Below are 276,856 nucleotides of genomic sequence, written 5' to 3'. Positions count from 1 at the left end.
TGAAACATTTTCATGTCAAGGACCCCCACACAGACCTAGATCTGAGAAATGTATTGTGCCAGGGACCCCCATACCAGTTTGAAGTTTGAAGTTTATTGAGAGGATGGCCCCTTGAGATGTCGCATCTCGTTTTAGAGTTGTGTTATTTGTATATATATATATAGGCCTATATATATATAAAAAAATCCCCAAGATTGTTTTGAAAATAGAAGATCTACAAGCTAGTTGTGAGCTTGTACTGTAGATCGTCTATTTTCAAATAGCTGATCAATATTAGATTTACTTTTCTTGGCTTCTTTTGGACTTGTTTTCATAGAGCTGGCATAGCTTATTTCTGGCACAAAATCTGGCAACACTGGTCCCATCGAAATCTCTATCTGTGGGCGCCTGAACAGAATGTACAAATACAAGGTGCTGCAATGATTGCTTCTCTCCCTTTCCACTGTTCTTAATCAATAGAACATGATTCCATCCTTGGTTTTTAGGATTTTGTAACGCATATGGTCTTCACATTCTTTAAAAGGCACAACAGCATTTCAGTCGTACAAGCAGGGGCGTTACTAGCGCTCTGCAGACAACGCAACTGCATTTGGGCCCAGAGGCAAGGGGGGCACACGGCCGCCCCCCCCCGTGCCGTCGGTAAAATTAAATGAAAAATACATTCAGGCCCCTTTTCCACTGGTTGGTTCCCAATGGGAACCGGTTCAGTTATTTTTGGTTTTTAGTCCATGAGCCATGAGGGCTCCAAAATTGGAACGTTAATTATGAATTGAGTGGGCAAAACCATACCTATATTAGATTGTTATCACCATGAAACTTCCCCAATTGAGTACTTAAACGAAGACAATGATTTATTGTATTACAAATTTTACATTTTTAAATATGCAAATGAGGCATTATGTAGGAAAATATGCAAAATAATCGAAAATATGAAAAAGCTACTACTGTGGAAGGGTTATCATGTATTAATTTACTTGTACTCCCAAGTCAATGTGTGCCGAGCCCAAATAAGTCCAAATGCAGATTCTGTGCCTCAGCGCAACTCTTCTCGGTCATTTGTAGAAATATTAATGCAGTTGGAATGCTATCAGGAGCAGTTTTTCCCACCAATTTTGGAGCTCTGGCTCATGGACTAAGAACCAAAAAGAACTGAACCGGTTCGGGGGTCGGGGGTACTTGCTGACCAGCTTGCGTTGGGGCCTACTGACATCTAGTAACGCCCCTGCGTAAAGGAGGGATCAAAGCAGAGGTAGGGTACTCCTACTCTCAGACAGTGCTCCCACACAGTAGTCATGAAGATGAAGAAGCTTCATTTTCCATCCACCAGCTGTTTAACCCATTTTGGGCGGGAACCCCTTTTGGTGTTTTAAGCATTATGTTATGCTTTAGCTGTTGAAAAATAGCAGATCTACAAGTTCATAGTTCACACTATGAACTTGTAGGTCTGCTATTTCTTTATTTTTAATCGTGAAAATGTGGCGCAAATCTTTGAATATATATTCTTTCAGAGTGAACGTTTTTAACTCAAATCTTTGCTTCTGGGGGGAGTCCCTGGAACAACATATTTTCAGATGTGGCCAAATCCAGATAATTCTGGGGGTCCTTGGCATGAAAAAGGTTGAGTACCACTGACATAGAAACAGGTTTTTTAAGAAAAAACCGTGGCAGCTTGTTAAAAAATGCCGCACAGTGAGCATATTAATGTCCGTCAGACGCCCATATTATGCTGCTTCTGTACAGCCGTGCAAGTGTGTGGGGCCCTGACAATGGGTCACTATAATAAACACAACGGTTTTGTTTTGCGATCAATTACAAAAGTTGCCAACACAGCAGAGAGTTTGCCAGCTGCTGCTGCTGTGTGTTGGGAGACTCTCCTCCCCACCGGAGCCGTGGGCATGATCTGTGTCTGTTTATTCATTTATTTATTTATTTATGTTCCTTAATAACACATTATGCAGATGACCGGACACTGCGGTGAATACTAAACTGAGTCAGACGCTGTGGTGCGATGGGGGAAGGTTGTATGTCACCGTCCGCCATCGATCGTGTGGTTTAGCGGTCAGCAGAGTGTCGTGTGCCTGTGTGTATCCTGTTAATAAAACATGGCATATTTTATTGCGCAGCCACAACTGGGCAGGTGTCAAATGCATGGCTTCCTACTAGCTACAACTAGACTCGGAGACCACAGGCGTTTTGAGCTACAACTGGCCCGGCCAAGGAGAAAAGCTTGTAAAACATTATTTTTCTTTTTGTAATTCCCCTGCAGCTCGTGTACACGTCTTGCTAGAAGATATACCGTGTCATCTCTGTTTTCTTTATTTTATCTTTTCTTATTTGAGGTTTGTTGTTTTGGCAAAGGCAATAAATCATCTGTATCGTTTGCTCAGCGGTGTCAGACCCACCTACATCTATTCTACCTGCCTCCCTGATGGGTGTTTGTGTGTGTGTGTGTGTGTGTGTGTGTGTGTGTGTGTGTGTGCGTGTGCGTGTGCGTGTGCGTGTGTGTGTGTGTGTGTGTGCGTGTGTGTGTGTGGACACCAGAGACACCCTTCCTCTGGAGTATAGCTTTTACTTTTTCTCAAACTTCTTTTCGGCGATACGAAAGCAGAGTTGGACAAATGAGAGTAAACTTCTCCTAAGTATAGATTAGACACACACAGTGCCCTATTTTTGTCAGTGCTAAACCCCTTATCCCTAAACTTCTTTGCCTTTTTTTTTTTTACTATTTTGAAAACCATATTAAAATTGTTCAACTAACCAATTAAATCTACATCGTTGTGAGCTTGTATATCGGCTATTTGAACTATTCAAAAACAAAATCAAAATAGTCAAAAAGGCAAAGAAGTTTAGGTTTAAGGGGTCTAGTAGCTCCCATAGCCCTAAAGTAGGGGTGTAACGATACATTTTAACAGCGATACGATACGTATCACGATACATGGTTGATGATGCGATACATGGACGATATTGGTTCATTATGGCGATACGATTCATTAATTTGAAATTGATACAGTAACTATTTAGCAAATACATGAAATATGTTTGAAACTTGTGGATAGTGCAAGTTTTTTAAGGGAAAAATTGATGAAAAATTATGGATGAAAATAAGTAAACACAGTGATTCTGTGGCAAATAGATGGACATTGTATTTGAACACATGTATATGGACAAACCCACGCCTTGACATGAACACAGAGGATACACACATTTTTCGATAGACCAATTGTAGCTACGGTATATGGAATGGAAAAGTAATTAAACCCATCTTTTTGAGTGGTGCAACCCTTACAGACTTATGTGTGTGGGTGCCTGCCTGGCTGGCTGGCTGGCTGGGTAGGTATGATCATGAAAACAGCATGGTTGTTTTCACAGTAACTCTGTCATTTCTCAACCGTTTCGGACACGGGGTGGCACATCGAAACCGGCCCGGCCCCCTTGTGGCTTGCGGTTCCCATCCGGTCACTCTACCCCTAAGCCAGGGAGGGCATTAGGGCTATGGACCAGAGGTAGGGGTTTAGCACTGACGAAAATACCGTCCACAGTGCCTGCACTTGCCAGTGCTTTTTTAAATGACTAAAGTTCCTTAGACTTAGATGTTTCAGCAACATCAGATCACTGTGTTTTCCCCGACTGTATAGCCTAGTAGTCACGGTGTCGGGCTCTATGTCAGGAAGAGTCATCGATTAGCAGAGGCCCAGAGGGACTTTTTGTTTAGGGGAGCCCTGGCAGATCTCAACCAATTAGAGGGCTTTTTTTCATAATTGCCTGAGTCCTATAGGCCTTAATCCTGTCAACTCGACCCTGTCAGCATTGGCACGTGGCACTGGTTGGCGCGCTAATGGCTGCCAGCCAGCCAGGCTAGTTGTTTAACCCGTCTGTAGGAGATTCCCACAGGGAACTGGTGATGCCTGTTTGCATCCAGCCTTCTGTTTTTCCTCTCAACCGCTGAAATGACTCGGGGGAATTACAACGCCGAGGTATCGGCGGCACCGTGGCAGGCCAGCTACGATGGATGGCGGCATGAAATTATTACAACACAAAGACCACCTACCAGCACTGGGTTGCTCCGGAGCTCTTTGTGCACAGCAGTGACAGCAGAGCCAATCCATGTACACGTTAATTCCCACTTCTGTTCTCTTAACCAGGAGCTGCCCCCCCCCCCCCCCCCCAGGCCTTTGGGTTAATTTAATTGTAATCTTTTTCTTGTGTGGAAAATAATAGATTACGTGCACTCTATTAACCCTCGGGTCAGTGCCTTTTAGTCTTTTAGCGGGCACTTGGTGAATATCAATGCTGCCATCCCAGCCGTAACACAGCCACTGTGTTGTTGCGTGTGTTGGTGAGCGAAACGCTATTATCTGCTCAAGTCATTTGACCTGCTAAAGCATTGCATACGAGGACAACCGCAAATCTTGTTAGGCTGAAACCGGTTAAATGGAAACCTGAGATTTGGGTAGGGGTGTTTTGCTGGGCAGCCTGTGTCCAGCTGCTTAAAAAAACATCTGCTACATATGAAGTTCCAGGGTTTTTCTGTAAGGAAGATGGAAGAAATGTTAGTTTTGGCCATTAAAGGACATATATCAGTCCAGTCATCCAGATAATTTACTTTAGTTTATTTTCTTACTATAGCCCTATTTTTGATTGGCGCTAGCCGCTCCTATATTCAGCTATAGTGTAGATTTTTGTCCTAACACAAACATTAAATGCCATTGACAATGAATGGAGAATTTACGTCATATGTAGACATTTACAACGATAGAACAATGATAAGAGCGCCCCTCAACTTCACACGGTGTGATTTTTTTACTTTTTTATTTTTTCTTACTTGAACTGAATCGCTGTAGTTTTAAAAAAAGTGGTTTATTTGTTGTGCTTTGAATCCATCCATCCATCTTCAACCGCTTATCCGGAGTCGGGTCACGAGGGAAACAGTTCCAGCAGACAGCTCCAGACTTTTCTGCAACATTAGTAACTTCCTCCTGGGGGATCCCGAGGCTTTCCCAGGCCAGGCCAGTGTGGAGATGTAATCTCCCCATCTTTTTTCTTGGTCTGCCCGGGGGTCTCCTCCCAGTGGGACGTGCAGCGAGGACTTCACTAGCGTCTCCCGAGCGTTTCCCTATAGTGCTTTGAATCATCATCCTTAATCATGGCTGATTAAGGGTGTTCTTACCAAAGCGCCTGCCTCTCACTGTTCATGGCACTTTTAATCACGTTGTAATGGTGTTTCATATCCCAAGAGAATCCTTCGGTTTGGAGAGCTCTCCCGCTTAGTTGCGTTGGGAATATCCTCCTCCCTGCACGAGTCTGCCCAAGATGCAAGACACGCTCAACCCCTGTAATGCACATTGGCCTGGTAGCTTATAGCTTTTTGTCAAAGGGATTCCTTTGAATCTTAACCCATTTTGACCTGAGATCAGATTCTAAAAATGTCTGTTTGAAAATGACAGTTTTCTGAAAAAGCTATGTTTCTATGTCAGTCGTTCTTCGATTTTTCAAAAATAGCAGACCTACAAGCTCGTAGCGCGCCACTCGGTGGCGCGCTATGAGCTTGTAGATCTGCTATTTTTCAATAGCTAAACAAGACAAAATTAAAAACAAAATTAACAAGATTTTGAAGGATTTCAGAAACCTTAGGTCAGGCCCTAGAAGGCATTCCCAGATTCGGCCTCAGGCATCAATGGGTTAAAAACGTCCAATTAATTCCGTCTCCCACAGGTTACCTGGCCACATCAGGTCAAGCTATTCTAGGCAGACAGAAGGGGATGAGAAGGTGAGCGTACTTAAAGCATCTCGTGTGATACAAGTCTCTTTAGATCATTGATCAGAGGACTATGTCTGCGGCCGGCAGGAGAGCTGAATCATTTTAAGATTAAGACTTCTCCAACAGCGTCAAGATCATGCTCAGTGTCGAGTAATGTAAAAAAGCTGTTTTAGAATGTGCTTTAGATCTTCGTGCTGAAGAGTTTCTATATTGGAATTTGCAGATGCTAGTTGAGTTCACCGAACACAATGTCGGATATCGTTCTAACTCATCTGACCTTTATTTAAAGGACACTTGAGATGGGTACATTAACATTGCTTTGCCCTCTGTGCCCTCTCCATCGAGAACGACAATAACAGAAGGGATGAGACTCAGTATTTCCCACGTCACTCCTTAGCAGTTAAAACGATTTGTTTCTGAAATAACTTTAATTCCTCCTGGTCTGGCAGCCATCTGGCCATTATCTTTACAAGAGGTAGAGGCAATAGAACACAGCAGGGAATCTCTTGTCCCTGCCTTCCCTCGATGCATACACCGTATAGAAGTATAATATCACACTTCGCTCTCTAGTCTAGGTCATCCACCTGACCTTTTTCACTTGTTTTTGAAAGTACACTTTGATTAAAAAATAAGGAAACTTTGTAAAACATGCTATTCTGCAGCCTGCTGGACTCTAAGGGCAGTATTATGCGTGTCTTAAGTACCAGGTCTTATGACTTAACTTAAGACCTGGAGGCGTGGTCAATGCTGTTTAGCCACTCAGAATAGCCAAATGGCATTGATCACGCCTCCAGGTCTTAAGTTAAGTCATAAGACCTGGTACTTAAGACCAGTGTTGGGCTTAACGGGAGGATGAAGTGACGCCGGTTTGGAGGAGGAGGCGACGCGTGGCCGTCGCGGCTCCCCTCGGGGGCTGCCCGGCCCCAAACCGACCGTAGCTTATCAACTTCGACGGAACGACATGTTTTCAGAGAGAACTCTCGGGGCCTCTAGCCGTCGTGCGTAGCGCTAATAACCGCCCCTGCCTATTTGAGCTCCGACTCTGAAATGGAAAGTGTTTCTTTTTTTTCTTCCAAAAAAAAAAAAAAACGCTGCCTAGCGCGAGGCCCTGTGTGGCGGCACCATTCGCACCCTAAATGCGGCCCTGAATACCAGTTGTCTTGTCTGAAGTTGTAACTTAAGCAGTTTTTCTTTAATTTACACTAAAAGCACTGTAGTGTAGTCCAGTGTTTTTCTTTATAGTTGACAAATGTATGTGAACATGTTGCTCTGTAAAGTTTTAAACCAAATTAAGGAAGCATTTTGACTAGCACAACTGTCACTGAAAGGAAAATAGGTTACTTACTTTTATTTCAACATATTGAGACTTAAAAACTGGACTTGCAATACATATATTGAAGTTGAAGTTTATTTCTCCCTCAAATGGCAAAGGTTATTATGTGTAAGTTGTAAGTAGGCCTACCTGTCTATGCTGTTCTACTCTATGCACCTGGCTTGTGAAACCTGCTCCCAAAAACAATCCAAATTCTTTGACATATTACAACTTTGTTACTTTTCCTAGTAACTAGTTACTTTTACAATAGAGTAATTCAGTTACTAACTCAGTTACTTTTTTGGAGAAGTAACTAGTAACTATAACTAATTACTTTTTTAAAGTAACGCGCCCAACACTGCTTAAGACACGCATAATACTGCCCTAAACCTCTAAATGGAACACTTTTTTCATGAATTATGAGATTGAACCATTAATTCAAGATCAGTCCCAAAAACCCCCCCCTGGTAATGGTAATGAGATCTTACACCCGGTGCGTGCAACACACGCTGCCCACAGTCAGGCTTCCCATGCGTGTCACATCCATCACAACAACCGCACCGTTCTACCTTCCCTATCTTCTATCCACATTCTATCTCCCAGCATCATGTACAAACAAATTGCACTGGGGGAGGGGGGGGGGGGGTGGCGGGGGAGAGAGAGAGAGAGCGTTTGACTTTTAACTTGAGGAGTGGGTGGCATGGCGATAAATTCCTCTCCCTCTCTGCGCTTCTGAAGCCAGGCAGCTCTTCAGCGGGAGATGTAGATCCACATATATCTCTGTGTCTCCATCGTGGCTCCCCCTGAGTCCCTCATGCTCTTGCAGTAAGAAGATAAGAAAGGGACTTGACAGGGGAGGTGGGCGATCAGTGATGTAAAGTAACTAATACATTTACTTACAGTAAGTACTGTACATAATTACAATTTTGAGGTACTATTTGTACTTTACTTGGGCATTTCCTATTTCCAATACTTTTTCTTCTACTCCACTACATCTCGGATCCAAATTTTGTACTTTTACTCCACTACATGTATTTGAAAACTTTAGTTACTAGTTACTTTGTAGATTTTCATTATTATTACAAAACATACATCGATTAACGACTTCAACCCTATACACATTTCAGCCATTTGAAAATATATACATACTGTATATACATTTGAAAACTTGAAATGGGACATTTCTCCATAATGAAGACTTTTACTTGTAACAGAGTAATTGCTGTATTGATACTTTTAGGTTACGTTAAAGTAAAACATTTGAGTGATTTTTCCACCACTGCAGCGGAGGTGGGTGATGAACACATGTGGTAGATAGAGCATCCCGAGTGACTTAACAAAGTGTGGGGAAATCACACCAATAGCTCCCTGATTCATTCGCTTTTCACTTTAATCTCCCAGTCAGTAAGTTATAACGCGCATTCCTCTTATTGGCCATTTATTATTTTAAGGATGTTTCCTCTCTCCAAAGACAGCCTCTGTAGCGGATCGTACATGAAAGGAAAGTGCACGTCTAACTTCTCATCAAAATGTCTGTTATTATCCAGATAGATCTTATTAAAATCTGACGATGAGAGAGATCCAATCTACACTAGGTAGCGAACGCAAACAGAGCCTCATATTAGATGATATCCTGCTGCTTCTGGCCATGTCGACTTTCCGTTACACACACCGGCAATAAGTGATTTCCCCAAACAGTTCTCTAATGTTTATATCGTTGCGGAATCTTCAGAGGAAAAAAAACATTTCAGAAAATGTAGGAAAGAACTGCAGACCATTAGAATTGTTCGTCACACTAGTGCGCGCACACATTTTGCAATCTAGAGTCCTGTGAGGACATAATGTCCATTTTGAGTTGGTTGAGAATTTTAAACCATTATAGGACCTGAGAACAGATTCTACAACATTTTCTTATAAATGTTTCTATAGCAGTGGTTGTCCAACAATTCCATGTCAAGGACCTCAAAAATTATACGTAATTGGCTGCCGACCCCCATCTGAAAATATGTTCCAGGGACCCCCCCAGAAGCAAAGATATGAGTGCTCGCTGTGAAAGAATATAATTATATTCAAAGAATTGCACACGTTTTTCGCGTTTTTTCTTCTTCAAACATAGCAGATCTATGAGCTTGTAGATCTGCACTTCTAAAGAGAGATCAGACGAGGTAGCGCCAGGTAGTAATGGACATTGTACCTCCCGGTTTTGGGGGGAAATGGAAGGCGGGGCTTTTCAGAGTAAAATCTGCCTCATCTGCTTGGCACTCTAGCGCCTTTATTCTGAAACTCTGGCAGCGTCATATGTACATCCCGAGTTGCATGCAACAGTCGCAAAGAGCAGGAGAATTTGTTACAGTAGGTTAAACTATACATTAAAAATGCATGTATACAGTGGTGGAAAGTAACTACCGGTAAGTACATTTACTCAAGTACTGTACTTAAGTACAAATTTGAGGTATTTGTACTGTATTTTCAATTTCCAGTACTTTTAGTTCTACTACACTACATCTCAGGCAAATGTTTTACTTTTACTCCACTACATTTATTTGAAAACTTACTTACTACTTACTACTTATACTTTGTAGATTTTTATTATTATGAAAACCACTTCAGCCCTATACATTTCGGCCATTTGAAAGTAGCCGATCTACAAGCTCACAATGTGCCGCGATGCGACGCATTGTGAGCATGTAGATCAACTATTTTCAAAAGATGTTTATACATTGGGAAACTTGATATGGAACATTCTGCATAATGAGTACTTTCTACTTTTGCTACTTTTTGTACATTTTGATACTAATACTTTTCTACTTTTACTCAAGTATTAATAATAATTTCTAACCCCAGACTTTTACTTAAGTAAAACGTGCGAGTACTTTTTCCCACCACTGATTAAAGTGCCGTTTATAATTTCAGGAAAGCGGCAGTAACTCTGGTGTTATTGCTCCTTTTTTAATTGGTTCAAGCGGTATAGGTATAGAGTGGCAGAGACAGGTGTGATTGTTCAAGTTGACTGGCGAGGTCTTTAGCGGTTCACGGTCTTACAGAGAACTCTCGTCTGATTGGCCAGTCTTGCCCGTTGTTTCTAAATAGCCACCCTTTGTCAGCAACGTGTCATTCGCGCCTGGGCTTAATACCCCTGCATTGGGAATTGCGTGTACAAAAGGTCATCTTTTATGGCGAAACCAAAGCACATCATCACGCCGTGGTCCTTTTCACGATGCTCCAGTAAGTATCGATTGGTTAAAATTGACAGAGACGAATTAACTTACACTCTAAAGCAAACAAACCCTTATTGTTGTTGTTGTTGTGCAAGTATGGAAAGTTGTAACTTGTCACAACAGCTCGATTGATGTGCACGTAATAATAGCCCACATCCATGCTAATATCATTCAGCCGTATTACACGGCTGCTGGAAGTATTGACAGCAGTGAGTTAATGACCTCACATCATCACTTTGTTCACACAAGGATGATTTAGCGCCATGACAAAGTTGATAAACAGACCATTTAATTGTTTTTAAATGCCTCGGTGCCTTGCCTTCCCTTTCATGTATATGGCTGTTTTACTGCCCTGGCTCCCATTAGGTCTCTGTTCTTTCATAATTAAGCAAATATTGTATCCTTTGAAGAACTGCCAATAAACACATAAACAGACTAATCAAAATGCTATTACATTGTTTCTCGCTACACTATTAGCCAACACTCGAGGGATACATTGACATTAAGAGTATTTTAGGATTTAAATTAAATGGTTGGTCGCATTGGGTGTCGAGGGTAGCGGTGAATCTGCAGAGCTGTAGCCAAAGAACACTTACGGCTTTAAGTGTCAAGGACTGTGCTGGAAACAGTCCAGCCAAAGTAAACAACAGTTAACTTTAGCTGGACTTTACAAGTGTTTTTGGGGCGGCGGTGGCTCAGGGGTAGAGTGGCTGGATGGTAACCGCAAGGTTGCCAGTTCGAACCCGGGCTCCCCCAGGGTTAGCGTCGAAGTGTCCTTGAGCAAGACACTGAACCCCTAATTGCTCCTGATGTGCTGCTTGGTGCCTTGGTTTCCGCCACCATCAGTGTATGAATGTGTGTGTGTGTGTGTGTGTGTGTGTGTGAATGGGTGAATGTAATGCACAATCTATGTAAAGCGCCTTGGATAAAGGCGCTATATAAATGCACCATTTTATTTACCATTTTCCCAAAATGTACTCTATACGTGAATGCAGGAAACTGAACAAGAACTGAAATTGAAATATATAGCAGCCTTGTTCTGGGGTGAGCATTCGCCCAAAATAGCACATTTACATATGAGATTGTCTGGCTGTTTTCGTCAAAGACATTTGGTAGAGAGAGAGAGAGAGAGAGAGAGAGAGAGAAACAGACCCAACAATGCCTACCCAGGTCAACTAATTATTAGTTTACTTTACTAAGTAAGAGGGTTTAAGTCTTTGAGGCTGATGATGCTTTGTCCTCCACCTGTAAGGTTAATTTGGTTTAAGGGGTGCAGTAGTTGCTTTTGTTATGCCCTATAATAATGTTTCAAACCTCCAACACGGACTTAACAATTTTACTAAACACTACCTTCACCCAGGACTGGAGTCTATTTGTTCTTGTGTGTGTGTGTGTGTGTGTGTGTGTGTGTGTGTGTGTGTGTGTGTGTGTGTGTGTGTGTGTGTGTGTGTGTGTGTGTGTGTGTGTGTGTGTGTGTGTGTGTGTGTGTGTGCGTGCGCGTGCACGTGCAGCTTTGGAGGCATTTATACAAGGGATTATTTTGGTGTAAATACTAATTACAGAGGCTGCCTTCCCCACTGCCGCTGGCTACTATTACTCACACCTGATTAATCTGCAGCAGTGGGAAGTCTTGGCAGAATGCCGCAAAAGTTTGAAATAGTTGCGCTGCGTTCTCAGAATGGCACAAGGGCCGACATGTATTGATTGTTTGTGATGGAGAGTTAATTTAGAAAGGTTGGAGCCGTGTTTGTGTTGGCAGACCATGGGCTGGGAGCTCCGCTCGTTGTATTTGTCTAACAGGCTACTCAGCCTGGATTTGGCTATTATTCTTCATTAAAAAAGAAAAATTGCCGTTTTTTGATGTATGTTGATGTGGACAGGTAGCACATAAAACAAAGAATACAGTTAAAGCGATCATTCGGGATTAATTCACAGTGAAGGCTGCTGTCACTTATTTTGGGTCATCAGTACAGTACATTTCAAAGGCAGTCTTTCAAACTGGTGTCAGCCTGTCAGGCGCTGTGAATCGGTCAAATGTTAAATGGAGCATTTATATAGCGCTTTTATCCAAAGCACTTTACATTATATTGTGCATTACATTCACCCATCCACGCACTGCATTCATACACCGATGGCGGAGGAAACCATGCAAGGCATCAACCTGCACATTGGGAGCCAATAGAGGTGCAGAGTCAGAGTCTTGCTCAAGGATACATCTTCGACACTATAACTCTGAGGGAGCCCGCGGGATCGAACTGGGAACCTCGCGGTTCCCATCCGGCTGTTACCGGCCACTCTACCTCTGGACCAATGCCGCTCAATGTACCGTACCTTTTAATGTGCTTTGCATAAAGGCAGACTATGTGTGTGTGCTTCCTGTTTATAGTAAATGTTTCAAAGCTCATTGACTATCAAACTGCAGCATGTGGGGCCTTGCTATGCCTTCTCTGTTGACACTGATGCGCTCACTTGTTTCTAAGACCACCTTTGTTGAGATGTCTGTTCTCAGGAGAGGTCTTATAATAAAATGTGTTTCTTCACTAGTCCAATCCAGAAGAACACAGTTTGCCGGCCACTGCTACAGAGCTGACAATGAGGTTATATATCTTCCCTTCTTCTCTGGAGTCCTGCCTCAAAGCAGACCAGAGGTAGAAAACTGTCGTTCCCTGATGTCATCGCTAGGGACACAAGCATCAGGAAGCAGGAACAGGGGATGGTAATGAAGGACCGGGAAGTCTGGGGTGGCATTGTTAAATCCATGATCTCGACCGCGGTCGAAAAATGATGATGATGATGATAATAAAATATTGTTTTTGTATCGTGACTACGAGCTGTGCGTCCTCTCCTTCCTCTTTTCGAGATCTCTGTTCTCGCCACTCCGTACTCTCGCTGTCACCAGTCCTACTGGCTTTTAATCACACAGGACCCCTGCTTAGGCTATTATATTGTGAAACGCCTTTGTCTTGGTCACGATGTGACATTAAGAAAGGGTAGAGAAACAAACGCAATTAACCATGAAAAGAAAAGAAAAACATTTCAGATGCTTTCTAAAAAATAGGAAAAGAAAAAATGAAAATGTTCTGACATGCCATAAGGCCTATAGACCCATCTTAACTAAATATCTTATCTTATAAAATAGCAACACGTTATGAGCTATTTTTTGCCGAAAAGCCAGTGTAGCGAGAAAACCATACCGTCTCTGCATTAGGTTGTGACCAGGCTGTTCTCTTCGCAGATGAGTAAGGCTGGGACCGAGACTAGGGTTCATGTGGTTAAATCCTGTCTTGGGCCACAAGGGGTCTGTAGGGGTCTGTCAGTGTAGCGAGGTTGTGACCAGGCTTTTCTCTTCGCAGATGAGTAAGGCTGGGACCGAGGCTTGGGTTCATGTGGTTAAATCCTGTCTTGGGCCACAAGGGGTCTGTACAAGGATCAAGTCTTTATACGCCAGAGCCAGAACCTGGGTTCATGCCCAACACAATACATTATTCAGGTTCAGGTGATGTGGTGTCTGTGGGGAGGGAGGAGTACTTCTACTTGTACTGTAAGTGAAAACTCTGGGGCCGCTGAAGCAGAGTTGCAGAGTCTTAACCTTCAACAATCCACCACCAAATGGCAAAGATTTCAGCAGAGCCAGATCCCAGGCCCGGCATTTAAGGGTTCAAGCTCTATATAGGCACAGCAGAGTAGACTACAGATTTTATCAGCATACTTGGTGTTTCATTTTCACAGACACAGTAAAAAGTGGTTGCACACTGGTGCGTTTTTTCGCTGCGTTTTGCGGATCCGATAGTACAGTAGTAAGCTATCACTAGCTGTCCGCCTGTCACCGACACCCTAGCCTCGGTACCCAGGCTTTTATTTTCGTTCGCGTTCGGCTCAAAAAATTAAAGCCTGGGGGAACGTGACACATTTCCTGGTCTAGGAGAGTAGGAGTGGGAGTGAACTACACAGTGCAGATGAGGGGAGGAGTGGGGCAGGGCTGGGGGCTCAGATCGGTGAACCAATATTCTCCTCGTCTCCCCAAATGAGTGCAACTGGCTACGCAACCCTGGCCGCCAGCGGCGCTGTTGCAATGGAGGACAGATCCATCATCCAAGATGGATGACAGATTCCGAGACAGAGTGGATTAAAACACTTTTTTTATTGAAAACTACAGAAGTCCTGGTTATGAACGCATTGCGGACCGTAATCAGTGGGGCAGTCGGGTAAACTTAGATTTTGCATTTGTACATGTTCAGAGTATCTATGGAGGCAGGGGATTTCAGGCTCAAAACCATGGGAAATGAATCTTTAGACTCTCGTAGATTGAAAATGTCAGAATCGATAATACATCTGATGGATAATTTTGAGTTATTAGATCTGTAGATCTGTTATTTTTGGTGGATGGTAGTTTCCATGTTCTCAATAACTATGTATTTTTCATGCCCTGTATCCCACTGAGTTTACATATCATTTCTGCCCCAGCGTAAAACAGATAGTATTAAATCTCACTCTCCCCCAGTCAGCGAGTAAGATAAAAGATTGTTTTCTCCTGTTGGACGTCCTGCATTATCTGCCCCTCTGGTGAAAAACATGTTATTCGGCCTTGGTACGGTGCTAGAGCAGACAAATTGTCTCCTAGTTACGTTAGCTGGTTGTCAGTTTACATTTACTTAAAGAACTACAATTCCCTTCGATCACTCTTCCGGGATTTTACCGGAAGTATAATTTGCCACGTATCCCAAGTAGGCCTCCCGGCAATAGGTGTCGCCATAATTCACTTTTGGGTTACCCTCTGAACTCAAATACATTACTTCCCCATGTCCAAAGGATGTTATGACTTATGTAGTATAAAATGTTGTCACTGATGATGTGTCAGGGAGAGATCGTTTTAACGCTGTACGGACCTGCCATTTCTCTCCCGATGTGATTTGTAATATATATCAAATGGAAAATCCCCATAGCTCTGGTGTGGACTTCTTTCTTCCGTGTCTGGTGTCAAACTCATTCTAAGGTATTCTGGTATACTCTGATACTTCTCTGCCTAATTCTTTCCTTTTGGTATTATAGTTTCCCTCTAAAGTATTTATCCTTAAAAGGTATTACTATAGAGTTACAGTTGAACATTATAACAGTAAAGATAAAGTTAATATTCACTTGTTTAAAAGGTTTACAGTCCTTAATTCTGACTTCTTGAGTATTTGTACTCTATTACATTCTTACAAATTCTCCTCCACGGTACTCCTCCAGAGTCCAGATGATTGATTGGTCTTCAATCCTTCCCTTATCCTAAATTTATATGCATCAATTGGTCCTATTCGATAGCCGTCTTTTAACGAGTATTAGACTAATTTAAAGATTAGCTGCTCCGACAAAAGCTTGTTCCAGCGAGTATTTGTACTCTTACTTTCAAAAGTATTTTTACATTTCCGGAGTTTCTTGCTCTGCTATTATAAATATTATACAGTCCTTTCTCATCAACATTATTAATTAAGAATGTTAGACCATAGTTTTCCCTTTCCTCTCCCAATTTCTCCCTTTCTTTATCTCTGTTTGACACACACACGGAGGGGAGACACCTCTCACACAAGCCATTTTTTGGAGCTTTTTGGAGATTTCATTTGATCGTTGTTTACCATTACATCGGAATGGTATGTCACCGGGATTCGGACGGACAGCGATTTTTATTTTGGGGTCCGTGAACTGCTAACAGCAGTGAACATAACGGTTCACGGCGTGTGTGCACTCCACGGATCTCCCCCTGATCCTCCTTCCATACCCCGCTGCCCTGGATCGTCTGGTCCGACTTCTGCCTGCCTATCTGCTTCTTCATCTGCTCTAAGTTAAGTAATTTATGGTTTCTTTAGCCTTCATAGATTAAGCTGTCATTACAATTCATCCCACCTCACACAGCTAGGTATTTCTTTTAGTTGCTTAACAACTTTAGACAATGTTTCGATCGGAACCTCCCTGAGTTTCTTCTGTCCCATGTAGTAAACATTTTTAGTATGGTCAGCTGTCTGGATAGGAATTATATGTATGTTTTTTAGCACAGGATCGACGTGTGTGTGGAAGTATATATATATGTTTTTATTTATTCTTGCATTCTCCTCTGAGTCGATACGGAGCGAGAGCTGCAAGGGTTCAATTTTAACCTTCATAGGGATGGATAATTTTGAGTTATTAGATCTGTAGATCTGTTATTTTTGGTGGATGGTAGTTTCCATGTTCTCAATAACTATGTATTTTTCATGCCCTGTATCCCACTGAGTTTACATATCATTTCTGCCCCAGCGTAAAACAGATAGTATTAAATCTCACTCTCCCCCAGTCAGCGAGTAAGATAAAAGATTGTTTTCTCCTGTTGGACGTCCTGCATTATCTGCCCCTCTGGTGAAAAACATGTTATTCGGCCTTGGTACGGTGCTAGAGCAGACAAATTGTCTCCTAGTTACGTTAGCTGGTTGTCAGTTTACATTTACTTAAAGAACTACAATTCCCTTCGATCACTCTTCCGGGATTTTACCGGAAGTATAATTTGCCACGTATCCCAAGTAGGCCTCCCGGCAATAGGTGTCGCCATAATTCACTTTTGGGTTACCCTCTGAACTCAAATACATTACTTCCCCATGTCCAAAGGATGTTATGACTTATGTAGTATAAAATGTTGTCACTGATGATGTGTCAGGGAGAGATCGTTTTAACGCTGTACGGACCTGCCATTTCTCTCCCGATGTGATTTGTAATATATATCAAATGGAAAATCCCCATAGCTCTGGTGTGGACTTCTTTCTTCCGTGTCTGGTGTCAAACTCATTCTAAGGTATTCTGGTATACTCTGATACTTCTCTGCCTAATTCTTTCCTTTTGGTATTATAGTTTCCCTCTAAAGTATTTATCCTTAAAAGGTATTACTATAGAGTTACAGTTGAACATTATAACAGTAAAGATAAAGTTAATATTCACTTGTTTAAAAGGTTTACAGTCCTTAATTCTGACTTCTTGAGTATTTGTACTCTATTACATTCTTACAAATTCTCCTCCACGGTACTCCTCCAGAGTCCAGATGATTGATTGGTCTTCAATCCTTCCCTTATCCTAAATTTATATGCATCAACATCTACGAGAGTAAACATTTTAGACTACAAACACCTTAAGGTATAGCTTTTTATTTTAACTAGAGCGGTGCCCGTTGGCTGGTTTGTGCTGGTTCTGGACAACCGGCTATCCCGAAGGACTCGACACCAGGCACTGTACTCCCTGTGGGGGGTGTGGAACGCCGCGCGTGTGTATAATTTGAAGTCGGTGGGGCAAACGGTTTCAGAGTTACGTGGATTACAGAGTGCATATTGGAAGGCAGCAGGTGTGTGGCCTCAAATACTTATTAAGTCCTTCCTTTCACTTCACATGTGCTTTGTAAACATTGGGATGGAAGATAACCAGCCGGTCATAGTCTACCAGAACAGATCAAATAAGTTCCTCTACTCCCAAAGTGAGGAACTTTTCTCATCTGTCGAGAAATTCTATTAAGGATTCTCAAGAGGCATCGCCCCTCAGTAACTTCATGGCTGGAGATTTGCTTGCCGCTGATAACAGCCCAGTATAAATAATATATTTTTCGTGTGATTTATTTGGTTATATATATATTTTTTTTAAATGTTACATTTAAGGGTTTTATCAGCGCTGAGCAAACCTCAGCGAGTCGGAGGACGTTGTAAGTCTAACCGTGACTGTCTGCACTCCCCCCCACCCCCTCCCCCCGGTGTGCATGTTGGCTGTGCCCTTTTGCATAGAGGACGGGGAAGGGATTTGCTTGTTTACTGTTAGTGGATGATCAATGATGACCGGGCTCATTGGAAAATCCCACGAGGAGCCCGGCGACTAGGTCTAGGCTACACCCGCCACCGCGAGTCGTCTCATTCTGTGTATTAGCATTCACACGGGCACCTGCACAAACACACACACACACACACACACACACACACACACACACACACAAAGACTCACGACACACAGAAAAAGCTCAGAAACACAGTGTTGGGTTTATTTATACTATACCTGTATATATATAAACATATGCATGAATTCATAAGGCAATGCCTTATTGTTGACAGTCAGTCAGGAACACATAACTGGTCTTGCATTTATACAGTGGTTTTCCGGGCTTCGCCACTCGCAATGCTTTTACAAATGTATGCCTCACTTTCACCAATTCACACATTGACAGCGAAGCTAAGGCATGCAAGCCTCCAAGGACAATTTGATAATAGTCATGCTGTGCTGTAAATACACATGTAGGCCTACTGTAGCGTATATAGAGAGGGATAGGAATTATCAATTGATTCATGAATTGATCATTCATTAATTGATTCATGAATATTCATTCATGAATTCATGTCACATGCTACTTGCCATATACTGGCCATAACCTTTTGTCGCGATGTTTCCAGCAGAGCAGGCCTCTTATTCTGTGGACCTTAATGACCAAATGAATAGAAAAAACACAAATAAAAAGTACAGCATGACATCACATTTTGGGTGACTGGCTCCCCGGCTATGGGTATGATATGAGAACATAAACAACCAACAAACCTAACCCTAACTGACAAACTTTTCACTGCATGGGGAGACAAAAAACAACAGGTTGACCAACAACAGAGAATTACTCGCAGAGAGTGCAGTGATGTAAATAGGTTTTCAATGTAATGAGTCCCGGGATGCAGGGATGGTCTTTTAGATGAGTTCCAGGGACAGAGTCCCACTTCAACCACGTTAGGAGTCATATTTTGCCATTTTTACAAATTGCAGCATTTAACTCCCATTTCATTTTATATGGTTATAATGTGGTTATATTCATGTAGAAAACAGAAGAAGAAATGATTATTATAACTAAAGCTAGCAAAATAAACTAGAATAAAAAACAGTACAGTAGTACAATGGTTAGTGCATCCCATGGATGCAGATGTCGTTGTTTAATTGCGTAACTATAAACTGGGTTTTGGGATGCAAAATGCAACCTATTTTAATCTCTGAGAGTGTAACCACTGTTGTCTTCAAGTCTGTTTTGTAAGTTTAGCCCCGTCAATATACCACGGAAAATCGAACATTTGAGTGATTTGAAATACGAAAATGACTGGCCTTCAGAGGAGCAGTATGAATACCATTCATCAAAAGTGGTGTTAACACTTCTGATGCCCAGAACGTCCTCACACGTCTTATCAAATAAAACCACGGGGTGCCTGGGATGTGTGGACACTGGTCTTGGTCTTTTTTATCTAAATAAAATGGGATCGCTAAAATCTCATTTTTGGAAACGGCTGTTGCTTGGCAGAGCCTTGCTCAGACCCTCCCGACCTGTTTGGGTGCGCACCCATTACTTCCTTGTTTACGGCCCGACAAAACCCCCTATTTTCTCTGAATCTACACTGCTTCCACGCAGATTTATCAGAACGCCAATGATCTGTTCTAATTTCTGATTTCATTATGCATCTCGGTTACAGTATTAACGCTTCGAGGTATCATACTTACTAGTGGGCAGCAGTAATGGAAGATTTCGCTTTACAGTTTTTGGGGGAAAGGGAAGGTGGGCGTTTTCAGAACATAATCTCCCTCACCTGCTTGGCACTATAGGGCCTTTATTGTGAAAGATTCGGCGGCACCAGGAACGTTAAAGACCAGACTGCTGCCAGAAATATTTCCCCTTAAGAATCCCAGTGTGTAATACAGTTGAAGCAGCTGGCATTGCACCCTCGTACACCTCTTACATCTGTCTCCTTCAGTCCTTCCATCTGATTCAGCTAAACAAAAGGCCTCGTTGCAGAGAATTTGGACATAATTATCGATTTGTGGCACTTAGAGTAATGTCACAAAATTTATTTCTGTAATGTAATCTGTCATTGTCATCAATTTCTTTGTATAATTCAGTAAATCTGCCCCGTGGAGTTTTCAAACACTAAAGGCAAACAGAAATGCCCAAAATACAATTAAATCATTATTCACAATTATTTGCATGACAATTAATCGTCGACAAAAGTCGTTGTGAACGTGACAGCACCAACTGTGATGAAAGACCTGAAGACGCAAAGGAAAGAAACAATTAAATAACCCGGGACGCTCGAGGAAAATCCTTCATGAGAAACTGTTAGTTAGAGCTGACTAATGAATGATACAGTATAACTAATGAGAAGAATGAATACGTAAAAGCAGGGAAGGAAGGAGGAAGGGAATTATTCACCAGAAAGGAGATCGAGGGATGCCCTTTGGATACAAAACCATATGAAAAAGGGTGCTTTGTGGGCGTGTGCATCCGTTTGCTCGCATGCGTCTGTACCCTTTGTGTTTGCATCTGTGCTTCTCTGTTGTGCTATACAATTTCCGCCCACCGTTCTTGTGCTTATGTACCGTTCATGTCACGGTAAAGGGCCTGCACTGGCTTTGTAATGTAAAGAAATGTGGAGTTTAATTGTGTCAGCTCCTGTTTGATATTGTAAAAAACCGACGACACATCTGGTCTCTAACAAGGGCTCTTTGGCCTGCCGTAGAGTCGTAGACAGCTTTGATGGGATTTTGTGTAAAGGGAGAGATCCGGATGTGGTTGGTTAGCATTGTTCCTGGCTGACAGAGTGACAGTCACACACACCCCTACACAAAGACGGGAGAATGGTGAGGTTCAGGCTGAGCTGCCCCCAACCTGAACCCATCCCATCCCACATGCTATTTTGAAAGTACAGGCAGCCGAAATACTCGAACAGCTTGAAAGGACAGGCTCCAATTTATCATAAGCTGGTTTCTTGAAAGATTTGTATTTATTTATTTTAGTCATGCATTGCAGACCACCTGGCTTCCCATTGTTTATAGTCCACTGGTGAAACTAGATAATAAAGGGACTCTCTGTAAGTATAGTCACAAATTGAGGGCATAATAAATGCTAAACGGTGCATTTATATAGCGCTTTTATCCAATGCGCTTTACATGGATTGTGCAGTACATTCACCCATTCACACACAACATTCATACACCGATGGCAGAGGAAACCATGCAAGGCACCAACCTGCACATCGGGAGCAATTAGAGATTCAGAGGCCCAATTCCAATCCGCTCCCTTGCTGACTCAATGAGCCCTCACTGACTTAGGTGCGCATTCATGTGAAGTCTGCGAGGGCTTGAGGGCTGTCCTATTTGAAATTGTTAAGTCGGTGAGGGCTCAGCCCCGTCCCTTTATGCACCCTTTGCCAAAGACAGCATCGATGCTGATTTTGGCTGACTTTGACAAAGGAATTACCCACAGTTCATAGCGTTAGCAGGGGAATGAGAGGAATCCTCCGAACATCAATCATTTAAGTATGCAAATTAGTTATGAATCGTGGCTAGAATGTCTATATGTCTATAATAGGCTATATATTTATAATAATAATAATAATTGTAGGGCCAATATGCCTTCCCCGCCAATCTCCCCCCCCCCCCCCCCCCCCTACCTCTCCCCCCGGAACAGAGAGTGATTTTGTTTTAATAGTGTGTCAGGCACCAAGAGTGTTTGAACAGACACCATGCCCAGACTCGTTCTGCCATTGATGAAAACAAGGTGGAGGGCAATAAAAGCTCTGGAGCTGGAAACAAGTTTTTGCTCTGAGGTCATCTTTGCTGGTGCCTGCATGCCTTCCTGCACCATAAGTCATAGATAGAAGAATAGCATGGTGTGAGGACCTTCTGCCAGAAGACAGTGGTGGTCTTCTGAGAGCACAAGAGCATGTGGACTTCAGGGAAACGTGGTTCCCACATTATTAAGGAATTCTTTACACCTTTCGTTGTGTAATTCTGTGAGGTAAATCAATGGCAAACTAGAAAAATGGTCTCCGCTACGCTAGGCCAGGTAGTAGAAGCATTTACTATGAAAACGTGCATTTCCCGTCAGCCAGTCCGTCCGTCCGTCCGTCCGTCCGTCACCCAGGAGCCAGGGGCCCTTTATATATGGGAATGTCAATATATGTAAAGAAGGAAAACGATATGCACATCCCAGTTTCAGAATACGGTGCTGGACCCAAAAAAATTCTGAATGAAGAAAAAAGTGGAATGTCCGCACACGATACTTACTGGTAATAATAATACAAATCTACAAAGTAACTAGTAACTAAAGTTTTCAAATAAATGTAGTGGAGTAAATGTGCAACATTTGCCTCTGAGATGTGGAAAAGTGGAAAGTGGAAGTGGAAAAGTATTGAAGTATACGGCACTTGACTAAATGGACTTACTTACTTAGTTACTTTCCACCCACTGTCTGGAGTGTGGCTGTTCATGAATGCAGGCAGGTGTTTAAGTCCTTTCGTTATGTGGTTGTGCTTGTGGTGCATGTTGGCAACACGCCCAGCTGCAGTGCCTTTAAGTCTAGTGGTGACAGCTCAGTCTTGGGGGGGCTGGCTGTCTCCAGGAACAACTGCCAGCTGATAGTAGCAACGATGAATCCCCCGGAAACAGATTTTTGGACATGATCACGCTGACGAGGGTTATTATTACCTATAGCTCGCACATTGGTATCTCACCTTAAAAAACCCTAAGTGAAGCTCCTTTCACTCCACCATGCAGAAGCTCACTGATGCAAGACCATGACTAAAATAATGTCTCCCAATATAGCTGGTGAAAGAAATATCCTAGAAATGAAAAAATCAATATTCCAGTTGAGCATCTTGTTGTTGGTGTGCTCAACACTACACTGTTTGGACAATTAAAATTGGTCGAAGAGTGCAACGGAGGAAACGAGCCTCTTGAACCTACTCTGATGCTATTCATTTCAAGCCCCCAAAAAACCCTTATTTTGGGCAGTGACTAATTGGGATACTGTATGGTAATTCTGTATAATGAGATTATGGGCCTAGCTGTTTCGATTGGGTTTGTTGTCTGTTGTTTAGCTCATTCCAGTCGTGTGTAGCATATCAAACAAGACAAGCACATTTTTGGGGTCTTGAATCCACCAATTAACCTCCGGGGCCAATCCTAATAATGGGAGCTGTCCAGGATCGAGACACCCACACTCCGCTATAAACGTCTGGAAAGATAAGAGTGTATTTAAATGAAGCTGCATATTTGCATAACAACAAAACTGAGAATGTACTGTTTTGTGTTTCCGGTGCGGGGGTGTGATGATGATGATGATGATGGACAGCCGAGGTAATTATATTCTGCTTGAGGAATGATGATTAGGTATAGGGACAAAGTAAAGTTAGCTTGAACTTGAACAAAGTTAGCTTGAACTTGAACAAAGTTAGCGTTTGATGTGCCAGACTGCTGCTGCCAGCTACAGTACGTCGTAGGGTCATAGGCTTAGCATAATATACCATATATTAGACAGCAGCAGTTCATCCTTAAACTATCAGGCTGCAAGAGAATGACCCTTCGCTGCTACTAACTGCCTATCAACAGACCATGGACTAAGATGGGTAGTGCCGTGATTTTTGTATTTTTTCTAGTTTTGCATGTGTTTGTGAGGAGACAGTACTTCATTAGACCACTTGGTGTAGTTTTTATGTGCAATGATGTCTTCCCTTTGTATTTAGGGTTTCTGAATTCCTGGAGGCTGAAACATTGACAGTCAAACATGCCAATGAAAAAAATCAGTCATATAGTGACATCACAATATCATCCCCTCCCCGGGCCCTAACACCTCTCCCTTTATCATACAACAGCAGCTGTGGGTGCGGCTTCAGTTCAGGTGGATCACCATTCACCACCCATCACCACGATTATAGGATACCAAGCCATCCACGAGATATCTTGAGGAAACCTATTATTAAAAGATATTATTGGTACCATTTTTCGCTTCCGTTGTTAGCCTCAGGCCCCCCATTGCAAAGTACCATGTTTGGGACCTTGGGACCTTATAAACCATTAATCCTTAATAAGGAAATTAATCGTCCGCGCGTTGGTACACAGCCTAGAGTGAGGCTAGACTGCAGATATGGAGGGCTATCACTTCCGGGTCGGGCGGATGAGGCTCTTCTTCTTTGCTTACTGTATGTTGCGCGTTTCACTGGCACTAGCCTCACGATCCCGCCTATGGTAACATGGAATCGGAACTGGTGGGCATGTCCACATAAAAACGACATTTATATAACGATACATGATCATGTTTTAGGGTGGAAAAGAAATCACGGCACTCCATCTTTAACCTTTGCTGCATGTCTCTCCCCTTCTCTCTCTCCCTCTTTCCTGTCATTCTTCACTTGTATCTACTATCAATGAAGGCAGAAAAGCCAAAAAAACTAATCTTTTAAAAAAAAAAGTACATTTGGATGCCAATAATTTTCTCCTTTTACCAAAGTACATTTTGAATTCCGGACGTTTACTTGTAACAGATTATTTCTATATTGCCGTATTGATACTTTAACTTTGTTGAAAGTGCTTTTTTCCACCACTGGTTGTTATGATAATTTGTCTACTCTTTTTTTATTTTTTACGATATTTTTGGGGGCTTTTATGCCTTTATTTGACAGGTGACAGTAAGTAGACAGGAAAGGGGGGAGAGAGATGGGGGGAGGACACACAGCAAAGTTCGTCAGGATCGGGACTCGAACCCGCGACACACCGTAAAGCTGGCTTACCAGCAGTGGTGTACCCAATTGTTTTACTTAAGTAAAAGTACCAATACTGCAATTTAGAACTACTTCGTTACAAGTAAAAGTACGGAATTGAAAATGTACTTGAGTAAAAGTACAAAAGTATCAGCATCAAAATGTACTTAAAGTACTAAAAGTAAAAGTACTCATATTGCAGAATGTCCCATTTCACAAGTTCTAAATGTGTATAAAATCTATTGAAAATAGCCGATCTACAAGCTCACAATGCGTCGCGTTGTGAGTGACGCATTGTGAGCTTGTAGATCGGCTATTTTCAAATTGCCAAAATGCTAAAATCTCCAAAGTAACTAGTAACTAAACATTTCAAATAATTGTAGTGGAGTGAAAGTACACATTTTGCCTCTGAGATGTAGTGGAGTAGAAGTAAAAGTACTGGAAATTGGAAATACTCAAGTAAAGTACAAATACCTCAAAATTGTACTTAAGTACAGTACTTTTAAGTAAAAGTACTTAGTTACTTTCCACCACTGCTTACCAGCCAAGGTGCCTGGACCGCTAAGGCTGAGCTCACACCTTTCATGCAATTCTCTGCTCGTTGGATGCTCGTTGGATGCTCGTTGGGTAGTGTCATGGCCGTCCCTCCCTAGATGCATCCATTTCCCACAAGGCTTTGCGGGAAGTGGGCGGTGCGCTAGAGCGGAATGCGGAAAACAACAGACCCACGTTTATCTGCGTGTAGTTTTTGGTGACCAATACGGCGATATGTGGAGTTGTACACTGTCATAATAAAACGGATGGCTTTTTACATACAGAATGGGGCACTGGCTTGCTAAATGAATCAAACTTTCTTCGAAAGACGTCATCCTCTTCTGAACAAGCCAACACACAGAATCAGTGCCTTTAAATCTGGTACTGATTGTTGAAATGACTGGAGACAGCCGTGCGTCATTTCATCATCATCATCATGTCCACACCCAAACGCAGAAACGCATTGAACACAGGATAAAATCACTGCAGTAGCAGGTTTCAATTGTAGGCTATATTATACTTGCTTTTATATTTACACTTATGAGGTGCCAATCATATTTTTTAATGAAGGAATAAGTACCGCATTTTAAAAGCCACCTAAATTGTGAGTGGAAGTGGAACATGTTTCTTTCATTGTCTGTCAGCATGTCACACTATGTGCAAAATCCCGACTCTCGACTTTTCTCAATTTAAAAATGATAGACACTTTACCATTGCTCTGGCGACTTGGCAAGTCCTGCACATAAATTAATAGCAGAGTCAGACCTATAGAAGTAACAAGTTGTGAGCTTGTAGAGTGGCTATATTTTCGAGCTGTATAATAAATGTCACGTTATAATGTGTAGGCTGGCTAATACAAGTTCACGCGCGCACATTGTCAGCATGTAGGCACAGTGACATGCATTCAATGGTGCGCCCTTAATTACCTAAACATGAGAGAGATGTGCCATATACGCACGATGCGATTCCATTCACACCTCTCTCTCTCTCTCTGCACCCTCTCTCTCTCTCTCTCTCTCCTCGCATGACCATGACCATGAAATGGAGAGCAAAATACAGCACGATATAGTTTCACATGCGGCTATGCACACACCACGCATAGACTTGTTGGTGTAGGCTACTGCGCAATGGCATTTGGCCTGGGTGCTTATTGGTAGGTTAATATCCACAGTTTATCCGTAGCGGTCCGCAATGAACCTATTGTTCAAGCTTCGCACTCCAATACAAATTAAACTATTTGAATAAAGGTTGTACACATCAGTGAAATTAACCTCTGGGAAAATCCCTAATTGAGAGAGTGTGTAGGCCTGCACCACAGATCATATAGGCTGCATGGCTAACAGGACTTGGGCACTACCCATCTATATCATTTGATAAAGGCATTAAAAACATGACTTGTACACCCAATGAAAATATAAACTTCACAGAATATATACCACTTCGAATTATAACAATCGGTTGAAGATTATCTGAATATCACACAAGTAAAATCTCAACTTTTTTGCGCAACGGGCCATTGCGCTGAGGACTGGCAGTGTTTTACATATACTTGAGGACCCTGCTTGGAACGCGCTGCATGTGGACGCAACACTTGGAGCTTGTAGATACACGGAATGACGATAAACATTTCACAGAATATATACCACTTTGAATTAAAACAATCGGTTGTGCTTAGCACTCGGCACCAATGCAAATGAAATAGTCCGCACTGGACTAGTAGGCTGATATATTTATTATTGGATGCAACATAATACGTTTTAAAGTTGTTAACAGTGATATATAAACATGAACACTTGGATAGATATCTGTGTAGTTTCCATGCAGGCACAAGCTGCATTTCTCACCTAATTATAGTAAAAATGATATGCGCTAATAAGCGGTGACATCATCATTTCTCAAAAGCTCTGTCACTCTCCAGTCGGACTTTTCTGCGGGGCTCAGGAGACTACAACTAAACTCCGCCCATTGGGATACAAAACAGCCCTTCTCTCCTATTGGTTGGTGGTTAACCCCACCCTCTGTGTTGGGTGGACGTTGGGTGGATGTTGCGCCTACAAGCTGTTGTATGCATAGATATATGGTTGGCTGTGTGTTGACTGCCCCCCCTCCCCCTCATACAACACAATGTTGGGTCAAAGCACGTGACTCCCATTGGTAATACATTGGGCGGCCATGACACTACCCAACGAGCATCCAACGAGCATCCAACGAGCACAGAATTGCATGAAAGGTGTGAGCTCAGCCTAAGCCACGGCCCAGACATTTGCCTGCTCTTTACTGATCATCATTACCTCCACGCTCCACCCGTCAGCCAGTTGATCTCAAAACCTCTTTTTCGCGTCGACTTTTATAAAAAAGAAAAAACAAACAAACAAAAGAAAATAGTTTAATTCATTAGCGTTATTAGGGTCATTATGATATTTTAAACAATGATGGTTCCTTGGTGGTTTGAACAATGATGGATTTGGTTCCTTTGTGTTTATTATTTCCAGCACAGCCAGTTGGCAGTGGTTCATTCGGAACATATCAACATGTCAGAGAAAGCAGAAAGAATGTTGAGAGGCGCTAGCTGCTGTCTTCCTGGAAGGCACCGTGTTTTTCTTCCAGTATTATTAGATACAGTGTCCCGCCAAAAGCCCTCCGGGGCTTCTGTCCTGTCAGCAGCAAACTCCACACATTATGTTTGAACCTGGTTGCTTTACAACCGTAGGTCGTGATCTAAAGCCTGGCCGCAAAACAAGAAGTATCATCACAAGTCTGGCTCCGGCTCGAAGAAGAAGAGACAACAACTTTAGATGCTTCTAAAGCAGTGTTTTTCAACTCATTTCATATCAAGTGCCATTATTTATTCAGCATTTGAGCCGCGGGCCACCATTTGATGAGATTCAGCCTCTCTCAGACACAAAACTAAAGAATGTTTTGTTGTCGTCGGATAAGATTTTGGCAATTCCTTGCTTTTGGCAAATGTTGATCAAAATAACAATTCTTCTACATTCTCTAATTGTGTAGACTTCTTGTAAATTAAGTAATGCAGATGTTTAACAATAATGTAACTCTTGAGAGTGTAAAATGAAACCAAATGGACCCGTACGGGTCCATTTGGTTTCATTTTACGCTCTCAAGAGTTAAAGAGTTAAAGAGTTAAAGAGTTATAAGGTATATTTGGTTACCAACTCTCCATCTTTTAGCTGGGGTCCACCTGGAACGGCCTCAAGGACCACTGGTTGAAAAGCTTTGGAGTAGTACTTGGGTGGGTTATTCAATATTCAAACCTATACAGCATTGATAGATAAAACTGCAGCCAGAGGGTTTTTTTGTGTGGCAATGCCATTAGCCTATTAACTAAGCTTCACACAGGCTAACTTATTTTTTGCGGCCTAATGTCATATTTGCATATTTGAAGCATTTCAAGCATTTCAAGCTCTCAGATCTTTTCTTAAAATTAAGAGGCCGCGTTCATTTTTACCAGACCTTGAGCTAAATTAAATTATTCCAGATTTCACACTGTCACTGGAAGAGTTAGGACACCGCAGCAGCATCACTCCATGCACACAAAGAAAGCTTGGATAACTTTGATAGTTGTGTCCGTCAGCATGTGTGTGTTGTAACACTGCCCCCTTTTGGTGAAGCAATCCACTTTAGTCAATATGTAAGCTGTGCTTCAAGTGGATTGATTGACATGTTTCTGCACAAAATCCCCACTGATTCTGGGGTGAAGACTAAACTAAAAATATGTTCTAGCTGTACATTTGTTGAATATTCTCTCTCCAGGCAGGCAGAAGAATGGAAACCTGCAGGGAGGAAGTTTATTTTTCTCCCCCTATTGTTTTTTCCCGTTAGAACACCATCTGTTAAATCAGAGGTTATATAAACTAAAGCACATACAGACGAGTCTTACAGCTTATCCTTATGGGATTTTTTTGTTTGTTTGTTTGCTTGCTTGTTTGTTTGTTTCTTTTATTATTATTATCCTTTTTAATGTATTGTTCTGGGAGACTATAGACAAGGGAAGGGCATCATAATCATATATCTTCGGTGCCCATCTGGTGTGGGAACATACATGCGAAATATGATCATAATTATAGACATAACAGAAATGAAAGTTGCAGAGCCCTGTGCAAATTAACCAGGCCCTGCGGTGTTGCTATAGATTCATGGATTGAATGGTTTTATATCTCCCCTAGAAATTTTGGCATTTGCCTTGATGCAATTGCACAATGCTTTTTTAGCAGCTTTCTGTATCTCATGCCATTTATATATATTTTGATGTAATGCTTTTCTTGTTTTAGCTTTAATGGCCCGTGTAAATATGTAATTGCTGACATATCTCCTCTGCTTGCCAGTTGCCACCATTACCCGTTCCTAATGCAAAGGTGGTCATGGCCCATTTGATATAAGCGGATGGATGGGATAAAGCCATCACCCACTCATTTGTGAGTCACTTTAAAATGTACACAGAGCCATTAACACTTTAAAGTTTGGAATGGATCAGTTCTTGTCCTTGTTGAAATGATATGCTCACATACATACATACATACATACAGTTGGGTGCCACCGATATTGTCCCTTATCATTTGACCCATTTAGGCCTGACCTCAAAATTTTAAAAAATCCTTCTAAATCCTCCAATTTTCTGAAATAAATATTTTCACGATTTTTCAAAAATAGCAGACCTACAAGCTCGTAGCGCGCCACTCGGTGGCGCGCTATGAGCTTGTAGATCTGCTATTTTTCAATAGCTAAATTATAACATAATGTTTAAAACACCAAAAGGGGTTCCCGCCCAAAATGGGTGAACTGTCCTTTTGCGCAGATCACGCAAACCTCAGCAAAAAGAAAAGGACAATATCGATGGCCTCCAACTGTACATACATACATACATACATACATACATACATACATACATACATACATACATACATACATACACATTCTTGCATTTTGTGACCTAGAGGTTGTTAACCTAGACGTTTCGTCTGCATCAGAAATGTATTTTTATCATCATTATTATTATTATTATTTAGGTCAGCTCAAAAGGATCTAGATTCCTCTGAAACGAACAGCACAGAATACTGTATTGTACAGTATGTGTAAAGTATGTTCTGGCGCCAGACTGGGCGAACGTGAATGTTATTTTCAAACAATCATTGCCAACAAAGCATAGAGATATCTGGAGAAGGATATATAATAAATTAAAAAGGAGGCGAGTTAAAATACCCTTGTATCAAGCTAGATATATATGACTAGAAGGTCGGGGTTTGATCCCCAGCCGGGTCATGCCAAAGAATCTTGGCAGGCATATGGCTGACCCTTGTGTCTATCTGCTGCAAGCTGTACTATACTTTTTTGCTTTTGCTTTTAACTGTGTTTTGTATTAACAGTTTTTTGCGACCTTGAGTGCCCTGAAAGGCGCCTTATACTGTAAATGCAATGTATTATTATTATTAGTAGTACTAGTAGTAGTAGTAGTAGTAGTAGTATAGTTGCCCTTTGGGCAATTATAGTACCGCTGTGATTGGCGGAGCTTTGCATAACGTTTGTAGTAGCTAATTTTCTGTTGTTGGTTACGTAACCAATCTATGTTTTACAATATATTTTATAGACATAAATTCCCTTGCAGGGGCAGAAGACCAAACTATTCAAGCGTTATAGAAACTTTTCAAGAGTCAAGAGAGTCAAGTGGGAGGGGCCTATGTAAGCGACTGTGGCAACCACACTTTGCAATAGGCCTATCTCACAGCATTTCCCCGCCCCCTTTTTACGCCCCCTTTTGTTGATAGTGGTGTTTTGCGGTCCATAGGTTTCCATGTTAAAAGAGGTATTTTCACAAGCCACAAACTACCGTTTTGTAAAGGTAAGGTTTATTCTACTTATTTGAGTTGTTATACCATTGTGTTTTCTTCATATTATTATCGGTCTTTGACATTTTAACATTAGGAAATGTACTTAGATTCTCCAGAGAAAAAAAGTGGTAATGCCTAATGTTAAATGACACCACTATCTACCGGAAGTGGGCGTGGCGTTTATTATTATTATTATTATTATTATTATTATTATTATTACTTACCCACAATTGGATTGGGGGTAAGTCTCTGCGACATACTAGCTATATATGTCAAGGGGGGTGTGCTTGTGCATCAAGCTGCCTCACACTAGGGCCTGACTCACACCTTCGCATCTAGCATACAACATTGATGCATGCTAGATGTATGAAAGGGTTTGTTTACATCTTGCCCCAATGCATTTCCAATGGAAGTCACATGGTTTGACACATTTGTGTTGTACGGCTTTCAGCTGTGTTTCGACTGCCCCCCACCCCCTCATACAACACAAATGTTGTGTCAAACCATGTGACTCCCATTGGAAATGCATTGTGAGCTTGCATCAGTCAATAAGTCTCATGCATCAGCTATATAAGGCTTGAAGTGGCTGTTGAGAGACATCCAGTTTTCTCTTTGCCTCTTTACTGTAGCTTTATTGATCTTTGCTTAAAGTTGTCGACAAAGCGGAGGTTCAGAATTCAGTCAAGGTGGCGGTAATGATCAACAGGCCGCAGTGTTGACAACAACAACAGAGAAAAAAAGTTATTATCCGGGGATCAGCTACATGTTCAAAGCAGGAACACTCAGGTCTGGAGCAATCAGCCTGCCAGCCATTTATCTTTTATCAATCTGCCGCTGTAGTGGCACTGTTGGGAGAAAAGCAGCTCGGAATCATTTGACTTTCTGTTGAGATCACAATACGGCATTACTCACGCTGACAACAGCGCTCAGGATAAAGGCACGATTTAATTAGGAAGCAGCTTGAAAGCTATTGAGGCGTTGTGGTGTTTGCCTGGATTAATACACTTCCCTGGAAAACCATCTGTGATGTACCTTATGGTCAGCTAATTCTCATTACTAGACCTGTACGTGCCCGTCGCAGTCGGTCACCGGCCTACTTGGGAACGATGCAACTTGGGAACCGAATGATCATATACATCATAGCACCCGTTTTAACTGTCAGCCGGTGTCCCACATGTGTATGTGCCTGTGTCTGAAGACTGCAAACTGACTGTGAAAAGTGTACTTGGCAATCAATTCGGCCCACTGGCAGAGCCTGATTGGTTGAGCCTCAAGTGGCTGAGGCAGAGGCTGGAAATTGCCCAGGTGAAAGGAGTTGGCCTCATTAGGCCCACTGGCAGAGCCTGACCAGAGCCTTTTGTGGTGGTTCTGGAGAACCGTGGGTCCGACCGACTCTATACCGGGCTGCGGGGGTCTGGATCGCGTGTGTCGAATATGAAGTCGGTGGTTCAAACGGTTCTCGAGTTACGTGCATTACACACACACACGCACACACGCAGACAGAGACGTGGCGCATTTATAATAGGATAATTCTTCCACATGTTGTAGTATAAGTGTCCTACATGCACTGATACCACTTTCAACCAAGCTAAATAGAGCTATTTTTGAGGGCCGCTAGCCCCTCCAGCATCTGGCTTTTGGAATTTATGGACTTTAAACAAACATTAAGAGTACCATGTTTGTTTAAAGGAGTGAGGCGCCCCTCACTTCACACAAGTGTGATTTGTGAGGGGCGCTAGCCCCTCCTATGCCCAACTTTGTGTGTGTGTGTGTGTGTGTGTGTGTGTGTGTGTGTGTGTGTGTGTGTGTGTGTGTGTGTGTGTGTGTGTGTGTGTGTGTGTGTGTGTTATAAATTATCTCTTTTCTCCCTCCCTAACATTTTATATGTCTATAGTTTTTTTTATTTGATGATGAAATTATATTTAGTCTTAGTTTTTTGTCATCATGGCTCATTTTTTATTTAGTTTTTAGTCAGTGAATAAAGGTAGCCATAGTTTTAGTCGGAAGGAAATCAACAGTGTAGGTGCACTTAAAGGTGTAGTGAAATGAAAAATACGTTTTTCACACTTTTAGACCATATCCGTGGTCATCATATGGTCATACCTAACAATGGATGCCAAAAAAATGGGAAAATTCTCATTTTTGTGTGTTTTTATATCAAACGTCCATAAAAATATATTTTTTATTACTTCCTGAAAACGAAAACGTGCTGCGTGATGACGTGTCGAGGCCCACAGCGATAAAAGCCAATAAAAATTAAGCACACCCGTTTAATTCCCCATATCTCCGCATCCGTCCAGCACAGGCTGCACAGCTGCTACTGATTACAGATATCTTCCGTTTTTATTCCCATTCAAGATAACATCCAGAGAGTGTATTACTCGGTTTTAACTTAATCATCACGCTAAAAAATGTATCTGAAAACATTATAGGGTAGAAATAAGCCACATAAGAGTAAACTGGTAAAGCTGGACGACTATCTGATTTGTAAACAAACATCCACACGCTGTCCTGCGTAGCATAGCTACCGTCCCTAGCTACCGTCCCATCCCCTGAAGGGATGCGACGCTCTGATTGGTTCAGAAACTTCATAGCGGTGTTTCAACTTGAGACCGTCTGAAACTTCAAAATAAAATGTCCACCATTTCCGTTTCACTACGCCTTTAAGGTCCCATGGGTCCAGTTAGGGCATGAGGTGTTTGTCTCTGTCCATTCTCTCCACTTCCACACACACATGGCACAGCTGTCGGTCTGCTGTTGTGGCCAGTGGAGCCACCCACCGGTGCTTTGTTGACAATCTCAACTTTAAACCTGTGAGAAGAGTTGGAGTTAAACAGGTAGTGATTCTTGTATACAGTAGTCTCAGGGGCCTGTGCTCATACAGAGATAAGATAAGATGTTTGTGTAATGTGTATTCCACAGGCCGCCAGGGGTGATGCTAGATGGGGATAAACAATCACATGAAGACTGATGTGTTGATAGCATTAATAATATATTACACAGTGCTTCTTGTGTGTGTGTGTGTGTGTGTGTGTGTGTGTGTGTGTGTGTGTGTGTGTGTGTGTGTGTGTGTGTGTGTGTGTGTGTGTGTGCGTGCGTGCGTGCGTGCGTGCGTGCGTGCGTGCGTGCGTGCGTGGTGCGTGCGTGCGTGCGTGCGTGCGTGCGTGCGTGCGGCAAAAAGTGATTGGCCGGAATGTGATGATGTATGATGATATAAGTGTGCCCCTCACTTCACACAAGTGTGATAAAAAAAATTACAAAAATAGGGCTTTGGTGGTTAAAAGGTGTCTTGTGTTCCTAGCAGGTTGAACAACCTGTGGGCCAGCAGGTTGTTTTTTAGCAGCCATTCATCTGGTTAGTGGGCCCAGCTGACCCTAATTGAACCAGTCTGCCCATGCAGGCATGCAGGCAGTAAGCATGCCGCCAGTAGCGTGAGGGAAAGCCCGGCAAGTAGGAGTAGGCGTTCCTCCCTAAGACTCCTGATGACTTCCAGATGACAGCCCAGACGGCCTGGCTAGAGGAAACACACACACACACACACACACACACACACACACACACACACACACACACACACACACACACACACACACACACACACACACACAGAGACTGATTAGGTATCAGAAAGTGAATACAGTAGATGATGGGGAAGGGGGGGGGGGGGGGGATGTGCCCTGAATTGAAACTATTGCTCTCGAGACTCGAGGTGCCAGAGAGCTCAACACTCTGTTTGCTTTTACCCCCCCAAACCCCCCCCCCCCCCCCCCCCCCCCCCCCCCACCCCCCTTCCTTCCCGATGGGTGTTCGTTTATGCTACGTATCTGCTCAGCTGGGCCTTGGCTGCACCGTACAGCCATGTGACTGACTGTAGGGAATGCCATGCATCCCTTCTAGAGAAAGAAAGCAACGGGGAGAGGGAGAGAGAGAGAGAGAGAGAGAGAGACAGCGGTTGAGTGTCAGTAGTGGAGGTGTTGCTCTTCTGGTGATCGACATGATGCCGTGGTGGACTGCTTTCATCGCCGTGCTCTCCTGTACTGTCTACCTAGCAGCCTCACAGCACTGGAGAAAAGGTAGGCAGGACAGACAGGGTTGATTTGGACAGCAGATTTTTCATTTAGTTTTAGTTTTATTCAGACAAGTGACAGAACCTTTCATGATGCTACATGCCACTATGTGGACATCAAAGCAGCCTGAACATGAAACTTTTATGTAGGAGACATGCCACCACATCAATGGCATCCAATATTTTAACTGTCACTTGTCTGTTGTTAGGTGAAGCTCTAACAAGAGTATATCTTGTAGAGTAGACCTTGTGTAGAGCTTGTAGATCTGCTATTTTCAGAGCACAACACCCAAGCGCAACCAAACATAAAATGATCTCTTTTCTCCCTCCCTAACATTTTAGTCTATAGTTTTTTTTTTATTTGATGATGAAATTATATTTAGTCTTAGTTTTAGTCATCATGGCTCATTTTTTATTTAGTCTTTAGTCAGTGAATAAAGGTAGCCATAGTTTTAGTCGGAAGGAAATCAACACTCGGTGTAGGTGCACTTAAGGTCCCACGGGTCCAGTTAGGGCATGAGGTGTTTGTCTCTGTCGATTCTCTCCACTTCCACACACACATGGCACAGCTGTCGGTCTGTTGTTGGAGCCACCCACTGGTGCTTTGTTGACAATCTCAACTTTAAACCTGTGAGAAGAGTTGGAGTTAAACAGGTAGTGATTCTTGTATACAGTAGTCTCAGGGGCTGTAATGGCCTGTGCTCACACAGAGAAGATGTTTGTGTAATGTGTATTCCACAGGGGTGATGCTAGATGGGGATAAACAACCACATGAAGACTGATGTGTTGATAGCATTAATAATATATTACACAGTGCTTTGTGTGTGTGTGCGTGTGCGTGTGTGTGCGTGCGTGCGTGTGTGCGTGCGTGCGTGCGTGCAAGTGTGTACATGTGAGTGTGTACACGTGTGTCAGCTAGGCTAATAATATAAATGTACTGGTATCATGTAACTTTTACAATCCTATGGATACAAATGTTTGTTTTTAACTTGCATACCAGTATAGGCCTGTTTAATCCTTAGAATCTTGCACACGTACCTCAACTTGTGCTTTAAAATATTATTTCATAATTAAAAGACTCAAATGTAGGCTACTATGCTTTCATGACATTTGTAGGTGCGTGTAGCGTGCGTGTGTGTGTGTGCGTGTGTGTGTGTGCGTGTGTGTGCGTGCCTGCCTGCCCTCATAGATACTGTAGTATAGTATGTATGTATGTATGTATGTATTTCACAGTGTTTAACCACATTAAAGGTGTCTGCACACTGCTGCGTTTTAAAAAAAATTTAGATGCATTTTTCTTCCGCCATTGTTTCCGAAAAACGTGTCCAATCTGCAAGGACCTTTAACCCTGCATGGTGTCCCCATGTTGGGGAAGCCAGAAGGTGCAGTGCTCTATAGTTTGTAAAAACGTGTACGTCACCAAGAGGGGGGCGGCGTCTGAAAAGCTAGCGGCGCCCTGTTTGTGGGATTTAAACTCTAGCCCACATGACTCAGAATAGAGTGACGGTGGTCTGTTTTTGTAAATATTGAGCTCGTTCTTGGCGACAACCTATTGAACCAACACCAGGATGGATAGAAACGTCGGGCTCGACATACCTTACAAGGACAAGGAAATGTCGTGAACAAACATGGCTGTGCTTAGATACTTTGTTGAACGTTATGTCTCTGCGCCCGTGCGCCATACAGCCGAGATCCAAGCCATTCTATGTCTCTTTGTAAACCCGTCAATCTGGGTTCCTTGATGCTGTCTCCATGCTGGAAAGCTGAAAATCTAATTCCGTTTTCTGGCTCATTCCCTCGACTTGACCTGCTGTGGCACTTATGTACTGAGCAAGTCTGCACCATTGTGAGATGTCAGTTTAAAAAAAGAACGTATACTAGCACACAGGATAGTCGCTCAATGTAAACAAACCAGACAATCCCAAAAAGTATGGCGGCCGCTACCACGTGACACATATGTTGACGACCCCTCAACGATATTTTGGTACTCCCTATAGAGCGTCGCAGTCCCGCCCCCTACCATGGCCCAGGAAATTATTCTCCGTTCATTTTCCTCATAGACATTTCAGAAAGTATTTATTTAAAGACGTTTACGCCGCGGACAAAGCCAACTCGAGTCGTGACAAAACATGACAACAAACACAATTTTTTGGACAAAATAATTAGAAAGAAGAAAAAAACGGCAGGTTACAACACTTTTTTTTGTTGTTTTTCTTCTTTGTAATTATTTGTTTGGTCCAAAATATTGTTTGTGTTGTCATGAGTTGTCACGACTCGAGTTGGCTTTGTCCGCGGCGTAACCGCCTTTAAATAAATACTTTTTGAAATGTCTATGGGAAAAATGCATTGGGATTCATTTCCTGGGCCATGGTAGGGGCCGGGACTGCGACGCTCTATTGGCTCAGTGGTACAAATTCCAGCCCACGTTTCACAGAGTGCAGCTTTAAATGGTTGATATGCACTTTTATTTCCCTGCTAAAAACAACTATCTTCTTATTGGATCCAGTTCTTCTATGGTGTCCTCATATGTTCTAGATTTAGCGGCGGCAGCAGCAGTAGTGCAGGCTGAAATTCTCCGGCTGAAATTCTCTTGACAAACATTTGGGTCCCTTGGTAACCTGCATTCCTCGCCTGGCTCAAAGAATAAGACACAGGGATTTGCACAACCAAAAAAAGCAATGATTTAAATTTCTGGATTAGTCACATGGTGATAAACCTGTGACAGGAAAAGAGATTTGAGCAAAAGGGATTTGAAGGGTGATTTCCAATAGATACAATGCTAAATCACTGGGGTGCATGCATGACGCATTAAGAGGATAGGCATGTTGTATAGTGCTCGGCAAAAGGTGTGTGCGTGCGTGCGTGCGTGCGTGCGTGCGTGCGTGCGTGCGTGCGTGCGTCCGTGTCAGTGTCAGAGATAGAAAAATATTTATCCGGAGGAGAATTGCAGTCATTACAGGAGCAGAATTCACAGTAGTGAACATACTGTAGGACGAAAGGCACCGTACAATAAACTACACTGTACTGAAAACAAAACAAGCAAAACAAGCAGGGAGCTTGGCCAAAAGAGGCATCAAAAATGGAATACAAATAAAACAAAAAGCATAAAAATACTGTCATCAATGTGCAAAACAACATGGCGTACAACATGTGGTGTTCTGTACATGAGGGAGAGACTTGTTGAAAGTCGTGGCGGCCGCCAGGAGAAACAATCTCTCCTTGGAAGAGAGCAGATCAGTGTGGTTTTCAACCCTTTCCATATCAAGGTCCAGTATTTTTTTCTGGATTTGAGAAACGTACAGACCAACATTTGATGACAATTAGACTCTCAGACCCAGAACTAAAGAATATTTTGTTGTTGTTGAAAACGATTTTGCCCACAATTTCATGCTGTATATTGACGTCATATCATAGAAGAGATAACAGCCAAGCATTGATCAAAAATAACAATTATTCTATCAGACATGAGAGCTTCCCAGCCAGCGAAGCGGCGCAGGCTATTTGTGTTGAAGCCGCTGGAGAAATCAAAGAACATGATCCTTTTGCTGTGACGCCTGCTTTGCACAGGTGGGAGTATATAGGTCTGGTCAGTAAGGGGAGTGATGGTGTCGTCCATTCTGCCAGGAGATGGAGTGCTGTCCCGCCTGCGTGTGTTCCTGATATATAGGCCGCATTCTGGGTCACTTTTGGATATCCGACCAGTTTATTGAGGACAGTGTCCAATTGGTTACGTGTGCGTGTGCGTGTGCGCGTGCGTGTGTGTGTGTGTGTGTGTGCATACTGTACGTTCGTGCGTGTGTGTGTGCATGCCCTTGTTTTTGAAGTAGAGAAATATAGGCATCATCAAAACTAACTGGCTGGTTCTTGATTGTAAATGAGATTTAAATCAGACGTGAATCATTGCCCTTGCCACGACGCTTGCCTGTATAGCCGTCCTGTACAGTATGGGAAGATGAATCTAATCAGATTGTGAAGTCGACAGCCTATGTCCTAATGGGATAATGGATCAAATTGTCAACGCGGCTGCAGTGACTTCCACGGGGTCAGACCTTGACCCGTCCTTTTGAAGACAATTAAAAGACAGTTCCACACCGTGGCTTACGGTGGAACCTAACGAACCTGTGGCTCATCATGGACCTTCATTCACCCACCCCCCCCGCCCCAACCCCCGTCCCCCCCCATCGTCCCCCCCTCATCCCCGACGACTGCCAGATACTCTCATCTTGATTGAGAGATAACGAGTGTTTTTCCTGCAGCTGTCTGGCAAAAACACCTGTCCTTGAGTTGGCGCGCTGCACTGTTCTTCCGTCATTATTAAGACATTCGCCTGACATTGTGAGATTTATACAGCTTCTCAATTTGGGAGTGTTGGGGGAAATGTCTAGACGCCGTTATGAAGCTTTGATTAATTTCTAAAACCTACAATTGCCTTCAAGGGAAATCGGTGGTTTGAAGGGAAGACGAGACTTTCTATTTTCCTGTCTTAAGCGCCAATGTTGCCGCAGGCCTGAGCGGCCGCAAGCACCAGTTGTGGCCTTTTCTTTTGATTGACTGATTGAATACTTTATATAACATGATTATCAACGGTACAGTCAAAGGTTATGCCAACAAGGACAAAGCGATAAACAAGTGAAGCTTTAGCTTAGAAATATACCTGTGTTACGGACTTTATTGTTTTTGTCCAGCACCAGGCTAGGTGAGAGATTGGATGTGCATGCACTATCTATTATAACACAACAAGCCCCCAGGGCTTGTTTCCATTGTGGTCCTTTGTACTTAATTCATCGATGGTAATACATATAATACAGACAATACAAATGTCACGGAAACAATAAGGGGTCTACGCCCTTCGGGCTTGACCCCTAATAAACAGAAGTGCAAATTGTCTCCAACAGGTACAAAACATATTGGAATATAGCTCAGTAGAATCAAACTGTATATTTAGCCTACAGAGAAAGTTGGGGAGCGGGGATATCAATGTTCACTTGTATTTTGATGACGGAATTATTTTAGGTTACTTTTGAGTTTAGGTAGGGAGTCGAGAGTCGAGATCCTGTGTGTCTTTTGGAGGTCATTCCACATTTCAGTGGCAGCATACTGTACTTTAGTACTGTAGTTTTTAACGATTAGCATTCACCGCAGCTAATTAATGGATTGCTCTTGGTCCCTCAGCTCTGTGCAAGCATTTTACCGAGATTACAAGCCCCCTCCCTGCCTGTGTATAACGACACCAGGGAACCCTGCCCATTCAAAACATTACTTGTTTAGGAAGACCAAAATGAGGGTTATCGCTGCGCCAGTGGCCCGCGCCAGGAGCTGTTTATGTTGTTGTTGTTTGGTGGTTACTGGTTATGTTGTTAAAACAGTGAATACAGAACTGAAGCTTGCATTAAATAAATGTCATTGCAAATTGAAATGCAAACTGCATTATTGGTCTGGAAAATCGAAAATGTTTTATTTTTTACCATAATCCTATACGTATAGTACACAGCGTGTCTTAACCACTTAAGCCCTATACTGAATTACTTTAAATTGTGTAATAGTTATATACTGTAGTTAGCGAAATAAATTACAAATATTGTTTATACGGTTCCTTTTATTACAAATACAAAGCAGGCGCCTGTCTAATATGACAGATTCAAATCAATGCGTTGACACCTCTAAGTGATATACGGTTGTTACTGGGTTTGGGCATAGCCCAAATACATACCATTCCCTTGGCCTACTGTAGAGAACGTGATGCCAAGCTTATGATAGGAAACCTTGGCAGCTAAAATACTGCACTGCTACAGACAGACCCCATAAAACACTATGGAGAAGCATTTATAAATCGAAATATTTGAGTCTTCCTTGGTTAACCAAATCCCTGCTGCATGTACCAAAATACCCCCAAAGAATCCCAAACTATGAGTGCCTCATACTACCAATATCCATCCATCCATCCATCCATTCAACCACTTATCCGTAGTCGGGTCACGGGGGCAACAGCTCCACCAGAGAGCTCCAGACTTTCTTCTCTACTACCAATATATATATATATATATATATATATATATATATCAACCCATATCAACCAGTAATGGAGACAGTAGCCTCTACTGGAGCGGAGACGTTGTTGCTGTTGTTGTCAGCTAAAAATGAACACTGGCATAAAATAAACTAAAACATAATTGCCTAGACTCTTCTTCAACAAAGAAAGCAAACATGTGTTGTTCTTATGTATACAATTGTTATGTATATGGTACAAAAAACTGAAGGCCTTAAACCAGAAACCTAACCTCAGTCTTAACCAGCCAGTAAACATAAAGCAAGTTGTTTCCCAATGTTTTCGCTTCAGTGGCAGTAATTTCACTTCTGTGTGTTTCTGTGTGTTCCTATTCGCAGCCAATAGACTCCTTGTATACTTGCTCCATTACATGGTCTTGAGGAGTAAACCTACTGCTGATTATGGGTTGATAGCATTCAAGGCGGTGGCTAGCATGTCTCCCACTCGCCGCCCGTCAACATACTGTACTGTACCATCGACACAGCGTACTGTGTCATGGCGGCACTCACTGTTTTTAAAGAAAAACACAATGCCCCGAGAGTTGTTTTTGTTCACGTCGATCACGCGCCAGCAGTACAGCTGTGGGTTCTTATGCGGGTATTCGGTATACATTCCAGAGCTGCCGATCATGCAATCTGGAGTCACTCACTCAGCGAGGACCATAAATCTTGACTAACGAGATAAGACGTGCAAACAATTGCATATCGCCTTGAATGGGATTAGGGTGAGAGGACCGACCGACTTACAGGAATGTCCCGTGCAGGTTATACAGCTCTATATCAATTTGCAGGGCTTGTGCCATTGTATCTCCATGTTGTTCTCCATGCATGAGCCAGATCAACTAAAATAGAGGTGGAAGTACATGGACCCGAAGGTGGCAGTCATCCAATTAGGAGGCTAGGATAGGAGGCGGGGGAGCCAGAGCATTTGGCATTATGCTGCCAATCCTGCAGGGTGACTCGGAGGGCAGCGTAAATGTCATTTTAGTAATCTTATTTGTATTCGGAGGATACAATTGGATATACACAGTCAAATCTGTCAATGACCCCTTTACAGTTAATTCTTTATACTAACTCAGGATTTTGTACTGTGTAATCTTGCTTACATTTGTAGTGGTGGAAAGTAACTAAGTAGATTTACTTAAAGGGGCTCCACCATGAATTTAAAATCAAATGTATTATACTAGAATTTCGCGGGCCTTCGGCCCGCTCATCCCAGAGTTGCGTTGCCCCGCGTTGCGATACAGAAGTCCACAGATACAGAAGTCCACAGTGACACGCGTTTTATGCAGCTGTTTTGTGTTGCAGCGCGTGCGCGTGCGCGCGTGTAGTGTTGTTGTTCGTATCCATATATGCGCCTCGGTTGGTCCCGTTTGTTCCACGCCAGGTGTCGATGCAGTCGTTTGCGCAATTTGCGTGTTTGCATTATGTTAAGTGTGTAGGCATACCATATTCTGAATGAGCAAAAAGAGGACACATGCGCGCGTGCATGTGGATGTGGACATGCGCGTGCACGTCGTGCATGTGCATGTGTCGTGCGTGGGCGGTTCTGTTAAATTCAGATGTCAAAATAATCTGTAGCCTAACATTAAATTGATCAAATATGCTCTATATTAGTTATGTATTTTTTGAAAGCAGTGGCTCTCAAAGGTGTGATCCAGGGACCCTCATGGTTCCTTGAGGGGGTTCCAAATGGACCCATTATAGGTCTGTAACTCTGAGAGTGTACAAATGGATCCAAGTGGACCCTACAGGTGTGTAACTGTGAGAGTGTACAAATGGAACCAAATGGACTGTTTTATAACTTTTAACTCTGATACTGTACAAATGGAATCAAATGGGACTCTTATGGGTCCATTTGGTTTTACTGTCAGAGTTATGGGGGTCCTTGAAATTAAAAAGGTTGAGAACCTGTATGCAATGGCGTATGTCTTGTAAAAAGAGAGACCAGCCTATTCTCCATCATATGTTATGCTTTGCTAGGTTGTACAAAATAATATTGGGTCAGTGTAATTTGCAGGAGTCACCGCGCGCACAGCTGCCTTGTCTGTGTTGACATGACATGGGCTTGCAGGACAGAACTTTTATTTGTGACAGACACATAGTTGCTTTGCAGACAATACAATCTGCTTCTCATTGGTCAGTCACAAAGCTAAGAAAACAATGTGAGAGAAAAGGTAAGGACTGGAAAGCGCTGTCTTTGTCTCTGTGTTCCTACGTGAAGACGTGTGTGCTCTGTCTCTCTGTCGCTCTCTTCTCTCTCCTCCCTCTCTGGGGTGTGTGTGTGTGTGTGGGGGGGGGGGGGGGGGGGGGGGGGGAGTAGTTGCGCTGCCTTCGACAGTGCTATACTTCTCCAGCAGCGGTGCAGAACCGAGAGAGTGACACATTGTTGTGGATGTAAACGGCGCAACGTGTAGCTCTAAAGTAGTTTGGATTGTGTAGTCGCAGCGGTGCTACAAAGTGAATGTTACAATTCGCACGGTGATATTGTAAGTCGCAAATGCGAGTACGTAGTGGCACTGGCGAGCCCTGTGTAGTGTAGTGCCATTGTCGCGGCATCGCGAGGCGATCCAAATCCCCCCCCCCCCGCGCACGCACGCACGCACGCACACACACACTGTACGTAGCTGTTTGTTGTTGCAGCGCGCGCGTGTGCGTGTAGTGTTGTTGTTGGTATCCATATATGCGCCTGGGTTTGTCCCGCTTGTACCACGCCAGGTGTCGACGCGGTCGTGTTAGCATTATGGTAAGTGTCCAAGTTAGAATCAGAGTGTGCGCTGTGTAGTTCTTCTTCTTCTAGTAAACAGAAGCCGTGTGTGTGTCACACCAAAAGTGGTGACCTATAGAATCCTGTACATAGAAGCATCACGCAATCGTCTCCCTCCCTGTGTGGGTCACGTGGTGGGCTGTGAGCCAATGGGAGAGGGAATGTAGTGTTGCCAGGTCCGCGTATTGTAAGCGAGTGGTAGTGTGTGTAAGTAGCGTGTTGAATGGCATTTTTTCTGTGCTTGTTTTCATAGACGTGGCAACAAATTAGGCGGGGGTGTCGGTGCTTGTGGCGTGTTTGTGTTTATTATTGATATTGATATTGTTTGCGAGTGTGGACGGGAGCCGGCTTTAGTGGCAGTGCGATGACAATGTTTACGCGGCTGGTGTCGAGTGTGGCCGTGCGGCGCGACATGAGGAGATAGGGAACCAACGACGCGGAGGGTAAGTGTGTGACGTGTTAGTGTGTTGTTGCAGTGTGTGTTGCAGCGTGTTGCAGCGTGTCAGTGACGTAGTAGCTGGTGCCTTGTGTTCCTGTGCGTGCGCTTGGGCACATGTTTTCAAATGTATAATAGATAAATGTTGCCCTTTAATACCTTTTTATACACAGCTAGACCTGTACGTGCCCGTCGCAGTCTGTCATAGCACCTGTTTTAACTGTCAGACGGTGTCCCACATGGAGATCTGTGTATGTGCCTGTGTGTAAAGACTGCAAACTGAAAAGTGTACTTGGCAATCAAACCGGCCCAGTGGCAGAGACTGATTTGTTGAGAGTCAATTGGCTGAGGCAGAGGCTGGAAATTGCACAGGTGAAAGGAGGTGGCCAACTTGGCCTCATTAGGCCCACTGGCAGAGCCTGGCCCAGGTGAAAGGAGTTGGCCTCATTAGGCCCACTGGCAGAGCCTGACCAGAGCCTTTTGTGGTGGTTCTGGAGAGCCGTGGGTCCGACCGATTCGATACCTGGCACTGCACTCCCTGTGGGGGTGTGGAACATGTGTGTCGAATGTGAAGTTGGTGGGGCAAACGGTTCTCGAGTTACGTGCATTACAACCGTAAACACACGTACGCACGCACACACGTATGCACGCAGAGACGTGGCGCATTATATAATAACAACCACTCATTCATTAATTTTCATCTTCTCTCAAGATGCTATTCCAAGGCATTTTTAGCTGCAATACTAAAAATGTCCACACACACGCCCCCTATCCTCCTCACCACCTCAGTCTCGGTGGACGGGGGGCACTGAACGACAGGAGGAGCCTACAAAATGGGACGACCGGGGTCCATCTATTTCTTTACACTCCCGAAGTAAAATTAACACTGCATTGGAGGTGTCCCTGTTTGACAAGTAAAATAACCTGCATTGATTGTCTTATGCTGCATTTCATTCGTACACACAATTATCACCTACCTAAGGTGGTGGTGATCATGATGATAAAATAAAGTCTTGTTAAATTCGCCAATTGTCCCAAACTGACATGTCTCTCAGAAATCTCGCAGAAATTTTAATGCTCGCGAACGATATGATGGGCTCAACCGAGCCGTTTTTGGTGTTTTTGTAACCAAATGGAGCTGTTTTCCACTCCCCTGCTGACAGAATATATTAACTCCCCACCAGTGACCCCTGCCACAGATCAGTGGGGGGCGGACTTGTAAGAAATCAGCAGAATTTGGCTTTTGGTGACTAGTTTCTGAATTTTGGTGTGGTGTTAGGTATGGGTATAAGGATTTCAAAAAGCTGTGCAAACGCGTTGGGAGCGCCCCCCTAGTGGTCTGTTTGCACGATTATTTTGGTTGAAAACCAAAATAATTGATTTGTTATGGATTCTGTTACTATTGGGTGTGCTAAATAACATACTAAAATTTTAGGAACAACGAACAACAATTAATTTGCGATGGTTTTTGAAAACATTATGACCATACTGTACCTAACAGCATGCCAAAATTCAAAGAGCAGTTATCAAATACATAATTGTTATGATTTTTTACATTAATCACAGTTTATACAGTTTATAGGCATTTTAGCTCCCGGCAGCGCCACGTAAAAAAATATCATGTACTATAGGCTATAATATATAATGTGTATATTTGTACGCTAATAGCCAATCGGCTGTCTCTCTTGAGCACCGGTGTGGAGTTATAGATTCTGACGTTAACACGCTGTGTTCAATAATTTTACTTGTAACCAAATGGACCCCCGGCTCTGTTGACTTTAACATTAATCCATGCTACCATATATTTTATTTGTGAGCAATGCTGAGCATTAAAATGAGCTCATATGTCGCAACTTTCAAGATCCCTTTGCTGCATGTCGACATGCAGTTCGGAAGTTGGGGGGGACAAGGCGAATTTATTTTATTATCATCACCACCTTCGCTATAAAGATGGCCAAACCAATCGAGGTCCCTGTATAGAGGTTCCCAACCACTGGTACTACTACCACTGGTGGTACTTGAGCGTTGAGCCCCCCCTGGTGGTACACAGAGGAGTCGCCTAAAAAAGGAGAAAAAAGACAAAAGTGGAATGAAATATTTATATTACTACAGGTAGTTCTTCTGACCAAGCAATTGGTTGAAATAGGCTATCCAGCCGTGCTGAAATGGGCATGACAGCACACCAAGCCGTTAATATAAGATGCTTCCGCTATGCTTCGCAAGGAATCTCGGGAAAATTTTGCCCGCTCTCGAGAACACACGCCCCAGGGCCGGAAGAGGCGTCTACCTCTATATGTCTATGGCGAAAATAGCCGATCTACAAGCTCAAAACACGTCGCAGTGTGACGCATTTTGAGCTTGTAGATCAGCTATTTTTTTCTATATTTGAATTGAAACTCTGATTTGTTTTTGTTGCTATTTTGGAATTGGAATCCTGAAAAGTAAAAATTTGATTTAATTTCAAATGCCTTTAATTATAGTTATGTTAACTTTGGTGGGGGCCGCATGTGGCCCCCGGGCCGCCAGTTGCCCATGTATGAACTAGTATACTCTTAAGAGGGGAGTTGAAGAGTTCAACTGCAACAGAAGCCCTCAACTTTATACAGTCATTGAGTTGGAATAAATGCATTCCATGTTCTGTGACCTTTCTGCTTGGTGGAATCGGAAGCATTATTAAAATATCACTAACGTGCGTTTGTTTGTGTTCAACACTTCAGATACTGCTCAGACTACCAATTTGGCTCCTTCCAGCCTTTTTAGGACGCGACCCTTCGCTTGAACGTGCCATGTCCAACACATTCCGCTCCCAGTGGGAATCTCTGTTGACTGGCGAGGTTTAATTAATGAAAGAGTCGGGTTAGCAAATACATGAATCATTCCTTTCGATAAAACCATGACCTCTTAAGGACACTTAACTTTCTATTTGAAGATATTTTGCTGAAGAATGTTCAAATGGAATGTCTTGGACTAAGCGAAGGTTGGACAGTTCTTGTAGGCTACAGCCTATAATTTACTTAATCACTAAAAAGCAATTAGTCACTTTCTTTTTACCACTTAAACTTAAAGCCTCTATATTCATTGACCGGGGTCTATACTTGTCCCCTTTCCTCACCTCAAATCCCCCCCCCCCCCCCCCCCCCCCCCCTCTCTCTGAAAATAGCCCCACTACAATCGGCTATTTCCTTATAGAATGTTTGCTAATTCTCTCCAAATGTTTCCTATTCTGACATTCTCAGAATAGGGACACTATAGGGTTCATTCATGTGGCTAATGAAGATTTGGTTGTACTGTAGGTGTTTGTGTTATTGCACTAGAAATTCCAATTAAAGGATATAACTATCCCTAGATAGCAATACCAAGGAAATAACATACCTCTCTAATAAGTTGACATACAGTATGTGGCCATATGCTCCCCAGCCACCCGTGAAATTATGTTATTGCTTGGCAGCCCCAATAAAAGGTAGGGCTGCCTGCAGCAGCTGTTTCCAGTAGCCAGTGGACAGTGGTGTAAAGTACATTTATTTAAGTATACTGTACTTAAGTACAATTTTGAGGTATTTGATATTTGTACGTTACTTGAGTATTTCCAATTTCCAACACTTACTCCACTACATCTCAGATCCAAATATTGTACTTTTACTCCACTACATTAATTTGAAAACTTCAGTTAGTAGTTGTAGATTTTGATTATTATCACAAAACGTACATTAACCACTTCAGCCTTACTGTATATAGTATACATTTCAGCCATTTGAGACACCTGTGTGGAGTTAGGAGGACACTGGTCGCCCGTGTGGAGTTTAGGAGGACACCTGTGTGTACTCCTAACACTTTGAAATTACACCACGCTACGCTTAGCACAGCTGCACCTGCACATTCTTAAGGTGACTGTGCCCTGGGCAGAAGGGTGAAATCAGCTGTGAAGGGCTTCTGCCAGAAATATGGGGACCACCACACTGCTAAATTCTTTCAGAAAGTCACCCGTAGCTTCCGCGTTCGGTGCCCCTACTATGTCTGCCAGGCGGCTGATTTCACCCCTGTGCAACCCCTTGTCGCCACACTGTGGCCATTAGCTATGTCACAGGCTCGAGGCTTCTACAAATGGCATAGTTGAGAAACCCAATTACCATTGGAACACCAGGGGCCACATTTCAGTCTAGCCTGCATAGTATTTTAATAGTAATACATCTGTGTTTGTTCAGCCCACCCACACGCAGGACTCACAGGGAAAGGTGCTGCCTAATTTGCTAGAATGCGAGGAATCTCCTCTGCTCTCTAATGCCTTTTCTATTTTCTCTCCCTTGTAGCATTGTATCCATCGGCCTATTGGATAAAGCGTGGGACACATTCGTTGGTCAACCCCACATTCCAGACGTCAGTGGAGGATGTCAACCTGCTTTTTGAGGTTAGTTCGGTCACAGCGATAATATTATTGTTTCAGGAACTCATTTTCAACTCCAGCTCCAGCAATATGATTGTCCTATAGCCAAGTCAATTCTACTCTCTTGCGGTCAATCATCTTGAAGTTGAAGTTTACCATGAAACAGAAGTGAGAACACGGCGTCACGTCACATCGCACTACGATCCAAGAACTAGCAGGAATGCTAAATTATTTCCTTTTCCTCCCTATCTCGCCTTCTCTATGGGCTGGATAGCCTATTTCATAATATGATAGGACATTCTGGACCTAATTAAATTTATTTCAGTTGCACCTCTACAGCTACAATGAATGATGGCTATAATTGGCCTGATGTTTTTGCTTGCGTACTGAGAGGTCAATATATTTGTGTATACTGTATGGATTTGTAATATTCTGAGGTTTTGACACGATCATGAGGTCGCCGTCTCTGTTTATTCTATTTAGTCTGAAGAACCGTTTGTTCTCGAAATGTTACGAATACATTTCACTTATGGGAGCTGTGTGCGGGACCCTTTTATCTTTGTTCGTTTTGGGTCCTCCTGCACTTGCCTTCAAAGGGGTCCGTGGACTTGCGCACCTGTTTTGAACTTGCACACTTTTTTTTTTGGGTTGATCAGGAACAGAAAAACATTTTCATTGGACACGTTCGTTCGCTCTCTCTCTCACTCAGATCCTGCTGGCTGGCCTGCAGATAGAAGGCGATCACCGGCCCATGCTGATCCCAGATGAGGAGCTGGCTTCGCTCAGGAATGTGGAGAAGCTGGAGGTCATCTGTGAGGACATCCTCCCCAAGAAGCTGAGCGAGATCAGGCGCCTGACGGCCGCGCTGCAGGGCCGCCGGCCGGCGGCGGCGCCCCTGGACAGGCGGGACTTTGAGAGGACGGTGTTGACCATGGTGTACGCCGCTCAGACGCTGGCTCACATCAGCAACGAGCACCAGAGGGAGGTGTGGACCGAAGCCCTGCTGCAGCTGTTCAGAGCCGTTCAGAGAGATCTGGCGCCATCCTGAGGACAAAGGGTGGGATGTAACTCGGTTGGGACTTGGGACTGCTCTGTGGGCAGTTATTAAATGGGCCACTTCACCCCTTTTGAAACCAGATCTTATTTTAATTATGTTTGGGAGACAAGAAAGAAACACTTTCCTGGGGGTTTTTATGTGGGTAATACATGTTTTTAGATAGTCTGTGACAGACACTGGTCTCACTTCCTTCCTACATGTTGTCTCAGTAAGACAGCCGTCCCCCAGCAAAGCATTATGGACATTGTAATAATCCAGCAGTGAGACCAGTGACATCACAGACGCTTTGAAATACTAAAATATCTTTAAAAAAAACACAAATTACCCACATAAAAACCCCGAGAAAGTGTTTCTTGTCTCCCAAACATAATTCAAATAAGATATGGTTGCAAGATGGGTGAAGTGGCCCTTTAAGGGTGCTTTTTTATAATTGTTTCATGTGAAGCCCTGCTAATATATTATATAAGTGATTTACGGTAAACACAGTGGATGGATTCGTTTTTGTCTCCGGATACTCCAGGACAGGACAGCCTATAGACACGCCTCCTCAGGAGACTTGGCTCAGATCCGAACCCATTTTGATTTGGCGTTAGGAACCCGTTGCGACTGCATGTCCCTGCTGATGTTGACCCCAGGCAGGGTTTGAGCCCACAACCTTCCACATCAAAGGCATATTTACGTGCCTATTTACGATAACACAGTATTATACCATTATGCTATATTGCTATGTTATTTCAGTGACAAGCAGTATGTTACTCTGACACACTGTGCAGAATGCCTTCCTTTGTTTTGCATATAGCTATTAGATCCCATCTATTTCCTTTTGGTGCCATTAAATATTTGCCCATCACAAAGGTCTCTCAGCTTTGTGATTTGAGAATTAGACACTCCTGAAATGTATAACGTATATTTGATTTACAGGCCAAAGTTAATGTGTACTGTGCGTGCACGCGCCTGCCTGCGTGTGTGTGTGTGTGTGTGTGTGTGTGTGTGTGTGTGTGTGTGTGTGTGTGTGTGTGTGTGTGTGTGTGTGTGTGTGTGTGTGTGTGTGTGTGTGTGTGTGTGTGTGTGTGTGTGTGTGTGTGTGTGTGTGTGTGTGCAGCAGTGTTGATTTCGTTGAATGAAACTATGACGAAAAATGTTTGTCGACTTTTTCACTGACGAAAACCAAATAAAAACTAAGCTATGATAAAATCCAACTAAGACTAAATATACTGACAATTTCGTCAACAAATAAATACTAGACTAAAATGTTAGGGAAGAACTAGTGGAGAGATCCAGTAAAAGACAAGTTATTGTCTCCACCAGGCCGAAGGCATGGGGAGAGAGTATGTTTTGCACTCCGTCCGTCCGTCCGTGTGTCCGTCCGTCCGTCCGTGTGTCCGTCCGTGTGTCCGTCCGTGTGTCCGTCCGTGTGTCCGTCTGTGAACAGCTCCACCAAGCCGAAGGCATGGGGAGAGAGTATGTTTTGCACTCCGTCCGTCCGTCCGTGTGTCCGTCCGTCCGTCCGTGTGTCCGTCCGTGTGTCCGTCCGTGTGAGCTAATCTCCGCCACTGTTAACCCGGTCGATGCCACATTTTGCACACACACTCCCTGGATGCCAACGATGAACCTCTGCCCCAAAATTTCCAGAACGGCCTGTTATAGTGCCACCAGGAGGCCACTTTGTGCAAAACAAGTTTTTGGACAGTACACCTACAGATTTTGTCCAAACATCACGCAAATTGGTACACAGTCTCTCTAGAGCCATTCAACCAAACGGGTCTTTCAGATTTCCCAGACTCCATCCTGATTGGCTAAGATTGGCTTCCAAAGTTTGCAGGAGTGTTCAGTTTCAAACAAAATGCTGCAAATCATGAACACATCGTGTGATTTCCGTGAAATTGCGCACGCACATTCCCACTCGGCCGAGGAAGAAATGCCACGTGAACATTTTCAACTCAGCCTCATGGTGGCGCTATAACTGGCCGAAAAGTGTTTTTACCTCTAACTGCACGGATCTGTGGATAACTTTGTATGCCAACTCCCTAGAGGCCAAGGAAAAACCTTTGCCTGGAATTTTTCACATCTGCTCTTTATAGCGCCACCAGGAGGCCGACATATGTAAAACACATTTTCTAATATTACTCCTTCAGATGTTATCCAAATTGCACGCAAATCGGTACACATGCTCTCCATAGTCATGTAATCCACCTTCATTGCCTACGATTGGCTTCTAAACTTTTCAGGAGTAGCCCGCTTGGTACCCGTTTTGTACAAATCGCCACAACTACTCAACGCAGCGTCCGATTTCGGTGAAACTGTGCATGCATATTCCCACTAGGCTGAGGAACAAATGTCACTTCACAGTTTTCAAATCAGCCTCATGGTGGCGCTACAACAGGCCAAGCTGTGTCTCACACACACACACACACACACACACACACACACACACACACACACACACACACACACACACAAAACATGATTATATTACTCCTAAACATTTTGCCAAACATCACACACACTCCTATCCTCCTGGTAGAGACCTGTGCCCAGAAGGGCACTTTTTCTAGTTATATGCTCGGTTACACCCTGAACTTGTAGATCGGCTATTTTCAGAGTGCAACTACGTGTAAAATCAGGCATTACGACCCACCAAAACACTAAAACATTTGAGGTGACTAAAATATGACTAAAACAAAATTTTACTCAAAATACGAACAAATTCAATATCTTCTGTCAAAAGCAACACTATTACGCAGCAACATCAGTCTCAACAGCATCAGCCAAACAGGAGGGTGATAGCATAGCAGCCCATGTTCCCGCCATCGCTGACAGTAGATGCAGATGAGTTCTGAAAATACCGTGTAAGACAACCCCTGTGAGCCAGAGTTTTTGGCTGATGGGCATCATTTGGAACGTCTCACAGGCAGTGAGCCACATGGCAGCATGGCTCTCGCGCCTTCCGAAAATCCGAACAGCTCATGTCATTAATATAATGTCTCAGGCTTTGATTGGTTGGTTGACTGGCCTGGGGGATAATATGGAGATTGTGAATGAGCTGATGATGCATTGAGTATAAATGCCCAGAGCTATATGAGCCATATAGCTTTGTCTATAGTATAAACTACAGCTGAAGCAGATTTAATTTCAGCAGTGTAAAGTCTTAAAAGGATCCCTGGCTAATGAGACAAATACGGTATACCATTAAAACATTATACTTTCTTTCTTTCATAAATAGAAATCTTTCACTCAATAGGAACTGCTCCTGTTGCAAGTTGATGATGTCATATGTCCATGTGCAATGCACATGCTAATAGAAAGTAATAGGTGTAAATTTAGGAGGATCGAAGACCAATTGATGGAAATAAAATCCATACCTATATGAATATTGTAATAGTTTTAAAGGACTGTAAATAAATACCTTCAATAGCCCAGCAGGGAGACCCAAATATAGTGCTGTCTTTACCTTAAAAATGAGTGAGTAGTCCTTTAAATCTTAAATGACAGTCACTGTACCATAAAAAAAACAGAAAGACCTTAAAAAAGAATTTGGAGGCAGACGAAATAAAGTTCTGAGAGGAGTTTCAGGTTTTAACAATATTTTTTAGTAGATATAAAGTCAATTTACAGAGAAAAATGTGCTACATGGTTCAGATAATAGTATTTACATCATATAATTTAAAGTATTCAAATTGTTCCAAAATGGATCCGAACTGAACTCTTCACAGTATGTTCCTGGCTTATACTGCAGATGACGTCATTTGTTGTTAAAAGTTCATTGGCTCAATAGATAGTTCATGTCCGCAATATCTCACGGTGGTGCTGGTTGTCGAGCACTCATTGGACCAGCACATGGATGATTGACTGGTGTAGTGAAATAATTCATCTCCTCTGTTCCGCAGGAGGATATGGGACATTGACCACTAGGCATTTAGTTTGTAAACAACATATAATTTATCCAACCGAAAGTATTTAAAATATTGCTTTGATGCTCATGTTATCCTTAGGAAGTATTACGTTGTTTTTTATTAGCATATGCATTCCATAAAGACCATATGGACATTATGACATCATCAACTTGCGCCAGAACAGTTCCTATAAGTCCTATCCTATAAGTGAAAGACTTTATTTATGAAAGAAATAAAATATTGAAGTTTTTATTTATTTTTTATTTTAGTTGTAGAGGGCAACTATAATGTTTTAAGTCATATTTGTCTTATTAGCCAGGGATCCTTTTAGCCATGGCTCTTTAGTCGACTGGTAACGTATGTGCCTGTGGAATGGGGAACCCGGGTTCGCCTCCCGGAGTCTTGCCCAGCCGAGGCTACATTGGTGACAGCGGTGTGTATGGGTAACCTCTAGTCTACAAGTATGTTCCCGGGCCGCCGGGCAGCACAGACCCTAACCTAGTAGTCGACAGCTCCGTCAGTCCCCCTGGGGTGGACGCACTTCCAGGTGGGGACGACGACTGTAGGCTATATGCCGGTGCTGCGTTGCTACTCGCCCATTGGGCCATGGCTCTTTAGTCGACTGGTAACGTACGTGCCTGTGGAATGGGGAACCCGGGTTCGCCTCCCGGCCAAGGCTACATTACCACCAGTAGTGGACACGACAGTAATGAAGTACATTTTCCCGAGTAAAATGTAGTATCTGTACTTTACTTGAGTAATTTGTATTTTTGGATATTTATGAGACACACAGGACCCTATTTTGGTGGGTGGTGGCAGTGGCTCAGGGGTAGAGTGGCTGGATAGTAACTGCAAGGTTGCTAGTTCAAATCCGGGCTCCCCCAGAGTTAGCGTTGAAGTGTCCTTGAGCAAGACACTGAACCCCTAATTGCTCCTGATGTGCTGGTTGGTGCCCTGCATGGTTTCTGCCGCCATCAGTGTATGAATGTGTGTGTGAATGGGAGAATGTAATCTATGTAAAGCGCCTTGGATAAAGGCACTATATAAATGCACCATTTACCATTTTCTCCCAGCCTAGACCATCCACCTGGTGACGCAAGGTTACTTACCATCCAGGACCACTACCAAATCAATGTGTTTTATATCTTTTTGAAAATAGCCAATCTACAAGCTCACAACATGTCACTTCATGATGCGTTGTGAGCTTGCAGATACAAGCATGGAACTGTGGATAAAACAAACAACAACAAAATATTCTTAATTTTGGGTCTGAGAGGCTAAATCTCATCAAATGGTGGTGCAGAATAAACTATATAAAGTGCCCCTCGGGGTACAGGTTTCCACCAGGGCAGCTCAGGTTGTGGCCTCCTGGTGGCGCTATAATAGGCCAATGTGAAAAGGGTGCCATTTATTCTTATGCATTGGATGGCAATTGTATGATTTGAGGCATTTTGTTCCAATGTGTTTTGCAAAAATCCACCTGTTGGTGGCGCTATAACAGGCCAATGTGAAAAATTTGGGGCAGAGGTTCATGGAAGTGGTTCTTCCACCAGGTGGCAGTAAAGGGTTAACATCTACAGGTCTACAGCACATAAACAAGGAGGAGGTCCAACTTCCTCAGTGAAAAGTTTGGTGATCTTGGGTTTGGTGGCAGCGAGTCACTGTCTGACTCTACAAAATCTTTCAACAGCACGTTTTACACAACTCTGACAAACATGCGTGTGTTTCATATCAACAAGCTACAGCTGCTGAACAATTTAAAAAACACACAGCTAACCAAACCACTCGAACATTTATTCACAGTCATTAAACATGGAAACAAAGCCGTTAAACAACTATACCACACCACAGCAGGTGCAACTGCACTGCTCCCAATTAACTCCAAAGTGTGTCAACTCTTATCTGAGACATTTACAGAATTATTTACAAACGGACACAACGAGGGATGAACTTCAAGAGCAAAGAGCAGACAGACAAGCGAAATCAACAAGAACAATACAGGACTCAGGAGCAAAAGGCAGGGAGGCCACTTCAACTTAGGTAATTTAGGGTAAATGATTTTCTTTGGTTAAAATAAGTGTTAAAAAGCTCTATATTGTATTAGTAGGCCAGAGTTGCTAGAGAGTGTTTGTTCAGGAGTCTCCATGTCTTGTCTCTCCAGCTTTTAATTAAACAGAAAATGCATTTTCAGGTTGGATACCAATTGTATCCAATCAGCCTATCAGGATAGAGAACTCAGTTAGGATACAGTCCACTTAATTGCCAGAATGTTAGAAATGTTGAGTAACTTGCATATTTGGGCAACATTTGTCATAATTAGCATAATAAACTGTGGTACCACTGACAACCCAGAGCCTTGTGACAACCTATCGGCCTACAAGGCAAATACTTCAAATTATCATTATAACAAAATAAATCGCTATATAAATTGTAAAAAAAACTATTTAAATAACAACCTAAAACATGAACCTTGGTTGAAAAAAACTAAAGTTGTTACTGAACAAACACTATAGCAATGATTAGTATTAGAAATAGAATATAGTGATTTAACCTTTTAACCACAAAATATAATTTACACACCTACAGTATACCTTTAAGGATCAAATAATATAAATATAGACACTAGTGCTTTCTAGGGTGTGATTTGGGGCCCTAAAGATGAATACAAAATCAATATCAACATCCTAAATACTGTCCAATAATTTGATAGGGAGGGGGTGAAATTATGACTCCCCAGTCAAAAATGGAAGTTGTTGATAAAAAATGTTATGTAATTGTGTAAATAATTTGTGACCTAGAAGTTAGCTTTATATTCAGATAATAATTTACCAAATAAATAGGATTTGCAAAATGCAAAAGACATACAGGCTGCTGCTTATTCCATGTTGATGCTTATTCCATGTTGAGAGAGCACCCCCATGTGGCTGAAGACAGAATAGCTTGTATACATTGCAGGTTTGGCTGAGAGCTTTGAAGGACATTTTGCCATCCCATCCAGTCTCTTAGGCAAAAGCAATTCTCTTTTTAAGAATATCCATAATGAACATGATGTCTTCTAAAGCAGTGGGTCCCAAACCTTTTCATGTCAAGGACCCCTAAACCAACAACATGTATTAGCCCACGGACCCCTATTTGAAAAGATATGCCAGGGACCCCTCCATAAGAGAAGATTTGTATTACGGTTCTAGCAGTGATTCTCAACCATTTTCATTTCAAGCACCCCCAGTTGGACCTACGGACCCCCATTTAATGGCATTTTTTAATCTCTGGGACCCCAACTTATATAGTAAAATCAATGTTAATTTAACTCTGAGAGTGTACAAATCTCTGAGTTAGAGACCCATAAAGGTCCATTTGGTTCCTAACCATATTTAGGTGGGGACCCCCTGGAACTCCCTCAAGGACCCCTGGGGGTCCCCGGACCCCACTTTGGGAACCACCATTCTAAAGGACTTATTTAAGGAGGATTTATTGAGACAATTAAACCCACGAAAACGAGCAGCTGTCTGCCTTCACCAGGAATACATTATTGTCGAGTGTTTACTTTATATTGCCATATGTTCTTTGCATCTCATATGATGATGATGATGATGATGACAGCAGTGTGGGTGTTTTGTTTGTTGTGTTTGTACTTTGTAGTGCCTCTTGAGATGGAGGAAGATTCTGTTCATCCTGGAGACTACTGCAAGATCAACTCTGAAATGAGTACCAATGACCCACACATGACTCAACACAATACAGTAGGTACATACAGTATAACATAGAAACTCATCACTAGGTGGCAGTATTACCAAATATTCTGGTAGCTTCTCTTATTAAGAGTTGCACTTAAAAAGACCCTTTTTGTTTTCTGTTCTGGGAGGAATTTGTAGGCTAGACGTGACAGACAGTGTGTGATAAACTGCAACATCTCTGTTTTCTGTATCATCCATGATACAGGTTTCTGAACTGAAGTAAAAAATAACATCCGTGTGAAGTGAGGGGCGTTCTTATCATCATATACGTCATCACACATCATCTCATTCTGGCCAAGCACAATTTGCGTCCTCACTTTTGTCTTCAATGTTTGTGTTTACACACTTTTGTCTTCAATGTTTGTGTTTACACAAACCCTCAAAGCTGGACATCGTATAAGGGGCGGCGGTGGCTCAGGGGCAGAGTGGCCGGATGGCAACCGCAAGGTTGCCAGTTCGAACCCGGGCTCCCCCAGAGTTGGTGTCGAAGTGTCCTTGAGCAAGACACTGAACCCCTAATTGCTCCTGATGTGCTGGTTGATTCCTTGCATGGTCTCCGCCGCCATCGGTGCATGAATGTGTGTGTGAATGGGTGAATGTCTATGTAAAGCGCCTTGGATAAAGGCGCTATATCAATGCACCATTTTAAGGTACAAATGTGTAAAGGTTGGCAACATTTCTAGAATCAAGCAGGTGCTCTAACAAAACACTTTTTAGAAAAGATAAAAGAAAATATTATGTCATGTACTATTTTGTCTATGTACAAAATGTACCTATTTTAATTTTCTTAATTCGTGTGTGGCTCTTTTCTGGTAGTACCGGTGTATTAAAATCATGCAGCGTATTTTGTTTCCACGTTGAGTGAAATAGCCTACATCCCATCTACAGTATATTTTATTTTCTTAACTTGTGTGTGGCTCTTTAGGATCTGCTATAGCCTACTACATCTTGTTAAGTGTGTTGCTTTCCACATTGAGTGAAATACATTATCTAATTCAGCTGATATAGCTTACATTATATGTCTATATACTTCCCCTGCAACTATGAATACTTACACACCTCAGTTGTCACTGTTGTGGCAGAAAGAGACTGATGAGTGAAGCTTCACAATAGATGCCAAGTACACGTTGCGCTTTGACGCACGCCCAATTTAGCCTGCACTGTACATTATCAATGACAATGATCATTGAGCACACTGCCATCACTGCCATGATAAAAAACGCCCATATAGATTCGATGGATTCTCTCCTGTCTGCCAGTCAAATGACTTGTGGTTCAACTTGTGCATTTTCCACCATTATGAGGAAATATTTCAGGCTCCATATCTCCTGTATCAGGACACAGTCCGGTCACTCCATTAAAAACATTCCACTGGCAACCGTCAGCAACAGCCCATATGGGCCAAATTCCTCCCTTTGAAATTCCATTGGAAGAATATGTTCGTGTTAAAAGTGGGGCTGGGGCTTATGGTACAGTAGAAAGGACAAGTACTACTTTTTTTGAGGGGCGCTAGCGGCCTAGCCCCTCCAAGATTACGTCATGTGGAAGCCAAGTCTATGGAATTTTGTTTTTTTTGTTTAGAGCACTTAGCGGCTACAGTATGAAGTGAATCATCTGCGAGCCAAGTCTATGGACTTTAATGTTTGTTTACTAAATGATGACACAAGACGCCATGTGGCCGATATAAATACAGTGGGCGCCCCCCCACTAAGAAACATTATTTAGCGTATTATTAGGCTAATCTCTGCCATTCTAAGTAGAGGTACAGTAAATGATAGAATGAAGGGTGTGACTCAAGAACACCAGCTGCATATCCAGTATGTTGAGTTGATTAATGAGCTGCAGCCATGACACAGGGTGAGGTCATCGTGATACACACTCCACCGGCCAGACCGTCGTATCACTCGGATGAAGTTTGAAAATGGCGATTTTTGACAGAATCAACACCTCCCACGCAGTCGATCTGCAATTTGAAATAACCACCTTGATGTGTTAATAGTGCATCGTCATACTGTAGCATTTAGAACAGTTGCATTTGACCACCGGTTTCTAGAAGGAGCTTTGTTGGCTGGACTGGTGTCATACATACTTAGCCTGGCTAATAAGCCAGACCGAATACTCCCTTCGCCCCTGTACTTCTGACAGGCTAATGTAGCATGGAAAATGGCCCTTGAGAAGAGAGATGGTGCCAATGGGGAGACTGTAGAGGGGTGAGATGGATGGTAATGGGATGTGTTGGTCAGGGAATGGGATACCGGATTGCATCAGACGGCCAATCACACAGCATGAGTGGGGCATCGGGGCTTTCAAACCACAACCAGGTCTCTCGACAAATCGAGAGGAGAGGACCACATAATAATTAAATAAAAGTGCTAGCAGGTTGGGTAAATAAATCACACTTGTTCACACTTCTTCATTCATGATTATGATGTATGCCACATGACATCATTATTGTATTTAACAAAGGCAATGAATGCTCACCTCTCACCTGGACCATTGCAGATATTTTTCTTTTCTCCTAAATTTAACCCATTTTTTCACCCGGTGCCAATGCCTAAGCTGTAATCCTGGGCGGGTGGGCGCTACTCTCCTCTGCCAACCTGGGGAGAGCCCCGAACTGAGCTCATGCTTCAATGCATGAGGAGTGAACAGGCCTCTTCTTATAACCTGACGGGGGAGTTTTTTGTCATGAGCACATTGGTTGACTCACGACAGCTGAAATTGCCAGTTCACTTTTATTATTCCTTTCCTGAAGCTTACAGCAATACAATTTTGCCATTATTGCAGGCCAAATGGTATAATTAATTGTGCATAACTATCTCAGCCCACCAAATGGATGTGCTGTGGGCATAACGGGCCTGGAGCCATTGATAAGGAATGGGAGAAAGTTGTCAGGGAGCAGTGGGGCTCAGACACGGTACAGCATGGAGGTTAACGCTCCAACTCTCCCAAACTCTTATCATGCGTTTGTTATGAAGAGGTTCTTCTTCTCGCATGGGAGTTGTGTGGTATGCTGTGTTTCAACACATGGGAGTTGTGTGGTATGCTGTGTTTCAACACAGCTCGCAGCCTCCCAGGGTCCCTAATTTGATTTAGCTCGGTGTAGTCCAGACTCCAGACACAGGTGGAGAGGGGTCCCGAAGGGAAGCCACATCCAGCACTTTAAAGGTTGATAATGACAGCATGTGAGTGATTAATTACTGTCCTGCGTGCTGAAGATGTCCTTAGTGATATTAACAGTGTTTTCTCATTTCTCACTGTGTGACAGGCTCCCTGGAGATGCCCTTTTCATTTGGAGACTCTCCTCCCAATGTGTCTTCGTTTATTTAGAAACGGCCGTGTCACCGTGCTTAGATGGATTAGACTTGCTGAAGGTCAGTTTACAACTGACCTTCTGGGACAATAACAATATGCATTAAGGCAGTTAGGCTTATATATATATATTCCATCACACAACTGTGTCACTTGAGAAAAGGGATTGACGTCAACACTTTTTCCAGTTGAAAGTACATTTCAACTGACAGAGTAAAACCCCTATATGAAGCCCATGTCTATAATGCATTAAAAACACACCATACTTATAATGCATTTATTATAAGACTGTATATAATTATTTGTATTAGTTTATAAGTTATAATCACTTATACTGTATAAGTATACTTCCATGTCTAATCTAATGTGTTATTAGCATACGTATAATGCATATGCAATGCAATGCTCATCTCTTGCCATCTCATTGCATATGATGTTACAACCACTTGGCAAGTTGGCACAGAAGAGAGAGAAGCAGTAGTAAATTCACATTCTGAAGTCGTCCCTGCAGTTCACTGTTCACTGCCGCTCCAAATGTTGGCTGTGACAAATGACATTTTCCATCTCATTGACTTCACACAGCACTGCGGTTTGATATTTATTTAGACTTAATAGGGATTAATGGTGTGTGTGTGTGTGTGTGTGTGTGTGTGTGTGTGTGTGTGTGTGTGTGTGTGTGTGTGTGTGTGTGTGTGTGTGTGTGTGTGTGTGTGTGTGTGTGTGTGTGTGTGTGTGTGTGTGTGTGTGTGTGTGTGTGTGTGCGTGCGTGCGTGGTGCATCGTTTTGATGTAAAGCACTCATGTTTTTATGCTGGTCTCCCGTTGAGAGTGGTTAGCTGTTGTTGTTGTTGTTGACTCTTGTCCTACATAATTCTGCGGCTGGCTGATCAGGCAGAAGTGAGCCGGTCCCTTATCACTGTACCATCGGTCATCTATAACCTAACCTACCCCCAATGTAATGTTATCGTCAGGATAATTGATCTGCATCCACTAGAATCTGTTGGTTTGTGTGTTCTGTTCAACTGTGAGCGATAGTTAGGCAATTAGCCAGAATCCCTGCTGTTCTAACTTCACAGACTTCGAGAAGAGCTTATTATAGCGCCGCTGATTTCTGAATCGGTTGTGGTCCAAAGATAGGCCTTCGAGAAATGGATACGGCATCATGAGGTGGAGCGTGAGAGTAACGTGTAAACAACGCGCGTGTGTGTGAGATGGACTTGTGGAAAGAGATCCCTCAGCATAAATGGAGTGAAACCTTTTGATTTCCGATTTGGGAATGCCTGCGTTCAAGTAAGCGAATGTTTATTGATACTGCGTCTCGCATCCGTTGATCTTTGTGATCAATGGTAAGTGATACAGCGAAAGCAGGTGGTCGCGAGGACTCAAAAACACTTGCCTGTACTCGACACAGTTTGAGTGCCTGGCACGTTTCCATGTTTGGAGAAGAATTAATCATTAAGTGAGTCGGAGGATCTGCGGCCGGAGAGCTTTGTTTTCACGAAGGCCACCTTATTTTGGTTTAACGTGCGTTGAGGCCTAGTGTATACGTGCTCAGGAAACGAACTGTTAGACCTTGATGTATGGATGACGCTCATACAGGAGATGATGAACAGTGGAGGAACGCAACTAAGTACATTTACTTAAGTACTGTACTTAAGTCCAATTTTGAGGTTTTTGTACCTATGTAATTACAATCTACTCCACTACATCTCAGAGACATATATTGTACCTTTACTCCACTACAATTATTTGAAACATTTTAAAAAGATTATACATTTGAAAACTTGAAACATGGGACACTCTGCATAATGAGCACTTTCTACTTTGGGTACTTTAAGTACATTTTGATGCCAATTCTTTTGCACTTTTTTATTAAGTACATGTTCCAATTCCGAACTTTTACTTGCAACAGAGTATGTCTATATTGAAGTATTGATACTTTTATTGCAAGTCCTTTTTCCACCTGTGACGCTCACACGCGCATACACGCGTTTGGTGGATTCCGAGGCCCTCGGAGAGGTGCTCCCGTTCCCCATGTGTGTTTGATATCATATGAGACTGACGTGTGAAGAAGTGCGCCAGCCCCTCCCCCCCCAGGGAGTCGTATACCATCCGCCAGCTCACACTCTGTTTATGTGCTCATTTCAGCACACACCGTGCAGTGTGTCTGTAACCTGCGTACACTCCCAAGTATAACAAACGGTTGGACCAGGAGCCCTTCCCCTCCACGCACACAAGAGCAGTTCGGGACGTGTCATCACCTCCGCTCCCCCCCCGGGGTTCCCCACTATGAGAATAGACTTAGAGGTTCATCAAACAATCTCTTTCCCTCACCCGATCTTTCCCTCTTGCTTTGATTTTCTAGCGCTCTCTCTCCCTCTCCCTCTCTCAGTCTCTCTCTGCAGATGTCATATGTTTTTCCTCAACCTACAATAAGGTGGCCTGTTTGCATGCATGGATCAGAAAGATACTGTATGCTGTAAAGACAATTCCAACTAGAAAAAGTGCCCTTCTGGGCACAGGTCTCCACCAGCTGTGTGTGTGTGTGTGTGTGTGTGTGTGTGTGTGTGTGTGTGTGTGTGTGTGTGTGTGTGTGTGTGTGTGTGTGTGTGTGTGTGTGTGTGTGTGTGTGTGTGTGTGTGTGTGTGTGTGTGTGTGTGTGTGTGTGTGTGTGTGTGTGTGTGTGTGATATATATTTTTGGTATACATTTGAAATGGGATCTTCTGCATGAGTACCTTCTACTTTTGCTACTTTAACACATCGATTGCCAGGTATTAATTCATTTCTTTCACCACCGCCAGAGTTTTTCCAATTTTTCACATCTGCTCTTTATAGCGCCACCAGGAGGGCGCTATAAAGAGCAGATGTGAAAAATTCCAGGCAAAGGTTTTTCCTTGGCCTCTAGGGAGTTGGCATACAAAGTTATCTACAAATCCGTGCAGTTGGAGGTAAAAACACTTTTCGGCCAGTTAGAGTGCCACCATGAGGCTGAGAATTGAAAATGTTCACATGGCATTTCTTCCTCGGCCAAGTGGGAATGTGCGTGCGCAATTTCACGGAAATCACACAATGTGTTCATGATTTGCAACATTTTGTTTGAAACTGAGCACTCCTGCGAACTTTGGAAGCCAATCTTAGCCAATCAGGATGGAGTCTGAGAAATCTGAAAGACCCGTTTTGTTGAATGGCTCTAGAGAGACTGTGTACCAATTTGCGTGATGTTTGGACAAAATCTGTAGGTGTACTGTCCAAAAACTTGTTTTGCACAAAGCGGCCTCCTACCAACGATGAGGTTCATCGTTGGCATCCAGGGAGTGTGTGTGAAAAATGTGGCATCGACCAGGTTAACGGTGCCAGAGATTAGCTGTTCACAGACGGACACACGGACGGATGGACGGAGTGCAAAACATACTCTCTCCCCATGCCTTCGGCCTGGTGGAGACAATGACTTGTTAGCTTGACATGCGGTGGTGCATGCATGCATATCCCTCTGCTTTCCAGTATGGCTTCGTAACGCGTTGTTGGAGTGAACAGCTGCTGATGTCACAGGGCGGCTCGATCTGCAGAGGTTTTTCTGTCAGGGAAGTTGGCCCCCACTGTCTCCTGCAGCAGCGCTTGACGTGCCAAACGCACCGAGTGGAAAGAGAGACTGCAGGTGTAATTGGGAATTGTCTTCTTGTCAAAAAAATAAAGTCAGTTGCTTTTCAATCAGAGCTCATCCATAGTGAATTTTAACTCACTCACCCAGTCTCAGCTTCACGAGTTTCACACATTTCAGACATTTTCAGTGTTGAAAAGTACTGACAGCTGGAATTTTGTGTTGCAGAAGAATGTGTGATTGATATTTCGTCAACTAAAGGTATGCATACTTGTGGCCATTGGCAGGATAACACCATCCCATTCTCCCAGTGTTGGTTGTCTGAGGGAGACTGCAGTGCTTGAGTAAAACCGTGTTTTGCACTGCCTATAGTTGCGGCAGTGGCTCAGCGGAACCGATGGGTTCGATCCCGGGCTCCCACAGTGTTAGTGTTGAAGTGTCCTTGAGCAAGACCTCGAACCCCTTTTGCTCCCGATGTTCAGGTTGGTGCCTATCATGGTTTCCTCCGCCATCGGTGTATGAATGTGTGCGTGCACAATGAATCTATGTAAAGCGCCTTGGATAACACCGCTATATAAATGCACCGTTTACCGTTTTAATGAATCCTGAATACAAAACCATCATGAGATCATTAGACTATTTCTATTCTCGTTGTTTTCAGAACAACCCTGCTGCCTCCTGGCATGATGGCGCTGTTTATTTTGTGACATTCATTTCACCCCAAACAGTTTGTGCTCAATTAAAATTCTTGGAGACAATTCCAATGAGCTCTAATACAAAACAGAATGCCCTCATCGGGTCAAGGGCAGCGTCGGTAACCGTATGCAGAAATGTGCAGTCAATAAACCGCAGGCTTGTGAAGAGTGGCAGTTGTGCTGCTGCTCCTGCTTATCTGCAAACAGTGACATGAGTGACACCCAGTGTTGTTTTTGGCGGAAAATCTCTATTTTAGTTTTAGTCATAGTCTCTTGAATAGTTTTCATTTAGTTTCAGTCACATTTTAGTCACCTGGAATGTTTTAGTGTTTAGTCTAGTTCCAGTCGACTAAATATAAGATTTTAGTCGACTAAGGCCCTTGCCACACGAGGACGGCTCGGGCTGTTAGCCGCGCAAGTTTATAAACGATATTAAACTTTCCTGCGTCTACATTGCGGTTATGTTAATTATGCATGCCATATACACGACCGGTAAACTGCTCCTGATTCCAGAAAAAGCTGTAGTACACATGCCTGGCCTGTAGATGGCCATGTGAATGCATAAATTTACAGTTGATTTAGTCGACTAAAATGTATTTTGGTGGGCGTTGATGTCATCGTAATGTTTTTACACTGCATGCTTGTAGATCTGCTATTTTAAGCATGCAACCAAGTGTAAAATTACTTATACTGGATCTCTTGTCCACTAGTCCCTTCCTAACATTTTAGTCTAGTTTTTATTTGATGAAATTGTCAGTATACAGTATTTAGTCATAGTTGGCTTCGTTTTTATTTAGTTTTGATGTAGTTTTTGTCAGTGGAAAAAGGTAGTTGACGGAATGTTTTCGTCATAGTATTAGTCGACGAAAACAACACTGGTGACACCATAGTCCAATTTAAAGGGTCAATATTGTAAGATATGCCATGTAGTGATGATGTGTGGCAATGTGGGAGTGTAGCTTTATGAGTCCATTAACTGTTAACATTATATCATATATCTTCTCGGGGAGTAACTTGTCACGGTGACCTTCACGGCCACGGGACACTGGTTTTGCAAGATACTGAGAAATGACCGGCCTGTCACCGTGCTTTGGTACTTCAGGCCATATTTTCGTCAGTGCCTTACCCCTTATCGATAAACTTCTTTGCCTTTTTTTACTATTGTGAATAGATTACCATTTTTGAATACTTCAAATAGCCGATCTATAAACTCAGAGTCGCAACGTGTCGATGTAGATCGGCTAGTTTCTAAATGTTTTTCAAAATGGTAAAAAAAAGTTTAGGAATAAGGCCTATGCCCACTCTTTCTTCTTTTTCTCCTTCTGAAATGTACACTCTGAAGCGATATTGCCCTTTGCCCCTGTTAAGTGTTGACCTGATGCCATATGTAGTCCTGAAGAAAGCAAGGATGTTACAGAGACACTGGAGATGGAGTCACTTGGAGGGGGGAGGGAGGGAAGAGGGGTGAAAAAAAATCCTGGGAACTGCACTTGTGTCCTATGTATGCATAGAAATGCTGTTATTCTACTGCTTTTTCCAAATAAAATAAATATTATAAAAAAAAAGGAATAAGGCCTAAGGCACTGACGGAAATTGGGCCCCCCCTTGTGTCATATGGACTCACGTGTTGCCCTACACTGGATTTGCAAAAAAGGGAAATTATGTCCGCCCTAATCCCCTACGGGAAAATGAGTCCACAGGTTAATGCTGACGGAATCAATTAAAGGCCTAAATGGAAGTGTGTAGCCCAGCTCATCCACTCAGCTAATTAGCCCTATTCATCTAGTTGGTGGTGGAGGAGGGGATGCGGGGGGTCCCAGGGCACCCACAGCTATACCCTCAATTAAATGTCCAGGCTTTATATGGCTCCCTCATTGCCTCCAATGCATCTCATTTACTTATACAGTATGGGGAGGGTTTCGAGCTGTATTCAAGGCTTCCCTTGTGGGTTTGACTATTGATCTGGACCCGGTTTTATCGACCTTTTTTAAATGTTGGTACTCTATACGGAGTCACTCTGCAAGTGAAATAAAACGTCTGGGTTTCCGAGGCTACTCTGCAAGAAGGAACAGAGTTGATTGGGACTGGCAGGTCACAGACCTGCTTGTAATCGAGTTTCGGCTTTCGGGAAGCTAAAACCAAGAACCAACTCACAAACTCAAGTGATATAGGGATTGGGAGGAGCTCTCTGGTCTGGATGTTGGTAAAAGTTGGCCTTCATGAATGATATTCCCATACACCAATAATTCACTTCAGTCGGCAGACAACACTTCGGTTGGGTGACGATTTGTGGTGGAATCAAATGCTGCCACGGTGGCGCATGATGGAGTATGTTGGTTCGTTGTTGGATGCACATGTAAAGGGTTGTTTTTTGCTTGTGTGTTTTGTTCATTCTGCACATAACCACCAAATTAGCACTGACATCTAAGTCTTACTATGCCCTCTGGCAAGCACATGTTTATAATCCTGTGATTGCCTGATTGTTTGGTATAACGACTCCGAGCCTGCTTCTTTTGATAAAGGGCTGGCCTTAACACAGAAGAAATCCTCCCAGTGATGTCACCTACAGTATGACCTAAGTGTATCATGCAAACTAATCTCCCAGGCAGTAACTTGGTGATCTAGCGAGGAAAGCCTTCTAATCAGTGAGATCAAGGGCCCGAAGAATGCACAATGTCTGTTAAATATAGCATACTACACTAGACTGGTACCCGGCTGTAGAGCACCGAGTCGGTAACGATGGAAGTTGGAGGTCCATGCCCCACCCGGCTATGCAATACCCGTTGTGCCCGTGTCAGAGTACCCGTTCCACCCATCTGTCTGTGTCCCTTTTATGCCCATATATGGACATTTCTGTATCTGTCTCTCCGTGTCCCTTTATTCCTATATGGAGTTCAGGCATGCCCAAATATGGAGTGTTGTCAGAACAGGCCAGCTCCATATGGACCCTGGGCAGGGGCCCTGTCCACAGTGTCCAGAGCCCGGGCAGAGGCCTTTTGTGGCGGTTCTGGACAACCGTGGGTCCGACCGACTCAACACCGCGCACTGCACTCCCTGTGGGGGTGTTGAACACATGTGTCGGTGGGGAACAGTTCTCGAGTTACGTGGATTACAGACGTACACACATACAGACATACAGACATACAGAGACCATATCTTTGTATAAGCGCTCTCTGAAATTCTTGACATCATAGAACGCAAAATACTATAAATGTCCCTTCTAAACACAGTTGTACACAGATTTCCAGAAATGAAACGCATAGACCTCGTCACCTATATTACAATTTGTATTTTATACCTGCAATTGAACACTGCAGTTTACCCAAAAAAAATCATTAACGCTAATTAAAGATAGCAACTGAGCAGAGGACAATCTCACTGCTAATGCTCAGCATATTGATTAAACTGTCCCAGGACTCAGATCGTTGTGCCACTCGGCCTTTAAACTGCTCTGGTCTTTAGGGACATCTTTAGGGACCTGCAGATTGAAATGTATAGATTGCAAACAAACAGTGGTGGAAAAAGTACTCAAATGTTTTACTTAAGTAAATGTATCAATACTGCAGTGTAGAAATACTCCGTTACTCTGTAAGTAAAAGTCCGGAATTCAAAATGCACTTGCGTAAAATGTATACAAACGTATTGGTATTAAAATGTACTTAATGTACCAAAATTAGAAAGTACTCACTATGCAGAATTTCAAGTTTTCAAATGTTTAAACATCTTTTGAAAATAGCAGATCTACGAGATCACAATGCGCATTGTGAGATTGTAGATCGGCTATTTTCAAATGGCTGAAATGTATAATGTAGGGCTGAAGTGGTTTATGTATGTTTTGTAATAATATTCACAATCTACAAGGTCAGTTTTCAAATATACAGTATGTAGTGGAGTAGAAGTACAAGTAAAAGTACTGAAAATTTGAAATACTCAAGTAAAGTACAGTACTTAAGTAAATGTACTTAATTACTTTACACCACTGCAAATAAATAACCATCCGATGGAGCGATCGGCCCTGCTAATAAAACCTGTCAGTCACCCGTGTGTGTGCGGTCTGCCCAGGCCGTGCGCAATAAAATCTGTCCGTCAAAGTCAAACCTGTCATCTGACATCTGCCGAGTCCGACCGTGCCACAATGCAACATGCATCGTTTCAGTTAGAATCTTTCATTTCTATTTCAGTGGTTTTCAACCGGTATCCGGAGAACTCGCCAGTTTACCAACTCGCCACAAGCGAAAATTCATCATCAATGTCTTCATCGTTATGCTAAACATGCTGTCTTCATCAGTGTAGTATGTCAAACCCACATATATTATAGTTAATTTCCAAAGTGATCAAATGATTTTTGTGCAATTAAATGGTCAGCTAGATAATGATTAAAAGTTGAGTATGTGAATACCAATGATGGTAGGCCTACCAATTCAGGATATTGTTTACTAATGGATTACATTGTTTCGGTACTTTGGTGTTTAAACTTTAGCATTCCTACTCCATCTAGTATAAACTCTAAACAACTATCCTCTCTCAATTCAATGAAATTAAATGAAGGTGAAGTAAAACTACAATGCACTAAACCGCGGCGAGTCGGTAAGTTCTCCGGTATCCTTTCAACCGTTTCATGTCGAGGTCCATTATTTATTCTGCATTATAGCCAAGGACCACCATTTGTTGAGATTTAGCCTCTCAGACCCAAAAGTTTGAATATTTATCATCGTTGGGTACGATTTTGTCCACAATGCCATGCTGTGTTGATGTTGGTATACCATAGGAGAAATAACAGGCAAACATTGATCAAAATAACAATTCTGCTACATTCTCTAATTGTGGAGATTTATTGTAAATTAAGTAATGCAGGTACTGTAGGTGTTTAACTGTTGAGTGTAAATGAAACCAACGGGTCCATTCATTTCGGTTTCATTTTACGCTCTCAAGAGTTAAAGATCTAATGAGGGTCCATTTGGTTACCAACTCTCCATCATTTAGCTGCATTGGGGACCACCTGAACCCCCTCAAGGACCACTGGTGGTCACTGCATGGAAATTGAATAATTTTTTTAATTTGCAGTCTACTTTTGTTTTCTCTCTATATCGACAGGACATGGTTACTGTCAGCCTCTCACTCACATACAACCTCGACATCTTTCTCTACCGTGGAAAGGGAAAATGTACACGTTACATGTGCTTTTTGGTATACGTTCCCATGCATCAAGGGTCAGACAAAAAGCACGGAATAACTACTTCAATCAACTATGAACATTTTCAGTTGGCCTGCAACTCTTAAGCATATATCAAGTGACACTTTGTTCCTCTTTAAGTTAATGCAATCTGGGCAGAAAGAGTAGGAGAAGTGACTGTGTGACCTTCTAATCTGTCAAGATGAGTAACACTGCCGAATGTAGCTCTCTTTAAAAAAAAAAGAAGAACGAAATCTTATTGAATTCTAACTGTTGATGACAAGAGTGCTTTCAGATGCTGGTTCGTCTTTTTGATTGGCTGAAGGTGGTCCTCAGTTAACCCCTGACCTCAGGAAGCGTATAAAACATATACGTAGGAAGTTTACCCATGTCCAATTCCATGATATGGGACACGCAGCAGGGCCATTAGCCCCCCCTCCTCGCTCCTGCAGTCCAGGAAGGTCACCCTAATCGGATGCATTTGTTTCCCATCAGTGGTGGAAGGTACCTAAGTACATTGATTTACATTCTGCACAAGTACTTAATACTTTTGGTATACATTTTGATGCTAATACATTTTGTACTTTTACTAAAGTACATAATTTTTGCACAGTATGCAGTATTGGTACTTTTACTTAGTAGAACATTTTAGTACTTTTTCATCCAAATTAATTGTTTATCATTAACATTAATTATTAATCTTCCAAACGCGAAACATGAGTTTATGATGAAGTGGAAAACGCTGTGCAGGTTGTTTGGAAAGAGAACCTACCGGTCGGTTTAACAAACAAAATGTGGTTCAGATTGGAGTCTCCTTATGCTTCCAATGTGAGAGCAGCTGTAAGAAATCAACAATTATCCAATAACGTTGCAGATAACACAAGGATTCCAGATCTGAGATAATACTCTGCACATGATTCATGGATTCCAAATGTCATACTGATTATGCGGAGTAACATACAGCGCTATCACATTCATCCTTAAAGTAACCCAAAGCGTTTGTGTGTCAAAGAGCTGTTTGCCAGACCTTAAATTAAAGCATGAATACAATAATGAGTGAGTGGATGAACGCACAAATCTTGTAGTTAATTAATACCAGTAAGACGCCTGACTGAGGACGAGAAGCGACCTCACCCCAAAGGATAAGGTTGTGTGCACACATCCGCCTGGGTGACAGCAGACTGCTGGGTGAGCGATGGCGCTTTGGCATTGGGGGGTTAGATCAACATATGGAATGAATTCTGGCCATATATGGAGCGTGTCTTGAGTGTTCAGGGTTTGATGTGGTCAGATCAATGTATGGAATGTCAGAACAGGTCAGCTCCATATATGGAGATCTAAGGGTGGCAGCGGGGGCAGTGTCTTGAGTGTACAGGGTTTGATGAGGGCCCAGGTAGGGCCGGGCCTTAATTTTCAAGCCTATGTTTTTTTTTTTTTTTTGGCTTTCGCCTTTTTTCTTTTTATTGATAGAGGGATAGATGAAAGTAGGCTGACGGAGTCGAACCCGCAGCACACTGCCAGACTGGATTACCAGCCAAGTGGCCCAGACGGCTACGCCAGCCACCCGGGACAAGCCTATGTTGAGAAATCTAGTTTTCACCGGCTGCCGCGAGCTTTTAGAGCGGCTATTTTCACTGCTTCTTAAATATTTGTTGTAATTCATGGAATTTCTTAAGATTTTTCTCATTTCTTCATGACATTACAGAATACACTGGATTTTGTATGTGGTCCAAGTGCAAGCCTGGCTCAGGGAGTAGGACGCCCCTGCCTTGCAGAGTCCCTAGGCACTTTGGACTTAACATCATGTCCTGTGTTTTCGAAATCATTCATGAAAAGTTTAGCCTTTTTTGGAAATGTTTTTGGAAAATGTTTTGAAATAATACTAACGGAGTGCAAAACATACTCTCTCCCCATGCCTTCGGCCTGGTGGAGACAATTAAATAACCTGTAGGAGGGGTGCACGCGCACATCCGACACACCAAAGGACCGACATGCGGAAATCACCCGTCGCTCCCGACATGCGTTGGTCCGACGTGCGTTGCGCCGTTGTTTGCAGTTAGGTTAGGGTTTTGGGTAGGGTGTCGGGACCCATAACAATGTGTCCACGACCCACAAATGGGTCCCGACCCAGTGTTTGTGAACCAGTGGTATAATGTTTAGCTCCGACGGGGGGGCTAGATCATTTGGGGTGGTGCGTGTCCGACGGGGATGGCTGTACCGGGACTTCACGGTTCACGGTGGGGAGCGCATGCGCTCCCATAGGGAAGTCCCAGCCCTGTCAAAGGCTTTGCCAGCCCTCTCTCTCTCATGCAGTGACATCATGCATCTGTGTTTAATGCCAGGGTTGGTGGTAAGGGATACGGCTTGACCTTTGGCCTTTGGTGAAATACAACCATTCGTCACGCATCACCGGATGAGGGGGCTCGGGCTCCTGGCACATCTGTTCATGATGCAGGTAGAGAGAGAGAGAGAGAGAGAGAGAGAGAGAGTGAGAGTGAGTGTGAGTGTGAGTGTGTGTGTGCTCCTGTGAAGCTGCTGTGTGTAAAGCAGTGGTCTAAAGTAACCAAGTACATTTACTCAATTACTGTCATTTTGGTCGCATTGTGAGGTTGTGGATTGACTATTTTCAAAATACCTTTGACTTGAAATGGGCCATTCTGTACAAAATGAGTACTTTACGTTTGGTACTTTAAGTACATATTGAAGCCAATGCTTTTATTCAAGTACATTTTGAATTCCGGACTTAACAAAGTATTAAGTAAAATATACTTACGTAAAAATACTTTTTCCACCATGTAAAAAGTGATGGCGGTTGAGGCATGGGCTCCGAAGGAGACCCTGATCCCTCCGTCTAGTAAGGATCGGCCTAACCACTCCTAATGAGTCGGAGGAAAACTGAACTCTGAACTGTGAGAAATCTCAAAAGAACCTCGATAAGACGCTTTGAGAGAGAGTTTTTAAAACACTTGACGGGTCAAACTAAACCAAATGAGAGGGGGTTTATATTTGTATATGATGAAGGCCAATATATATCCATCCGTCTTTACACTTTCAAATAATGCCACGGTGGCCGGCGCTAAGTGTCCCATTTAGCTGTCCGGCGGTGTTGAAAATAAGTATGAGTAAGAGTCTGCAGGGAACATCAGGTGTTTACGTTCTCCATTGATGGATGACGCTGACACTCTTTAGCTTGAAGGTTGGATGTATACAGCACTTTACGGAACTCAGAGTTCCATAGACCTTTTGGCTGTTTCTACAGAGAGACGGAACTACAAGTTCCAGAGACCTCAAAGTGGTCTTGATTGGCCCGGGCACATACCTATAGGCTCCATTGCAGCCTGACGGCAGCGTGTCGCGGGTCCGAGTCCGGTTCCCGACGACCCTTGCTCCGTGTCACTCTCCGTCTCTCTGTCCCCATTTCATGTCTGTCAGAAGGATCAGCTTTGTTGTCACATCACAGATTTACAAAGTAAAAGAGTGTGTGAAATCTGTTTTTGTGCATTGTTCCCATCCTATCGTTTTTATTTTTTTTTCATAGAAAAGAAAGGGAGGAAGAAGGGGGGGGAGGGGCAAGGGGGAAAGATTGATTGATTGATTGATTGAAATATGTATTAACAGTTTGCAAAATGACAGTACATTTCAAGCACAAACTCAATACAAAGACTGTTAACTGTGAGTGGATGACCCAATTAAGCATTACACTTGTTTACAAGAGGGTCCACCTTGTTTAATTCATCAAGGAGATCAAGAAAAAGAAACAAAGTTTATAAGTTATGAAATATAGGTGCTTGAACTTAGTAGCAGGTGTAATACTGTGCTTTATATACTTATGGCCTCAATATTAACTTCTTGACTTATCCAAGGCTTTACAGCGGTAGCACACATTGTGCATTCCTTGGGTCGGTCAGTGTCATTGAGGTCAGCCCTCTAACTGACACTAGGATTGTGATAGACAGGTAACCCCCCCGACCTTTTAACGAAGGCTCAATCGGAGAACCGTGACCACAGAGGCTCGACGTCGACGTGATCTGCTTAGGGTTTGAGGACATAGATTGCCGTTTGACATCAACTTACTGAACTATTGAGTGACCTTCTCGGCAGATTGAGGAGGGAATGAATCCCTTTGTCGACTGATTGAAATTCTCCCATGAGAATCTTAACGGGAACGGCAGACGGCGACACCCAACGTGATGATGAATGTCAAATTACAAGAGTTTTAGATGGAGAAGATTAGGCATACTTCAAACCTTTCCAGTGAGCTTTTTGACTGAATCCACTCTGTAGCCGTCTGCTGAAGAAGACGTGTAATTAATTATGATGAATGGATTTGGGGCACAATGTTGTTACCACAGGTTATATTTATTTTTCTCCCCCTTTAGTTTCTTTTAGGAATGTCTCTGATTGCTTCTTTTTTTGTATCTCATCAGCATCCATCATTAAGGGTGTACCATTGTCAAAGTAATCACTGTAGATTCCTATCAGCCTTTTGATCCATTGGCCAAGTAACATTACTGATGATGGGAGAGTTGAGCTGGAGGTTAAACCAACACAAAACGTAACGCTTTATCAGATATTCTATTTTTAAAAGCCCACCAGGTACTCTAGTCTAGTCTGGAGACCTAAGGCGCACTTTTTCAAGTGAAGTCTGACACGCTACTTTGATGTACTGGAGCCGCAATGACTCGAGGGTATTTAATTGGAGTGCCTCCGCTTTGGAGAGTTACAATTATATGGGTCAGTTTCATGACATCACCCTCGATCTACATCAAAATGTCCCATTTACCTGATGAGCAGAGTCGATGCCACATCCATCTAATGTGAATCGAAAGTGCTTTTTACCAAACCAATGGCAAGCCTCTGATTAAAGCAGTGGTATAAAGCAACTAAGTGCATTTACTCAAGTACTGTACTTGAGTACAGTTTTGAGGTATTTGTACTCCACTTGAGTATTTGCAATATCCAACACTTCAACTACACTACATCTCAGATCAAAATATTGTACTTTTACTCCACTATATTTATTTGACAGCTTCAGTTACTTCTACAAATCTACAAGTTCACAATGCGTCGCGAAGCGCATCTATACATTGGGAAAACTTGAAATGAGACATTCTGCAGAATGAGTACTTTCTACTTTTGGTACTTTAATTACATTTTGATACCGATAGTTTTGAATTCAGGACTTCTACTTGTTACGGAGTAGTTATTTATTGCAGTATATTGATACTTTTACTTAAGTAAAACAATTGAGTACTTTTTCCGCCCACTGGATGAAAAGTCCTCATGATGTAAAACCTCATGCTTTTAATACCACGATGTTTAATAGAGACCTGAGTGTCCTTCATTGAGACTGATCTGTAAAGTTTAGCTGAGCGGATGTTTTCCTTTTCCCTTTTTAAAGGGACTGCTGTTCGTCCCCATGAATGACTGGTTGTACAGAATAATAGACAGTCAGTTCTATCTTGCGTACATGGGGCTACCTGCCAGACAAGCCTGCAAGCCATGCATGCATAAATAGCTGCATTTCTTCTTTGGAGCTATTCTTCATGCGTTGGTCTTTCACGTTATTTTTATCACCCACAGTCCGGAAACTGGTGAACAATCCAGCCGCCAGTGGGTTGTAAACCTGGGGGGGGAATTAAACATTGTCCCTCGCATTTGTTTGTTTTCCCTCCTCACTGAAATGCTTTGTGTGGTTGTCGCGTTCCAGACAGAAGTCATGTTTCATTCTCAATGTCGGATTGTGGAAACTGATAGACAGGAGCTGGGGAAATTGTTTTCAGGTGTTTGTTTTTTCTTTCTTTCTTTTTGACAATAGAGTAAACTGCTGTACAGCTGGGTTTGTTGTTGTTGTAGCATTCAGTTCTTGGGACACCACTTCACTTCTACAGCAGGAAAGGCAGAACAACTGCACAGATGCATCACTGTACACAGTACACAGTAGTACTAGAGATGATTGAAATCAATGAAAACAAGAGCTGGGGGAAATGAGGGATAAAATCTAATGAAATCCAGCCGAATCGTTTGTAAAGGAATTGATGTTACAAATGGGTTAGAGTTTTGTACGGGGGAAATTAATGAGCTGCAGCATTCATGAGGAGCCATTATGGATTTGGCTGAGTGATGATGGGAATGAATGAAACGTGCGTGCATGGGGATGAGTGGTATTGTATGGTGTACCGTTTCCCAAACACTGGGTTTTCAGTGTTGGTCCACGACGGACCAATTTTTATGGGTCCCTTAATTTTCCTACATTTTGTTTTCAAAAAACATTCCCAAAAAAGCAACAAATGTTCATGTTTTGTAGATCTTCTATTTTCACTAGTTTGGGTCCTGGACGAATATCTGATTTCAGTTTTTGGGTCACGGGCTAAAATGTTTGGGAACCACTGATCTGGTGCATAGCAGACCGGGGCCATCTGTAACGGCCGTCAATCCCGTGTGTCTCTCTCTCTCTCTCTCTCTCTCTCTCTCTCTCTCTCTCTCTCTATCTCTCTCTCTCTCTCTCTCTCTCTCTCTCTCTCTCTCTCTCTCTCTCTCTCACGCTCATCATTTGAGAAACCTAGTTTATTTGGTTGCATCTGCTGACTAATACCACACAGCTATTTGTGGATGCATGCAGTGAATGGGAGTCTTTCAGTGAAACGAGCAGGCAGAGTCTTTCAGTGAAACGAGCAGGCAGAGCTAAATGAGATGTCCGCTCATTAGATGATGCGAGACAATGTTGAAGTATATCCAGACATTCCCACCTCTCCCCGGAGGTTGCGGGAGTCTCCCGTGAATCAGCGTCTGCTCCCGGTCACCCACGAGTGCTAATATATCTCCCACAAATGCCGGGTCCGGTCTAGAGCCTGCCTACTAAATTTACCAACCTATATGGCAAATATATGCTGCATATACTGTATGCCGTATGCATAATTGAGGACATGATATGATATATTATATTTAGTCAACTAAAACTAGACTAACACTAAAGCATTTCAGAATGTTACTCAAAAGACTATGACTAAAACTAAATCAATGTGACACTGATGCACACACTGAGGCACACTAATGGTTGTACGGCTGTACAGCCTAGTAAACACAACCCTATGGTTGTGTTTGCCTTTGTGAAACAAGCTTGTAAATATCTGGAAACCCCTACCTACGGCTGTGCCGTTTGCAAATTAGCTAAGATACACATATATACAGTGTGAAGGGTAATGAGACATTATATATCTGGCAACGGCCTCAGACGGACCCAGTCCAAACTGCTGGTCCTACTAGTATGACAGATTGCATTACACTGATAAATATGCTATTATTAGACACCTGATGATAACTTGTATCTCCATAATGTCATCATACTGTATCTCATAAATTCATTCATAAATGAATGCCATATTTTATATCATGTACTGTACCAATAGTAGCGGAAATAGCCGAACTACAAATAGTCCTCGTAGATCTGATATTTGCTATTTATGGGATTTTTTTTTTGTGGAAACTACGGTCACTACTGTGTTCTGAATCAAATTCAAGATTACGGACGGACGGTGCATTGACATGAAAAAAAAACCTTTAAATAATCCCTTTAAAGTGGTTGTGTAATCAGACATCTATCAGGTGCGCAGGCAGGGAAATCTTGTAGGTTTTATAGAAGCCAAACAGAAGCCATGTCGGGAGGGGGGTTGCTCATGCTGACAGCCAGGGAACCTAGCTCGTTTATAAATGGGAATGAGTCACTCATATCATGCTTTATACTAGTTGAGTCGGAAAAAGGCTGTGTGCATTTTTCTCGGCCCATCACTCTTCTCTCTCGTCTCCTTCTCCATCCACTCGTCTCGACTCATTCATTTCTTTCATCCCTCCTTCTCTGCACCCACAGCCTCGGCGGTGGTTGTTATTTCTGGAGCCGCCGTTATAATCTGCAATGTGAGATCTGATTCGCCCGATGTCCTTCTGTAATGGCAATGCCCTCTGGCAGAGCAACTCCCTCTCTCTCTCTCCAATGCCAAGTCTCCCTCTATATATTACGGAGTGTGGACACTTCAGAGGTGCTGACTCTAACAGGGCATAACGTTTTGTTCAACTTTACAGTAATGTATGGATCCCAGTCGACTGTTTTCACTCAGTGAGCTAGAAAGGCCGGGTCTCAGGGTGATTTTTCAAGCTGTTTGGACATCGAGCGTGACTTTGGCAGAATTCTTCACCTCTCGTTGGAGCCTTGGAGGGGTGGCTAAACCTCTCTATTAATCTCTCGTAGTGAACTGTTGAGAATGAACGACGTGCCTTTTGCTTAAGCATTCATCAAATCCACTCTTTGTCTGCTGACAGCTTATTAGGTATCCCATTATTCATGTCCCTCTCGCACCTTTTTTGTTTTTCCTGCCGTTTCACGGGTCTCTTGAAGTTGGTGACGCGAGATAGAGAGACGCGCCGCGTGAAATCAAAGCAGCTGCTTCGATGAGAAACAATATAGCCTCATTTCTATAGCCTACAACATGCAAATCAATCAGCAGTTGATTCAGGCATCTTATTATTCACAAGGTCTATGTCGACGCCTATTGATTCTGATGTGGATGAAGAATAGCTGATGTCAGATCGTTTCCAGCCAGTTGATTGGGATGTTTCAGTGCATGTGCTCAGCAGTGTTGAGCTTTTAGATGTGTGTGTGTGTGTGTGTGTGTGTGTGTGTGTGTGTGTGTGTGTGTGTGTGTGTGTGTGTGTGTGTGTGTGTGTGTGTGTGTGTGTGTGTGTGTGTGTGTGTGTGTGTGTGTGTGTGTGTGTGTGTGTGTGTGTGTGTGTGTGTGTGTGTGTGTGTGTGTGTGTGGATCACTTGCAATTTGGCCTTTTGTAGTGGGTACCACATCAAAGGGCAATTTAGAGTACTTTGTACATGAAAACGCTGCTTTTGACCCAGTGAATCCATTCTGAGTCAAAGGTAAGCAGGGAATGCGTTTAAAGAAAATAACAAAAGCCTTTAAAGAAGAAATTGAGGTAGTTTTATTACCAATGTGAAATGAAAATGTGTGTTTAATTCTGAGGGATCATGTAGTGAAGCAGTGGCGACAGAGACTTAGCATGTTAAACTAATGGTGCTCTGTGAGAGGACCATATCTCCATGAAGGAGATATGCGTGTCAGAATTAGAGTGGAACCAGCACCCCCTGGCCCAGTGTGCGTTTAACGTCAGGGTGACAAATATGAAACATCTGCAGTACTAACAAGGGACAGGTTACTCTAAGAGGGGTGTGTGTGTGTGTGTGTGTGTGTGTGTGTGTGTGTGACTGTGTGTGTGTGTGTGTGTGTGTGTGTGTGTGTGTGTGTGTGTGTGTGTGTGTGTGTGTGTGTGTGTGTGTGTGTGTGTGTGTGTGTGTGTGTGTGTGTGTGTGTGTGTGTGTGTGTGTGTGTGTCCTTTTACCACCTGCATCTTGTGCAGCAGAGGAAGCAGGTTCAGTTCAGGCATTGTTCAAACAGATTGCTGGTGTTGAAGCCGTATTCTGAACATGTCAACTTAAATGTAAAGTGTTTTACCATCCCTGTCGAAGAAGGAGGATTTATGCACACTGAGGATCCATCCATATACAGTAGCTTACATCAAGACACAGCAGAAGACATTTCAGATTTCTCACACGCCTGCCTACAGGGATGTTATGTGAAGTGCACGATCAGACCAACGTTGACATGGGTGGATGATTTGGTTCTCCCGGCTGAAGGGTAATTCACCCTTTGACAAGTCGCGCCCGTGGATCTGCCCCTCTTCACACCCATTGGTTGCCTTTTTGTGGATGGACAAAAATCCTTTATCTCCATCCACTACTATTGAAATAACGTGTTTTTCAGTTGCCTCGTATTGATATTCTGTGCATTAGATTTTTATTTTAATCTTGGTGTCAGTAAAAAGGAACATCACAGGTGCAGCATGGTGACTGGGCATATCATGTTTGTTTTTAGTTTTTTTTTTCTTCACAAAAATGATGTAGGCCTATAAGCAAATTCAACATAAACAAGGCGGAACCAGGCCTGGGCCATGGCTCAGTGGTCCAGGCACCTTGGCTGGCAATCCAGTCTGGCAGTGTGCCGCAGGTTCGACTCCCGATCCCGACGGCCTTTACTGCATGTCTTCCCCCCATCTCTCTCCCCATTTCCTGTCAGCCTACTGTCTGTCACTCCATAAAACAATAAAAGGCGAAAGCCACAAAAAAAAAAAATTAACAAGGCGGAACCAGGGCAGAACAAGGCGGAATGAGCCTGTTGGTTAGTCAGGTCAGGGACCAATCAGAAGGCTGACAAATGGTGAATTCCTTCCTGTGTGTGTCCTCTATATAATCGTGTCTCCTGTCTAATATTACTCAGTGGCCTATAGAGACTGTTTGGCTCATTTCACTCATTAAGGTAATTTACTGCTGGAGCCCTGTGGGCTGGGTACAGTAAACGATAAGACTTAATTGTCTTTACTCGCTGTGTCGATCTCTCTTTGCTCCCCCTCTCTGAAGCTCTCCTCTCCTTTTGTCCGTCCCGCTGCCTTCTGTCTGTTTCCTCAGTCCTCATCAAGCTCTCTTATGACCTATTCATACTCCAGTTTTAGGTGATAAGGTGACCACCGAAAACTACAACATGACGTCACAGAGCCGCGGTGGGAAGCTCTTCACCGCTCCACCCACACACATCTCTCTGTTTTTACTAACCACCGTTTCGGTGTTCACCTTATCACCTAAAACCAGAGTATGAATAGGTCATACTCCAGTCAATTCAAGTCAATTTTGTCAATTCAATTCAAAGGAGCTTTATTGGCATGATCACTTGCCAAAAGCAAGTGTCAAAATATAATAAAATGGGGAAAGTACATACAGTTGGAGGGGGTACAGCATTGTGTAAACAGCTATGTCACATTGCGTCATTATACAAGGTATAAGCTTTTTGAAACAAATTCCACCAATCTTGCAGTCATTTTGGGACAAATAGCATTTTTTCTCAAAACTATTTAAATAGTATACAAAAAATAGCCTGGTGTAAAAGTAGCAGGTCTGTTTAGACGTACAGTAGGTCTAGAGGTCTACTCGATACAGGCAGTAGTCCTTAGGGTGGTTGTATTCCATTAGCTAACCTTTTATGGCAACAGTTCACAAGTCTTGCTGCAGCTGTATGGGATTTATATTTTTGGTCGTCGTTGGTCATGTTTTCAAACTCACTTTGGGTGTGTGTGTGTGTAATCTGTGGGACAGTAGGAAACATGTGTCTCTGATATCTTGGTATATGTGGGCACTGGGCAGGTGGTTAGAAAATAGATCCGTTTCCACCACTGTGTGTGTGTGTGTGTGTGTGTGTGTGTGTGTGTGTGTGTGTGTGTGTGTGTGTGTGTGTGTGTGTGTGTGTGTGTGTGTGTGTGTGTGTGTGTGTGTGTGTGTGTGTGTGTGTGTGTTTGTGTGTGTCTCTCTCTCTCTCTCTCAAGTGATGAGCACACACAAGGCTTTACAGTCCAATGAAAAGGCTGTGCTGCTCGCCTGGCTCTACCATCCTGACAGTTTAATTGGAGAGGCGTAAATCAGCCCAGTGTGTCAGAGAGAGGGGTAATTATTTCCTTCTGTTCCAGCTACAGTACCAGAAGCCAATCCCCCCCCAACCCACCCCCCACCCCTTACTCTTCACATTCTATAGGTCTCTCCATTCTGCAGCTCTCTCTCTCTCTCTCTCTGTTTTTAATTTTTCAAACGAGGCTCGCACTCTCAGTAATAGTGAGTTCCTGACTGTGTGTTTACCTGAATTGGAGTCGGCTTTCATGTGACCTTTGAGTCTGTACATGAGTGCTCCGTCTTTCATACAGAGGTGGAAAAAGTACTTGCATTGGTTTTCAACCCTTTTCATATCAAGGCCCATTCTTTATTCAGCATTTGAGCTACGGACCACCATTTGATGAGATTTAGCCTCTCAGACCCCAAACCTCGGACGTGCACACATCAAAACTTTCGTTTTTTTCAACCAAGGTTCATGTTTTAGGTTATTAGAGAAAGTAAAAGATGAGTGTAAACTTTTTTTCATTTGCTGCTTTCTTTCGTTTTAGCGATTTAGGGGGGTGGGGGTATTCGAACATGTGGCTAAATATGTATTTTTTAACATTTTATAGCGATTTATTTTTTTATTATTTACTATAGTCCCCCTAGACCCCAGGAAATGACATCTGGCCACAAAAGATCACAAGATCTAATGAATGTGAAGGGGGGTACTATAGGGGGCTGCCATACTGTGTTAATGGCTCAATATGTCAGTTTGCCACCCCCTTCACATTCAGTAGATCCTGTGTGGCCAGATGTAATTAAAGGTATAGTAGGACTATAGTAAATAATAAAAAAATAAATCGCTATAAAATGTTGTAAATAAATATATATTTAGCCCCATGTTCGAATGCCCCCACCCCTGTAAAGAATTGTTAAAATCGCTAAAACGAAAGAAAGCAGCAAATGGGGAAAAAAATGAACACTCATCTTTTACTTTCTCTAATAACAACTTAAAACATGAACCTTGGTTGAAAAAAAACTAAAGTTGTCCTTTAAGTAAAATGTAGTAAATGTAGTAATGTAGTAAATGTACATGGTTAATTTCCGCCACTGTCCGTCTTTAACTTTCCCTCACGTCTTCCTCTTTCTGTAAAAATGCATGAACGGCAGCAGCAGTTCGACAGTTAACACAAAATGTGCCCATTCATGGAAACACAAGCTGGGCATAATTTGCGTCTTTGGAAGCTGCGTATGGAAATGGAGTATACACAAAGGCATTTGGTGAGTGGGTAATGGGGGGGGGGGGGGGGGTGTAACACACTAAAATTGATATGTCCAAGGACCACGCTTTAGTCCGAGACCCCTAAAGTCGTGCGGTTTGGTTTTGGCACCGAGCTGCATCACTTCTTGTACAGAACAGTTCTTGTCAAACGAGGTGACGCCATAAAACACATCCCATCCTGTGGTCTGTGTTCTGGCTTCACAAGCAGCCCATCTCAGGCTTTGAGCCCCGTCTGAGGACACTGGTGGAACAAATACACAAAGCTTTTGAAGTATCAATACTGCAATATAGAAAGTAAAAGTATGGAATTCAACATTTACTGAAGTATTGGCTTAAAATGTTTTACTTAATGTACTGTACCTATACGGTACCAAATGTAAAAGTACCAATTTTGCAGAATGTCCCATTTTAAGTTTTCAAATGTATAATCATCTTTTGAAAATAGCAACATTTTCAAATTGTATTCAAATAACACTGACAATCTGCAAAGTACTGTAACTAATAACTAAAGTTTTCAAATATCACATCTCGGAGGCAAATATTGTACTTTTTCTCCACTGTAGTGGAGTAAAAGTACAACATTTGCCTCTGAGATGTAGTGGTGTAGAAGTAAAAGTACTTGACATTGGAAATACTCAAGTACAGTATACAAATACAGTACCTCAACATTGTACTTAAGTACAGTACCAGTAAATGTAGGCCTACAGTACTTTAGTTACTCTCCACCGCTGCAGGAACCGCTGTTCCTAATATATGTAAACGACATGACTTCAGCCTGTGACTGCAACTTGTTCCTGTTCGCAGATGACTCAGCACTACTGGTCTCGGACAGGGACAAACTGCAGGTTGAAAATGCCCTCAGCTCTGAACTCGGTAGAATCTGCACCTGGCTCGCTGATAACAAACTATCTTTACACCTGGGAAAAACTGAATCCATTCTCTTTGGCTCTATTAGCAATCTCAGCAAGGCAAATGGCTTCTTGGTTAGAGTGGGTGACAATGTTATCACACGCAAAGATGAAATTACCTACCTAGGTTCCATCCTGGAGGCTAATCTTTCCGGTGATAAAATGGCCACCAACGTAATCAAAAAAGTCAACCATAGAACAAGATTCCTCTACAGGATCTCCTCACTGGTCAACAAAAACACCTTGAAGACCTTAACAGGAGCCCTTGTACAGGGTTTCTTTGACTATGCATGCACCTCCTGGTACCACAGCACCTCAAAGGCCCTTAAAACCAGGCTCCAGACTTCCCAAAACAAACTGGTCAGGCTCCTACTTGATCTAGCCCCCCGAACCCACCTCACCCCTGCCCACTTCGACAGGCTGGAATGGCTTAGGGTCGACGACAGAGTACAGCAACTTGCAATGGGTCTGGTCCACAAGATTCGATACACCACCAAGATACCCATGTACCTGTCTAGATACTTCCTTAATGTTAACGAAGTCCACACCCACAACACCAGAGGGAGTGCAACGAACCATGTACAACCCAGATTCGGCACAAACAAGGGACTAAATTCTTTTCGCTCCTATGCCACCAAAATGTGGAACGCCCTACCAACTGTCATTAAGACATGCGAATCCCTTGACTCCTTCAAAACCGCTCTCAAAGGGCACCTACGGATGGCTGCAATTCGAAACTGGCCCCCGTAAAATCTGAATCCCCCCCCCCGCCCCCCCCTTTTTTCCCCTCACTGTATATATTTCTTTTCCCTTTTTACCTCCTTTTTGATGAATTCTTTTTTGATGAATTCCTGTTCTGTCTATAGAAGTGTCTATTTGTACGTCTCTAAATGTTTTGATGATTTGAACATGGTGGACCCTGTTGGAAACAAGTGTAATGCTTAATTGGGTCGTCCACTCACAGTTAACAGCCTTTGTATTGAGTTTGTGCTTGAAATGTACTGTAATTCTGCAAACTGTTAATAAATTCTTCAATCAATCAATCAATCAAGCAGCTCATCTCAGGCTCTGAACCATGTCTGTGGTGGAAAGCGTTCTGTGCCCGTGCTGTTTTGGCATAGATTCGAACCCTTTTGCTTAGCATTTTAACCGCTGACCCCCTGCATGTGCTGAGTTTGCTGACCTCCTTTTTCAAGTAGAGGTGTGTTACTGTTGAGTGCAAAGTGCCTCTTTTTTTTATTGTGTGAAAGTGATCTGTTGAGTGTGCTGCGTGGGGATTGCGTGCTCCTGGATGGAGGTGTGTGTGTGTGTGTGTGTGTGTGTGTGTGAGTGTGCATGGGGATTGCGTGCTCCTGGATGGAGGTGTGTGTGTGTGTGTGTGTGAGTGTGCGTGGGGATTGCGTGCTCCTGGATGGAGGTGTGTGTGTGTGTGTGTGTGTGTGTGTGAGTGTGCGTGGGGATTGCGTGCTCCTGGATGGAGGTGTGTGTGTGTGTGTGTGTGTGTGTGAGTGTGCGTGGGGATTGCGTGCTCCTGGATGGAGGTGTGTGTGTGTGTGTGTGTGTGTGTGTGTGTGAGTGTGCGTGGGGATTGCGTGCTCCTGGATGGGTGTGTGTGTGTGTGAGTGTGCGTGGGGATTGCGTGCTCCTGGATGGGTGTGTGTGTGTGTGAGTGTGCGTGGGGATTGCGTGCTCCTGGATGGGTGTGTGTGTGTGTGAGTGTGCGTGGGGATTGCGTGCTCCTGGATGGGTGTGTGTGTGTGTGAGTGTGCGTGGGGATTGCGTGCTCCTGGATGGGTGTGTGTGTGTGTGAGTGTGCGTGGGGATTGCGTGCTCCTGGATGGGTGTGTGTGTGTGTGAGTGTGCGTGGGGATTGCGTGCTCCTGGATGGGTGTGTGTGTGTGTGAGTGTGCGTGGGGATTGCGTGCTCCTGGATGGAGATGGAGAATATATATACGCTGTGACTGGACGGATTTAAAAGCATAGATAACTCTCTTTAAGGTTGACCACGTTGGATGAAGCCTGCATGGCCTGTGACCTTTTTTTTTATTGCCTCGCTTTAATAAAACGTACCATAAACTATGGCACGTATACTGCTGTGGCAAGGCGAGCCATGACATAAAATGGAGGAAATTTGAGCATAACGACTGTGTTAAAATTGGCACAGTAATAGAAGGCTTGTATCAACACAGGAAATAAAATGTTTTATCATCACATTTTAATATCCGACCCACATCTGTCACTATACAGTACTTTTTTTGCTTTTTCCCAGAGCACAGACGGTGCAAACATATTTACGTGTGTGTGTGTGTGTGTGTGTGTGTGTGTGTGTGTGTGTGTGTGTGTGTGTGTGTGTGTGTGTGTGTGTGTGTGTGTGTGTGTGTGTGTGTGTGTGTGTGTGTGTGTGTGTGTGTGTTGTGTGTTGTGTGTGTGTCACACATACACACACACACACAAAAATCTACAGTATGTGTTGGATTTATTTTACATTACACAGAATTAGTTGGTTGTGGGCTCATTATGCCATCGGTAGGTAGATTCTAACTTTCTAACTTCACTGCATGGCTTACAGAGACTCTTCCTCTAGGTCTGTGTAAAAGGTAGGCTACCGTAGCCTACTATAAAGAGTTAGGTGATCTGTATGCTGTCTAGTTAGGGAGAGAGGGAGGGGATGGGAGGAGGAGGAGGCGGAGGAGGGGGGACTTCAGTAGAGTGTGTAATAGGACACCAGCCCTCTCTCTTTTTGCTCTCCTCCTCTTTCTCCCCCTCTCCCCCCTCCCTCCCTCCCTCCCTCCCTCTCTCTCTTTCCTCTACTCTCTCAGTCAAGCCTGTCCTGGTAGACAGTTGGATGGAATAGCAGCATTTATTTTTCTCTCCTCTGGGATATTCATCCAGTCACCGGCGGGGGATCCGTGTGTGGAAGCAAAGTGTTTGAAAGAGGGGGATAAAGGACGTACGGGTTCCATTTGCAACCTGGGCTGTCAGACAGACCACGGCAGCGCCGAGGGAAGCCCTCAGAAGGTGAGTCCCAGACAGAGAGAGAGAGAGAGAGATGGACCGGGACAGGCATGTTGTCTGGATGGGGTAGGGAACCTCCATGTGCTAGAGAGAGATAGAGAGGGAGGGATGACTGACTCACTGGACACAGCTGGACAGAGAGAGGAAAGGGAAAGAGAGGGAGGAAGTGATAGACAGGGAGGCTAACAGGTGCAGGGAGAGAAAGAATGCAGGAAATCAGAATGGAGTTATAAGGGAGTTTATGTATGCCCATTTCAAAAGTGGCTCTCCAGTTAGATGCAGTCTGTTTCAAGTCAACTTTGATAACTATACTTTCTGGTCTCCCTTGAATATGTGTCTCTTTTCAAATATGAACTTTGTGAATGTTTACGATTATCCAGTGCCAATGTTTTGATATTTTCTATGGAAATATTAGGTCTAGAATGCATTACATCATCAAGTCTGATTAGCTTTTGAATATACCGATTGAATATTGTACTGTAGATGTAACGTGTAAAATAAAGGTGTTCAGCGTTACTTAGCTGCGCCTACATGCTTGTGTTTGGCAGCATGCAGCAGGAAAGGTGCTTCTGACTGGTTGGTGACAGGGTGGGGTGTGAACAACACGCACTGACCCCCACAGTTGAAGCAGGGGAAAGTGTGTACACAAGCTCTGACTCTTCACATACTAGAGCATGTCTGAAATAAGTGTCAGAGCTGAAATCGACATGTAAATATGAAATAAATGCTTAAACATGTAGGTGTAATGTTAGAGACCACAGAAGTGAACCTTTCAAGCCTGTTTTCTGCAAGACATATCTCCAAAACTGGTGGGCCAAACTGAACAACCAATATGTCAATTTGAAGCTATGATTCCCTGCTTTCATATGACATGAAAAAACGAAAATTCAAAAAAATCCAATGGCAGTCCCTCAGTCAAATTTAGTCACATACTGTATGCTACAGATCATTTACATAGTTAGAAAGGTCCGTTCGCTTAATCAGGTTTTTGGCCAGGACTAGACTGAGCTGTGAACATTGCTCTGTGCCCTTATGTCTCTATGTATGTAACTGTATTTTTATTTCTGTTTTTGTGTTATGTCAAATGTGTGTATATGTGTTGCATACAAGGCCACTGGGCCGCAAGACAAATTTCAGTGCAAACTGACAATAAATGACTATATCACATTATATCTCTAATTGAGCTCAAATTCGCCCTCTGTTTCACCATCTATTTTTATTCATGGACCGGATGACCGCGAGGTGTCTCCTGTGTAATTTATGTACATTCAATTTCACTGCGGTTGGCTTTCGCTAGAGGTGGTTGTAGTTATCTCTACTCAAATATATACAGGAAGAATGATTTAGGAAAGACCAAAAGGGCCCATCTATCAAAGCTGAAAGCAGATGGGAGAGCTTTCTACTTCAGTTGCCCCAGTGTAAACAGACTAAATTGTGTTCATGTGTATGAGGCAATAACAGGGAGGAAAACCAAATGAACACACTGTCACAGATGCCTGTTCGGCAGCCGAATAAATAACGTTTCATAGGTTCATCAATATTAGTTTTTGACAGTGCCTCTGAAATGCCAAGATGGAAAATTCATTAGGCCGTCAGCCAAGGAACACACAATCAATTATCATTATGTCGCTCCCGTAATATATGACTCCATGCACTCAATCAAGCCAACCTCTTTTGTGCAGACAGATTTAATTGTCATCTGCGACATTCCTGGCAGAGCCATGCCCTGGTGTTATTTCTGGATTGTGCCCGGGCTCTGCCAGACAAAATGGTTAGGCCTACTACCTTTGATCGCATCTGCAAACGGAAGGTGTTGCTTATTATGGGTCCAAATAAGCAAGCTCAGGGTTTCTATAACGTATGCCGCTATACATCATATAGTCATTCACACCCTCCGAGTCTGTACAGTGCAGTGGCAGTTCTGCGGTGGCTCTGAAGAAAGGGGAACCACAGTGCAAGTGTCTAATCCTGACCCGACAGGGTGTCACTGTCATGGCAGACCTGTGTCTTATCTCACTCTCAACGACTCCTGACACTCAGAAGCACGCGGGCCACCGGGAGCACGGCTCTCTGTGATGACTTGAGCAGCTGTGAGGCTGACGCCCTCAGCAGCAGAGAGCCTATTGGAAGATCACCCCAAACTCTCTCTCTCTCTCTCTCTCTCTCTCTCTGTCCAGACAGAGCCAGAGGTAGAAGTTTAGCGGCTTAAGGCTTGGGCTTGGGCAGGACTTTATCCTAGGGGGCCGGCCTGGAATAGGTCACAGCCGTCGGAAGTTTGAAGGCAGGAGCATGCCCTGTACTGTATGTATGTTGGAACTAAAGGATGATGGGGCTGTTTTGTTTCTCTAAAGTGCAGCCAAAAAAGATCTCACCGTGGAAGTTTTCCATAATTATGTGATCCCTCTTTCCATTCACACTTGTGCATACATAGGCTACACACACACACACACACACACACACACACACACACACACACACACACACACACGCACCACTCCCCACATGGTACTGTATGTTATTGTAAAGTTTTAGAGTGTGCAATAAACCAATATGTCATTCATGCCACGTTATACACGCCACAGTCCGCCTTATCAGCACGGCGCTCCAACTTTAAAGTTTCATGGCAATCGCACAGCTAGCGTGTGGTCTTCTTCTGCATCATCAATCTTTTACTGCTCATCTATAAACCACAAGAACACAGAAACAACCTCCTGTATACAACATTCCTTTTTCGGCCAAAGCAAAGAGGCAATCTTCTATCCACTTCTTCGGTGTAGTATTTCACAGCTCGCAGGCAGCATTTGCGGTGCAATTTTTTTCCCGGTATACGGGTGAGATAAGGCGAAGGCCTTTTCATGGAGCCATGGGGTTTGGCTGTATATGTACTGTACTGTAGGAGGACATGCCCCTCGGGCGGTACCTGTCTTTATCAATAATGGAGAGGCTCTTCTCCTGTAATGGAATGAGAGAGATTGGCGGCAGCGGTCGAGCGGCGGCCGAGGGGAAGTGATTTCATTGGCAGCCCTTTTGTGCAGATTTATCTCATCCATATTTAAGACGTGGCCATCTGACTGCATGGGTAAAAGTGGACAGCGGACATTGAATTGACTCGTTAAGCTCTGATCTTTGCTCAGCATTGTGTATTTTTTCCCCACTTTTTTTTCTCTCGATCAATTTTATTGCATTGTAGAGATTCTAGTGAAAGTGTTTTTTTTTAATTAAATGAGTTCACATGGGGAGACGGGCCAGCCAGGACTGAAGTGTTCATTGTTTGTATTTAAATACGGCTTTATACTCAAAATGAAACTGTTGAGGGAATCTCAACCTCCTCTCAACCTTTGACACCATTACTTTTACTTTTTACTTAGAGTCTTTACACCAAAGCTTACAGTATAGTATGGCTTTGGGCCATGGAGATAATGAATTGCATTTGTATAGTGCTTTTCTAAGTACTCAACGCGCTTTACAATGGGTTCATTCATTCATATATTGGGAGGTGAAGAGATGCACTTTTTTGGGGGGTTTTGGTTTGGTCTCTGAAAAACCATGTATGCTCCTTCTCCCCACAGGCAGTGGTGACCTGGCGTGCAGGTTCCTGAGCCGTGCAGTCATGGGCTGGCCAGAGGGCCGGGTGACCCGACCACCTCCGTGGCCAACGATGACCCTCCTGGCTCTCTCCCTGCTCCTGGGCTGTGTCTCCAGCATCCCTCAGCCTCAGCCCAGGGTCTTCCTCTCCTTTGAAGGTAAAACAAACCTCATTGTGCTCTCGGCATGCAGTGCCCCAGAACATTATAACTATGCAAAGAAAAGACGCGCGCACACGCGTAAAGCATTACAGCTCGACCTCCTGATGATGTGTTTATCGTGGCGCTAATGCCTAACAAATGGTTGAAAATGAAGGCATGCCAGAGGGATAGGTGCAGTACACTATATTAACTATGTCATTGCAGATCTTGAAGCAACTATACTGTCTTCGGTTATACATTACGGTCGTTAGTCTCATAATGACAGGGCTAAGTTCCCATAACAGGCACGATCACAGAGGAAGCACACTTACTCCTATATCCAGGGGTCATGTCTGAGAGTGCTTTGGCGGTGCTTGTTCTATTGTCCCGCCGAGTGTGGAGCGGTGTGGGACCGTATACCTCTCTGGGATGGTACCGCTTGTCGGGATGACCCTGCGCCCCCTTGGTCCTTGTTAAACTTTAACCACGCTACACCATAATGGAAGGAGGCCGGCCGGTGGGCATTGTTGGGGCTTCTGGTTTTCATTTTGTCGTTGTACTTAATTTTCTTTGATGTTACCCTTGAACGTGGAGCAACGGGGTCAAGGGTGTGTGTGTGCGCGTGCGTGCACATGCATTGTGCTTTTAACAGCGACTGAGCAGATGAGAGTGACTGTCTGTAATGTGTGTCTGTGGTGGTATGGCATTTTGCAAACCACAGACATCTCCTGCGTCTGCAGGAGATGTTGGTTGGGTTCTTTTAATATTGATGGAACTCTCTACTCTCTACGTCGTCCTCAGATGAGCCCTCCATCGGCGTTTCCAGTCATCTCGGTTCTCCATACATCTGGCCAGCTCCTTTGTGCTTTCCGCGCCAGTATCTTTCTTTAGTACGTCCACGTAGGACGTCCTCTCGATCGATGCCCGTGTGTTGGTTCCCACAGTACTGTGGGAACACAGAACAGTTTGAACAGTACACAGAACAGTTTGCAAAAAAAGAAAAGAAAGCACAGAGGTACAGATTTATACAAAAGGAAAACCAAAAGGACAACCCAAAAAAGCCTATGGCTTATTTCCATTGAGGTCCACTGTATTCAGTGTAACATTCGAAACATTTAAAGACAAACAATAAGACAATAAATCAGACATTCCTTCTCCTCACCCCGGCCCTCCCTTCTTCGGATCTTCCAAAGCTGTCTCTTTCTCATTCGGTCATAACTTCTCATCATACCTGCTTCATTCTTCCCTTAATCTTTTCCTTTCGTTTTCTCTGCTTTCGCCTCGCTTTTTTCCCTCGACTCCAGAATACTGGAGACCAGCTGTTGTTGCAGAGACATTGAGCTATCGTACCCATGCAGATAGACGGGGGCCCAGGCTGTCAGTGCTGGGTGTGGAGCGCGCTAGCTTGGGAAAAAAAGCACTCAGACAGTCATTTCTGCAGACAGGAAAAACAAATGCTATCCCTTACTTGAGTTGTCGACGCTGAGTGAAATTATTCACGGCCTCCTGTATGCTTCCAAATGGCTGGCTTAATAGGTCAGAGGAGGCGCGGTAGACACTGTAAGGGAGCCAGTCCTTCCTAATTCTGGAAGGCTTAATTCCTTTTCCAGGTGCAGATTTGATTTGAATTCCTTTCTTGCTGTAGTTTTGTTTAGCTGTGGAGGGAATGCTATACTTGCATGCAAGTATGGCCTCCGGTTTGAATGTTTTGGGAACTGCAGTGTTCTCATTTTGTAATGGAGGCTTAGAACTTAATGAATATCTGTCACTGTTATAGATGTGCGTGTATTTTACTGTGGGCATAATAAACCTGGCGTACATTAATTACATTTACGAGAAAGACAGCAGAGGACTAGCAGAGGAATGGCTGCTCGGTGGGGTTATTAGAAGCTAGACAGTATAGGTTCCCGAGGTGGCTTCCATTCGAGCATGTGATTTAACGCTGTGCGCAGCACCTGAGTTCAGGCACACGGGGCAGGAAATTAAATCCATGTTTATTTGTGAGTTAGAAATCACGGTTTTAAGTAGATGAAAATGAGGCTCATATTTCTGGGGCTGACCTTGAAAGTTCACCATGGGTGAGCTCCAGATGCTATAGGGAGGCCACGGTGACACTCGGGGCCCAAGGTGGAGGCTTCTCTCCCCCCTAAACAACTCCCTGGAAGTCCCTCGCTGAGGAGGGAACCATTTGCGATGCCTGGGTTCTCTCCAAGCCCCGATCCAGAGGGAGGAATGAAGAGAGGCTATAGGAATGAAGACAGGCCATGAGCCCAGAAGGCTGCGCAGACGCAGGTGGCTTGGCACCTGTCCTGCGTCAAAGGGTCATTCCTGGTGGCCGGATTCTGCTTGCTCCCAGATGTAAAGCCGTTTTTTTATTATCATGACCTGGAACTAAGGCCTTGAGGGGAAAAAAAACAATAAAACAGCGGGTGGGGTGTGGGGGTCGTAACGTCGACGTAGACAGTGGAATGCCCTACTCCGCTTTCTCCCTCTGTCACTCCTGAAATCCTATCCAGGGGTAAGGCAGGTTCACGGCACTCCCAAGTGTACATTGTAGAGTAGACTACCGGAAGAAGTTGCTGTCTCTGACATTCTTCCCTCCCTCGCGGAGGCGAATGTGGCGAGGCGGCAACTAAAACCACATACTAAACAGTGAAAAACACTGCCGCCAGAATGCAGCTCAACCCAAATAATAAACAGTCAAAACACCCACCATTCCCCTCAGCTTGGTGAGATAATAAACACTTTACACTGGCGTGCATTTTTTCAGCTCAAGGCGTTTTTGAGGCAAACCCTTTGATAGAGGATATTTGCACCTCTGCATCTGCTTTGAATATAATTTTCTTTGAGTGTTTAACCCGGCCTTATTTTCATTTGTCCATTGAGTAATGATCTCAAAACAAGGTGGAATCATGATGGCACAGAGCTCACGAAGGAGAATAGTAACTGAAAGCAGGTGAATTTTCTATCTCTATAGTTATATTACCAGTAAGACAACCTGAGTGACGGGCTGACGGCAGACTGCTGGGCGAGCGCTGGTGCTTTGGCATGGGGGGTCAGATCAACATATGGAATGAATTCTGTACTGGCCATTATATGAAGCGTGTCTTGAGTGTATAGGGTTTGATGAGGTCAGATCAACATATGGAATGTCAGAACAGGTCAGCTCCATATATGGAGATCTAAGGGTGACAGCCAGGGCAGTGTCTTGAGTGTACTGTAGGGTTTGATGATTTGCCGGGCCTTAATTTTCGGGCCTGTTGAGAATTTTCGCCGGCTGCCGTGCGCAGCTGCCCTAATAAATTTGGGGCGGGCCCGTCTAGAGTTTGAATGGACGGGTATTAGTCAAAAGGGAGAGATCGAAGAGGAAGGACGGGTGGGGTAGGATCAGCATATAGAATGTCAGTCATATGCTTAAGATTTATCTTTCAAATTAATCATTTGGCTTGCTTTATTGTAGTACTCCCAATCCCTATATACCAACATGTCATAATATTGATGCAAGTATGATACAATAATTCCAGTAGACGTACTAGACAAACATTCCAAAGGTATTTTCATTACCCGTTGCTCGTTTTGTGTGTGACAATAATTAATAACACTAATACATGGGTGGATTAGCAGACGTTTCGCTTTGAGATGACAGATGACGGGTTAACACTCACTCCTGTGAGGTTGTTACAGCTCTCAGTGAACTGTGCATATAAATGGCGGGAGGGTATTGTTTGAAATGGGTTAATAATACTCACCGAGATAGAATCCTTATATATTCACCTTTTGGCTTTTTAATAGTCACCACTTCCTACTCAAAATAACCAGCTCAGTGGCCTTGTGGTTAAGAGTGTCCATCCTGAGACTGGAAGGTTGGGGTTCGATCCCCGGCCAGGTCATACCAAAGACTCTGGAAAATGTGACCCAATGCCTCCCTGCATGGCACTCAGCATCAACATCAAGGGTTGGATTGGGGGTAAGTCCCTGCGACATACTACTTGTGTACATCATAGGCTCCTGCCCCTATGGGGCTCATGGCTCGGCGAGGCTTACTTATTTTATCATACTGAAGTTCCTAGTAAGAGTCTAAGGGTGCACCATTCCCAAATTCCACATGCAGCTTAACTAGTGTTGATGTCCCAGACCCGTGTGTACAAACTGGGGAGGACATTATTTTGGTTTGAGGCGTAACGTGCATTAATCTAGAATAACTGTATTGTTACATTTCATAATTCTACTGTTGCTCTGCCGCTGTGTACCAGGCTTTGTGCGCCAATACCAAAATACCCTTCCATGAATGAAGGGATCAAAAGTATGCCGGCCTATTCATTCACCCCCACTGGTCTGAGGCAGTGTTTGGGCTGCGTTTATCATTCAGATCATTTAACCTCATTAGCGGTCTAACCCTGTTCTGGCAAACTTGCAGTATACAATACGGCGTAAGCCTGGTGGAGGTATATTTAGGACAGAAATATATAAGAATGTCAAAACCGTGAAGAATGTTTATTTGAAAGTGCGCGTATGCGTGTCCATGCATATGTATGCACACGCTTCACATTTTACCCTTGTTTATGTATCCTTTTTTGCCTCTGCGTGAGCCTGCCGTGCCGTGCGGACTCGCCTTTGGAGCGGAGCCTGGCGGAGAGCGGCTCCATGCAGTCGCAACGTGCAGCGGGAGAGATCGATGATGATGATTGCGTCTGTTTGAATGAGTGCTCCTTCATGGCTGGAATGGGCCACGCAGGGCTTTGTTCTCAGCCAATGTTCCTGAACAGAACCAGGCATTGGAGAGATGAGGAGGAACCATACATATCTGTCTCAGCTACACACAGCCCCCCACCTCACCCCCCACCCACCCCATCAAACGACTCCCTCTGCTTCCCCAGATTAGACTTTCACTTTTATCATGCCTCATTACAACCTTCACTCAACCCTCGTTATTCATATGAGATGGATACTGTTGTTCATAATACCGTAGGCAGACACCAAGCTGTTAAAGATGTTTACTGGCTGCGTGCGTGCGTGCATGTGCGCGCGTGTGTGCGCGTGCGTGCACACAAGTGCGTTAATCAGTTGGACGCACATTCCATGGGCATGAGTACATTTTGGTGGCGAAACGTTCCCGCTGAATCACCGGTGAAACCGGGTCCACGGTTTTCCACGCTGTTTTCCATTACAAAACAAGTCGACACACCACTTGTTAGGGTGGATATTTTGATGATGACTAAAAAGTCTAAAATCGGCCGCCAACATCTGAACTCCACACTTGAATTCCTCACTACTTACTCAACAAAGACTAGACTTCAGTAAAGACTGATTCCTTACTATCAGGGTAGACTTTCTCTCAGTCGCAACATGAAGGCTGAGCTACCATCAGCCAATATTTCATTCACCTCTCGTAACCTCTTGTCTCTGGTGTAAATCAAAGAGGAAGGTAGGGTAATGAAGGTAATGAACAACAGTTCAGTGTCTCCTTTAGCCAGATCCTTAATAGTGCAGGTTAAATGTTACTTCCCAGCTCTTCCCAGCTTCCCAGCTCTTCCCAACAGAGTATTTCTATATTGGAGTATTGATACTTTTACGTAAGTAAACATTGTGAGTACCCTTTCCACCACTGTGGAAATGTCTTTGTCCGGGCTTTAGCGTTCAGACTTACCCTGTTGCAGACAGCAGACCTGCATTGGGCTTTAGCGTTCAGACTATTACCCTGTTGCAGACAGCAGACCTGCATTGGGCTTTAGCGTTCAGACTATTACCCTGTTGCAGACAGCAGACCTGCATTGCTCACAGAGGCAATATCAGGCGACGGCAATGGCATGCGTTACTCTTTTGGGGGTCAACAAAAGGTCAGAAGTCATGGTGGGGGAAAGAGCAACGCTGAAGCGACCAAAAGTGGATCAGTATGTCTCGCTTGGTGCACGGGGGGCTTAGAAGTAATACTTTTCTAATGGGAAGAGGGCAAGAGGCATCTTTTTTTCTGTTAAGCACCCTCTGATGTTTCTGCTGGTAAAATGAGTGATGTTCGCACATGTGTGTGCACCTGTGTCTGTGTGTGCCAGTCCATCATATCTGTATGTTGTCTGTATCCGTGTGCCAATATATCGCGATACTTCCTCCCGCGATATATATTGTATTGTCCTCCCAATATCGTGATATTGATTACTTAGTGCTAGCAGTAGTAGACTACCTACTGTTGTGAACAGACAAGTTGTGGACAAGTTGCAGTCAGTGTTTTACTGCTTGGAGGAGGCAAGATTCATGTACTTATCGGCCAGTTTGTGACGCAACAAATCTTGTAAGATTTTGGAATAAATATGTAATTCCAGATTTTTTTCTTTTTATAGTTATTTTTTCATTTTCAGTTACAGATATCGCGATATATAGTTGATGAAATCTCTTGCAATATATCAAATATCGTGATATTATCATTACCAAGGGCCAAAGATCGCCACAGATATCGTACTGTGAGGTACCCATATCGTCCCACCCCTAGTATCCATGTGAGTGCAGGTCTGTGTCCGTGTGTGCATTGCCTGTGAGTGTACTTAAGTTCCTCTGTGTGTATATGTGTTTGTACAGTACATGCATATTCTCCATCAGCGCCGCGTCCTCACACCTAATTGGCCGAGATGGAACACGGGCCCTCTCATCCACCCCAGAGGAGAGGAGGAGATCGAGGAGGATAACAAATGCACAGAGCTGCTGCAGCTCTGCGCCATGCCTTGGGGCTGACTGCATGTCTGAGATATCTGACAGCTCGTCTGTCCGCCTGCTTTCCTCTGCATGTCTGTGTTGTTTTGACATTCCTCTGTCTGACCTTGCCACCCCCCCCCCACCCTGTTTGAATGTTTTATTGTTCCTCGTCAGCAACATGCTGAAAGGTAATCAATGAGCATCAATACGAACGGAGACCCTGTCTTTCTGAGGATGGACGGGGGTCACATGGAAATTCTCCATGCCCCGAGCCTTTGAATTGTGTAGCGTCGGTTGTATTTTATGATGATGAGGCAGCTTTTTACAGATGTGTTTCAATGCTCTCAACATTGTGAATTTTCCCACTTTTGGCGGTGGGGTTGTTGAAGAATTTGTCACACACTGGACGTATTAAGCTGCAGAGCTTTTACAAAGGCTTAGCCAAGGCGTAAAGTCATAACAGGGGTGGAAAGAAGGCGTTACCAACAGCAATATAGTCACTGAAATAAAAAATGTAGACAAGAGTTCCTTCCAATCATTACAATACAAACTATTATGTTTCATCATGGCACATTTCTTCACAGCGCCCTATTAAAAAAAGACATTCTTTACAAAGAAAAATGAGAAAACCTTTCAAAGAAGGAAAAAACAACACCACCTTGATTGACAAACGGATGCATTCGGGACTGTTAACCTATCCACGAACGCTGGCCATCACTCAACACCACAGAAAGAACTATCTGGCCTCGGCCATATCTTAATGTCACTTGAGGAAACAGTCTTTTGAACCTGACAAAGGCATCATGCTTGCATGCCTCAGTGGCTGCAGGGACCGGCCGGGTCCCATTTTACCTTCCTTGTGGCTCTCCATGCCTCAGTGGCTGCAGGGACCTACCGGGTCCCATTTTCCCTTCCTTGTGGCTCTCCACCGTGGCCAGTAAATTCATAAACTCAGAGAATCCACTGACCCATATCTCCTGCCACCTCCTGTAGTCTCTGTGTGACTGTTTTTACAGTCAGAGGAGCTACTCCTATGACTGTAAAAACACAGTGATTTAGCAGCTGCCAAAGGTGAAAGGTAACTAGGGGCTCCTGGTGTGGGCAAGTGAGAGGTCACCGCTTGAGAGAGATTATGCATGTTTTTGAGGGGGCGCTAGCCCCTCCAGCGCCTGGCTTTCGGAAATTACGTCATGTGGCAGCCAAGTCTATGGCCCTTTTGTGATTGATTGATTGATTTATGTATTAACAGTTTGCAGAATTACAGTACATTTCAAGTACAACTCGATACAAAAAGGGCAGTGGAGTGGTGCAGCCTCTCCAAGGAACAGCAATGTCTGTCCCTATGTCTGTTTAGAGTACCAACAGGTGACAAAGTGGCGCTGTTGAGCTTCACACTGTGCACAGCTGCATGATGGGAAGCTGAGTTTTTTAGCAGCCATTACGTGATTTTGGGTGTGACAGTACAGTACAGTACAGTAGAGGGACCCCCTGGGGACTGGGCACCCTATATGGACGTGTTCCTGGGGGTCTGGATGTTCCACGGAGTTGCACCACTCAGTTCACACGGGTGTGATTTTTCTTTGTGCCTTTATTGATAGTTACAGTGAAGACGGACAGGAAAGAGGGAGGGAGAGACGGGGAGTGACATACAGCAAAGGTCGTCATGAACGAGACTCCAACACGCGGCGCGCTGTCAGGCCAGAGCCTATATGTAGCATGCGCCTGGACCACTAGGCCAGCGTATAGGCTCCTCAAGTCTATGGACTTTTAATGTTTGTTTAGAGTACGAGGGTGTTGGATTGAGGCACCCCTCACTTCACACAAGTATGATTTTAATTTTTAATCTGTAGGAAGAGTTTATTTCATTCGGCTACTTGGTTTCCCAAAATGTGCACTATAGATTCCCTATGGGTGTTTTTGAGATGGGGATATAGGGGGTGGCCTTTGACAGGCGAGAAGGAGACGGGGAGAACGCACTATACTAACCGGCTAGCTTCAGTAGTGTGGAAAATGTATTTCCAATTAGGGGCGGGGTTACAAACAGATTCCAACATCACAGCAAAAAGTGTCTCACTTTCAACAGTGCACAGCTCTGATTATGGTCACCCACAACCCTGGGATGAGCGTGGCCTGGGCCATGGCTCAGTGGTCCAGGCACCTTGGCTGGTAATCCAGTCTGGCAGTGTGCCGCGGGTTCGACTCCCGATCCCGACGGCCTTTGCTGCATGTCTTCCCCCCATCTCTCTCCCCATTTCCTGTCAGCCTACTGTCTGTCCCTCCATAAAAAATATAAAATAAAGGCGAAAGCCACAAAAAAAAACTCTGGGATGAGCGTAATGTAATTCAAACTGATCAGTGCCAGACCCAATCTCCCCCGGGGGAACTTTCTTTTCCTGTGGCAGATTCGTCTGCATGGTTTCCAGGCTATAGTTATGTGGGCTTGTCTGATGGACAGGCTGGTGTCTGTCTGGGGTTTCTGACTGCTCCTATAGAGGGATTATTAGCCAACACCTCGGTGAACTGGCCACGCGAGGAACAGTGTTGTTTTTGGCAGCAGATTTTGGTTTTAGTTTTAGTCATAGTCTCTTGAATAGTTTTCACTTAGTTTCAGTCACATTTTAGTTACCTGGAATGTTGTAGTGTTAGTCTAGTTTCAGTCGACTAAATATCATACGTTTTTAGTCGACTAAATATACAGTTGATTTAGTCGACTAAAATGTATTTTGGCGGGCCTTGATGCTGTCGTAATTACTGTTTTTACACTTGCTCGAAATAGCCGATCTACAAGCTCACAACACGTCGCACTGCGACCCGTTGTGAGCTTGTAGATCTGCTATTTTCAGCATGCAACCAACAAATATTTAAGTGAAAATAGCCGATCTACAAGCTCACAACGTGTCACTTCACGCCGCGTTGTGAGCTTGTAGATCGGCTGTTTTCACTAGTTTGGGTCCCAGGCAAACATCTGAATCTCTCTTTTGGGTCACGGCTCACATGCGAAAACGTTTGGGAACCACTGGTATATACTAACTATACACAACCAGGGGAGAGTGAACGTATACTCTGAGCTCACACGATTATTTAGCTATAGTGATGTCTGTTCAGCCACGTTGCACGGCAACATTTTTACTGTGTGTTGTGAGAAACGGCATACATACGGACGAACTCGGGCATCCCACACAGCCATATGATTCCCATTACATACGTCTGGGGTCATAGATAATAGGCTGACAAGACAATAAGGGGGATTAATGAGATGCACTTTATTTTCGAGTCGTTCTGCTTCTGAGCCTTGGCTCTTGCTGCTCATGACGAGCAATTGCGGCGAGTCTGCGGAGAAGCGCGTCTTCTTGGTATTTGGAGTGAGCAGAGCACTGCATGCTGCCCGCCTGGGAATGCAGAGCATGTCTGTCGGACAGACCATCAAGACGGCCCTCGCTGTTGACTCGCGGGAAGAAGACGTCCTGGGTGGTCTCTCGACAGACAGCAGGACGACGAGAGGAACTCCATGCTCTGGCATGCCACCTTAACTTACCCCCCTCGGCCGTACCTGAACATAAATCTTTAGCCATTACTGTATGCTGGTGGCGGGCTATGTCCCTGGGGGCGATGGAACAGACACCCCACCCCCCATTCAGGCCAATGCCTCTTTTTTGTATGTATTCCCAGAGGGAACTCTGTTTAGTTGCCAGGACAAAGTCTTCTTACTGGCGCAGTATGTATGAGTGTACCGACGCTGTGTCAGATGAGTGCAGCCATCCAGAACTCCACCGAGGAGGCCGTCGCATATTCTGAACAAAAAGCAGCGGCATTTGGCAGAGGTTTTGAAGTCGGGCCTTCACAGAGAAGCCCACTCCATCTTGTGAGGAGGCATGAATTACAAGTGGGGGGCGCGGTGCTTCAATATTCATCAAGGCGAGTGATTGCGGGGTCGTCCCACCGGCTGCCCCTGACGACCACAGAACAGGTTCCCCCGCTGCGCGTTAAACGGGGACCAAGGGCTCGTTAGCGTGAAGATCATTTATTTGCGGTGCCGTGTTCCCTTTCAGGTATAGCGGCCGATTGGTGAGGGCTGATTTGCATGGAAGACACAAAGGCTGGTTAGAAGTTGGCCCGCAGCCTGTCCCTGCTGGGTTAATGGGGTGTGGAGACCTCTTGGCTTGTGTTCAGTGGCTGGTGTTTATCAAAAAGACTTAACACTCCACAGGGCCATTCAACTTAGCTCCCTAAATTAATCTCTGCTCCTTATAGTTTATAGGTTGAGGGGGATGTTTCACACTGAGTGGACAAGATAATCCCATATTGTAGTTGGGCTTTGTATCACTTTGTCATGATTTGATAGAAGACTTTGTAGATGGATTTTCATGAGTGACTCTGGATTATTTGTCAAACAATAGAGGGTATGCGCGTGACATCAATCATCATCATAATACCCGGAAGTTATGCGGGAACGCCTACTGAGTGGTAAAAATAAAAAAAATACTTTCTGGCCTTGACATCCAAACAGAAAAGTGCTATCTAGTTGCATTAAACGATGTTAAACTCACCTTGCCACTCGATTTGCCACTCACTTTATGCATGCGCATATCCTCTATACTGGAAATATGCAACTGGTTACTGTGGCAATTTGGCAAATCCAGCTATATTTACCTTCAAAAACTCAGACCTGTCTGAAGTGAGTGGTACTGTACTGTACTGTACTGTACTGTACTGTACTGTACTGGACTGGACTGGACTGGACTGGACTGGACTGGACTGGACTGGACTGGACTGGACTGTACTGTACTGGACTGGACTGTACTGTACTGTACAAGCCCGGACCCAGGGACACACACACACACACACACACACACACATAGCTGTCTATAGGAGTGGTTGCACCACTCAAAACAATCTGACATGTCTGAAGTGAGTGGTGCAACAGCGCCCCCTGTTGGTACCCCAAACATACAGACATAGGGACGGACATTGCTGGTTATAGGAGTGGTTGCACCACTCAAAAACAAACCTTGAATACAGCAGAGTCTTTCAGAATACACAATAGACAGGGAGAGACATGCAGCATGAACGGGACTCGAACATGCGAGGCGCTGTCAGGCCAGAGCCTATATATGTGGCATGCGTCTGGACCACTAGGCCAGCGGGCGCCAACACAATTACAATTTACAATTTACAATTTAGGCATTTAGCAGACGCTCTTAATCCAGAGTGAAATCCTTATACTCACTCACTCACTATAGTGAGTAGTGACACATAAGAGTCCATTTGGTTCCATTTGTAAACTCTTCTTTGTAACTCTTCAAGAGTTCATTTGAGGATATTACTGTGCAAAAGGCTGTCAAAGAAGTCACAACCTTGCGGGCCACCCAGCTCAGTGCCTGAACTCAATCCAGGGTGATCCACATTTACAGTTGACGTTCGCAGAAAGATTACCGGCAGCATACTTTCCAGCTTCTGCTAATCGCTATCTCTTGACGAGGCTGCAACACGAGGAGCCTATCTATCCATGTATGGGAAACCCAAAAACCACAACCATAACAGGGTTGTTTACTGCGGGGGAACATTGCTGCTGAACTCTGTTTCTTTGATCACAACTAACATTTTTTGAAGGCCTAGTCTGTAAGACATTGCTATGGACTGCAGGGAAACCCGAGGGATGTTTTCTTGTGGTGTTGCCTCTATGTAGTGTACAGGCTATAATAATCACAACAGCCAGAAGGAATCGGTTACTCGGTTACTCTGTTATAAAGTAAATGTCCGGAATTCAAAATGTGCTTGAGTAAAAGTGCAAAAGTATTGGCATAAAAATGTACTTAAAGTACCAAAAGTAAAAGTACTTATAGAGGGTATGCGCATGCAGTGAATGGCAGATCGAGTGGCAAATCGAGTGGCAAAGTGAGTGACAAAGTGAGTTTAATGTTGATTAAAGTCATTTAATGCAATCAAATATGACTTCTGTTTGGATGTACGGTCTGTCAAGTCCAGAAAGTAGTTTTTGCCACTCAGTAGGCGTTTCCGCATAACTTCCTGGTATGATGATGATGTCACGTGCATACCCTCTATTGTGCGTCTTGAGTGTCTCATTTCAAGTTTTCAAATGTATAAAAATGTTTTGAAAATAGCAGATCTACAAACTCGCAATGCGTGCACTGCTCCTCCTTGGGGATAGGGGGAGGGCTGTCTTACTGAGACAACATGTAGTCCAAGAAGTAAGTGAGCCCAGTGTCCATGACATCCAGTGCCGTCGCTACGTATACGCACTGCGAGTAGGGCAAAACGCCGAGGGGGGCAACAAAATTCTAAACGTCATTAACATATATCTTTTTTTGCAAAAAGGGTGAAGTGTCCCTTTAAGTAAATGCACTTGGTTATATTTCCACCACCGAAAGGAATCCACAGTGCCACTCTCTCGTCACAGAACGTGAGCACTGTGCAATCTCCTCTGCAATCCCCCAAAGGGGCACACAATGACAAGTCCCTTCCCCTCCCCGGGTGGTGCCCACACATCTCTTTCTGTTTCCAATTGACTCTTCACCACAATCACATTATGCTGTAGAGAGACTGCTGTTTCTTCCTCTTTTGTGTGAGTGACTCGGTATAGCGGGCTTGCTTTTGTTAGACTCCCTCAGCCTCGTGTTGTCCTTGAAACAAATCGATTCCCTCACAGTTTACAGAACGTTGAATTACACGGGACAGTGATTGCAGCTTGTAAGTGCCTTTTAGATCCGTTCTCTGGAAAGCAGTCGTCATTGTTATAGGCTACTGTATGTTTTAGCAGTGAGCAGAATGTCTTTGAGAGAACAGAGGGAGTCAGTCAGTCATAGATCCATCCAGTAGCGGTGCCATCATCTGCCATGTCATTATTCCGACCTAACACTATCCAGAACTCCTAACCTCCATCTTAACCGGCTACGTAAATCAATAACCCTATAGCCTCGGTCTTAACCAGCCACGCCTCAGGCTTAACCAGCCACGTAGATCACTAACCCTAACATCAGTCTTAACCGGCCACGTAGGTCACTAACCCTAACCTCAGTCTTAACCGGCCCCTTAACCAACCCTCTACGTAGGTCAGACTGACGGGAAGTTGGACTTCTGGGAAGTCCCCCCACTAGCATCGATTTATGCTGATGGACAAATCAATCGTCTTCCCTGCAGACCGTTGACATCAGTGCTCTATATCGTAGCACTTACTTGTATACATTCCAGCTGGTCTTGCTGCTGAACATGCGAGGCAATATTTTCCACTTTAATGACCTGAGGCGGATTCTATTCACTCATGACAGTTTTCTGAATACCCTATGTTTCTATGTCAGTGGTTCTCAAACTCTTTCATGTCAAAGAGCCCCAGAATCATCTGTATTTGACCACGGACCCCATCTGAAAATACGTTGTTCCAGGGAGCCCCCAGAAGCAAAGATTTGAGTTGAAAGCGTTCGCTCTGAAAGAATATATATTTCAAATTTGCGCCACATTTTCACGATTTTAAAAAAATAGCAGAACTACAAGCTTGTAGCGCGGCACTTGGTGCCGCGCTATGAGCTTGTAGATCTGCTATTGTTCAACAGCTAAAGCATAACATAATGCTTAAAACACCAACCAGGGTTCCCGCCCAAAATGGGTTAACATTAAGATGAGGTACCACAGCACAGAGGTCTGCTCTACACTACAGCAGGGGTTCTCAACGTTTTTGGCCGGGGACCCCCAGAAATGCTTTGGCAATGTCTCGGGACCCCCGCCCCGCCCCCTCCCGACCCCCAATATAAATTGACTGCTACAATAACCTTAATAATAGAGACAATACACCATAAATAAATACTGAAACGAGATATAATCATTAGGGAAGGTGTATGCATGTACTATGTGTACTATATGTAAACTCTTCATTTCCACTTTCCAGCCATTCAGTTGCAAAAAAAAAATAATAATCTTTTTTTTTTTTAAATAATTGTTGAGAACCCCTGCACTACAGCACTGCAGCAAAGACCTGCAACCTGCTGTTTAATATTGAATGCCCCCAGTGGTCCCTTTGCCCAACAAAAGGCTTTTGCACTGCTTTCTGCTTGACCAGCTCACACAAATAAACTGCTTCAAAGGCAGAGGAGAGGTTGCCACCTTAATCTTTCTGTTCATCTGCTGTCCATTGTATGGATCTGTGTGGATAGTGAGTGACTATACTCACCCTGGATTGGACCACCAATTAATCCCCCGATAGAGCTTTGTCAGTCAATGCTTCATGGAAGTCGAAGGAAAACAACCTTTGGGAAGGTTGCCAAGTATTTGGCTGGCCAACCGCAAGGTCCACCGGCTCCCATACATAATAGAATACCCTGCAAACACGGCCGTTCAACCCCTGACGTGGCTCGCCTTCCTCCTTCACACCCTCCCTGCCTGCAATGAGGACAGCAGCCCTTATGGTCCTCCCAGTGGCACCACGTACTGGACAAGACAGTTCCTCATTGAGGTCACTCACTTCACCCATTTGCCATTCGACCCTCTTTCTTTTTATCTGCCCTCCAAGTGTCATCCCCGATAACATGAATGGGAAATGGTGCATTTATATAACGCTTTTATCCAAAGTGCTTTACATAGATACATCACACACGCATGCATACACAGATGGCGGAGGAAACCCTGCAAGGCACAAACCTGCACAACGGGAGTAATTAGGCATTCAGAGTCTTGCTCAAGGACACTTTGACACTAACTCTGGGCAAGCTCGGGATCAAACTGGGAACCTTGCGGTTCACATCCGGTCACTCTACCCCTGAGCCTCTGCCACCTAACATAGTCTCTCTCTCTCTTATATACCGAGCTAAGAATGCTTGTCCCCCTCTGTGCCGTCAACATGTTTAATCACTTTTCTTTCGAAAATAGATGATCTACAAGCTCGAAACGCATCTCGTTGCGATGCGTTTTGAACAAAAATCCCCCAAATCATCTCAAAATAGGGATGCCATGGCCAAAGTGGTTAACACCTTGATGGCCCGGACCTATTTAATCCATTAATAAAATGTGCCCATCATTTTTAGCGCCCGGACCACTTTTACCGGGGCACCGGAAGTTGTTGTGAATGTCTGTGTAGCAGCTAACAATAGCCACACCACTCTAGAGTCGATCGACAACAACGGGAGGTAAGAATAAATCTATTGCGACTAGCGACTGGACAGCGGAGCGCCGTCTAACACAGGATCTTTTTTCAGAATTAGACGGGATGATCGCGAGTTATGAACGTTTTAAGATTTTCGTCCACTAAACAGGCAGGGAACATTTTTTATGACATTTTCACTGTTGTGCAACACCGAGGATTGGGCAACAAGCGCTCCTAGGCTGTGGAGCGATGAAATCGGTTTTGATATCATGAATCTCCGTCCCGTTTATCAATCTCCGTCTGGGGCACTTGACCATGAACTTGAACTTGACGGTGATCTCCGTCTGGGGCCTCTAAACTTAGTGGTCCGAATCTTATCGTAAACAACAGCCTGTGACAGCGAGCTGCCTGTGACTCCCACAGACACTTTTTGACACTCTTCCTCCTCTCATGAGCTGCGTGATCTCAACTACAAGGAACGCTTATAAACTCACGACTAATAAATCACATGTGGTCGGTATGAGCGAACACTGCTTTTTCTTTCTCTCTCTGTTTTGTTTGCTTGGTAATTAATCGTCCTCTTTGCTAATCACTTCAAAAAGATGTGGGTTTCTGTGTAATTCCGTAGTAGTGGCTATATGACATTGACCAGCATTGTTTTAATGTGATTATGTGATGTGTTCGTGTAAATCAGTTATACGCTAGTTTGTTGTGTTTGTAAAGAGAGTCGATGGGAACGGCTTCGCTGAGATGCATGAAATGTGTGTGATGAATGAATACGTCGGCTTAGGGGTTTTCTATGCAGTCGGTAGCGCTGTCGCCTCACAGCTAGAAGGTCCTGGGTTTGATTCCCGCTGTGGGCACTGGGGTTGTGTTCTCTCCTCTGCGTCATCAGTGCGCATACCTGGTGTTGGCGAAAGGGCCTTTCTGTGTGGAGTTTGCATGTTCTACCTGTGTCTCCTATGGTAGGTACCCTCACAAAAACATGCAGTAATCCTGGTCTCTAAAACTGCCTCCCCTTGGCCAGCCGGGGCGCCTGATGTTGGGGAATGGAACTCGTTGGAATAATGTGTTCCTTCCACACGCTACCCCCCCCCCCCCCCCCCCCCCCCCCCTGTCAGGTAATTAGAAGCAGTTTGGACTCCTCATGCATTGAAGGAAGCATGAGGTCAGTCCGTTGCTCTCCCCAGGCTGGCAGAGGGAGTGTAGCGCCCAGGATTACATGAGTAGACAATTGACACTGGGTGACAAAAATGGGTTACCGAAGTTTGCTATGCATGCACGCAGCTAGCACGAGCTGCAACCATATCCTATTTGAAGCGTAGGTGGTCGTGACGTCAGGTTTTTATTTTGGTTTGGGCCGTCCCAGTGGATGTATTGTGTTTCCAGCAAGAACCTTGACAATTCATAACAGCAGCCTCTCTCCCCTTTGAGAAGAGCAGGTGCAGCATCTGGTACATCGCAAACGTTTTGATCTTGGTTCTGTGAGTTTTAATCTGCAGTCTGCGGCGCAGGGATGAGTCATAATGTTTGCGTGGAACCAGGGAATAAACACTGAAGAGATTGGATCCCATGGAATGAGAATGTTCCAGGGGGAAGGCCTACTGCCTCCCAAGAGTCCACACTCAATCACTGTGTCCATTTCATTAGAAACTAAGGTATGATGACTAAAACTAAGACTAATATATTGACAATTTCATCAACAAATACTAACTAGACTAAAATGTTAGGGAGGGACTATTGGAGTCATCCAGTACAGTCAATTTTATGTTTGGTTGCGGTCAGGTGTTGCACTAATGCACTCTCAAAATAGCAGATCTACAAGCTTGTAGATCAAGTGTCCAAGTGTCAAATCAGCCATTACGACGTCATCAAGGCCTGCAAAAATACATTTTAGTCAATTAAATCTATAGTTGATTTAGTCAACTAAAACTAGACTAACACTAAAACATTTCAGGTGACTAAAATGCGAAAAAAAACTGTGACTAAAACTAAATCAAAATGCACTGTCAAAATCAACACTGGAGCAGGCCTGACTCTCAAAGAGTACACAGTGAAATCCAGAGTGTCCATTTAACTTGGAGCAGTGTTGATTTTGTAGACTAATTCTAAGACTACCTTTTTTCAAAACTAAATGAAAACTAAGCTATGATGACTAAATCTATGACTAAATGTATTGACAATTTCGTCAACAAATAAAAAACTACACTCAAATGTTAGAAGAGATCCAGTACAGTATAAGTCATTTTACACTTGGTTGTATGCTGAAAATAGCAGATCTACAAGCTCAAAACACGCCGCGCATCGGCTATTTTCAGCAAGTGTAAAATCAGTCATTACAACGGCATCAAGGCCCGACAAAAAAACATTTTAGTCGACTAAATCAATTGTAGATTTAGTCGACTAAAATCTTATGATGTTTAGTCACACAAGACATTCAAATGTGACTAAAACTAAAGGAAAACTATTCAAAAGACTATGACTAAAACTAAAATAAAAAAATTGCTGCCCAAAACAACACTGACTCAGAGAGTGTAGAATGGGACCCCGCATACACACTGGTCACATGGGACACGCCCCTGGCCTGCTGCGTTCCATGTCAGAGCTGGTCACATGGGACACGCCCCTGGCCTGCTGCGCTCCATGTCAGAGCTGGTCACATGGGACACGCCCCTGGCCTGCTGTGCTCCATGTCAGAGCTGCGCGCAGTTCGAGACCTTTCCACCCTCTGGGGAGGAAACATGAAAGTCTCCGATTCCAATACCACTGTGAAAACAATACAAAGTTCACCATAATATTAACAGTTATTCCACCTTTGCACAACCACACCCTCATTGTTACCCCTGTGGAATACAGTATGTCCTTGGCTGTAAAGCAGTGATTATCTGGCTGGGTTTTTATTTCCAAGGACCCGTCGGTGGTTTGATATGAATTTGATCTCCGTGGGACCCCATTCTACACTGCTGTGTTAATTTAATTTAGTGTGTATACAAATTGGAACCATTTGGTTCCATTTGTCGCCATTTGTTACCACTGTCGCAATATTGCTGGCTCTGGGTGAGATCTCTGTCGTTTTTCATGCTTGTTGACAACTTGTTGTGATTTGACACTTTAATAAAATTGAATTGAATTTGTATACTGAATTTGGTTATTGATCAGAGCTTATATCGAGCCCACTATTGATCTTTTTCTATTATTTTATGGCATGATACATTCTGAACAGAACCGGTAGGCCTGACTTGAAAAAAAATGACTTGTCTTTTGGTGCTTATTGGATCTCTTCTCCACTAGTCCCTCCCTAACATTTTAGTCATTTTAGTTGACTACATTTAGTCAAATGTAGTCAACATGGCTTAGTTTTCATTTAGTTTTTATTTCGTTTTTATCAGTGAAAAGAGGTAGTCGATGAACATTTTTCGTCGTCATTTCAGTCGCCGAAATCAACACTAACATTCAACATATATTAAATTAAGCTCAGGCTGATTAAAGTCAGTCAAGCTGCTCCACTGGAATCAGCCATCATTAATGACGGCATTCTGCCAGAATGACACTCCAGGCGAAACAGAAGCTCAAGCTGTAGGGTTGTTAAATTAATCCCCCCTGAGTGTAGAAAAAGGCCTTGGTCTAAAAAGTGTTGTAAAATCTTTCCCAACTGCTTATTTTTGGGAAGATGTAAGAATGTGGTTTTGGCATTCGTTCGGGAACCCAGTGTGTTTCTAATTAGCTGTGAGATAGCACTTCACCCTCGGTGGCGCGCCTCGACTTCCATGTACTTTGGGCAAAGCGCGTTATGTAACATCCTTAGCCTCCTCGAAGCTGGGCTAATACCAACCTGGTGCACAGGGCCTTATTTGATGCTATCGCCTCGGCTTTGAAGCCTATGACAGATGGTATCTCCTTTTCCAGAGGTTTTGCTTTATTAAACGGAAAGAACCTGCTTGTCTGCTTGAACGGAGCCCCTCAATTCCAATTTAAATTCTGCCGAGTCAGGTGAAAACAAAGCGACTCCTGTGTGTTCCTCATTACTCTCGACTTCAATTATACAGTATAGCCCCAGTGGTGGAAAATGACAAGGCACTCAAATGTTTTACTTACGTAAAAGTATCAATACTCCAATGTAGAAATACTCTGTCAAACCAGTAGGTTTAACAGTAGTAACCTGAGGGCGAGAAGCGACCTCGCCCCAAAGGGTGCACGCATCCGCCTTGGTGACGGCAGACTGCTGGGCGAGCGCTGGCGCTTTGGCATGGGGGGACAGGTTTTTGCAGGTTTTCAACTTTTCATAGTAATCTGCGACCTAATAAAAGTCAAAATATTCTTGAGTAAAAGTACAAAAGTATTGGCATCAAAATGTACCAAAAGTAGAAAGTATTCATTATGACGAATGTCATATTTCACAGTTTTTCAAAAATATATATTTATTTTGAAAATAGCAGATCTAAAAGCTTACACAGTGTTTCATCGCGACGCATTGTGAGCTTGTAGATCGGCTATTTACAAATGGCTGAAAGGCTGAATGGCTGAAGTGGTTAATGTATGTTTTGCAATAATCAAACTCTACAAAGTAACTAGTAGCTAACGTTTTCAAATGAATGGAGTGGAGTAAAAGTACAATATTTGGATCTGAGATGTACTGTAGTGGAGTAGGAGTAAAAGTATTGGAATTTGGAAATACTCAAGTAAAGTACAAATACCTCAAGATTGTACTTAAGTACAGTACTTAAGAAAATGTATTGTACTTGGTTACTTTACACCACTGCCTACCACAAGCCTAGTATAGTATGCGTCCCCGTTTTTCCTACCAGGGAGGGTGAGAGCCCTGTATGCAGATTCAAACACACTGACTTATTTACTACAGCAAACAACCTTTACAATTGTTTTAGTTACCTTAGGTTCAAGATTCATAACTTGTAATATGCTATTGGCTGTTTGTATTCTTTTTGGAAAAATATAAAAAGATACTCATGGAACGCGTATAGTATACAACACCACAGGATGTATTCAACTTCTTGCGATGTTGGGTAGGTGCAAAGTAAAGAATCGTGGGGAAAAAACTCGATCCACAGATGATTCTCATCCTTGTTTAAATAACGTTAAACAAGCCATGCAGGCTCTGCATGGCATATAGTGTTGAAGCGCCAAGCAGAAAGCCTGTGATCAGAGAGGGATATGGCAGAGCGAAGAGAGGAAAACCACTTCCCTTTCTGAGATAAAAGGACTCCCGTCTCAAAAGCCTACTGCGGCTGCTGCACACAATGATGAAAATGTGACTTTACCCTGCAGGCATTGACGGACGAACAGCATAAGAGACCTGATTGTTAATTAGCTGTGGCGGCAAAACAAAAGGGACCTGGAGAGGGTCAAAGCAGAGGGGAGGAGATGGGAGCGGCACCCCCCCACCCCCCGCCAAACCCTTGTCCCCAGAGCGTTCAGTGCTCAGTCAATAGCGCTTGAAAAACGAATAAATATGCATGAGCTTGGCTGCAACAGTGAGGGACTTTGATGGTATGATGGGAGAGTTCTCTATCTTCGAAATGAATGGACTCAAAATAACTGTTCGATGGGGTGCGTGTGTGCATCGTGTGTGTCTGTGTGTGTGCGTGCGTTTGGTATTGACAATAATGCATGCTTATAATGAGCTGGAGGAAGAATTTATTTTATGACTGCCTTTGCCCAAAATATGCACTGTGGGTTTTCCCCCAGACTCTAGTGGCAGAAAGTTATGTAAAGTAGACGGCACTGTCTTTCTATGGTCTATACAGGAAGAAGTTACCACAAAACCCAATTCAATTGTGGTTATTTTCCCGTGTTAGCTGGGGGAAGTGGGGGAAAGTAACTATGTAAAATGTTCTATTCTATACTTCTCCACTACATCTTGCATGCAAATATTGTACTTTTTATTCCACTTTAATTATTTAAAGCGTAATATAGTTACTAGTTGCTTTTCAGATTTAGATTATTATGTAATTCAAATCAGTCCCACTTTTACCAGCTGCAATTAAAGTGTTGAACACACAAATGCAGGACTAATTTCTTTCCAATAATAATATGATTATGAAATGGGCCATTCAACACCACGTTTGAATGCAGTCATGATCTGAGTACTGAGGGTCATGTTCAGGACACCTGTGTTCAATTACTGTTGATTGTATCTCATACCCATGCATAAATACCACACTTCCTGTTGTCTGCTGAGGAAGGCCATACAGGCCGAAACGCGTCCGTTTTCAGTCTCAGAGGTAAATAAAATCATGTAAAAGGACATACAATGAGTGCTGGCATTTTCTTCATCTCTACTTATATCTTCGAGCCTTGCACCTATAAGGATTTTGTTTGAACCTGGAGTGCTGCGGGTTGTCTGCTACGGCAGTACTATTCTCTCATGTTCAGGGGTCACCGCCATGCTGGCTTGTGGTGGACATTTTTGTAAAAAAAAAAAGAAAAAATGCCACAGACAGATAAAATAAATGGATAATAATATTGCAAGAAACACATAAAGAGCTGGCCTTGAATGACCATAACAGGTCTGTGACTCAGAGGTACAAATGGAACCAAATGATTTGTGCACTCTCAGAGTTAAGGTGGTCCTTGCAAATAAAACATTTGAGAACCACCACTTCTAGTTGGACTCTTAAGGCCTATTCATAGTCTAAATTTTCGGTGAAATAACGTTGAGCGGTGGTGAGTAAAAACAGAGAGAAGGGCTGGAGTGGTGGCGGTGGTTTGCTCTTCACCGCGGCTCGTGACGTCATGTTGTAGTTCATTGTACGTTGTAGTACATTCAGTAATTGGGTCTTATGTATGGGTATTTTATGCCCATATATGGAGATTTATGTATCTGTCTCTCTGTGTCCCTTTATTCCTATATATGGAGTTCTGTGTCAGGCATACCTAAATATGGAGTGTTGTGATGTCAGAACAGGCCAGCTCCATATATGGAGCATGGGCAGGGGCATTGTCCAGAGCCCGGGCAGAGGCCTTTTGTGGCGGTTCTGGACAACCGTGGGTCCAACCGACTCGACACTGGGCACTGCACTCCCTGTGGCATTACTAGTTGACTAGTTGCCTAGTTTACTAGTCGACTAGTCGACTAGTTGTTTAACCACCTATTATGTTTTTTTTTTGTTTTTTTTTAAATAAATATTTGTTGTGGGGGCACGGTGGCACAGTTGGTAGTGCTGTCGCCTCACAGCTAGAAGGTCCTGGGTTTGATTCCCGCTCGGGACGCTGTGGGCGCTGGCGGCGTGTCTCCTCCGCGTCATCAGTGCCCATACCCGAGGCAGGGTTGGCGAAAGGGCCTTTCTGTGTGGAGTTTGCATGTTCTCCCCGTGTCCCCTAGGGTAGGTACCCTCACAAAAAATATGCAGTAATCCTGGTCTCTAAACTGCCTCCCCCTGGCCAGCCGGGGCGCCTGATGGAGGGGAAAGGAAATGGTTGGAATAACGTGTTCCTTCCACGCGCTACGTCCAACCAGGGAAACTCCCCCCTGTCAGATGTAAAGGAGCAACTTGGACACTCAGGCATGAAGGAAGCATGAGTTCAAGTCCGTTGCTCTCCCCATGTCCCCCATACATGGGGACTAGGTTGGCGGAGGGTGTGTAGAGCCCAGGATCACATTAGATAATTGACACAGGGGTGAAAAATGGGTTACAAAATCGTGGGATAAAAAATATATTAAAAAAAAAAAAATGCCCTACCATGTACGTATGGACATATTGATGATGATGAGCCCTGGCCATGTGTTTGTCCCTCAGACCTGCAGGCGTCTCCGTCCTTCCAGCACTTCAGTCTGTCGGAGAAGGCCATGGACTACAGGATCCTGCAGATGGACGAGGACCAGGACCGCATGTACGTGGGCTGTAAGGACCACGTGCTGTCGATGGACATCAACAACATCACCCACGGCACGCTCAAGGTCAACACCTCACACTCGACACGATACTCACAACAGTACAAGTGTCAAGTAGTCAAACTTAATTTGTGACCAGTTGTGACTGGGGCTAAATCATTGGATTTCTTTTCATTTTTCTTTCATGTCATATCATGTCATATCATATGAAAGCAGGGAACCATAGCTTCAAATTGACATATTGGTTGTTCAGTTTGACCCACCAGTTTAGGAGATATGGCTTATAGAATAATGTCTTGCAGAAAACAGGCTTCAAATGGTTCACTTCTGTGGTTCCCTAACATTATACCTAGCTACATGTTTAAGCATTTATTTCATATTTACATGTCAATTTCAGCTCTGACATTTATTTCAGACGTAACTCATTTTGGATTAAAATAATAATAATAATAATCAGCTGGAGGCTGCACGATAGCAGCCCCTCAGTCAAATCTGGTTTACAGATGGTTTACTAAAAGAATTGCGCACAAAAAAGTCCAAGAAATAACACCAGAAATTCAATATCATCACAAATATGAAAACACTATGTACACTGTTCCGTTTGTTGATTCAATGATGACCAAGTACTTTAACTCCAAGGCTTCTTTATTCAAACAAACATACAAATGTTTGTCCTTGAAATGAACTCTATCTGATCTGACTTCCTGTCTCAGTGTGCCCTTATATGGATTTCACTACTGACACACTACAGACACTGACACCTTGTGGTTAAAGATACCGGTAATAGATAATGATCATGATCATCACACACAGTAGGGGGAAAAGGGGGGGGGGGTGTACAGAGAGGGTGGGGAGACGTGAACTACGCTTCTTAAGGGGTGGAGTTAGGGTATTCCACACTTGAGTGGCAGTGCTGTAAAGGAGAATTTACCCATGTATTTGTCAGATATGCGGGCATTGAGGGCAAAGTTGCATTGGCTTTTGGAAAACCATTATCCACCACATTTGAGTCACATAAATATAAAAGTATTTTGTTTTACCATGTCTTGTCATACCTAATGTTCATTACATGTCCATTGACCTTAAACGGGTCATTTTAATCGATGAGATGCAATGTGCTGACATTGTTTAATTGGTTTCTTCAACTCATGGCAAACGGGTCAAAACTAAAAGGCATTGATTATTCAGTTAGGTCCCTGATTGATAACGTTGCACACATGCGCATCAAAAGACCCAAGATCAAACACTATACTGTTGTACAATGATGTTGTTAACACTATCTGTGTGTTGTTATGCAAATCACTACACAGATTTACCAAAATCACACCCATTTTGAGGTAAACAACAAAAGCAGAGCTTAAAATGGTTTAGTGCTGCTGCTGTGGGGCAGGATTCATAAGCTGACTGATAACTATGATCTCGTGTGCAGAGAGGGAGAATGGTGTTGGCGTAATTGACAGCCGAGGAGAGCATATACACATGGGGAAAGCATTTATGTCTCTCTGGGGAGTGCTCTGCCACGTCCATTTTGCCTGAGTAAATTGCCTGATACATTTCATACACAACAGACCCTTAACTTAAGTACCCCTTCCACATTGGAAACCACAGCATTTTCTCCTGGCATGTGACAGGCTGTCATATCGTGAACGGTGAAACAAAGGCTTACCACCATGGGGTTTTTCTTTCACAATCACAAGACGGATTATTCATGTTGCCAAGTTTTAAATTGGTATTCATTTTTACGTATTCATCTTTTACGTTGATTAGATTTTTTTTCCTCACCATTTGTGTGATTAGATTATGGGTTGCTGTGTGATCATTTTGTTTACACTGTGTGACCTGTGGTTTTCCCAGACCAGGTTAACCCCACTGATGTCCTTACTGATCTCTAGTTAAACTGCCCCCTGTCTGTCTGTCTTTTTTCTTACTGATCTCTAGTTAAACTGCCCCCTGTCTGTCTGTCTGTCTCTTTTCTTACTGATCTCTAGTTAAACTGCCCCCTGTCTGTCTGTCTTGTTTCTTACTGATCTCTAGTTAAACTGCCCCCTGTCTGTCTGTCTTTTTTCTTACTGATCTCTAGTTAAACTGCCCCCTGTCTGTCTGTCTGTCTCTTTTCTTACTGATCTCTAGTTAAACTGCCCCCTGTCTGTCTGTCTGTCTCTTTTCTTACTGATCTCTAGTTAAACTGCCCCCTGTCTGTCTGTCTGTCTGTCTGTCTGTCTTCTTACTGATCTCTAGTTAAACTGCCCCCTGTCTGTCTGTCTGTCTGTCTGTCTGTCTTTTTTCTTACTGATCTCTAGTTAAACTGCCCCCTCTCTGTTTCCCTGCAGGTGTTTTGGCCGGCGTCCACCAGCAAGATAGAGGAATGCCAAATGGCTGGCAAGGACCCTACGGTGAGAACAATCAAATCACATGTCCTGTTTTAACCAAATGTACCCCATGGGCGTCCCTATTTTGGGAAGGAAAATGGGAACCGTGAGAATCCCAGTTCGATCCCGTTCTCACCGCAGGGCCGGTATTGCAGTACAGCGACTGTGACGAAAAGAGAGCTGAGCCAGAAGGCAAAGAAAGCTCTTCGGCAAAAGCTCTTCGTCTCGGCATCCCCCAGGAGGAAGTTAGTAATGTTACTGTGGAGAGGGAAGTCTGGAGCTCTCTGGTGGAGCTGTTGCCCCCGCGACCCAACTACAGATAAGCAGTTGCAGATGGATGGATGGATGGATTTTATTTGCGAGAATAGTGATTCATCGTACGACATAGTGTCATAGGCCTTCTGTCCATCGGTCAGGGATGACCATGGTTTCCTACGAGTCTGGATTGGAGCAGTGTCATAGGCCTTCTGTCCATCGGTCAGGGATGACCATGGTTTCCTACGAGTCTGGATTGGAGCAGTGTCCTTGCATGTGGTTGTTGGTCTGTCTGCGTTGTTGTGTTCTATTTCTTTCTTCGGCCCTCATACGACAATGTATGGTTAAATAAATAGCCTTATGGAACTATTTTTTGGGGCGTAGTGATATGGACACAAAAAACATAGTTCTGTGTGATAGAGGGGTCAAAAATGAACGAAAGCTGCACTAATATTTTATAAATAGGTCAACAATAGAAATGACGTTAGTTTTTTGGATTAATTAACATTTAATGCGTGGCCCCCTGCATGTGTACCCCACAAAATGACCGGAACTACTTAATATTTCACCAAAACCAGAGCAGAACTCCCACCACGGGACTCGGGCAATCAATTAATACAGTTGCAACCACTATAATAATGGCAAGTATTTCATACAGCTTAAGTTAAACAAATCTGAACTATCTCTTTAAGCAACAAGCTATGCTTAGGTGATTTCTATTTATATTTGGACAAACCGTAAAGACAAAACAGTAATGCAGAGGAGTCTCCACTTCCACTTTATATTTTACTCCTGATCAGAGCTTCCGTTGCTCCAGACTGTATGACGGAAGCGTCCGAGAGGCAACAGTCTGGCAAGGCGAGACTACATGTGTAGCAGCTATAGCTAGCAGATGGCTGGAGGGTCACTGACTCCACAGAGTCCTCCTGGCATCAGCTCTGTTTGCTAAGATGAAGAATGAGGCGTGGGAGGAGCGCCCTCACTCACACCGCTATAGAATAATAAACCAGCATCAAAGCATCACAAATTGGACACAGCTCATATGTGCCGTGTCTTTCTTTTCTTTTTTTACACGGAAAAGAGATGCAGTCGTGAGCAAAATAGCAACACAAAAAAAACAAGGCTTTTATGAAGACATGGGAGCTCATTCCGCCAGTGCCTCTGGCTCTCCGCTAATTGGGCTACTCTGAAAAAGAACAAAATCTGCAGGGATTACACTTCAAACTAGAGCCAAATGAGAGTTTCAGCAGACAACAGTTGTATAGAATAGAGCTTTTCTTCTTGGAGTGTGTTCCTTAATTATCGCTTGACTTTTCTTTTACTTTCCTTATTAATATCACTGGAGTATGCTTTTGAAATTGTATTAACAGATTGCAGAATGGGTACAGGTACAGGTCAATACAAAAAACTGCTAAGAGGATGAAACCAGAAAAATCACTAAGACTTGTTTTCATCAGAGTCCTCCATTTTCAATACATCAAATACATTAAAGACATACAAATATACACATCTATGCAAAACAAATCATCAAATACAGGGTTAGAAAAAAGAGAAAACGTGTACAGTATAGAAACATATAGGGACTTTAACTTTTTTGCAGGGGCCAGTTTCAAATTCTACCAAGCTTTTCCCTGCACGTAGAGCTGTATGTCACGAATAAAGGCTGGAAGACAACTACGCCATAGTCCGCAAAGTCTCATCCTACCACAGATTTATCGTGTTACCACCAACACGCCCAATTTGTTAGCGCTTAGGCCAACATGTACATCTGTCTCCGCGTCTCCCTCGCACAACAGCCAAAGTAATGGAGCCAAGGGGTTTGGAGTCAACGCAGCATTACGTTATAGGAGCAGGAGAAGAAGCTGTTTTCAGTCACGGTGTGATTTGTGCTGCCTTGAGTCATGGCCCTGCTGTTGTGGACAGGCTCCCACAAATATTTGGGCGAGCTGTCTGTGTGGAGCCATTCAGTGGCCCTCTCTCCTCTGTCAACCGGCACCCACTGCCAGGTCCCTTCCTCGCAATTTATCACTTCTACTTTTTTTTCTTCCTGTCTTACTCGTCCCCTTGGACCCTTTCTCACTGACTTTTTCCTACTGTGCCTCTGCATGGCTTTGTCTTTTTAATTCTGCCCCTACATCTTTTTTTTTTTTGACTCTTTCTTCCCTTTCAAGGTTTCTTTTTCTTCTCTCTCTCTCTGTATGTTTCAGTAAACGTTCATAAAGCAGTCGTTAATTCCTTTCTTTTTACCGACCGGGCTTCTACTTTTTATGATTTGTGGGTCCTGAATCAGAGCCCCTGACCGTTTGTTATGGTTACCCTCCCCATCTGTATATATTCAGTTCCTCTTCCCCCGATAGAATGTGCGGTCGCCGTGGACTCCAGAGAGAGACCACACGTTCTCTCTGTGCAACGGAGGGTGGCATTTAAGGAGAAATGTAGGTTAACCTCCTCAAGTACAAGAACGCCAGACTGATTAAATCTGTTGGCTCCTCGCTCAAAACCTCCGCTCTCTAAACTGTGCGACCGACCGCTCGCCACCTGAACACGGGGCCATGATGAGGCTATTTGCTGCGTTGTCTGGCAGAGTTATAAAGGCTGTGAGCGTCCGGATCGAGGAAACACACGGGGAAATCGGACGTGATATCCTCCTCTCGTATATTATTGCTATGGGAATTATGAAATTGGATATGGGCAGGCCTGCAGCGTGTGCGTGTGCGTGTGCGTGTGTGTGCGTGCGTGCGTGTGTGTGTGTGTGTGTGTGCGTGTGCGTGTGCGTGTGTGTGTGTGTGTGATAGAGAGGGAGAGATGGGTGTGTGATGGAGGAAAAGCAGTTGTTTTCCAGCTCTCAGCGGAGCTTTGTGCATTCTGTGAGCAGCACAGCTGCTATTTCCACACCGATGGCCAAGTTCCTTAAACCGTTCCCCCTGGGTTCTTTGCTCCTCTCGAGGTTTCTCCTCCCTTCTCTCTCCTTTCTCCTCCTCCTCCTCCTCCCTATACCCTTCCTCATCTTCTACCCTGATCCTTTCTACCTCCTCTACCTCCCCACAATGTTAGACTTTAAGTATACCCACAAAGCCCAGCACTCATGCCCCTCCAGGCAGGTTTATGGAGTTGGAGGCAGTGATGGAGAGAGAGAGAGAGATCGGATGAGAGATCAGCATAAGCTGGATTCTCCTGGTCCGTGCCTGCGCTTGCCTCAAATGATTGTGCCACATGTGATCTCATATGGCTCTTTCATAACGAGAGAGATACGCTTGAATTACAGTACATTTACTCCCGTGGAATAGGATTCTGGAAGGGTGATAAACAAGACCTGGCCCAATGCCAGACACAGGAAACAGGCCTCATCCACTGCTGTTGTGTCCGTGCTGTTGAAAGCGCCGCATGTGGCCTGGGCCGGCCGGCCTAGCGGTCCGGGTACCTAGGCTCCTAATGCAGCCCAACTTACTGTCAATAAAAGCACAAAAGTAAAAGAAAAGCCATGAGTAGGGATTATTTTTCTTGGTCTTTCTTGGTTTTCTTGGTCTACATTGAAAGCTTTAAATCCACGTTTTGGAGAACAATTTCATGATGATTCTTTTGCAATTATGTCATCATTGTATAGATCAAAATGTCAACGTTTAATGTCTACATTTTATGAGCCCAATTAGATTTATATATTTTGGCATGAGATTTTTACTGATGTCAAATTTGATGTCAAAACCTCCACTGATAAATAATCGAGGATTCCTTATCTTTTTGAGTGGTGTAAACCACTCCAACAACTGGCTTTGTACCCGTGTCTGTTCGAACCAAAAGAAACGATGTACCCTTGTCTGTCCGTACCAAACAAATCACACCCGTGTGAACTGAGTGGTGTAAGGTCTTATATAGACTGATCAACTGTTGACGTAATGTCTGACGTAATGAAATCACACCCGTGTGAACTGGGTGACCATAGCAACCATGCTAATTGTTTGGTACGAACAGACACGTAAACTAACAAAGCCAGTTGTAGGAGTGGTTTACACCACTCAAAACATTTGCACGGTTGCTATGGTTAGTATGTGACGTCACTATATAAGACCTTACACCACTCAGTTCACACGGGTGTGATTTTTTAATTATTAGTCAGGACATTTCTTAAGTTGGAAATTCAAATAATGTGACAAACAACGGTAACTATATAATCACTTTGCAGGAGTGGTACCAAAGTACCTTTGTCATTATAAGTCATTTCCATATTATTTCTCTAAAAGAACTGATATTGTTAATAAATAATGGACTAGTATGTAAATATACGAAGTTGTCCCTTATTCCGATGTTGCCCAACCTTTAAATCTAATTTCTTTGTCTCTCCCCCCCCCCCCCCCATGCAGCACGGCTGTGGAAACTTCATCCGTGTGGTGCAGCCATACAACCGGACGCATCTGTTCCTGTGTGGCAGTGGAGCCTACAGTCCAGTCTGTGTCTACGTCAACAGAGGGCGTAGGCCAGAGGTATGTTCATGGGTGACAGTGGAGCCTACAGTCCAGTCTGTGTCTACGTCAACAGAGGCCGTAGGCCAGAGGTATGTTCATGGGTGGCAGTGGCGCCTACAGTCCAGTCTGTGTCTACGTCAACAGAGGCCGTAGGCCAGAGGTATGTTCATGGGTGGCAGTGGAGCCTACAGTCCAGTCTGTGTCTACGTCAACAGAGGCCGTAGGCCAGAGGTATGTTCATGGGTGGCAGTGGAGCCTACAGTCCAGTCTGTCTACGTCAACAGAGGCCGTAGGCCAGAGGTATGTTCATGGGTGGCAGTGGAGCCTACAGTCCAGTCTGTGTCTACGTCAACAGAGGCCGTAGGCCAGAGGTATGTTCATGGGTGGCAGTGGAGCCTACAGTCCAGTCTGTGTCTACGTCAACAGAGGCCGTAGGCCAGAGGTATGTTCCTGTGTGGCAGTGGAGCCTACAGTCCAGTCTGTGTCTACGTCAACAGAGGCCGTAGGCCAGAGGTATGTTCCTGTGTGGCAGTGGAGCCTACAGTCCAGTCTGTGTCTACGTCAACAGAGGCCGTAGGCCAGAGGTATGTTCATGGGTGGCAGTGGAGCCTACAGTCCAGTCTGTGTCTACGTCAACAGAGACCGTAGGCCAGAGGTATGTTCATGGGTGGCAGTGGAGCCTACAGTCCAGTCTGTGTCTACGTCAACAGAGGCCGTAGACCAGAGGTATGTTCATTGGTGGCAGTGGTGTAAAGTAATGAAGTACATTTACATAAGTAGGCCTACTTGAGTACAATTTTGAGGTATTTGTACTTTACTTGAGTGTTTCAATTTCCAATACTTTTACTTCTACTCAGCTACATCTCAGAGGCAAATATTTCAAATCTTTAGTTACTAGTTATTTTGTAGATTTCGATTATCATTAAAAAATACATCCACGTTTTGGAGAACAATGCCCATGTCTATATGAGGTATAGACACAGCAAATTTAGATTTACGTTTTTTGAATTAAATTCCATTTAGTTTTATTCACATTTTATAGTTATCTGAAATGTTTTAGTGTTGGTCTAGTAGTGCGTCGACTAAATCTACGGTTGACGTTGTCGACTAAAATGTGTTTTGGTGGGCCTTGATGGCGTCGTAATAATGCCTGATTTTACACTTGGTTGTACTCTGAAAATAGCAGATCTACAAGCTCACAATGCGTTGCAGCGTGACGCATTGTGAGCTTGCAGAACTTCTAGTTTCAGCATGCAACCAAGCATAAAATTACTTTTTAGTTCTACTGCATGGGTCTCTTCCCCACTGGCCATGAGTCCTCCCCCCATTTGAGTCTAGTGTTTATTTGTTAGGCCATATTATCTTCCTCCTCCACTCTTATCTGAGTTCGATGAGAGGGTTATAATGTTGTGACAACTTGCTGCGGTAGACCATAAAAGGAAAAAGGAACTGCATGTACTACAATCAATGTGATGATGGGATCATAATCTTGCATGCTCTGCCGTATCCAAAATAACCTTCCCAATGAAGTCAAAACTGGGACGTTTCAAGTTCAACGCATGTTTGAAACAAAGTCTCTTAAGGTAATAACTCGCTGGGCAGAGTCACCGTGCCTTTACACATCAGTTCCTGCATGGTGTACAAATATAGGCAGAGATACTGACGAGGGGAGACTGACTGACAGAGCGAGGGCCGGGGTGGATTCTGCATGGGAACAGCCTCTCGTCCCCGGGCCGCACAGCTCTGGAAGTGAGAGTGGGGGAACTCGTCCAGGAGAAAAGTGCTCACTGAAAGAGCAAACTTTAGCCACAGACCATACTGCTGCCAAGCACTAATGGGCAAAAGACCTCCGAATCAGGCTTTCTTTCCACGCCGCAGTGCCTTTTGTCATTACCACCGGGGGGGGGGGGGGGGGGGGGGGGGGGGTTGACAGGCAGACGGCTCTGTTCTAAACCTCTGATCCCAAATGTGCCGCAGCGTCTCTGACAACCGATCAATACAGTATAACAAGCTGTCATGGTCGGATATTGATGGCAGGCTCACTGTATGGACCGTTGGGCTTGTGAACGCGCATCTCTGATCAGCTGGAATAACAGGCAGGATGCTGGCGTTTCCGTGTGTGAGAGTGTGTGTGCACACGCGCGAGTGAGTGAGACTTATTTTGGACAAACTTTATGTTTTGACTTCAGAATCCAGGGTCCACTAGACAATAGATGCATCTCCAGAGGTCTATACAAACACATAAACAGACACTGTTAAGGTCAGAGACGCATCACATTTCCTGGAATAAATGTTCCTTGGCCGATGTCACTTGCACTGGGGGGGAGTGGCGGCTGGCTTGCATCACCGTCGGCTGGATTGTAATTGAGATGAATCCAAAAATGAAACCAATCCAATGAAACCAGTGATGAATCCCAAATTCCCAGCAGTACAACAGTCACCAAGGATACAGCAGAAACCTGCCTGGAGAAGATGAGACCCGAGATGGAACTAGCAGCGATCCAACACGTTAGCAGGGGAAACCCCCGAGCTCTCCTCCTCCTAGACGGAATGTTGATTTCAATGTCCCGTGCAGTTTTAGGTCCATTGCCCAGGACTGGCTCTCTGTGTTTCTTCATACCAAAAAGGAAGGGAAATGTTATATTTCATCCCAAAAGGCAGTGGTGGAAAAAGTATACCAATTGTTTTACTTCTACATAAGTAAAAGCATCAATACTGCAATATAGAACTACTCCGTTACAAGCTCACAATGTGTTGCAACTTACTTACTTACAGTACTTAAGTAAAACTACTTAGTTACTTTACACCACTGCCAAAAGAATGAAGGGAAACATAGGGCAGGGCTACCTTGTGGAACATTTGGTATGCTCATATTGTTGTGTTTATTGCATTGGATTGGTTCCCATATAAAGCTTGTCTCTCCCTGTGTTCTCCTTGCTTCCTCACTTCCTCCCTGGCAGGAGCAAGTGTTCCATATCGACTCGAGAGCCGAATCTGGAAAAGGACGCTGCTCCTTCAATCCCCAAGTTAACACGGTCTCAGTCATGCTTAGTAAGTGTGCTTCCTCCCTCTGTACAATACTCACACACACACACACACACACACACACACACACACACACACACACACACACACACACACACACACACACACACACACACACACGCACACACACACACACGCATATTGTGTACAGTATATACACGAGACATCCCATCTTATGGCTCTCCCACAGCGCCACCTCCATATCTCTGATGACCTCACAGGTCAGGCTACACACTCCCCTGCCTGTTGATCCTTTGATCTGCGGCTGGCAGGTCACAGGGAGTCGGGTGGCTGTTGACGAGGCCAGAGGCGTTGCGTCGCACGCACACATCTCGCCTTTCTGACACCCGAGCACCCACCGTCACGTCAGCAGCCAGTAAGCAGCAGCACCCGCGCTGTTCTCAGGACAGCAGCACCCGCGCTGTTCTCAGGACAGCAGCACCCGCGCTGTTCTCAGGACAGCAGCACCCGCGCTGTTCTCAGGACAGCAGCACCCGCGCTGTTCTCAGGACAGCAGCACCCGCGCTGTTCTCAGGACAGCAGCACCCGCGCTGTTCTCAGGACAGCAGCACCCGCGCTGTTCTCAGGACAGCAGCACCCGCGCTGTTCTCCGGACAGCAGCACCCGCGCTGTTCTCAGGACAGCAGCACCCGCGCTGTTCTCCGGACAGCAGCACCCGCGCTGTTCTCAGGACAGCAGCACCCGCGCTGTTCTCAGGACAGCAGCACCCGCGCTGTTCTCCGGACAGCAGCACCCGCGCTGTTCTCCGGACAGCAGCACCCGCGCTGTCCTCCAGACAGCAGCACCCACGCTGTTCTCAGGACAGCAGCACCCGCGCTGTCCTCCGGACAGCAGCACCCGCGCTGTCCTCCGGACAGCAGCACCCGCGCTGTTCTCAGGACAGCAGCACCCGCGCTGTCCTCCGGACTGCAGCACCCGCGCTATCCTCCGGACAGGGATGAGAAGTTACGAGGGCGCGTGTGGTGGAAAGTAACTAAGTACATTGACTTAAGTACTGTACTGTTAAGTACTGTAATGTTGAGGTATTTGTACTTGAGCATTTCCGATTTCCAATCTTTTTAATTCTACTCCATTACATCTCAGAGGCAAATATTGTACTTTCTCCACTACTATTTATTTGACGGCATCAGTTATTTTGTAAATTTGGATTATAAATACAAAACATGCAGTAACCACTTCAGCCCTATCATTTGTCATTTGGTCTACAAGCTCACAAGATTAAAAAATATTATTGTTGATGATAAATAATTTGAGATGAGACGTTCTGCACAATGAGTACTTTTCTACCTGTAGTACTTTTAAGTACATTTTGATGCCAATACTTTTGCACTTTTACCCAAGTAAATTTTGAACACTGCAGTATTGATACTTTTACTTATAAGTACAAAATGTGAGTATACTTTTGCCACCACTGGGTTGGTTGGAGGGGTCCTGTGTCGTCGTGTCTGGCTGCCAAATAGAGCTGGGGTCAATGTCAGTGCTGTGGAAGTGATGATCCAGCACTCCCAGTCCCAAGTGTCTCTCTCTCTCTCTCTCTCTGACTCGGACAGAGAGGACAATCCCAGCCAGTGTCTGGCTCAGATAAAAGGCTCTATAATTTGCATTGTATCGCCCCTCCATGCGCCTCTGTGACCCTCCGAGGCTGTCTGGGTGCTGTCGACACAGTAAATGTACAAAGTACATTTACTTAAGTACTGTGTAGCCTACTTATGTACAATTTTGAGGAATGTGTACATGTTTGTATCTCAGAGGCAAAGAGTGAGTACTTTTTACTTTTGACATTAAGTACATTTTGATGCCAATACGTTTGTACTTTCACTCCTACTCAAGTACATTTTGAATTCCGGACTTTAACTTGTAACAACGTATTTCTATTTTTGCAGTATTGATACTTTTACTTAATAATACTTAGTACTTTCTTTTTCCACCACTGGCTGTCGACACGCTCCCCTTAGCGCCGGCTGGCTGGCTTGGACGCCGGCCACATTACAACCCCTCCAACCCCCCACCACCATACCCCTACATTCCCCACGTCTTCCGAAACACATGGCCGCGTGTGGAACTAATGATATGATGGAGGGACGCGGTAATGGAATGATAAAAGGCATGGCGTGGCGGAGGTGCCGAGCGCACAGCCGGCTATTAGCGGCAGTCAAACAAACGCACACGGCTGCCTGTAAATCCACCGTTAACGCCGGCAGAATTTACTCTTGCCATTTCCCTGTTTGTTTAAACAGTCTCAGGCGTATGAATTAATCAATGCGTAAAATTAGAGCTGGCACCGCATTTGTGTGTTATATATATAGTGACATGTATTAAACAGAGGGAAATGGTACTGTACGTAAATTGGCTGTTAAGAGAAATAGATTGGTTGTTTTTTGTCACAGCCTTTGGTGATGGCGGGATAATTTCTTCATTGTGTGTTTGTGTGTGCGTGTGCATGTGCGCGTGCGTGTGTTTGCGCGTGTGTGTGTGACTCTCTCTCTCTCTCTCTCTCTCTCTCTCTCCAGACCAGGAGCTGTTCTCAGGGATGTACATTGACTTCATGGGGACAGATGCTGCCATCTTCAGGAGCCTGACGAAGAGGAACGCGGTGAGGACAGACCAGCACAACTCCAAGTGGCTGAGTGGTGAGCATGCATTCATTATATGGTCCTGATCAAGAACATTAATTGTGCAAATGGATTTGTATTACTGAATACTGGGAGACATAGAATAGTGTAGCTGTGCCACAGCCCACTTACAATTCAAATCTACAAAGTAACTACATTGTCGCGGAGTAAAAGTAAAATATTAGCCTCTGAGATGTAATGGAGTGGAAGTAAAAGTATAGAATAATGGAAATACTCCAGTAAAGTAAAAGTACCTCAAAGGGCCACTTCACCCCTTTTGCAACCAGATCTTGTTTTAATGTTTGGGAGACAAGAAACATTTCCTGCAGGGTTTTTTTATGTGGGTAATAAAGTGTTCTTAGATATTTTAGTATATCACAGTGTCCGTGATGTCAATTAGTGTTAACATTAAGTGACATGGAGTTTCTTCCAGTGGTGAAATGTCCCTTTAACTCATTTTGGTGTTTCAAGCATTATGTTATACTTTAGCTATTGAAAAATAGCAGATCTACAAGCTCATAGCGTGGCACCGAGCTTGTAGGTCTGCTATTTTTGAAAAATCGTGAAAATGTGGCGCAAATCTTTGAATATATTCTTTCACAATGGACGTTTTAACTTATACCTTTGCTTCTGGGGTGTCCCTGAAACTACATATTTTTTTAAAGACATGTTTTTTTATTTCGACGTCAACTTAGGTACTTTCCACCACTGTTGTTTTCATAGACCTATAGTTGCTCACGTGTCTCTCGCCAACTCTGGCAACAGTACTGCTCACAATGTGCTTTATTCCCTGTAGAACCGATCTTCATCGACGCCCAGCTGATACCAGATGGGACGGACCCCAACGATACCAAACTGTACTTCTTCTTCCGTGAGAGGCTCACGGATAACAGTGGAAACACTAAGAATATCCACACCATGGTGGCCAGAGTGTGTCCAGTAAGTGTCAATGAATCATATGATGATGCAAGGGATAATATATGACATGGCGGTATAGTTGAGAAGTCGAACATAAATAAATACGATATACCAGTTGAAAAACAGTTCATATACGTAGGTGCTTTCCATTGACTTACTCTCATATTCAGGAATGCAGTAACATATAAAACAAGAATACAAAATACAACACGAATACAACGCTGTCATACACGCTGAAGATGGTTTGGCGCCGAAACGCGCCAGTGTTTGCTGTTTTTCCTTTGCGCCTTAATATGATTTAAAAGTACCAGAAGGACTTCGGAGTGCTGGCTGTATTTCTAATTTCTTTCTTATATTAATACTGTGCTTTGATGCATGCCTGAGGCAACATGATAACATATTCTGTTGGTTGCTCTGCAGAATGACATTGGCGGTCAGCGCAGCCTGGTGAACAAGTGGACCACCTTCCTCAAGGCTAGGATGGTGTGTTCTGTCCTGGAGGAGGACGGTACCGAGACCCACTTTGATGAGCTGGGTGAGTGAGTGAGCGCTGAAGAGGGGAACACGTCGGACTGTGTACTCTCTAGTAGTAGTTTCCCAATTCCCGACTAAATATCCCTTTATTCTTTGGTTTCCTATTGTATTTTTAATTACTATTTAAATAGTATAATATAGTAATAATAACACTTTTCAGAAATGGTGAAAATAGCAGATCTACAAACTTGTAGATTGGCTCTTTTCACTAGTTTACACATTAGATGCGGAATGACGTTAATTTCTCCTCCCAGAACGTGAAATTACGTCTTTCTTTAATCTAATTTAATCCGTTAATTATTATTTATTTATTTTGACTCACATGTTAGACGCGCACGCGGCCATGCGCATGCTTAATAGTCCTTAAATGAGTCAAAATGAGACAAACAAATATGGACAGCTATCCCATTCGGCCATTCGGGGCAGCCGGAGCCACGGAAGTGCCGCGTTTTGTAAACTCATAGCGCGGATTTCTTTGGCACTGGCGCCACGTTGTGGATTAAAGTGGTGGAGCACAAAGGGATAACATTTATTTTTTGGTTCTTGAGCAAAAAGGTTTTGGAACGTGACCCTAGAACACGTCCCTATAGAACATGTCCCATGTTTTAATGCCTTCAGCTCAGACCCATTACATGTAAGCTGTTCAAAACATGCCGTGTTCTGTCAGAGTCCATGGATGGTAACTGGAAATAAAGAAACTAGGAACCCTTTTATTCAGTTCCTGGCAGCTCGCTTTGCTTTTTGAACATCTTGGGGTTTTCATCCGAAGGTGGCGATAAGTTCCTCCTCAAAAGGTTTACGCTGTTTAATTTGGAACAAGACAAGTCTCTCGCTGGCATTTTTCATAACACTTTGGGTGTTATTGTTGGTCAGTTCCTATCGGTTTATATACGCGGATTTTCCCAGCGATTTTCTTAACCTCTTGTCTTCTTATGAAACGAAAACCATGATCTAACAGTTTTGTTCCTGTTTTCCATCCTGCTCACCAGACTGGGCCTGTCAACAAGGACATTTATTCATTCGTACATCCATCACTACGCCTAGCTGTTGTCTCTCCACTCCGGGCGCTCAATGAATAGTCATTCATTGAAACGAGAGCATGGCGCGCACAGTGTGTGAGCGTGTGCACCTGCGTGCCTGCGTGTGTGCATTCATTCATTTAAAGTGTGCATACTGTCTATATGTTTTCCCATATCCAGAGAGTGTGTTTTTGCTGGAGACCGATCAGCCCCAGGGCCTGTTGGTGTATGGCGTCTTCACGTCTACCAGGTAAGACAAACCTCATGATGATGCCGAGGGGAAAACCGCAACATTCCTGACCGTGCTAATATATCTATGTATGTCAGGAATTCAAAATGTCTTTGGGTAAGGTGTACTTACTGTATCATATTAGGCTTAAATCCCTAAATGGCATACATTAATTGTGACACATTTACACACAATGTGGCATACATTTCCGTTGACACCTCAGTAAATGGATGAGCAGGGCCTGGCTGTAAACAAGTATCTGATGCTTAGTCCAGTTACCCTGGGTAAATATAGTAACTTTGCTTTGCTTTGCTTTGCTTTGACTTATTTTATGCTACTATTTTAAGTAGGAAGGTGGTAAATGGCATCTTTTTAATGAGTTTGGCAAATGTATGTACCCCACTTATAGATTCTATTATTTTTTGTAGATGAATTGTGCCTTCTTCTGCCTCATTTGCTCGCCCAGGAAAATAAATGCCACTCACAGAAACGTTATGCGCACAGCCGCACACACATGGATTTCACTGCACTGTGACTAATGAGCTTCCTCACCGCCTGGTGATTATATTCTGCCGTATTATGACAGTAAAGTGAGTGTAGGAGAGGGAGGAGGGCGTACAGCACAGGTCCCCGATATCTGAAATCAACCCGGGGACATTTTCAGTTCCATCACCAAACGCTGGTTTGGGACCAAATTTATTTATCTCGCAAGTTAATTTTGTTCCTTTTTTTTTCTTCTAAAAACTAATATATATAGCCTATATAATATAAAATGTCAAAACAAAAAGTCTAAAGTTTTCAGAAATCAAAAATAATTGTATACATTTTTCAAGAAATCCCATAAATTCAATATTGTGAGCTTGTACAGTAGCCTATTTTCACTAGTCTGGGTCCCGCCCGGGGAGACAGCAAATCTCTCTTTTTGGCTCTCGAGCTAGAACGATTGGGAACCACTGCTCGAGTGTGTAAAGCTTGCGGCACACGTCAAATGTGCAATCATCTCCTTTGGGTGTACTTCTTGCATATTATGTCAACCTCCATGATAACCCACATGAAGTACATGTTTAATACCAAATGGATTCAAATCACATTACGCCGGTTATCATGGGCTTTTAGGCTTGAATGGCAGGCTCATAGGAATGGTCATTTGATCCATCTGTTCTGAAACACAATTGGTTTCGTCCAGTGGTGGAAAAAGTACTCAAATGTTTTAACTTAGGTAAAAGTATAAATACTGCAATGTAGATGTACTCCGTTACAAGTAGAAATGCCGTATTCAAATAATGTTGTACTTAAAGTACTAAAAGTAAAAGTACTCACTGTGCAGGAATGTCCCATTTCACAAGTTCAAAGTGTGTACAAAACCTTGCCTCTACAGCCAAACCAAACAGTCGGGTCTTTGAGGTCCAAATGTACTTTGTTATTCCTATCGCTCCACACCGTTTCTTCCTCCCGCCTACCGACGTTTTTGGGTGACCTGTACCCCGTCAACAAAGCCTCTATTATGTGCTAACGTGGTTTTAAGTGACCGCACCAAACCACATTTTGATTCCACCCTGGGAAGCGGACGATTCGAGTGTCCCCTCTAGAGTGTGGCAGCCGTGGGTCCGCCCGGATTGTATGGCTCGGACATATCCGCGCAAACAGCGCTGTCCGGGAACAACGATGCTGTTTTGAACTGTGTGTGTGTGTGTGTGTGTGTGTGTGTGTGTGTGTGTGTGTGTGTGTGTGTGTGTGTGTGTGTGTGTGTGTGTGTGTGTGTGTGTGTGTGTGTGTGTGTGTGTGTGTGTGTGTGTGTGTGTGTGTGTGTGTGTGTGTGCGTGCGTGCGTGCGTGCACAAACATTCAAGAGTGTTACCAGATTGGTTTAGTTATGCTGCGCATGCATCCTGAGTACACCCGACGTTGTTTTTGTTGACACCAGTCACAAGGAGGTCCTGATTCTGGAGGTGGGCTGTGTTTTTGATTCGTACATGGACCAGGCATTTCAAGATAAACATTCCAAGTACCAACCGTTACTTGGAACCATAACAAACTTTGGGTACAGATGTCGATTCTCCATACTGATATTTGGAAGCCTGGGCCATGTACATGAACTGACCACGACTGGCCTAACAATTGCTCGCATGGGGACTCAGGGGTAGAGTGGCCGGAAAGGAACCGCAAGGTTCCTAGTTCGAACCCGGGCTCCCCCAGACTTAGTGTTGAAGTGTCCTTGAGCAAGACTCTGAACCCCTAATTGCTCCCGATGTGCAGGTTGGTGCCTTTCACAGTTTCCTCTGCCATCAATGTGTGAATGTGTGTGTGACTGGGTGAATGTGCACAATCTATGTAAAGGTGTATGAATGTGTGTGTGAATGTAATCCACAATCTATGTAAAGCACCTTGGATAAAGGCGCTATATAAATACACCATTTACCATTTATGACAAAGAGCAAAGCCAAACAACTTGTTAAATATTGATTTGTTTTGGGCTGTTATAAGCAGTGTGTGGAGGAGAAGGAGTCATATTGTGTATCCTTTTTCTTGCCCATGAACTGTCAATCCCGTTACATTTATTTACATGCAACATTAGTGGATTCAAAAAAAGAATTAAAATGTGTTGGTATGGGTGGTTTAGAAGCACATTTTATCGGTTTACCTACCGGCATTATGAGGACACCACCGGATTATCCTACTATAAATACGCCACATCTCTGTGTGCGTGCATGCGTGTGTGCATGTGTGTACGGTTGTAATGCATGTAACTCGAGAACTGTTCGCCCCACTTCACATTCGACACACGCGTTCCACCCCCCAGCAGGGAGTGCAGTGCCCGGTATCGAGTCGGTCGGACCCACGGTTCTCCAGAACCACCCCAAAAGGCTCTGGTCAGCTCTGCCTGCAGCTAGGCCTAATCAGCCTAAATCCCTTCACCTGTGAAATTTCCAGCCTCTGCCTCAGCCAATTGATTGCCAACCCCACACCTGCAAATTGATTACATAACCACTCCACTTTTCACCGTCAGTTTGCACTCTTCACACACAGACAGACATACAAATACAGTTAAAACGGGTGCTATGACAAGTTGACATTATTATTATTGAAATGGGACATTCTGCACAATGAGTACTTTCTACTTTTGGTACTTTAAGTACACTTTGATACCAATACTTGTAACAGTATGTATTTCAATGTATTTCTATATTGCAGTATTGATACTTTTACTCAAGTACAAAATGTAATGAACTTTTTCCACCACTGCATATTGCTAGAAGCTAAGACTCAGTGCAGCTCTGCTCATCATGGGTTGAAGCCACCTGGTGGTTGAATAGCCACTCCACATATTAAAATAAACCTGTGGGTGTGGCTGAGAATCTGGGGGTGTGTCTGTGGGTGTGTCTAACAAAGGTACCTATGGGGCCTCTTCAGAATCCATAGAGACCATTTTGAGATTGAGGAAGAAACTTAGGGGACAGGACTGTAGGTTCCCAAGTTGCATCGCTCTCAAGTAGGCCGGTGGCCAACGGGCACGTACAGGTCTAGTGAGGACAATTCAAACACTGTAGCTGCACTTAAGCCACCATTTAGCTGGTCCCTCTTTTTCTCAACATGTGCGCACGTACGGACGACTGACATTTTGTGTGTGTGCGTGTGTCTCATGTCCTCAGCTCCGTCTTTAAAGGATCAGCAGTGTGTGTGTACAACATGGCCGAAATCCTCACGGTCTTCAACGGGCCCTTCGCTCACAGGGAGGGGCCCAACTACCAGTGGGCAGCCTTCCAGGGCCGGATCCCCTATCCCAGGCCCGGGACGGTGAGTTCACTTCAGGGTTATGCATGTAACCACATAAAACCCCCCCCAAAAAAACCCTATACATCTTTTCCCGGTGTCCCCCAGAGATAGTAGTCCCCCTCCTTTTTTTCATTGCTGAAAATAGCTCCTGTGAGCTTTAGATTATTGGTTTTCACCATATTAAAATGGTATTTATTTTAGACTTTGTTATGAAAATACATCCATTGTCATCTATTGTTAGTTATGCCCATCTGAGACCACAATTCAACAAAACAGTTTTCTGAAAAACGTGTGTTTCTATGTCAGTGGTTATCAAACTATTTCATGTCAAGGACCCCAAACATTATATGTAATTGGCCGCTGACCCCCATCTGAAAATATGTTATTGCAGGGACCCCCCACAGAAGCAAAGATATGAGTTAAAAACGTTCTCCTTGAAAGAACATACAGTATATTTTTTTCACAATTTCACGATTTTTCAAAAATAGCAGGTCGTTGCGCGGCACCGAGTGCCACGCTTCAGGCATGTAGATCTGCTATTTCTCAATAGCTAAAGTATAACATAATGGTTAAAGTTGTTAACACATTTTGGGCAGGAACCCCTTTTGGTGTTTTAAACATGTTATAATTTAGCTATTGAAAAATAGCAGATCTACAAGCTCATAGCGCGCCACCGAGTGGCGCGCTACGAGCTTGTAGGTCTGCTATTTTTGAAAAATCGTGAAAATATTTATTTCAGAAAACTGGAGGATTTTTTTTTTAATTTTGAGGTCAGGCCTAAATGGTTTAAAAGGTGACACAGATGTGTTCCCAGTCTCAATGGTCTGTATTGTCTTTATTTCTTTCTCCCAGTGTCCCGGTGGAGCTTTCACCCCAGACATCCGCACGACCAAGGAGTTCCCTGACGACGTGGTGACGTTCGTGAGGAACCACCCGGTGATGTTCAACCCCATCTACCCCATGGGACGGCGCCCCCTGGTGGTCCGAACCAACGCCGACTACAAGTACACCACGGTGGCCGTGGACCAGGTTATGGCCGCCGACGGAAACTACCAGGTCCTCTTCCTCGGCACAGGTACGGAGTACGGACCTGCCCCCAAACACACACGCACGCACGCTATGATGACTAAGGACAGATTCATTTCACACTATGGTCCCGGGTCTCGGGACCACTTGGCAGATGTTGTGGTAGTGCATGAACGCTGCGTACCGTTCCCGGGACCGTAGTCTCGGGACCGATTGAAGTGTACTCTGATACGGATCGATGCAATGTGAAAGCCATCCGTACTAACAGGCCAATGGGAATCATGGCCAGCGGGGACCAGTCAATCATATTCGGGAACAGTTCCATTCAATCGGATTCAGTGTGAATCTGCCCTATAAGACTAAACTAGACCTGTGGCCTACTTGAGAATGAAGAATGAAAATCAGGAATGCATACCCCATCCTAGTATGCAATACCCGTTATACTCGTTTTAACCCATTTTGGGCGGGAACCCCTTTTGGTGTTTTAAACATTGTTATAATTTAGCTATTGAAAAATAGCAGATCTACAAGCTCATAGTGCGCCACCAAGTGGCGCGCTACGAGCTTGTAGGTCTGCTATTTTTGAAAAATCGTGAAAATGTGGCACAAATCCTGGCGGAATTTAGAAAACATTTTATAAATTTCGACGTCAGGTCAATGGTCCGTCTGTTTTTTAATGCCCCTCCGGCATAACCGGGGGGCATGCATGCGTTCCTGACTTCACTGCATCGCTCCAGAGGAGGCCGGTGCCCAACTGGCACCACCCTATAGTCAGCAACAATCATAATTAATAATAAAGTGATGACCCTGATTCGAATAGATATTTCTATTCTTCTTCTTACGTTGACTTTAATTATAAAGTGTTTACATTGAGTGATCTTAATCCTAATGACCCAGTGGCTGATCTGTTCTACTGTGAACCGCCCAGCAAATTGAAATATAATGACCTTCCTTCTCCACTTAATTAAATGCAGTGGCTTCTTTCGCCCCCCCCTTTTTTCTCATTAGAAATGGTCATTTGAAAACCAATTTGTAATTTACAGTGTCATCCACGGAGGCAGCTGCTCTTCGCAGTAACATGATATATTAATAAAATGTATAACCCTTGTTTTTTACGAGACATTTCACGAGCAAATGACTGCAGTGGGATCATAAGTCCCATAAGCGGGCTAGCCGATTAAGAGCTAACAGACACTTGGAAAGTTGGCAAGTAGAATATTGTTAGGTCACCGATGGGGAGAGGTCATTCAGAGTCAGAGATAACAAAAACTAGAATTTATATAAATTACTTCAACTCCAGTGTGTACAAATGACTCTCTTCTGTCTTAAATGAACACTAATGAACACTGGGCAGCAGCAGTGACTCAGGGGTAGAGTGGCCAGATGAGAACGTGAGGTTCCCAGTTCGAACCCGGGCTCCACCCAGAGTTGGTGTCGGAAGTGTCCTTATGAGCAAGACTGTGGGTGAATGTAATGCACAATCTTTTTTGTGAAGCGATTTGGATAAAAGCGATATATAAATGCACCATTTACCGCCTGAGCTGGTACGTGCGCCCTTATGTGTATACTGAAAATGTGGATGTTTGCAGGCGCACACGCATGAGTGCACACTGCACCTGTGTGCGTGTGCGTGTTCTGTGTGTGCCAACAGTTTGCATTCGGTACGCAGCCAGCCAGCCAGGGAGTCTCTCACTTCTCTCTCTCTCTCTCTCTCTCTCTCTCTCTCTCTCTCTCTCTCTCTCTCTCTCTCTCTCTATCTCTCTCTATCTCTATCTCTCTCTCTCTCACTCTCGCTCTCTCTCTCTCTCTCTCTCTCTCTCTCTCTCTCTCTCTCTCTCTCTCTCTCTCTCTCTCTCTCTCTCTCTCTCTCTCTCTCTCTCTCTCTCTCTCTCTATCTCTCTCTCTCTCACAGCTGCTTTGTGTTTATCGGACAGGCCAGCCTCTCCTTTCTGATTCTCCTCTGTTCTCCTGCCTGAATTCCTGAACGGATGCCAGGACCGTCTGTAGAACCAGTGGTGGAAAAAGTACTCAAATTCTTTACTTAAGTAAAAATCAATACTGCAATGTAGAAGTACTCTATATTTACTTGAGTAAGACATTAAGTACAAAAATATGGGTATCAAAATGTAATTAAATTACCAAAAGTATTAAGTACTCGTCATGCAGAATGTTTCGTTTCACAAGTTTTCAAATGTGTAAAATGTCAAATCTGTCAAATGACACATTTTCAATTTTCAAAAGATTTTTATACATTTGAAAACATGAAATGGGACATTCTGCATAACGAGTACCGGTACTTTCTACTTTTGGTACATTAAGACAGTACATTCTGATGCCAGCACTTTTGTACTTTTACTCAAGTACATTTTGAATTCCGGACTTTTACTTGTAATGGAGTAGTTCTGCATTGCAGTATTGATACTTTTACTTAAGTAATTTTTTTTTAAACTTTTTCCACCACTGGTGTTGCGTTCTGCCCTCTCCCTGGCCCTTCTTGTCCTTCCCTGGTGTTGCGTTCTGCCCTCTCCCTGGCCCTTCTTGTCTTTCCCTTGTGTGGAGTTAAGCACTCCCATCTCCTACTCCCCCACCCCCCACCACCCACACACACACATCCCACCTCTCCACCACAGCTGACTTTGCTGCGGATATGCCGGTCGGTCCGTCGGTCGTGGCTATCATGTCTAATTCATAAGCAAACATGGGCGAGAGAAGGAAAACAGACTTGCAGGGTTTGTTTTGTTCCCCGAGGTGGTTTCTGCGCTGCGTTCTAATTTCAGTGAACGTGTCTCGAGGTCTTTCCCGGGCCTGTGGTCATCATGAGGGTATATAGGTGTATATCTCTTCTCTTATGTGGTTGTTGAAATTACCATCTCCTTGGTTTTGTGTATTTTATTTCACTGTGTGTGTGTGTGTGTGTGTGTGTGTGTGTGTGTGTGTGTGTGTGTGTGTGTGTGTGTGTGTGTGTGTGTGTGTGTGTGTGTGTGTGTGTGTGTGTGTGTGTGTGTGTGTGTGTCCTCTCTCCGTCTCCCAGATAAAGGCACAGTGCAGAAGGTCATCGTTCTGCCCTCCAATCGTTCCTTGGATGAAGATCTGATCTTAGAGGAGCTGGAAGTGTTTAAGGTATGTCTGCCTGCCTGTATGCCTGCCTGCCTGTCTGTCTGCTTGCCTGTATGCCTGCCTATATGCCTGTCTGCCTGCCTCTCATTTCTTTTATTTCCCGGCGCACCTCACATCAAAAGCAAAGAACGGGGCGAGCTTGGCCACAACAACACAGTACTCTGGCACAGGAGAGAGGGAAAGGGGAGGGGGGAGAGGGGGGGGGGGGAGATGAGGAGAGAGGAGAGAGAGAGAGAGAGAGAGAATGAGTTCAGGAGGTGGATGATTTGAAGCAAGGGGTGATGGGAAACATACTGAACAGCTGACCTTCTATTGAACTGTACTTTCCTGTGCTTTTTTTTCCTGCAAACTGTTAACACACTCACTGCTAGGTATTAATTAATTCATTCTTCCAGCGTTTTTGAAGTGAAAACCCTTATTGTGAAGGTCCACCGGGACCCGAGACGTGAACTAGGACGTAGGAAAGTGCTGTGTGTTGTGACCAAGCCCCCAGAATGGCTGGGCAACGTTGAAGTCGTCTCCCTACTGGTCAAAACGTGGTACTGCAGGCGGGCTGGGCCCAGGTTAAATGTATGAATGACGTGACGTAGAGGTACCACAAGAACAGCGTGAGGGGTACCATGATAGGAGCCAACCAATCATATCAATGCTCGAGGGGTACTACCCGGAAGACTTCGTCGTTCTTCCGGGTCCTTCAAAACGCCACTGAGCAACTGAGTTTGCATGTTCTACTTTACTTTATTGGTTTATTTGGACGGGACACAGTATATTAATGAACATTACATAAAAATTTAGCGTAAATACACCGGATTTAGCAGAGATGATAATTTCCATCCGTAGTCCCTGGACATTGAACACTAAACAAAACGGACATAACAAGATATTAGAGGACAGCATACAAGGACAGCATTCTCCCCGTGTCCCCTAGGGTAGGTAACCTCACAACAAAAACATGCAGTAATCCTGGTCTCTAAACTGCCTGCCCCTGGCCAGACGGGGTGCCTGATGGAGGGGAAAGGAACGGTTGGAATAATGTGTTCCTTCCACGCACTACGTCCAACCAGGGAAACTCCCCCCCCTGTCAGGTGAAAAGAAGCAGCTTGGACGCTCATGCATTGAAGGAAGCATGAGGTCAGTCCGTTGCTCTCCCCAGGTTGGCAGAGGGAGTTTACACTCCAGGATTACATTAGATAATTGATACTGGTTGAAAAAATGGGTTACAAAATCGTGGGATAAAAATGTAAAAGCAAATATTACCAGAAACGCATAAAGAGCCAGCCAGCCCTGAATGACCATAAGAGTGCACAAATGGACCCGTAAGGCGTAAGGTCTCAGACTTATGGGGGTCCTAGCTAGCTGGCAAGTAAAACATTTGAGAACCACTAGTACTAGTGGAGTCCTAATATGCCATAATATGTTAAATCAGTGTCATACATATTCTGAAGAAAACCTGGAGACATTCAGTAATTGGATCTTATGATCAAAATAATAACATAAATATGAAAGATAAAATTTGCGGGGCAGGCGGAACAGTTCCCTGGCTAGGGCACCAGGTCGCTAGGGGCGCTGTGTAGCCCTCAAAATAATAAAATAAAATAAAAATAAATGAAATATGCATGTGTGGGCGACCTCTACTAATCTCGCATTGGGCGCCGAGAGGCATCGAACCGGCCCCGTGTACGGACATAGGTTAGCCCTGCCCTGGACTCATACTGGTACAACAGTCTGGTTCTAGTTCTACAGAGGAGCCATGGACATCTGGACAACAGAGGCAACTTTCTCATGGTTTTCTGATCCTCCGTTACGATCTGTTTACAAAATGACTAGCCAGCTGTGGCTCAAAGAAAGCCTCGAGATGTTTGTGCCACTGAACGAGATAAATGTGTGAGAAAGACAGATTGTCTCCGACTAATGAATACCAAAAAAACAAACATAACATGGGTATGTGTTGTTTTTCAGGACCACGCTCAAGTAACAAACCTCAGGATTTCCCCGAAAAAAGTAAGAGTTTGTACATTACATTTTGTGACTTTCCGTCCATTTTCATATTATTCTATTATGTCTATACTGTATAATGTTCAAAGTCGAAAATATTGGACTGCTGATGGAAACTGCAGAGAAAAAGCAGGAATGCTGTAATTTAATGTCTAATTTATACGTTGTCATACCTTGGTTTCCCGTGCTGAAAACCTACAAGCTCACAACAACGCCTCGCGATGCTTTGTGAGCTTGTATATCTTCTTTTTATTTGTCAACATAAAGTATAGCTTAATGAAGCATAATAATTAACCATCATTTCTCAGAGACTGGCCTAGCTGGTTTTCCCGTCAGTCGTTCCACTCATTCTAGGACAAATGGGGCCTGCTGACCTTTTGACCTCCATGTTTACATTTACAGCAACAGCTGTACGTGAGCTCGGAGTACGGGGTCTCGCAGGTGTCGCTGCACCGCTGCCAGGCCTACGGCTCGGCCTGCGCCGACTGCTGCCTGGCGCGGGACCCCTACTGCGCCTGGGACGGGCTCAGCTGCTCCCGCTTCTACCCCACGGGTAAAAGGTACACCACGGGGTCTTGAAGGGCCACTTCACCCCTTTTGCAACCAGATCTTATTTTAACCCATTTAGACCTAGAGGACGATTCTACAAATGCCAACTAAATCCTGACAGTTTTCTCGAAATACCCATGTTTCTATGTCAGTGGTTCTCAAACATTTTAATTTCAAGGACCCCCAAGATTATGTAATTGGCTGCCAACCCCCATCTGAAAATATGTTGTTCCAGGGACTGCCCAGAAGCAAAGAGTTGAGTTATAAACGTTGGCTCTGAAAGAATATATTCAAAGCTTTGCACTACATTTTCACGATTTTTCAAAAATAGCAGATCTACAAGCTCGTAGCGCGGCACTCGGTACCGATTCTATTCTATTATGCCTATACTGTAGGCACTCGGTGCCGCGCTATGAGCTTGTAGATCTGCTATTTTTCAATAGCTAAAGCATAACATAATGCTTAAAACACCAAAAAGGGTTCCCGCCCCAAAATGGGTTAATGATGTTTGGGAGACAAGAAAACACTTTTTTTTAAAATGTGGGTAATATCTGTTTTTAGATATTTTGTATTTCAAAGTGTCCATGATGTCATGCACACTGGGCTCACTTCCTTCCTGGACTACAATTCCCATAATGCTTTGGTGCACTGCTCCTCCTTGTGGATAGGGGGAGGGCTGTCTTACTGAGACATGTAGTCCAAGGACTGTCTAAGAAGGACGAGACGCGAAGACCGTAAGGGCGACGCCATGTTGCTCACATGGTGCTCCATGGAAGGAAAGAAACATGCGCAGTTGAGACCAGGAAGTTGGATATGACAAATCATAGATATGGCACAAATGGCCCAGCAGATGGCGTGATGCCACTGACAGGAGATATGCTTGTATATATCATGTCACGTCATTGCATTTTACCTTTTATATTAACGTTTTAACAGCAAATGGATAAGTAAGTCCCAGCATGGATCATCACACAGACAGTAATGTTGGTCGGATGTGACATATGTACAAGCATCTCTCCTTTCATTGGCATCACGCCATCTGCTGGGCGTGATGGGTTGTCATGTCCAACTTCCTGGTCTCAACTGCGCATGTTTCTTTCCTTCCATGGAGCACCATGTGAGCAACATGGCGTCGCCCTTACGGTCTTCGCATCTCGTCCTTCTTAGACAGTCCTTGATGTAGTCCAGGAAGTAAGTGAGCCCAGTGTCCATGACATCATGGACAGTGTGCACTTGTACACACCAATACTAAAATATCTAAAAACACATATTACCCGCATAAAAACCCCCAGGAAAGTGTTTCTTGTCTCCCAAACATCATTAAAATAAGATCTGGTTGTAAAAGGGGTGAAGTGTCCCTTTAAATGAGCTAACTAAGGTCTTATATTCTTTATGCTCCCTCCCTTTCTTTTTCTTTTTTTTTCTTTAATTTTGAGTGTTTTGTTTCCTTATGTCTTAAACTGTATACCCAACTTATTATTTTTATACATGTGTACATACTGTTGTTTGTATGTCTGGCCTCGTGGGTACGATGGTGGGTGGCTGGGGAGGGGTGGAAGGGAATTATTGGAGAAAATATAAAAAGAAGGGGTTGTACCATTGCTGTAAAAATGGCATACAATGTCCCTGCTTACCCTTTGAATAAAATGTGTTAAGGTACACCACGTGGATAGATTCAAACCAATGCACCACCACATTGTTTGTAAGCATGACATTCCTGGAAAATATTTAGGAAAAGCTCAAGGGTCCTGGAATTTATTTGGATATGCACTTAAAAATATATATATATTTTCCAAAATATGTATAACATTACACACAATATGTGACAGAAGTCGTTTTTCGCCGAACGGGTTGCGTGATTGCAGCCTAATGTGTACTGGATGTGACAAAAAGAACAGATCTACAAGCTCACACAATGTGCTGCTGTGCTGCTGAGCCTGCAAAAGATTTGGCACGAAATTTGGAATCAATGGAATTATACCATTCTATATTCTATGCTTTATTTTGGGCATTGCACATAGGAGTAAAGAGACTCATTATTGCACTGAATGATTGTTATATAGGTCTGGAAATTGGCTTAAATATAGTTTTGGAAAAGTTTTGGAAATTCATTGGTAAAAATGTGTGGGAGTAAGGCTTGTTTTAAAAGACATACATGGCAACCCTAAGTTGAACACGCATGTATGCAGATGATTAGCGATAGCAACTGACAGCTCTTGGGGCTATTATGCCTAAAACAAAAACGTTTTTAACCGAGAAGACACATTTAACACATCGACACAAAAGTAGCCTACGAATTAGATGTAAGCATGAGGCGAGGAGGGCAAGTCCTGGTACTCTTCCCAAGCGTGCACTTTCTAATCGGGTTCAGGATGTAGTCCTATAAATACAATGACGTTCATTGTGCTCTGAGCGCACTGAGCACACAGTCTTAAAGATAACATTCAATATGGCCACAAGACCACGAGAGCTGCTCTAAGCGTGTCGCCATAGCACGGTGCCATCTTGGAATACTTGCGGTTGTTTCTGATTTAATGTCACCAAATGAAAATGCTTTTCTCCTGGCATATCCTCTCCTGATAGACATAACACAGACAACGAGGCATGAGTGACAGCCCTCCGTTACACAACATGACACCTCTTTAGAGCAGCCCAGTGTGTGTGAGTCTCCACATTCCCGTCAGCCACAGGTCAAGTTTAGCTTGGTCGGTCGTACAGCCAAAACACAAAGCCACCCAATTTCCTTCACAAAAACATGATCTGCTCATGTTGGTATTTTCCCCTGCCAGACGCATACAGTATGATCGAGTGTCCTCTCCATGCTGAGAGAAATAACAATGAAATTTCCCTTCAGTAATAATATATAATAAGATCTGTTCTTTTTTTAGGAGAAGCAGGAGACAGGACATCATGCATGGCAATCCCCTCACGCAGTGCAGAGGTTTCAATCTGAAAGGTATGCAATTAACAAAGCCACTGAATTCCGCAAACTCGGCGAACAAGCCTTTATTGGCAAGGCATTGTATTATTGCATTGCACTTATTCCGTCTCAAGACAGACATGATGTCTCCCACAATTATAAACAATATATATTATATAATAACAATATACAAAACAATTATATTTGAAAAATAAAGCAGATGTGCTTGTCATTTCCCTACATCCATTTCAGCTTTCAGTCACATTAACCAAATTATTCAAAGCCTAGCTGCTTAGCAGAAATGTACATTTACAAAAATGTAAAAAACTTTTTTTCCAAAGTTATTTTAACTGCACGCACACGTGCATGCAGTTAAATACACACCGGATACACACCGGCATTACGAAGCCCGCTATTCCGACGAACCCCCATTCTGACTCACAGCATTACTAACCCTGTCTCGTACCCTAACCCTGACCGCTCGTGGAAGCCACATACTCGGAATGGCGGTGCGTCAGAATTGCACTCACGAAGTTGTGCGCATACGTGGGCACTGCTGGCACCTGGCAATTAATGCTGCGACAGTACTTTGACTATGAATAATCAGTGTAGTTTAATGCTCTCGTGCCAGACAGAGTTCCATCTCCCCTCAAACAGGCTGTGTCTATAAATTAACAGCAGCCTTCTGGAAGCAGCCATATGGCCATCGCAACTAATGAGCCTGCCGGTCATTTCATCCTGCTGAGTGACCAACCATTTGGCTGTGGACAGCGAAAACAGTTGAATAATAGGCTCTATGCACGCAGAATGAGTCTTAATATAATTCCTATATCCAAGCCCTTTCCCTACTTCAGGTGTTACAGTCGCCGATGATACTAATTAAGTCTCGGCTCCATTCAAACAGAGCCAGAATGCTTCTATTGTGCATGGTGGCTGTTGGCTCACTGGAAACACTCTGCTACACCATGTGGCTCTCAAAGTGTCCTTGAGTGGGTTCCAAATGGCCCCATACAGGTATGCAACGGAGAGTGTATAAATCCATTTGTTCACTCTCAGAGTTATGGGGAAACTTGAAATTAAAACAAGCCCAAATTGATGAAATCAATTAATTACCAGCTGCATTATTATCTGCGGGGGTCCGCTATAACTGCCTCTGTGTCAGTTTCAGCGCAGTAGTTTAGGTAGGAACCAAAATTCTCTAAGGCGGAACTATTGTATTCTGAGTCGGTCGTTTCCGCCCGGACATATTTACGGTGCGCACAGGCATCAGCCAATGAGAAAACCAGCTGGACTAGAGGACTACTGGACTAGCTTGCACATCGAGTATAGACTCAGCTTGCTATTGCATAGCAGCTGGTAAAAAGTTTGAGAACCACTGCACACTAAATGCAACAGAGGAGCCTTCATTAGTATCATCGGTAACACCTGTGAAGGAAGTAGGCAAGGGCCCCGGAAGTAGGAAAAGTTATTCTGTGTGCATATGTAACACCCGGGAATTGAACCCAGGTCTCCCACGTGGAAAGCCAACAAGCTATTCCTTCCCAATAAACGCGTGACTCGCACTACACCACATCAAGGCTTTTATTGGGAAGGTATCATTCCGCTTTCCTCCGAGGTGGGTGACGCAAGGTTAGGTTAAACCTTGACCCGTTAAAATCGGGATATTTGATACATTACCTTGTGTTGTTCTTGCTTATTGTAAATCGCTCTGGATTAAGAGCGTCTTCTAAATGCCTAAATTGTGTGTGTGTGTGTGTGTGTGTGTGTGTGTGTGTGTGTGTGTGTGTGTGTGTGTGTGTGTGTGTGTGTGTGTGTGTGTGTGTGTGTGTGTGTGTGTGTGTGTGTGTGTGTGTGTGTGTGTGTGTGTGTGTGTGTGTGTGTGTGTGTGTGTCGTGCGTGCACTGTGTATGTGTGTGTGTGTGTGCACTGTGTTTGTGTGTGTGGGTCAGCTTACAGAAACGCGGTGGAGATGACGCAGTACGGTGTGAGAAACAACACCACGTTCTTGGAGTGTCTGCCCAAGTCCCCTCAGGCCTCCATCCGCTGGCTCATACAGAGGGACAACGACAGGAGGAAAGAGGTGAGGACGAGGTCAAACCACACACGCACTGAGTCCTGATCTGTCACCAGTGTTGGAAAAACTACTCACATGTTTTGCTTAAACGGATCGTGACATAAAAAATATGTTTTGTATTTTTTCTTATTTTTTTAGGTTTTCTGAGCTCAATTGCATCCAAAAAAAATTAACTTTTTACATTCAGTAGATTTTCAATATATGACACAGGAATTTGCCAGCAGATGTCACTGTTGAGGCCTGTTTGCCTGTTTTCATTGCAGCTCAAAAGGCTTCAGAACACACACGGAAAATCCTAGACCACAGGATATCCATTGAATGTTCAAAGTTCAGGTTGTGTGGGTGTAATTGAGGTCATAAAACCTAAAAGAAAAAATATATGAAAATGAATGTCATGAAACCTTTACCTTTTACCTTTTACATTATTATAAATGTGCATTTTTACATAATTTCCTCTGATAAGTCCTAGTAGTAAAAAGTAGTAGTAAGGTTGAAATCTCTTTTTTGCAAGTAGACATTAATCCGGGTGTTACAGGGTTAACAGTAGCAATACTCCAATGTAGAAAAGGTTGGCATTCACAATTCAACATGCATGCAAGTATTGGGATCAAAATGTACTTAAAGACAAACAGTACCAACAGTAGAAAGTACTCATTATTCAGAATGTCCCATATTTCAAGTTTGCAAATGTATTAAAAAAAATCTATTGAAATAGCAGATCTACAAGCTCACAATGTGTCACAATGCGACTCATTGTGAGCTTGTAGATCTTCTATTTTCAAATGGCCGAGATGTATTTAGGACTAAAGTGGGTAGCCTAATGTATGTTTTGTACTAATAATCAAAATCTACAAAAAGTAACTAGTAGGCCTAACTAACGTTTTCAAACAAATGTAGTGGAGTAAAAGTACAATATTTGCTTCTGAGATGTAGTGGTGTAGAAGTAAAATTATTGAAAATTGGAAATACTCAAGTAAAGTAAAATACCTCAAAATTATACTTAAGTACAGTACTCAAGTAAATGTACTAAGTTACTTTAAACCACTCGTCAAACGTACACACTACTAGCTCCCTGAGTTTTGATCTATCACCAACTAAATGAACGGCGGAGGGCAATATGAAAATCCCTCGTGATAATAAATGAATGAAATGAGGTATCTGTTGTTCATCCCATCATCACAGCGATCCATCCACATAGTAGTATTACATCAAACATCAAGTATGTCATACCAATCGCTTGAGTTCACTGCCTTGATCCGGGCCTGCATTGCCTGGGGAATGACACTGGGAGTGTTTTATTGGCTGCAGCATATTATTCTAATGAGTGTTGATACAGATAAAATGTGATATGGACCTTGGCTAACGAGGGGATTCGCAGCAGGGAGACATTTCATAAATATTTGACACACCTTAAGCAGCTTGAGTCCTTGAACGCGTGCAAACAGAGTGCCTGAATGACATATACTTGGCCATCAGTGTTTTTAATAGATCATAATAAGCCTAAAGTATAGGATTTGGCCTTGAAATACTGTTGTGTCTCTCTGGGTTGGATCCCGGGCAACAGCCTGCTCCTTGGATGAGTAGCGCAGTAAGCACTGGGAGCTGATGGAAGGGTGTCGACGGGATAGACGCCCTTGTTTCTCAGCCAATACTGACAATAAGTCTCGCACAATGTCGCTAAAGTTCTTTCTTCAATACTTTGCTCAGCCAATCAAATCATCGCTATGGGGTGATCAGCCAATCATAAGCCAATGTTTGTGTTCACTCAGACCCACAAAGCTGGGCATAGGAGGGACTAGCGCCCCTCAAAAATCAGCCAAGACCCGTTTAGTTTAATGGCTATATTAGATACCCTCTGTGCCGATTTGTGTGACGTTTGGACAAAATCTATAGGTGTACCGTCAAAAAATGTGTTTTGCAAAAGTCAGCCTCCCGGTTGTGCTATAACAGTCCCCTGTGAAAACTGTGGGGCAGAGGTTCAGCTCTGGCATCCAGGGAGAGTGTGTGCAGAGTTGGACTGCGATCAAGCGAACGGTGCCGGTGATTAGCTGTTCGCGGACGGACACAGAAACGGACGGACGGACAGGGTCCAAAACGGAGTCTCTCCCCATGCCTTCGGCCCTTGTGTGAGACAGTTAGCCTTTACAGCGGCCACCGTCCAGGGCTCTAATAACCCGGCCGTGTCTTGCGTCCGCAGGTGAAGCTGGGCGACCGCGTGGTCTCCACCGAGTACGGCCTGCTGATCCGCTCGGCCCAGCTGTCTGACCAGGGCCTGTACTACTGCCTGACCACGGAGAACGGCTTCAAGCGCACCGTGGCCAAGATCCGCCTGCGCGTGCTGAGCGAGGCCATGGTCAGCGTGCTGACGGACAAGCAGCAGTCGCCGTGGGCGTGGGCCTCGTCGCTGCACCCCAAGTCCCTGCTGGCGGCGTTCAGCCCCGCCGAGAGCCTGGCCGTGCAGCAGTACTGCAAGGAGCGGAAGCAGCTCCAGAACCTGCAGCAGAAGCACCAGCCCCAGGCCCCCCCGGGCCCGGGGGGACCGCTGCGGGGGGACCTGGCCAAGCTCAAGCCCCTGCTGGACCGCAGGAGTCGGAACCGACGCAACCACCTCCCGGATGTCTGACGGTCGGGAAGAGGACACGTGAAAGCTATGGCCACATAGAGACAAGACTGAGAACCACATATTCCTCTGATTTCTAAGAAGGACGTTACAGGACCTTTCGATAGCCAGCTTCCCTGACTCTCACTGTGGTGCTGTAACTAACTGCGGAAGTCGAGAGAGAATTCAGAGATATCTCCTCTCCCATCTCATTCTGTATGCATGACGTACTTTGACCTGAAAGACTGTGAGATATACTCACACACTTCCACACGGGCGCACGCACGGCACGCGCACACAATCATTTTAATGTCACTGTGTCCTGTCGCAGTCACAAGGCAAACTGAAGTGACCCTGTCGGGTTTATAGGTGATACTAACAAACTGTGTGGTCCCAGCTGACATTACTAACGATAATACACCTTAAGACATGGGTGTGGCCGATGATCGGATTATTATTATATAAGCAATAGAAAAAGAAATTGGGCCAACAGGATATTGGCAAAATGTGGATTCTGAGCCAATATCCTAAACAAGTTAATATCCAATAAAGCTAAGGTAAGTTGAAACCTTGCAAATTAATTACGGAATGGATATTTTAAGGGACATGAAAGAGACAGAGAGAGATATGCATGTTTTGCGATGAATGTTATTGATTTTTATGCTCAGCGCTACATTGTGCTCCACTAGGTCCTATACAGACATTTGCATAGCAACATATTGTACAGTATGTGGTTCACAAATGTTTTGGCCCGAGACCCAGAAGATAAATTAGACGTTGTAGATCAGCTCTTTTCACTACTTCTTAAAGCTGCTATAAGCAATAATATGTCACAATTTTAATGACCTTTTTTTTTTCTTTTTTTTTCCAATTCAGACAGCCAGCAATGGGTAGAACGCTCCTAGGGGCCGCAATCTGCATTCAAATATCTTCCTAGAAGCTTTGTCATTGGTCGATTTGCCTGTCCACTTCCTGATTGCTTAGTCATTGCGACAGGTTTTTTTCGACCAATGACAAAGCTTCTAGGAACATCTTTGAATGCAGATTGCCCTAGATATTTCACAGAGCCAAAATTATTTGGGGAGCGTTCTACCCATTGCTGGCTGTCTGAATACAATACATTAAAATGTTGACATATTGCTAAAAAAAGGTTTTTGTAATTTCTTCTTTTTTTCTGAGCTCAATTGAACCCAAAAAACCTGAACTTTTAACATTCAGTAGATTTTCTGTGGTCTGGGGTTTTCTGGCTCAAACAAGTGCTCTGATTTGCCTGTGGACTATGATGTAACAGTCCACAAATCCCATATATGACATAACAATTTGCCAGCAGAGGTCACTGTTGAGGGATTATTATAAAAAAAAAAAAAAATTATAATAATTATAAACAAAACATAGGAAACCAAAAAATATAGGGACCCAAAAAATTATAATAGTAATGTCCGTGACCCACAAATGGGAACAAGTGCTGTAGAGTATGTTTTCTCAGCAAAGCGTAACAGGGTTAGTCCTGACTGTCCGTTGTGGTCATATTTAACATTATGCAGAGCGTCCATTCCTGAGAACCATTTTTCATTCTAGTCTTTCCTCTTGCACCATATACTTAAGACTATGTCTTAACAAGTCACAGATTGCCCCGATAAGCATGGCCTTGATAAAATAATAGCTGAGAAATCCAAATATCAGGGGTTGGCCAAAGTCCACGTCCAAGTCAGATGTTGACCAGAATCATCACTTATGAACAATTCATTCTGTTCTTGTTGCATACGCCTTACGTCATCTCTGTACACAACAGCCTCATATTAATTTAATTCAATTCAGATAATTCAATGTTTCCATATTGTAATATACCCTCTTGTTACCAGCACAGATGCATATTTACAGTAGCCTGACAAGCCTGTATGTGCACTGGTGGGAAAACAGTACTCACGTTTCTTACTCAAGTAAAGGTATCAATACTGCGATGTACTCTGTTACAAGTAAATGTCCAGAATTCTAAATGTACTTGAGTAAAAGAACAAAAGCATTGCATCATGTACTCATCATGCAGAATGTCCCATTTCAAGTTTTCAAAGATATTTTGAAAATGGCAGATCTACAAGCTCACAAAATGTATATACGGCTGAAGTTGTTAATGTATGTATTGTGGGTAATAATAATCAAAGTCTACAATGTAACTAGTAACTAAAGTTTTCAAATAATTGTGGTGGAGTAAAAGTACAATATTTGGATTCGATATGTAGTGGAGTAGGAGTAAAATAATTGGAAATCAAGTAAAGTACAAATACCTCAAAATTGTACACAACTAAAGTACTGTAAGTGTACATAGTTACTTTCCACCACTGAGTATGTGTATGAAATTCATCATTAACAACAGAACAGGCTATTATAAATCCTTTGAACAGTTCAGCTGGCAGACACACAGTTTTTCTCTTAAATGTATGCTAGTAGTACCTGAACATTGGAGTACTCTGCATTGACGCTGACAGAGAAGAATATCTCTTGAGAATCATATTTTCTGAGACTAATAAGGGTGAATTCTTCATCAATATTATCAATGAGATAATTAACCGTCCTCGTGCTTTTACGATGTTGCAGGGTTGACTTTCCCCATTTCATGTGAATAGAATCCAGATTATTTTGTAAGCATAGCTAATGTAGATAAATATTATTTGTCGTTTGTGTACAGTGCTTCTCTTGTTTTATGCTTTTAACTTAATGTCATGTCCTCTCTTTCTTTTTCTTTTTCTTGTTTACATGTGAGCCCTGTGTGTATATAGAATTTCAACCTAGTCTACCAAATAACCACGAGTGTATCTGCAAATCGCAGAGGTAAGTTTTCATTCTGAAATGCAAATAAATGGCTTTCCAGTGTATAACCTTTCCTACGACAGGTCCCCATGTCCCTTTTAAGAAACAAGCGAGACCAGCATTATGTAAAGTCCAGGTCAGAGTCATTTCAGTGTTATTATGAAACCTGTGTGTGTGTATATCTATTTATTAATGTCATGACAGCCTGAATAAAACCATGAAATGAATTAGATCTGATTGTATAGTTCATTGTACGTACGACTATATCATATCTCTGCTGTCGGGGAGAAACCACCTACTACAAAATGTTAATTTTTCAGGAAATGAAGATAACCTTATACTTTTAAAACAATGCAATACTGCCTCATCAAAGTTGGTATTGTCAATTACTTGCATGAGAGACGGAGAGGTGGTGGAGGCAGCTGCTTTTAGCAGACAGTTAGGGTCCAATGGAGTTAAGAGGGTTTTGTCCGAATCGCTTGTTTTGAATACATTTCATTTGTTCAATATTTTTGTAACCAACACACAGACATAAAGGATCATGTTCAACAGCATTGATTTGTGAAAGAAAATCTAAAACCTCAAAAATGGGAGCTGGGTGGTTTTTCCCCCTCTGACAGTGACAAATATCAGTATTGTTCTGGCATTAGACCAGATTAATTTAAAGGGGTTATTAATTATAATTTAATTATAATTATCGTTATCTGCAATACCTCAGATGGACTGTGATCATGTTCAAAGAAAGTCGAGGGAGCGGTATCCAGTAATCGCAATTAAATACTTCCTGGTGTGTCTGACCTATACCCTCCAGATTTCACTTTAAAGGCTCCGGGAGCCCGCAGAGGGTCATTTCAGACCCATAAAACTGAAGAGAGGGCTCCTGCTGCTGGGCAGAAATACTGCTTTCTTACTAAACAAACCCCAGTACCACACACAAACCGCAGTATAATCATCCCTGGGGACCATATTTTACTCTTATTTTGATTTACGGGCCACTCGAGGTGAAAAGGAAACGGAATAATTGGGCATTAAAGTGCACAATAGAGAGGTTTGTTTCAGCAACAAGACAGCCCTTTTCTTTTTTTAGGGAATCAGTTTTGACAAACATGCTGTGTCATGACTAAGGTGACTCGCATGAAATACAAAATTAAAATGCCATTCATTCGCCTTTTATTCAGTCCGAAGGGTGAAGGCTCAATTCCAGCCCAGAAGCCAAGATAAAAACCTTTACTGTTTTGTGTACATTTTTCTATATGGGGGTGGATAACAAACTCACTCCACACACGCTCGCTCTCTCTCTCTCTCTCTCTCTCTCTCTCTCTCTCTCTCTCTCAAATGAATAACGTACACTATGGTCACGAAGGGTTTCCTCCAGGTTTCCTCTCGCTCAACATCCCCAACAGGCATGTGGTCATATAGCAGTGAAGACGGCAATCAAATGAACAAAGTATGAAGTCATAATATAGCCAAAGTAATTCAGACTCTCAGACTTAACAAAATCACAGCATACCCCCCCTCCCTTGGTATCAAATAAAATCTAATCTTAACATTATAAAATAAAGTGCAGACTGTCGATAAGATATCAAAAGATCCAAGGTCCAGTATAGGCTATTAGCAGTGTGAACGAATTCACGCGCTTGCTTGTGCTCCACGCCACACATGGCGTGACATGACCGACGACTCATGCAATGCTTTTGTTCCTTGCGTTCCTCTTCACCATCACGTAGGGTATTAGGCAGACGAGGAAGACGGCGATCCCGCCGAATAAGAACGCCTGCTGTATGGTCTCCAGCAGCTCTATGCGCGCGGTGAGCTCTGCCTTGAACATGTCCGCCGTCGCATCGTCCAAAGCGGCCGTCTGGTTCACAGAGAGATGGAGAGAGAGGGAATGGGGCACAGAGAGAGAGAGAGAGAGAGAGAGAGAGAGAGAGAGAGAGAGAGAGAGAGAGAGAGAGAGAGAGACTAAAGTCAGCAACACCACAATATAAAAATACTGTGTTTAATACTAGTAAAAGGTCTGTACTAAAAATCTTAAATTGCTAAAATATTGGCATCTAAATCGACTTTTGAATAGCCACAAGCTTAAGTGGGTGCTGGTTACTGTATGTTTAGTGGTGTTCCTGCCACCGGTCAATAATGTCCACTGTAGACATGTCATCCTTTCCAGTTGTAAAAATTGGAAATGCTCAACTAAAATATAAGTACCGTACCTCAAAAGTTTACTTAAAGCAGCACTATGTGACATTTCTTTTTAATGAATAGGCCTACATTTAAATGTCCAATCTGTATGGTTGAGTATGTTGATGCAATATACTGGCTTATACAATTAGAGTAATTGTATTTAGTCTCCCTGCTCTTCTATTGGGACATTGAGATCGTGTCAGAAGTCATGTCTCACCTAGACACAGGATCTGACACATTTTGACCTGATGGTCAAGATTCAATTTATCCCCTAAGCAAGCTGGCATGCTCGATTAAAGAAGTGATTAGTGATTAGAAATGGATAATTCAAAAATATCCTCCTCATTGACTTACATTGTAGCCTACGCTGAAACAGCTCTCAAAGTCTTTTAGTACGTAAAACAAATATTATCCATTTCTAATCACTGGATTTCTTTTCCATCAGGTAACTACACAACCCACACCTCTACCAAAGTGGTCTTGCACTTTTAAGTACAGTAGTTCCTCTGGCGCGAGAGCAGCAGAGAGAGGGGTGGAGAAAAAATGGACCACACACATTTCCCATGTGACATGTCCAACAATAAATTATTACATCTTACCTCGTTCAGCCAAACAAGAGGGAATATGGTGTAGTCCTTCACTTTCTTCAGCACCCTGGGGGGAAAGGCTTCATTATTTGTACATTCGATGAATGATTACAGCTGTGAGCGTCCCTAAGTTGCAATGGGGGTTGCAGTGGTGGAAAGTAACTAAGTACATTTACTTAAGTACTGTACCTCAAACTTGAGGAATTTTGTACTTTACGCATCGTGACCCATTGTAAGCTTGTAAATCTGCTATATTTTGTACATTTGAAAACTTGAAATGGCACATTCTGCATAATTAGTACTTTTAGTAGCTACTTTAAGTACATTTTCATGCCAATATACTTTTGTACTTTTACTCAAGCACATCTTGATTTCCGGACATTTACTAGTGATAGAGTAGTTCTATTTAGCAGTATTGTACTGCAAGTAAAATGTAGTACCTTTTCCACCACTGAATTGGGTTGAGACGTTAACTTACGTGATGATGCTGGACGGCCCGTACATCATGTTCACCTGCAGTCTCTTGGCAAACCTCATGGTGAAGCCAGTCGTCTGATGGCAAACAAAACCAAAAACCAAAAAGAACAATTTAAAATGACTGTCCATGAAAGCTTGGGGAGGTGTCAGTGTGGAGAAGATAAATGCATGATAGAGCCACAGTAAAATATTATTAAGTATTTATAAAGCCAGAGCATAAAAAAAATGTAGCCATAAAGAAAGGTCCATTTGAGTTAAATGAACATTCAGGGGTTTACCGATATCGACTAGAGCTTAGCAGTGGGTGTGGTTTTCAGGACTCACTGAAAAATCGGCCATTGATTTTTCCCATAGAGATTTACAAAAATCTATATATCACTTATTTTAAGCTATAGAATCCTACGATCCAACACCTTTGTTTCTGTGAAGAAAACAATGAAAACCGCTATACAAAGGGTATATATTAAATGTAGTATATCATATAATGAATTATCATTGTTTTCCCCCCACAGAATCAACGGTTTTATGGTCATGATTCACCAGGATCCTGGATGGCCAGAGTCTATCCATCTTCAACCGCTTATCCGTAGTCCGGTCGCGGGGGCAACAGCTCTACCAGAGAGCTCCAGACTTCCCTCTCCAGCTGGAGTCTATAGGCTTAAAATAATTGATATAAATATCTGTAAATCTATGTGGGGGAAAATGAATGGCCGATTTTTCAGTGGGTCCAGAAAACCACGCCCACTGCTATGCTCTATACCTGACACGCCACATCAGGGTTGACATACAACTTGAAGGTAACGGGACATATCATTGTGAGAAGTCCTATGCTCTTACAGGCTCGACATCCAGGTAGGTTTTATGTTCTTCCTCGTTGGGACTGAGCCCTGACACAGCCTCGGTCAGTGAAGGGCTTCCATGGAGGAAGTGAGGCAGAGAAATGTAGATGGGGGCACCTGTTCAGAAGGGACAAGGGACAAAATAATGACAGTATTACAATGCAGCAAGCAACTGAGTCAGAATCAGTCTTTATTGTCACATCACAACTTGGTTGTGCAGGCTCATCATTGCAGTTAAAAAGGTGGCCAACCCCACCCGAGGTGGGGTTGGCGAAAGGGCCTTTCTGTGTGGAGTTTGCATGTTCTCCCTATGTCTCCTAGGGTAGGTACCCTCACAAAAACATGCAGTAATCCTGGTCTCTAAAACTACCTCCCCCTGGCCAGCCGGGGCGCCTGATGGAGGGGAAAGAAACTGGTCGGAATAACGTGTTCCTTCCACGCGCTACGTCCGGCCAGGGAAATTCCCCCCTGTCAGGTGAAAAGAAGCAGCTTGGACTCCTCATTCATAGAAGGAGGCATGAGGTCAGTCCACTGCCCCCCCAGGTTGGCAGAGGAAGTGTAGCGCCCAGGATTACATTAGATAATTGGCACTGGGTGAAAAAACTGGGTTGCAAAATCGTGGGATAAAAAAAAAGAAGAAAAAAGGTAGAGAGAAAGGTAGAGTGCAATGATGAAATATCGGCTGTACTGTACAGTACACGTCTTATACCATCTGAAACCATACTACTTATATAAAAAATATTACAAAGCATGCAGATAAAGTAAAGTAAAGTAAATGTTGATGTAAATCCACTTCCAGTGGTGGAAAAAGTACTCATTTGTTACTTAAGTAAAAGTATCAATACTGCAATGTAGAACTATACATTACAAGTAAAAGTATGCGATAATCGAAAATTACTTGAGGAAAAGTACTCAAGTATTGGTCTCAAAATGTACTTAAAGTACCAAAAGTATAAAGTACTCAATATGCAGAATGTCCGTTTCACAAGTTCAAAATGTATACAAATCTTCAGAAAATAGCAGATCGTCCCATCGCAATGCATTGTGAGCTTGTAGATCGGCTATTTTCAAGTTGCCGAAATATAGGGCTGAAGTGGGTAATGTATGTTTTTAATTGTAATAAAAAATCTAAAGTAAGTTTTCAAGTACAATATTTGCCTCTGAGATGTAGTGGAGTAGAAGTAATCGTACTGGAAATTGGAAATAATCAAGTAAAGTACAAATACCTCAAAATTGTACTTAAGTAGGCTACAGTACTTAAGCAAATATACTTAGTTACTTTCCACCAACTGCCCACTTCATCATTTCTTCCCTTATAGGCACCTATCAGAAGTTACTGACCTTCTCGACAGGAGCTGACGTCCAGTACTCCGGCCATAGTGCAGTTTTTGGTGACCACTGGATCTATGCAGTAGCACTGGTTGTCCGGGTTGGCGTGCGGGGGGACACCGTTCGGGGCGGCCATGGTGGACGGCAGGAGAGTGAAGCGGTACAAGTCGATCCCTTTCAGATTCACAGTCTCCTCGTAACTGGCTGACACCGACCTGCGGAACCACAAGGAAGGGAGGTCAGTCCAACCCGTACTGTGTTGTCCCAATCTCAACCGATTACTGACTGACACTATCCCAAACCCTAACCCCTAACCTCAGTCTACTTAACCGGCCACGTAGGTCGCTAACCCTATAACCTCAGTCTTCTTAACCGGCCACGTAGGTCGCTAACCCTAACCTCAGTCTTCTTAACCGGCCACGTAGGTCGCTAACCCTAACCTCGGACTTAACCGGCCACAAAGGCCGCTAACCCTAACCTCGGTCTTAACCGTCCACGTAGGTCGCTAACCCTAACCTCAGTCTTCTTAACCGGCCATGTAGGTCGCTAACCCTAACCTCAGTCTTCTTAACCGGCCACGTAGGTCGCTAACCCTAACCTCGGTCTTAACCAGCCACGTAGGTTGCTAACCCTGACCTCAGTCTTAACCGGCCACGAAGGTTGCTAACCCTAACCTCAGTCTTAACCGGCCACAAAGGTTGCTAACCCTAACCTCAGTCTTAACCGGCCACGAAGGTTGCTAACCCTAACCTCAGTCTTAACCGGTCACGAAGGTCGCTAACCCTAACCTCATTCTTAACCGGCCACGTAGGTCGCTAACCCTAACCTCGGTCTTAACCAGCCACAAAGGTTGCTAACCCTAACCTCAGTCTTAACCGGTCACGAAGGTCGCTAACCCTAACCTCATTCTTAACCGGCCACGTAGGTCGCTAACCCTAACCTCAGTCTTAACCGACCACGTAGGTCAGATTAACGGGATGTCAGATTTATGGGCTGGGCACTGCACTCCCTGTGGTGGTGCGGAACGCATGTGTGGAATTCGAAGTCGGTGGGGGCGAACGATTCAGTTATGTGGATTACAGACGTACACCTACATACACACAGAGACGTGGTGCATTTATCGTAAGATGTGCATTTCAGTTTGTGGAGTCCCAGTCCAACCGGTCTTAACAGCACGGGCGATTGGTTGATTGATTCAATAGTTCAATATACAAGCACTATGGCTTAATGTTTTCATTGGGTCCCTTATCTGGATCAAATAGTATGATGGATGAAGAAACTATCTGTGTTCTATAATGTTTCATCGTGACAATGTTTTTTTCTTTCTTTTTCCACCCCTACACTACAATGTAACTTGGTTGAGAATCACATTGACTCATTTAAGTCCCAGGCTGAGATTTTGTTACTGGATAACTCTGACCTCTGGTGGTTACTGCAAGTAAGACAAGTTCAAACTGGCCAGTGGGTGTCAAGTCAAGAGGGCAGTAGTCCTCGATGTCAGGTCCCGTCCCCATGCTAAATGATTCTTGTTAATCTTCATGACTACAGACGTCAGGAAATGAATGACTACAGCAATGACTAAATGACTACAGAATGTACAATAATGTCTATTTTAATCAGAGCGTGACTGTTACCTCAATACGGTACAAATGATTCTGCCAAATGACATACACTACACTACAGTATCATATTCATATCGGTCAAAATGTCTATCTAACAATGACCATGTTCTTAATTTGGGGCAGAAATACACATCTATCTTATCAAGTGGGGTCTGTGGCCTAATGCATATCAAATTAATTAGTGGTCCTTGAACTTGAAAAACAAAAGGTGGATAATGACTAATCTAGAGACTGCCAAATTAGTCCAAGAGTGTACAAATGGAACCAAATGGATCCCAACGGGTCCATTTGGTTCCATTTGTACACTCTCAGAGTTATAAATTAACGATGATTTTACAATATAAATTGGGGTCCCATGAGATAGAAATGCCATTAAATGGGGGTCCGAGGCCTAATGAATGTCATACTGGGGGTCTTTGAAATTAAAATGGTTGAGAGTCACTGCTAGAGCCGTAAAAATCTTCTCTTATGGGGGTCCCTGGCATAGCTTTTCAAATGGGGGTCCACGGGCTAATTATTGTCAATTTGGGGGTCCTTGACATGAAAACGTTTGCACAAATTAGTTGATATGAATCACCTGCAGATGTCTGGAGAGAAGAAAAAGAGAGCCTTCGTCCTGTCCACAAAGGGAGGGAATGAAGAGGCATCTGGGAGAGAAAGATATCTTTTTACAGCTTCGGTAAGAGCTATAGCCAATAGGCTAGGTGGTGTTTGGTAGAGCTGAGTCATGTAAGCTTTCCTTGTATCATAAAACAGTGGTCCATATTACTGCAGTGTTGATTTCGTCGGCTAAAACTGTCACGGAAAATGTTTGTTGACTACCTTTTTTTTCACTGACAGAACTAAATAAAAACTAGGCCATGATGACTAAAACTATGACTAATATACTGACAATTTCGTCAACAAGTAAAAACTAGACTAAAATGTTAGGGAGGGGACTAGTGGAGTCTGGAGAAGAGATCTATTTTGCACTCGGGTGTCTCTGAAAATAGCCAATCTACAAGCTCACAGAGCGTCACGACGGGTTGTGAGCTTGTAGATCAAAATGCATTCTTGTAGACAAAATCGACTGTAGATTTATTCGACTAAAATCGTATGATATAGGCCTATTTAGTGGACTAAAACTAGACTAACACTAAAACATTTCATGACTAAAATACGACTAATAAACTAAACTTTATTCAAAAAGACTGATTAAAACTAAATCAACATTTGCTGTCAAAATAAACACTGCATTACGCTGCATGTATGAATGGAGTTGGACCTCACCTGTCCCATTGATCATGCCACAGTATGTGTCATTCCAGAAAGGTAGATTCCTTTTGGAGAAAGAAATAACAGAGAACAAAAGTACATTAGTGCAGTTATACGCTTGTCCAGAAAGAGGGGAGCAGGTATTTAGGTTCCATGTTTCCCAAAGGAAATTACATTAAAAAATACTTCAAATACATAAAAAATAGACTTTGAACCCTTTTTACTGCTAAACGAATTGACCTGACCAGTCAGCCTATCTCTCTAGGTCGTCCTCAGATGAGCCCTCCATCGTCCTTTCCAGTCATCCCGGTTATCAGTGTGATGTAATATAAACGTGACGGTGGTTGTATAATAAACTATTTTCAATTTAGCCTATATTGTATGTTGATAACGGTAATCAAAGCCAGGAGGAAAAGGTCTTCAATGATTTGTCAAATTGACCTGAACAGTCGGCCTATCAGCAATCACAAGTTTTTATGTTGATAACCAAAATTTAAGCCAATGGGAACAGTTTCGTCCAAAACAAATCACACCCGTGTGAAGTGAGGTGCGCTCTTATCATTGTACATCATCATGACGTAACATATGACTCAAATTCTCCATTCATTGTCAATGGCATTTGATGTTTGTGTTAGGACAAAACTACCGATTTGCTCAGACACATATGACGTAAATTCTCCATTCATTGTCAATGTCAAAAATCGACACTATAGCTGAGCCCCTCAAAAAACATAGCCCTCCTCAAATTGACACGTGGGTTCACGGGTCAAATTTGATGCCGTGAACCCAAAGACTGGTGTTTTAAAATTAACTCATTAATTGTATTTCAATACCGCTTACCTCATTCCCATCCACCGGTCAATGATGTTCACTTTAGAGATGTCATCCTTGCCAGTGAACACATTGTAGGGGCCATCGTCAGTGCCATTGTACTATAGGGAAAATACACAGGAGGCTGAAATCATTACAATAATATTCCATAATGTAATATAATATTCCATTACAAAATGGTTTGAAGCCTAATTTATACTATACAGTTTGCTTGCTGAAAATAGCCGATCTACAAAGCTTGCGACTGAGCTTGTGTAGATTGGCAATTTTTCAGCACACATTAGAGAGTGCCGTGATTTTTTTTGTAATGTTTCTGTTTTGTACGTGTCTATGGAGTTAACATTACTCTAATAGTCTAACCCCTCCCCCATTATCATACAACACACAGCTGTGGGCGAGGCTTAAGTTGAGATGGGTGGTGCTACGGTGAAAACCAGGTGTACTTAATTGCCACATAAAATCATATTTGAACCAGGTATACTTGCCACATAAAAACATCATTTTAATTTTAGTTTGGTAGTGTTGTTTGCTTACAGGGTAGAAGATGCCCAAGGTGCGTCTCAACATGGGGTCAGTGTACCCCCATAGGAGCTCCTTCACTGTGAGCCGCTGGAACAGCGAAGATTTGGATAACACTATCATCCCCTCCAGAATAAAGTGTAACTCTTTGGGAATGAATGTATAAGCCCCCTGAGGAAACAATAAGACAGTAAGAAATATAAATGTTCATATTTGAAGCCATTAACTACAGTATATACAGTACACCAATATAATTCTGCACCAACACACAAACAAAACTGCAATGAAAAGTGCTGATCAACTGCACCATGCAAGGCTCTGGGAGATAAGAGTGGAAAATGAATGATGCTTCTTTATGACGGTAGATAATGCATAATGGCACGCAGGAGACACTGATTTAGTCTTATCAGTTTTCAAAAACAGACCTGCGACGTACAATGAACCCATAAACTGGACCAGAGTTATATAATCATGACCTTTTAGCCCCAATTTGATATGATTCTAGCCATCAGCTCTGTCATCAAGTATGTCAACAGTCATCAGTTTCTTGCTCAACGTTCCATGCGAGGTCGCGTGCACGCATCCGCCTGGGCTGCAGACCAGCGACCGCTGGCGCTTTGGCATGGGGGTGTCAGATCAACATATGGAAAGAACTAGACTAACTGATAACATTACTTGCACGCTCTGCTTGCGCAAGTAATTATGTAATATGGAGCGTGTCTTGAGTGTACAGGGTTTGATAAGGTCAGATCAACAAATATGGAATGTCAGCTCCAATGGAGATCCAAGGGTGGCAGCGGGGGCAGTGTCTTGAGTGTACAGGGTTTGATGAGGGCCCAGGTAGGGCCGGGCCTTAATTTTCGGGCCTGTTGAGAACTCCACTAATAACTCGGTCTAGAGTTTGAATGGTCAGGTATCAGTCAAAAGGGAGACATCGAAGAGGAAGGACGGGTGGGGGAGGATCAACATATGGAATGTCAGAACAGGTCAGCATATGGAGATCTAAGGGTTTGAGGTCAGATCTTGAGTTGCTGGCCGGCTTTATATATGCAGAATGATCTAGACGATCATCCAGTCTTCTCCATGAATGGCTATCCAGGGTTTGATGAGGTCAGTGTCGTGATCTTCATATATGGAGACGGCCATATATGGAGCGTGTCACAAGGCGTGACTGACTGACGACCTATATGCTGGTGGCGTGACGTGTCATGAGGCGTAACGGACTGACGGCCGTATATGGTGGCGTGACGGATCGACGGACGGACATGTTTTGCAGGTTTTCATAGTAATCTGCAACCTATGGTAAGCAATAACCCAAGTTTTGGGTCGGTGTATCAACACTAAGTTTAATTATGACACCACCTCAAAATGTTGATTATCCATAAGGCTATACATACTAACCTTCATTTTTTATTCTCCTTCTTTAGAAATATTTTCTAAATATTAGGATGTACTGTAATGATCATTAGACTCACCTATCTCCCTCCCTAGTCAGAGTTAGGAGTTTGAATAAATATTTAATTATGTGCAGGATGTAATTTATATATAGATGTGTGTGGCTTAATTAAGCTGAATATACTGAGGCGGAGGCGGCAGGGAGAGCCTTTGGATCAGGAGGAGCGATCTGTGGGCCAATGCTACCTGGACACAAGCCAGGGTCTGATCAACCCTGGCTTGGTCACCTGAGGGAGGGCGTATGATGTTGAAAGACTCGAAACGCCCGAGGATCTCAGGAATATCACTGAAGATGTGTCCCAGCAGTGCATCTTAAGGATGTATCTTTCATTCATATATATAATATTTAATGTTAAAAGAAAAAGCCTCTCTCTCACACTTATGCCAGTGTGCCAGTGATCACCCTCCCCTGTGCCGATGTTGGCACCCGTGCCTAAGGTTACTATAACCTTACAGTAATATCGTTTTCATCTGTGCTATTTTTACGCCTCACTTTCCTCCAGCTTCTAGTTTTATTACACGACAAGGAAAAACCTTTTAGTTCATGTTCATATTTTCATTTTTGTTCAAATTCAGAATTAACCACAAACACTAGCAGTCCTATTCTGGGCATGTCATAATAGACGAACATCAGCAAAATTGGCACTTTGCAGTAAAATCTCTCGACCGGCTATTTTTGGCAGATTTTTGTTAGAGGGGTAAAAGGAGTACCGGGCCAAGGATAGATCCCTGGGGGGTGGGTGCCCAGGCAATGAAGTATAGTGGTTAAATACTAAACTACACGGTAATGTAAAACCAAAGTAACTAGATCCACATTTGCAACTCTGGAACTTGGAAGTATACAAATTGGCCCCAGAAAATGTACACTTGGGATTTTACCGTGTACTGCAAATCACACATTCCGCTTTTCACTTTTCACCTTTCTTTTCCCCCACTTTTTTTGGGAAATCTGCACTGAACTGTGCTGGCACAGCAATTTTGTCATATCACACAGTCAGTCTTTAGCGGTATATACCTCTCTCTCATGTGCTTTAGTAAACGGCTGCACACCCAGAGCTACAGTACAGAACCTACCGCAATGCACCCTATAGTTTGATGTGGCTTTAAGCTTGTTGTTAGCTAATTGTACAGCAAGCTGAATGCAGGCCATAGAACCCCCGTGTGTGTGTGTGTGTGTGTGTGTGTGTGTGTGTGTGTGTGTGTGTGTGTGTGTGTGTGTGTGTGTGTGTGTGTGTGTGTGTGTGTGTGTGTGTGTGTGTGTGTGTGCGTGTGCGTGTGCGTGTGCGTGCGCGTGCGTGCTCGCACTTACAGCCACACCCAGGTTTAGGGACATGATTTCATCTTCCTCTGGTCCCACGGACAGTGATGGCTCAAAGATGGCGCCCGCAGGTAGCAAGAATGATATGGTGTTATTGGGGTAAGCTGTTATATTTTCTTTCGGAAGATACCTTGTTCTGGGGAAGAGACATGGATATAGATATAGATTCATCATCACCACATACAGTACGTTGAATTAATGGCTGTGTGTGTGTGTGTGTGTGTCTGTGCATGCGTGTGAATAATTTCTCAATTAAACATGGTTATTATGAGAGTGTCTTACTGTTGCGATATGGACAGTGGTGGAAAGTAACTAAGTACATTTACTTAACGGCCGAGAACGCCCACGCCCGGGAGTCTCCGGGGGGACCACTCCGGAGGGTCCAGTGCCTCGTCGGTCCCTGAGTACCCACCATTAAGTAGGCCTACTGTACTTATGTACGCTTTTAAGGTATTTGTACTTTACTTGAGTATTTCCAATTTCCAATACTTTTACATCTACTCCACTACACCTCAGAGACAAAATGTTTACTTTGACTCCACTACAGTTATTTGAAAACTTTAGTTACTATAGTTACTTTGGAGATTCGCGATGCGACGCATTGTGAGCTTGTAGATCTGCTATTTTCAAAGGATTTTGTACACATTTTGAACTTGTGAAATGGGACATTCTGCAATATGAGTACTTTTACTTTTAGTACTTTAAGTACATTTTGATGCCGATACATTTGTACTTTTACTTGAGTACATTTTCAATACGGTACTTCTACTTGGAACAGGGTACATCTACATTGCAGTATTTATACTTTTATACTTAAGTAAAACATTTGAGTACTTTTTCCACCACTGCGTATGGAGGAGCTGTCTCGTAATAAGTGTATTGATATGAGGAAGTTATTCATCCTTGACCTTATGATACAAAATAGAATATTATGTCCTGTCAGTCTGAATAGAATCTTGTCACCACTCTGCATGCTGGCCTGATTTTTATTGTTACACTAAGTACGGCTTGACTGTCCGCTCTTATCTGTGTGCAACATGCAGAGATCCATTTTACCACTAACCATGCAGGGTTTATCACACTTCTCTAGTCATATCAAGTAATAAACCTCCTTGCCAATACTATGTACTATGTACTATACAGTATACTTTATATAACCCAAATATCTTTGTATTGTTAAAGAAAGAAAACATGCTAACAACAAAACACATTTTACTGAAACACGGTTATAAATGTAGCTGAAATAAGATAACAAAAAAAAGAATTGCTATGACTGTACTTGTATGTGTAAGGTCCTTTCTGTACCACCACCGGCGTGGAGCCATTCATCCAGATGTCCGTGGGGTTTTGCACATCAAAGAACCAAAACTGCCTGTACACCGCTGCGCCCGTCGCCACCCAGTTGTCATAAGCCGTCGTGCCATTCTCAATGACAGCTTCCTGTTCACGGCACACACACAACACAACACAAGACATACAATCTATTTTTAAAACAAGCTTCAAGGCTCGCCAGCAGGTCAGCAACCCCCCTGCTGCTCAGCATCCGAGCAGGGTTGGCGTGCCTCTCGTTTCTAGCAGAGCATCAATGTCCTTAAAAAACACGGGTTATAAACCTCATTTGCCGTTTGTGCCCTCTCTGTCATCTTCTCTTCACATTCGTGACATTTGTGCTCGCTGATGGTAAATAAACACAACACACTTCCCTCGTGCGCGGTCGGTCTGTCTCCTGTTTACCAGCAAGTTGACGGCATTTCAAGAGGCGCACCTCTCCCTCTATTTCTCCGGCGGGTTCACCTTGGCACTGGCATTGCCCGCGGATGGATGCATGCACACAAAAACACATGCACACACACACACACACACACACACCACTCCCAGGGTGAAACTGAGCACCGTACCTTCTCCACTGTGCCCTGAATGATGCTGTCACCCACTGGGATGAGTATGCCTCCTAGGACCGCTACCACCGCCCCAATCACAGCTCCGGCTAAAAGCCCACACTCCTTGTTACAGCAGCCCATGGCGGTGCGTCTGGCTCCGTCCTTCTGTCCGTCCGTCTGCTCCCGTTCTCCTTCTGTCTGTGTGGTGCCTCTGTGTGTGTGTGTGTGTGTGTGTGTGTGTGTGTGTGTGTGTGTGTGTGTGTGTGTGTGTGTGTGTGTGTGTGTGTGTGTGTGTGTGTGTGTGTGTGTGTGTGTGTGTGTGTGTGTGTGTGTGTGTGTGTGTGTGTGTGTGTGTGTGTGTGTGTGTGTGTGTGTGTGTGTGTGCTGGGATCAGGAAGAGATCGAGGCAGTATGTATGCTGTCAGAGGAGTGAGCCGCGGAAGGCCAGGTAAAGGTACAGACGCCCCTGTCAGTAGCCAAGGGACTCCTTCTTCTGATATGGACGTTAATGACATAAAAGGGTTGAAGGTTGGAGAGAGGAGCTCCCTCGTGCCCCCGCCTCCTCTGGTTATCAGTACACCTGATAACGGGGGGTCGGGATAAAAGCTGGAAGGTGAGAGACAGAGTCTTTGCTATTGGAGGATTCAGAGGAGATATAGGAAATGAGAGTATGAGGGTGACATGAGGACCTGCAAGACAGATTCATATAAAGATGGACCTGTGTTATATTGTATACTTGGGCCCTTTAGTAGTTGTGTAAAAGGGGTTGTTGACTATAAAAAGGATTGTGAAAGAGTTGCAGATGCCTGGTCATGGTTGCATTCTGTGGGCAGGGGATCTGGGGGCCTGCTGCGACCCGTCACATTGTGGCGGGCTGGGGGCCTCTGGATCTGTGGACCTCCCCGCGGGGTGCGGTCGGTGCATGGCTGGATGCAGGCCGGGCCTGTCATAAATGTGGATATGTCTGTTGTTGTATTTGTGTATTGTGTGAGCGTCATAATTCCATGCCTTGTCCTGTCCTTTGCATTTAGTATGCTGTATACATATTATTTTATTTTGTATTTCTTTAAAGCACATCCATGTCAAGTTGTGTTTCTTTTATTTATTTTTTCTCCTTTTTTCCCTTTTTTGCTGAGAAAAATTGGAGTAAGGATAACATATATATATCTTCATGGATGTAACTTTCCTGACAAAAACAACCTCAATGACACCGCTATTCCACTACGCTTTACCGGTCTGTTCTTTATTATGTTTAAGATAAAAGGTGTCTCATATACTGTGTTGTAACATCCCAGTATCTGTACAATCTTATATGCTCATTCACTCGTAGGATTCGTTTCTGACAGTGCACGTGTGCTCTGATCCTTTATCAAGATACTGCAGATCAGATGTCACGATCATCTGCTTGTCACTTCATGTTTCTCAATGTTGCTTAGTTCTGTATAATGGTATGGCTTACATGCATGCAAATGTATAGGCCTATATCTATTTTTCTCTGTCTGTGTTTAATAAACGTAACAATAATATCATGTCTTGTTCTCTGAGCTGACGCTTGCAGAAGAGAAATTCAAACGACCGTGTCCAGTCTACGCTCCAAAAAGGGAATGACTAAATCACAACATGCTGGCATGCGTATTTCATCGTGGAATCACTATTTCAGTGTTACACATAGATTCCTCCACTTCCAATAAGAAAACGACAAATGATGATTTGAGGATAATAAATTCTGTATAATTTGCACCCCATGGCTGTTTGGATGCAAATGACAATGTTTGGTCTCATTTTCATGAACTATGTCCTCTCGTGTCTCTCAATCAAACTTACAAAACTTACAACACGAGTATAGCACAGTACTAACGATTACTTTCAGCAGTGTTGGGCAATATTACTTAGATTAATATGTTACTTATTACTTATTAGCCTAGTCTCTCAAGACAGACAGGAATGTACAACAACACAATCTGTTAAGTCAGCTTCTTTTAGAACTGAATCCAATTGTTTTGAATAATAATATTAAGAAGAAGAGTCACCAATCAGCCAAAAAGGCTATAAAATAATAAAGCAGCAATCTCTATCTACCTTTTAAATGAAATGTTTTCAAACGGCAGCCAACAAAACAAAATCTAAAAAGTAATATGTAATGTATGTGCTATTTTGTTTTTACAAAGTAAATAGTAATAATATTACTGTTTTGGCAGAGTAATAACTTACTTTACTCGTTACTGGGAAAAGTAATAATATTACAGTAATATATAATAGTAACTAACTAGTTACTGCCCAACACTGAACACTGGAGATCAGTGCCAACTAGGCGGAGCTGCGAGAGTCAAGAGTCTGGCTATGTGCAATCTGTGAACCCATTGGCAAAACACCAGTCTGTACTCTGTCCCGAGACAAGAGACCAGCTATGTGATGAGACTACTCCACTGTGGCACTGCAGAAGTCCCTTTCAAACCACATGAGGGCAGCACTCTCATCATCCTCATCATTATGACCTTCCACAGCACTGCTACTCAGGTGTGGAATGCCCTCCCCCTTCCCTAAAAACAAGCAAATCACTGGCTTCCTTTAAGACAGGCCTAAAAATTCACCTGTCGGCAGGTCAAAGGGAGAGGAGGTGATCGCCCCCACCTCTTTATGTAAGCAACGGCGCCTAGTTCACACATCTAAGCATGATACATTTCAAAATTGCTTTCAATATTCTTATTAAAAGGGAATAAATCTGACCTGAATAACTTTACTTTGTAGTTATTGGATCATACATATATCCAATGCTTCATCCTTGTGTAAGCACAGGACACAGGAATTTGTGAGGAGTTAAGCAGAGATGCTACCTGGCTTCTCTCTAACAGAACATAGGATTATTTTAACATTGTATGTAATAAATTAACTGTATACCCTTGATCATAATGTTGATGTGGATCTGTTTTTTTAATGAAAAGTCATGCTGTGAATGGTCCAAATGGAGACTGCAGAATGAATATTGTTTTGATAATTGATTAGATTTTTCTAGAAACGGCAGTACAATGCAGTCTCTACTTAAAATGAAAGCTCACTTGTACCCTTAAAGCTGCCCCCTTTCAGTGACTTGTGCCAGTAAGTAGCCAGCCCAGTACAACTCCCTGGACATGACACTAGTATATCTCAGGGACTTACCCCAAATCCCACCCTTGACGCTAAGTGCCAAGCAAGGAGGCATTGGGTACCTCCTTTTAAATTATTTGGGATGAGTTATGAGTTATGACTGTCAATTTAACCCCCAACCTCCCAAATTGAGAGCGGATACTCTAACCACAAGGCTGCTGTGCTGGTGCCAGTGTCAACCATTATCCATGGCTTCGTCTTCCTTAGGTCCCATACCTCTAAGAGCATTAGATCATCAGCGCTCTTGGTTGTCCACAGCAGTAGTTCCCAAACTTTTCAGCCCGTTCTTAGATCTTTCTTTCATTTCTTCATGACATTAGCCTACTGGAGAAAGAAAATCATTAGATTTGGTTATTCATTCATGAAAGGTTTTGCATTTTTTTGGGGAATGTTTACTGAAAATGCTTTGAAACAATAATAATTAAAAAACAAATGTAGGGGCTAAAGCCCCCCCTTTGCCCCTCCTGGAGCCATCCCTGGCAGGTTGGTGCCTTGCATGGTTTCCTCCGGCATCTGTTTGTGAATGGGTGAATGTAATAATGCACAATCTATGTAAAGGTGTATGAATGTGTGTGTGAATGTAATGCACTAAAGCGCCTTGGATATAGGCGCTTTAGTGCACCATTTACCATTTTGTATCTTAGCTGTAGCCCACCATTGTGGCCTCTTCCCCGAGGCGAGATCTCCATAGAGGAGTTATTTTAGGGATTCTGCCATCCATCCTCCATATTATGGCACACATGCCGTACCCAGTCAATGAAGACAGTTTCCATTATATAAAAAAACAAAAAAAACATGACAGGATTGAGAGGAATAATTTTGCCATAAGTGATCACGTTTTAACAAAGATTGATATGCGTATATATCTAATTCTGGAACACAACTCTAAAGTATTGGTATTGGTAAGGAACAGCATGCAGATGCATTATCACCAGTGTGCCTCCAGGGGGTTTTCTTCACTACACTAAATAAACTGACAGCACCTCATTTGCCTAGGAATATTACCCTGGGTGGCTCCACCTGACCTGCACGACAAAGCGGGGAATTAGAATGACAGGATTAGAATAGCTAGGACTTGTGACCACTCATTTACATGCAGTCCAAATGTAAAACTATGTTATGTAATAGAACGCATCTTTGTCAAGTTTAAACTGTCCTTTTAATTTGTTCTTACTGTGGCAAATAAGCGAGTCCTCTGAGAGTTATTGTATCATGAAAGTGGTGTTTAAATTATATATATCGGTAATATCGCACACTCATATCCTATCTTTAACAGCATTTGATGACTCAGTGTCTCAGACACAAAACAAATTTATATTTTGTCCACACAATTCCATGCTGTATTGATGTGGTGACGGTCAATCAATTTTTGAGTGGTGCAACCACACAGACAGCTGTGTGTCCCTGGGTCTGTCTGTCCAATCACGAAAGTAGCACAGCCTAACACACAGGCACACACAGTCCAGGGAGGAGGGCTTGTACAGTACAGTACAGTACAGTACAGTACAGTACAGTACAGTACAGTACAGTACAGTACAGTACAGTACAGTACAGTACAGTACAGTACAGTACAGTACCACTCACTTCAGACGGGTCTGATTTTTTACAATAGGCCTAATGCGTAGACTTCTGGTAAATGCATGCATGCAATGACGTTAATAACAAAAACATTTAGCTGGGGATCACCTGGAACCCCCCCACCGGGCCACCACTGTCTCTGTGACAAAATAAAAGTACTCAGAGAGTACTCAGAGAGACTTTTATCGTGAAGACACTAGTAAATGAAACAGTCAGGAAGTGACTGAGTGAAGTACTGCAGCTAGTTGGCATGGTTGTTGTAGTCCTATAACTCTATGGTTGCAGTCCACAGCTCAGAGCTCCAGTCAAAACGCGCACAGCAGCAGCAGAACACAACTCAGCGTTGCAGCGAATGGAGGCGAATGCTCGGCTGGGAGAGACAGCGTTTTGCCGAGGAGGATTTATTTTCTTTTTTCTCTCTCTCTCTTTAAACAAAAACCTGTATCGCTATTAATGAAAGAGCTCCTGCTCCCGATGCAACAACGACCGACAGATTACACTGAAAAGAAAACACCCATTTTTGGTGTTTTATAGAAGAAACGGTTGCACCGTTCGTTCAGGCAGCCTTTCTTTCTTATTTTTTTTAACAGTCTTACATTTTTACTCTAGGAAGAAAGAGACACCACATTTTGCTGTCATAAAAGGGCGTGTGTTGTGTGTGTATGTGTATGTGTACATGCGTGCGGGTCTCGTTCGGTTCGGGGAGCAGCAGTTTATCCCTTGCATGTGGGTATTTTGTATATAGTCTTTATATTTTTATTTATTTATTACACCACAACCACCCTCCCGGGGCCCTAAAAGGAAGGAAGGACACACTAGTACTACTACTTTGAGGAGATCATGGGATGCACACTGAGCACGGAGGATAAGGCGGCGGTGGAGCGCAGTAAGATGATCGATAGGAATCTGCGAGACGACGGGGAGAAAGCCGCCAGGGAGGTGAAACTGCTCCTTCTAGGTAATGAACTTCACATCACAAAGAACGGATCTTTAATTATTCTGCACCTAGCTACAAGTCGCGACTGTCTGTCGCGTAACTTATTGCGAGCGCTGCCTGGCTCTGGCTGTCTGTCGTTTCGGCTCAGATCTGTTCTTTTCGGCAATGATCCACAGTCAATTCAAATGGCTTTATTGGCATGCAATCAAAACAAAATGTATAGTACCTACAGTTGAAAAGTCAGAATCTCCAATAAATCAAATTCTATGTAGGCCTACCAAGATCACTCGATAAATACACACAATGGTTGATTTAGTCTTTAGGGGTGGTTTGTGTTCCATTTTCACTGTCACAGTCAGTCACATTCACTGTGATCATGACTTTTTTTTTTTTTTGCCCCGTTGCGTTGACATCAGCTCAATCCCGCAGGGGAGAGTGAACGAACGAACGCAACTGATTCTGAACTAAAGTATCCACGCTTTGTCTCTGCAACAAATGGTCACATAATGGATCTTTGTCATCGACTAAACCCTCTCAACAATGGTACATTTCCTCCCTGTCTGTCTGTCCACTCACTCTCCAGTCCAGACTCCAGTCACAGTCCAGTGGTGGAAAGTACATTTACTCATCAAGTAAGCTAGGCTACTTAGAAGCCTATACATTTTTGGAGTATTTTAAAATTCCTGTACTTTTACTTCTACTCCACTACATCTCAGAGCCAAATCTTGTACTTTTACTCCACTTTAATTAGTTTCTTTGTAGATTTGGATTATTATTGCAACATTGTGAGCTTGCCTTGTAGATCTGCTATTTTCAAAAGATTTGCATACATTTGAAAACTTGAAATGGGCATAATGACTTGAGTACTTTTTGTGCTGTACTTGTACATTTTGATACCAATACCGTTGTACTTTAATTTACTCAAGTCAATGTTGAATTCCGGACTTTCACTTGTAACAGAGTTTTCCTACATTGCAGTATTGATACTTTTTACTTAAGTAAAACATTTGAGTACTTTTTCCACCACTTGAGTGCCAGTGAACATCACCATCTGTAGGCCTCTGCTTAATTAACGCAGGGGAATGGCCACAGAAAGTGAATGGTGTAATGTTACAACAAACAACAAACACACACTCAAAAAGTACTACAACTTTAATGTGAGAAAGCTACACAGAAATGCCACGGAAATGGGTTATCAGTTTGTGTGTACTAGAAAGGTTAACTTCTTGGGAAACGGCAGACCATTTCCTGTATACCAGGCCTTTGAGCTGGCCTTCTGTGTCTTTGACAGCTTTTGTGTGTGTGCCTGACGTGTGCGTGTGTGTATTATGCTTGGGCTTGATATGTGATTTTGTGGGCCAGTGCTGTAAACGTATTGCTCATACATACTTGCATGAGGAAAGCTTTTCCCCTTCGCAATAGATTGGTGAAAAACTTTTCCATCAGGCCCTCAGGAAGAGCGCCTTATGAACTGTTGACATGCACACACATGGTATGTGGGTTACCAGGACAAATGAATCCACTACTACAACTAAAATATGGTCAACTGAGAGGCTGTGGCTTTTCAGGACAAACATACCGTTTTGTTAATCGGAATGCATTTGTATTCTTTTCACGGCTTCATGTTACCATGATTGTCCTCTCTACTTTAATCTGATATGGGGAAAATATAAGGCATGTTGTATTGATCCGTTCGTTGTCGTTAACATTACTGTATGAGCTGTTGCTGGTGGGTTTGTGCAAGCAGTGAGCAGCACTCGTACATTTGAATAGCTCACATGCATTCCTCAGGTTCTTGTAGGACAGATATGGGGCTAGTCGACTCAAAGCAAGCAAGTTCGGTCAAGTTTTAGCTGCCTTGCCGCAGGGAAGGAACACAGGTTATCATTACCACCCACCCGTCACACAGACAACATAGACACAAATACCTGGCATTCTAGTGTTGTGTGTTTGTGTGTAGAGGGAATTTGTCAAGTCCAGATGCCCTTTTTAAGTTGTATATGCCATGATATGTTATGTGTAGCTATGGGTGGACATTTTGGCACCACGGCGTGCCATTTGTCTTTGATCCATTCAGTTGGTAGCCAGGTAACTCGCATGGCCTGTTCAGGTTACTGGCAGGAGTGATGTAACAACAAGCAGCCAGCCAGCGACTCCAGGAGAAAGGAACACAGGCCCATGCAGTAAGATGAGCATGCTGCTAATGACTGAAGCATTAAAAATGGAAAAGCTCCACACACTGCAGTGAAGCCAGAGAAGACCAGAGTGGGAATTTGCTTTACCTCGACGGTAAACATTACAAGTGTTCCCGTTCTGTTTGCACAAACAAATAGCTGCTCTCCTGGAAATATGAATGTCTCCACTCTCTCCTGTTTTACAATCCCAGGTTGTCCATAAAAATCAGTTGTTTGTTGGCAACGAAGGTAAGCATGACTGCGGAAAGGAGTCAAATGCTACTATTTGACTCGGAGTGGGTCACCCAGTCAGTTGTGGCAATGTGTATGTTTGAAGTAAAGGCTTTGGTATGGTAGGTGTTTGTGGCGGGTGTTTTATGAGGTGGACAGCTGTTTCTGCAGAAGTGCCTGTTATGGGTTCAGGCCAAAAGCCTAATTTATACGCCGGCCCATTGTACGGTACATACAACGGTGTCAGAGAATAACTGTCTGTCTGTCAACGAGCGAAGAAGTATAAATTAGCCTTAAGGAGACTAAGCTGCTGTTTTGTACCAGTAGCAACATGAATTCATCACGCTGGCCTTCATTTGCATGGAAAGTGATTTTTTGTGTGTGTGTGTGTGTGTGTGTGTGTGTGTGTGTGTGTGTGTGTGTGTGTGTGCGTGCGACAGTGCGTACACTCATGTAAACACACCTTAATGTTTGAACAGGCTTGACAGCCTCGGGTCCTCTGCAATTGGCAAACCTGGTATTTCTACTGAAAACCTGGCATTTCTACTGAAAACCGGATTATTTCCAATTTAGGCTAACTGTCAAACTTTTAATTGACACTAATTGTATCCCATCATCTCCAAGCCTCAGTTTCCATACTATTAAAGTCTAAAATAGATTATAATCTCATCTCCCCAGCCTAATTAATCTAGCTATAATTGTTTTAGTGGGACACTGTAGAAGGGTTTTTCGTGAATAGTCTTAGACGTAATAGACCTTTCCCTAGCATTTCGTCCTCCTGTTTTATAGTTAATAGGCCTACACTATGTGTGTGTGCCAGTGACAACGGTGTCAGTGACACAAAACATGACATTACAGCAGTGCTTTCTCATATTGAAGATAAAACATGGAACAACCTGCATTCCTTGGTCACTGTCCCATCATTTAGATATCTCACTCGGGAGTTGATTTGTCTCTGTGCCAACGTGAGCTGGAAACAATCTATTATCCATTGATGTCCTTTTTGTGCTTGTTTGCGGATCAATGCCAGTGATTCAGACTGATTGTTTCCTCACTGGGTAGTGCTGCCAACCAGATCCTGGAATCCTCTGAGTGGCTCATGCTTTAATATTCCCCCAGTGGGACTTGAAAGGGAAGGAAAAGAGGAGAAAGGAATTTGATAGTGAGCGGAGGGGAGAAAATCAATCGTGATGGGGAAATTGAAAGTACGATTTGAAAGCAAAACACAAGGGGGATATACTGTACAAGGGGAAGAGTAATATTCACAACAGAGTACGGAGTAAAGTGTAAAACTGAGAGTGTAATGGAGCAACCCTGGGATGGATGGTGCCAGCTCAGGGTGCTAATGTGGCATTATTATTACTAATGTGGCTGTGGCTCTTTGGGGGGCCAAAGCACATGCATCCTCAGGCCTGGTCCTGTCTCATCAAAGTTCCCTGGCTGTGGACAACATGCGCTACTGGTCCAGCAGACCACCCCCTCCCCTCCAACCACAACCCCTGCAACCTGAATCTGCTGACCCAGACAGATGAGCCCTCGGTCTGACCCCCTTTTATCCACCGTGAGCCGGAATGTGAACACCGGTCCCAGACAAAAAGAAGCATGTAATGTGTTAAAATGTGGGGCGGCGCGGCCCCTGCCAGCCAGCATGACATAAAACGCTTCAAATGACTTGGCATCGCACTGCAGAGCTAATCCATAATACAGAGTGGACTCGGTAGCCATTTTAATCACATTCATGGCCATGCTAGCATTCCGTTGTTGTCATCACGCATTTCTCACTCTCCCTCCCTCCTTTTCCCTTGCTCGCTGAGAGGAAAATCACCCAGGAGGAGTTCCAGCCGGAATGATGCGTTGGTGGCAAGCGATAGAAGCGGCTCTGTTCTGTTTGAAAGGCTTAGTGCCAGAATAAGGCTGCATATTCAATGGAGGGGTTGGCTGGGATCGTCTCAAAAAATTCATCTGATCACCCGAAACAGAAACCAGCTGCTCCAGTGGTTTTTGGTCAGAGGAGGCTGTATTTTGGGGGGGGTGGGTGTATCAAAGGAGTGGGCGTGTGTAACATGACTCTGCTGCATGGAGGCCACCGGGTCAGGACTGTGGTTCCATATATCCTATAAATGGCCATGTGTGCTGAATCAGGAACTCTGCACTACCCCAGCCCCAACAGAAGGCTTTGAAGGTGCTGCTGGGGCCACGCCCCTGTGATGTCCCAACTGGGGAATAGGGTGCAAGTCGGGTCACATGCCACAGGCCTGAACTCCCACCACATTGAACACAATGCTTTTGCGGAATTGGGAATTTGAACCCAAATTGAACTGTTTCATCAGCTAATTTTTTGTAATCCATTACCAAGGTAACCGTACAAAGTAGGAGGTTTCTTTCAACGGGTTAATTCAACACAAGCTGTGTACTGTTTGTGATCTCTTGGCAGTGCAGTATTAGTCTCTCTGACACTGCCTTAGACATATTTGTGTTAATATTTACAGTTATTTCTTTGTCTAGGTATAGCTGAACAACAGCCTAATACCTTTTGACAAATCCTAGGTATTTGTTGCCTCTTGACATTAAGTCATCCTTCCTGTGGATTTAACACAATCCTTTGTGATTCATCTCATTCTGAACACGATGCATGAGATGTGAGATCAGATGAATCACTAAGTGAAACACTTCTCCTGTTTATTTTTACACCACTACTATGTATTTTTTATTTTATTTTTTGGTGTAGATTTATTTAGTCTCTCATTGATGTGGGAGTCGGTGAACTACTCTGAAAATATAATCATAAAATGGAAGCTTTGACAGGATTCCCAAGTTTCTCCCACGAAGGCGAGTTTTGATCAGTGTGAGCTGTAAAATGTTCCTAGGGCAGGGCGGGGGTATTGCCTTCCAAGAGTGAGCTCATAGCTTGTCTGAAGTGGATTTTCATGAGCTCTACATGGCACCGAGAGGCGCTCGTGTGGGTATGTGAACTGAACTTGGCCGAAGGGCATCTTGGGGAGTAGTGGGCAGACCCAGGCAGGGATCCTGCTGTGCTGTGCCTGCCAGGCCACTGCCCAGCCATGCGATGTCTCACTTTCACTGTCTGCTGGCAGTAACGCCCCCACCCCCTCCTCCTGGGACCACTCCAGTGATATAGCGTTGGCACTTAATTAAAATAATGTGTTGTGTCCTCAGGTGCATCTCATCCAATTATACCCAAGGTGAGGTGCCAATGCTCGAGTCTGGTGTCGGCATGCAGTCACTGCTCAGGGACCTGGAAACTGTTCATAGGAATTCAATTCTCTCTCTCCTACTGACTGCATCGCTTCTCCGTTTTCATCTCTGATTTGCCTTGGAGAACATTATGCAGGGCGGAATGCCATGTTGATTCGTGACATTGAGCAAGCCCTCTAAATGTTGTTTTTTTGTGACAAGGGCACACACACTTGAGTTATTTGTTCAGCGACACCAAGACGAGACGGAACTAGATTTGGAAGCTGATTTCATTATGCAAGACCAGGCCACCTTGGCTCTGCTAACTGTATCACAGGGAAATGGAACGCTGCCACATTTCATAATGAGTGCTTCCTCTTTTTCTCCCTTCCAGGTTTTATAAACTGAGCGAGAAGCCGTTTTAGGCTCATTTTAGGAGGTCCACTGGAAAAGGGGAATAATTACGTGTGCGACAGGAAGATTGTTGTTTACGTGGGGGAATATGATCCGTTTCCCAGTGGCTTAAAAACGTCTTCCTATATATGAGCTTTTACGTCACTGGGAAATGTTCATTGGCTCCCTAGTATTACTGAGTCTGCTCTCCGTAATATGAGCACAATGAGATGTGCATTAGCAGATCTAATATAGGTTATGGAAATAGCCATTAGGCTACAAGGCATGAGGATAATGCATGTGGTTAACAAGGGCATACATACATTGAAGTAAAAGGAAAGGAAAGAAAATCCGATTACAGAACTATTTCCTTAAGGGCACAATCGCATCCATATTACCAGTCACAGGGATGGTGTGTATGTGTACTGTAGATGCAGTAGTAAATATAGAATGCATTTCTAGATCTGTATGTTTCTGTCCCACTCGGCCACGCTAGTCGTTGCCATGGAAGTGACGTTTGAGAGAGAGAGAGAGAGAGAGCCTCAACCTCACCATGTAAAGGCAGGATCCTCCCTAATCACTCAGTCTGTCCTCCCGTTGCAGGGTTTGCATATCATTAAAGTAGAGTTACGCACATCCAATCCATTTAGTGGTGTCTCTCGCTTCCTGAGGTGGCCCGTAGCAGTGTTACTATTAACCTATTTAGTCAGCAAGTCAATTGTGTGGTACAACCATTTAGGCCTGACATCGAAATTTAAAAAATGTCTTCTAAATCCTGACAGTTTTCTGAAATAGGCCTACCTACTGTATGTTTCTATATCAGTGGTGCTCAATATTTCATGTCAAGGACGCCAATAATTATATGTAATTGGCCACGACCCCCATCTGAAAATATGTTTGTTCCAGGGACCCCCTCAGAAGCAAAGATTTGAGTTAAAAACGTTCGCTCTGAAAGAATATATATTCAAACATTTACGCCACATTTTCACGATTTTTCTAAAATAGCAGACCTACAAGCTCGTAGCACTATGAGCTTGTAGATCTGCTATTTTTCAATAGCTAGAGTATAACATAATGCTTTAAACACCAAAAGGGGTTCCTGCCCTGAATGGGTTAAGACGGAAGACAAAAAAAGGAGTGCTCTTCATTCTAAAGTTTTGCTTGCCAATTGATTAAATTCCAAAGTCAATGTTCCCCTTATGATATCATCAGTGCAAACAATACTGAATCAAGCCAATTGACCTAAAATGGCTTGGAAGTGAAATGAGCTTGAGTGAATAATCCATGGATTAATGCATGACAGAAGGGAATGTGAGTGATATGATGATGACAGCTGATCCATGATAAGGCCTCTCTGCGACTCTGCATAGGGTCTTCAAATCAAATCTCTCAATGCTCTAGAAATGCACTTGTCTCGGTTCATTCTGATCTATGGCCGTTATGCTCAAAATAAACATTGGGATCTTTAAAGCACTGCGCTGCCAATAAAATCAAGAAACGGCTATCTAACATTTCCCCTCTTGCTGTAAAGTTTATTCCCAGGTTTATAACCCAAAATATGAACAAACACAATTTAATTGTTGGGAATAAGTGGCCATGTACTCTAACTGTACTGTAGTATAGCTGATTAATCAACTCTGAGCTGTATGGTTATAATAATGCATTGTGCGGAGGCAAACCTGAGGTATTTCACCCCTGCGTCATCACATTTTTTTTTTTAGATGACCCCACACGGCTCAGCATTGATTATCCTAATGTAAATACTAAACTACTCCATGCCAGGGGAGTCGATATATAATCACAGGTAGCTCCCAGTTGACCAAGATGACGGCTTACGTTTCACCACAGATAGCTTTGTGTCACATGTTGGATTCCATCAATGTATTAGAGATCCAGTTTTCCACCTTGAAAGTGTCTTTAACCGTATGTTAACCACACGAACCCTTGCATCCTTATAGAGGGTACTATGCGCAATTGCGCATGCATAAAGTGAGTGGCAAAGTGAGTTTAATGTCGTTTATTACAATCAGATAGGACTTTGGATGTATGGGCTGTCAAGGCCAGAAAGTAGTTTTTTGCCTCTCAGGCGTTCCCGCATAACTTCTGGGTATGAGGCTCATGCACTTACCCTCTATTCAGGACAAAAATAGCTGATCTACAAGTTCACATGCGACATGCCTGTGACTGTGAGCTTGTAAATTGGCTATTTTTGGCAAAGAGATTTGGTGAAGAGAGGAAAGAAGGAATGGGGGACCCCAGTCCCCATTGTATGTATAGTTAATGATGTACATTAACCCATTTAGGGCGGGAGCCCATCTGTGTCGTAGCGTTTAACCACTTTAACCATTATTTTAAGCTTTAGCTGTTGAAAAATAGCAAATCCACAAGCTCATAGCCGCGCTACGAGCTTTTTTTTTTTCGTGAAAGTGTGCCGCAAATAATCTTCTGGCGGGGGGAGGGACGACATATTTTGAGATGGAGGTCTGCAGCCAAATGCAGATAATTCTGGGGGTCCTTGACATGAAAAAGGTTGAGCACCACCGACATAGAAACCTTTATTTAGAAGATTTTTTTAGAATCGGCCTCAGGTTTACATTGGTTAATGATGTCCATTAACTCACTTCTCCTTTCTTCTCCTTCTCTTTGTTCTCTCCAACCCCTTCTACCTCTCGTCCTCTCTCCGTTTCTTAGGTGCCGGTGAATCAGGGAAGAGCACAATTGTCAAGCAGATGAAGTGAGTCCATTAATGTTGCTGCTATGTAAATTAAAACGTTTTTTTCCCCCTATCCATCCTTTTGCATCGATCCATCTAAGATCCAAGACTATTGCCATCAGATATGAGTAATGGAATTCTACATTGCAATGGATATGCATATTAACGGCGGTGTTATGGTCTTTTGAATCGCAACTCAAGGCGAGAATGAATCCCAATAAAAACGAGACTGGTGCATCGTGAATCATGAGTAATACAGGGCACACCACAATGCAGCAGAATGGACAACAGCAGTCTATGTAGGCTTGCAGCTAGGGATTCATCATGGGACAAAAACATGATTCAAATGTGCGACGATTTAAATATGTTGAAATTAAAAATATATATTTCGATGCTTTTTAAACATACAGTATTGTCAAAATAACGTTTTGTTCAATAAGTTTAAATGAACACTCTCCTCTCTCTTCAGAATCATTCACGAGGCTGGTTACTCGGAGGAAGAGTGTAAGCAGTACAAAGCTGTGGTCTACAGCAACACCCTCCAGTCTATTATCGCCATCATCAGAGCCATGGGCCGCCTCAAGATCGACTTTGGAGACGCTGCCAGAGCTGTGAGTATAAACCCGACTGAACGGGCACTTTTGAATACTTCCCTAGTCTGTATGTTTCTCTCACACTCAGCCGCACTAGTCGTTCTTGCCATGGAAGTGTGACGTTAGAGAGAGAGAGAGAGAGAGAGAGAGAGAGAGAGCCTCAAAGTCGCCATCTAAAGACAGGATCCTTCCTAATCACTCACTCTGTCCTCCCGTTGCAGGGTTTGCATATCATTAACCCATTTTGGGCGGGAACCCCTTTTGGTGTTAGCATTTTATGCTTTAGCTATTGAAAAATAGCAGATCTACAAGCTCATAGCGCGCCACCGAGTGGCGCGCTACGAGCTTGTAGGTCTGCTATTTTTGAAGACTCGAAGAACGACTGACATAACATAGCTTTTTCAGAAAACTGTCGGGATGTAGAAGACATTTTTAGAATTTTTTGAATACATTTTTAGAATGTAGAAGACATTTTTAGAATTTTTAGAATACATTTTTAGAATGTAGAAGACATTTTTAGAATTTTTAGAATCTCAGGTCAAAATTGGTTAAAGTAGAGTTACACATATCTAATCCATTTAGTGGTGTGTCTCGCTTCCTGAGGTGGCACGCAGAATTGTTACTATTAAGACGGAAGACCCATGTAGGGCAAAAATTGAGTGCTCTTCATTCTAAAGTATTGCTTGCCAATTGATTCAATTCCAAAGTCGACGTGAAATCACCAGTGCAATCACGCAAACGATACAGAGACAAGCCATTTGACCTGCTGATGGCTTGAAGTGAAATGAGCTTGAGTGAATAATCAATATACTAAGACAGAAGGGAATGTGAGCGACATGATAAGGCCTCTCTGTGACTGTGTCTCTTACAAAGGGTCTTCAAATCAAATCTCAATGCTGTAAAAGAACAAACAAAAAAACTAGTGTATGCTCAGCATCCTAATGTGAACACATCAAGAGTTTGTTTTCTGCTGCTGAACACGAGGAAGGTATGAGAAACAATAATTAGGATAATTTGTCACCCCACGAAATAAACGGCCTCCAAGTGTGTTGACAAACGAATTGGTTGGCGCATTTCAGTTAAATTTCCTACCAGCGTTGGTTACAGCATACATGGGCAACTGGCGGCCCGGGGGCCACATGCGGCCCCCACCATCACTTAATGCAGCCTGCAGGTTAATATCAGAATACTGATATATTATTGATTTGAGCTGTTACAATTCCAAACATGCAAACATGACCCGCTTTCTAGTTTCTATATATATAGCTTAATGCATTTGAAATTAAATACAAATGTTAGTTTTCAGGATTCCAATTCAAAAATAGCAAAAAATTATTCAGGATGTCAATTCAATAGCCAAAATAGTGTGACGCGTTTTGAGCTTGTAGATCAGCTATGTTTGCTACAACATTAGTCTAATATGCAATGTGGCCCTCTGGAGTGAGTGTGGAAATTTAGTGGCCCTCTGGAGTATGTGTGGAACTATAGTGTCCCTAGTCTGGAGTGAGTGTGGAAATATAGCGGCCCTCTGGAGTGAGTGTGGAAATATAGCGGCCCTCTGGAGTGAGTGTGGAAATATAGCGGCCCTCTGGAGTGAGTGTGGAAATATCGCAAAGAAACATTCAAAGTCCATAGACTCGGCTGCCACATGACATCACGACTCATGAGTGAAAGCCAGACGTTGGAAGAAATGGACCTGTTTTTGTTGGGTCCATTTGACAGCGTTTTTGACACTCAACCTCCCCACACTTCTCTCTCAGGACGACGCGAGGCAGCTGTTTGTGCTGGCCGGCTCGGCAGAGGAGGGCTTCATGACGGCGGAGCTGGCCGGGGTCATTAAGCGCTTGTGGAAGGACGGAGGGGTTCATGCCTGCTTCAGCCGCTCCCGAGAGTACCAGCTCAATGACTCTGCAGCATAGTGAGTCACACACACACACACACGCACGCGCACACACACACACACACACTGCTAGAGGCAATTGAGACCACAGTTTCATGACTTGCCATGACAGTGTGAGTCATTAACACATAAGATCCACACACACCAAAAAACACCCAAATGCCAGACACGGCAGCAGTCAAATCAAATTAGCTGATAATAGCCTTTCATTGTCGATGGCAAATATGAGACGTGTGGAGACAAGATGACGTACATTTTCCCTTCATTGTCGATGGCATTTAATGTTTGTTGCGGACATTTTGTGGGGACAAAAGCTGCACCCCACCCCTCAAAAAATGAATCGCACCTGTGTGAAGTGAGGGGCGCTAGCCTGTATCTGTAATATAGACAGCATATTATGTAGACATGGCATTCTATAGTGCATACTCATAGTTCCATTGTACAGATAGTTAGACAGTTAGATGGACGACAGGTTCTTAGTTTACTTAGTTATGTTCACAGATGACTATTTCTATGCATTTGATGTATTACCATGTGTTGTTCTTGCTTACTGTAAGTCGCTCTGGATTAAGAGCGTCTGATAAATGCCTACATTGTATAGCCGATCAACAAGCTCACAACACGTTGCAGTCTAGTTTTTATTTGCTGACAAAATTATAGTTTTTGTCATCGTAGTGAAATAAGGCAGTCGCCGAACATTTTAGTCGACAAACTCAACACTGCCGACCTCACACAACCCTGAGTCACTCTTGCTTTTAATAACATGCTGAAGGTCTGTCCAGGCCAGGGCCTTCTCTGCAGACCAATAGAATAATTCCACTTTGCAAAAACCCACCTGAACGTTGAAGTTGTGAACTGCCCTCTTGTACTGGTAGCTGGAGAGAGCGCAAGCAGCTCTTTCACCTCAGTATTTGGAATGTTTTCAAGGCTAGCAAGTTCGGGCGAAAATTGTAGCCTTTTTTCCCCTCCCTTAACCTCCCTCCTCCTGCTAAACGCCTCATTTATTTGTTGAAACGCTTAGAATGTTGTGGTGTTGTTGTTGTGCAAGGGTCCTTGGTGTTAGAACAAGTGATGTCATCAGAGGGCAGCTCCTGTGTTTGTTTGGTAGAAATCCCCCCCCCCCCCCCCCCTTGCCTTGTTTTGGCACGAAAGAAGAAACGTCACCATTTCCTCCCGTTGGCACTGAGAAGTGCATCTTGTTGTGCCAGGGTTTACACTATACCACTGGTTCCCAAACATGACCCATGTGTCCATGGGTCATGGACACATTTGTATGGGTCCCTGTATTTTCCTTTCAAAGTCCCTGTATTTAGTTTCCTACGTTTTTGTTTTTAAGTATTTCAAAACATTCCCAAAAAAGCTAAATTTCTAAAACAAATTAAATGTTTTTTCCCCTGTAATTTCATAGGCAACAAAGTCTTATGCACACCTGATAGGCTCAGACGGGTGCGTAGGCAGGGCTCAAAGTATGAAAACAAATGCACAAAGACCTGCACACCGTCTGCACTTGCCATATGAATGCTTTTATTAGGCAACGTTTCGGTCAAAGACCTTCTTCAGGCACCTGGAATTTCATATTTTTTTTAAAATCTAAGCAATTCCATACATTTCCCTTGTAAATAGTGAAAGTAGCGATCTACAAGCTCACAACGTGGCACGGAGTGACGCATTGTGAGCTCGTAGATCTGCTAATTTCACTAGTTCAGGATTTAGAAGGCGTTTTTTTAGAATCGGGCTAGTCCTAAATGGGTTATTTATTTGAACCTTTTACTATCTATAATTTATACATTACAGTATAACTTCAAATGTGATTGTCTAAAACCTTTGTAACGTATGAGCTGTGTCACCCAGTGTGAGTTAACAGGGGTTACATCATGTGTACCGAACCGTTTCTGTGCACGAGGATGCTGCTTTTACGCACACCAAAGCCCTTTAAGGAACAAACAAGAAAGTGGCCACACACACACACACTGATGGCCAAAGTGCCAATACTTTATTTAGGACACAGAGTACAGGAAACCAACGTTTCGGCTGTTAAGCTTTCTTCAAGGATTACAGAGAACATAATTAGGTCACACTTAACACTTCCAGTGTGCCTTTTCTTTTTTCTTTTTTATATATTATGGTGCCAGAGAATCGTACAACCAATCAGACGGGAGTAAAAGAACACTGGTTCTAACTAAATAAGACCGAACAGTTTCTCCCATCTCATTTCTTTACAGTGGGTTTGTTCCATCTGCTGTAAAACCACATAATCTCTCAAGGGGATATTCATACAGTAAATGCCAGTTGTTCAATTTGAGATGTGGAATCCAACAGAGTTTAACTGACTTGTGTGGCCCTATTGTTTCATCAACCTTGAGCATGTGTTATTAGTTTGACTGGCAGCTAAACACTTGACCTTGACACTCTCACATCCTCTTCTCTCTCTCTCTCTCTCTCTCTCTCTCTCTCTCTCTCTCTCTCTCTCCCCCACCCACTTGCATCCTCTCTCGCATGCTATCTCACTCCCCCGTCTACTTCTTATTTCTCACTTCCCCTCTTCTTTCTTCCTCCCCCGTTCGTCTCTTTGTACCATCCCCCCCCCCCCTCCCCCCCCCCCCCCCTCTCTCTCTCTCTCTATCTCTCTCTCCCCCCCCTCCCCAGCTACTTAAACGACCTGGACAGGATATCCCAGGCCACCTATATCCCCACTCAGCAGGATGTCCTGAGGACCCGAGTGAAGACCACGGGCATTGTGGAGACGCACTTCACATTCAAGGACCTGCATTTCAAGTAAAGAGCTTCCGCCCATGACTCAATTAGTGTACCTTCCCGTTTGCAGCTGTGGCGATTCCCCATTGTACATTGGCATGTGTCCGGCGGTGATGCATTGTGTGTGTGATCATGTGTGCTGCTACACGGAGCTATGTGCAGAAGTGTCGACATCGGCGATGACTCATTCAGTATCGTGTGTGACCTTCAGTTGGCCACCGCAGGCAGGAAGTGGAAGCCTGTAGATTCCATGACTCGAGTATTTGGTTGTGTCATGTTGATTATTTATGACGGCACATTTCGTTCAGTTTTTGTCATAAATGTTGAATGGTAAATGGTGCAGTCATATAGCACCTTTATCCAAGGCGCTTTACATAGATTGTGCATTACATTCACCCATATTCATACACCGATGGCGGCGGAAAGCATGCAAGGCACCAACCTGCACATCGGGAGCAATTAAGGGGTTCAGTGTCTTGCTCTTCGACACTGACTCTGGGGGAGCCCGGGTTCGAACTGGCAACCTTGCGGTTTAATACCATCCGGCCACTCTACCCCTCCTGAGCCACCGCCGCCCCATAATGAATGGCATTTTGATAGTGCTTTTCCAAGTGCTCAAAGCGCTTTACAGTGGTTCATTCATTCATACATTGGGACGTGAAGCGGCGAACAGTCGACGCCAGCGTCCTCACTTCCCACATATACACACCAATGGTGGAAAGCTCACACTAACCGACTCATTCAGTATTTTAGCCGTGACGTGAGCGCCCCCTCAAGAGATACTTCCGGGTCCTACTTTTGTGTCGCTTTTGTGTCCCCATAGAGTTATACTGTGACGCTCCGTCGGACTAAATCTGAGACGAAAACAACCACGAAAGTCTCATTTTACCGCTTTCCTCGCAACAACAAAGCTGCTGCTCTCCCAAATCTGTCTGTGACAGGCCGTCTGCCCCACACTGAATACTATCGCCATTTTATTTCATTGTGTCAACTAAATCTTCATTAATTGCAAACTAGATTCAACATACTCAAGCCTGCACACATTCTAAATATGCCCCCGAAATATTGTACTGAGCAAATGGACTGTTACCACCTTCAATAATAATGATAATAGTCTTTATTGTCTCCACATCATATATTTTCTTTGTCATGGACACTTGTACAAAACATTAATAATTCTACTCTAGTTGGAAGCATTAAGACCCATTTTAACCCTCAATGGCTTCCTTTCTGAAAAATAACGTCATTGTAAAAAGATTCACGCGTTTAGATATTCTATTTACAGTGAGATGTGGACGGGAGCTGGTGCCACTTGGACCCGGACGTTAACGTAGCACTACAAAATGACGCCCATAGTCTTATTGAGTAAAACTTCATTTTAGTTTTAGTCCTCTGAAATGTTATAGTGTTAGGGCTTAGGGCTATATCTTGCGTCACCCCTTATCCCTAAACTAATTTGCCATTTTTTACTATTTAAAAAAACCTTTTAAAACAGTTCAAATAGCCGCTCTACAAGCTCACAATGTCTCAATGTAGATCGGCTAGTTGAACTTTGAAATTTTAAAATGTTTTTCAAAATAGTAAAAAATTGCAAATACGTTTAGGGATAAGGGATAAGGGTGGCGCAAGATGGAGCCTTTAGTCTAGTTTTAGTCGCCAAACGAACAGGGATTTAAAAGTAAGCCCCATCTGTTGGGAACTCAATTCGCTCTCTGTGCACAATACGAGACAGAAGCTAGAACTATAGTGTTCCCTACGTTATAGCCATTAGTCCAGTCACTGGCGTCCTTCCTGGAAATGCTTTTTCTGGGCTGCAGCGCATAATTCAGTGAGCAAATAATTACAGGGCTGTTGATACAAATATTTATCGTAGAGATGACCTCCCCCCTCCCCACACACACACCCTTTTAGGGACTAATGATGCACTGTTTATGCTTGCTTGGTAACATGCTGAGTTTACATTTAAAAATGTTTTCCCTAACCAGAATGTTTGACGTTGGCGGCCAGCGGTCCGAGAGGAAGAAGTGGATCCACTGCTTCGAGGGCGTCACCGCCATCATCTTCTGCGTGGCCCTCAGCGACTATGACCTGGTGCTGGCAGAGGACGAAGAAATGGTAAGCCATTTCAGATGTTAAAGGGTAAGACCACTTTTTGAGACGTTTGGGTTGTTTTCTTACCTTATTATGCGCAAACCAGTCCATTCCATGAGTTATTTCGCTCCTGATGTAATAAACTGTCAGAATCAGCTTTTGTTGCGTTGGTTTATGTGCTAAAAGAGTGACTTTGAGAGCTGTTTCCCCGTTACAATGGAAGTCAATGAGCGACTTTTTTATTTTTACTTATTTACTTTTTGACTTTTTTATATTGCTAATAAACAACACAACGGAGCGAAATAACTCATGGAATGGACTAGTTTGCCCATAATAAGGTAAGAAAACAACCCAAACCTCTCAAAAAGTGGTCTTGCCCTTTAAGAAAGCAGATGAAAAAGAAACGCTGCTTGGGGCAGCGCACGGGGAAAGTACCTGCCCACCATCGCGGAGCCATGGGTTCAATAGGGTATATGCACAAAGAATAACTGTTTCCACCTCCGAGCTGCTACATACTAATTCCTACACTAGTTGTGTTTATAACCACGACCCCGGGCAAGTTAAGTTTACTGAGGTTAAGGATAGGCTGTCAATCACAGCGACTGGCCAATCACAGCGCGTCGACTGCACAACCCGTGTAGGCTTTGGTATGTCGCCTCCGAGCCCCTTCCCTACTTCCTGGAAACACTCAAGGACTGTCTAAAGAGGACGAGACGTACGGGCCCAAATTTGTGCATGTACAACTTCCTGGTCTCAACTGCACATGTTTCTTTCCTTCCATGGAGCACCATGGAGCAACATGGCGTCGCCCGTACGGTCTTCGCGTCTCGTCCTCTTTAGACGGTCCTTGGAAACACTCAAAGTGTCCTTGAGTGCGTTCCGAATGGCCGCGTGTGTAACTCTGAGAGTGTACAAATGGAACCTCCCATTTGTACACTCTCAGAGTTATGGTGGTCCTTGAAATTAAAAAGGTTTGAGAACCACTGCACACTAAACAGAACAGACCTGTTATGGTCATTCAGGGCCAGCACTTTATGTGTTTCTGGTAATATTATTGTCCACTCATTTTGTATGTCTGTGGCAAAAAATGGAACGTTGACAAAAATGTCCACCACTAGCCAGCATTGGGGATGATCCCTGTATTGGCTCAGAAAACAGTATTTAGTCTCCTCCTGTCTGCGGGAGCTTTCAATGCAGAACATGTGATGCCACAAACGGGCTCTGAGAATACAGGATCATTATGCTTGGTTAGTCTATCCGTTAAAGTTCAAATGAAAGGTCGGCGTGCACTCATTCACAACATGCCTTTTCCAGCACAAAAGCAGTGTTCATTTGCTCTCTCTCTCACTCACTCTCTCTCTCACTCTCTCTCTCTCTCTCACTCTCTCTCTCTCTCTCACTCTCTCTCTCACTCACTCACTCACTCACTCACTCACTCACTCACTCACTCACTCACTCTCTCTCACTCTCACTCTCACCAGAACCGAATGCATGAGAGCATGAAGCTGTTTGACTCCATCTGCAACAACAAGTGGTTCACGGACACCTCCATCATCCTGTTCCTCAACAAGAAGGACCTTTTCGAGGAGAAGATCAAGAAGAGCCCTCTCACCATCTGCTACCCAGAATATGCCGGTAAGTACTAGGGCTGTCACCATAATAAATGTAAGTTGACGATTATTGCCACGCAAATAATTGCGGTTAACACAATCGGCGCCGGGATTTCTTTCAAAATACAAGCTGGGGTGCCGGGAAGATATGGCCGCTTTTACTCTGTAAGCCCCCCCCCCCCCCCTTCCGTTCCGGACAAAAAAACGGGAGACATATTTTTGCTTGCTTACCTTGCTATCGTTATGATAAAATCGCTGAATAATCCCTCTCGTTCATATTTTGAACGAGAGGCAGGTCAGAAATGAAGAGCTTAGTATATCCATCTGGTCAAAACCACAGAGAGCTCCCTAGATTAGCAGATACGAGGCATTCTTTCTGATCCGTATACAGGGAAGTGAACGACAACGCGCGAAGGAGTATGGTGGCCTTGGAGGCATATAATGGAGGAACATAATGTATGAAGAATCAATTTCTGTTTGCCTGGTAAAATGCGCAGGGCATATATAATAAAATAACTGAAATATACAAAGAAATGATTATTTTTCTACTTAAAAAAGTGGAAATAGCTGTTGTAGATCAGCTTAGCTGCTCATCTACACGCTTAGCTATATGCTTGTAGATCTGCTATTTCAGCTTTTTTAAATATATGAACATTTTTCAACATGGAAGCAATTATGACAAAATAATTGCAATTATCTCAAATAATTGCGATTAGGAGATTATGTAGTATGTCACAGGGCTAACGACACAAAGTTTGCATGGAAATTTTGTACTGAAATGAATCGCAAACATCAAACTCCATTATGGGAAAATGACCATATGGAAGCTATTATATTATGTATTGCCTTGAAATGGATGGAATCAGCCATATCTGGCCCAGAAACCCCCCCTTTTTTGAGTGGTGTAAACCACTCCTACAACTGGCTTTGTTAGTTTACGTGTCTGTCTGTCTGTCTGTCTGTGCCAAAAAATGAGCATGGTTGCTATGGTCACCCAGTTCACACGGGTGTGATTTCATTACGTCAGACATTACGTCAGACCACAGCTGATCAGTCTATATAAGACCCTACACCACTCAGTTCACACGGGTGTGAACATATGGAATTGAAATGTAAACATCTATAGAGTGGAAGATCTCAAGAACTTCAGACAATTGTTTGTCCTCCTTTTTTCGAGAACAAAGAAAGGAAAGCACATTGTAGCAGGATGTTGTCTGCCCAGTGTCGTTTAGTCCCATAATGCAAGCGTATCCATTTACAATATCTTTCCTATGTAGTGACGCCCTGTGGCTTTTGTTGTTTCTTTGGATCAGGCTCTAATATAAAGGTTCCCCAACTTTTCGGATCGAGACCCAAAAGAGACATTTCCCCGAGACCCAAACTACTGGAAATGGCATATCAATAAGCACACAACACGTCGCTTCGTGGCGCGTTGCAAGCTTGTAGATTGGCTATTGTCACTACTTGTTAATTATTTAAATTACATTTCTTAGGTTTGTTTTTGTTTGCATGTGTATACAATATATATTTTATTGCGACCGTAGGTCACAGATTACTATAAAAACCTGTCCGTCCGTCGATCCGTGTGTCACGCCACCATATATGGCCGTCAGTCCGTTACGCCTCGTGACACGTCACGCCACCATATATGGTTAACGCTCCATATATGGCCGGCTCCATATATGAAGATATGACACTGACCTCATCAAACCCTGGAAAGTGAGGAGACCGGATCAGCACCTAGATCTGCATATATGGAGCCGGCCAGCAACTCTACATCTGACCTCAAACCCTTAGATCTCCACATATGGAGCTGACCTGTTCTGACATTCCATATATTGATCCTCCCCCACCCATCCTTCCTCTTCGATGTCTCCCTTTTGACTGATACCTGTCCATTCAAACACTAGACGGGCCCGCCCCAAAGTTATTGATGTAGCTGTGCCCGGCAGCCGGCGAAAACTAGAGTTCTCAACAGGCCTCAAAATTAAGGCCCGGCCCTACCTGGGCCCTCATCAAACCCTGTACACTCAAGACACTGCCCCCGCTGCCACCCTTAGATCTCTAACAGGTCAGCTCCATATATTATATGGAGCTGACCTGTTCTGACATTCTATATGTTGATCTGGCCTCATCAAACCCTTTACACTCAAGACACGCTCCATATATGGCCAGACCTCATCAAACCCTGTACACACAAGACACTGCCCCCGCTGACACCCTTAGATCTCCATATATGGTGCTGACCTGTTCTGACATTCCACATGTTGATCTGACCTCATCAAACCCTGTACACTCAAGACACACTCCATATATGGCCAGTACAGAATTCATTCCATATGTTGATCTGACCCCCATGCCAAAGCGCCAGCGCTCGCCCAGCAGTCTGCAGTCACCCATGGGTAGATGCGTGCACGTGACGCTTTTATACCAGTCTTACTGGTATAAAAAAACACATCTTTTAAATGGGCTTATATATTTTTATAAGTGTAGGAAAAGAAAATGGTATTTTTTTACTCTACTCCGACAGACTCACTGTTTGGGAAACGGTGCTCTAACACAGGGGTTCTTAACCCGTGGGTTGCTAGACATGGCCAAAGCATTCCCGGGGGTCCCCAGCTAAAAGGTTGAGAACCCCTGCTCTAACACATGTGTATAGGGTGTTTTTAGTTGTTTCTTGACGTCAGGTTCTAACATGTACGAGGTGTTTTTTGTTGTCGTTTCTCTGGCCAGGCTCCAACACGTACGAGGAAGCGGCCGCCTACATCCAGTGTCAGTTCGAGGACCTGAACAAGAGGAAGGACACCAAGGAGATCTACACGCACTTCACCTGCGCCACCGACACCAAGAACGTGCAGTTTGTGTTCGACGCCGTCACCGACGTCATCATCAAGAACAACCTGAAGGACTGCGGCCTCTTCTGAAGAGCAGACGACGGTGACAGACATGTCCCGGCATGTCCTGGTAAGGAGGGGCAGTGTTGGAAAAATGTACTCGCCTTTCAATATCTAGTATCAATACTGCGATGTAGAACTACACCGTTACAAAGTAAAGGTACGGTAATCAAAAATTACCAAAAGTATAAAGTACTCATTATGCGGATGGGGTTTAAGAGGTTAAACAATGAATGCATGCTCAAGTAAATCAGTTAAAATTCGGCAAGCAAAACTATATGTTTGCCTTTATGCCGGTTACTGAATGCATGCTACTAGTATGCAAAGTTGTGTGGCGTGGCTGAAGTTGACCACAGATACTGTACAATCATCATAATCAGACGCTCGTGTAATTAAATCTGACAAAATCACTGCCTTCTTTCATTGGAGGTTTAATTAGATTTTCTACTCCATTTGGATTTGTTTGTGAAATGACAAGCGACAAGGTCGAGATTTCCTAATCCCCTCATTAAAAATGACCCTGCATCCCCATCCCTCCCTCCCTCTTTGACTACTTTTCTTTCCTTATCTGCCTCTGACACACTCTCTCTCTCTCGCTCTCTCGCTCTCTCGCTCTCTCTCTCTCTCTCCTCCCCCCACAGGAAAATGGAGCCAAGCGTAATGTGCGTTGTTTTCTCCCGGTGGGGAGGAGTCTGGAGGATCAGTCACGGACCAGTGCTGTACTATACGCCACTTTTTAACAGCTTTATTTATGTTTTTTTTTTTTTTTTGTCTTGGAACATTTCGAACTATAGCGTTACACTATTTGTCTAGAATGTTTGTATCATTGTAAAAGCGTCAACACAGCGGTTTCTCATCCCCCCCCCCCCCCCCCCCCCCCCCCCCCCAATCTCCGCACACGTATTTTTTATTCTTTTTATTGGTGAGAAGAAAAAAAAGGCGACAAAGGAGCTCTTGTATTTCCTGGTTCTTTTCACCTCCCTCTCTGGAAAAAAAGGAAGCATTGGCGTCATCGGGAACACACTTCTTTTCTTTTCTTTTTTTGACCTTCCTACGGCGGTGGGGTTGGGGGGAGGGGGGTTGGGGGCTTTGTCGGTACTTGTGCCTTCGCATGCGTTTTACTGTGGTCGTAGCCCAAATGCTTGTTTGTTCTTTTGCCTGCTGAATTGTTCCAAACATAAGAGGTTAAAGCCTGTCATATGTTGATGTCCCTGCTATCCTGTGTGTGTAACTGTGCTGGTGGGAGGACCCTTCCCATTGGTCTAAAAGGTACATGGGTCTCCATGGTGACCGACATGTAGCCACGCCCCTCTCCATATCCCCCCCCCCCCAGCCCAAGACGATGGAAGGCCTCACATGTCGGCCGGCCCCCCGCAGTACAAACGGCGGAGACGTATATCGTTACATTTTAGCCTGTCAGGGATTCTGGGTTTTTAAACCGTACACGATGTATCATTCTATTCAACCGTTCGGAGAGAAATGGTTTTGCAAGAGTCGCCGGGCTTATATTACGCTCGTGCGCTCGCTCAATGAACTACAAAGCCCACAAATAGGCACATTTTACTGTATATTTTAATGTATTTTGGAGGAGTGTTACGGAGCCTTCGGGCTTCCGACGGGAAAGACTGAACCTCTGGAGAGACGGGTTGTAAAGAGGCGTAGCAGGAGGTGAGAAACGGTTTGGGGTTCAAACATGGTTCTTGGCCTCCGTCTATCAAGCCTTTCAGACTAGGACTGCTGCTGGCGTAGGAACACACGTCCATGTGGTCGTCACCACTGAGCTGGTGGGTGATTCAGCTCTGCTATGTCAGAAAGGGATGATAAATGTGGGCCGTGGTCTGTAAACCTAAAGAAACTGCCACAACTGTTATGTGTGTATTATTCTCCATGAACAGAGAATCTTTGTAGACTCATCTCCCTTATTTTGCTAATAAAAAAACCATTTACAAATCACACAAAATTTGGTGTATCATTTCGGCAAAGACATTCTGTGTCTAGGGAAATACTATATAAATATCTAACGTTGAACCGCGGGGAGCCCTGGTGCACTAGGTATATACGTAGGGTTAAAGTGGTTCATCAAATGGTTGCAATGTTAATTCACATTATTGCAATGTTTGCATAATTAGCTGACTTGGTGTGAGGCTAACTGTATCAGTGTTGTTTTCGTCGACGAAAACTATGACAAAAAATGTTCGTCGACTACCTTTTTTCACTGACAAACTAAATGGAAACTAAATGAAAACTAAGCTACGATGACTCTGGGCCAAGCTACACCAGGCTTTTCTCTCGCGTTTACCCTAAACACGAACCCCGCGTGTGCGTTTTTTAAAAATAGGACTGGACCTAAATTCAACGCACGCGTTTAGGGTAAACGCGTGCGTTTTGTGCGAGAAAAGCCTGGTGTAGCTTGGCCGTAAGACTAAATATAGTGACAATTTTGTCAACAAATACAAACTAGACTAAAATGTTAGGAAGGGACTAGTGGACAAGAGATCCAGTATAAGTCACAACAAGCTCACAACGCGTCGTGCTGCGACACGTTGTGAGCTTGTAGATCGGCAATTTTCAGCAAGTGTAAAATCAGTCATAATGGACCGACAAATTACATTTTAATCGACTAAATCAACTTTAGATTAGTCGACTAAAATCTTATGATATTTAGTCGACTAAAACTAGACCAAACACTAAAACTAAAATCAAAATGTGCCGCCAAAAACAACACTGAACTGCATGAGTATAGCTATCATTCATTCCGCTCCTCAACCGGCTGCAATATAAATGTCACATGCTCTGCTCAAATTCCACAGAATCATTGTGACGTTTGCCTTCTTGATGTGAGGGTTCTCTTTTAAAAAGAGTCATTGTGAGGTTTGCCTTCTTGATGTGAGGGTTATCTTTAACCCATTTAGGCCTGACCTCAAAATTAAAAAAAAAAAAATCTTCTAAATCCTCCAGTTTTCTGAAATAAATATTTTCACGATTTTTCTAAAATAGCAGACCTACAAGCTCGTAGCGCGCCACTCGGTGGCGCGCTATGAGCTTGTAGATCTGCTATTTTTCAATAGCTAAATTATAACGTGTTTAAAACACCAAAAGGGGTTCCCGCCCAAAATGGATTAAAAAGAAATTATGTTGGTGTAGAACGGTGGTTCCCAAACCTTTTAGCCTGCAACGTCTCCCCGGGACCCAACCTAGTGAAAATAGCAGATCTACTAGGCTGAGTAGGCTCACGCTCACAGGCTTATAGGTGGCGTAGAACACTCGTAGGTCTAAGGCCTCACTCAGACCTTTACTGCATTGCTGTATGCTTGTTGGATGAATGTTGTGTAGTGTCATGGCCGCCCCAATGCATTTCCAATGGAAGTCACATGGTTTGTAGTCCACATTTTGGACTACAAGCTGTTGTATGGCTTTCGGCTGTGTTTTCGACTTCGCCCCTCCCCCTCATACAACACAAATGTTGTGTCAAACCATGTGACTCCCATTGGAAATGCATTGGGGCGGCCATGACACTACACAACATTCATCCAACAAGCATACAGCAATGCAGTAAAGGTCTGAGTGAGGCCTTAGACCTACATCAATATGTGCAGGCCGACTGCCTGCCAGTTCATGTATGCTCGTACAGATCAACTTGCAGTCCAAAATGCAGGCTACTGCACAATTGGAGTTGGCGTCTGCCATGAATATTATCTCTGTGAAAGCGTGGCATTTCAATTCTCCCCGCAGCCCGAGACGAAGTTGAAAGAAATTGCAATCCGTTCCACACACATGCCTTAGGGGCTATTACTTGTATACGCCCGATTGTTTTTCAAGTGAATTGCTTCCTCGATTGTTTTTGAAGTTCAATTACTCCTGCAGGCAGCACTTCACAGTGAGTGAGGGACTTGTGGCCTGCAGAGAAATTGAGTTTGGTCACACGGTCAAATTTGTTAAATGCCTGTAAGGAGACCAAATGAAAACATGTCATGTATTTCTGTGCAGTTGTAATGGTTAAGGCTATTTACATGCTCAGACAAAGATATATCCTATTATATTATATACATTTTAAATGTCATTCCAGCTAAGACTATTTGCAATGTAAATATGGGTTACATACAGTACCATTAGTGATGTCGTACTCTCTGTGACAGCATGTCCATGGCTTTCTGTCACAAAAACAGGACCATTTGTGGGTCACGGACACATTTTTACAGGTCCTTTCATTTTTATGTTTACTACATTTTGTTTTTAATCGTTATTTCATTTTCAAAAAAGATTCCCAAAAGAACATGGATCGGCTATTTTCAAATGGCCGAAATCTGCAAAGTAACTAGTAAGTAGTTATAATAATTGTAGTGGAATGAAAGTACAATATTTGCCTCTGAGATGTAACTGAGTAGAAGTAAAAGCATTGGAAATGGAAATGCTCAAGTAAAGTACCTCAATTGTAGCCTACTTAGTAAATGAGTAAATGTACTTAGTTACTTTCCACCGCTGTGTATCATACCGTAATGCACAACACGTTTTTATTTTATCTAAATATTTTCATTTATTTATTTACAATCAATTAAATACATTATTTTGATTGACTATTGGGCAGCCCTAATTCACATGACTTCTTACTAAATGACCCATTCAGCTTGGGTTTATTCTTCTCTCTTACCTTACTTTGACTAGAGAGCCCTGGCCAGCCATCACTAAGGCTGAGCTCACACCTTTCATGCAATTCTCTGTGCTCGTTGGGTGTTGTGTCATGGCCGCCCAGCGGCCCAATGCATTTCCAACGAGCACAGAGAATTGCATGAAAGGTGTGAGCTCAGCCTAAGGGTGCACTCACACGGTTCATGCAATTCTCTGTGCTCGTTGGGTGTTGTGTCATGGCCGCCCAGCGGCCCAATGCATTTCCAATGGAGGTCACATGGTTTGACCCAACATTGTGTTGTGTGAGGGGGAGGGGCGCAGTCGTCCGCCCCTCCCCCTCACACAACACAATGTTGGGTCAAACCATGTGACCTCCATTGGAAATGCATTGGGCCGCTGGGCGGCCATGACACAACACCCAACGAGCACAGAGAATTGCATGAAAGGTGTGAGCTCAGCCTAAGGGTGCACTCACACGGTTCATGCAATTCTCGTGCTCGTTGGATGCTCGTTGGGTAGTGTCATGGCCGCCCAATGCCTTTCCAATGGAGGTCACATGGTTTGACCCAACATTGTGTTGTGTGAGGGGGAGGGGCGCAGTCGTCCGCCCCTCCCCCTCACACAACACAATGTTGGGTCAAACCATGTGACCTCCATTGGAAATGCATTGGGCCGCTGGGCGGCCATGACACAACACCCAACGAGCACAGAGAATTGCATGAAAGGTGTGAGCTCAGCCTTAGGTTGAGCTCACACCTTTCATGCAATTCTGTGCTCGTTGGATGCTCGTTGGATGCATGTTGTGTTGTGTCATGGCCGCCCAATGCATTGCCAATGGAGGTCACATGGTTTGACCCAACATTGTGTTGTGTGAGGGGGAGGGGCGCAGTCGTCCGCCCCTCCCCCTCACACAACACAATGTTGGGTCAAACCATGTGACCTCCATTGGAAATGCATTGGGCCGCTGGGCGGCCATGACACAACACCCAACGAGCACAGAGAATTGCATGAAAGGTGTGAGCTCAGCCTTAGGCTGAGCTCACACGGTTAATGCAATTCTGGTGCTCGTTGGATGCATGTTGTGTAGTGTCATGGCCGCCCAATGTATTTCCAATGGAGGTCACATGGTTTGACCCACACAACACAATATTGGGTCAAACCATTTGACTGAGTGGGCAAGCTATATATATATATATATATATATATATATATAATAAGAGATATCAAAGATTGGTCCAAACATATATATATACAATATAACTATAACAATACCCCCAGTTACCTCATATAGATATATACATAATATTAACAATAAATATATATATCTATACTACATCATATTAAACAAAACTAATCATAACAAATCATAACACACACGTGACTGCAGTCCACGTGACACCCTTACACAGTAGTAGCTTTTTCATATTTTAATATATAATGCCTAATTTGCATATTTAAAAAAATAACAATTGTAATACAATAAATCATTGTCTTCGTGTAAGTAAGTTTCCTGGTGATAACAATTTAATATAGGTATGGTTTTGCCCACTCAATTCATAAATTAACGTTCCAATTTTGGAGCTCTGGCTCATATCAACTGAACCAGTTCCCACTGGGAACCAACCCGTGGAAAAGGGCTCTAAGTGTCCCAATTCTGTACAAAGTCAACGTGGCTCCATAAACAAATTGCATGTGTAGGCCTACTACTACTAGGTGGTAGGTAGTGCTGTGCACAACACATGTACACTGATTTGCATGATTTTGTGTGTGTGTGTGTGTGTGTGCATGCGTGCCCTTTCAGCTGCCTGCAAAGCCATGTCAACCCAACATTTACATGGCTACACTGACAATTTCGCAAAGGGGTAATAAAGTGTGAGAAACAAAACGAGAGCAGAGAATGTGTGCTGTGTTTATGTGGAAAAGGGCTTAGGGATTTGCCTCCCATCTAATGGGCCCTTACCATTTGAAAGAAGTGTGTCTGTCTGTGTGTGGGAAGGGAGCTGTATTTTTAGCAACCTTCAAAGATGAGAGAAGAGAGACTAACAATGAATGGGATGGGATGGCCATTAAGTTGCACTGTTGAAAGCAACGCCAGCAAAAACTACAGCTGAGGTTTTTTCGAGAGCTGAACCAAAGGGTGGGGATGTTTTGAAGAGTGTGTGTGTGTGTGTGTGTGTGTGTGTGAGAGAGAGACGGGCGGCAAGCAAGAAGGGGGTACAAGGGAATTGAACAACAGACGGAGCCATTCTTTAGTGTTGTGCCACTGTTTACTGTCTCCTTTCTGTCTCGGTTTCTTCTGAGACAGAAAGGAATCTGAGATAAGACGGTCTTATCACTGCAGCAGCCATGTTGGACTGCATGGGTGCATTGTAACTCTAAATAACTACACTGCTCTGAGTGTGCTGTAGCACTGTATTTCGTCTGTCTATAGAAAAACACACGTTTGTCTGCCTCGTAACACGCATGCACAGTGCACACGCGCCGAGGTTCTCACACATACATTAAACATGGAGAAACGCATCAGCAGGCTACATGCACACAGACACAGCATGCGATGCCAGCATCCTGTCTCTCTGGAAGCAGAGCAGACGTGCGCTGCATGTGTGTTATTTATGGTCGAACAGACATGTTATCTTTTTTTCTCTCACACATTCCTTCTCTCATAACATGCTTTCTATTTTCAGTTGCTTTGGCAGTATGTGTCTGTTCTGTGAGACAATATGCTGGACGAATACACCATCAAATCCTGAGTTCATTTTAAGGAGAATTTCAGACTAGAAGGCTTTCTTACCTTTATTTGTAGTTGTTACGTCCCCACCAAAGAGGTTCAGGTGTTATTTTGTGCAAAAGCGCATTATTGGCTATTTCCCCTACCATAAGCCCTCAATGAATTGCATTGAATTGAATGGGGCATTGGGGTGTTGTGCTAATTTGCTTATTTCCATCTCTCAAAAATATTTTTTTTGTATATATCCTCTCTTCATAATGTAAATAGTATGCCAAGCGGGACACTTTACTACTAATTTCGATGGAAATAAGCGAATTAGCACAAAAACCCAACCCCCATTGAGGGATTATGGTAGGGGAAATAGCCAATAATGCACTTTTGCACAAAATAACACGTGGACCTCTTTGGTGGGGACGTAACGACTACAAATAAAGGTAAGAAAGCCTTCCAGTCCGAAATTCTCCTTTAACTCTAAAAGGGTGAAAAGGCAGTAAGGCACCTTTTCAGAGTTAAACTACTACTCTGGGGTTTGCTCCGTATAGGCCTCCTTTTTGTCGCAGCTGTTTGAGATCTGTTGCATATAATTGTATTCTTTTCATTTTCATCTTTTCAAGCGTCGTGCAAAGTTATTGCCACAATGGAACCTTCAGCGGTGGAGGTGAGAGGCGTTTGAAAGCATATTATCTTCCCCGTGAAATTACAAATCAGACGACCTCCTCTTTACTTCATATACCATACATTGTTATTATTTTATTTTTTTCCAGAGTTACTGTACCTGCTGAGTACAGATTTTGTTTCATGCGTAAACATGCAAATGAAAATTAACCTTGATACCAGTGGTTCTTCAAGGGCCCCCAGTTTGGAATGCATTAAAGGAGAATTTCAGACTAGAAGGCTTTCTTACCTTTATTTGTAGTTGTTACGTCCCAAACAAAGAGGTCCAGGTGTTATTTTGTGAAAAAGCGCATTATTGGCTATTTCCCCTATCATAAGCCCTCAATGAATTGAATTGCATTGCATTGAATTGAATGGGTCATTGGGGTGTTGTGCTAATTTGCTTATTTCCATCACTCAAAAATATATTTTTTGTATATATCCTCTCTTCATAATGTAAATAGTATGCCAAGCGGGACACTTTACTACTAATTTTGATGGAAATAAGCGAATTGGCACAAAAACCCAACCCCCATTGAGGGATTATGGTAGGGGAAATAGCCAATAATGCACTTTTGCACAAAATAACACGTGGACCTCTTTGGTGGGGATGTAACAACTACGAAATTCTCCTTTAAGCCACGGACCCCCCATAACTTATGGACAGTGTACAAATGGACAGGTTCATTTGGTTCCATTTGTACACTCACAGATCTGCAGATCAGTTTGGTGGGGACCCCCACAAGGACCCAGGCCCCAGTTTGAGAACCTCTGTCTTATACACACTGACATTGCATTTGGAGGGACCCTTTCGAAATGGATGTCCGGCTATAATCTTTGATCAATTAGCATTTTCTGTGTGTGTGTGGCTGTGCGCACGCGCATATCATGTGCTTGACAGATTACATGTTGGTGTAGGCGGGTGGCTGCATGAGCAGTAGATGTGTTTGTTTATTTGCGTGTGTGTGTGCATGTAATGTGCAGGATGCTCTGCGTTCCAGCTGGATGCGTCTGCTGCATGTGCGCCTGCCTATCACCTGATCTTTGTTGGCCATGTTTAGTCGGTCCTCAGAACCTAGCTTTTATCTTCACAACACAGACATATATGTGCACGCACACACACACACACACACACACACACACACACACACACACACACACACCCCTCGCTGTGATGTCATTGATTCTGGGCTCCATGGCAACAGCGAGCGAGAGGGAGAAAGAGGGGGGGGTTCAGATATTCCTAGACTGGCATAGACTTCAGCTCGGGGGATGAGGCTGTTATAAATAGCGCCTGATGTTTCCAAGTGTCCGACAGTGGTGGCTGACGGGTAGATCTAAGGCAGGGTCGGCGTTATTGGGTTATTTTAAACACAACATTGTGTTCTCTGTCAAAGGACTTATCTCTGCAGTCAAAGAATGACGCCAATCGTTCGTTCCATGGCCATTTATAGGGGGAAAAGCTGTTTGTCAGAAATATGCAGGTTATTCATATTTAGATTTGACTAAGACCACCAAAGGGTTCTGCCTGTCTGTAAAAGACAAGACACAAGTTATTTCTCTGACATATTCCTCTATACAGAATGTCTATTCAGATGCATTTATTTTTCTTGTCCTTATCCGCTTCATTACTTTCTTTTAGCGCTGACGATACCTTCCAACTGCTTAACTTTGTACACTATGTACTTATGTATATACAGTTTGGAATCACCCTGAAATGACAGAAATAGATACTTACAGTACTTGCCTCGGTAATAACCAAGGTGACATTACATTTATTTAAATGGCAAAATGGCTATTGTTGCTTGAAATGACTCATGACTAATGATTCACATAAAACTGAAACTCCCCCCTTTTCAGCAGCCATTACTTTTGTGTCCTACTGATAAAGTCTTTCTCCTTAATTCATACTTTTCATATGATAATTGGTTATTAGAACTGCCTTTATGTGCATTGATATAGTGATATAGAATTCTCTACTATTCTCTGAAGGCTTTTTCAGTTAGTAGTTAGAACATTGCTTCTGTGATTAGCTCTGGCTTGCATTTGACATTCCAATTCATTCCAACTGTGTTTAATGCCGGGGCTCTGTGCAGGCCAATCAAGTTCTTGCTCGCTGATCCCAAAAGAACAAACCATTTATGTGGGAGGAACGGTTCGTTTTTCATTATGAAACAGGACATTTTCTGCAAACTGTTGCCACAAACATGGAGCCACACTAGTATTGGGCATAGCAGTGGTGGTTTTCTGGTTCCACTGAAAAATTGGCCATTCATTTTTTCCTATAGAGATTTACAAAAATACCAGAAAAACCACGGTTGCTATTCCCTATTCTATTGTCTTTTAGAGCCGTGGTTCCCAAATGTTTTCGCTCAAGACCCAAGAGAAATTAGACATTTTCCCGAGACCCAAAACTAGTGACAATAACAGATTTACAAGCTCGCACCGTGTTGTGAGCTTGTAGACCTGCTATTTGTACTACTTCTTAAATGTTTGTTTTCTAATTTTGAGTCAAGGAACATGTGGAAACAAGTGCCAGGGCTTTTGGCCAAACGGGGCCTGACTTATGCCTGTTCAAAGGTTTCATTAAAAAGCAAAATGCCCCCCATTGGCATGACCCTCTACCATACTGTAAAGTTGCATAAGCATATGACGCTGCATGTATATGTATTGGGGGCAGAAGAAGAATTTTCACAAAACAGCAATTTTCATCGGCTCATAAAAACTTAATTTTTTAGATTTTTTCACTTGTACTACGATTTCTTTTTCTGTATAGGTCCAAATTTTTCGTGCATTTTGATCAAAGATCCTGGATTTGACCTGTTTTTCATATAATTCAAAATGGCGGGTGTTCAAAAGGTCAGAGGTCAAAAGTCAGAGCACAAACGTTTTTCGGCATGTGGAGACACATGTGTATCAAAGTTTCATTGCCAACGGTCAAACGGTTCATAAGCTATGCGCGTTCAAAGTCTGCATTTTCAATTGAGTGCTATAGCGCCACCCTTTGGCCAATGGTCATGGGCTTTGCATAGTCACCGTTTGACATGGCCCTCTACCATGTCTACCAAAGAAAAGACAAAAACTATTTAATGGACCAACGTCCCTTTGGAACGTGCTTGGTCCGTTAAAAAGACAAAAACAATAAGGGACCTTCTTGGTCCCTTAATTTGAAACACTTTCAAAAGGTTGTCCACTGACTTTCTGTCACAATATGTGTAGTTTGTATAACCATGTGAAGCCCACCACCCCAGAAATCTCATGAGTTGCTTTTTGAGTAACATTTCTTGGCTGCTCCATGCCTCGCTCTACAGCCCTGGACAAATGGTCCAGTGAGAGCTAGTCTTGTGGGCTTTGATGCACACTGCTCAGGATTAAACAGAATTTTCCACCCGCTTAACATTCCTGTATGCCCCACACGGCTGGCTGCTGATGCCTAATTCATACTGTGTTGTACGATGGGGTCCTGGGCGGCCGAAAATAGCAGATCTACAAAAGCTCACAGCGCCGGTTGACACGTTGTGCGCTTGTAGATAGGCTATTTTCAGAGCGGGACACCATTGTATGACTCATCTAATCGGGCATTGAGGCACACCAACAGTGGTGGAAAAAGTACTTGCATGTTTCACTTAAGTAAAAGTATCGATACTGCAATGCAGAAATACTTTCACTCGAGTACATTTGGAATACCAGACTTGTACTTGTGAAAGTACAAAAGTATTGGCAATAAACGTAAAAGTATCCAGATTATGCAGAATGTCCCCTTTCACAAGTTTTCAAATGAATAAAATGTATTTTAGAAAAAGTATTTTGAAAATAGCAGATCTACAAGCTCACAATATATATTATATCGGCTACTTTCAAATGGCCCGACATGTGTATAGGGCTGAAGTGATTACTGTATGTTTTGTAATAATCAAAATCCACAAAGTAACTACCGGTAGTAGCCTAACTAAAGTTTTCAAATAAATAATGGAAAGTAAAAGTACAATATTTGGATCCGAGATGTAGTGGAGTATTGGAAATTGGAAATACTCAAGTAAAGTACAAATACCTCAAAATTGTAATTATGTACAGTACTTAAGTAAACGTATCTAGTTACTTTCCAACACTGCCACCCAGTCACATGACCTCAAGGGCTGAAAGACTCAACACCCACCTGAGACCATCTCTAAACCACCGTCTACACATTTTTATGGGTCCCTAAATTTTTGTTCTTTGCTACATTTTGTTATTAATTATTATTTCAAAACAATGTTTTCAAAAACAATTAAATGATTTTTTCCCCCAGTAATTTCATAAAGAAATCAAAGAAAAATCTAAGATTCCATAAATTAGAAAACAAATATTTAAGAACTATAGCCATAGTGGAAAGAAGTTGATCTACAAGCTCACAACGCGTCAGGTCGCGTTGTGAGCTTGTAGATCTGCTATTTTCACTTAATTTCTGTATTGGTTCACGGGCTAAAAAGTGAACCACCGATCTAGACTCCATCTTCACTCACTGTTATAAGGCTTAGAGGAGATGTGGCCTTCTGTAGAGCAGAGCAGGTCTCATCAACCCCCCCCCCCCCCCCCCCCCTCACTCACACACACACACACTGACTCACTGCGTTCGTGACTTCGTGGGTGCATTTCTGCAGCTTTCTTATGAATGAATCACTCATTATTTTGTATGGTGCAAGTGATTGCTTTGGCCTTTCACAATGAGTAGGACAATGGCAACTCTCTGCATGGCAACACTCATTTGCATGTGTCACCCGCAGGTCCCTCATGCCAATGCCTTTACAACTAACCTCAACCATGTGTACCTGTGAGACAGACGACAACCGGACAAGAGCATTTCCAGAAGCCAACCGCTCGAAGCTGCCTAATGTAGCCTACATAAACAGTATGGGTGTATGGCAATGGTCAGACTACTGCTTTGATTGATTGAAAATTGTATTCACAGTATGCAGAATGGGTACATTTCAAACGGAAAAAAACTCAATACAAAAACCTTCTGTGGACGACACCATGATTAAGCATTACAGTTGTTTACAACAGAGTCCACCATTTTCAATTCATCAGAACATTTAGAGACGTACCCATATACTGTATACACTTCTATAAAAACAGGAAACAGGAAATCATCATATAAAGGAAGTAAAAATGGAAAAAAACACAGTAAGACTCAGCCTTTATTTACGGGGCCAGTTTTGAATGGCAGCCGTCCATATAGGTGCCTTTTGAGAGCGGTTTTGAAGGAGTCAAGGGATTCACATTAATGGCTGTTGGTAGGGCGTTCCACATTTTTGGTGGCATTGGAGCGAATTGAATTTAGTCCCTTGTTTGAGCCGAATCTGGGTTGAACATGGCTTGTTGAACTCCCTCTGGTGTTGTGGGTGTGGACTTCGTCCTTTCACCCATTCAAGTTACCATCTCCACTCACTGGCTTGTTCTTTGGCACATGAAGATTATATTCAGTTCAGTTGTCAATGGATGGGGGTTCACCTATATTCAATTATTTAAATGTCCACTCAAAGGAGTTTAAACTAGAACCTTTTTGCCTAATCTCTGATGTACTTTGACCTCTTGAGGTCAAAGTACAAAATCAATTGCACCTGGAATGATCATCCACTCTCTCCCCGTGTCTGCCTGAAACATTTCAGTTCCCACATCTGTTTTTCTTTTAACTCAAAAATTGGGTTTAATTATTCATCATTCCAACCAACCCCTTTACTCCGCCCCACCCCTCCTTGGACTGGAACAGCAAATGTGTGTGTGTGTGTGTGTGTGTGTGTGTGTGTGTGTGTGTGTGTGTGTGTGTGTGTGTGTGTGTGTGTGTGTGTGTGTGTGTGTGTGTGTGTGTGTGTGTGTGTGTGTGTGTGTGTGTGTGTGTGTGTGTGTGTGTGTGTGTGTGTGTGTGTGTGTGTGTGTGTGTGTGTGTGTGTGTGTCCACATAAGGGCTTGACGTGAGCCCTTTTCAATGTCGTGTTACAACAGTTTATTATAAGAACAGAGTGGCAGCCAGGACTGAGTTCTGTGTGAGTGTGAGGTAAGGTTGAGTTATAGCTAGATAATTATGCAATGGAGGAGGATAATGATTTATGACGTGCTGGCCCTATGCTTCCAATATCCTTCAAGCAACATTGGCTTCACACTACTGGTCCTCCTGACTCATGGCTCCCCCTTGAGGCTGTGTTTGGGAACTACACATGCGTACACTAAGTAACTGGTTCTCAAGCAATTTCTCTGAGAAATTATTTCATAATCATTGCAATGTTCTGAAACCACACAGACGATTGGAGTGGGAATGGGAATGGCCTGCTTTTTTTCCGCAGGTGTCACCTATGTAACCTTAATATGCTGATGCATATAGATTTCCTCAGCAATCACGACTCAACCCACACACAGCTAAATCACCTCAACTGAGTGTGAGTTGTGTCATCAGCCACTCGTTTTCCACTGAATTCTAATATTATTTAATGTACTGAAGTCTCCATCTCAAATCACCATCCACAACAGCAACAATTCATCCCAATCCTTTTTTTCTTTTCTTTTTTATTCCATGATTTTGTAACCCATTTTTCACTCTGTGTCAATTGCCTAAACTGTAATCCTGGGCGCTATACTCTCCCTCTGCCAACCTGGGGAGAACCCCGAACTGAGCTCATGCTTCCTTCAATGCATGAGGAGTGAGCAGGCCGCTTCCTATCACCTGCCCGCCCGGGGGGAGTTTCCCCAGTAGGACGTAGCGCATGGAAGGAACACGTTATTCCAACCAGTTCCTTTCCCATCCATCAGGTGGCTCAGCTGACCAGGGGGAGGCAGTATAGAGACTAGGATTACTGCATGCTTTTTGTGAGGGTACCTACCCTAGGGGACATGGGGAGAACATGCAGACTGTCCACACAGAAAGGCCCTTTCGCCAACCCCACGTACTAGGGTATGGGCGCTGATGACACGGAGGAGAGAACACGCCCCACAGCGTCTCCAACGAGAATCGAACCCGGCACCTTCTAACTGCGAGGTGACAACGGTATTTTTTTTGATTGATTGATTTATTAACAGTTTGCAGAATTACAGTACATTTCAAGTACAACTCAATACAAAAACTGTTAACTGTAGGTGGACGACACCATAAAGCATTACACTTGTTTACAATAGGGCCCACCATTTTCAATTAATCAAAACATTTAGAGACGTACGAATATACACTTCTATATAGCCAAAACAGGAAATCCTCATGGAGGAGGTAAAAAGGGAAAAAACATATACAGTGAGGTGGAAAAGGGGTGGGGGGGGGGGGGGGGGGATTCTGATTTTACGGGGAGAGCAGTTTTGAAGGAGTCAAGGGATTTGAATGTCTTAATGACTGTTCGTAGGGCGTTCCACATTTTGGTGGCATAGGAGTGAAATTAATTTAGTCCATTGTTTGTGCCGAATCTGGGTTGCACATGGTTTGTTGAACTCCCTCTGGTGTTGACATTAAGGAAGTATTTAGACGGGTACATGAGTATCTTGGTGGTGTAGCGAATCTTCGTCAACCGTAAGCCATTCCAGCCTGTCAAAGTGGGCAGGGGTGAGGTGTGTTCGGGGAGTGAGGCCAAGTAGTAGCCCCGTGACCTTTGTTTGTTTTGGGTCTGGAGCCTTGTTTTATGGGCCTTTAGAGGTGCTGTGGTACCAGGAGGTGTATGCATAGACGAAGCTAGAAACCTTGTACGAGGGCTCCTGTTGGGGTATTCAAGGTGTTTTTGTTGACCAGTGAGGAGATCCTGTATAGGAATCTTGTTATTTGGTTGACTTTTTTGATTACGTTGGTGGCCATTTTATCACCGGAAAGATTTATACAGTCCACCAATTCATTATTCATCCCAATCCTCGAGTACCTTTTCCACCATTGCTGCTTTTATGGATTAGAGAGCCTGTCTGCAGCTCGGCAACTACTAGCCACTGGAGAAAAGATTTCAAGGTATTGATATGCAGCACTGTAGAAGCCTTATCTGTTCAGCAGATGGCTATTTTAAGGTTTGTTGTCACCACTCTCTGTGTGTTGACGATAAGAGCCTGGTTGCTCTGGAAACAGTACATCAACCAAGGACACACGTTATATTGTCATCAGTCAGAATAGGGGGAAAGAAAAAAAAAGATAAAATCATCACAAGAAGAATGGAACATGACTGGCAGAAAGGAAGATGGTTGGACAAATACTAAGGCAGGACTGCAACATTGCAATGATACAGGCGCCAGAAGGGAAAAGGGGGAAAAGGAAGACCAAAGACCACCTGCACCGTTGAAAAATGAAGGAAAATATGGTGGATGGAAATCATATAGTCTCAAGTGAGGACCGCAGCAGCTGACCGTGAAAAGGGCCAGCATTATGTGCCACGAGGCACGAAGTGGATAGGTAACAGGTGTGTATAGAGATGGGGAGAACACACACACACACACACACACACGTGTGTTTTTTTGAAACATTCCCATCTGCTTGTTCAGGAGGAGAAGAGGGAAGGAAAATGAACAGATGTCCTCTTGAAGCAGAACCCTGTTTATGATGTTCACTCATCTATCTCCCATTTCCCAGCAGGCTCTGTTCGCTCCATGGCTCAGAGATGCACTCTAATGGTTTAAACTGCCTGCAGTTAGATGCAGTGTCTATCACTCAGAGATGCAGTTAGATGCAGTGTCTATCACTCAGAGATGCAGTTAGATGCAGTGTCTATCACTCAGAGATGCAGTTAGATGCAGTGTCTATCACTCAGAGATGCAGTTTAATGGTTTAAACTGCCTGCAGTTAGATGCAGTGTCTATCACTCAGAGATGCAGTTAGATGCAGTGTCTATCACTCAGAGATGCAGTTAGATGCAGTGTCTATCACTCAGAGATGCAGTTAGATGCAGTGTCTATCACTCAGAGATGCAGTTAGATGCAGTGTCTATCACTCAGAGATGCAGTTAGATGCAGTGTCTATCACTCAGAGATGCAGTTAGATGCAGTGTCTATCACTCAGAGATGCAGTTAGATGCAGTGTCTATCACTCAGAGATGCAGTTAGATGCAGTGTCTATCACTCAGAGATGCAGTTTAACTTTACATTGCATTACGTTGCAATGTAATGTTGTGCTTGTACCAAGCAGTGTTGATTTCGTCAACTAAAACTATGGTGAAAAATGTTCGTCGACTACCTTTTTTCGGAGGAAAAAAACGGAATAAAACAATGACCAAATATACTTCCAATTTCAAATAAAAACTAGACTAAAATGTTAGGGGGGGGGGGGGGGCTAATGGAGAAGAGATCAGAAAGAAGAAGAGAATCAGAATCAGTCTTTATTGTCACATCACATTACAAGTAAGGTGGGTGAAAAGCGTGGTTGTGCAGGCTCATCATTGCAGTTAAAAAGATAGAGAGAAGAGCATAAAGTGCACAGCATGACAATTGTGAGTGCATAATAAATCAAAGTTCATCATGGGTGAATGTATGTACGAGTATAAATAGAGATCCAGTAGAACTAAAAGACAATTAAGTAATTTAATGATTGGTGGCAGATATACAAGCTCACAACGCGTCGCTGCACCGATTGCCGATTAATCTAAAAACAACTAAAATCGGCCGATACCGATGTGTTTGCCGATTAATCTCCCATCAATAGTAAAATCTGAATTGAATTAAATTTTACTCAAAAGACTGGCTAAAACTAAATCAAAATTTACTGTCAATCAATATAGTCCGTGGCTCAGATGACAGCAATGTAATGTTGTACTTGTACCAAGTGGTGCAAGAGAAGCCGGGTCTGTCTATGAGACTATGGCCCTCATTTATCAACCGTGCGTACGCCAAAATATGGGTGTACGCCGAAATTACCGCAATTTTCGGCATTTACGATTTGCGCCAACGTTTGAAAATGATCTTGTGCCAAGACAAAAACCACGTCTGGTCGGGAGCTGTCGTACGCTTTGTCCTCACCTGTTTTTCTGTCGTAGAACAGCGGAGCAGCATTGTTTGACCAGCTGAGAGGCTGTCACAGGCATCTAAACATATGTATTCACTCATAAAATGTTTATATAAAACTGTATAGGTATATATGGGCTAAATACATATAAGATGTGTCTTTGTGTCATATGAAATTAGTAGGAGATTTCCAACTTTACAAGTAATTAAAATCGCGCAATTAAAAACAATGTTTTGCCAATGTTGCAAGCCATTTAAACAGTGTTTTGCATGAGCGCATACATGCGAGGATTTGGGCTGTCTGTGCTGAAATATTTCCATGACGGGACGTTGGAGAGTATGCTACTATAGGCTAGTGCAGCTGCGGAGAGTCCCAACGTGGGTAGCCTAAACTGTAGCCTAATCTACAGCAGGCCAATGTCTTTCTGGAGTTACTGTATGTGCAATCTCCTCCTCGTTTAATAAACCTGACGCGTCGCTCGAATGCCAAATGTACTTTTTTTGTTATTTAATTCATGGTTCACAGGTTCAGGTTTTCGTTCACTAATATATCTTGTTGTATATTAAATTAAAAAGACTTTAATAATTTAATATACAACTAACAACACACAGTGACAGTTGCTTGCAAATTGCGATATGTGCGTGCGTGCGTGCGGGGGGGGGGGGTGAGGCAGGCAGCAAGGGAAGCGAAGCGAGAGGAGAAACAGACAGGGTAGGCCTTTATACAGCTTTATTTAATTCATGCAGGTTTATTTATTTAAGATACAACAAGTTGCAAGTTGCCTTAGTTGCGTGTGCGTGCGTCTGTGTATGAGAGAGTGGGCAGCGAGGGAACCTTTTTTTTCTTCCTGTAACCATGGTTTCCAGGTCGTATGGCAGTTGTTCATGTCGCAAAAACGAGGGCGAGGCTTGATTTCATAGGGTGTGCCAGATTGATTTCAGCCGTCACATTTATCACTGCTAGGAATGAAATTAGGAAGAAACAGCTGTCTGCGATCACTTTGTAAATGCCGACCCGACGTGGGTGTACTACGAATCCTACACTCGAATTTGGGGCAGATTTTACACTCGATTGATAAATGAGGGCCTATACATCAGCCGGTCAATATTCTGAAATCAATTATTCATCTTAAGTCTTTCATCTCACCGTGTATCCCGAGAGAGAGACAGAGAGAAGGGGGGGGGGGGGGGGGGGGGAGTTTATTATGACTATTATGACTTACCTGTGTGACTCCAAACCCATCGTTCTCTGCTGTCCCTGTTCAGTTTTCATCAATGATGTCAAGCGAAAGTAACTGAGTACATGTGAGTTTTAGTTTTTTACTTTACTGCAGTAATAGTATTTACATTTTTCAATACTTTTACTTCTACTCCACTACAATTTCGTTGAAAAGTTGAATTACTGGTTACTTTGTAGATCTAAATTAGTATTATTATAATTATGTGAGTTTTAGTTTTTTACTTTACTGCAGTAATAGTATTTACATTTTTCAATACTTTTACTTCTACTCCACTACAATTTCTTTGAAAAGTTGAATTACTGGTTACTTTGCAAATCTAAATTAGTATTATTATAATTATAAAACATAGTCTACAATACATTAACCACTTTAACCCTATTTTATACCTAGGCTATTTTCACACAGTTTTGTACTTTTGTCACTGTGTATATTTCGATGCCAATACATTTTTAACACTGGCTTTTTACTTTTCTTTGATCAGACTATTTTTATATTGCTGTATTGCTTCCACCACTGGTTATCATCTATGCCGGTTATCATCAGTTAAGCTACTGCACAGTGTTGTTTTTGGCAGCACATTTTGATTTTAGTTTTAGTCATAGTCTCTGAATAGTTTTCATTTAGTTTTAGTCACATTGATTTAGTCGAACAAAATGTATTTTGGTGGGCCTTGATGCCATCGTAACGACAGTTTTTTTCACTTGCTGAAGATTGTAGATCGTCTATTTTCAGCATGCAACTAATTGTAAAATGACTTATACTGGATCTCTTGTCCACTGGTCCCTTCCTAACATTTTACTCTAGTTTTTATCTGTTGACGAAATTGTCAACATATTTAGTCTTAGTTTTAGTCATCATAGCTTAGTTTTCATTTAGTTTCCATATAGTTTTCGTCAGTGAAAAAAGGTAGTTGACAACACTGCTGCTGCATGCATGCGTTAGCCATCGATCTGTGTGCTGTGGTGATATGCTTGTTGTTCTACTTATCAGCCCTCTCTGATCTGATTGCATCAAACAACAGCAGCCAATATTGTTTGCCCACAGAGGGGTTCATGTGGATTATACCACATCTGTCGTCTGCTGCCTTCCATTCTGCACATGGGTTCAGTGTTGACCAAGACTATGACGAAAAATATTTGCTTACTACCTTTTTTCACTGACAAACTAATTAAAAACAAAGCCATGATAAAAAAAAACGACACTATAGGAGGGACTAGTTTTATGTTTGATTGTGCTCGGATGTTGCGCTCTGAAAATAGCAGATCTACAAGCTCACGCCGCATTGTGGGCTTGTAGATCGGCTATTTTCAGCATGCAACCAAGCGTAAAATCTGCCATTGCGACGCCATCAAGGTCCGCCAAAATGCATGTCGATTTAGTCGACTGAAATCGTATGATATTTAGTCGACTAGAGTCTAGACTAACAGACCAGACTAACACTGAAACATTTCAGGTGACTAAAGCCCAAACCACACCAAAGGGTCGAGACGGGACGAGACGGTTTTAGCGTTCGTCCCAGCGGTGTGATATGTCCTGTTGCATGACCCAAGTGATTCAACTGGTTCAATTCAATGGCCCAAACCACACCAAATCAATGGGTCGTCATGTAACTCCTCGCAACCATTTTGTTTGCAAGGAGTTGCCTAGATGACCCATTGGTGTAAATGGTAAATGGTAAATGGTGCATTTATATAGCGCCTTTATCCAAGGCGCTTTACATAGATTGTGCATTACATTCACCGATTGCGGCGGAAGCCATGCAAGGTACCAACCAGCACATCGGGAGCAATTTGGGGTTCAGTGTCTTGCCCAAGGACACTTCGACATGTAGACAGGAGGAGCCGGGATTCGAACCGCCGACCCATGGATCATTGGACGACCTGCTCTACCTCCTGAGCCACAGTCCAAACCGTGTGGTTTGGGCTTTAAATATGACTAAAACTAAATCAAAATGTGCTGTCAAAATCAACACTGGTTCTTGGGTTCTGTCAGAGCAGCTCATTGGAAATGACCACATCTCCTCCTTGGGAGAATTGAGGGATATAGAGGCATGTGTTAGGAGTTGCTTCAGTATGCCGGTCACAACACCTGAAAGAAAAAAAGATATAATTTGATTTTGCTGCATCGCATTTATTGATGCACTCCAAGTAATTTAGAAAGCATAAATGGATTAAGGTTTGCTTGGCTTGGAAAGTACTATGGCCGCAAGGAATAATCTTTCATCAGCTTGCTGATAAGTCGATCACTGGGATGTATGATGGGGGGGGGGGGAGGAATCAATAGGAGAAGCAAACTAAAGTGTGGATCCGCAGCCCGTGGCGAAGCTTCTCCAAATCAATACTTAGTGGTGGAAAAAAGTACTCACATTTTTCTTTTACTGAGATAAAAGTATCAATACTGCAATCTAGAAATACCCTGTTACAAGTAAAAGTCTGGAATTCAAATTGTACTTGATTTAAAGTATACAAAAGCATTGGTATCAAAATGTACTTAAAGTACTAAAAGTAGAAAGTACTCATTATGCAGAATGTCCCTTTTTTCGCACGTTTTCAAATATATAAAACGTATAACGATCTTTCGAATAACAAGCTCACAATGCGCCGCATCGCGATGGCCAAAATGTATGTGTTGTAGAGGTTAATGTATGTAATCAAAATCTACAAAGTTTTCAAAGAAATATAAAAGTACAATATTTGGAGCAAAGATGTAGCCTAGTGGAGTAGAAGTAAAAGTACTGAAAATTGGAATTACTCAAGTAAAGTACAAATACCTCAATTGTACTTAAGTACAGTATTGAAGTAAATGCTTGGTTACTTTCCACCACTGTCAATACTGTTAAAAAGGAAGAGGAAGAACATCCGCACACCAGTTTGTAGAGCTCCGAGACTTACTTTATTTTAAGGCAACAAAAATGCTACGTCTCGCCCGACTAGGTCTTCATCAGGCAAATATTTTCAAAAGTTAAAATTGCAGTAGGCCTATATCGTGTTGACTATTGCTTTAACTTGAGATTCTAAAGAGTTCCCACATTTTTCAGCTTGTCCTAAACCCTATAGGCCTACTTTGTTAAGCGGAGTTCCTCAGGGCTCTATAGGCCTATAGTGACTTTTCAGTTTTCACTCTACATTAAATATTATCGCTGTGTGATCCCGCGTTGCGAGCTTGTAGATCTGCTATTTTCTGCTCGGGTTATCCCCAGAATATGCTGGTGTTTAAAGTCAGGGTAAATAAAGGCAGTGGTGAAAATTGTAACTTGTAAATTGTAACTAAGTAGCCTACATTGTAACTTACAATGTACTTAGTTACAATTTACAAGTTACAATTTGTAACCTCGTGTCACCAGGCTTTCCACCTCTGTGTTACAAAATTGCTGTGTGAACCGGTCTGGAGCATAGAGTATTGGTCGGGAGTATCGTTACGTCATGTTGTAGTATTGTTTTGTAGTCATCAGGCAGGAAGAATCATCCAATCATCTGGAACTTCCTTTTCCCTCAAACCGGAAGAATAACAATATAAGCTCTCATAGCCTGCAGCTTTTATTGCGAAAAATCGGTTTGAGGGAAAAGGAAGTTCCGGATGATTGATGACTACAAAATGATACAACATGGCGTAGCGATATCATCTGCTCCCGACCGGATCATAAACCCGAAAAGGAATGCTGCCTAGGCTAAGTTCATTGTATGTACTGTACTTAAGTAGTATTTGTACTTTTAGGCCTACTTGAGTAATTCCAATTTTCAATAGGCCTACTTTTACTTCTACTCCACTACATGTCAGAGACAATAAATGTGAAGATTAAATATCTTTATATTGTGTGATAGTAATCAATGCTATAGTGTTTGTTTAGTAATGGGCCTGCTCCCCCTGTCTCTCCAGCCCTTTATAAAACAGAATTCCTTCAGTTCCCAGGATACCATTGTTTTTTCAAATGGGAGAGAACTCCTACAGGATTGATAAACAAGTAAAAGTGGCAGTGAAGGGGGAAAATAGTGTTCCAATTCTCTCTCCTCATAGCTGAATTTGGCAACACACCTGAGATTTTTCTGATTTTTTTTTAAAAATAGAAGCAGAGATGGGGAGACGCCACTCAAGTATTACTATCATAACATAGAGGCCTAGTACTTTAACCTTTTCTTTTTTTTAAAGATGTATTTATTGACAATGACATGTACACATTTAAATTATCATATCTTTTTAAACAAGACATACTGACAAACAAAAGGGAAAAAAACACAAGCTACACACAAAAAGAAAAACAGGAGAGAAATACAGTGCTTTTACCTTTTAACAAAAAAGTATTTGTTTTCTCCCAAAGAATGTCACAGGCTACCCTTCAAGTGGTTAAAGTTAAACCATTGTATGGTTGAAAAAAACGTGGTCATCTAATCTACACACCAACCAATTACAATGCACAGTAACTCAGGTCACATGACCGAAATGTTTAGGACACGCTGGCTACACAGGATGTTATGTAACTTGATGATGATGATGCTATGACCAGCAGAGTTTGAGAGAGGAACGGTCGTTACTTAAAGAAACCAAAGACAAGAAGCTTTGTGTATGATTCAGTTAGGCACACAATATGTAAATAATTCAAATAAACACGCTGTGGTTCACTGGTAGCCGGCTAAACAAGAAAGAAAGGTCTATTTCCTCCAGCGGAGGGACTGTACTGGCTGCAGGTGGGCGAGAGAAGTCATCAGAAAGATTCGCGCCACTTTTTAAAATTATAATCTCCAGTGTGTTTGTGAATTAATGCAACCTGATAGAGACCAACAATGTTCAGGAATCGGGACCAGTGGTTTTCAGCGACAAGAGAGTGAGTAAGTTTTTTTTCTTCAGTTATATTTCTATTAACATTTGGGACAGAAAGTCTGTCATTAGTCATTATTGGGTTTTATTTTATTTGGCCGACTTCATTTCTTCACTCAAGCCCCGAATGCACATGTCTGGTCTGGTGGGGCCAGCCTACTCAAGAAAAGTTAGGCTACAAACATTTATCATTACTAAATTATGATAATGCGAATGCGTACTTATGTTATACATCTCTCCGAATTGCCCCGCTTGAGCGGTAGCCTACTACACCTTGTTCACATTATTAAGTTATTTAAATTTGACAACCTTGATTGATTGATTGTAGTTGTAACTGCCCGTGACACTTAGTGTTTAACTTAACTTTAATTGTTATTTTCGTTACTTATGTGGTTAACCTTTAATTTGACATTTCCTGTAATTTGGTTCCCCTTTTACTTTGGAACTTCCTGTCACCGCACCGACACGCACATAAGTCTGTTCACTTCACTCACCTGATCATTCACACACAAACAGTGACACAGTGACAGGGGAGAGAGCAGTGTATGTTTGAAAGTAGCAGCGCCAGACGGTATGTTTTATTTTGTTTGCAGCATTCATGTTCATACTAATTGTGTAATGTTGAAAACCTGCTAGATGATGTGTAGCGCTGGTCGACCGTTAAGTGAACCTGTCCATATTGTCCACAGTGTCTGCTTTGCTGGGACAGTGACCGATGTGCCAAATACCTGCATCTAATTATCCCTTAATCGTTTGGTGATGTTTGAAGTCTAAGGTGGCTTTCTACTCAGCCTTTAGCCCCTCAGTTAGCGGAGCGAGGTACAGACTTACCTTTGTTTTGTTTGTTTGGGTCTCTTTCATGATTTACTTTAGTTTTAGTTGCATTTTGTTTGGTTGATGTTTGGTTTATTTTCATTGTTTGTGGTGCTTTTGCTTCACGATCTGCTTGTTTGTTTATTGAAATGACTTGAGTTATATTGAATCACTGATTATGATCAACTATAAATGAATTATTTTATTGTTGAATTGTACAAAAGTGATTAACTTAATGCACTGATTTTATTGAATGAAACTATGAAATGTTTGGTATGATTCTTAAAGTATTTATTCTGTTTTATAGTTTTCACGGTGTTCCTATGATCTTCATCTGTACCCGAAGAAAAAATAAACGACACCCGTTGAGACCATCCACTTCTAATTATTTCACAAACCGAGGGCGCTTACAGTGAAAACTCGACGCTGGATGCACAGCAGCTCAACGTCGACACCTACATCTCATCTACAGCCACCCTGCTCTTCAAGTCACCAGCCCATAGTCACAAGTTTGTCACACTCACACCACAGTAACCTACACATTAAGAGGTACCTTGGACCTACATTTATTGCTGCTGGACTAAAGGTTCTAAAAGGACAAAGGGAAAAATGAAAACATTATAAAAACAAGAAAATGAAAATAAAAAAATGTGGGAAAACCTAATGTGTTTTCCCAAGGTGAAGGGTTTTAATTTCTGGTCCTAAGTTATTCATCTATTTCTGGTCCTGAGGTATTTCTCAAAACAGAGTTGCTGCATGAACCAATGAAACATTAAATGGGACATTTTGCATAAATTATGGTTAAATTGTTTGATATCATTCATTTTGGGGTTCAAAGTTTGTCTGTTGAGTTGCCTCATGGTGTATATGCATACTCTGAATGTCAAACTGACCCAAAATACTCTCTGAAGTGTAAGCATCAAACAATATAACAAATGCCAACCCCTGATGAGACAACAGTAAATATGCAGCAGCCAATCAATTCTGAACAGACTGCTGAACACGAACAGGCTTTCACCAAGGCTTATACCACCTGGACGCATATGGCAATAAATATTCGAACGGCATTAAAAACATTTTGCTTAGCAGAGGACCTCCATGACATAAAGGAAAGTATTCAGAACCAACACAATGCAATAAATGAACATTATGAATCCATCAAACGCAACGGCACTACTACCCCAGACATTGTCAAACAAATGGATGCCTGTATAATAATCACCTCAGAGATTTGTGAAATGGCTGATAAATACCTGGATACTGTTAATCAGCCTTTCAATGAGGTGCTGGCAAAGTTGCGTGTCAGGATGGCCTTAGATAAGGAGGAGTATGGATCCATTTTCGGACACACCAATACAGAAACCATCATCTCTGACTCTTCAGAGGGGACGGAAAACCATGCACAGTCCCGTGGAACCCATCCATTGCATTCATCCAAAACCCCTTCCATAGCAAACTGTGATGATTCAAAATCTACCTCCAGCCACCACTCTAACACTTCCTCCAAAGCCTCCTGGAAAATAGCTGATGCAGAAGCAGATCTTGCCGCCAAACGGGAAAAGGCCAAAGCACTGCAGGAGATCCTTAACCAGCAAGCCAAACTACAAGAGGAAAAGATGAAACTACAGCGACTTGAGGTCCAAAAGGACATCAGAGTAGCAGCAGCACGGGTTCAAGTGTATAAGCTATTTGAAGGTGATAATGAACACTGCAATAAACTACCCTCTGCTCCTCCAAACCTCACATGTTTCACAAAGTACCTCCAAGCAGAACCATGTATATCCTGTCACTCTATTGCCTCCCCAATGAATCGCAGACCTGCGTCTGAGAGGACTTCTAAAAAAGCCAGAGCTTTCCACACGACTACCCAGAATGAGTCCAACCCCAAGCCTCCATTCACCTGCCCCATCTGTGCTCGGAAAGCGCATGGTATTGCTACATGCCCCAGATTTGCACGCACAACTATGGAAGACAAGAAGGCTTACATATTTGAAAATAACCTCTGCTTTGGATGCCTGAGAAGGGGACACGTCGGCAAGAGATGCAGGAGAAGACATACATGTGGCATATGTTATCGACCTCATCCTACCTGTCTGCATCATGGCAGAGATAAGAGAACGGGGGGAGACATGGCGAAGGAGTCCACGGATAGCTGTACAAGTAAGGAGACCCATACTGCCAGTCATGTCTACATGCCATCTACAGAGGACCCACAGAGGTGGGCGACTGAGCTGAAGTCTAAAGTAAACCGTTTAGAGGACGAGCTAGACGACCTGCGCACCCATAAACGGATGGCCTTGGCAGATAATGAACACCTGCGGCTGGAAGTGGCTGAGCTGATGAAAGGGAACATGGAAACAGCTAAACTTCTGAATACCATAAAACAGAGCCAGGATGACTTCCTCAGGTCCAAAGGGCAGCTAGACAGTGAGTTAGACCTCCTCCGACACAACACCAGAATCAAGACGAATGAGCAGCATCAAGAGATCAATCGACTGAACAAAGAGTTGATGGAACAGAAAGCTGAGTTGGCTGACGTACACAACACTCTACGAAATAAAGACATGGAGATGGATAGAAGTAATAGAGAGCTGGAGGCCTTACGAGCTCGGCTTCAACAACAGCTTGCCATCACGGCAGAGCAGGAGACTGAGCGATTGAGAAAAGAACTGGGAAGCCCATGGGCCCAACTTGAGCAGGGGTGTCATGAAGACACGCAGATACAGAAGCTCCATGAAAACCAGTCCTGTCCGCTCCAGTGTGCTGTAGTGGAAGCCAAGGGCATCATACCGGATGCTGTGGAAAAAATGGATGACCCCATACATTTCCAGTACAACGACTCCCCTGGAAGTTGGGAGCTGGGAGACATGCATGCTGCTAGAGAGGTTGCCTCTACCAAGCGTGGACAGCAGCAAAGCACTAACCAAGGACCAATCAAACTCATTAGGACTAACACCAATCAAGCTGAAAGGGGAAATGGAGACCTACGTGGAGATTCGGGAGCTAGAAACCCAATTGGAAGTAAGATCTTTTTCGCTAATCTTGTCATCGAAAGGCCAACTAAAAACGTGGTTATTTTCGTAGAGCGAATGACCAAATAATCCTCAATCTCATTGACCTGTAAAGATGTCGTGAATCATGTAATCTGCAATTCAAAATGATTGCCCTAGGTAACATGATTGGGGGGAGTGTAACTGCCCGTGACACTTAGTGTTTAACTTAACTTTAATTGTTATTTTCGTTACTTATGTGGTTAACCTTTAATTTGACATTTCCTGTAATTTGGTTCCCCTTTTACTTTGGAACTTCCTGTCACCGCACCGACACGCACATAAGTCTGTTCACTTCACTCACCTGATCATTCACACACAAACAGTGACACAGTGACAGGGGAGAGAGCAGTGTATGTTTGAAAGTAGCAGCGCCAGACGGTATGTTTTATTTTGTTTGCAGCATTCATGTTCATACTAATTGTGTAATGTTGAAAACCTGCTAGATGATGTGTAGCGCTGGTCGACCGTTAAGTGAACCTGTCCATATTGTCCACAGTGTCTGCTTTGCTGGGACAGTGACCGATGTGCCAAATACCTGCATCTAATTATCCCTTAATCGTTTGGTGATGTTTGAAGTCTAAGGTGGCTTTCTACTCAGCCTTTAGCCCCTCAGTTAGCGGAGCGAGGTACAGACTTACCTTTGTTTTGTTTGTTTGGGTCTCTTTCATGATTTACTTTAGTTTTAGTTGCATTTTGTTTGGTTGATGTTTGGTTTATTTTCATTGTTTGTGGTGCTTTTGCTTCACGATCTGCTTGTTTGTTTATTGAAATGACTTGAGTTATATTGAATCACTGATTATGATCAACTATAAATGAATTATTTTATTGTTGAATTGTACAAAAGTGATTAACTTAATGCACTGATTTTATTGAATGAAACTATGAAATGTTTGGTATGATTCTTAAAGTATTTATTCTGTTTTATAGTTTTCACGGTGTTCCTATGATCTTCATCTGTACCCGAAGAAAAAATAAACGACACCCGTTGAGACCATCCACTTCTAATTATTTCACAAACCGAGGGCGCTTACAGTAGTATTAACAGTTTGCAGAATTACAGTACATTTCAAGCACAACTCAAATCTCCTCCATCCTAACATTCCTCTAATATCACATTCTTATATGGCTTTATTGCCTACTTTCTGTTTCAACTTGTTGCTGCCACTGGCTATAAATATATAGTTTGAATACTTTGAAATTATGCAATATAGGCCTATCCTAAACTAAAAGTGATGTGATGTGCTGCTGTTCTACCAGTAGATGGCAGCATGGCTGCTTCGCTCCTTTTTTTTTGAGGCGTCACAGCTAGAATATCAACAACTAATTCCCATGAAGCTACCTGTTGTTTATCTTCAATGCATTTGTGGACAAGCATTACACTTGTTTACAATAGGGTCCACCATTTTCAATTCATCAGAACATTTAGAGACGTTACAGACAAATATACACTTCTATATAGCCAAAAGGAGGTAAAAAGGGAAAACACATATACAGTGAGGTGGGAAAAGGGGTGGGTGGGGGATTCAGATTTTACGGGAGGCAGTTTCGAATTGCAGCCGTCCGTCATAGCGCGATATGTTGCACACCGATTCACAAATTTCATATTTTCAGTCGTAATTTGCTTTAATCCATGGTGCTAGCTAAATCCCATTGTTTGACCGTCCACTCTCACCCACAGGCAGGCAGGCAGCAACGGAGAAACGGCCCGCTCCTCAGCTCCTGTAAGATTTGCATCGGTGGGACCCAACACAAGGAGGATGGAGGTCGAGGCCAGGCCAGGGCACACATGATGTATACAGCATACATTTCTGTAAGTATGTCTGTTTCTCATCTGTTTAAACATCTGTGTTTTTTTCCAAAGAGCATATTAGAGCAGTATAGTACTCAACCTTTTCAGGCCGTGACCCCTGAAAATAATCATATTTGAACTGGGGACCCCTCAAAATAATATTTGAACTGCGGACCCCTCACAATAATCATATTTGAACTGGGGACCCCTCAAAATAATCATATTTGAACTGGGGACCCCTCAAAATAATATTTGAACTGCGGACCATAGTTTCCAAAATAATCATATTTGAACTGGGGACCCCTCACACCCTGACAAACAAGCACTTGAAATGTAGGAGTTGAGGCATTACATTTAGTTTGACTCTGTTCCACAGATAAATACTGTGAATAGCAGTTCAAGCTCGAGGTGTTGTAAGCTTATAGAATGCTAGTTTCACAATTTCTGTCTCTTTCTTATATTATTTGACATTTTGGCCAATGTTTGAACATTGATTCAGTCCACTATTAGTTTAGTATTTTGTAGGTATTTGAGGTCGTGTGCAGTAACTTAGGACGCTTATAAAAGTTCAGTTTGACCAACTGCGTTGATTTGACCACCACAGGCTGCTGGTATCCAGCCAATGTTTTTTTTCTTTTTTTGGTGCTCGATCGCTGGAGCGTGAGCCGGGGAACATGCATTCTCTTCAGCGGAGGACGTCCTCACATGCACCCTTGTGTGCACGTGGAGTGTCGTGCACGCATACAGACACGCATCAGAAGGAGCATAACGGGAGGCAACGAGTTGATACTCACACAAATACACAGACAGAGACCCATTTGTTGCGCTTTGCGCTCGCTCTCTCTCACACACACACACACACACACACACACACACACACACACACACAAACACACGTATTAGTTTGGATAATGCTTCATTTTATAATCTGCTTTAGGCTGTAATGACTTCGTGATAAGTAGAAGTAGCTTGTGTAAACAATACGGAATGGCCCCCTGAAAGCAATTTAGACACACTGTGTCGGCTCACTGCGTCGGCTCACCCGCTCCCCCCCACCCCACGTTCTAAGTTTGACAACAACTAGCTCCTGGACTGGTCTGTCATCCTAAACCTTGGAGTTGCATAGTGGTGGAAAAAGTACTCTGAAAGTATCAATACTGTAATATGAAAATACTCAAAAAAACGACTCCTTTAAGTAAAAGTAGTAAAAGCACTAATTGTGCAGAATGTCCCATTTAAAGTTTTCAAATGTATAATCATCTTTTGAAAATGGCTTTCTGACTCGGTACGTACAGTATGCAGGAACACTGATTAAAGTAATTTAGCCACACTTTAAACTAATGCTCCTCCAATGCGACTGCCATGAGGGCCCACTTATTTTTCAGCAAGCTTGTTGTGTAGCCCAGAACGCCTGCTGGATGATTACACCATCAATATATTTATATTCGTTTTCATTTCATCATCTCGATTTGAGAGTCATGCTTCTCTAGCCTGGTTAATAAACTGCTTCTCCACTATACTCCCTCCCCAGCTCCTCATGCCACACAGATTGTAGATTGATCTACAGTTCTACACAACAGTGACTACGTTTACATGGACAGTTAAATCCCCTTTTCATTCAGAATAAAAGTTAAATCCTATTAAAACTTGTCATGTACACCTACAAAAACTTGAATCGGAATGAAAATGGCCAAATCTGATTTAAACTTAAATCTGATGTAACTGACCGGTTTATTCTATTTTTAAATCCTATTGAAACAATTTTGGACTCATGTACTCATTCGGATTTAAGTTCATTCTGGTTTTTCTGTGCATGCTTGTTTCCATGTTATGCTCTTGTTTTGCGATAAATTATAAGTAACTAGACATGTTTAATTTCACATCTCTGAGAGCAACCTCTCATAGGCTACAGGATACATCAAATATAAATTAATATGGCATAAACGTGTTTTTGTTCTTTAGTGGAGTAAAAGTTTATTTTTATTTTTATTTTTTTACTGAAATGTAGTAGAGTACTTTTTTTTTAACCTAAAATGTAGTGGAGTAGAAGTAAAAGTATTGGAAATACTCAAGTAAACTAGAAATACCTCAAAATTGTACTTTAGTAGAGTACTAAAGTAAGTACTTTATTTACTTTCCACCACTGGACCTAAACATATCCGCCCCGCCCCCTATCCAATCAGAAGCCTTCCCAGCCCCAAACCTGATGAAATAATAGGATTTAAAAGCATCGTCCATGTAAACACTCATTCGGAATGACCATTTCCCATGTAAACACACAGCAAAAAACATTACTTCTGAATTGATTAATTCTGAAGTTTTCATTCTGAATGAAAAAGCCTTCATGTACCCACAGCCATGTGTCAAGTATTCCTATCAACACAAGACTGGACTGGGGACGACTTGCTGCATGCAAAGACGGCTATTTATCCTCTGGGTTAATGAAAAAAAGAAAATTGAGCTCTGCGCTATAACCGACTACTGGGATTCATCTCACTCACCACTATACAGCGTTGATTAACTTGAGCTATGGCTTATGTGTGAGAGAAGGGGCTGCAACCTAATTACGAACGCATATGGAGAACAGGCCATATGAGGCCACACAGTACATTACTGAACAGCCGATCAGAAGATTATGGCAAAAGGTTGACTTGAAAATGTGTTTTGGCGGGCCTTGATGGCGTCGTAATGGTTGATTTTAGACGTAGGCCTACAAGCTCGCAACACGTTGCGCTGCAAACGCGTTGTGAGATCTGCTATTTTCAGCATGCAACCAACCATGACATGACTTGTCCTTTAGTTCTTCTGGATCTCTTCTCCACTTAACTAGTCCCTCCCTATCATTTTAGCCTAGTCTTTAGAATAAAATAGTAATTTGAAAAATGGAAAACATCTGAAAAGAAAATGGCGTACAGTCAACCATATCAGTGGTATCCTGTCTATTAATTGTTTCTACTCAAGTAATGGACAAGGGGCAGCCAAACTTTATCAAATTGTCTCCTTCCTTCCTTCCTTCCTTCCTTCCGTCTTACACTCAAAGCCCGGGCGGTGCCCTTGGCTTTCATGAACACTCTTCACAACCTCGGCACCTTTTCCCAAATGTGACTGGACAGATTTTTCTTTCATTTCACGGGAGGGAGCAGAGAGAGAGAGGGTTCAACCAATTTGATGAACTTCAGAGTGGAACGGAAGGTAGCATCAGATGGACGTAATTTCTACTCTATCTGTGTTGTTGAAGAGCTTTTAAATGCTGTCATCTCACTAACCTTTTCCAAGATGGAAAGATACGAAACTAAAATGTCCACGACATGAATAAGACGACGGCCCTTGCCGCGCACACACACGCAAAAAAGACACACACACACACACACACACACACACACACACACACACACACACACACACACACACACACACACACACACACACACACACACACACACACACACACACACACACACACACACACAATTACATTTAAATTCAAAGGAGCTTTATTTATTGGCATGAGAAAGCACACGTTTACATTGCCAATGCAAGTGTGCGCGTGCGTGCATGCGTGCGTGCCCCCCCCCCCCCCCCCCCCCTCTGGCAACACCATGCAACAAGGTGGGGGCATAGAAATGTGGCACTAACCCTGTATATATTAGTGAGACACAATAGTCTGCTCACATGAAAGATGCGTTACTTCACATGTCCTCTTGAGGGCAATATGGCTCAGTCACTCTTGTTTGGTGTTATGCTATTTCATGTTGCCTCCTAGTCCTACCTCTGCTGAGGTGAATGAAAGTAAAGGCTGTGATGACGTGCCTTTCTTGTTCAGACAGATGTTTATAGAAAAGAGCTGAACATCACTGAGCATTTTATACCTTGCTCTGTGCAGTCTAGCACTATGGCCTTGCTTTTATATCAGTGTTAGGAGTGAGTGTTAAACGTACTAACTTCTTAATCGTCTTATTTGTTCTTCGGCTAATATAACCCACTTAACCCGCTATCAACTCTCATATAGGAAAGAGAAACTGCCTTTTGCGCACACAGGGAATTCACATCACTCAGCCTCAGTATTTAATTCCGGCTTCTTATTACCAGACCGCGCAGGGACATCAGAGACTATTAGAAAAAAGGCTTTGAGAGCTTTGTTTTTTGGCTGCAATCCCAGCTATGAATTTCTCATTGGTATTCCGGCTATACACAGTGTCTATACTACCTCTGTCCTGTAATGCTGCACACTTTGTTACGGTCATGGATTAGGATCTCAGCCTCGATTTTATTTACTCCATCAACTCTACTTTAAACAGACATTTCACACGAGTGATGTAAGGACAGACACTGTGGTTTAGATCACACACACCGTTTGTTTGTTTTTCCATCTGTGCCCTGTTCTGTGCCACGGCTGAATTGAGTTTATCCCGCTCCTAATGTTGCCACAGTCTGTTTTGAATCAGGGGCCATGTTTGTACAAACCTATTTCAATTATGTATTGTTTGTTCAGTTCAATGAGCTACTCTGCCACAGTGACACAATTGTGCTGCATAAAAGTCTACCAGAAACACTGTAGAAACAAGCGATATTACTGTAGACCTCTGTGCCTGCATGGAGAGGTTTGACAGTTAAGATTTAGGGCTTAGAGTTCTGAAATTACAACATATTTTAGAAGCCTATGGCAGGGAGGGGGGGATTCCTGAGAAAGACAAGAGGATCTTGCAATTGGAGAGAAAAGGGAGTATAATCGGTAATCTATAAATGCACCAAGTCACTGTCTGTCTAGGTGTAATCCACGTAACTCGAGAACTCCATATATGGGCATATTAAACGGACACAGACATAATATCTGGGTGGCAGGTAAACAGTGCTAATGCTAATGATAGCAAATGGTTGCAGTGAGTGTGTGCACGGGGCTACAGCGGGGAGGAAAGTTATTCTCTTCAAGTGGACGCAGGCGGTGGCACAGGTTAACTACATTTGTGCTACCAGCTAGCAGCAGAAAAAGAGTATTTGTACTTGACAAATACTTTTACTTCTACTCCGCTACATCTCGGATCCACTACATTTATTTTAAAACTTTTGTTACTAGTTACTTTGTAGATTGAATATTATTTCAAAACAGATATTAACCACTTCAGCCCTCGGTCATTTGAAAATAGCCGATATACACATACAAATTTAATATTGGACAATTTCTCCCGAATTTATGATATTGTTTATCTTTATTTGGAAAACCTTATGCATTTATGAATGCATCCAGCGGGACATCACGATAAAAATGAGGCATAATGTGTTAATTCCACGACCGCATATATCGGTATTGGTTAATATTGGTTGGTATCGGAAATTAGGAGTTGGACAATATCGGGATATCGGCAAAAAAAGTAAACATCGGATATCCCTACATTGCAGTATTGATACTTTTACTTAAGTGAAACATTTGAGTACTTGTTCCACCTCTGTCCACTGTGGCCATTCCTTCCACGGTCCAGCATCATTCTCTGGCCTATCGTCCCAGGCACAGAAGTGAAAATGTGTGTGTGAGTGTGTTGGGAGATGAAGAGAACTTGGCTGTCAGTCACTGGACACAGAGATGCCACTCTAGGCATTTCCCCCTTTCCTGAAGTCTTTTCTCTGGAAGTAGGTCACTTCAAATAATGGCTATAATGAGACAAGTACAGTTTTATCATGACTTGTCACACTTCTCCTAACCTAAGGTGTCAAAATGACGAGGTGTGTGTGCGTGCGTGCGTGCGTGCGTGCGTGCGTGCGTGCGTGCGCGTATGTGTGTGTGTGTGGAGTCTGCTAGTGATGCAGTACAGTTCTGCACAGTGTTGTAATTTCTCTCTCGGGGTTTCGCTCTGATTTCTCTTTCTCCCTGCATGTATCTGAGCTGTCATGATTACATTCTAGCTGTTGTTTAATAAAAGGTGCACATTCGTGCAGAACGTGCTGTGTCAGACAAATGCACTCTCATAATGACAAATCCAGCTGGCTAATAATAAGGCCCATTGGGAGCAAGTTGATGCTCAGGATTCCTCCATTCTTCTTAGCTGTCTGTGTCGAGTAGGCTACAGGGAGAAAATTAACCTCCTTTTTTTTCTAACCTTAACTATTGCTCATAATATCATGTACAGTATACATCTGCTGCTATGCTCCCGCACCTTTTAGACTAGAGCTTATCAGGCACCATGAAATATGCAGATATTTTATATTTCGTTTTTTCTTGTTTGATCTCCCCCCTCTTCTTCCCTTTCTTTCTTCTACAAAATAACAATATGATGGGAACGATGCACAAAAAAACCTAATTTCACCCTCTCCTTCTGTAAACTTGTGTGATGTGACAATAATTGTGCTGATTCTGAATCTCTGGTTCTCCTATTCTTCATGCAGCTACATTGTTTGTTTCTATATTATGTGGTGTTGTTGCACCACAACCGCCACATATGCAATGCAATGACTGAATTATAATTAACAGTTACATAATATGTGTATATATCTTTGTTGTCCGTGACTTGTGGTGTATTATCGTCTCAGACATTAAATGGCCTCAAAGCCAATGTAGTGTACAAAACAAAGCTGAAAGCTTTAATTTTAGCCAATCATGGTTGTACAATAATTAGTAGCCTAACCCTATAAAAATCCCAAATATGCTTCATTTAACTTTAAATTACCTTTACTAAATTGCCTTTGCCGTCTATAAATGAGAGGCCAGTGTACTGCAGAAACCATCAATCTTTGCTTTGTATAGCTTAAAGTTAGTCTCACATATACAGAGTACAGACTATCAGAGATCTCTGCCTAGTAATACAGCTGGCTATATCTAAATTCAGTGAATGGGATTAAAACTCAATCAATATGGACATTTTAAAATTAACAGCATCACAGACCTAATGCAAAGACTTTAGGGGGTATCAGGATTCAATCCACTTTATTTATAAAACACATTTAAAACAACGTGGTTGAAACAAAGTGCTGTACACAAAAAATACAAAAATACCAAGGGCGAAAACAACAATACAGATAACAGGGCAACATAAACTCTTAATCAGCATGTTCGAACGCCAGGGAGTACCAAGTGAGTTTTCAGACGTGATTTAAACACAGGCAAGGTTTGAGAAGCTCTAACATTTGGTGGAAGTTCATTCCACAGTGTGGGCGCTGCAACGGAAAATGACCTATATCCCCCTGGGATTTCAGCTTAATTTAGGGATCTTAAGAAGTGACTGGTTACCCTTGTCGATTCTTTGGGAGCTACAAGTTCTGATATGTAGAAAGGTGCGAACCCATTTACAGACTTAAAAATCACACCCGTGTGAACCGAGTGGTGCAAATCCCCCCCCCCCCCCCCCCCCCCTCTCTGTCTCTCTCTCTCTCTCTCTCTCTCTCTCTCTCTCTCTCATTAGCAGGCAACATGCAGCACTATCTCTCTCTCTCCGTTTCTGGCACAACAGCGCCACTTTTGGTACTCATTGGTACTGGTCACATAGTCACACACAAACACGGACACGGACATTGCTGTTCGTTGGAGTGGTTGCACCACTCAAAAAAACAAACATTACAATCTTAAACTGGATCCAGGATTGGTCTACAAAGTACTGGGTTACTGAATGTATAGGTTTGCACTAGATTCCCCTACATTGAGTTTATGTTTCCCCACGCCGCTGGGCGAAGATCCCTGATCGTCTAGCTACGCGAGACTGGCTTTAAGTAGTCACACTGTACTTTTATTTTAATTTAGTCAGACGTTTTGTCATCAGTCCAAGTCAGGCCACCAGCCACTCAGCCAGACCGTTCGAGCACCATGTGATGAGTGCTGCGTTCATTGAATTTGATACACTGCTTCATGAGTGTCACTTGTGCCTTCACAATTGTGATGTCTGAGGGAATTAGTGACGGGTTGTTTGAGAGGTCCATCATTCTTGGTGCAGGACGCAATCTGTCAGCATGCTATTAGGGGGAGGGAGGTTGTGCTTATAACTGAGATGGGTCCACGAGTGGGTGTTCCAGCTAGCTTCTTACAGATGGAGTTGTGGCGAATAAGTAAAGGAAGAGAAATGAGGCAAGAGAGAAACAGACAGTGAGGCAGGCTCAAATCTGGAGTGTTCATTTTATTATTTTTACACTTTAAGAGTTAAAGCAAAATGTGTATATATATATATATATATATATATATATATATATATATATATATAAAATGTGTAATCTGAAAAGTAAGTAATCAGTACATGCAGAGGAAAGAGAAGGACAGATTTCCATTTGCTGTACATGTAAAAAAAAATCCCAAAGCACATCCCAAATTTTGTGATCAATGGAGGACAAAGTAGGCTACTCACATTTTCTTTTATTGGCACACACCAATAAACAAACGTGTTTGATCCTAACTAACCATTATAATATATAATGTTCTTATTTTAATCATAAGACCAAATTACTGAATGTCATGTCTCCAGGTACCAAGTAAGTATCGCAAGACTTCCCACCGTTTCCTGTCTTGTCAGCCAAATCTCGCGATACTTCGGAGCCAGAAACGATACCTGCTGCTGTTTAGATCCTCAGATAAAATGATATACTGTGCACTCTGTGTACATCGAAAAGTAAGTGATAAATAATGTTTGTTATGAGCTGGTCCAGCCGGCTCCATTCACTGCCATGTATTCATTGCACTGCCGGTGTGAGTTTGGCTCCCACGAAAGTGTCCATGAAAGTGTCAACTCACGCAGCCCAGTCACGTGACCACTTCTCTTCCTTCTCAAAGCTTCCTTGGTTGCCGGTTTCCAAGGATCTCTTCTTCTACTTTGGTATTTCGCGCATTTGACTGGCACTGGCCTCACGGTCCCGCCTAGTGTAACGGGAGGTAACGTGTTAAAAAAAAGGATAACACAAAAAGCCCAGAGGGCTCGTTTCCATTATAGCAAACAGCATTTCAACGGGATGGGGGTCGGGTACATCCATCGTTGTTATTTCAAAGCCTCACACAGCCACGCTGTGCTCACTAGAGGTAGCAAATTAGAGGAGGTGCACGTGTCACCTTTACCTGTCACCCTGAAGGACGCCATCGGCATATCATTAAGCTCATTTGTAAACATAAGGTGTGTGTCACTACTCACTAGTATAGCCAGGCAGGGAGTACAGGAGGCTGTCTGTCCATTCACTTATCATTGCTTAGCCATGTCACGGAGATGAAATGAGGATTCAGGCATGTCACGATTACACATTTAAGTTGACGATTAATTAATTATCACACAAATAATTGCAATTAACAATTTTCTTTCTATAATGTTTATCGCACAATTTTGTAACCCATTTTTTCCACCTAGTGTCAATTATCTAATGTAATCCTGGGCTCTACACTCCCTCCGCCAACCTGGGGAGAGCAACGGACTGACCTGATGCTTCCTTCAATGCATGAGGAGTCCAAGCCGCTTCTTTTCACCTGACACGTGGGAGTTAATTAGTTTACCCTGTTGGATGTAGCGTGTGGAAGGAACACCAGGGGGAAGCAGTTTAGAGACCAGGATTACTGCATGTTTTTTTATGAGGGTACCTACCCTAGGGGACACGGGGAAAACATGCAAACTCCACACAGAAAGGCCCTTTCGCCAACCCCACCTAGGGCATGGGCACTGATGACGTGGAGGAAAGAACACGTCCCCAGCACCCACAGCGCCCCCAGCGGGAATCGAACCCAGGACCTTCTAGCTGTGAGGCGACAGCGCTAACGTGCCCCCTGCAATTAATGATTTAATAATTGTGTGTTTTGGAAAGTTACAATTTGTATTTCTGTTTGCCTTTTAGGCTTTGTCATCACAAATTGCGACGGGGCAGATGTGACATAACGTAAATATACCAATAAATCACTGACACATTTAATAGTTTTCCAAACAATATACAAAATAGCGGAAATATTTGATCTACAAGCTCACAAGCTTGAAGATGTGCTCGTTCTGCTATTTTTGAAAATGTATGGTAATTTTTCAATGGAAACTGCGATTATCTCAAATAATTAACATTAGGTGATTCTGTAATTATGTGACAGGCCTAGCAACCATCGTAGGAGCCCATTCTAAGAAGTTGATTAGATTGACAAATGAGTATTGTGCCACCCTTCCTCTATCCTCTTAATTCCCTCATCAAACTGCTCTGTACCCAATTTGCCTGATGTGACCCCATTCGCTGTCCCCCCCCCCCCCCCCCCTACCAGACACCGGCGACATGGGAACATATTGAATTTGTCTGTCTGTTCCCTTCCTGTCTGTGCCCACATCTTCTTTTCTTTTGTAGATTTCCCTTTATTTCGGTATGAAAGAAAGAAAGAAAATCTCTTTTATATCCGCTTGCATCTGTGCAGAATTTTAATTGGGTGACTCCCAAGGACTCAAACCTCCACAAGACAAGGCTATAACTCATCCTGTCTGAATGCTGATGGTAGAATAGGGCCTTGAATGAAAACGCTACACTCCAAGACAGATTTATCTACAAAGTTTTCACAACCTTCAGTCCCAGGTCATATGCAAATTATACGCCTACGAGACACTCGGCACTGTCGGCAGCCTCTTGAAAAAGTCTTAAATCTGTCTTACTCCTGTCCATCTGTTTTTGCTGACTCTTACAATTCAAGTTATGCATGGCCTGTGTTACACACATAACATTATGCAGTGTAAAATGTTAACATTTTATTTTAAGATTTTCTAGAAAGTTCTAGAAATGGGATGTGTTCTGGTCCTAGCAAAGCATTCCGGAGAGTAGAGTTCTCACTGTTTCAGTGCTATGACACAACCCGTTGAGAATAAATCTTCCTTCAGCTATGGGGCGCTTCCCTTAAATACTTGGGAGCCCTGCAGAGTTGAGCAAATCTTTACAGGACCCCCAACCCCCTTCCACCCGCCGGCATGTCTACCCACAAGCCCCTGATAAATCATATCCTATCATTTAGCAATTGTTACTAAGCAAACACTATAGTATGTCCCAGCCTTTACTCTCTCTCTCTACTCTCCTGTTCTTTGCAACAGTTATTCATCTCTGTCTTGATTAATACCGTCGACTCTTGTGTTTTTGGGTGATGGAGGAGAGAGGTTGCTTTAATTACTTTCATGAATATTTCCCATTGACAGAGCAACTCGATGCCAGGCACCGTAGCAGCCAGCTATAGCAGGAGACCGTGATGGATGGAAGATGCATTCTTTCGCCGGCAGCCCCCCGGGGCAGCTGCTACATTCAGAGTGACTGACGGCCCCGAGCCTGAAGGTAAGAGCACTGCTAAATCTCCAGTGGCGCTGCGGAATCAGTGATTATTCTTTCCTGCAACGGGGGGGGAACATAAAGCATGTTGGTGATGCCGACAGGGGACGGGACTGTGGGCTAGCACTGGAGGTAGGCTATAGACCAATGGTTTTCAACCAGTGGTTACGTGGACCACCAGACAGTGGTCCTTGAGGGTGTTCCAGGTGGTTCCCAGCTAAATGGAGAGTTGGTAACCAAATGGACCCTTGTTAGATCTTAAAACTCTTGAGCGCGTAAAATGAAACCAAATTGACCCTTTCATATTCAGGTCCATTAAATTATTGTTAAACATCTGCATTACTTCATTTACAAGAAGTCTACACAATTAGAGAATGTAGAAGAATTGCTATTTTGATCAATGTTTTCCTCTTATCTCTCCTTATGGTACCAACATCAATATAGCATGGACTTGTGGACAAAATCTTATCCAACGACAACAAAATATTATTTCGTTTTGGGTCTGAGAGGCAAAATCTCATCAAAATAACGGTGGTCCGTGGCTCAAATGCCAAATAAATAATGGACCCTGGTTATGAGAAGGGTTGAAAACCACTGGTATTAGACAACAGAACTACGGTATACGCATACTGCCACAACCCAGTCTCCCCCTCCCACCCACCCCTCATACTGCCACAACCCAGTCTCCCCCTCCCTCCCACCCACCCCTCACCTCTGTGGCCTACCAACCATGACCGTCTATCACTCACGGGGATGGTCAAGGTGAGGATCAGGGCTGGATTAGATGTCCTGGATGATGAGTGAGTGACCTTTGGGGACCCGCTGCATTCCACACATGGGCTAGGCATGTACAAAAATGGCGTTGTTGGCAGAGGGAGGCAGATTGATTGCTTGCAGCCAGGCAAGCGATTTCAAAATTAAAGTCACACACACTACTTTTGTACACGTGGTTATGAAGTCAGTGCTTGTCGCATTAAGAAGAACTGAGCACTCTGACAAACCATTATTTGTCCCGGCTCGGAGGGGGCGGGGTTGTTTCAGGGGGTCCCCAGCAAAAGTAGTTGTAGTAACTAGATTCACAATCATTTTAACCGCTTTATCCATTTATATGTTTGCTATTCAGAAATGGCAGATCTACAAGCTTGCAGCGAATATTTAGAAAATATTTAAAAAATAAATAAAACATTTTAAACATAAATCTTCTCTCCTGGGGTCCCTCTGCCACAAAAAAAAACCATTTTAGATGGGGGTCCGCGGTCAAATACATTATCAATTTGGGGGTTCTTGAAGTGAAAAGGTTTGAGAACCACTGCTGCCTTACTTACAAGAACATGTCTGGAGGAAAAAAAAACTAACATATGCTCTCCAGCAGGGGTCACTGTTGCACTAATGGCATTCATGTAGTGTTCTCTGTCTCCCTCCTCATCCATCTCTCCTGCTGCTTCTCCTCTTCCACCCCCTGTCGGAGAAGATTTAGCGTGACAGAGCAGGGAAAATAACTTGATTTAATATCTAGGTCATGTGAAATCTTCTAATCTTGGCAAAAGGGAATATTTATTGACTTGCAAACGAGTGACTTACAGTGGGAGCTGTTGTTAAAGGACATATTGGGAATGAATAATGAAGCAGTGTGATACATCGGAGTGACAGATGAGCTGGTACACTGCAGTGCAGTGAGTGGGCAAGGTGCCACTTAGTCAGAAACGCTAGCAAGAGGATGAGTGCAACAATTAATTAGTGTGTGATTGGTATTGAGCTCACTTATTTATTCTGCAAACAGAAACTACAATTATTATTATTTTAACATGAACTGTCATCATTGTGAACCCTGCAACATCTCTTCCTTTCAAAGTAAGAAAGGAACTGTGAACAAGATATAAATGTATCACCTAATGTCAGTTGACTACATTTTCTTAAGTAGATTCTTGCAAAGTATTTTAACTAACACAATCATCTAGTCTTTAATATAGCCTAGATGCATCAGTCATTATGTCTAAAATGATCAGCACAAAACAGATTCTGATCAACTAAATGACTAAACCAATTCCTTGTGAATGATATAGCTATTTAACCACTTAACCACTTAAGCCCAATGTTATACTTTGTCATATTATGTAAAACAAAATGTGGGAAAACTTGAATCTTTTGGTTTGTAGTTTGAAAAGCTCCAATTTGACAGGTCCAACGTAGTAGTACGAGAGCAGAGAATACATGAAGAGATAGAATATATAGTGTGAGGATCCTGGGTAGCTGATCAATGAGGGTCTTTAGACTGAGTGCTGTGAACAGAATACAGAAAAGCCCTCTTGGGGGGGGGGGGGGGGGGGGGGGTGGACCGGGGTCGCCAAATCATTCAGCATTCGGCTGCAGACTGAGGCTCAGTCAGTCCTTGATTCTCTAGGTGGAAGTGAAAGACAGTTTTACCAGCTCACACCTCCATCACTCTCCTTTCTAATTCTCAACACATAAAATCCCAAATGTGTTGGAAATGCCATGAGTTTGTGACACTTGAGAGTTGGACCAATTTCAGTGAAATCTCAGCTGTGATGACACCTTTCATACTGTACAGCTCTGCTGTCACTGCAGACTACTGTTGATAACACCTTTCATACTGTACAGCTCTGCTGTCACTGCAGACTACTGTTGATAACACCTTTCATACTGTACAGCTCTGCTGTCACTGCAGACTACTGTTGATAACACCTTTCATACTGTACAGCTCTGCTGTCACTGTGATAACACCTTTCATACTGTACAGCTCTGCTGTCACTGGTAAATGGTAAATGGTAAATGGTGCATTTATATAGCGCCTTTATCCAAGGCGCTTTACATAGATTGTGCATTACATTCACCCATTCACACACACACATTCATACACCGATTGCGGCGGAAGCCATGCAAGGTACCAACCAGCACATAGGGAGCAATTTGGGGTTCAGTGTCTTGCCCAAGGACACTTCGACATGTAGACAGGAGGAGCCGGGATTCGAACCGCCGACCCATGGATCATTGGACGACCTGCTCTACCTCTTGAGCCACAGTCGCCCCACAGTCGCTTTATGCCTTTCCTTTTCCTAGCCCCTCCAATGCATGGCTTTTGTATAAATTACGTCATACGGCAGCCAAGTCTATGGACTTGGACCATATGACGTTTGTTTCGAGCACTTATGAGTATGACGTACATTTGAAAAATGGTGAAATGGGACGTTCTGCATAATGAGAACTTTCTACGATATAAGTATATTTTGATGCCAATACTTTTACTCAAGTACATTTTGAATTCCGGACTTTTACTTGTAACAGAGTATTTCTATATTCCAGTATTGATACTTTTACTACTAAATATGAGTACTTTGTCCACCACTGCAGACATCAGACCATGTTGTCCGTCCGCCCACCCATTTCACAGGAGGACAGGATATTGTCAGCAGAACTTTGCTGATTGCTTCTCAGTCCATCATCAGGAAACCAATTAATTTGTAACATGGACTATTTTAATATTTAATGGATGATCCAATGAACAATTATTCTTCAAATAAGCTTGCAAATCAATCAGACCTCATTGGTATGCTTGATAATGAAAAAATGCCTACCCCTGCAAGCTATTTGTGAGCGCAACTCTATCAAATATTTAAGACGTTAATTGTACTGACTGAGCCATCTTACAGGTGGAAAAAAGGGTTAATGAAAGGACTGCTGTCTGTGCATGTTGTGTTGGTTTGCGCTCTCAATTATTAGCAGCTCTGATCGGGGCTATATGGAAATTAAAACCCAACCCCCACCCGATGACGCACTTCAATTTCCTTCAGAAAGTTTTCAGCCATGGCAGAGGCGTGTTATTTATTTTTACTCCTTCACCTGCCTAGACAAACACGGCGAGGGGGTGCTTGTATACAATAGGGAGGACTAGCATTGTGCAAAGCTTTCAGTGTAGATATTAATTGGAAGGTGTCCACGATCCCTGCTAACCTCAATTTTAAAGGACCACTTCACCACTTTTCAACCTCTCTTCATATAATTATTGGTCCTCATGTATGTAAACATAAACCTGTCCACTAGTGACATCATCGATGGGGAATCCAAGCTAGTAGAAAATGCAGGGTTTCTGTTCCTGAAGAGTTGCAATGCGATAATGGAAGCCATCGTTCTCACGATAATACAAATCTAAATATATATATTTTGTATCTTGTTTCAAAATAAAAATCTGTCTAATGATGCCACTGGTGGACGGGTTTCTGAATTGCCCACAGCCCTCCTATGAGACACAGAATGGTGGCATTTTATCATGAACATTATTATAGTGAGGACCAATTACATGAAGATGGGTTGAAAAGCGGTGAAGTGGTCCTTTAACCTTTCAATCCATCAATCCCACACCCGTTCCACTCTGCACTTGAACTTGTTTTTTGAAGACCAACCTTGCTCTCTTAATCCCATTCCTCAAGGTGCCATGCAGCCCGTGCATGCTGTGCCAGCCTAGCTGTGCCACAGCCTTCAGGCGACACCTGAACTCTGGTCACACTGCTGGATATGCTTTGCATTCACATTCTAGAGATCCTGCTGCCGTGGTGTTTTCATACAGGGATTAAAGTATCACTTATCACCCCAACTTTGACTTCACCTGGGATTATGTTAGGCTGTGAGGAGACTCCCTGTCTGTCTGGAAAAGAGGACATACCACTGTGTCATCTATCTATCTAACTATAAATGCACCAAGTCTCTGTATGCCTGTAATCCACGTAACTCGAGAATCGTTAGCCCCACGACTCCAAATTCGACACACAAGTTTCCTCACCACCACAGGAAGCCCCCAAAAGGCCTCTGCCCGGGCTCTGGACCGGGCCCCTGCCCAGTGTCCATATATGGAGCTGGCCTGTTCTGACCTCACAACACTTGCATATTTGGGCATGCCTGACACAGAACTCCACAAGCTGGCCTGTTCTGACATCACAACACGCCATATTTGGGCATGCCTGACACAGAACTCCATATAGGAATAAAGGGACACTGAGAGACACATACAGAAATCTGACATCATTCTGACGTCTGGCATAAAAGGGACACAGACATAATATCTGGGTGGGGCATTCATTTCCAACTTGCATCATTCCAAGTAGGCCAGTGCCCAACGGGCACCGCTGTAGAGGCCCTACGGGCACCTCTCTATATCTATAAATGCACCAAGTCTGTGTGTATATACGTATATTTGTGTACGTATGTATGTACGTACGTACGTACGTACGTACGTACGTACGTACGTCTGTAATCCACGTAACTCCAACACTGTTCGCCCCACCGACACACGCGTTCCACACCACCACAGGGAGTGCAGTGCCAGGTATCGAGTCCGTCGGATAGCCGGTTGTCCAGAACTAGCACAAAAGGCCTCTGCCCGGGCTCTGGACCTGATCACCCCTATATCTCCAGATATGGAGCTGGCCTGTTCTGACATCAAAATGATTGTTCTGACATCTGCATAGACTAGACTCCATATTTGGGAATGTCTGACAAAGAACTCTATATATGGGCATAAAAGGGACACAGACGAGTCGAGCTGCCAACTTGCGCTTTGCACACAAGTTGGCCATGAATGGCTTACTTGTGCGCGAGCAGCGCTGACTCTTGTCAGGGGCAAGTATGTCGGTGCTGTCCCTCGGCCAATCAGGAACCACCGTTTTTACATAAACATACATAGTTACGTCATCAGCCAGTCCCTGATTGGCCGAGTGACGCCACCAACATACGGAGCCAATCCAATTGGCCGAGGTTGCCACCAACATGCGCAGCAAGCTGCCAACTTGTGCTCTGTTTGGCCGAGCGACGCCACCAAAAATTCACAATCCCTGATTGGCCGAGGGGACCACCGACATACGCAGCCGAAAACAGTACTTGCGCTCTGCTCGCGCAAGTAATAACTGGGCGGGGCTTGCATTTCCAACTTGCACCGTTCCAAGTAGGCCAGTGCCCAACGGGCACCGCTCTAGTTTACATTAAATCTAAGGCCAGAAGTGTGAATGCAAAACTTTTAAGTGTGTGTATTTAAGCGTAAAGCTATCCTAGTTAGCAATGATTGTTTCCGTAGAGAGAAATCAGTCACTGTGGAAACACTGCCGGGGGATGCATTTAATTATCCGGTCTAAAAAATAAAGAGACATCCACGCATGAAACCAAGTTTGGGCCATTTCTTCTCGTACCTACACAATATTATGTAAACTCTATGGTGATACACTGTTTATTTCTTACTGCTTTTTATTATTGGTACTACTACTATTGGTACACTACTAACACATTATGATTACTTTTGTACTGCATTGGAGTGATGCCAACAGATCAATTTCGTTGTACATGTGTGTAAACAGTGTTCAATGACAAAATAAAATCCATCCATCCATCCATCCATCCATGAGAAGCTGCCAGTTTATAGTACTATTATAAATGCCCAATAATTCACGGCAATAAATCCTCTTTCATATAACGTATCGCTGCACGGACATTCTTTCCTGGAATGTTATCTCCTTGTAATTTGATGCACTCACATCTAGCAGCCCGTCTGTCAGATACGCTTTGTCACCGCCGTCACCGGCCCTGTGGAAGTCCATCAAACTGTCATAGCAGTGCTGATTGTCTGGCAATAATGTCACTGTTCCAAACTGATGGATGCGAGAGAGAGAGACCCTGGCCGTCAAAACCGACTGCTTCAAAGAGATGGCACGGTGTGATTGTGTGCGAATGTAACGTTCCCTCGTGTTACAGGGGTGAATAGATAGCAGGGGATGATCTCTGTCCATCTCAGTGGGACTCTCCCGTTCCCATGGCTAATGGGGTGGGAATGACACTCATTTCTTTGAGTCTTTCTGATGGGGATGAGAGGACATATAGCAGGGATGGGGAGATCAGCACCGGGAGCACTGTTCTTGTTACTTGACATTCACGTTTTTTCGAGTTTGTTTGCGTGCTATAGCTGCGGCTCACTCTTGTTCTTTGACTCTTTCCATGTATCACTATCTGTATATGTCACAGTTGGTGTAGTACATGTCTTTCTGACTGTCTCCCTGTCTCTGTCTGCCTCTCTCCCCGATAGCCCTTTGGCCCCTCTCTCTGCCTCTATCTTTTCAGTGGTGGAAAAAGTACTCAAAGTTTCATTACTGCAATATAGAACAACTCTGTCGCAAGTAAAAGTCCGGAAATCAAATGTACAAAAGTATTGCCATCAAAATGTACTTAAAAAGTACCAAAAGTGTTCAAATGTATAAAAATGTTGAAAATAGCAGATCTACAAGTTCACAATGCGTCGCATTGTGAACTTCTATATCTGCTATTTTCAAATGGCCAACAGGGCAAGTGGTTGTATGTTGTATGTTTTGTAATAATAATCCAAATCTACAAAGTAACTAGTAACTAAAGTTTTCAAATAAAAGTAGTGGAGTGAAAGTACAATATTTGGATCCGAGATGTAGGGGAGTAGAAGTAAAAGTATCGGAAATACTCAATTTAAGTACAAATACCCCAAAATCGTACTTCAGTACATTACCTAAGTACCTAGTTACTTTACACCACTGCTGTTAGCGTAGTACCGTATTATGTCTTTCTCCCAGTCTCCTCTCGGTCTGCCTCTCTCCCCGTCGATAGCCCTAAAGTCTCTGCCTCTCTGTCTTTGCCTGCCAGTTCCACTAAAACCAAAGAAGAGCACGTTGGCAGCCACATCAGCGTGCGTGGCACATCTCTTGGCACCCCTCTATGCTTTGAGGAGATGGAGCTAGGGGAAACGGATCGAGGGCTTGGACCTTTTACGGGGAATGGCGGGGTGGAGCAGATGGCCGAAAAATCAACATGTCAGATGCTTGGAGAAATGCAATCAGCCTGGTTGCTTGCAGCTCTGCCACAGCGGCAGATTGAGAGTGTGTTGATCTTGACAGCACATTTTTATTTAGATTTGGTCATAGTCTCTTGAATAAAATTCCATTTAGTTTTAGTCACGTATTCTAGTCACCTGAAATGTTTTGGTGTTAGTCTAGTTTTAGGCAACTATACAGTTGATTTTGTCGACTGAAACTGTGTTCTGGCGGGCCTTGATGTCGTCGTAATGCCTGATTTTTCACTTGGTTGCACTCTGAAAATTGCAAATCTGCTATTTTCAGAGTGCAACAAAGCATAAAATGACTTGTCTTTTAGTTCTACTGGATCTCTTCTCCACTATAGTCTCTTCCTAACATTTTAGTCTTTATTTGTTGACAAAATCAATATATTTATTCGTCTCAGTTTTTAGTCATTGTAGTTTAGTTTTAATTTAGTTTTTATTCTGTTTTCGTCAGTGACAAAAGGTTGTCACTGGACATTTTCTCGGTGCAATCATTTCACGCTGTATATCAAGTCAGAAATGTTATTCCAAGGCAAGCATCTTAACCCATTCTGGGCGAGAACCCCTTCTGGCGTTTTAAGCATTATGTTATGTAGCTATTGAAAAATAGCAGATCTACAAGCTCATAGTGCGGCACTGAGTGCCGCGCTACGAGCTTGTAGATCTGCTATTTTTAAAAAATCGTGAAAATGTGGCGCAAATCTTTGAATATATATTCTTTCAGAGCGAACGTTTTCAACTCAAATCTTTGCTTCTGGGCAAGCAAAGTGGATAATGGCATTTGGTTGATCTGCAGCGGGAGCCATCATCACCGCCACCGGGCTGCTTTGCTTTCTTTCCTAACAGCTTTAATTACCTTGCAATGGGCCCTGTCATAACCATTACATCATGTAGGAGCCCATAGTGCTCCTGCTCCCCGAGGCAACAACACTGGTCGAGCCAGTGGGTGATGATTCCCTAGAACTATGGAAAATCATTGTCTGAAACCAATGGCACACCTGCTGTCTCTTCTTGTGTGTGTGTGTGTGTGTGTGTGTGTGTGTGTGTGTGTGTGTGTGTGTGTGTGTGTGTGTGTGTGTGTGTGTGTGTGTGTGTGTGTGTGTGTGTGTGTGTGTGTGTGTGTTCACAACGCGGCGCAATGAGACACACTATGAGCTTGTAGATCTGCTATTTTGAAAATATTTTCATACATTTGGACATTTTGCGTAATGAGTGGTGCAACCACTCCAAGGAACAGCAATGTCCGTGTTAACCTATGTGACTATGAGTACCAGTAGGGGCAAAAGTGGCGCTGTTGTGCCAGAAACAGAGAGAGAGAGATATATACTTTTTTTAAATTCCAGACCTCTACTCGCAACAACTTGTGAGTACTTTTTTCCCCCACCTGCACTTACTGTGCGAGCATCCCACTTAGCTCAATCACACACTGTTGTTGCAGTCTATTCATTCCCTGCACTGTTGATGTTCTCTTCTCCTCCTCAGCACCAATTCCTCCACACGTGGAGCATTCCTCTCCTTGTTCAAACACTGCCTCCAGAATTCCCGTGCTTGTTAAAATACTCCCTTCTCTCGCACTCTCTCTCTCTCTCTCTCTCTCTCCGTTTCATAGTCGTCCTGCCTCTGGAATGCAGAGGCACCTCTCCAAATGTGAGGGAGGAAAATAACTGACTCTATTGTCATCACTTCACGAGAAGAGCCATTGTTAACCGATATTTTGAACATGCGACTTTATGAACTCATTTGTGTCTGGTTTGTTTTCTCTCCACATGCTGGGCATCAATATTGACTGCTGAAACGGGAGATCTTTCATTTTGATGTTCAGGAACAATTGAACAGTATGTGATTGTTTGTCTGTACTCCTTGAAGATAATGAAAACTACATCAATGTATCCTTACTGGAAGCATGGCCAGCCTGTGATATGATAAGCAGTTGAATAACTTCTAATGAATGAGAATAGTCTACTTTGTGTGCGTGCTCGCGTGCAGGATTGTATGATGAGAGTGTGTGATGTTTGTATTGATGTGTATTGTGTATTATACTAATGCACTTTGAGAGAGAGAGAGAAAACTTGTCCCCAAGGGCAATTTGTCTTGATATGATTGAATAACAACTAATGAATGAGAATAGTCCATTTTTTTGTCAATAGACACTCCACATAAACACTTAAGTATCTATGTATATCCGTCTGTCTGTCTAATGTCTCATAAGACATTGTGTGTGTGTGTGTGTGTGTGTGTGTGTGTGTGTGTGTGTGTGTGTGTGTGTGTGTGTGTGTGTGTGTGTGTGTGTGTGTGTGTGTGTGTGTGTGTGTGTGTGTGTGTGTGTGTGTGTGTGTGTGTGTGTGTGTGTGTGTGTGTGTGTGTGTGTGTGTGTGTGTGTGTGTGTGTGTGTGGGATTGTATGAAAGTGTGTGATGTTTGTATTGATGTGAATTACTAATGCAATTTGATCTCTACTAGTAAAGAAAGAGAGTAAACTTGTCTCCAAGGGTACAGAATATGTTGACTAGGAGCGGAAATGAGTTAGGATTCTGACATATCTGGAACGGCGCAAGCGGACTTCACAACGCTCGCCACAGTGACTCGCTCACCGAGTCACCATAATGCATTGATAAGGCGTTATAACACGTGTTATAGATTTTTATAATCATGCATAACAACTTATAACAAGCAGAAAGGCTCAATTCTGGGAAATTGCAAGTGTGGTTGCACCGACAATTTCAAGCTTTGACTCTTGCATAAGAACAGTATATGATGATGATATATGATGATGATGATGAATTGATCAATTCATGACTTCACTGATTTGACATATAGCTTGAGTGCATGCAAAATAAAGTTTATACAAAATAATAAATATATAATAAAGAATTTGCAATTCTTGGAAATTGCAAGTGTATGAAGATGATGTATGATGATGATGTAGCCTATTGACCCACATGATGTCACAAGAAGTGGAATAACACCTTTTGGCGAGCAAATACTATAGTTTGGTTGCCCTGTTGGCAACCACACTAAAAAGTTGTGATACACGATTACAGGTATATACATTTATAACGAGTGTAATGCATTATAAGGCATCGTAAATGTGCTTATAATGCATTGTTTATTAATGCATTAATAAAAAGTGTTACCGAATATGGTTTGCTTCTTGAAGACATTTGATGGGAAAAGAGGGAGGAGGGCCTGATATAACTGACAACATTGTGCCTTGAAAATGTTTCATAAACAATCACACCCGTGTGAAGTGAGGGGCGCTCTCTCACAATTTTGTCTGAGTTTACACTCAACACTCAAAACTCAAAGCTGGACGTAGGAGGGGCGCCCCTCAACCATTTTTAACATTTTTTTTTTTTTAATTTTTAAGGAATCTGACGGACACAGGATAAAGTAGCCTAAATATTCCATAAACAAAGTGTTATTGAATCCTATAATGCTGCAGTTCTTTGATGATTGAAGTATCTCTTGAAGAGATACTTCAATCATCAAAGAACTGCAGCATTATAGGATTCAATAACACTCCCACTCAGATCAGATCTTTGGAGATGAAGTGGAGCTGAGGCCAGGAATTCAAATGTAGTCCAAAAAAACAAACGGCTGCTTTACAGTCAGCAACCCATTCAAATAAACTGATGACCCTTACAGACATAAATACTCTGCAACCGATGGCGCTACACTATTAAGTGGAAACTGGAATGACATTGCGTCTGGAAATAGTCATCAGAGTTGAGTCACATCTAACGTTTTAATGCTTTATATTTAACCATTTTTTCAGTCTAATGCACATTAATGAACAGAAGTCCCTTTAGACTGTATCATAGGTTAGGAGGCCATAATTATAGTCTGTAAACCAGTGTCAAAAAGAGGATACGCTTGTGGTCAGTGGTGGAAAAAGTACTCAAATATTTTTTAATATAAGTAGTACAAAAGTATTGGTATCAAAATGTACTAGGCCTAAGTACCGAAAGTAGGCCTAGTTATTATGCAGAAGGTCCCATTTCACAAGTTTTCAAATGTATAAAATGTATAGAAGTTCAAATGTATAAAAATGTGTCGCAATGCGACACATTGTGAGCTTGTACATCGGCTATTTTCGACTGGCCGAAATGTAGGCCTATACAGGGCTGAATCATGTAGGCCTATGTTTTGTAAAAAGAATCCAAAATCTACAAAGTAACTAGCAACTAAAGTTTTCAAATAATTGTAGCATTTAATTGTGATGTAGTGGAGTAGAAGTAAAAGTAGCCTACAGAAAATTGGAAGTATAAAGTGAGGGAAAGAAAGTACAGAACTTGAGACTTTAATGTACTTGGTTTCTTTACACCACTGCTTGTGGTATGACATCTCGTATTATTGCCCCTAGTACTATAGTACTAGTTGGCATGTCAGTGGAAATACCACTGCTTTCTCTCTATTTTTTCCATGGAAAGCACAAGCAGTAGAGTTTGGGAAAGCCTCTCATCTCCTGCCTCTTCTCCAGCCTTCACATCCGGGTCAGTTGAGTTTTTGCTGGAACAGAGTTGAGCAGCTCTCAGTACACTCAAACAGCAACGCAGGCTGATCATCCATCCAGCTGCTGTGTGTGTGTCTGCTGACATGGATACTACTGGGCGATAACTGTTAAAACAACCCCGGAAAAAAACCCATCTGTGGAGCCGAAACGGGGGCAAGAACAGCGAGAAAGTTTCCTCACTATGGCTTCCCTCGTGTGATGATATCTTCTTTAATTGTTCCAGCCATGTCCAAAAGCTTCAAGAAGAAAAACCACTGGACCAACAAAGTCCACGAGAATGTCCTCTGCAGGAACAGAGAGGGGGAGCTCGGCTTTGAGTTGGACGGCGGCGCGGAGAACGGACAGTTCCCTCTCATCGGAGAGGTTCTCATGGCGGCGTCGCCGCCGCCGCCGCCGGGCTCGGGGAAAGAAGTGGTCTACTGCCAGAGCGGCGGCGGCAAACTCTCCCAGGACGAACTACTTCTGGAAGTCAACGACACGCCGGTGGCCGGACTGACCACCAGGGACGTTCACGCCGTGGTCAGACACTGCAAGGACCCCGTCCGCCTCAAGTGTGTGAAACAAGGTGAGCACTGGAGATCTTTGGATCATTTTATAAATAATAATGCAAGAGAGAGAGAGAGAGTCGCCTCTCTGCTTTTTGTGTGTGCGGACTCCATAAAACAGTGGTTCTCAAACTTTTTTCATGTCATGGACCCCAAAAAGGACCCCCATTTGTACGGGTCTAGCAGTACTTTTCAAGCGGTTTCATTTCAAGGACCCCCCCTATTCGGACGCCCATTTAACGGTATTTCTATCTCTGAGACCTCCAATTTATATTGTAAAAACGTATGTTAATTTATCTCTGAGAGGTTCCATTTGTACACTCAGAGTTACAGTCTCATAATAACGGTCCATTTGGTTCTTAACCACCATCATTTTGCTGGGGACCCCCTGTGGAACTGCCTCAAGGACCCCACTTTGAGAACCACTGCCATTACACTTTTTGTGTGCAGTAGAAATTGATGCGCTTTGACAGACAGCAGCATCGCTATTGTCTTCCAAGTGAAGAGGAATCGTTGGATGCGGCGACGCACGGCGAACAAAACAACAACAAGCGTTAAGAACTTTCCTCGTTGTTTATAACGGGCCTGGTATTAAATGCGTGCGCGGAAATAGATTTGACTTAAAGCTGTTAGAGAAGGTGTTTAGTTGTGTGATTTGACTTGTGTGTGTCGCTAAGTTTCTGTGTTGCTATGTTGTGTTGTGGCTTTAAGGGGGTGTGTTATGTTTTGAGGCAATCGGATGGGTAAATTAAGTTCACATGCCAAAGTAAAGTATAGAACACATTCCCCCTTTTTTACTAGCTTGAATGCTGTCAGAAATGAATGTGGGTGTGGCATCCAGTGCAGTTGTAGTCTATGGGGCTTTTGTGGTTGCAAGTTTGTTTACTTTTTGGGAAAAGAATTCCCCACCACATTTGCTGCTGTTAATCTTCTCTAAAAGTGTTTAATTTGAAAGCCAGGAGGAAATTACGTTTAAATCTATTGAGTACTATACCTTGGGTGGACAGAATCGGATTTTTCATTCTGCCACCCCAGCATATTGGATTGCACATGCATGTGCTTTGGTTGCACCAGGCAGGCACATATGGTGAGCCAACTCAAGGCTTGTGCTGCCTGTCAGAGGAATCCAAGATTCTTGGAAAAATATTAAAATGTAATATCAAATGTCAAGCACTGGAGTGAAAAGGAAATATTTAGTGTGACTGTGATTCTGTGGACTGCACACGTAAAATGTGCACAAGTAAAAAGTGAACGCTTTAGTGAATTAATTACATTTTTCATTTTTAAATGAAATCTTTCCTTTCAAGCCAAACCTTAAAGGCTTCGTATGTGTGCCCTTTTGTTACCCCCAGCTTATACCAATACACACACACACACACACACACACACACACACACACACACACACACACACACACACACACACCTCTATCTCTACCCATGTAAACGGCTTGCCTATCCCTTATGAATCTGATGGAATTTCTGCTTGTCCACTGGGTGGGAAACTGTTACACATGTCAAAGATAGACACACTTCCCTGACCCTGAGTCTCTTTGATCTTCTCAGCTCATGACATTGGATATCTTACAAGCTGACTGAAAGATCTCTCAATTTGCGGTGAAAAATATGTTAAACCCTATAAGAAGCTTTGGATAAAATCCTTGGTGTGTGCACATGCACGTCCATGTGAGATGTGAGATCTCATACCCCCCCCCCCCCATTTGTTGCTATGACAATAGGCTCTAATTACGCTTGCTACTTCCGGGCCCCTTCCCTACTTCCTTCACAGGTGTTACTGATGATACAAATTTAGGCTCTGTTCCATTTAGTGTAGAGTGATTCTCAAACTTTTAAATTACAAGGAAGGACCCAGTGTTCAAATGCAATTTGGTTCCAAGAGTTACACACCCGTACGGGGCCATTTGGAACCCACACAAGGACACTTTTGAGGCCCACTGGTAGGGATGCAAATGATTGATTATTTGATAATCGATTACCTTATCGATCGATTAGCCGTTTAGTTGATAAGTGTTTTTTAGTTTTTTTTTAATCAGAATATTAATTTCCATCAATAATGTCCAACATAAAAATCTACATTTTGCTGGTACAGATATTTCAGATACAGGGCTAGGCAATGGCATCTTTTATGTCTGTGGAAATGTAAAAGCCCACAGACCTAGTAGGACTTGTGAGATCTTTATTTGATGTATTGGTGAAATGAGTATAAATATACATGTATGTTTTAAAATGGTTTAAAATGTTTTTAATTAGTGCACTAAAATATCTGAACAGATTATATTTACATCAATATGTCTGGGTCCCCACCCACTCACTCAGGGTTGACGTGTCACACCTGTAGTGATGGGAGGGGCACCAAAATGTGGTGTTTTGATTGGTTAATGGGGGCACTCCCTGAGTATAAAAGTACAAACTATTGTGTATGTTCACATGACCTGATAGATCAAATAGATCGAAACGTTGTCAGAACTTTCAATAAAGAACGTCTTTCTTATACCTGTGGTGTGCGGGCTCCATCCAATACCTACTGAAGTTTCTTTAGCCCAGTACCCAGCCAGTCGATGTGCGTATTCTACGTCCGCTCTCATCTTTTATGTCTGTCACATCACATGCAAAAGCAGAGACCTCCCCCAATTTCTTTTTTTAACCGGCCCACATGTGCGTTCCGTGCAGACAGCATTACATTCACAGAAAACCGCTCCGATTATAGAACCACAGAATTTTCTATTCATTGTTGACTTAAGTTTAATTGAAGAATTTCTTAAGGCAAATTAATTGATTTTCGATTAATTGTTAACATCCCTAACCACTGGTGTAGCAGTGTTTCTAGTGAGCCAACACAATCACAATATCAGCACCCTGACGCTGTTTGGCCAAGAATGGAACAGAGCCTTAATTAGTATCATCGGTAACACCTGTGAAGGAAGTAGGGAAGGGCCCCGGAAGTAGGAAGAGTAATTCTGCCACTGTGTGCATAGTCTCATGTAGCCAGACAACTATTCCACAATCTCCTAATGCTCTTTAGAGTCTGGAACTACACCTCCCGAAATCCGAGTAAGGAAGCTGGCTTATTTTTTATTTCCATGTCTGCTAAGCAGCAAGCTATATTATGCTTAGATGATGTATTTTTATTAGGATAAATTTGCACAACTGTAAGACGGAAGTTGGGAGAGAGGAGGCTCCACTTCCGCTTTATATTTTACTCATGTGCAGCTTCCGTTGCTCCAGACTGTATGACGAAAGCTTTTGAAAATTGTGAGAGGCAACAGTCTGGCCACGCGAGACTACTGTGCATAGAGCTGCCTATTGAGCTTCCTTGTGTACGGCAGTCTGTCACTGCCAAACCTGCCTATTGAGCTTCCTTGTGTACGGCAGTCTGTCACTGCCAAACCTGTGCTGTTGGCTTGGGGAGGGTGAAGACGGCCACGTAACGTTCCTTTACACATCAGCCTCTTCTTTTCAAGAGTTTCTCCAGGAGACTGTTGAATTGAGTTGAACTGAATGGACCATATGCAGACCGCACGGCCATCTTACCATATCAGTTAATGGCAAGGTGGTAACAAGGTGCAACTTCCCATAGACAGCCCATTCATCCAAACAGAAAAGTCCTATCTGATTGTATTACACAACGTCAAACTCACCAACATTGCAGCTGTATGAAAAGCTTGAATTATTCTCTTTCTATCATAAAAGTGTTTGTTTCATAAAAATCCACTTTAGACATGTTATGAGTTACTTTCTGTCCTTGCAGGTGATTCTTTTTCTAAGTGTTGCAGTTTGGAAGTGCTCGTTAGATATCACTCAACTGCCCTGCGTACCACCTGTTTTCAATTTGCACATAATGCAGGAGGCAGCAGGACATTGCTTTACAGAACACGAGTGCTTCCAAACTCTGAAGGCAAGATGGACTGCAAATGGTCAATTGAATGCCCTCCCTGAACAGTCTTGTTGGTCAGGCACCACCTGACCCACAACCAGTAGTAGTTGCAGCGACAACTACACAAATCCCATGCCAGTTTCCGCTGCCAGTTAGTTAGGCTTAATTGGAGCACCTGGCCTAGCCGTAGGCAGCACCTCTGTCGGGAATCGAACCTGGCAGGAGAGAGTTTTGCCTCTTCACCACCCGGAAACCTTCATTGTAGAGATTGGATACAGCACAAATTAATGAGTCTTCCTGGTTTTGCTAGGGCATCTTCCCCGAGTCCCTCCCACTGCCTGCAGATGTCTTAAGACGGATGTCGTGATGAGATGTGTTGTTTAGCAGCCAGGAACTCATTCTGTTGAACCATTTCTGTTGAAATCAAGTCCAGTTATAGTTGACCTGCAAAGTGATCGGAAAACTATTGTAATCAGGGTTAGGGTTAGGGTTACAATGACTTATCTGGTAATAAGCCATGTAATTGTTACTACTCGGCTAAAAGAGCATGTCTGCTTGTTCAAGGGAGAAATAACCAGTAGTGATAAAACCAGACCACAGCATATACATTTATCAATAAAGGAGCAGGAAGACCAAATATAATACCAAATATTTACTTACTCTACCATGTAATTCAGGAGTGTAGTCACATAGTGTAGCTTTTAAGTGCCAACTAATAATGAATTGCATTTTTATAGCGCTTTTCCAAGTGCTCAAAGCGCTTTACAATGGTTCATTCATTCATACATTGGGAGGTGAATGTAACTATCACATTATCAATTTCTTAATCATACTATAATTAACTCAATGTCTGAATGTGTGTCAGAAACACTGTCCACTGTCAATCGCTCCCACTTTTCACACAGGCATTGACCATAATATTATGGACGTCTTAACGAAGCCATTTTTCCCATTTCACAAATTATAAATTAATAATTACTTTATTAGTGAATTAAACCTCACACCTCCGCCCCCAGCGACACCTGCATCACAGGCCACTGTTCTCGGTGTTACCCCACTGTCATGCTTCCTCTGCTCCCGCCGCAACACAACAAACAGTGGCCTATACAATTTTGCGCCGGGCCCACCGCTCAGACTCATGCTGGATCCACTGCTGGATCCACTGCTGGTGAAAAAATAACAAAAAATCATAATAATTAATTAATTAAAATATGTTGTAGTATTGCAACGCTGGGTGTTACTGGGTTATAGACAGTAACTAAGTAATAGTAAGGCAATTTATTTATGTAATTAAAAGGTCTGTGCCACAATTTCCATGCTTTTATATCATTCTCCACTTATACGATAACTGTGAACTTTGTAACTGTGATGAAGATGAAGTGTACTTACAAATTCCATTTCCTATTCACCGTAATGTGGCCTACATTTTTTATGACTTAAGAAGTACAAATGTCCCATCATAGCATGCGCACATACACACACACACACGCACACACGCGCGCGCATGTGCGCACACGCACCCCAACCAGGTCTTTTATTAGTCCCTGGGGTGAGGATTAGACGAGATATGGCCTCCAGCGATCAACTGTGTCCTGCAGGACATAATTAGAATCTCCGCAACACACTAACTGGGACATTACAGCAACAAAGGGTACAATTATAGTCACAGATACGCCCCACTGGATTATAGTGAGTGCTCACTGGCGGAAGACATGAGGGATAACGTGAGGAAATTACCAGTGGACTTGCCGTTTGTAGTTTGAACGGGCCATGTGGCTACTGTGGCGACATTCTAAATACAAGCCGGGTTGTGCTTATAACCACGCCCCGCTTCTGTGGCCAACACGGAAGTGCCTCTCGCCTCCAACAACTGCGGACTAGACCTAAATATATTACTCTATGGACTAGACCGTGACGGAGGCCCGCCGTCTCAAGCGAACTTGAGTTGCCGTGTCGAGCGTTGCGAAGTTCGCTTAGCCGACTCATCCCCGTTCGATATGCGACCCGATAGGCGGAGAATAGTGAATAATGTTCTGGCGAGAGCATTTGCCCTGACTGCCACTCAAAGTGGCTACTGGCCAATCACAGCGTGTCCTTGCACAACCCGGCTAAGTTTTCAGAGCACGCGGTGTTGACGCCAGTGATGATGGCTAAACGTGTCAAGGTCGTACTTTATTGTTCCATCGTCTGGACAGCTATATGTAAGAGTAAAACTTATTTTGGTGTGGCTTCCTTCAGACAATGCAGCAGCATAGATAATAACAACAGTATAATAATGATAAAAAAACATAAAACAAGATCAAATAAAGGAAGAGAGTGCATAAGAGAGCAAGGAGAGAATAAAATGGATTCAAGAGCATCATCATCTTGTTATATTGTATATATACCAGCAGCAATTCTTTCTTTTTTCCCCGGCAGTAGCTGCTACCGAACTTTGTGTAAACAAGTTCACAGTGTACAGATTAGTATGTTCAGTATGTCTTTGTCAACCTGCATCCAGTCTCCCCCTGGCTCGCCCTGGATTTGTGTGAAGGATAAACATGTTCTCTCTCATTCTCTCTCTGTATCGCACGCACGCACGCACGCACGCACGGGCGCAGTAATATGTATACTGCCATGACAGTATTACACACACGCACACACACACACTCTTAGACTGTCTCAGACACACTCTTAAGACTGTCTCAGACAAAGCCAAATATAGTAAATACTGAAGTTTCCCTGTCTCAACTTAAGGCTTAAATGTGGGCATCATTGAAAGACTGGCATTGCGTGTTTGAGAGTGAGCGGCTCTGATAAGAAGAGGGAAGCGGCTGCTGATTGAGACCCCCTCAGAGGCACCGCACGCCGGTATAAGAGTAGACATTTCCAGGTCAGCCAGAGGCATCTTGACGCGCTCGCCGCGCACACAGCATCGCCTGTCGAGGGAAAGTCCGGGCGCAGGGACTTGTAACGAGACAGAAGCAGGCAACAGCCATGACAGTATTACCACCTCAACCGAGAGGGAACCTTGCCTGTATGGTTAGTTTTTATTTTGCGCTTTTTAAGCAAGTGAGCCACGCACTATTTCCTCCACTTATTTTGACAGGAGGAATTAGATGGGCTGGTGGATGATGCCAGAGAACAGACTGCGACGGTGTGTCTGGTGGGAGGGTTTCTATTAGCTATTCTTCTAACTTGAAACCCACACAACACAGCCCGGTGAATGTTGATGGTCCTCTGAGGGACATGTCGAGGATCATGCGCCAACTCTTTCACACACTGTCGCACGCACGCGAATACCCACAAGTGTCAGAAGAACTATCATCACAACGTCCCTCCTGAACCTGCTCAATGGGCATACTGCTACATAGCAACTTACTATATGTAAAACGCATCTCTAGAATAAACACGGAGACATGGTACTATATATATATTATCGGGTGGGTGGTGAGTTTATCGCCTTGGCACTTGTTCACGCAGTATAGCCGGAGGCTGTTTCTTTTTTTGCCCATAAGTAAACAGGTACTGTAGGATGAAGTTATAATACATACTTAAGCTCACATTGTCGACATACTGCAGAGTAAAGTAGGCTATCCAGTCTGTCAAGCAGTGAGACAACCAATATATTATCACTCTGGCTTAATGGCCCATGTTGTAAGTAATTGAATGATGGATGTGTGCGCTGATGAGAGTGGACCGGTCACTAGTCTGGCGGGGGTTTAGAAGACAGGGCGAGGCCCGGCAAGATATGTGATATGAAAGTAATGCGATGTCGACTGTCGGGGCTCATTCATCTTCATGATCTAGTCCCCGCTGAGAGGTTTAAGTTGCCGTTAAGTGGCGAGTGGTGCAAGTTGTGCTGTGTATATGCAACACACACACACACACACACACACACACACACACACACACACACACACACACACACACAGGTAGAGCATAGCCTATATAGCTTGCATCATACCTGAAAGTATGATGCAAGCATTCTTAATCAAAACATGAGTGACACAAGCGTGTCTAGGCTCTCTAGAGGACTGTGTGTGTGCATGTGTGCGTGCACACGTGTGTGTGTGTGTGTGTGTGTGTGTGCATGCGTCTGTGAATGTGTGTGTGAGTGTGCGTGCGGGCGCACATTACCAACATGCCCCCAGGGCTGCTGCAGCACCACTACTGCCTTGCCGCTCATGCTTGACTGAAGCTGAGAAGGAGATATCTTGCTTTTCGCCACCTCTTTCACACTGTCTTGACTGCAAGGCTCACCTCTGGGGACAGCCAATAATGATGATGCAACACATACACACGCAGTAATATATTGTAACCCTAAAACAGCCAGGGCGCATACGTTGGTCCGACGTACTAACACTCCGTCAGGCATTAGTCCGACACATGCGTGGCTGGTTATTGGTTAAGCAATTGTCTGCCGCAAGGTGCGGCGACAGAGGCCAGTTAGCTGTGCCGCACAGATTACGGCAGATTACCATGTTTTCACATCCGGGCTACTCGCTCGCAGACCTCCATTGTAAGAAACGGCTTGTGTTAGCAGTAACTCACGGTGTTCATCTTTCGCCAGAAACGGTAACATGTCGGGTAACATGTCGGTAACAAAAATCACAGATCACATCCAAACCTCTGATGGATCATCACCACCGGCTTGGACAGCACTCGTAGTTTCAGAGATACGAGGCAAGATAGATCCTATTTTGAAAATCCTGGTGCTGAGCTCTGGGGGGATGAAGGCTTTGTCTAGCAACCGGGTCAGTGTTGAATGTTGATTATCAACGAGACAGTTCCATAATGAGTCCTATAATACGGAGAATTCCTTCAAAGGGAGACAACGGTTGGATTTTAAATGACGTAATATTCCGTCAAAAGCAATTCATGTGTTAAGACTCACCCAGTGATGTAAATTGGTTTTCAATGTAATAAGTCCCGGGATGCAGGGATGGTCTTTTAGATGAGTTCCACTTCAACGACGTTAGGAGTCATATTTTGCAATTTTTACAAATTGCAGCATTTAACTCCCATTTCATTTTATATAGTTATAATGTGGTTATATTCATGTAGAAAACAGAAGAAGAAATGATTGTTATAACTAAAGCTAGCAAAATAAACTAGAATAAAAAACAGTACAGTAGTTACTAGTACAGTAGTGCATCCTGTGGATGCAGAGGTCGTTGTTTTATTGCGTCCCTTAACTATAAACTGCGTTTTGGGATGCAAAATGCACCCTATTTTAATCTCTGCTCACCCGTGGCTCATGCGTGGCCGGTTAAGACACACCCGTGGCTCCCGACATGCATTGCCGGTTAAAACTTGTGAGGTTAGGGTTAGGTTAGGGTTTGGGGTAGGGTGTCGAACTAATGTCTGTCGGACTGTTAATATGTCGGACCAAACACATGCACCCAAAAAAAAAGACAACCTGGTCTATTTATAGCGATATTTTCGCATTAACTTTAATCAAATAATAAGAAAACTTAACAAAATGTACAATAGGCCTATTGAACTCTCACATTCAAGGTTCAAGGTTCAGCAGTTATTAAAGAAATTTTAGGCTGACAGGAAATCAAGTAATTTTGGCTACATTTATTTATCTATCTATAAATGCACCAAGTCTCTGTGTGTACGTAGTCTGTAATCCACGTAACTCGAGAACCGTTCGCCCCACCAACTTCAAATTTGACACGAGCGTTCCACACCACCACATGGAATGCAGTTCCCGTCAAGTACGTCGGATTGCCGGTTGTCCAGAACCAGCACAAAATCCTCTGCCCAGTGCCCAGGCTCTGGACAGATCTCCATATGGAGCTGGCCTGTCCTGTTCTGACATCACATCACCAAATTTGGACATGCCTGATAAAGAACTCCATATATGGGCATAAAAGGGACACAGACATAATAACTGGGTGGGGCATGCATTTCCAACTTGCATCGTTCCGAGTAGGCCAAGTAGATTTTCTTTAATTTCACGTTTTTATATCATGATTCATGAATACAATGGGTCTGTCCCTGGCTGGGTCTGTCTGTCGGAGCACGAAATAGCATTTGGTTGGTTTTCACAAGTTTTTCAAGTGTCACTGTTGCGCAGCCTAACACACACACACACACACACACACACACACACACACGGTAATTCTGTCATTTCTCGGACGTGGGGCGGCTCGCCGGAACCGGGCCGTGTGGACACCAAGTAAACGGAAACACACAGAAAATAATGAATGTGTAGTGACTGTAGTCTACTAGCTCTTTTTATGTGATGGCCCTGCACATTGAAGTGCATGTAGATGTGTGCACACGCTTGACTCACACACACACACACACACACACACACACACACACACACACACACACACACACACACGCACACACACTCCCTGGTTCGTAGCCCACACATGCTTTCTATTCCATTCTCTGTGTAGGCAATACGCTAAGGTGCATCTAAGGAGTTCAATTCGCAGATGGCATTTTTTTCATCTGCAAAGCTTATTGCCCCCTCCTTAGGCAACACCAATCAGTCAGTTTCACTTACAGTGTCTTGGCGGAGACTGGCTTGCAGTTATGTACTGTATATCCTTCTAATGAATCTGCAATCATTACATGGATATAATGAAAAGCCTTATTTTCTTTTTCAAAGTGCCCCAATTATAGAATGATTGTATTAGTGCAATGACTTCAAATCTTGTTGTGAAATGCACACAAGTGCTGCCTTTGCTATTGATCAGACGGGGTTTCTTTTTTTTGAGCGGTGCCTCCACTCCATTAAGCAGCTATGTGTGTCCCTGGCTGGCTATGTCTGTCTGAAACACCTCAGCAATACCACTGGATGGCACTGTTGCGCACGCACGCTAGGGCATTCACTAAAAAAATGTATTTATCGATTTATCGATATCATTAACACAAGTCGATTCAGATTAAGAGAAGTCGAAAGTTGAAGAAAGAAAAAATCATATATCTTTTGCTCTATGTGTGCGTGTGTACAGAATTCAAACTGTAGCATATTGATTATTGTCACGGACAGAAGTCATTATTTCCCTTTGCATATATGCACCGGAGCGCACTCGCTTATTAGTTTGCATTGCATTCAGAACGCGCCCTTAATTCAAAACCAACTGCAGCTGTGTATGTGGCTCTCAGCGTGCGGTGTCCCACTATTGACAGGCTGAATTTGAAGTTTGAACTGCGCTGTGTCAGAGAAGTAACAGATAGAAGCGCGCAAACTTTATCCTCAAACGATATCCCCCTCACCTCCGTGCTGGAAATAAAACGTCTGGGTTCCCGAGGCTGCATCCGTGCTGACGCAATCACTGTATTTACTATTATAGTTTTATGTTTTGATAATCATCGCTTTGCCATATAGATGATACATACACTGTGCCATATTGGAGAGGCCACTGTGTGCGCAGTGCTTTGTTTGACAGGCTCCGTATTTGAGCGTGCGCACCTCCACCCGTCCCTGTTAAGCCCCCCGTCCCCCCGTCCCCCCCGTCATAAAACGATAAATCGACTCAACTTCGACTTGGAAAAAGGTCGTTAATGCCCTAACGCACACACGCGCCAGGGAGGAGGGCTTGTACAGTACAGTACAGTACAGTACAGTACAGTACAGTACAGTACAGTACAGTACAGTACAGTACAGTACAGTACAGTACAGTACAGTACAGTACAGTACAGTACAGTACAGTACAGTATGAGAAGTACAATATAGTACAGTACATTACTGTTGCACCGCCCAGTTCACACAGGTGTGATTTTCTTTCTTTAAGCTCTTGAAAGGCTATATTCCTGATGATAAAAGAATGTGACAGGTTGCTCAGTGAGAATACCTCCAGATGGCCTAACATATGCCATTCAAAGTAACTTTGAATCTGCTCAGCATGTTAATGGAAATCTGGGCATCCTACTGTAAATGCAGAGTGTAATGCACTCCGATAGCGACATGCAGTTTCTGATTAAGTGACTGATGTCGAGAGTGGTATACTAGCGAACGCCCCCACAGCATAATACATCCACACACACTGTGGTTTTACAGATAGGCCTGTCACAATTATTACATCATCGCCTAATTGAGATAATCATAATTTGCTTAATCGTCAATCGTTTCCATGTTGAAAATGTTTCATACCGTATATTTTCAAACAATTTTCAAAAATAAGAGAAATAGTTGATCTACAAGCTTACATCACGTCACAAAGTGATGTGTTGTAAGCTTGTAGATCAAGTATTTCTGCTTTTTGGACATTTTTTGGAAAGAAAGAAATATGTCAGTGATTTCTTTGTATATTTAAGTTATTTGTCATATTTGCCCTGTGCAAATTATGATTACGAAGCCTAAAAGGCAAGCAGAAATTCAAATGGTAACGTTCCAATGTTCAATGCAAAAAACACAATTCAATTGTAAATTGCAATTATTTCTGTGACAATCGTCGGCTTAAATTTGCAATCGTGACAGCCTTATTTACAGCACCACTGGAATGCAACACCATGTGTGACTGTGTGCATAATTATGTAGAAATAAGAGCAAGAGAGGTTGTTAGCCAAATTGATTGAGATCTGGGTTTATTGTTTACCTTCCGAGTGGAATTTAGTTAGACCCGCTATTGTTTTGGCTCTATGGATGGCATTGTTCCGCCCTAGTCTGAAAACTCACTGCTTCAGACTCCACCTTAGCCCGTAGCACTGGCCTTTGCACTTGCCCTATGCCTTGACGACCTTGCAGGCGTATGCAAAATATGTAGTTCAGATAGCATGTTATGTAGACACATGCCAGGTCATTATTGATCGGGCATTCTATAGCATTCTATAGTGTTTATACTTTATAGTTCCAATGTAAGGATATTCTTCTGTTAGGTAGATCGGTTCTTAGTTTACTTATGATCCTAGATCACAGGTAAACTAGATCATATGCATTTGATGTATTACCATGTGGTGTTCTTGCTTTTTGTAAATCGCTCTGGATAAAAAAAGAATTGTCTTTTTTTTTCTTTTTTTCAGAATATTTTTTACTTCAGCTGTAGGAAATACTTGCCATTAATATAGTGGTTGCAACTGTATTTATTGATTGCCCGAGTCCCGTAGTGGGAGTTCCGTAGTTCCGGTCATTTTGTGGGGGGCACAGGGGGCCACGCATTAAAAGTAAATGAATTCACAAAACTAGCGTCATTTGTATTCAAAACCAGAGCAGAACTCCCACCACCGGACTCGGGCAATCAATTTATACAGTTGCAACCACTATATTAATGGCAAGTATGTCATACAACTTAAGTTAAAAAAAAATTGAACTATCCCTTTAAGAGCGTCTGCTAAATGCCTAAATTGTTGGTCCATCCATCATCCACCACTTCGGTCCCAAACCTTCAATATCTTCAAAACGGCAAGCTGAATTGACCTGACATTTGCTGTGTGCTTTCATAACGCCTGGAGGATGCACAGTTTCTGTGACCCCATGGCCTTTCCTTCTGTGCCACACTTAGGTCAGATTTTACATTTAAGTTTTACAATGAATACAAATATCCAATTTGGGCAGATTGCCATGACATTTGCTTAGCACATTTATGCCTGTCGGAGGTTGACCCCTGCTGATATGAGTGATCCCATAGCCTTTTGGGGTCAAACTGGTCAAACTTAGGCCATGCAAAATAATACTTTGGTCTCCGATTGGCTGTCATTTCTGGGCTTTATTTATTTTAATTTAATTATTTTAATTTAATTTAATTTAATTTATTTTTTTATTTTTTTCCTACGGCAATGATGGATAGGCTTCTTTTTTAATAACTTCAATATTTGCCTGAGTATAGCTAGCTAGTGCTACAGGTTAAAAGACAAAAAACATAGCTAACGTTAGCTATTGCCAGCTCACACACACTACACACTGTGTAAGCTCACAATGCGGACGCGTTGTGAGCCCCCCCCCCCCCCCTCTCTCTCTCTCTCTCTCACGCAACACTAGTACACAGGTCCATGCTGTGTTGTGTTGTGCGTCTCCTCGCGATGACGCAATCCAAAACATTTGCGCACGTGATATTTTAGATGAAAGAAAACTTTATTTTGACTTCGCACGACAGGTGGTCTCACCAAAGAGAATTTTAGTGATCAAAGACCTTTTTGGTCGGTTGAATTCTGACTTTTTTTTCTTTTTCTTTTTTTTCACCAAATGCCAATAAAATCATCATATTTAACAGAGTCGGTCGGCAACCGGAACAATTTACAAGGGAAAAGTACATAAAGTGAGAGTGAGTCAGAATGGTTTCTAAGTCTTCAGGAAAAGGAATTCTCAACACATGTTAAGTTGCCGTTTGCTGTCAACACAAGCAGGCGGTCCTCATAATGAACATAATCAGTGTGACACTGATGATAGCTGAAACACACTCCCACAAATAGACGATGATGGATATGTGTGCTGGTGGTCTGCAGTGGTGGAATGTAACCAAGTATATTTGCTTAAGTACTGTAGGTTAAGTACACTTTTGAGGTATTTGTACTTTACTTGAGAATTTCAAATACTTATATTGTGAGCTTACCTTGTAGATCTGCTATTTTCAAAATATTTTAATACATTTGAAAACTTGAAATGGCAGATTCTGCATACTGAGTACTTTTACTCTGAGTACTATTTTGAGGCCAATACTTTTGTACTTTTACTGAATTCCGGACTTTTACTTGTAACAAAGTAGTTCTATATTGCAGTATTGCAGTATACGTTTACTTAAGTAAAAACTTTGAGTACTTTGTCCACCACTGGTGGTCTGTCTGTTCTGTTAACAATAAGGTGCCGGGGAATCTTTTCAGAATAAAGGCGCTAGAGTGCCAAAGATGAGGGAGATTTTACTCTGAAAACCCCCACCTTTCATTTCCCCCCAAAAGTGAAATCTTCCTTATGATGAAGTCAGAAATCTGGACAGAACATCGGCTTTCTGATCAAAACCACGGACAGCGCCGTAGATTCGGAGTAAACGAGGAAGATTGTCGACCCGTAAACCAGGAAGTGAATGGCTGCGCGCGCAGCAAAACGCGTCCGGGACTGACGAGCAACGGCTGCTGTCAAAAAAATATTTTAGTGCTCCCGTTTTTATATTGATAAAAGAGACCTTAATTTAACATTTATTTACCATTTAACTGTGCACCCGAAAAGAAGTGTTCACGAGAGCTGTGCTGGGAGCATCTTAACCCCTAACCCATCTAAGACCAATTATACACAAATGCCGTCTAAATCTGTAGTTCTCAACCATTTTCGAGACCCAAAATGTATTTGGCCGCAGATAGCCAAAGATAATAGCCAATGTACAATTTGACAACACATCGCAAATATGTCACAATTAAATGCATTGTGAGCTTATAGATCTGCTATTTTCGCCGAATGTTGAACCCACAATATAATCAGGGTATAATAGGGTTCAAGTGGTTGACAAGTTGCATCTTGTTAAAATTGTATGTTTCTGCACCCTGAGAGCACTGGTGGTTCAGAATAATGTGAAAATAGGTTTGTTTGGAAGAAAAGACACGGGCGGGAGGTGAAACCATGACCTGAGAGAGTGCTGATTAATTGCGAAAAGAGGACGATCAATATGAAACTATTTGTTGCTGCGGGGCCTGGGTGTCTGCTGTATAGTGTCTGTTCATGATTCGAAGACGGCAGCATCACTTTGTTGTCTTAATTGTGCTTAGGCGGCGTGAGTGTGTGCGTGCTTTGGTGTGCTCGATACGCCCCAGTGTTCACCATCGCTGCACCGGAGCCCTGCAGTCTGTGAGCTGACAATGAAGGCTGTTGTTAATGCTGCGTTCACACTGGCAGACGCAAAGGATACAAAGCTACAGTACACAGCGTATTTGTAGCTTTGTATCTTTGTAGCTGAAGTTGAAACCAGCTGAACGTTTTTGTAGCTTTTGAAGCAGCTACAAACGTCTGATGTATCTTTGTATCTTCATGTCGCCGGCTTCCATTGAAAATGAACGGTAGACTGTATCTTTGCATCTGTCCGTGTGAATGCAGCATAAGGAGACATTGATTTACTGCTGGACTGAATGGATCCTACATGGACCTGGTGAGACACATCATTAGGACATTGGTTTTCAATGCAACTTTTCAGGCTAACACTGCTCTGTATTGTAACAGCACAAAGAACAGGTCTATACGGACGAATGGGTCCATTTTCCTAGCTTTAATTTTGTTTCCCCACTGTGATGATAATGCTTCTTTTTGTATGCTTCGATAATGGGTCTACTCCAGACTATTGTCTGAGACGTATTGAGCCCGTTGAGGCCTCACGTCTCAGTGAGACCTTCAGCTGTCTTGTGGATTGTGCTCCCTCTCCACATTCTGAAATCCTAGCGTGCTTTATCCTGGCTGTCTCCCTTCTCGCTGTCACCTGTGCTGACTGAGGTCACACTCACTCTGGCTGCTCTGAGCCCACTTGCAGAACATGCATTCGTGTATTATTGTATGCAGCATCTCCAGATCTCTCAATTCAATTCAGCTTACAGGGATATTTCACTTTCAAATGAAATTTGGGTCATTTCATCGTCTACCCTATTTAGATATTTTAAATTAATTTTGTCAAACACCATGTCGAAATCATACTGCCCTCCTATGTGAGATTACTTTAGTCAATTTTATTAAATATTTTTCTCGATGTATTTTCGAGAAAGCGTTTCAGACAGATGGCCTGGCCCTGCGAGAAACACACACACACGCTCACGTGCGCGCACACACGCACACGCGCACACACGCACTGAGAGGTTGGATGGAGGGAGGGTGCACGTGGCAGGGATAAATTGAGATGGGGCACAGACACAGGCAGTGAAGAGACAAAGTTGTCAGCCTGCTTTTCATGCGATTCTGTCCATAATTCTGTTGACAGTCACCGGCGGTGCCACTCTACAGTGGCACCACCGTGCCGTGCCTTTTCCCTCCCTGTCAGTTGGAACAGTGATTCCGGGGTGCATACTTAGTTTAGACTAGTCATAGGTTAGACATGGGTTAAGGTTAGGTTTAGGTGTGCTGCCCCGTGGGAGGTTAGGTTTAGGGTGAGGGTTTGAGGTAGGACTAATGACTGGTCTAACCAATGACTAGTCTAAACCAAAAACTGTCTAAACTAAGTACTGCACCCGTGATTCCCAAACTTTTTCATGTCAAGGACCCCCCAAAATGATCATTATTAGCCCGCGGACCCCCATTTGAAAATATATGCCAAGGACCCCCATAAGAGAAGATTTGTGCGCCTCTAGCAGTGACTTTCAACCATTTTCATTTCAAGGACCACCGCGGTTTGACCTGAATTAGGCTACGGCCCCCTATTTAATGGCATTTCTATCTCTGGGACCCAAATGTATATTGTAAAATGTAGGTAATTTAACTATGAGAGTGATACCTCAGTTACAGAGCCATAAGGGTCCATTTGGTTCCTAACTATCATTTAGCTGGGGACCCCCTGGAAATCCCTCAGGGACCACTGGGGGTCCCCGGACTCCAGTTTGGGAACCACTGAGTTGGAAAAAGCCTAGGTGTCATCTTGGGTTTGCTTTAATGCCAGATCACACCCACCGTTTTATTTGGTTTTATTTAATATTTGTATTTATTTTTAGATTTGGTTATCGATCAACTGATCCCTAACCAAGGATTGTTTTTTTCCTCCAATTTCTGATCTAGAAGTATTTATCTTTTTTTTTCATTGGGTTTCAAAAACAATGACCAGATACCACCCCATGTTTAGACATTTATTGTCTTATTTTTTAAGTAGTCTTAATAAAAAAGAAATACTTTCTACCGTATATTATCAATAATATCAATTATTATTATTATTATTATTATTATTATTATTACTTTTAGAAATACCCAGCAGAATGGATTTGTTTACTGCTACAGTTATTTTCATTTTACTTTTCAGGAAGTACTTTCGGAGCTGACAAAAAGGGACTCAGACTTTTTTCCAGATTATTAAAGTACGGACAAAGTACAATTGAACTGAATCAGAAATAATGGCACTCAAAGCTTATATTAATTTTAGGGGGAAAAAATAACCTATACAATATTGCACTTTACCGGAGACTAAATCGGTGGTTCGCAAACTTTTTCATGTCAAGGACCCCCAAATGTACCGTAATTGGCCCACGTACCCCCATTTGAAGAGATATGCCAGGGACCCCCAAAAGAGATTTTTTTTTATGGCTCTAGTAGTGATTCTCAACCATTTTAATTTCAACGACCCTCCGTTTGACATGCAATAGGCTACAGACCCCCATTTAATGGCATTTTAACTCAGTGTGTAAAAATGGAACCAAAAGGACCCGTTAGGGTCCATTTGGTTCCATTTGTACCAAACGTAAAAGCTCAGCTCAAACGGGTCATTTGTTTTTTACACAATCATCAGAGTTTTAGCAGATGCATGTACCGGTCTTGGCTGAATGGAATATTAACAAGGCGCTTATCCAGTGTGTTGCCATGGTTGCTTTAACCCTATATTATTATTTATTTATTTTTCTACATTTTTATCCCGCAATTGTGCAACCCATTTTTTTCATCCAGTGTCAATTATTGAATGTAATTCTGAGCGCTACACTTCCTCTGCCAACCTGGGGGGGGCTGCGGACTGACCTCATGCTTCCTTCTATGCATGAGGAGTCCAAGCTGCTTCTTTTCACGTGACAGGGGAGAGTTTCCCCAGCCGGACGTAGTGCGTGGAAGGAACATGTGATTCCGAGCAGTTCTTTTTTCCCCTCCATCAGGCGCCCCGGCTGGCCAGGGGGAGGTAGTTTAGAGATCAGGATTACTGCATGTTTATTGTGAGGGTACCTACCCTAGGGGACACGGGGAGAACATGCAAACTTTATATTAATTTGATTTGAGATTTGCTAGTTTGCTTTCACATCGTTGAGGTCAACAGTAGCCTACTGTTGTCGGGATCCATGATATAAAGTAGAATAAGACGCCTGTGTTTTCATTAAAATCAGCGCAAGGGACGGGGCTTGTCTTGCGCTGCTGATCCTAAACCAGCATAATCATCACACAAGTAACACTAAACTGATCCTAGGTCAGCCCACATGTTAAACAGAACTTAACTTGGAAAGTTTTTTTTCCTCCGCAGCACAGCGGAGCACATGCAGCGTACAGAGAGAAAGAGTCTCTATCCATCCGATGTGTCACAGATCTTGACTGCAATTAAAGTTTCTTATATTTTCCGTTCGGTGTCCACTGCAAAACATCACTGTCGCATAACTAACAGCAGGACTGTTCCACCGCCTTCCTTGTCCTCGTTGTCAGACCCAGAACACACAGTGCAGTGAACACACCGACAGCATGTGTCCATTTATCTCCAGCCGTGTAGCTGTAAAATCCCAAATGCTCCTGACGTCACTCGCTCGTCCCCTCGATTCCCCTGGTTCACGGAAGTAATTTCTCTATGGAGAATAACATGGGCTCATCATAGTCTGTTTCTAGCGAAAATGTAACTAATTCAGTAGCAGTAACAATAGAGTTTTCTCTCAGTCAGTTGGTTCTTCATATCCATATGAGTGAAAGCGGCCTGGATGATTTGTTTATTTTTCAAACACAGTTCTTATATGAGGCGATCTAAAATCCCCCCCTATGGGGATTACATTAAAAAGTACATGAACCCGTGGATTTGCGCCCGCTACCGATATTGACGTCAGACTTCGGTGCTCTATAGCCATGTTAAAGAGTTCTGTGTTTACAAACACACAAGCACGCTAATGGGCAGTGCTCAGATCGTGAAACTAAAGGACAATGACACATTCCAAGGACCAATCCAAACTGTATGCAAATATTGGAGCCTGGATCTCTCCGCCCCCAAAACACAGGAAAAGTTACCGATATAAACAAGCCTTTTTGCCACATAAATGTAACCATTTAATGACTTTAAATCAACTATCTGTTGGAATGAAAACCTTCAACAATCGAACTGTGTTAATATGAAGAAGAAAAAAAACTAAAATCACACAAACAAAATCGAATTCATTTTCCTATTTTCTGGCTTTTCATTCTAGCCGCGTTGAGTCCCATTTTTGTCAGCCTGAGTCACATTTACTACAGTGCCCTTGAAGCTTACATCTGCGGCCATGCTGTGAATATTGCCTTTTGGCTGTTATTTTCTCTCCTTCTTGAAAGAGATTTTTTTATCTTCACAGGAGAATACAGAAATATGTCTTTTCTTCTTTTAAACTTTACCCTCACAGCACGGTTGAGTCAGTCTCAGAGCTGGCTGTGCCTGTGAGTGTGTTGAATTAGAATTCAACACTTGCATTATAGTCATCTCTTTGATTGAAATCTCATTTCGCTCAGGGCTGCTGCAAGGACATCCATGGAGAAGTTCAGTTTTCTATTGAACTCATAGTTGTCATATGTCAAAAAAAATGTAAGATATATATAAAACGTCACATAAAGATGACGTTGGGGATATTTTTCATTCATAGGGGCGTGAGTGCACATTTGTATGCGCTCTCTCTCTTTATCTGTCGTACGCACGCGCGCACGCACAGTCGCACACACAGTTTCAGTTTGACTGCATGCTGCCCGTGCCCTGGAGCAGTAGAGTCATGCTGTGGGAAGCCAGAAGCAGTGAGGAGACGAGGTGAGGCTATGGGCACATTTCAACAACCCAAAATCACTCACTCACACGCGGTCACTCCAGCATGGCGGTGTTACAGGGAAATTGGTGTCCTGACGAAATATGTGACCAGGTTGTGGACTTCACTTACATGGAGGTCTTTAAGTACGTGGCCTAAATGCTGCTAGGCTGAACTCTGCTAATGCTGAACAAACCGCAATGATTGTCACATTCGGACACTGACGTTCTGTGATGTCTACATGATTGTAGACATCACCCCCCCCCCCCCCCCCCCCCCCCCCCCCCCCTCCCCCAGTTCAACAGCTCTCAGAACGGAAGTGGAATGCTAAGTACGCCACTGCTGCGCTCCCTCTCAACAATCAACTAACAAGCAAGCAGTGAGCTGTGAGCACTTCACTCCTTCTTCCTTCCATTGCCCTGCTTCATTAAATTCTCTCGCTCCCTCCCCTCGCCTTGTCACTTTTGCATTCCACTTATTGTTATCTTCTCTCCTCTCCCCCTCCCGGTGTGATGAAAAAAATGGAAGTGAAAGGTCCACTGGCTTATGCTGTCTAGCTAGCTCTCTTCATTTCCATTTCCCAGCCATTAAGTTGCAAAAAAAAGAATTGTAAATAATTTGAGGACCCCCCAAAATAATTTGGTGACCCCCCCGGGGGGGCGCGACCCACGGGTTGAGAACCCCTGCACTAGGGTACAATAGTAGTGGCAACAACACAAATGCACGGGGAGGCTTAATTGGCATAAAATGACTAAATTGGGTGAAAAAGTGGCTACTCTAAATAAAAATAGATAATTAAATCCATTCCAGAAGATTTGCAGGGTGTTGAGAATGTCTATACTGTATAAGATAAGTTGGTTATTGATATCGGTTTCTAACAATTTTTCGTTAATTTCTCATACCTAATACAGTATATATTTAGCCTCATGTACAGTTGGAGGCCATCGATATTGTCCTTTTCTTTTTGCTGAGGTTTGCGTGATCTGCGCAAAAGGACAGTTAACACATTTTGGGCGGGAACCCCTTTTGGTGTTTTAAACATGTTATAATTTAGCTATTGAAAAATAGCAGATCTACAAGCTCATAGCGCGCCACCGAGTGGCGCGCTACGAGCTTGTAGGTCTGCTATTTTTGAAAAATCGTGAAAATATTTATTTCAGAAAACTGGAGGATTTAGAAGGATTTTTTAAAATTTTGAGGTCAGGCCTAAATGGGTCAAATGATAAGGGACAATATCGGTGGCACCCAACTGTATTGCCCTCACATGTTACATTTGGAACCACCAACAAACACTAGACATGAAACAATATTATTTATAGGTTAAGTGATACAGATTAATTGCAACCCGTCATGCACTTATGGGAATTCATAAATGGCCAATAAATATTATAGAGGACAAGTCACCACACGTCTGTCAACATGACAGAGGTAGCAATAGCAACGCTATAAAAAATGTCTCTTTTCACCTACCAGTCACTCCTTTGTCTCATCACTGAGGCAGAGTGCAGACGCGCTCACACGCACGCACGCACGCACGCACGCACGCACGCACGCACGCACGCACGCATTTCCCAGACTGGGAGACCCTGTCTCGACCTATAGGAAATGTTTGCTCTAGTTCTTTAGCTCTTTAGTTTAGTATAGCAAACATTGTCCTTTACTCTTTATATCAGTTTTTGGTCATTTTGGTAGATATTCCTGTTCTGGGTACTGTGCTTAAACATTTACAAATTACACACTCTGTCCGAAATGTCGTCCTGTATTTGTTGGTACTGGCAGAGCTGTGTAACATTATTTGCCTCTTCACTTGGCCAGTTCACAGTTGTAAAAAAGACTCTAGTCTCAATGTGTTTTTTTACTGGTTAAATAACAATACACACACACCGCACGTGCGTGTGCCGGCAAATTAGCAGCCCGTTGTGGTGGTCTTGTATGTGATTATGAGCAACCTTTTCTTTTGTTGTCTCCACCAGGCCGAAGGCATGGGGAGAGAGTATGTTTTGCACTCCGTCCGTCTGTCCGTGTGTCCGTCTGTCCGTCCGTCTGTGAACAGCTAATCTCCGGCAACGTTAACCCGGTCGATGCCAAATTTTGCACACGCACTCCCTGGATGCTAACTATGAACCTCTGCCCCAAAATTTCCAGAGCGGCCTGCTATAGCGCCACCAGGCTGACTTTTGAAAAACAATTTTTTTGATATTGCTCCTCCAGATTCTGTCCAAAAATCCCGCAAATAGTTACACACCATCTCTATAGTCATGTGTTCAAGATGGATCTGTCTGATATTTCATATTCCATCCTAATTGGCTAACATTGGCTTTCAAAGTTTGCAGGATTGACCCTTTTGAAACAAAGCCTCAAATCATGAAGCGTGCAATTTACGTGAAATCTTTCACAGACTTTCCTACTAGGCTGAGGAATATATCCCACCCTTTTCACATTGGCCTGTTATAGCGCCACCAACAGGTGGATTTTTGCAAACACACATTTTTGTCAAATCATCCAATTGCCATCAATGGTGTAAGAAGAAATGGCACCCTTTTCACATTGGCCTATTATAGCGCCTCCAGGAGGCCACAACCTGACCTGGCCTGGTGGAGACCTGTTCCCCGAGGGGCACTTTTTCTAGTTTCACTTCTTATGTCCTGTATTTTGTTATTTGTCTTTTTGAGTGGTGCTAGCCACTCCTATAGATGGCAATGTGTGTCCGTGTGTCTGTCCCTGTGTCCGAGTATTGCCTGTATGTCTGAGTACTGAAGTACCGTTTGTTGACCACCAAGTGTCACTGTTGTCACTGCAGCCTAACACACACACACACACACACACACACACACACACACACACACACACACACACACACACACACACACACACACACACAGGCAGGGAGGATAGCTTGTACCGTACAGTACAGCACCACTCAGTTCAGACTAGTCTGATTTTTACAGAAATGGTTCCGAACTTCCGTTTCAAACCAGTCTGGCGCAGCATTTTTCCACGGGTTCAGCCCTGGCCTAGCTAGCTCTCTGCCTTTTACGTTCATTAATATGATGAGTGATGGGGGGGAATCCATTGTTCTAACCCAAACAGGACCGTAGTAGTTATTCCAATGAGGCGTGGGGAATGAGTGTCGCATTGCTAAGCTTCCCCTCTCTCTCTCTTCACTTGTTTCTTTCCCCTCCCTACCCTATCGCTCTATCGTTTCACTCTATCTCTCTTTCCCGTCCAAATTTCCATTTCCCGCCTGTCTCTCCCTCTCCCCATGTGCCAGTTTGGTATGTGGGTGTTGTCATCCTGTCACCATATCCCCCGTGCAGAGTGAATTCTCCTACGGTGGCTCTATTGTCACTTGTCAGTGGTGGAAAAAAAGTATTCACATGTTTTACTTAAGTAAAAGTGTCTACTGCAATGTAGAACTACTACAAGTAAAAGTACAAAAGTATTGGCGTCTAAAATGCACTTAAAGTACCAAATGTATACAAATATTTTGAAAATGGCAGGTCCACGAGTTGTCGCATCGCGACGTTGTAGATCTGCTATTTTCAGATGGCTGAAATGTGTATAGCGGTTAATGTATGTTCAGGTTCAGGTTTATTTGGTATAGATACAGAGTATAAATACAATGAAATGTATTTTGCTCAGAGCATTCTCAGTCTTACATACACAGGACATAGACAAACATCTATAGTGCAAAGAAAAAGACAAAAACACAAAAAAAGTGCAAGTGAAGTGACAATACAGTGCAATACAGTTCAAGGTCAGCTGTCCAGCAGCCTGACTGCCTGGGCATGTTTTATCATAATAATCAAAATCTACGTAACTAAAGTAACTAAAGTTTTCAAATCATTGTAGTGGAGTAAAAGTATAATATTCGGCTCTGAGATGTATAGTGGAGTAGAAGTAAAAGTACTGAAAATTGGAAATACTAAAGTAAAAATAAATACCTCAACATTTTACTACAGTACTTGAGAAAATGTACTTAGTTACTTTACACCACTGGTGACTGAGTGCTACAATGTTCTAACTCCTCCTGTAGCCCTACAGCCACTTAACACATTTCGAGCCATAGGCGCATATGTACGTTCTAGTTCTACAGTCTTTATAGTATAGTAAAATCATCTATTTTAACCCATTTTGGGCGGGAACCCCTTTTGGTGTAAGCATTATGTTATGCTTTAGCTATTGAAAAATAGCAGATCTACAAGCTCATAGCGCGCCACCGAGTGGCGCGCTACGAGCTTGTAGGTCTGCTATTTTTGAAAAGTCGAAGAACGACTGACATAGAAACATAGCTTTTTCAGAAAACTGTCAGGATGTAGAAGACATTTTTAGAATCTGAGGTCAAAATGGTTTAAGATTGTGGCTCCATAGACTCTTGTAATGGCAGCGATCGTTAGCGGCGTTCTCTCCGAATTGAGGCTCAGATGAGGTGATATGAGGTGAGGGACAATGTTAGGAGCTCAATAAACAAAATAGCGTGACGCTCCGGTTAGAATATTAGCATTTTTAACCCATTTTGGGCGGGAACCCCTTTTGGTGTTATGGCATTATGTTATGCTTTAGCTATTGAAAAATAGCAGATCTACAAGCTCATAGCGCGCCACCGAGTGGCGCGCTAGGAGCTTGTAGGTCTGCTATTTTTGAAAAATCGAAGAACCACTGACATAGAAACATAGCTTTTTCAGAAAACTGTCAGGATGTAGAAGACATTTTTAGAATCTGATCTCAGGTCAAAATTGGTTAATGCTAGCAAAGGGTCGGATTGTTCGATCGAAACCGTCCATGTTTGGGGCCTTTTGGGGCCTTTTTTGTAGTTTTTGCTTGGCACGGGTGAAAGAGCACCTGAAGAAATGCCTGGCAAGAAAAGCGTTAAGCCCGATTTCCACTACCATGGCCTCACACCGCCCACTTGTACCATAGCCTCGGTCCCAGGCTTTCTCATCTGCCAAGAGAAAAGCCTGCTCACAATATAAGGCAGAGATTGCATAGCCGGAAGTGTCGGTCCGGAACATCCGTCAGATGTATTTCCCCCGGATAGTCTGATATGATATTTTTTTGACCAATCACAATACTTGTTTCATTCACGGAGAATGTTAAACAGATTTGTAAAGCGTCAACGTCATTTCCTTGAGCGGTACTTCCTCCAAAATCCCGCTACTTCCGCCAAAATTCAGCAATGCACTCTACAGCGTATATTGTGCCCAGCGTGCTTGTACCACCATTTCCACTACAAGGAATTGGGCGTGTCAAAGTGGTACTAAATGAGTGCATAAAAGGTATCCACTCCAGGGTGGGTCTGTTAAGCGGGGCCAAACACTTCATAATGATCACTCACTGACTTTTGATTTAGCCCAGGATCATAGTTGCGTAATGCATTATAATCACTCTCAATCCATTTGTGTGTATTATAATTATCATAGTTGTAATTAATTATAATACTTGATATTGTATTATAATTATCATAGTTGTAATACATCTTAATACTTTATATTGTATTATAATTACAGTTATCTGGGGTTATCTTGGCCTTCTGCATCATGGTCTCGAACAGAAGACTTTTTCATTTAAATACCAGGTTTAATAATTCTTTCTCAAAAGGTGGCCCTGAGCCTGCCCTGGAGGACCCAGAGAGGTCCTGCATTGGTGAACATAAATGCTAAACAAATTGGAACACACACTGTCGGGCAACTGGTTCCCTGACCGGTCAAATCAGAGGCCCATTATGTAGTAAGAAGTTGTACTGTCAACAACTCAACATAGAAATGCCAGTGAAAAGTGAAACCGCATTGTAAACGCTCCGGTGGCCACTACAGCAAATGGTAAACGGTGCATTTATATAGCGCATTTATCCAAGGCACTTTACATAGATTGTGCATTACATTCACCCATTCACACACACATTCATACACCGATGGCGGTGGAAACCATGCAAGGCACCAACCAGCACATCAGGAGCAATTAGGGGTTCAAGTGTCTTGTTCAAGGACAGTAAGTAGTAAGTAAGTAAGTAGCCTTGCCCAGCCATGAGGCCCATAGGGCAGGAGCCTATCTCCTGTTTCTGTAGCGTGAGGCAGCTTGATGTACAAGTACACCCCCTGGACATGACGCTAGTATGTCGCAGGGACTTACCCCCAATCCAACCCTTGATGCTGAGTGTCAAACAGGGAGACATTGGGTCCCATCTGGAGTCTTTGGTATGACCCGGCCGGGGATTGAACCCCGACCTCCCAGTCTCAGGGCGGACACTCTAACCACAAGGCCACTGAGCTGGTGCTGTTCAAGGACACCTCGACACTAACTCTGGGGGAGCCCGGGTTCGAACTGGCAACCTTGCGGTTAGCACCCAGCCACTCTACCCCTGAGCCTTGGGTCTAACCTCACTTCACTATCGCCCATTCAATACGGGAGAAACAGTTGGGGGAGAACATTGTCAGTGGGAAAGGGGATCATCTGCCAAGGTGTTTTAAACATTATGTTATAATTTAGCTATTGAAAAATAGCAGATCTACAAGCTCATAGCGCGCCACCGAGTGGCGCGCTATGAACTTGTAGGTCTGCTATTTTTTTTAAATCGTTAAAATGTGCCTCAAATCTTTCAGAAAATTGTCATGATTTAGAAAACTTTTTTTTTTATTTCGACGTCAGGCCTGAATGGGTTAATTCTATTCAGATTCCCTGAGTGGATGGAGTTCCTCTGTGGGGCACTTCTTTTCAGTAGCAAAGCAGTATAGAATTAGTATTAGGCTAATCAGTGAATAAACCCCGCAGGGAAAACGTGCATTTTCAGAAAACCTTCAGGAAAGCCTTGAAGAGTTAGAATATGCCACATCTCTAGGAGGCTTGTCATTACATAATCGCCTAATCACCATTGTTTGAGATAATCATAATTTATTTCTTGCTTAATCGTCAATCATTTCCATGTTGAAAAAATGTCCATACATTTTCAATTAAAAAAGAGAGAAAGAAAATGCAGAAATAGGCTAGCAGATTACAACGCGTCACTTTGTTATATGTTGTAGGCTAGATTTTTTGGGAAAAATAAATAATTAAATGTGTCTGTGATTTCTTCGTATATTTTAGTACTTTGTCATATCTGTCCTGGGCAATTTGTGATTACGAAGTCTCAAAGGCAAACAGAAATACAAATTGTAACGTTCCAATGTTTAATTCCAATCACAATTATTTGTGTGACAATTAATCGTCACCTTAAATTTGTATGATCTGCCATAAAATAAATAAAACTGTTCTACGTTGTTTAATGTCTGATGTCACTGCTCTTGGAGCACAGATCTTTGTCCATTGACTCTCGCCTTAGGTTGTATAGTACATGCACAGTTCACTCTCCTTCGGTGCAATTCAGCTGTCTGAGTCATATATATGACAAGCAGGTGGGGGTACAGGCTTTAGTTTAGACATACTATTGGTCCGACTGTCATTAGACCGACAACCGTTGTTTCTACATGTCGGTCCACTGGTGTGTCTAATCTGCATCCTGAGAAGGTGCTCAAAAAAGCAAATGATAGATAGTTAGGATGCAAATGGACCCTTAGGATCTGTAACTCTGAGAGTGTACAAATCTACACTCTCAGGCCCCTTTTCCACCGGTTGGTTCCCAATGGGAACCGGTTCAGTTCTTTTTGGTTCTTAGTCCATGAGCCAGAGTTCCAAAATTGGAACGTTAATTTTGAATTGAGTGGGCAAAACCATACCTATATTAAATTGTTATCACCATGAAACTTCCCCAATTGAGTACTTACACAAAGATTTATTCTATTACAAATTTTATATTTTTAAATATGCAAATGAGGCATTATGTAGGAAAATATGTAAAATAATCGAAAATATGAAAAAGCTACTACTGTGGAAGGGTTATCATGTATTAATTTACTTGTATTGATCATATAAACATTTTAACATATTTAATATAAGTCTAGTTTTTCCCACCAATTTTGTAGCTCTGGCTCATGGACAAAAAAAGAACTGAAACGGTTCCCATTGGGAACCAACCGGTGGAAAGGGGGTATCAGAGTTAAATTCACAGTGGTTTTACAATAAAAATTGAATGGCAGATATAAATGCCATTAAATGGGGGTTCCGAGGCCTAATGAATGTCAAACTGGAGGTCCTTGAAATGAAAATGGTTGAAAATCACTGCTAGACCCGTGAAAATCTTCTCTTGTGGGCCTCCCTGGCATATCTTTTCAAATGGGGGTCTGCAGGCAAATAATTGTTCAGTCACTGCCCGAGATTGTCCATTCGAACCATTCGGTCTACACCTACCTAGTACCTACCTGCATTTACCTATAGTCTGTTGACTTAATGTCGAACAAGGAAAATAGTTTTTCATTTGTTTTGCCGTTGGGTACCCAGATTGGCATTTACCGGACTTGTTGTACCCGGAGAATGTGCTCTATTCATTTAAGTGAGTGGTCATACAATGGCTGTCTGTGTGCAGACTAGAGGCATTGAGATGGTCTCCTGTGAATACCTCACTTTTAAGTGGTGGGAAATGAATAGCAAACCTGGCCTCAGTTGATTGCGTACCAAGGCAGGGGTGTTTGTAACTATCAGTGGCGGACAGTACAGTACATTTACTTAAGTACAATTTAGAGGTATTTGTACTTTACTTCATTATTTTCAATTTCCAATACTTTTACTTCTACTCCACTACAGAGGCAATTATTGTACTTTTACTCCACTACAATTATGTGAACTTTACTAGTTACTTTTTTTTTGTAGATTTTGATTATTATTACTCAAATAGTAAGGCCAAGTGTGGACAAGGAGGGACACTTGCACACTGCACTGGTGAGACGTAGGAGGACACTAGGCAGGAGGCAAACCATAGTCCTAGAGACCTCTCAGTGCCTGATATCCCCCAAGAACACCCAAGGCAGAGAGAGCTTCCTGTTAGTTCTGGCAGGAGAGAAAGGACAGTGGGCGCATCCGCGGGGGGGTGCACTGGGCGTGGCGGTCGCTGGGGTGTGGCCAGCACTGGTTTGCTGCACCTGGCCGGCAGGTTTCGAACCACAGCCTGTTGGCCGGGTGTGGCCTTCCCTCCCGGTGCTGGTTGCACCTCGGTGATGGCTGCGCCCGGGGTGCCCCTCCGTGGACTTGTCTATAGCTGGAAGCCTGGAGGAGAGGGGCAGTGACTTGGCCAATCACTGCTGACCCGCCAACTGGAGAGTGTAGTGGTTGAGGGTTGAAACACTCTAAGAAGGTTGGAGACCACCTGATGACCTCTCTTCCAGGCCAACGCATCCATTAGAAATGGATTATATTCGCATCTTTGATGTATTTACAAACAAACAAAACATACAACAACCACTTCAGCCCCATATACATTTCGCACATTTGAAAATAGCCGATCTACAAGCTCGTCGCGGGTGCGACACATTCTGAGCTTGAGGGTCTGCTATTTTCAAATTTTTACAATACTTGAAATCTGACATTCTGTCTGCATAATGTACGTTGTGCTTTTTGTACATTTTGATACCAATACTTTTGTACTTTTACTCGGTAAATTTAGAATTCTGGACTTTTACTCGTAAACAGAGTATTTCTACATTTCAGTATTGATACATTTACTTAAGTAAAACATGTGAGTACTTTTTCCACCACTGGAAACTATGTACCCTGGCCTACAGTATATTATGCAAGCCATGTACTGTGTGGATGCACAGGTGAACGCACAGGCGCCTGCTAATGAGTTGAAGTTGCGTTGCATGTCTCCTGCACCTCTGTAGCTGAGATAGAGGGAGCGAGAGAGGGTGATCATACTCTGCAATACTAGTGTAGTCTAGAGACCTCGGCTGAACCTGACACGGCTGTATTTCTTTCTAACACATGGCATGCCTCGCTTGAGTACGCCTCGGTAAACCCAGAGGCATTGTTAGTTGTTGCATCTCTCTCTATCTCTCTCTCTCTCTCTCTCTCTCCTACAACATGTCATTATGTGCCACGGATACAGTTGGTGTGTGTGTGTGTGTGTGTGTGTGTGTGTGTGTGTGTGTGTGTGTGTGTGTGTGTGTGTGTGTGTGTGTGTGTGTGTGTGTGTGTGTGTGTGTGTGTGTGTGTGTGTGTGTGTGTGTGTGTGTGTGTGTGTGTGTGTGTGTGTGTGTGTGTGTGTGTGTGTGCGTGCTTCTCAGCTATGGTGTCGCACTGCCGTATCAACACACCAGCACCGTAAGGCATTAATCCCTGTACGAACAACACGCCGGCAGACACACAATCCTCCCTCTCTTTATAGAGCAGCAAAAAAAAGCCTTGTATTTCTTCCAGTGAATGTAGCGAGGAGGAGGAGAGGTATACAGTCTTGGCACGCTGACTATATGTCCCGCGCCCTCACTGCTAATGAGGTCAAACAGATAGACTGCTCCCTAAACTGAGCTGTCCAACACATTCCAAAGCATCCTCAGTGCAGCACTATGCGCCGGGACGGCCTGCCCCGAGGGCAGCCAGGGAGTCCTTGTCGGAGAGAAAGGCATGTTTGTTTGTTTGTTCGGCAATTTAGCAGCACAGTCAGCAACCTACCCTAAAGGTATGGATGGACGGTGCGATTTAACAAAATTATTTCCCACTGCCTATCAATTTAAAGGTATATTCAGTGATTTCACTTAATTCAAATATCACTAATTGTTTCTTATTTTTTGGATAATCCTCCCTACTATAAAGTGTGCTGACCATATAAGGAGTTCCTCCCTGTCCCCAGTGAGCCCCTGGAGTCAAAAAACCCTAGTTTCAGTTTGGGCTTTGGGTGGCAAAGCTTTCATCCAATCAGGATGAGAGGGTCCTTCCTCCAATCATGATCGAGTGGGGTGGGCCTTGGTGCACGTGCTGTTGGTCTGTTGCCCCCCCCCCCCCCCCACTGTAGTGCGTGCATGTGCACATCTTGTTACCAGGGCGGACCAGGGTTTTTTCCAAATCACCCAAATCACTGAATGCTCCTTTAACTTTAGATTAGTCATACTGTGAGGTGTATCTAAAAATCTGGCGAATGCCTGGTAGTTGGACAAAAGACAAGACATGCTATCTGTTGCCTTATATAAACTTTCCAGCTCCTTAAAACCCTTATGTAAATGTGAAAATCACACCCGTGTGAAGTAAGTGATGCAACTCCTTGTGGGGGTCCCCGGTGGGTCCCCAGAACATCCAGACCCCCAGGAACGGTTCCGGCGAGCCGCCCCACGTCCGAAACGGTTGAGAAATGACAGTTACCGTGTGGCGGTCCCCAGGGGGTCCCTCTACTGTACTGTACGGATACACCTGAAATCGTCATATATACAGTTTATATATACTGTGTGTTAGGCTGCACAACAGTGACACTTGGTTTTGAAAACCAACCAAATGTTATTTTGCAACCAAATGCTATTCTTCATGCTCAGACCCAGCCAGGCAGGCAGCCACACAC

At 43.2% G+C, this 276,856-nt stretch overlaps 6 protein-coding genes across 10 annotated transcripts in view; 5 read left to right on the top strand and 1 right to left on the bottom strand.

The window, feature by feature from the left end:
* Positions 1 to 35,158: 35,158 nt before the first annotated feature.
* On the top strand, positions 35,159 to 50,805 carry fam180a (family with sequence similarity 180 member A). The gene is made up of 3 exons (XM_079494390.1): positions 35,159 to 35,278; positions 48,827 to 48,924; positions 49,610 to 50,805. Exons 1-3 carry the CDS (start codon positions 35,200 to 35,202, stop codon positions 49,946 to 49,948), a joined length of 516 nt encoding a protein of 171 aa, XP_079350516.1. The 5' UTR covers positions 35,159 to 35,199; the 3' UTR covers positions 49,949 to 50,805.
* A 4,990-nt stretch (positions 50,806 to 55,795) lies between these two features.
* On the top strand, positions 55,796 to 148,820 carry sema3c (sema domain, immunoglobulin domain (Ig), short basic domain, secreted, (semaphorin) 3C). 2 transcript variants are annotated; one of them, XM_079494648.1, is made up of 19 exons: positions 55,796 to 55,890; positions 57,490 to 57,590; positions 90,613 to 90,786; positions 114,298 to 114,458; positions 116,723 to 116,785; positions 121,375 to 121,494; positions 124,437 to 124,527; positions 127,053 to 127,172; positions 127,951 to 128,093; positions 128,493 to 128,607; positions 129,806 to 129,875; positions 133,504 to 133,648; positions 134,480 to 134,702; positions 137,685 to 137,773; positions 139,730 to 139,771; positions 140,168 to 140,325; positions 143,203 to 143,270; positions 145,184 to 145,314; positions 147,506 to 148,820. In XM_079494648.1, the coding sequence occupies exons 3-19, from the start codon at positions 90,654 to 90,656 to the stop codon at positions 147,929 to 147,931; spliced, it is 2,298 nt and encodes a 765-aa protein (XP_079350774.1). In that variant the 5' UTR covers positions 55,796 to 55,890; positions 57,490 to 57,590; positions 90,613 to 90,653; the 3' UTR covers positions 147,932 to 148,820. The 2 variants fall into 2 exon arrangements, with proteins under 2 accessions (XP_079350774.1, XP_079350773.1); XM_079494647.1 differs by lacking the exons at positions 55,796 to 55,890; positions 57,490 to 57,590 and adding an exon at positions 86,877 to 87,046.
* Positions 148,821 to 152,396: 3,576 nt separating this feature from the next.
* cd36 (CD36 molecule (CD36 blood group)) lies at positions 152,397 to 165,148 on the bottom strand (the record flags this gene model as incomplete). The annotated part of the gene is made up of 12 exons (XM_079494748.1): positions 152,397 to 152,573; positions 153,496 to 153,550; positions 153,962 to 154,035; positions 154,798 to 154,916; positions 156,141 to 156,343; positions 158,328 to 158,397; positions 159,020 to 159,069; positions 159,845 to 159,936; positions 160,370 to 160,525; positions 163,119 to 163,263; positions 164,407 to 164,567; positions 165,026 to 165,148. 12 exons carry the CDS (start codon positions 165,146 to 165,148, stop codon positions 152,397 to 152,399), a joined length of 1,425 nt encoding a protein of 474 aa, XP_079350874.1.
* Positions 165,149 to 170,028: 4,880 nt separating this feature from the next.
* Positions 170,029 to 192,164, top strand: gnai1 (guanine nucleotide binding protein (G protein), alpha inhibiting activity polypeptide 1). The gene is made up of 9 exons (XM_079494008.1): positions 170,029 to 170,687; positions 179,351 to 179,393; positions 179,842 to 179,983; positions 181,726 to 181,883; positions 184,512 to 184,640; positions 186,605 to 186,734; positions 188,192 to 188,345; positions 191,054 to 191,284; positions 191,856 to 192,164. Exons 1-8 carry the CDS (start codon positions 170,570 to 170,572, stop codon positions 191,242 to 191,244), a joined length of 1,065 nt encoding a protein of 354 aa, XP_079350134.1. The 5' UTR covers positions 170,029 to 170,569; the 3' UTR covers positions 191,245 to 191,284; positions 191,856 to 192,164.
* A 23,375-nt stretch (positions 192,165 to 215,539) lies between these two features.
* Positions 215,540 to 220,095, top strand: LOC306916817 (uncharacterized protein). 3 transcript variants are annotated; one of them, XR_013789024.1, is made up of 4 exons: positions 215,540 to 215,773; positions 215,892 to 216,021; positions 216,323 to 219,694; positions 219,996 to 220,095. XR_013789024.1 is itself a non-coding variant. In XM_079494856.1 (3 exons), the coding sequence occupies exon 3, from the start codon at positions 216,951 to 216,953 to the stop codon at positions 219,114 to 219,116; it is 2,166 nt and encodes a 721-aa protein (XP_079350982.1). In that variant the 5' UTR covers positions 215,540 to 215,773; positions 215,892 to 216,021; positions 216,323 to 216,950; the 3' UTR covers positions 219,117 to 220,077. The 3 variants fall into 3 exon arrangements, 1 of the variants encoding a protein (XP_079350982.1); XR_013789025.1 differs by having other exon boundaries at positions 216,323 to 219,446; positions 219,565 to 220,078; XM_079494856.1 differs by having other exon boundaries at positions 216,323 to 220,077.
* A 24,340-nt stretch (positions 220,096 to 244,435) lies between these two features.
* magi2a (membrane associated guanylate kinase, WW and PDZ domain containing 2a) overlaps positions 244,436 to 276,856 on the top strand; it is a 282,751-nt gene continuing 250,330 nt past the window's right edge. For both annotated transcript variants that reach the window (XM_079494001.1, XM_079494000.1), the window contains exon 1: positions 244,436 to 245,018. In XM_079494001.1, the coding sequence (XP_079350127.1) occupies positions 244,652 to 245,018 (367 nt within the window). In that variant the 5' untranslated portion in view covers positions 244,436 to 244,651. The remainder of the gene's footprint in view (positions 245,019 to 276,856) is intronic.

Source organism: Electrona antarctica (assembly GCF_951216825.1).
Source record: "Electrona antarctica genome assembly, chromosome: 23".
NCBI lineage: Eukaryota > Metazoa > Chordata > Actinopteri > Myctophiformes > Myctophidae > Electrona > Electrona antarctica.
The sequence above is the reverse complement of the archived record's forward strand: the minus strand, read 5'-3'. Positions and strand labels throughout refer to the sequence as shown.

What these genes read in the sequence shown, in the direction of transcription:
- fam180a (XM_079494390.1), top strand. Translation starts at nt 35,200, where the DNA reads ATGATGCCGTGGTGGACTGCTTTCATCGCCGTGCTCTCCTGTACTGTC. An exon ending in CTCACAGCACTGGAGAAAAG is followed by an intron (nt 35,279 to 48,826) that starts GTAGGCAGGACA and finishes TCTCCCTTGTAG; the next exon opens with CATTGTATCCATCGGCCTAT. An exon ending in ATGTCAACCTGCTTTTTGAG is followed by an intron (nt 48,925 to 49,609) that starts GTTAGTTCGGTC and finishes TCTCTCACTCAG; the next exon opens with ATCCTGCTGGCTGGCCTGCA.
- sema3c (XM_079494648.1), top strand. Translation starts at nt 90,654, where the DNA reads ATGGGCTGGCCAGAGGGCCGGGTGACCCGACCACCTCCGTGGCCAACG. An exon ending in TCACCCACGGCACGCTCAAG is followed by an intron (nt 114,459 to 116,722) that starts GTCAACACCTCA and finishes GTTTCCCTGCAG; the next exon opens with GTGTTTTGGCCGGCGTCCAC. An exon ending in TGGCTGGCAAGGACCCTACG is followed by an intron (nt 116,786 to 121,374) that starts GTGAGAACAATC and finishes CCCCCCATGCAG; the next exon opens with CACGGCTGTGGAAACTTCAT.
- gnai1 (XM_079494008.1), top strand. Translation starts at nt 170,570, where the DNA reads ATGGGATGCACACTGAGCACGGAGGATAAGGCGGCGGTGGAGCGCAGT. An exon ending in TTCAAGGACCTGCATTTCAA is followed by an intron (nt 184,641 to 186,604) that starts GTAAAGAGCTTC and finishes TTCCCTAACCAG; the next exon opens with AATGTTTGACGTTGGCGGCC. An exon ending in TGGCAGAGGACGAAGAAATG is followed by an intron (nt 186,735 to 188,191) that starts GTAAGCCATTTC and finishes CACTCTCACCAG; the next exon opens with AACCGAATGCATGAGAGCAT.
- LOC306916817 (XM_079494856.1), top strand. Translation starts at nt 216,951, where the DNA reads ATGCCAACCCCTGATGAGACAACAGTAAATATGCAGCAGCCAATCAAT.